The 284445-nt window shown below is 42.9% G+C and overlaps 4 protein-coding genes across 10 annotated transcripts; 1 reads left to right on the forward strand and 3 right to left on the reverse strand.

Moving 5' to 3' along the window:
- Nucleotides 1-10693: 10693 nt before the first annotated feature.
- Nucleotides 10694-11640, reverse strand: LOC139539265 (mesoderm posterior protein 2-like). The gene has a single exon (XM_071342125.1). The coding sequence runs from the start codon at nt 11591-11593 to the stop codon at nt 10835-10837; it is 759 nt and encodes a 252-aa protein (XP_071198226.1). The 5' UTR covers nt 11594-11640; the 3' UTR covers nt 10694-10834.
- Nucleotides 11641-18284: 6644 nt separating this feature from the next.
- LOC139539299 (mesoderm posterior protein 2-like) lies at nt 18285-25910 on the reverse strand. The gene is made up of 2 exons (XM_071342138.1): nt 25138-25910; nt 18285-18433 (listed from the first exon to the last, which is right to left on the reverse strand). Exons 1-2 carry the CDS (start codon nt 25880-25882, stop codon nt 18285-18287), a joined length of 894 nt encoding a protein of 297 aa, XP_071198239.1. The 5' UTR covers nt 25883-25910.
- A 5983-nt stretch (nt 25911-31893) lies between these two features.
- Nucleotides 31894-73922, reverse strand: LOC139539750 (synaptic vesicle glycoprotein 2B-like). 2 transcript variants are annotated; one of them, XM_071342991.1, is made up of 13 exons: nt 73799-73922; nt 51922-52670; nt 43329-43509; nt 42373-42524; nt 41706-41839; nt 41308-41397; nt 41075-41188; nt 40879-40967; nt 35969-36133; nt 35561-35694; nt 35037-35237; nt 34540-34699; nt 31894-34098 (listed from the first exon to the last, which is right to left on the reverse strand). In XM_071342991.1, exons 2-13 carry the CDS (start codon nt 52382-52384, stop codon nt 33915-33917), a joined length of 2067 nt encoding a protein of 688 aa, XP_071199092.1. In that variant the 5' UTR covers nt 52385-52670; nt 73799-73922; the 3' UTR covers nt 31894-33914. The 2 variants fall into 2 exon arrangements, with proteins under 2 accessions (XP_071199092.1, XP_071199091.1); XM_071342990.1 differs by lacking the exon at nt 73799-73922 and adding an exon at nt 68219-68392.
- Nucleotides 73923-87767: 13845 nt separating this feature from the next.
- LOC139539759 (A-kinase anchor protein 13-like) lies at nt 87768-237667 on the forward strand. Of its 6 annotated transcripts, none has more exons than XM_071343025.1 (38): nt 87768-88095; nt 133523-133566; nt 157495-157639; nt 160096-160419; nt 168981-169167; nt 172023-172218; nt 172621-174781; nt 176970-177049; nt 195295-195376; nt 201985-202100; nt 207735-208423; nt 209028-209084; nt 209529-209588; nt 210926-211085; nt 211310-211415; nt 214001-214028; nt 214163-214277; nt 217461-217617; nt 220726-220793; nt 220949-221012; nt 224316-224481; nt 224735-224847; nt 225114-225260; nt 227625-227878; nt 227990-228115; nt 228534-228651; nt 228775-229026; nt 229239-229315; nt 230079-230260; nt 230476-230558; nt 230669-230869; nt 231511-231675; nt 231766-231836; nt 232462-232506; nt 232760-232810; nt 232994-233458; nt 233792-234131; nt 234878-237667. In XM_071343025.1, exons 2-38 carry the CDS (start codon nt 133534-133536, stop codon nt 234934-234936), a joined length of 7743 nt encoding a protein of 2580 aa, XP_071199126.1. In that variant the 5' UTR covers nt 87768-88095; nt 133523-133533; the 3' UTR covers nt 234937-237667. The 6 variants fall into 6 exon arrangements, with proteins under 6 accessions (XP_071199126.1, XP_071199128.1, XP_071199129.1 ...); XM_071343027.1 differs by having other exon boundaries at nt 232763-232810; XM_071343028.1 differs by having other exon boundaries at nt 220949-221006.
- Nucleotides 237668-284445: the final 46778 nt, after the last annotated feature.

The following is a 284445-nucleotide window of genomic DNA, read 5'->3' on the forward strand; positions in this document are numbered from 1 at the left end:
ATAATAATTACTTGCAATAGTAAGTTGAGACCTCGACTGAGTTCCCCCAAAAATAATTTAATAACAAAAATATAATACAAATGGTTGGGGGCTCCCTAGCGGCCGGGGGCCCTAAGCGACTGCTTATGTCGCTAATGCTTGGGGCCGGCACTGCCTGTCAATTCATGTACATTCTTTGTAACTACTTTGGATATCAATGTTTGGATAACATTCCCAAGCCATTGCATGAATCAGGAGTTGATCACAACAATTTGAAGTAACCAGAGATAATGAGGGCTATTATGGAATATTATTAACAGAATACTGCACTTCGGTAAAGCCAACTAGTAGATAACAAAGGACACTGATTAAAATGTTTTTCACACTTTCAGAATAATGACATAGCTATATTTGAACTCATGGTCAAGATCATGAAACAGGTGTGATGAAGTTCTGTTATTAAGTTATATGTGCTGTTTTGCCTCTATAGGCCTTGGGTTTTCAGTGTTGAAATTGTGCAAAACAGAGATAGATCTTTACAGCTGTCTTTAGACTGTCTGGTACATGCTAGATCAATGTGATGATAAGACCACGTGAGGCTGTTGAATTATACAATCAGTATCACATTACTAGACACGAAAGTTGTTCCAGAAAGCCATAAAACCTTTAGTGCATCAAAGGTCATGATGTCACAATGATCTCTTGTTAAATGACAAACATCTACAATGATTATTTCCCTTATCCTAATTGTTTTCTTGTGATGTGCGTAAGCAAATGGACCATTTGTTGTAAACATTATGACAATTTAATTTCTAGAGTGTTTGTGTCAAGGGAAGGGTCAGATGCACCATCCTGAGCAGTATCTGCAGTGAAGTACATGAAGAATCCAGAAGTCCTGTGCAATATCAACATTGGTGACGTCAACGTCAAAGTGCCAAGCTTCTCCTTGTTGACACTTATGTTGATCTCATCTTATATTAACAATGATTTGAAATGCAATCGGTGGACAAAGCAGCCCGTGAAAGATGGAGACAGAAATGTTGTCAGTGGGAATGGAACACATTCTTGACATATTTGTCATGATTGATAAAATGTAATTTACACTGCAGCATTTATGTTGTTCAACATAAGTTTTAATACTCCCTGTCTGTAAGTGTACTGTAATTAACTGAAGCTTAGCTTTGCTCCTCGAGCAATTATTAGGTGTGCTTGCTGAAAGCCAACTGTCGAAATTGTTCATACTTACTATTATTCTCTTTCCGCTGCCACCTGTAGCGCCAAAACCGTAAAAGCTTTTGGCGCTACATTTTAAACCACCTTTAAAATGTTGATGTCTGGCTGACTTATAAATGCTGTAGCATCACTGCATCTTCCCAATGTATTCTGTACACAAATGTCTTAATTTGATCACTCTGTTTTCGCAGGAAATTTTCCTGTGCAGTTGAAATTTGATTTGAGTTATAATCCCCATAATTATTCACATTTCCTGTTGCTGCAGGGTTATCTTCCTGTTGTGAAAAAACTGTTCAAATTAAGATAGTACATCTGTACATCGTGTGTCACACCCTGGCTTTAGTTATCTTTGTTTTCATTATTATTTTAGTTAGGTCAGGGTGTGACATGGGGAATGTATGTGTTTTGGTTTGTCTAGGGGTTTGTACGTTTAATGGGTCAGTGTCTTGTCTAGGTGTTTGTATGTCTATGGCTGCCTAGATTGGTTCTCAATTAGAGGCAGCTGTGAATTATTGTCTCTGATTGAGAGCCATATTTAAGGCAGCCATAGGCAGTTGGGTTTTGTGGGTAATTGTCTATGTTGAACGTTTGTTGCTTGTCTATGCACTTACGTCGTTAGCGTCACGGTCGTTTGTTGTTTTGTTTTGTTTAGTTTGTATTCAGTGTTCGTTTCGTGTTTTTCCCTTCTCTAAATAAAAGAGAATGTATTTTGCACACGCTGCGCCTTGGTCCTCTCTCTCACCCATAGACGATCGTGACAGAATTACCCACCTGAATCGGACCAAGCAGCGTGTAAAGCAGCAATGGGAGCAGCACATAAAGGATTCATGGACATGGGAGGAGATATTGGATGGAAAGGGACCTTGGGCACAACCGGGAGAATATCGCCTCCCTCGTGAAGAGCTGGAGGCAGCTAAAGCCGAGAGGAGGCGATATGAGGAGGCAGCACGGAAGCAAGGCTGGAAGCCCGCGAGTACAACCCAAAAATGTCTTGGGGGGGGGCTAAAAGGGAGTGTGGCGAAGTCAGGTAGGAGACCTGCGCCTACTCCCTGTACTTACCGTGGAGAGCGAGAGTACGGGCAGACACCGTGTTACGCAGTAGAGCGCATGGTGTCTCCTGTACGTGTGCATAGCCCGGTGCGGTACATACCAACTCCTCGTATCGGCCGGGCTAGATTGAGTATTGAGCCAGGTGCCATGAAGCCAGCTCAACGCGTCTGGTCTCCAGTGCGTCTCCTCGGGCCGGCTTACATGGCATCAGCCTTACGCATGGTGTCCCCGGTTCGCCTACATAGCCCGGTGCGGGTTATTCCACCTCCCCGCACTGGTCGGGCGACGGGGAGCATACAACCAGGTAAGGTTGGGCAGGCTCAGTGCTCAAGGGAGCCAGCACGGTCCGGTATTTCCGGCGCCACCTCCCCGCCCCAACCCAGTACCACCAGTGCCTACACCATGCACCAGGCTTCCTGTGCGTCTCCAGAGCCCTGTTCCTCCTCCACGCACTAGCCCTATGGTGCGTGTCTCCAGCCCATTACCACCAGTGCCTACACCACGCACCACGCCTCCTGTGCGTCTCCAGAGTCCTGTGCGTCCTGTTGCTGCTCCCCGCACTAGCACTGAGATGCGTGTCCCCAGCGCGGTACCACCAGTGCCGGCACCACGCACTAGGCCTAATGTGCGTCTCCAGGGTCCAGTATGCCCTGTTCCTTCTCCCCGCACTAGCCCTGAGATGCGTGTCCCCAGCCCGGTACCACCAGTGCCGGCACCACGCACTAGGCCTAATGTGCGTCTCCAGGGTCCAGTATGCCCTGTTCCTTCTCCCCGCACTAGCCTGAAGGTGCGTGTCCTTTGCCCGGTACCTCCAGTTCCGGCACCACGCACCAGGCATACAGTGTGCCTCAGCCGGCCAGAGCTGCCCGTCTGCCAAGCACCGTCAGAGCTGCCCGTCTGCCAAGCACCGTCTGAGCTGCCCGTCTGCCAAGCACCGTCTGAGCTGCCCGTCTGCCAAGCACCGTCTGAGCTGCCCGTCTGCCAAGCACCGTCTGAGCTGCCCGTCTGCCAAGCACCGTCTGAGCTGCCCGTCTGCCAAGCACTGTCAGAGCTGCCCGTCTGTCCCGAGCCGTCAGAGCTGCCCGTCTGTCCCGAGTCGCTAGAGCCGTCCGCCAGACAGGATCAGCCAGAGCCATCAGCCAGAGCCGTCCGCCAGACAGGATCAGCCAGAGCCGTCCGCCAGACAGGATCAGCCAGAGCCGTCCGCCAGACAGGATCAGCCAGAGCCGTCCGCCAGACAGGATCAGCCAGAGCCGTCCGCCAGACAGGATCAGCCAGAGCCGTCCGCCAGACAGGATCAGCCAGAGCCGTCCGCCAGCCATGAGCAGCCAGAGCCGTCCGCCAGCCATGAGCAGCCAGAGCCGCCCGCCAGCCATGAGCAGCCAGAGTCGCCAGCCAGCCATGAGCAGCCAGAGTCGCCAGCCAGCCATGAGCAGCCAGAGCCGCCCGCCAGCCATGAGCAGCCAGAGTCGCCAGCCAGCCATGAGCAGCCAGAGTCGCCAGCCAGCCATGAGCAGCCAGAGTCGCCAGCCAGCCATGAGCAGCCAGAGTCGCCAGCCAGCCATGAGCAGCCAGAGTCGCCAGCCAGCCATGAGCAGCCAGAGTCGCCAGCCAGCCATGAGCAGCCAGAGTCGCCAGCCAGCCATGAGCAGCCAGAGTCGCCAGCCAGCCATGAGCAGCCAGAGTCGCCAGCCAGCCATGAGCAGCCAGAGTCGCCAGCCAGCCATGAGCAGCCAGAGTCGCCAGCCAGCCATGAGCAGCCAGAGTCGCCAGCCAGCCATGAGCAGCCAGAGTCGCCAGCCAGCCATGAGCAGCCAGAGTCGCCAGCCAGCCATGAGCAGCCAGAGTCGCCAGCCAGCCATGAGCCGCCAGAGTCGCCAGCCAGCCATGAGCCGCCAGAGTCGCCAGCCAGCCATGAGCCGCCAGAGTCGCCAGCCAGCCATGAGCCGCCAGAGTCGCCAGCCAGCCATGAGCCGCCAGAGTCGCCAGCCAGCCAGGAGCCGCCAGAGCCGCCAGCCAGGAGCCGCCAGAGCCGCCTTCCAGTCATGAGCTGCCCCTCTGTCCGGAGCTGCCCTTCAGTCATGAGCTGCCCCTCTGTCCGGAGCTGCCCTTCAGTCATGAGCTGCCCCTCTGTCCGGAGCTGCCCTTCAGTCCAGAGCTGCCCCTCTGTCCTGAGCTACCTCTCTGTCCTGAGCTACCTCTCTATCCTGAGCTACCTCTCTGTCCTGAGCTACCTCTCTGTCCTGAGCTGTCTCCTCAATGTAGTGGGGACCTTGGTGAGGATTCCTAGGCCAAGGTCGGGGGCGAGGGTTGCCACTCAAAGGACGCTAAGGAGGGGGACAAAGACAATGGTGGAGTGGTGACCTCGTCCTGCGCCGGAGCCGATGCCCACCCAGACCCTCCCCTTGAGTTTTAGGGGTACGTTCGGGGGTACTGTCACGTCCTGACCATAGTGCTTATGTGTTTTGCTTGTTTTAGTGTTGGTCAGGACGTGAGCTGGGTGGGCATTCTATGTTGTGTGTCTAGTTTGTCTGTTTCTGTGTTCAGCCTAATATGGTTCTCAATCAGAGGCAGCTGTCAATCGTTGTCCCTGATTGAGAAACATATATAGGTGGCTTGTTTTGTGTTGGGATTTTGTGGGTGGTTGTTTCCTGTATTTGTGTTTTCTATGCACCAGCTAGGACTGTATCGGTTTGCCACATTTTGTTATTTTGTTTTGTAGTGTTCACTGTTTATTCGTTTAATTAAACATGTTGAGCACTGGCTACGCTGCGTGTTGGTCTGATCCCTGTTACACCCCCTCTTCTAGTAAAGAGAGGGAAGGCTGCCGTTACAATCTTGGATTATCTGACTAAAGGCTGGTACAGTCAGTGGATGGCTGACCCTGACAACAACCTGTGAGTATATATTCATAATTTATTAATTTATAAACTTTAAGGAGTACCTGGTATACATAATTTAGCCTATACTATATCAGGATTTCTTTGCTCTTTTTTCAACAACAAAGAATTCTACCCTGTAATAACAACTTATAACATTTGATATCAGGATACATCCTAATTGGAGGATGACAGAGTACTGCAGTGACATGGCAGCAGGTGGGAATGCAGAGTGGTATTTCGGTTGGAACGTGTTCAAGAATTTATTACCACTAGTGAATCAAACAAACCGATGCCATCTCTGGCATGTACTAAGGACTATGAACTTCAAAATAGGTAGGTTACATCTGATTATTTTGTTAGGGTACTATTAGAAAGATCATGTTGAACTACTGTTTTGATTTTCCATTGTCTTCATATTGACAAATACAGTCTATCACAACAATCTGTCTATTTCTATCAATACTCTATGGACTCAATACAGGTACCTGGTATAGAGTTTAGATTATGACAAAATCCGCATGCAATGTCTGTCATCATTTACATCTCCAGTAATGTTGAAAGTCAATCATTGGCTTGGGACTTTGTGACACAGAGCGGGGAGTATATGTTCACACAGTAAATTGGACACCAAAAAGGGACTTATCAGTAAACCAAATATACAGTACGTACTTGGTTTGTGTGTATTGGCATAAGTAACGTGTAATTGCCCCACCTCTGGTTTACTGACCCCTGCCTGCTTTGACCTGTCTATTGCATGCCCCTGTTGGATTATTAAACGATTGTTAATTCGACGTTGTCTGCATCTGGGTCTTACCTTCATATCGGATATTTATGTTAAATCAGAGATGTTGGCTACTTCCTGGGGATCAAATTTAGTCAATATATCATACTTTTCTCTGTGGACCATATTGCACAATAATCTTATGACTATCTATTTTAATACTTTTTTTATTTAACCTTTATTTATGAGTATCTATGGCTTTGTATTATTTGAGAGTTTTCAAGAGATAATTTCTATTATATGCTATTTTGTTGAAAAACATTAAACTTGTCCATTAACCTGTCCATTTGTTGTTGGGGAGAGGAAGTGGATGGGACATGGACAGATGAAAAGTGTGACATTCCTCCACTGACTGTCTGGGAATCAGGATACACGAACAGCAGGGGACTAGCTGTCACCTTGACTCACCCACAGCACATGCAGGGAGATTAATAGAAGCTTAACCCCTGCCTAAACTGACCATAAACTACCCACCCACCCCCTCTCAGGTTCACCCTACAGGCAATTTATATAAGGGCTGTGCACAGATATATATACCTCATGACTCTGCCATCTTGATCTTGGACTCATGTAGATCAATCTTGTGAAATCTGGAAAAATGATGTTTCACATAGAGAAAAGCTGTTGATTTGAGTGAACTTGGTGCTCTCTGGACTGAATGAGTAACAGAGGAGGCCTCTTGCTGGGCTAATAGGTTTCATTTGTTTGCTAAGGCCAGGAAGAAAGGACGCTTTAGTGTCAATTAGCTCCATGTCCTGCCACTGAGTGTTAAATACCACCAAGATAATCCTCTGAAACCCTTACAAGCCCAATGATGGTTCAATTAACACTCCTATGTAATGATGATGGGATATGTGTTTGATCTTTCACGGAGTAGACAAAGTTACACTTCAGCTACACTACAGATGTCGCCATCAATGTGAAGCTCTACCTGCTACACAGAAACCAACCAAAATCACACAAAATGAATCCTTATTTCCATTCACAAGATAGAATAAATGCACGGGTCAGCCATCGAGAATTGAACCTCAGCGATTCTTGAGCTTGGACGCTGCCATCATAGCAGTTTTCATTGATTTCAAAGGAAGCATTCACTAAATGGCTGATGGCTGATTGCAATGCCGTACACCAGATGGCTGTAGTGTAGCAGGGGTGTTTTTAGGCTCGTTATTAGGCCTACCATGTTGTATGCAAGCACACTAAAACGTTTTGATGGGAGTGATAAAATAAGATATCAATTTGAACTTTTCTATATATTTAGATTACAGTTGTTGATGTCATGTGATACTCTCTGCAACTCCACGTGCCGATTAAACTCAAATCAACAATTTACGATGGAGTTGAGCGGCGACTAGTCTGGACGGACTGGAGCTCTGAAGTTTTTTTTTTTAAACTACTGATTTCAACACTACAAAAATTGCCCGCAATTACACACCACATTGTTCATTTTATGTGATGTCGGAGCTCCAGTCCGCCTACATTAGTTACCACTCAACTCCATCGTAAATTGTGGAGTTGAGTTTAGTAGGCTACACCTCCACTTGTATTTCTAGCGGCACATCCGCTTCCGACCTGTTCAGTCGAAACACACTACAGTATTATTATTTCAGCGACCTGCATACAGCAACCTGCTGTAATAATAATATGCTGATCTGCTCCAGTATACATTTTTGTAAATGTCTTTGTCAGTAGTTCACTGAAGTTTATCTGCATCATACTGGTTGTATTTTTATATTTTTGTGGACCCATAGGCTAGGCCTATGTTACTATATAAAATGTCTACTCACAGTCAGTAGGCCTGAGCGTAGTTGGTGGTCATCTCCTCTCTGTTTTGCAATGAAAATAATTTTATGCGGTCTAAATAATCCTATCTACTGACAAGTTTTGACGTTAGGTCACAAGTTTTGACGTTAGGTCACAAGTTTTGACGTTAGGTCACACGTTTTGACGTTAGGTCACACGTTTTGACGTTAGGCCTACTGCATGGCTACAGTAATAATTTGTCAAATCTGAAACAACTCTTGAGAATGTTTTAGTTTTTTGTGATTGGGCGTGCCCGAGGTGAACTGGGCACTAATCTGTTTGCCGGCGATGGAGGATATCAACACTGACAGCAGTCAATAACACCTGGAAATGGTAAAGACAGTTACAATAGAGCTCGCCAGTTTATAGTCCTTAAAAACGGAACTGCGTTACCTCTGGTTCGTTCAGCCATTCCTATGGGGAAAATGAATGGGGAAAGAATAGGGTTTGGGGATAAACTTAAAAAATAAGGCCTGAGGTTAACACAGGTTTTGGAGATCTTATATGTTTTGTTCTATGAGATAATATCAGTCAGTTAACATTACCTTTATGAATTATGAAGCCTTTATTTGCTTAGTTTTTTTTATTACATAAATTCTTCACAATTCACAAAAAGTAATGTTAACTGATGAATATTATCTCATAGAACAAAACGTATAAGATCTCCTAAGCCTGTCTTTACCCCAGACCTTATTTTTGGCGTTTATCCAAAAACCCTACAAAAACTCCATTAATTTTCCCATAGGCTTTGTTCAATGAACCATGGCGGAGTTCAGTGCCTATAAAAAGACACATTACAGAATGTCACCTTTTATTTGAGGGCATTTTCATATCTGTTTTAACGTTTAGAAATGTAAAGCACTTTATGTATCTAGTCCCCCACTTGAAGGTGTCATAAATATTTGGACAACTTCCCTTATAGTATATTACATTTAGTCAAAAGTTTAGTATTTGGTCCCGTGTTCCTAGCATGCATTTACAGTTTGTTTTGGTTGTATTTTGGGTTTTTCTTTTGCCCAGTATAAATGAATGGTAGATTGTCACTTTTATTGTACATGAAACACTTCTACATTAATCGGATAATCATGAATGAATTGTGAATAATGAAAAAAGTTAGAAAGTTAGAGGCATAAATGTCATACTCCACAAAAAATGCTACCTCCCCTGTTATTGGTAATGGTGAGAGGTTAGCGTGTTTTGGAGGCATGATCTTTGGGAATTTGTAACTTTCTCACTCATCATTATTTACAATTCATTCATGATTCTCAGTAATCATGGTAGCATCCACATTGATATAGAAGTGTTCAGAAAGATATTCTATTCTTATTTACAATAAAAGTGACTCCAAAACGACACATGATTTACCATTAATTTATTTTGTGCACTACATTATCCAAAAAGAGTTGCAGGCTTGATATAGTCATTGGGTGCTAAGTATATGGGACCAAATACTAAACCTTTCACTAAATGTTATACACTATAAGTTAATTTGTCCAAATACTTATGACACCTTAACATTTTGGAACTAGATACTGTACATATAGTACATTCATTTCTAATCTGTAAAACAGATATGTATGAAAGTACCCTCAAATATAATGTGACATTCTGTACTGTCGCCTCATATTTAACATTTGATCTCAAATACAAAATGCTGGAGTATAGAGCCAAATAAATACATAGGCAAGTGTATATTATCCTACTGTGTAATGTGTGTGCAATTCATGTAGGATTATGTGAGATTGGTGGCCTAATGTGTGACATAGTTACAACGTTGTCAAATGTTTATCCTCATCAGTTTCATAAAGATTCAGTAGTTTACAAGTGGTAAAAATTACGCTTTCTGGGTTATGAATATATCTTTAGCTAGTCTGGCTAACACCTAACTTTCTGGGTTATGAATATATCCTTAGCTAGTCTGGCTAACACCTAACTTTCTGGGTTATGAATATATCCTTAGCTAGTCTGGCTAACACCTAACTTTCTGGGTTATGAATATATCCTTAGCTAGTCTGGCTAACACCTAACTTTCTGGGTTATGAATATATCCTTAGCTAGTCTGGCTAACACCTAACTTTCTGGGTTATGAATATATCCTTAGCTAGTCTGGCTAACACCTAACTTTCTGGGTTATGAATATATCCTTAACTAGTCTGGCTAACACCTAACTTTCTGGGTTATGAATATATCTTTAGCTAGTCTGGCTAACACCTAACTTTCTGGGTTATGAATATATCCTTAGCTAGTCTGGCTAACACCTAACTTTCTGGGTTATGAATATATCCTTAGCTAGTCTGGCTAACACCTAACTTTCTGGGTTATGAATATATCCTTAGCTAGTCTGGCTAACACCTAACTTTCTGGGTTATGAATATATCTTTAGCTAGTCTGGCTAACACCTAACTTTCTGGGTTATGAATATATCCTTAGCTAGTCTGGCTAACACCTAACTTTCTGGGTTATGAATATATCCTTAACTAGTCTGGCTAACACCTAACTTTCTGGTATATGAATATATCCTTAGCTAGTCTGGCTAACACCTAACTTTCTGGGTTATGAATATATCCTTAACTAGTCTGGCTAACACCTAACTTTCTGGGTTATGAATATATCCTTAGCTAGTCTGGCTAACACCTAACTTGAAGTCCTCCTGTCACAGCTCTCCCTGCAATATGAGTCACGTGAGCCGCGTCAGCCAGGCTAATCCTTAGTTATGATGAATGTAAAACAGTCAGTTGTAGGCTACTAATCTCATTAAGGTAGCCTACTTTAAGTAATAGGCTACAAAATCAAAGGATATATTTCACAAATTGCCAAAAACATGATAGGTAATTGATTAATTAAATAAATAAAATACACAAAGCAATATTACTCTCAACATTAGTTTTATTAAAACCTAATCCAAGACATAAATACAATTTAGGAAAAATATAATCTGATAAATAGCTACATACAAATCATCTCTCTTCGAAACAATCAGAATTGTGTCACAGCTTAGATATTTAGGGGATCTTTTGTCCAATGTCTCTGATTTGATCTTCTTCTGGTGCATTCACCCAACAACCGCTTAAATCAGCATTGGAAATAGGCAAAATAAACTAGCTTGTCACTGGAAAACTTGGTTGTGATATATGGACATGTCCTGATAGGAGACATCTGGCATTAGGTAGTCTGTTTCCATGTGTGGCTCTGTGTTGTTGGTATATGATGTAGCCAGTGGCAGACAGTATTGATTATTGCTCTGGATGTTGCCCTGCAGTATCTCTTGACACCCCTGTCCAGACATGGAGCTGCCCTGGGGGCATTGTGGCATATCTTGTGAGTACTGGCATGGTGTGAAATACATTTTTCTTTTCAGACATGGGGTATCCTCGCTGAGTCCCAGCTGGGCAGACAGGTGGGAGATGTAGCTGATGGTGATGCGCAGCGTCTCGATCTTGGTCAGAGTCTGTTCAGGAGGAGCCACAGAGGGGGGCAGGTAGGTCCTGAGGTGGTGGAGGGCTTTGGTCAGGTCTCTCATCCTCAGCTTCTCCCTCTCGCTGGCGCTCTCCCGCTTCTTCCCAGGGAACTTTGACCTAGACCGTCTCTTCTCCTGAGCTGGGAGTTCTTCTTTCCACTGTCTTTTGGCAGCTTGGCTGATGCAGCTTAAAGGGTTCGCAGCCTCCTTCTCCTGAACAACTCCCCACTGGAAACAAGGGGGAGAGAAGCAGCAGGAGTCAATGGAGGAGGCAGGCGATAGGCTACTACAGGCACTGTAGTAACCAGGGTCTAAGGTGGGACAACCAGGCTCTAGCAAGGCAACACCGTCCAGCAGATGATCTCCAGCCTGAAGAAGCAAGAGTTTGGAGAATGCAGCCGTGTCCATGACTGCAGTGTTTCTGAGCAGCAGGGATCTTCAGTTCAGTCAGTCCTTGAAGAAGTTGTGAGGAGTACTGGGGCACCTCAGAGCTGCTCCCCAATTTATCCTGCAGACAGAGGTGTGATGTGTCACCTTCAATGGTCCCTTCAGGATGCCTGGACTACAAAGTGCCCGAGGAGAGATCACACTAGAGGCAGGGGGTCCCTGGGAAACACATCTTCCTAGAGCCAGGTGTGAGGTAGCCGGCAGATTAGAATTAAGTCTGCATCAAGTTAAATAATTCATAGTGGGAGCGATTGTTGTATTGAACAATTCACTAAGTTTGGCAGTAATGGATAGGATTGTATTGATTAATTTTGAATATGGGTAATATTTTGCAAATAACATTTTCATATTTGTTTTTTGGAATGCAGATTATGCAAATAATTATAAACACCCAAAGTCTATCCAATTCTACTTCTACAAAACTGGAATAGTTTAGCAGAATCTCATCATTCTCCATGACCAATACTCCTAGGGCTCTCAACAGCCCTCAGTAGTAAAAGAAGTGTGCCAGCTGTAATGTGTGAAGAGGTCACACCTCGCCTCTGTTTAGACAAGCTCCTACACTGCCTTGAGAAATAGAGGTAGAGCTGTTTTGTCTATAATTTACTATTAATATTGAGAGAAAAAAATCTCCCTTCATGCATACTAGGCCTACATTTAATGTCATATCACAAATGATGGTGAGACGTTGTTATTCTGACAAGATCAAGGCGATGACCGTCTATGCGAGTGAATTAGTCACCGGATGCAAAAAGAGGCCCAATTGTCTGGGATATATCAATGTGATATCACACGTGGATGAAAACTACTCTGTAGTAATTGTTTTGTATACAATAATAATTGTAATAATAACTAATAATAACTTTAGATTTGGAAAGAGTAATTGTATTATAAACCATCTCTAACACCTTTTTCATATTAATAAACCCTGTGAACAGAAATAACGTTGTGTTTTTGTGGTTTTAGCTGTTCTTCTGGCCCTGAGGTGTTATGTGACACCTCAACCTTTCTCAGCCCTGGCCATGTGGATTACAGTGGTTGTGGAACTGGTCATAAGAGAATGTTCCCACAGAAGAGAGTGTCACATTTAACCCCTTTCCTCATAGGTGTAGAGCTGTGATGATGAGACTCAGAACATGGCCAGAACACACACACACACTTTTAAAAAGTGTCTCACAGCAACACAACCAATGGTTCTAATTCATTTCTACAGTGACTAAAAATACACTGAGTATATCAAACATTAGGAACACCTTCCTCATATTGAGTTGCACCAAGTAGCGGTGTGTGTGGGGATCTGACTTCCGGCGCCGAAAAAGAGATGGCCGCCTCGCTTCGCGTTCCTTGGAAAATATGCAGTATTTTGTTTTTTTATGTGTTATTTCTTACATCGGTACCCCAGGTAATCTTAGGTTTCATTACATACAGTCGGGAGGAACTACTGAATATACGATTAACGTCAACTCATCATCGTTCCTACCAGGAATATGACTTTCCCGAAACGGATCCAGTGTTTTGCCTTCCACCCAATACAATGGATCTGATCCCAGCCGGCGACCCTGTGCGACGCCGTAAAAGGGGCAAACGAGGCGGTCTCGTGGTCAGGCTTCGGAGACGGGCACATCGCGCTCCACTCCCTAGCATACTACTCGCCAATGTCCAGTCTCTTGACAATAAGGTTGATGAAATCCGAGCACGGGTAGCATTCCAGAGAGACATCAGGGATTGCAACGTGCTCTGCTTCACGGAAACATGGCTAACTCAAGAGACGCTAACGGAGTCGGTGCAGCCAGCTGGTTTCTTCATGCATCGCGCCGACAGAAACAAACATCTTTCTGGTAAGAAGAGGGGCGGGGGGGTATGCCTTATGATTAACGAGACGTGGTGTGATCATCATAACAACACACAGGAACTCAAGTCATTCTGTTCACCTGATCTAGAACTCCTCACAATCAAATGTCGACCGCATTATCTACCAAGGGAATTCTCTTCAATCATAATCACAGCCGTATATATTCCCCCCCAAGCAGACACATCGATGGCCCTGAACGAACTTTATCTGACTCTTTGTAAACTGGAAACCACACACCCTGAGGCTGCATTCATCGTAGCTGGGGATTTTAACAAGGCTAATCTAAAAACAAAACTCCCTAAATTCTATCAGCATATCGATTGTGCTACCAGGGCTGGAAAAACCCTAGATCATTGTTATACTAATTTCCGCGACGCATATAAGGCCCTCCCCCGCCCCCCTTTCGGAAAAGCTGACCACGACTCCATTTTGTTGATTCCAGCCTACAAACAGAAACTAAAACAACAAGCTCCCGCGCTCAGGTCTGTTCAACGCTGGTCCGACCAATCTGAATCCACGCTTCAAGACTGCTTCGATCACGCGGATTGGAATATGTTCCGCATTGCGTCCAACAACAATATTGACGAATATGCTGATTCGGTGAGCGAGTTCATTAGGAAGTGCATTGACGATGTCGTACCCACAGCAACGATTAAAACATTCCCAAACCAGAAACCGTGGATTGACGGCAGCATTCGCGTGAAACTGAAAGCGCGAACCACTGCTTTTAACCAGGGCAAGGTGACCGGAAGCATGACCGAATACAAACAGTGTAGCTATTCTCTCCGCAAGGCAATCAAACAGGCTAAGTCCCAGTACAGAGACAAAATCGAGTCGCAATTCAACAGCTCAGACACAAGAGGTATGTGGCAGGGTCTACAGTCAATCACGGATTACAAAAAGAAAACCAGCCCCGTCGCGGACCAGGATGTCTTGCTCCCAGACAGGCTAAACAACTTTTTTGCCCGCTTTGAGGACAATACAGTGCCACTGACACGGCCCCCTACCAAAACCTGCGGGCTCTCCTTCACTGCAGCCGAGGTGAGTAGAACATTTAAACGTGTTAACCCTCGCAAGGCTGCAGGCCCAGACGGCATTCCCAGCCGCGTCCTCAGAGCATGCGCAGACCAGCTGGCTGGTGTGTTTACGGACATATTCAATCAATCCTTATCCCAGTCTGCTGTTCCCACATGCTTCAAGAGGGCCACCATTGTTCCTGTTCCCAAGAAAGCTAAGGTAACTGAGCTAAACGACTACCGCCCCGTAGCACTCACTTCCGTCATCATGAAGTGCTTTGAGAGACTAGTCAAGGACCATATCACCTCCACCCTACCGGACACCCTAGACCCACTCCAATTTGCTTACCGACCCAATAGGTCCACAGACGACGCAATCGCAACCACACTGCACACTGCCCTAACCCATCTGGACAAGAGGAATACCCATGTGAGAATGCTGTTCATCGATTACAGCTCAGCATTTAACACCATAGTACCCTCCAAACTCGTCATCAAGCTCGAGACCCTGGGTCTCGACCCCGCCCTGTGCAACTGGGTCCTGGACTTCCTGACGGGCCGCCCCCAGGTGGTGAGGGTAGGTAACAACATCTCCACCCCGCTGATCCTCAACACTGGGGCCCCACAAGGGTGCGTTCTGAGCCCTCTCCTGTACTCCCTGTTCACCCATGACTGCGTGGCCATGCACGCCTCCAACTCAATCATCAAGTTTGCGGATGACACTACAGTGGTAGGCTTGATTACCAACAACGACGAGACGGCCTACAGGGAGGAGGTGAGGGCCCTCGGAGTGTGGTGTCAGGAAAATAACCTCACACTCAACGTCAACAAAACAAAGGAGATGATTGTGGACTTCAGGAAACAGCAGAGGGAGCACCCCCCTATCCACATTGACGGGTCAGTAGTGGAGAAGGTGGAAAGTTTTAAGTTCCTCGGTGTACACATCACGGACAAACTGAATTGGTCCACCCACACAGACAGCGTTGTGAAGAAGGCGCAGCAGCGCCTCTTCAACCTCAGGAGGCTGAAGAAATTCGGCTTGTCACCAAAAGCACTCACAAACTTCTACAGATGCACAATCGAGAGCATCCTGTCGGGCTGTATCACCGCCTGGTACGGCAACTGCTCCGCCCACAACCGTAAGGCTCTCCAGAGGGTAGTGAGGTCTGCAGAACGCATCACCGGGGGCAAACTACCTGCCCTCCAGGACACCTACACCACCCGATGTCACAGGAAGGCCATAAAGATCATCAAGGACAACAACCACCCAAGCCACTGCCTGTTCACCCCGCTATCATCCAGAAGGCGAGGTCAGTACAGGTGCATCAAAGCAGGGACCGAGAGACTGAAAAACAGCTTCTATCTCAAGGCCATCAGACTGTTAAACAGCCACCACTAACATTTAGCGGCCGCTGCCAACATACTGACTCAACTCCAGCCACTTTAAAAATGGGAATTAATGGAAATTATGTAAAAATGTACCACTAGCCACTTTAAACAATGCCACTTAATATAATGTTACATACCCTACATTACCCATCTCATATGTATATACTGTACTCTATATCATCTACTGCATCTTGCCATCTTTATGTAATACATGTACCACTAGCCACTTTAAACTATGCCACTTTATGTTTACATACCCTACAGTACTCATCTCATATGTATATACCGTACTCTATACCATCTACTGCATCTTGCCATGCCGTTCTGTACCACCACTCATTCATATATCTTTATGTACATATTCTTTATCCCTTTACACTTGTGTGTGTGTATAAGGTAGTAGTTGTGGAATTGTTAGGTTAGATTACTTGTTGGTTATTACTGCATTGTCGGAACTAGAAGCACAAGCATTTCGCTACACTCGCATTAACATCTGCTAACCATGTGTATGTGACTAATAAAATTTGATTTGATTTGATTTGATTTGAAATCACTGGGGAAAGCAAGAAAGGAAAAAAAATGTGCGTTGTTTGCTGTATAACCTGTTACTTCATACTGTATGCCTTGCCACTGTGATATATAGGGCTAAGGCCAAGACAATAACAAGACACAGTGGCAGAATAAACTCATTCATATGTTTGTTTCATCACAAAACCGTAGAGCAACATCTGTCCGGTGAAGTCCACAAATCCTATTGCATGTGTCAAACAGTTACATGACCTACAGCATGGTCAAGAAAGTTAATGTTTCCAACATTTTCGGACGACTAAACAACTACTGATTTAGAGTTACTGCAAGTCGCGAAGAAAACAGGTGCTGCATCCACTATTCCATCACTGTTTCAACTTCAACATTTCAACATGATCTAATCACCAATGCTTTGTCTAATACAGTGACAACTAAAAGATACCAAAAACGATTTAGTCCAATCAGTAAGCTAAATATGATGTGTCTGTCCATGGTACTGATTTCTCTCTGTGTGTGCGTGCATGGAAATAGAAAAAGCATGTTGACCCACACTACTTGTAGAGAAATGAGTAGTGTGAGTCTTTCATGTTGCTAAACGGTCTATGACTCTGTAATACAGTTAGCGACGATTGTAGCATGTAAATCTTGGTGGGGCAAAAGAAAAGATGTGGGATGCATGTCAGCAAAGGCCCAACACAACACTAAACAATACATTAATTGCACTATAACAGTGACAAACGGTGCCCACAAACGGCCTACATAAAGCTGTCCCAACAGCAGTCCCAATATCTTACCACTGCTACACCTGGCTATCAGCGGAGCCTTGTCTGGCAGTGAAACAGTTAATTTAGCCTAATTTACTGCCTTTTTAAAAAACATAGCTGATATGGCTGACTTTTTTAAACAAATGTGGTTTCTAATGCCAATTGAGATAGTGTCACGCCCTGACCTTAGTTATCTATGTTTTCTTTATTATTTTGGTTAGGTCAGGGTGTGACTAGGGTGGGTATGCTAGTTTTGTCTTGTCTAGGGTTTTTGTATATCTAGGGGTTTTGTAGGTCTAGGTATATATATGTCTATGGTGGCCTGATATGGTTCCCAATCAGAGGCAGCTGTTTATCGTTGTCTCTGATTGGGAACCATATTTAGGTAGCCATTTTCCCTTGGGTATTTGTGGGTTCTTGTCTATGTGTAGTTGCCTGTTCAGCACTCATTTGTATAGCTTCATGGTTCGTTTTGTTCAGTGTTCATTCTTAGAATAAAGAAGAATGTACGCATACCACGCTGCGCCTTGGTCTCCTCCTTTTGACGGCCGTGACAGAAGAACCCACCATAAAAGGACCAAGCACCGTGTTAAGGAGGAATGGACCTGGGAGGAGATTTTGGACGCAGGCTGGGGAGTATCGCCTTCCGAGGGAGGAAATAGAGGCAGCTAAAGCGGAACGGCGATATTACGAGGAGAAATACCAACGAGGTAGGCCACAGAAACCCCAAGAAGTTTTTTTGGGGGGGCACATAGAGCCAGTCAGGGAGTCGGATGAGGAGTTCGACGCACGATTCTGGAGAGAGGTGCTAGCATGGAGAGCGCTGCAGAGCGGGCATACTGGGGAGTGTGTGACTCGTCAGACACCGTGTTACGCAGTGATGTGCACGGTGTCTCCAGTTTGCATTCATAGCCCGGTGCGCTCTATTCCAGCTCTTCGCACTTGCCGGGTTCAAGTGAGCATTCAGCCAGGACGCATTGTGCCAGCTATACACTCAAGATCTCCAGTGTGCCTCCACAGTCCAGTACGTCCTGTGCCTCCTCTCCGCACTCGCCCTGAGGTGCGTGTCCTCAGCCCGGTACCACCAGTTCCGGCACCACGCATCAGGCCTCCAGTGCGCTTCCACGGTCCAGTATGGCCTGTGCCTCTTCCCCGCACTCGCCCTGAGGGGTCTCCAGCGAGGGTCTCCGATCCGGGGCCTCCGGCGATGATCCGCAGTCCAGAGCCTCCGGCGATGATTCACTGTCCGGATCTACAAAGGCAGAGGGTTCAGTGTAAAGAGGGGGGGGGGGGGGGGGGTCCAGAACCAGAGCCGCCACCGAGGGTAGATGCCCACCCGGACCCTCCCCTATAAGTTCAGGTTTGCGGTCGGGAGATGCGCCAGGACCATTCACAGCTGAGCTCACTCAGTTCAGGTCAACGCTGATTGGCTCTTATTATTATATTATTTTTATCAAGGGAGGCCAAAGGCTCTCTGGTTTCCCTTGCATTCAGTGCTACAGGCGACAACAATGTCATACTCTTTTTGACCAGACAGCATCAGATAGATGCTTTCTCTGGTGATACATTCAACCTGTTGCGAATTGAAGGACATTAAACACAGAGATACGAAAGACACACTATTCTGTGGAAGCCTGGCTTCCCTTGGTATCCATGAATACATGCCACTGGTTGCACCGCCCCACCCCCCAACTTTTGCCCTCAAAACAGTCTGAATTCATCAGGGCATGGCGTTCCACAGGGATGCTGGCCCATGTTGACTCCAATGCTTCCCAAGTTGTGTCAAATTGAATTGATGCCCTTTAGGTGGTCGACCATACTTGACACGCACAGAAAACTGTTGAGTATGGAAAAACCCAGCAGTGTTGCAGTTCTTGACACAAATCGGTGCTCCTGGCACCTACTACCATACCCCGTTCAAAGGCATTTAAATCTTTTGTCTTGCCCATTCACCCTCTGAATGGCACACATACACATTCCATGTCTCAATTGCCTCAAGGCTTAAAAATTCTTCTTTATCCTGTCTCCTCCCCTTCATCTACATTGATTGAAGTGCATTTAACAGGTGAGATCAATAAGGGATCATAGCTTTCACCTGGATTCACCTGGTCAGTCTATGTCACGGAAAGAGCAGGTGTTCTTAATGTAGAGTCACATTTGTTGAAAGTAAGGAGTAGGGGTAGAATTAATTAGTTGAGCGTCTACTAACTGATTTTTCTGGTTTTCTTAAAGAGACGTGGTGTGTGAGGAGACATCGCTGTGGCATGGACAGAACTGACATATGCAGGGATGGACAGGTCAGAAGGTAACATGTCCATGTCTTCTCCTAAACTCAGTCTAACCTCTGAATCTGACCCCTCTGAATGTATTCAAAAATTATTCTTATCTGTGTTTAGCTACTGGGTAGTTTATTGATGTTAATGAACACAAAATATGAGCCGTAATCCTTTGCCATGACTTTGTATCATGTAGTATTTTGTTGGTTACTATTTCTAACTGTGTCATAACTCTTGCTTTGTATATTCTACTTTTCTCAACTCTAAAGGAGATTTGTAACATATGTGATTAATGTCCCTTAAACCAAAATTAAGGATAAGGAAAATATTGCAGTCTTTAGGATCAAAGGTTGATTAGCAAATTAATATGAACTACTTTCATTCCCAGCCTGCATGCTGGATTGTTTATTTACAACGTAAGTCTAAATCTTTGCTTTTGCCTGTGTGTATTGGTGTATTGAGCTTGCCATTAACACATCAAATGCCCTTGGTAAGCTGATGAAACAGGCGCTTATTTTTAATTCCCCAGATATCCAACACCTCACCTCCCCAGTGACACGCATATCCTAACTCATCCTCTCTCACATTAGGGGATAGTTAAGGTTGGTTAAAACCAGGGATCATACCTTCTCTCCAGACTGAGAGGTGCCAACACAGAGGATTAGAAATCTCTCTGGGGCTTGATACACAGTTGATACACAGTTGATACATAGTTGATACATAGTAGATACATAGCTGATAGATAGTTGATAGATAGTTGATACATAGTTGAAACATAGCTTTAAATGTTTTATTTAACCTTCATTTAACTAGGCAAGTCAGTTAAGAACAAATTCTTATTCATAGCTGATACATAGTTGATACATAGGCTGATAGATAGTTGATACATAGTTGATAGATAGTTGATACATAGCTGATAGATAGTTGATACATAGCTGATAGATAGTTGATACATAGCTGATAGATAGTTGATACATAGCTGATAGATAGTTGATACATAGCTGATAGATAGTTGATACATAGGCTGATAGATAGTTGATACATAGTTGATAGATAGTTGATTCATAGCTGATAGATAGTTGATACATAGCTGATATACAGTTGATACATAGTTGATACATAGGCTGATAGATAGTTGATACATAGTTGATAGATAGTTGATACATAACTGATAGATAGTTGATACATAGCTGATATACAGTTGATACACAGTTGATACACAGTTGATACATAGCTGATAGATAGTTGATACATAACTGATAGATAGTTGATACATATCTGATAGATAGTTGATAGATAGTTGATACATAGTTGATAGATAGTTGATACATAACTGATAGATAGTTGATACATATCTGATAGATAGTTGATAGATAGTTGATACATAGTTGATAGATAGTTGATAGATAGTTGATACATAGTTGATAGATAGTTGATAGATAGTTGATAGATAGTTGATACATAGCTGATAGATAGTTGATAGATAGTTGATAGATAGTTGATACATAGTTGATAGATAGTTGATACATAGCTGATAGATAGTTGATAGATAGTTGATACATAGTTGATAGATAGTTGATAGATAGTTGATACATAGTTGATACATAGGCTGATAGATAGTTGATACATAGTTGATAGATAGTTGATACATAGCTGATAGATAGTTGATACATAGCTGATATACAGTTGATACACAGTTGATACACAGTTGATACATAGCTGATAGATAGTTGATACATAACTGATAGATAGTTGATACATATCTGATAGATAGTTGATAGATATTTGATACATATCTGATAGATAGTTGATACATAACTGATAGATAGTTGATACATATCTGATAGATAGTTGATAGATAGTTGATACATAGTTGATAGATAGTTGATAGATAGTTGATACATAGTTGATAGATAGTTGATAGATAGTTGATAGATAGTTGATACATAGCTGATAGATAGTTGATAGATAGTTGATAGATAGTTGATACATAGTTGATAGATAGTTGATACATAGCTGATAGATAGTTGATAGATAGTTGATACATAGTTGATAGATAGTTGATAGATAGTTGATAGATAGTTGATACATAGTTGATAGATAGTTGATACATAGCTGATAGATAGTTGATAGATAGTTGATACATAGTTGATAGATAGTTGATACATAGCTGATAGATAGTTGATACATAGCTGATAGATAGTTGATAGATAGTTGATACATAGTTGATAGATAGTTGATACATAACTGATAGATAGTTGATACATAGCTGATAGATAGTTGATACATAGCTGATACATAGTTGATACATAACTGATAGATAGTTGATACATAGCTGATAGATAGTTGATACATAGCTGATAGATAGTTGATACATAGCTGATAGATAGTTGATACATAGGCTGATAGATAGTTGATACATAGGCTGATAGATAGTTGATTCATAGCTGATAGATAGTTGATTCATAGTTGATAGATAGTTGATACATAGCTGATAGATAGTTGATACATAGCTGATAGATAGTTGATACATAGGCTGATAGATAGTTGATACATAGGCTGATAGATAGTTGATTCATAGGCTGATAGATAGTTGATACATTGCTGATAGATAGTTGATACATAGGCTGATAGATAGTTGATACATAGGCTGATAGATAGTTGATACATAGTTGATAGATAGTTGATACATTGCTGATAGATAGTTGATACATAGGCTGATAGATAGTTGATTCATAGGCTGATAGATAGTTGATACATTGCTGATAGATAGTTGATACATAGGCTGATATATAGTTGATACATAGGCTGATAGATAGTTGATACATAGGCTGATAGATAGTTGATACATTGCTGATAGATAGTTGATACATAGGCTGATAGATAGTTGATACATAGGCTGATAGATAGTTGATACATAGTTGATAGATAGTTGATACATAGCTGATAGATAGTTGATACATAGCTGATAGATAGTTGATACATAGGCTGATAGATAGTTGATACATAGGCTGATAGATAGTTGATTCATAGCTGATACATAGTTGATACATAGCTGATAGATAGTTGATACATAGCTGATAGATAGTTGATACATAGGCTGATAGATAGTTGATACATAGTTGATAGATATTTGATACATAGCTGATAGATAGTTGATACATAGGCTGATAGATATTTGATACATAACTGATAGATAGTTGATTCATAGCTGATAGATAGTTGATACATAGCTGATAGATATTTGATACATATCTGATAGATAGTTGATACATAGCTGATAGATAGTTGATACATAGCTGATAGATAGTTGATACATAGCTGATAGATAGTTGATACATAGCTGATAGATAGTTGATACATAGCTGATAGATAGTTGATACATAGCTGATACATAGTTGATACATAGGCTGATAGATAGTTGATACATAGGCTGATAGATAGTTGATACATTGCTGATAGATAGTTGATACATAGGCTGATAGATAGTTGATACATAGCTGATAGATAGTTGATACATAGGCTGATAGATAGTTGATACATAGGCTGATAGATAGTTGATACATAGGCTGATAGATAGTTGATACATAGGCTGATAGATAGTTGATTCATAGCTGATAGATAGTTGATACATAGGCTGATAGATAGTTGATACATAGCTGATAGATAGTTGATACATAGGCTGATAGATAGTTGATTCATAGCTGATAGATAGTTGATTCATAGCTGATAGATAGTTGATACATAGCTGATAGATAGTTGATACATAGCTGATAGATAGATTATACATAGCTGATAGATAGTTGATACATAGGCTGCAGTGTGTGTGTTTAGTTTAGTTTATTAAGATCCTCATTTGCTACTAATCTTCCTGGGATCCACATAACAAATACAAATACATGATAAAGTACAGAACAGACAAGAACAACATCAGATATTACATTCAATTCAATATAAATGTGTGTGTGTGTGTGTGTGTCTTTGAGTCTCTGTTGTGTCTGTGTGTGGATCTGAAGTGCAGCTGTAACGGATGTGAAATGGCTAGCTAGTTAGCGGGTACGCGCTACTAGCATTTCAATCAGTTACGTCACTTGGTCTGAGACTTAAGTAGGGTTTCCCCTTGCTCTGCAAGGGCCGTGGCCTTTGTGGAGCGATGGGTAACGATGCTTCGTGGGCGACCGTTGTTGATGTGTGCAGAGGGTCCCTGGTTCGCGCCCGTGTTGGGGCGAGGGGACGGTCTAAAGTTATACTGTTACATTGATGCTGTTGACCCGGATCACTGGTTGCTGCGGAAAAGGAGGAGGTTGAAAGGGGGGTGAGTGTAATGGATGTGAAATGGCTAGCTAGTTAGCGGGTACGCGCTACTAGCATTTCAATCAGTTACGTCACTTGCTCTGAGACTTAAGTAGGGTTTCCCCTTGCTCTGCAAGGGCCGCGGCTTTTGTGGAGCGATGGGTAACGACGCTTCGTGGGTGTCAGTTGTTGATGTGTGCAGAGGGTCCCTGGTTCGCGCCCGTGTCGGGGCGAGGGGACGGTCTAAAGTTATACTGTTACACAGCCACTGCCAGGCTCTGCCACACTGTGGCATACTGATCACGATAGAGGTCATTAGAATGTTAATGTCAGAGAGGAGTGTGGAGTCTGGCATATAGCTTCTCTGTGAAAACGTAACTGTGCTCTAAAGTTAAGAAGATTTTGTGGTTATGTACAATAGACATGTTTGTGCTCTGGTTCATGCCCTGTGTTTCATAGTCATGCTAAGTTGTGTGTGAATCTTTTTCTATGTGTTTACTGATACGGCTGACTGTAGGCTTCCTGTATTTCATATAATACTCGTTTTAATATTGACCAACAGAGGGTTCTCTTTTATTGAATTGATCTTGCTGTGGAAATGTTGGCTGGCAGCCTGACTGTGTTTGCATTTATTCTTATAATGGACTTATAATACTGCCATGCTCAAGAATGACTGTGTTTCATAATCACAAAAAGCATATGGGCGGTGTGAACTGACTTACATGATAGACGTAAAATTGTCTAGACAGAATAGCACAGTATATATCATTAATATTTCAATACTGTTACTTAGTACTTTACTTGCAAACAATACTACGTTACTTTAAATACAGGTCAGGAACAACCAAAGACACAGTTAAGTAGTTAGTTAATATTTTATTATAAATATTAGAATACGTTTTGTATTTACAATGATCGTTGTATGAAATATAGAATTTGAAAGTAAAATAAATGAGTTATATTAACATATAATGACTCTGTAAATCGAAGTAAAAGTTAATTGACTGGACACTAGATTCTCTTGATGAGGACATCTGTTACATCCAGAAGTCTTGAGCAATGTTTTGATAATGGTCATCTTTGCTGTATACCTAAAGAAAAAAAATTGTAATTAGTTTACTGGTTCAAATAGGATGTCTAATTCCATTGAATATGGGACATCATCAAACTGGAACACTGCAGTGAATAATCACTGGTAGTACAGAGACAAAATCCAGTGTATCACTCACCATATAAATGGACAATTATTTAAACACCTAGTTGTAACTTACACGTATATTGAATCTGTGCTTTATTGAAATGTGTAGTGGATGGATAATCAGTGTACATACCGGACTTGACTGTGCAGTCTCTGCATACACCGGCGATTCCAACAGAGAATCCATACTTGAGTTGATAACGTCGTCATAAGCACACATCTCACTGCTGATTGGGTGTCTCTCCATCCCAGTCGTATTGTGTAGTGGGTACGTGGACGTGGACGTGGCTGTGTGGTGGAGGGTCTGGTGCTGCCCTGCTAGTCTCCCTATCTCTTCCTCCTCTCCCCAACAGTTCCCTGAGGAGGAGGGGTTGAACTGGCACACCTCTTGTTGAGGTGATATGTGGTGTCCTGATGCGTTGAGGTTCAGCTCCTTCCTCTGGCACAGAGCCTCCTCGCTGAGTCCCAGCTGGGCAGACAGGTGGGAGATGTAGCTGATGGTGAGGCGCAGCGTCTCGATCTTGGTCAGAGTCTGTTCAGGAGGAGCCACAGAGGGGGGCAGGTAGGTTCTGAGGTGGTGGAGGGCTTTGGTCAGGTCTCTCATCCTCAGCTTCTCTTTCTCGCTGGCACTCTGTCTCTGCTTGCTGGGGTTCTTGGAGCAGTTCTTTCTAATCCTCCCTCCAGAGAGTCTTCCTTCGTTGCTGGAGGACGGGGAAGCGGATGCCTTGGCTCCCCCAGAGTATGTTGACCTGTGAGGTCCTGTGGCGGTCCCCCGAGGTAGCCAGGAGAGGGAGAAGTCCATGCAGGAGGTCGGGGAGATGATACAGGTCTCTGGGGAAGAGAGGTTATAGATCTCAGAGTCTGAACTGGGATAACTCCAGTGGTACTGCACACCAACACCATAGTTGCTGAGTAGAGGAGCAGAGATATCCATGCTGTGTCCTGTATGTTGAGCAGTAGGACTGAACTGAAGAGCTTGGCCTGTGGGCTGGTCATTCGGAGAGCCTTGGTTTTATGCAGGAGTCTGAGGTGTGAAGTGACACCTCTACAGACCCTCTCAGACCATCATCATGGCCTCCCAGAGCTCCTGGACAGAGAGAGTCGCCACCAGCAGTCCTCTGCTGGGAAAAAATACAACTAATGCTGCTCAGAGAGTGACGTGTCACATTTGACCCCTCACCAAAACAATAAACAATTTCTCTCTTATAATGTTTTTACCATTGTGGCCTCCATAGTCATCTGTCTTTGTCCCTCATGAGTTACATCAGCTAATCAGCTAATGATTTGAATAACACCACTGTTAATATTCTTTCATTCAGACCGTAGTGGTTCAGAGGCTGAATATTCTGATTGACTGCTTTAATTTTTCTCAAACACATTTTATACCTCCAAACACATTTTGAAAATGATATCCATTTGTGTGCGTAAAGACAAATTATTAAAAAGACTACAATTAAATAAAATATTATTTAAAATTTGTATTAATTGTTTAATATAGGTACAGTGCCTTCAGAAAGTATCCACACCCCTTGACTTTTCCACATTTTTTAATTTAAAATGAATTACATATTTATTTATTTTGTCACTGGCCTACACCCAATACCGCATGATTAATTATGTTTTTTCGAAAACTTTTACTAATTAAGTACAAATTTAAAGCTGAAATGTCTTGAGTCAATAAGTATTCAACCCCTTTGTTTGGCAAGCCTAAATAAGTTCAAGAGTAAACATGTGCTTAACAACTCACATAATAACTTGCATGGACTCACTCTATGTGCAATAATAGTGATTAACATTATTTTGTAATGACTACTACTCTGTACCCCACACATACATTTACAGTATATGCAAGGTCCCTCAGTCGAGCAATGAATTTAAAACAGAGATTCAACTACAAAGACCAGGGAGGTTTTCCAATGCCTCAAAAAGGAGGGTAGCTATTGGTAGATGGGTAAAAAAAATAAACTGACATTAAATATCTCTTTGAGCATGGTGAAGTTATTAATTACACTTTAGATGGTGTATCAATACACCCAGTCACTACAAAGACACAGTAGTCCTTCCTAACTCAGTTGCCAGAGAGGAAGGAAACCGCTCAGGGATTTCACCATGAGGCCAATAGTGACTTTAAAACTGTTACAGAGTTTAATGGCTGTGATAGGACAACAACATTGTCGTTACACCACAACACTAACCTAATTGACAGAGTGAAAAGGAAGCCTGTACAGAATTTAAATATTCCAAAACATGCATCCTGTTTGCAACAAGGCACTAAAGTAATACTGCAGAAAATGTGGCAAAGCAATTCACTTTTTGTCCTGTATACAAAGTGTTATGTTTGGGCCAAATCCAATACAACACATTACTGAGTACCACTCTCCATATTTTCAATAATAGTGATGGCTGCATCATGTTATGGGAAGGCTTGTAATCATTAAGGACTGGGGAGTTTTTCAGGAAAAAAAAAATGGAATGGAGCTAAGCACAGGAAAAATCCTAGAGGAAAACCTTGGGACCACGCAGCCGTCATACTGCTCAGGAAGGAGACGTGTTCTGTCTCCTAGAGATGAATGTACTTTGGTGCGAAAAGTGCAAATAAATCCCAGAACAACAGCAAAGGACCTTGTGAAGCTGCTGGAGGAAACAGGTACAAAAGTATCTATATCCACAGTAAAACGAGTCCTATATCGACATAATCTGAAATGTCGCTCAGCAAGGAAGAAGCCAGTTTGCAACTGGACGGTTTGCAACTGGACATGGGGACAAAGATCGTACTTTTTGGAGAAATGTCCTCTGGTCTGATGAAACAAAAATAGAACTGTTTGGCCATAATGACCATCAGTATGTTTGGAGGGAAAAGGGGGGGCTTGCAACCCGAAGAACACCATCCCAAACGTGAAGCACGGGGGTGGCAGCATCATGTTGTGGGGGTTCTTTGCTGCAGGAGAGACTGGTGCACTTCACAAAATAGATGGCATCATGAGGTAGGAAAATGATGTGGATATATTGAAGCAACATCTCAAGACATCAGTCAGGAAGTTAAAGCTTGGTCGCAAATGGGCCTTCCAAATGGACAATGACCCCAAGCATACTTCCAAAGTTGTGACAAAATGGCTTAAGGACAACAAAGTCAAGGTATTGGAGTGGCCATCACAAAGCCCTGACCTCAGTCCTATAGAAAATTTGTGGGCAGAACTAAAAAAGCGTGTGTGAACAAGGAGACCTACAAACCTGACTCAGTTACACCAGCTCTGTCAGGTTAAGTTAAACATTTTAAAGGCAATGCTACCAAATACTAATTGAGTGTATGTAAACTTCTGACCCACTGGGAATGTGATGAAAGAAATAAAAGCTGAAATAAATCATTCCCTCTACAATTATTCTGACATGTCACATTCTTAAAATAAAGTGGTTATCCTAACTGACCTAAAACAGGGAATTTTTACTAGAATTAAATGTCAGGAATTGTGAAAAAGTGAGTTTAAATTTATGGTGTAATGTTAACTTCTGACTTCAACTGTATATATATATATATTAAAGGTTTGTAGAGCCTTTACCCACGAAATACTGTATATTGATGAATAAAAAAATACAGTGGTTTTATTAATCCTGAAAGTTGTCATATTCAAGTCCATGAAATATTGAAAGGTGGGAAAAAAGTGTACAATAGGGGTTAAACAATAATCCTATAACTCTACCCTAATTCTCAGTAATAATGGAACTGTATGACAACGATCCAGTCATCGTGAACTGTGCGCCAGGCTCCAGGTTTAACCTGCTACGTGTGGTCTGAGTTCCATAATGATTCAAATAGGCTACATGTCCCAAAGTATTGCTCAAAGTTGACTAATATGGTCCACTAATGCTAACGACCCTCGGTAACAATTTACAAGGACGTGACAGAGGAAAGTAACTTAAACGGAATGGAATAATGCAAAAATACATGAATGTGGCTATTACTCACGGTGGCTCCCGATAGTGGCTAATATTTAACATATTTAATGATACAAAAGATATTTAATGATATAAATTGTAAAATAAACTGGAGAAAAGCCCGGGCATATAATCAAAACGTTCTTAAGCGCATACATCAACTCGACAGGTTCAGTCTTACAGAAGCCTATAGCTTGGTCTCCAAATTTCATCCACACAAATTATGAGGGCACACAATTAGAAATCTAAATAACATAAGTATATTTATAGACTATTTCACTGTGGAAAAGAGACCGCAATACATGTCATGTTGATATGATTTTCAGTTCGCTTCCATATGGCTGGTTTCACATTCGTCTCCAGAGATCATAAGAAAAATGTGTATTGTGTGTATTTGTGTATTGTGTGTATAAAATTTGTATTTACAATCCCCTTCTACAAATGGATTAATCATTCTCTATAGATCTTATGAAGTTATAAATTACAGTTCCATTTACGGGCGCTTAATTCTGGTCATTATAGGGTTTGGTATGTAGATGGGTGAAAAAAATCTAAATTTAATCCATTTTGAATTCAAGCGGTATGAATCATTTCTGAAGGCACTACACATATCGCGTACAGCATGGCAGTTTAAGACCACAACATGAAGAGCCACCAGATCGTAGGGTGTACACTGGTGGTCAGTTTAGAGCAGGGGTAACTCTCTCACAGCCAAGGTGTCACTTGGCACCTGTAATGAGCTCAGCTAAAGACACAGCCACTGTTCTCTGGACTGTGTGAACCAGTAATGGGAAGTCACACCCCACGTGTAACTGGGACTAAAGAGATGATCAAACATAATTAAGGCCTTTCATAGTTTGCTGTGATTGAGAAACATGCTACAGTATGCTGACACTATGAGATAGTATAACGGACTTATTAAATAGTATGCAACAGTCGTTATATTTTATTAATGTTATATTTATTATGTGGATATTTTCACTTTGAAGGACCAGTCCTGAAACCCCTACTAACCCATATATATAAAAAATTACAATATGAGGAATTTCAAAATAGATTGTGATTTTATATGACCAGTTAAAGAACCAATGAGTTGCCCACCTCATGCACTGGGACTGGGGAGGTTTGTGGGGGTTTTCCTCACACAATCATGTTTATAATGAAGCCTGGTCGTGTTAACTCATACACAACCCATCTTGACCCTTGGTGAACATGTCAATATCACTCAATTCCCTCTCTTATATCAAGTAAATGTAAAGTTTCAGTGTGTGGATGGAATATCTAGATAAATAATGTCTAATGCACACTGTAAGCAACCATTTTCAGTTATATGTGACCATATATCTCAATATAACTAACTACAATTTATGATGCACTTTTGAGAGATGAGATACCAAAGACTTGAAAATGCTTGTCACATTTCAAGTATCACAGTTTTACACAATTGCTAAGTGCCCCAAGTAGTGGCTCTCTATAACAGTATGTCATTATTGTGTACATTGTATAATGAAAACCCTGTTTGGTGTCTATACCCAGCTGCCCTAGCCCTGTGTGACCCTAGACTAACACTGGTGGGGGCTAGAGGGGCCTTTGGGGGAGAGCATTGCCGTGGGAAGTAGGAGTGCATAGGGTGCTGCAGCGCACACTGAAAAATCGGAATAAAAATAATGGGCTGTCGTTTCTCTTTAATTATTTGAGCTGTTCTTGCCATAATATGGACTTGGTATTTTATCAAATAGGGCTATCTTCTGTATACCCCCCTACATACTCTACAACAAAGCTTTCTTAGTGTCCAACCAGTTTTCTCTACCCTTAGCCTTGTTATGAACACCTCCAAAACAAAGGTCATGTGGTTTGGTAAGAAAGCTAGAGCCCGAGCTAGCACCTGTCCTGTCCCCTCCCCATGCCCCCAAAACCTTCAGCCAGCTTGACATGGCCCGAGCCTTGCCAGGGGTGCACAATCAGCACTCACTACATCCAGAGTTGTCTAAAGCCGTGAGTCTAGTTCTCGCCATTAGAGCCCTGTTTGGGGTTTTAGAGAAGAGCAGTGATGAATGTTCTCTAGATTCATATTTGTAGCAGTTGACCTCTATTATGTCAGTCAATCAAATGTATTTTATGAAGCCGTTTCTACATCAGCAGTTGTCACAAAGTGCTATACAGATACCCAGCCTAAAACCCCAAAGAGCAAGCAATGCAAATATAGAAGCAAGTGGCTAGGAAAAACTCCCTAGAAAGGCAGGAACCTAGGAATAAACCTAGAGAGGAACCAAGATAGCACGTCCAGTTCAGCAGGTCAGAGTTCCATAGCCACAGGCAGAACAGCAGAATTGGATCACAAGATAAAAAATAAAAAATCTTAACCTTTATTTAACTAGGCAAGTCAGTTAAGAACAAATTCTTATTTACAATGACAGCCTAGGAACAGTGGGTAAACTGCCTTGTTCAGGGGAAGAACAACTGATTTTTACCTTGTCAGCTCGGGGATTCGATCCACCAACCTTTTGATTACTGGCTCTACCTGCCGCTATATATATGTCCTATATAATTGTTAACAATTCTTCATATAATATGCAAACAAAGAAATACGATTTATTCATTGTTAGCATTCTGTCCCAATCTACCTATAAATATTCACAGCTCCCATTTTTACTCTGCTTTTGGACCTGGTGTCCTGATGTTGTCCCTGGTGAAATAAGTTGTTTCACACCTCTGGTAGAGTAAACAGCACCACCCCTCCCCCCCTCTCCAATGCTCTGTTTTGAGAAGTACCCCCCCACTCAAAATAGGTGAAATGATGGGACCCCTGAATGGGTTCTATGCTGACTCAAAACATCTCAACCAAGCGTAAGAGAGCATGTTTCTAATTCAGAATGAACGACTGGTGTGCAGTTCCTCATGTTCCTATTTTACAACTTTCATATCACTGTAGAAACCTGAATCAACCAGGTCTGTCTACCACTCTGTGGCCTATTACAGACTTAATGCCAAGAAGAACAAACCAACCATCGCTCACAGTACACTGATAGATTTATTTGATTCGTTTCATCTTTTCACAGTCACAAAACCCCAAAACAAAAAATGTATGCAAAATATTTTTTTCCACGACAGACAATATTTTGAGATAAAAATATAAAAACAAAGAACAACGTATGGCTTTCTGTTTTACAAAGATGCAGACACAAACATGAATGCACCCAAGAAGTGTATTCATAAGCCAATCCCTTGATAACAGTGATGCTGCAGCTCAAAAAGATGCTTGAGAAAGAAACAAGGTTTTACTGAAAACACAACTTACGGCTCGACAGAATCCTTGCATTCAGTTAAGGCTGATTACTTCCCGAAGCTCAATTGATAACAGGTATTACACAATGTATTGGCAATAATTGTGTATACCTCCATATAATGGTACAGATGTTCTATAGACTAAAGGTAACCAAACCTACACTTTGAAAAAGGATAATTCAACATCACCTTTATTCTTGTTTTGTAGCTTTCTCTATTTTGAAATATGTTATTGTGTGAATATACTGTAGATACAATAAGGATAGTCAAATGCAAAATAGTGTTTCAACAGCAAAGCCTCAGTTTGTGTAACTGTTCGATTGTTAGTATGACAGAAATAATTGGCAAAAGTCTTGTTTTGTATTGGAAAGAAATGCAATTGTCTCCACAATACTTGACAAAAACAGCTAAGAAATGCTTAAACTAACTAAAGTGATTGTTAGTTCAAGCCGGTACAGGCTACAATCCAGTCAGTTATTTACAGTGACACAGACAGTAATCATCATTCAGACTACTTGCTTTTTGACCAACACATGAAAAAGACAGAAACATTACTAACATGCAACTCAGTCAACAGTTAGCAGTAACAGCACTGTGTGCTTCACTGAATCTCCCATCACCAATAAGAGCATTTCCTCCACATATTTTAAAACTTGTTTTTTTTTCATATTCCTATGTGGTACCACTTCAACAGAAAAACTAAAGATGTTGTTGCATAGACAACACAAATAAACCACAGCCCAAGTGAGAAACGGAGAACATTTACATCAAGCACACGAACACACTGTAGGACCAAACAGTTTGCTGAATGAAGTTGCAAGTTAGATTCAATTGGAAAATTGGAATGCAAAAATCTAAGAAGAAATAGATTTATTGTGGTTTGATTGCAGGTGCATATTCAGCAGGATTACATTTTCAGAGCATGTCAGAAAATAAGATTTGAATGGAACGGCCAAATAAGTTATCTCCTCAATTTGATGGAGAATACTGCAGTAAATTGCTGTTGTATGCTGTTCCCTAAGTGGCAACCTACTGAATGTACCTATTGTTGATGGACTATAACCTCAAACACTCAACTAAAGGTAATTATTCAAAAATACAGTATAGATGTGGTGAAGGATATTTGCTGTCCTCCCACTACATACTGTGGGTTGATTGAAACACAAGACGAGAATACATGGAGGGAATGCTACACTACAGTCAATATAGTTTATATTTTGGAGAAAAGTTAGAGTGTTTGAGTTGAGAACTATTCATTAAGGCAGGGCCAAGATTAAAACAACATAATTTTAGCAAAACAAAACAGTACCTGAATTCAAAATGGCACTGGAGAAAGATTCCCTTGACCAGAAATCTGTTTCTGGTTACCAGTCTCCATCAAGAGGTTTACATATTTTCCAATTCTTATCTTGTGTCTCAGGTCGACAATATCGTACATTAATGGGGCAAACTATGGTTTTTAGACCAATAGATAAGGAATTAGAGAAAAATTCCCATTTAGTCCCAATAATAATTTAGATTTTTGGAGTTGATTTTAAAGCATTTCACTCCAAACACATCATAACTAGTGAGACAGAACAGACAATGAAGAACACTGTTAGTTAGCATGTAGTTAAAGGATCTCTATGTTGGTGGAACAAACTCTTGTCAGCTCCAGGTGGTTACAACCAATCTTGCTTAATGCCTGTGTGTCTCAGAGGAACTCCGCCTGTAAAGGTGGCTCCTTGCTCCTGTGACCTTTGACCTCCTCACTGGAGGATCTTCTCCCGGGTCTCGGGCAGCTTGAGGGCCACCAGACCTCCACACACCAGAGCAGTGCAGGAGAGGAGGATGGGGACAACTTTGGTGACCCCCACAAAGGAGGCAAAGATGGAGGTGCCCAGGATGGCCGCCAGCTTACAAAGAGCATTCAACACCCCAAACGCTGTGGCTCTGTGGGAGGAGGTTAGGGACATAGGTTAAATACACCACAGGGGACACAGTGGTGCAGCTGTCTAAGGCACTGCATCTCAGTGCAAGAGGCGTCACTACAGTCCCTGGTTCGAATCCAGGCTGTATCACATCTGGCTGTGATCGGGAGTCCCATAGGGCGGCGCACAATTAGCGCGGTTTTTGGCCCGGGGTAGGATATCATTGTAAATAAGAATTTGTTCTTAACTGACTTGCCTAGTTAAATAAAGATTGAATTTAAATGATTACATTTTACATCCATTTTATTCAGTAACTGATGATAATGGGTTGACATACTTTCAACAGTATAAAGCAAATCATACAATATCATATCAACAATCTATTTCCAATAGGCACAATATAATAAATTAGATGGGCCTAGCTAATACATTCATGTCTGATTTCCAGATTGCTGTACTGTACCTTTTGGAGGCTGGATAAAGTTCCACTGTGATGACCTCAATGCCGTTCCACGCTGCCACGCTGACCCCACAGAACAGACACTGCCAGGCTATGATGGCCGCCTGACTGAAGCTCAGGAACAGGAACAAGGTGCAGCCAGCTGAGATCAGCATGGAGAGGCCTGCAAAGGGAGGAGCAGATTGGGCTCACAGTAGGAAGCAGTGAGCTCAGTGGCACTGGCACATCATGTGCAGAGGGAGATGGAGCCGTGATGTGTGCGGTAAGATTCAATCACACTTCGATGTTCCTTGATCATATTTCAAGGCTCACACCCATATAAAACTCAATGCTCATACTTTTCTCATCTGCCTATTGAAGAGCAGAATGTCAGAACAATAGCTGAGCTGCTGCTATACACTTCATCTACACTTGTCCTACCTGTCCATTGTAAGAACCAATACAGTTAAAATCATAGAAACCTATTACCATTGTACTTTGTCCAATACAGACCAACTCACCTATGATTTTAACCCTGCCTATCTTCTCCATGAACAGAGCTGATATGATGTTGCCGGGTAGAACAGCCAGGGACCCCAGGAAGCTGACCAGGTAGATGAGCACATCGTTCTCCTTGTCGATGTCCAGGTGACAACCCTTCTTATTATGGAGGAATGTGGTGTTCTCCAGCCTACAGTCTATGAACCTTTCCTCATACAGATCTGGAGGAAACGTGACAATGCCAACGATATAACATAAATAGTGTTCGTGGATAAACATTAATGGCTTTGCAATTCTCAGTCCACTGGTCAATATGTACTGTCTGTTTTCAGTGAAATATAGCAACGGTAATTGATGATTTTGAAATGCATTACATACTGCATTGTCATTATACTTCATTCATTCATATTGAGCAGGACTTGATTTTTGCAAAAGTTCAATCTCTGTTTAACCTTTTTTCATTTTGGAAAGTTTCCAAAGGGTTAAACTTGTTAACAATGTGATGCATTGGTTGGCCTACTGTAACACCTCCAGCGGCCCCCACCTGTGTTATAGAAGACAGTGGATCTGATGGTGCAGTTCTCAAACATTGTTTCAGTGGACTCGATGTCCTCAAAGTAACAATCTTCAAACAGTGAATCCTCAAACTTAACAGACTTCATCTGTATGTTGATAAACCTAAAGGGATGGAACACAAAAGCAAGATTCCTGACTTTTTGATGACTTGGCATATTACATGCTAGAATGACAGACAGCACTATCCTTCCTCAATATTGTCTGTATCATTTTGAAATAAATAATACGTGCCATACTTACATAGAATGATATGTTACATTGTGATATTATCAAGAGACATGACAATGATAAATTACTGTTGTAATACAGTATTACTAGGTGTTGCTGTGGTGTAGTACTTAGAAGGGCCAGAAGGTGGAGCATGGACATTACATACTTGTCATTGATGTATTCTCCCTCTCTGTGGATCTGATTCTCCAGGGAGAAGTTGAAGTGGAAGCGTTCTACTCTCTCTCTGTGGAACACCTTGACTTTGGACTCATACTCCTCTTGCTGCAGGTATTTGATCATGTCAGGGAACCACACACCCAGTCCATAGTAACTGAAATACGATGGTATCAGCGTTATTGGACCACAGTAGACAACATTAAAATACAGTATTTTGGCATCCCAAATGGCACCCTATTCCCTATATAGTGCACTGCTTTTGACCAGGGCCCATGGGAGGAATATGGTGCCATTTGGGACACAGCCTGTATCTACAGCTGCACACAGTGTACAATCTTTCCTGTTTAGCATCACATATATTGTACATATACAGTGCCTTTGGAAAGTATTCAGACCCCTTGAATATTTTCACGTTTTGTTACGTTACAGCCTTATTCAAAATGGACTAACAAAAAAATTACATTGTCAGCAATCTACACACAATACCCCATAATGACAAAGCGAAAACAGGTTTTAGAAATTAACAAATTTATTACAAATAAAAAGCAGAAATTCCTTATTACATAAGTATGCAAACTCTTTGCTCAGAGCAAAAAGGTCGAAGGAATTGTCCATAGAGCTCCGAAAGAGGATTGTATCAAGTCACAGATCTGGGGAAGGGTACCAAAAACATTTCAGCAGCATTGAAGGTCCCCAAGAACACAGTGGCCTCCATCATTCTTAAATGGAAGAAGTTTGGAACCCCCAAGACTCTTCCTAGAGCTGGCCGCCCGGCCAAACTGAGCAATCGGGGGAGAAGGACCTTGGTCAGGGAGGTAACCAATAACCCGATGGTCACTCTGACAGAGCTCTAGAGTTCCTCTGTGGAGATGGGAGAACCTTCCAGGAGGACAACCATCTCTGCAGCACTCCACCAATCAGGCCTTTATGATAGAGTGGCGAGATGGAAGCCACTCCTCAGTAAAAAGGCACATGACAGCCCGCTTGGAGTTTGCCAAAAGGCACCTAAAGACTCTCAGACCATGAGAAACAAGATTCTCTGGTCTGATGAAACCAAGATTGAACTCTTTGGTCTGAATGACAACCGTCACGTCTGGAGAAAACCTGGCACCATCCCTATGGTGAAGCATGGTGGTGGCAGCATCATGCTGTGGGGATGTTTTTCAACGGCAGGGACTGGGAGACTAGTCAGGATCGAGGCAAAGATGAACGGAGCAAAGGACAGCGAGATCCTTGATGAAAACCTGCTCAGGACCTCAGACTGGGGCGAAAGTTCACCTTCCAACAGGACAATGACCCTAAGCACACAGCCAAGACAACGTAGGAGTGGCTTCAGGACAAGTCTCTGAATGTCTTTGAGTGGCCCAGCCAGAGCCCGGACATGAACTCGATCGAACAGCTCTAGAGAGACCTGAAAATAGCTGTGCAGCAACGCTTCCCATCCAACCTGACAGAGCTTGAGAGGAACTGCAGAGAAGAATGGAAGACCCCAAATACAGGTGTGCCGGAGGGGATGGCTGCCGTTTTACAGGCTCCTAACCAACTGTGCTATTTTGTTTTGTTTTTTCACATTGTTTGTAACTCATTTCGTACATAATGTTGCTACTACCATCTCTTATGACTGAAAGAGCTTCTGGACATCAGAACAGCGATTACTCATCTGGAACTGGACAAAGATTTTTTCTTTAATGAGTGCAACGCAAAGGATATACTGCTCTGTCAAGACAAGGCCCAAATCCCAGTCATAGGTGTGAAGAAAGACAGAAAAAAGGGGGGAGGAGGACGGGGTGCCTTGTAAGAATTAGACGAGGAGTAGGTTAACCACCACTACCCTCTGTATTATTGGCCAACATGCAATCATTTAAAACAAACTGGACGATGTACGATTAAGACTATCCTACCAACGGGACATTAAAAACTGTAATATCTTGTGTTTCCCCGAGACATGGCTAAATGACGACACGGATAGTATAGAGCTGGCTGGCTTCTCCGTGCATCAGCAGGACAGAGCAGCTACATCTGGTAAGACGAGGGGCGTGTCTATTTGTCAATAACTGCTGGTGAGCGATGTCTAATATTAAAGTATCGAGGTATTGCTCGCCTGAGGTAGAATTCCACATGATAAGCTGTAGACCACACTATCTACCAAGAGAGTTGTCATCTATATTATTCATAGCCATCTATTTACCACCACAAACCGATGCTGGCACTAAGACCGCACTCAATGAGCTGTATAAGGACAAGACAATGCTCATCCAGAAGCGGCGCTCCTAGTGGCCGGGGACTTAATGCAGGCAAACTTAAATCCGTTTTTACCTTATTTCTACCAGCACGTCACATGTGCAACCAGAAGGGAAAAAAACTCTGGACCATCTTCACCCCACACACGGAGACGCATACAAACCTCTCCCTCGCCCTCCATTTGGCAAATCTGAAAATAATTATATCCTCCTGATTCCTGCTTACAAGCAAAAACTCAAACAAGAAGTACCAGTGACTCGCTCAATACGGAAGAGGTCAGATGATGCAGATGCTTCGCTACAGGACTGTTTTTCTAACAAAGACTGGAATATGTTCTGAGATTCATCCAATGGCATTGAGCAGTATATCACCTCGGTCACCGGCTTCATCAATAAGTGCATCGAGTGACCGTATGTAAATTTCTCAACCAGAAGCCATGGATTACAGGCAACATCCGCACCAAGCTAAAGGCTAGAGCTGCCGCTTTCAAGGAGCGGGACACTAATCTGGATGATTATAAGAAATCCCGCTATGCTGTCAGATGAATCATCAAATAGGCAAAGCATCAATACAGGACTAAGATTGATTCCTACTACACCGACTCTGACGCTCGTCGGATGTGGCAGGGCTTGAAAAATATTACGGACTACAAAGGGAAACCCAGCCACGAGCTGCCTAGTTACGCAAGCCTACCAGACGAGCTAAATGCCATTTATGCTCCCTTCGAGGCAAGCTACACTGAAGCATGCATGAGAGCACCAGCTGTTCTGGATAATTGTGTGATCACGCTCTCCGTAGCCGACGTGTGCAAGACCTTTAAACAGGTCAACATTCACAAAGCCGCAGGGCCAGATGGATTACCAGGATATGTACTCAAAGCATGCGCAGACCAACTGACAAGCGTCTTCACTGATATTTTCAAACTCTCGGTGACCGAGTCTGTAATACCTACATATTTCAAACAGACCACCATAGTCCCTGTGCCCAAGAAGTGAAGGTAACCTGCCTAAATGATTACACCCCGTAGCGCTCACGTCTTTAGCCATGAAGTGCTTTGAAAGGCTGGTCATGACTCACATCAACAGCCCCATGCCGGAAACCCTAGACCAACTCCAATTCGCATACCACATCAAAAGATCCACAGATGATGCAATCTCAATCGCACTACACACTGCACTTTCCCACCTGGACAAAAGTAATACCTATGCGAGAATGCTGTTCATTGACTACAGCTCAGCGTTCAAAGCATAGTGCCCACAAAGCTCTTCACTGAGCTAAGGACCCTGGGACTAAACACCTCCCTCTGCAACTGGATCCTGGACAACACATCTGCCACGCTGATCCTCAACACTGGGGCCCCTCAGGGGTGAGTGCTTAGTCCCGTCCTGTTCTCCCTGTTCAGCCAAGCATGACTCCAACACCATCCTTAGGTTTGCTGATGACACAACAGTGGTAGGTCTGACCACTGACAATGATGAGACAGACTATAGGGAGGAAGTCAGTTACCTGGCAGTGTGGTGCCAGGACAACAATCTCTCCCTCAATGTGAGCAAGACAAAGGAGCTGATTGTGGACTTTAGGAAAATGAGGGCCAAACAGGCCCCCATTAACATCGACGGTGCTGTAGTGGAGCAGGTCGAGAGTTTCAAGTTCCTGGGTGTCCACATCACCAACTAAAGATCATGGTCCAAAGACAACAAGACAGTTGTGAAGAGGGCACAACAACAACTTTTGCCCCTCAGGAGACTGAAAAGATTTGGCATGGGTCCCCAGATCCTCAAAAGGTTATACAGCTGCACCATCGAGAGCATCCTGACTGGTTCCATCACCGTCTGGTATGGAAACTGCTCGGCATCTGACCGTAAGGTGGTACAGAGGGTAGTGCGTACGGCTCACTAAATCACTGGGGCCAAGCTTCCTGACATCCAGGACCTATATACTAGGCGGTGTCAGTGGAAGGCCCCAAAAATTGTCAAAGACTCCAGTCACCTAAGTCATAGAGTGTTCTCTCTACTACCGCACGGCAATCGATGCCAAGTCTAGGACCAAAAGGCTCCTTAACAGCTTCTATCCCCAAGCCATAAGACGGCTGAAAAATTAATCAAATGGCCACCCGGACTATTTACATTGACAGCTGGTACTCGCTGTTTATTACCTATGCATAGTCACTTTACAAATTACCTCGACTAACCTGTACCCCCACACATTGATTTGGTACCGGTACCCCCTGTATATAGCCTCATTATTGTTATGTCATTTTCTTGTGTTACTTTTTGATTTGATTCAATATTTTTACTTTAGTTTATTTAGTAAATATTTTCTTATCTACATTTCTTGAACTGCATTGTTGGTTAAGGGCTTGTAAGTAAGTATTTCAAGGTAAGGTCTACACTTGTTGTATTTGGCACATGTGACAGACTCAATGCTGTAATCGCTGCCAAAGGTGCTTCAACAAATTACTGAGTAAACGGTCTGAATACTTACGTAAATGTGATATTTCAGTTTTTTCTTCTTAATGAATTAGCAACATTTGCAGAAAAACTGTTTAAGCTTAGTCATTATGGGTAATTGTGTGTAGATTGATGAGGAATAAAAACAATGTAATACATTTTTGAATAAGGCTATAATGTAACAAAATGTGGAAGGCACTGTATTTACCTGAAGGCCATGGTGAACCAGATGATGGCCATGAACAGTGTACTCAGTCTCAGCTCAGGTCCCAAGAGAGAAGCAACATTCTTCAGCACCTGCAATGAAAACACAGCATAGTGACACATCACATACTAATAGCCTGTTGGTGTTAATGTTGGTCTCATTAGTAATGTGTTTGATTTCAGAACATTTTTGGTCCTACCAGTTTGCACAGAGTGAGGGTCCGGATGGCCCAACGCTGTATAGCCGTCCCTGTGGCACTCTGGATCTCAATGAACTCATCTTCCTGGGTCTTAGGAGCCTTGATGTGTGTCACCTGAGAGGAATGAAATGATGTTCACTTTGTTTCATTATATTATGTGAAGCTGAAAATGCCAAAGCAGCCCTTCAAGCACATGTTATTTAGTAGTCATCTGTGATGATGTCTCTACACACCTGGAAGACCTTCTCAGGCTGGCCCTTTGCCCTCCAGTTGGTGTCATGGACATTCTTCAGGATCATCCAGGCCTCGTCATGTTTGGCATTCTGACAAAGACAGCCACATACTGTATTTCATGTCTGTGCGTTGTTCGTGTTTCGTATTATGTTGCGTTTATTTATTAAAAACACTCACTCCCTGAACTTGCTTCCTGACAGCGCACATCGTTACACTGTAAGTCAAAACCTCCCTATAGTCCACACATTTCAGTTGTGTGTGTTTTTAAACCAAATACATCTGCAAACTCGGTTTGGGGTTTTGTATGAAAATATTGTATGATCAACACAATATGTTAAAAGTCCTGAGTATTACGTTCCTGTACTGTTCATCTTAATCTTAAGGAAATAGATCTTACCTCCAGGAGGAACCTGGGGCTCTCAGGCATGAACATGAGCCCCACCAGGGAGGTGATGGCAGGCAGGGCACAGACCAGCACAAACACCCTCCAGCTGTGGAACTGGAACTCTGTCCCCATGCTGAAGCCCCAGCCTGGAACACAACACACAACCTCAGTCATTATCTCCGTCTAGAGCCCCAGCCTGGAACACAACACAATACAATACAGCCACCACACAATCATCATCCATTACCTGTGTCTAGACTCTAGAACCTGGAACACAAGCCAAATCACTCCCTGGGTCTATAGGTGTGTTTACAGACTAATATTAGGATTACAAATCTATCAGCCAGTTAATTAACCCAACACATATGCTTAGTCCAGTGGAGACTGCTGAGGTGAGGACGGCTCATAATAATGGCTAGAACGTAGCGACTGGAATGGCATACCATTCCACTTATTCCACTCCAGTCGTTACCACAAGCACGTTCTCCCCAATTAAGGTGTCGCCAACCTCCTGTGGCTTAGTCGTGTTACATTTCCATAACATCCAATGCAGGGACCGCTGTAGCTGAACTTGGGTGAACTTGCTTATGTCAGCAAGGAGGATGATATTAATCCCAGGTCATGGCTGCTATAGTAAGGGTTGTCTGTTGAGTGTTTAGTATGCAGTATTGTACTGTACCATAGTGAGGGATGATGCCCCAGGCTGTGAAGGAGGCATAGATGCCTCCCACCATCCAGAACATACACAGCCAGCTCAGGTGTTCCCCCCTCTTATCCATCTGAAGGAACTCTGAGAAGTAGGAGTAGACGATAGGGACAGAACCTCCAATACTGAAGGGAGATACAGAGGATTAGTATAGGAACTCACTGACAGATTTAGATTGTAGATTACACAAGATATTTGCTTTTTTATTTCACCATTATGAATCCAGGAAGTCCCTAGATGAATCATCTATTTTTCGAGGAAGAACAGACTTCTGTTCTTCCTGATTTCACAAGTATTATCCTGACATTATGTTGTTGTTTTTTTTAAAGAGTCCAACACTGATATTTTTCCAAACACAGATCACGGAGCAAGTTACTGGTCTGGTACTGATCTCCTAGCTTCATATAATCTTTGAATAGTATTTTTGTAATCAGGTAAGTTTCCGAAAGGTCAGTAGTTTAAGGTCAGTAGTTTGAGCTTCCACTAATATCCAACCATACATAGATACACAATAGTCTAATACACCATGCTCCTCCAGCTGAGGTCTTCTTTATACACAATGTTTTTGCATACGCTTTGACCTGATTCCGGAGTCAGTATGCAAAGCTTGCTTACATCCCTGTGGAACAACGCTATTCTGAGACAGCACAATGCTGCATTGTTGTAGGTGGAGGAGGAGAGTAGCTCTGAATGTGCTGAACATGGGAGGAAGTATAATCTAGCACAAGTCCTACAGTAACTACTGCCTCTTCCATGTAGCTTCTTCAGAGGCTGTGGTTTTGTAACTGTTACGTTGTTCAAAGTATATTTTATCAGGTAGAAAGGATCATGTTCACTTGTCCTATAGCATCCCAGTCACAACCCTAATTCCTTCAAGTAGAAACTCATCCCTTGTTTCCCCTCTCTCTATAGACGGGGGTCTTTCTTACCCGATGCCGGAGATGAGCCTAAAGAAGAGAAAGAAGCCATATCCCTGGGCGAAGGAGGAGAGGAAGGCGAAGACACAGTTGATGGTGAGTGCCCAGATCAGACACTTCCGGCGGCCCAGTTTGTCTGCCATGCCTCCCCAGATGAACGCCCCAACCATCATGCCCAGGAACACTGTCAAACCTGCAGGAGAGAGAGAAAGGCAAGACACAGGTAGTAGCCAGCACAGGTACAGTTCACTAGCAGACATGTATCTAGTGATTTGAACTCAGTGAATAAAGGGGAAGGTAGATTCCACTCAACACACTTGAGGTAACCATACATTCTGGTGATGCGGTGTGCTTTTATGGATCACAGAACTGTATTTTAGGGAAACACCTTTGATGACATCCAATATACAGAGTTGTGTTTGAATGCTCAACAACTACCACAGCCTCAGCAGCAATGCTGAAACTGGATATCTGGACATTGGTGCCACTTTTGATGTTGTCCACCAGGAGACAGGCTAGTACATCCCTCCTGACAGACAGGCAGTGGAGGGCAATGTCCTATGGGCAGTATTGAGAAATCTCTCGGTGTAATACAATATATTTTAACTGAAAATACCCAAAAAACGAATAAAAACATTTTTGGAATAGTTGTGCATTTGTAAATATATTTTTGTACTCTGCATTCTGACTCATTCTCAAGGTTAGGTCAGAGATGTAAAATTGCGTTTCTAAGGTAACGACAGACAAAATGTATTTTTGGTCAAATTGAATAGCCTTGAATGGTATTTTGTGAAGCCTTAACAGGTATCATATTTCTATGTCATACCACTTTTAGGGCTTTAACCTGTCTCAAAAGAAACAGAACATTATTTAATGTGTGCATTTGTCCATCTCTCAACGCTTGACTGGAACACCTATTTTTAGCATATAATGAATGCTGGCATCAAGTATGACTTTTTGTTTATGTACGCTAAACGCTGACATTTGATATAATCATGAAGGTGTATGTGTTTCTGCCTCAGAAAGTACAGTATTTTCTAACCTTTGGTAATAAAGCCTATTAATTTAAGCCCCAGATAAGTACAGTTGAAGTACAGTTGAAGTTGTAAGTTTACATACACCTTAGCCAAATACATTTAAACTCAGTTTTTCACAATCCCTGACATTTAATCCTAGTAAAAATTCCCTGTCTTGGGTCAGTTAGGATCACCACTTTATTTTAAGAATGTGAAATGTCAGAATAATAGTAGAGAGAATGATTTATTTCAGCTTTTATTTATTTCATCACATTCCCAGTGGAAGTTTACCTACACTCAATTAGTATTTGGTAGCATTGCCTTTAAATTGTTTAACTTGGGTCAAACGTTGTGGGTAGCCTTCCACAAGCTTCCCACAATAAGTCGGGTGAATTTTGGCCCATTCCTCCAGACAGAGCTGGTGTAACTGAGTCAGGATTGTAGGCCTCCTTGCTCGCACATGCTTTTTCAGTTCAGCCCACCAATTTTCTATGGGATTGACGTCAGGGCTTTGTGATGGCCACTCCAATACATTAACTTTGTCGTACTTAAGCCATTTTGCCACAACTTTGGAAGTATGCTTGGGGTCATTGTCCATTTGGAAGACCTATTTGCAACCAATATTTAACTTCCTGACTGATGTCTTGAGATGTTGCTTCAATATATCCACATAATTTTCCTGCCTCATGATGCCATCTATTTTGTGAAGGGCACCAGTCCCTCCTGCAGCAAAGCACCCCCACAACATGATGCTGCCATCCCGTGCTTCACGGTTGGGATGGTGTTCTTCGGATTGCAAGCCTCCCCCTTTTCCCTCCAAACATACCGATGGTCATTATGGCCAAACAGTTCCATTTTTGTTTCATCAGACCAGAGGACATTTCTCCAAAAAGTACAATCTTTGTCCCCATGTAGTTGCAAACCACAGTCTGGCTTTTTTATGGCGGTTTTGGAGCAGTGGAGCAGTCCTTGCTGAGCGGCTTTTCAGGTTATGTCGATATAGGACTCGTTTTACTGTGGATATAGATACTTTTGTACCTGTTTCCTCCAGCATCTTCACAAGGTCCTTTGATGTTGTTCTGGGATTGATTTGCACTTTTCACACCGAAGTAGGTTAATCTCTAGGAACATGTCTCCTTCCTGAGCGGTATGACGGCTGCATGGTCCCATGGTGTTTATACTTGCGTGCTATTGTTTGTACAGATGAACGTGGTACCTTCAGGTGTTTGGAAATTGCTCACAAAGATGAACCAAACTTGTGGAGGTCTACAATTTATTTTCTGAGGTCTTGGATGATTTCTTTTGATTTTCCCATGATGTCAAGCAAAGAGGCACTGAGTTTGAAGGTAGGCCTTGAAATACATCCACAGGTATACCTCAAATTGACTCAAATTATGTCAATTAGCCTATCAGAAGCCTCTAAAGCCATTACATAGTTTCTGGAATTTCCCAAGCTGTTTAAAAGGCACAGTGAACTTAGTGTATGTAAACTTCTGACCCACTGGAATTGTGATACAGTGAATTATAAGTGAAATAAGCTGTCTGTAAACAATTGTTGGAAAAATGACTTGTGTCATGCACAAAGTAGATGTCCTAACCGACTTGCCAAAACTAGAAACAAGAAATGTGTGGAGTGGTTGAAAACGAGTTCATGACTCCAACCTAAGTGTATGTAAACTTCCAACTGTAGATATAAGTCATGTGCCCATTTAAGTACTGTACATCAGCGGCCTGCTTGACTATTGCAGATGAGAGCACTTTTCTATGCACTTTATTTGTACATCTAAACCATTACTCAGCTTACCTGTAGCCTATCAACCCAACCCTATCACTGGGGAAGAATCTCCCAAAAAGAACACATTTTACCACCAGCAGCCTGTGCCAAGTGCCAGCGCCTAGCATGGTGGCATGATGTCACTGCAGATGGCAATGCCATGGGGGGTGTGGGTGATGACTGGTGTGAGAGCGAAGACTCGGGCCTGCTGTCAACGGATAAACATATGGAGATGAGGATCAATCCCCCAACCTCCTCTCCCTGTAGAACAGTGACATTGCTACCACTCTGCCTTCTGATTGGACAGTTTACATCCATTGAGTCAGAATGTATGCAGTGATCACAGTGAAAGTGTGAATTAGAGCCATCTCATATTTTAGTAGACCCATTGAGGCTGATTGATTATGGTTAGGAAGTCAAAATTTAAACCATTGAAGTAAACTGGAGCGTATACTGTACATTTGGACTGAAACATTGAGGGGCATTGGATAAACTGTAGATTAAATTACTGTAAAGAGCAACATTTAGGGCAAGATGAGATAGTGAATAACTAATAGGATACCTGACTGAATTTGTAATCATGCCACACTTAAACAGAAAAGCTGCTAACTTGTTCCTTTTAAATCTAGATGTTACACAAGATAATTATACCGAACAAAAATATAAACATAACATGCAACAATTTCAAAGATTTCACTGAGTTACAGTTCATATAAGGAAATCAGTCAATTGAAATAAATAAATTAGGCCCTATTCAATGGATTTCACATGACTGGGAATACAGATATGCATCTGTAAAAAGGTAGGGGCGTGGATCAGAAAACCAGTCAGTATCTGGTGTTGGCACCATTTGCCTCATACAGCGCGACTCATCTCTTTCGCATAGAGTTGATCAGGCTGTTGATTGTGGCCTATGGAATGTTGTCTCAATCCTCTTCAATGGCTGTGCGAAGTTGCTGGAACACGCTGTCGTACATGGTGAGTATGCAGGCCATGGAAGAACTAGGATATTTTCAGCTCCCAGGAATTGTGTACAGATCCTTGCGACATGGGATCGTGTATTATCATGCTGAAACATGAGGTGATGGCGGCGGATGAATGGCACGACAAAGGGCCTCAGGATCTCATCATCTGCATTCAAACTGCCATCGATAAAGTGCAATTGTGTTCATTGTCCGTAGCTTATGCCTGCCCATATCATAACCCCACCGCCACAATGGGGCACTCTATTCACAACGTTGACATCAGCAAACCGCTTACCCACACGACTCCATACACATGGTCTGCGGTTGTGAGGCCGGATGTGAGGCCCGCCCTCCTTTTGGCAAATCCGACCATGACTCCATCTTGTTGCTCCCCTCCTATAGGCAGAATCTAAAACAGGAAGCTCCCGTGCTTAGGTCTATCCAACGCTGGTCTGACCAATCAGATTCCACGCTCCAAGATTGCTTCAATCACGTGGACCGGGATATGTTCCGGGTAGCCTCAGACAATAACATTGATGTATACGCTGACTCGGTGAGTGAGTTTATAAGGAAGTGTATAGGAGATGTTGTACCCACTGTGACTATTAAAACCTTCCCTAACCAGAAACCATAGATTGATGGCAGCATTCGCACAAAACTGAAAGCACATACCACCGCATTTAATCATGGCAAGGCGACTGGAAACATGGCCGAATACAAACAGTGTAGTTATTCCCGCCGTAAATCAATCAAACAAGCAAAGCGTCAGTATAGAGACAAAGTGGAGTCGAAATTAAACGGTTCAAACACGAGACGTATGTGGCAGGTTCTACAGACAATCACGGATTACAAAAAGAAAACCAGCCCCGTCGCGGACATCGACGTCTTGCTTCCAGACCAAGTAAACAACTTCTTTACGTGCTTTGAGGACAATACAGTGCCACCGACGCAGCCCCCAACCAAAGACTGAGGGCTCTCCTTCTCCGTTGCCGATGTGAGTAAAACATTTAAATGTGTTAATCCTCGCAAGGCTGCCGGCCCAGACGGCATCCCTAGTCGTGTCCTCAGAGCATGCGCAGACCAGCTGGCTGGTGTGTTTACGGACACATTCAATCAATCCCTATCCCAGTCTGCCGTCCACACATGCTTTAAGATGGCCACCATTGTTCCTGTTCCCAAGAAAGCTAAGGTAACTGAGCTAAATGACTACCGCCCCGTAGCACTCACTTCTGTCACCATGAAGTTCTTTGAGAGACTAGTCAAGGATCATATCACCTCCACCCTACCTGTCACACTAGAACCACTCCAATTTGTTTACCGCCCGAACAGGTCCACAGACGATACACTCGCCATCACACTGCACACTGCCCTATCCCATCTGGACAAGAAGAATACCTATGTAAGACTGCTGTTTATTGACTACAGCTCAGCATTCAACACCATAGTACCCTCCAAACTCATCATCAAGCTTGAGACCCTGGGTCTCGACCCTGACCTGTGCAACTGGGTCCTGGACTTCCTGGCGGCCGCCCCACGGTTGGTGAAGGTACGAAACAACATCTCCACTCCGCTGATCCGCAACACTGGGGCCCCACAAGGGTGCGTTCTCAGCCCCCTCCTGTACTCCCTGTTCACCCACGACTGCGTGGCCATGCACGCCTCCGACTCAATCATCAAGTTTGCAGACGACACTACAGTGGTAGGCTTGATTACCAACAACAAGACAACCTACAGGGAGGAGGTGAGGGCCCTCGGAATGTGGTGTCAGGAAAATAACCTCTCACTCAATGTCAGCAAAACAAAAGAGATGATTTTGGACTGCAGGAAACAGGAATGGGAGCACCCCCCTATCCACATTGACGGGATAGCAGTGGATAGGTGGAACGTTTTAAGTTCATCGGTGTACATATCACCGACAAACTGAAATGGACAGTGTACGCAACAGCACCTCTTCAACCTCAGGAGGCTGAAAAAATGTGGCTTGTCACTGAAAACCCTCACTAAACTTTTACACGTGCACAATTGAGAGCATCCTGTTGAGCTGTATCACCGCCTGTGAGTCAGTCTGAGATCTGAGGGCTACAGAATATACAGTGCAGTGAATAAAAGTTGCTTGTGATTGTGATTGCCAGAGTGTAGTTAGCCAAAGGGAAGTGAAGCAGCAGGCGAACAGTATGTATCCTAGACACAAGGTCAGTAGAGTGGCTATTGATCTCCTCTCCTCAGCCACCTGCTGACTCAGTCCTACCAACCAGTACAGCCTGCTGGGCCGCTGAGGCTGGGAAGGCTGGGGAGAGGGAGAAAAAACTGCCCTCTCATCCCAGATACTTGTCTCCTTGGACAGCTTCCACCCACAGGTTTCAAAGGTTTCAAAGTGGTGTCTGACTCTGAATTTCAAATCCACCACTGCACTAGAACAACGTGTCCGACTCTTCAAAGAAGTCCTATTCTCAACCCCATTTTCTCAAGTCTAGTTTGATATATCTCTGTCAGTTCTTATAGATACAGTGAGGGAAAAAAGTATTTGATCCCCTGCTGATTTTGTACGTTTGCCCACTGACAAAGAAATGATCAGTCTATAATTTTAATGGTAGGTTTATTTGAACAGTGAGAGACAGAATATCAACAAAAAAATCCAGAAAAACGCATGTCAAAAATGTTATGAATTGATTTGCATTTTAATGAGGGAAATAAGTATTTGACCCCTCTGCAAAACATGATTTAGTACTTGGTGGCAAAACCCTTGTTGGCAATCACAGAGGTCAGACGTTTCTTGTAGTTGGCCACCAGGTTTGCACACATCTCAGGAGGGATTTTGTCCCACTCCTCTTTGCAGATCTTCTTCAAGTCATTAAGGTTTCGAGGCTGACGTTTGGCAACTCGAACCTTCAGCTCCCTCCACAGATTTTCTATGGGATTAAGGTCTGGAGACTGGCTAGGCCACTCCAGGACCTTAATGTACTTCTTCTTGAGCCACTCCTTTGTTGCCTTGGCCGTGTGTTTTGGGTCATTGTCATGCTGGAATACCCATCCACGACCCATTTTCAATACCCTGGCTGAGGGAAGGAGGTTTTCACCCAAGATTTGACGGTACATGGCCCCGTCCATCGTCCCTTTGATGCGGTGAAGTTGTCCTGTCCCTTTAGCAGAAAAACACCCCCAAAGCATAATGTTTCCACCTCCATGTTTGACGGTGGGGATGGTTTCTTGGTGTCATAGGCAGCATTCCTCCTCCTCCAAACACGGCAAGTTGGGTTGATGCCAAAGAACTCCATTTTGGTCTCATCTGACCACAACACGTTCACCCAGTTGTCCTCTGAATCATTCAGATGTTCATTGGCAAACTTCAGACGGGCATGTATATGTGCTTTCTTGAGCAGGGGGACCTTGCGGGCGCTGCAGGATTTCAGTCCTTCACGGCATAGTGTGTTACCAATTGTTTTCTTGATGACTATGGTCCCAGCTGCCTTGAGATCATTGACAAGATCCTCCTGTGTAGTTCTGGGCTGATTCCTCACCGTTCTCATGATCATTGCAACTCCACGAGGTGAGATCTTGCATGGAGCCTCAGGCTGAGGGAGATTGACAGTTCTTTTGTGTTTCTTCCATTTGCGAATAATCACAGAAACTGTTGTCACCTTCTCACCAAGCTGCTTGGCGATGGTCTTGTAGCCCATTCCAGCCTTGTGTAGGTCTACAATCTTGTCCCTGACATCCTTGGAGAGCTCTTTGGTCTTGGCCATGGTGGAGAGTTTGGAATCTGATTGATTGATTGCTTCTGTGGACAGGTATCTTTTATACAGGTAAGAAACTGAGAATAGGAGCACTCCCTTTAAGAGTGTGCTCCTAATCTCCGTTCGTTACCTGTATGAAAGACACCTGGGAGCCAGAAATCTTTTTGATTGAGAAGGGGTCAAATACTTATTTCCCTCATTAAAATGCAAATCAATTTATAACATTTTTGACATGCATTTTTCTGGATATTTTTGTTGTTATTCTGTCTCTCACTGTTCAAATAAACCTACCATTAAAATTATAGACTGATAATTTCTTTGTCAGTGGGCAAACGTACAAAATCAGCAGGGGATCAAATACTTTTTTCCCTCACTGTAGGTGAACTTTCATCTAGCCTTTGAGTAGAAAACTTTCAACATTTGGATGCCCCTTTTTGTGTTGCAATATTCTACGGCAGTCTCTGAGAGCAACTTTTGCATATAGCTAGCTGCTTTTGTTAGGGTGGAACGGAGAGAGAACCACATTTCCCTCAGACATGGGCCTACAAAATACTGCATAGTCTCAATCAGTTTGATTGGTGGCATGCCGCAGATCGCTCCGGTTGCCAAAACTCGTGTTATTTGCTGTGGAGAAACGGATAATCAATTTTCCCCCTGCTTCACTAAGCAGGAATATATTGAAGTAAAGTAGAGCATAAAAAGCATCCAGATTCATCTTGGAATCAACTGTGCCATTAGCTTATTTGAGAACTTTTCTAATTTACGGAGCACTTAAGTTCCTGCCGGCTAGTATTGAGTGCAAGGCTGCTATTGGCTGGAACCGTCCCCAATACAATCCACAACTTAGCTTTGATTTTACACAGTTTGCATTGATATCCACAGAATGTCTTGCAGGGACTGAATTGTGTCCTCTGATAAATTATTTCATTTGGTATCAGAACTTTAAGTAAGACTTTTTGAAGATATAACATTATTATTTTCCCATTACAATTCAGACTCTTAATTCAGCCTCGTATTCCTTTTTCCCAGAATGAATTGACCAATACATTATACAAGACAAGTGTTAATATGGGTTGTATGTCTTCCAACAAGTGTTGGCATTTAGCCATGACTCACCTAGCATGCCTTTCTCTCCATTGGATAAGCACATGTCCTTCTCCGCGCTGGGCAGCACGAACCCCACCACAAAGCACTCCACCCCATCAGCCATGAGGGCCAGGCCCAGCACTATAAACAGGGTCCACTGGAACCGTCCATGCCCACAGTCCTCCATGATGTCCTCATACTGCTCAGCCAACTCATCCAGCTCTGTGGCCCCTGCCTGAGCCTGCCTGGCCTTGGCCCTCGCTGCCCTCTGGGCCGCCTTCACCTCGTCAGGGTGGGGGATCCCCTGGTACTCTCCCTCGTACATCTGGTCCTCGTCATCATGGCCCTCCGTGGCATCGCTGGCTGCATCCTCCTCCTGAGGGTAGGACTCGCCCTGGTAACCGTAGCCCTCCTGGTCTCCTCCCTCTCCGTAGGTGCCATAGGTGTCACCTCCTCCTTGGTGGTACACATTGTTCTGGTAAGGGTCAGCCATGCTGTCGCTGAGATGTTACAGCCAAGTCAGCACTGTTGCAGTAAGATCCTTCAGGGGATTCTGACTAGATTGGCATAATTCTGGGCACCTTGGTCCGGTGTTCTGCTCCGTATGTGTTCTGGTATTCCAGGTGCTACGCTGTAGCTGTTTCTTGTTCCTGTTCTGCTAATCTGAGGAGGGTGTTGTTCAAGTAATCTTTTGAACAATACCTGGACTGGAACAATAATGATTGTTTTCGAATAACTACCTTTGACTGTTCAGTTCTTCACAAGGCCTCATGCTGAACCTGAAAGAGGAAGTTTATTCAGTTATGCCATCCATATTTCTCATGATTGATAACAAAATCAATACTCTGTTGATTTATTAAGAAAACATGGGAATGTTTCTTCATTTTGAATAGATTTGACTGGGAGCTGACACTAGAACTCAGACACACTGTATATTATTGGGATCTACTGCATATGGCCTATCTACTGTATCTATCTATTGGGTCTGTGCAACAGCCCTGATATCTGCATGCTCTTCTCTCTTAGAACAGAATAAATAAAACAGTTATCCTGCACTTTAGTTTTCAATCTAATTTGTTACCACACAAAAGGCTTATAATGAGACCATTTTTGCTGTTCTAATGCACTCAATACTGAAACAACTTAAGTGTTTCAAATGTAATGAATATGCCTCAGGGGGTTCATTTGTTCACTGGCATGATAAAATAATTCCTTAACATGATCAATTTCAATATGTTCCTTAGAGAATTCCTATTGCTACTTATACATGTATTTACTAACAATAAGCTACCTCAGGTCATAGACTAGATGTATAATGTAATAACCTCTCAGACCATTCAGCTAACACTAAAACACAACAATAATAAGGCACCACATACCTGCCTTATAATTGTAATGTAATATACAATTATATATATGTAATATATGTAATATAATTGTGTAATTATATATATCACTTTCACAATTTCTCTGTACAGTTTATAAATTAACTGGCTGGGTTGTGGGACAGTGGATGGGCATTGATAATTCTAATGGAACTGTTAACATGCATTACCTGGAGAATGCGAGGATTGTGGTGCTATTACTCTCTGCTATAAATCAATCAGCATCCAGGATCCAAACAACCCGTTTTATAATTGTAAATTATTCTAAAGTTTCATATGGTGCAGATTGGAATCTAGATTCTTGTTAAACCTCTGAACATTCATTCTGATATTGAGATCAGCGGAACCGTAACGAATCTCCCCCACTAATCCACCCCATAACAGGGCTCTTTTACATCTCTATAGCCAGAGAGCAGTGAGGGAGGGAAGACACACTGTCACAGTCACAAGCAGGCCTTTTCTACAGCCCTCTCACACACCAAAGAGCCTGGTAATGCAACAAATGAGATTTGTCTCGCCCTGGGCGACGCTGGCTGGCTGTCACTAGTCTCTACTGGCTCTCTGGATAGGATGCCTCCACTCCACCTTCCCCTTCCTCTCTATCACTTGTTCCCACCATGTCACTACACTGAGATGACACTATGGCTGCTGTCGAGGAAGTGTTGCCACATGGGCATCAGAGTCTAATCATTCATCTGGTAGGAATGAGGCAAATGTGACTCACTGAGAATTATCTCTACTTTTTGTATCTTTTAGAAGTTTTGTGAATCTACCCCACTAAATATTCTATATCAGCCAACCTTTGAGTATTTAATAGCCTATTTTTTAGTGGTAGTCAATGAGAATAGGATTAATTTGTTTCTCCATTTTAATCATGGTGTAATGAGGGACACTGGAAGGTACATGGGCATCTTCTTGGATTCATTAAATGGATAAGGAGACCCAGGAGGCCAAGCCAGGAACTGCGTGTGTGCGTTTGTGCGTGTGTGATGATGATTCCCTGGATCTACACTACATGACCAAATGTATGTGGACACCTGCTCGTCGAACATCTCATTCCAAAATCATGGGAATTAATATGGAGTTGGTCCCCCCTTTGCTGCTATAACAGCCTCCACTCTTCTGGGAAGGCTTTCCACTAGAACATTGCTGCGGGGACTTGCTTCCATTCAGCCACAAGAGCATTAGTCGGGCACTGATGTTGGGCGATTAGGCCTGGCTCGCAGTCGGCGTTCCAATTCATCCCAAATGTGTTTGATGGGGTTGAGGTAAGGGCTCTGTGCAGGCCAGTCAAGTTCTTCGACAACGAACTCGACAAACCATTTCTGAATGGACCTCGCTTTGTGCGTGGGGGCATTGTCATGCTGAAACAGGAAAGGGCCTTCCCCAAACTTTTGCCTCAAAGTTTGAAGCACAGAATCATCTAGAATGTCGTTGTAAGCTGTAGTGTTAATATTTCCATTCACTGGGACTAAGGGGACTAGCCCGAGCCATGAAAAACAGCCCCAGACCATTATTCCTCTCCACCAAACTTTACAGATGGCACTATGCATTGGGTCAGGTAGCGTTCTCCTGTCACCCACCAAACCCAGATTCGTCTGTCGGACTGCCAGATGGTGAAGCATGATTCGTCACTCCAGAGAATGCGTTTCAACTGAGTCCAATGACGCCGAGCTTTTCACCACTCCAACAGACGCTTCGCATTGTGCATTATGATCTTAGGCTTGTGTGTATCTGCTTGGCCGTGAAAACACATGTTATGAAGCTCCCGACGAACAGTTCTTGTCCTGATGTTGCTTCCAGAGGCAGTTTGGAACTCGGTAATGAGTGTTGCAACCGAGGACAGAGGATTTTTATGCGCTACAGCACTCGGCGGTCCCATTCTGTGAACTTGTGTGGCCTACCACTTCACGGCTGAGCCGTTTTTGCTCTTAGACGTTTCCACTTCACAATAACAGCTCTTCAGTAAGGTCATTCTACTGCCACGGATTGTCTATGGAGATTGCATAGCTGTGTGCTCGATTATATACACGTCAGCAACAGGTTTGGCTGAAATAGCCAAATCCACAAATTTTAAGGGGTCATACTTTTGTATATATAGTGCATGTCTTCCTCTCTGACATCTAATCAACACTTCCCATCCTCGTTCACACACACCCACCCAGCCTGCCTGCCTTCAGCCATACAGCAGCATTCTCTCACCTCTCCATGCAAGCACTCTAGTTCACACAGCACTCATGCACCAAGGCCCTTCTCTCTACAAAGAGGAAATGAATGGCAAATTGGATGAGAACAGGGAGCAAAGAGGAGCAAAGCAATACCTGTGACAGATTGGAGGGTTGTCTTGTATGATACAATCATACTGCATGAATAGAATAGGGGTTCAGGAAAAGAAGACTGCTCATGCCATGAGGTATAGTATCATTAGTAATGCATGGGACGAGAGCTCCCCAAGGCATTGTTCCCACTAGTTTGAAAAGGGTTGTCTGAGTAAAATCAATTTATAATACATTTTGCAGCAGCTGTTCCCCCTGCCTAATTCCATAGCTGTCGGAATGATATTGTTTGTCCATCTGTGTTTAGTTTAAATCTGGAATCCTTAGTTGCTACATACATTTTTGGACTCATAAATTAATTATATATACCCATTTATTCTTAGAGAATATAATTTATAAATGCCTCATGAGTTAGTTTAACTGTTGTACCCATCAGAACCCAAAATAAGATTGTTTTACTCCAAGGTTTGTAAACAATGTAAATGTAAACAAACACTGTATAGCCTCAGAACATAGTTAAAACTATAATTTTGATCTCATGGATGGTCAGTCCTTGCATCCAAACCTCTGTCTATGAATTAGAGAGAGGTTACATTTTGCCAGGCCCATCCCTCAGCTTTTTCCACATACTTTTGGTCATGTAGTGTATTTTGTTTAATATTGCAGTGGCAAGACCATGAAGAACATGGGATATGGGCCTTGAAGTTCTGCAGCATTGCTGGTTTTCCTCCTGCCCATCTAGGCTCTTAATAAAGGACTGTTCCAGACCCCAGGTGAGTGGGCTCTCTAACCAATCGATTATACTGTGGAGTACCAAACTGAATATCTATCAATTATCTGTGATGTAGAAAAGAAAACCAGCAGCAGCTTGAGACCTGGATTTGAATAACACTGATGTGGATATATATTTTCCTTCTACTATTTCTCTTCATAAAGTGTGAAAATGCATACTGAAAGCCTTGGCCCTGCCTCTATACTGCTGAACCTACTCTAGTGCCACTTCCTTGTTTGTTGACTAAGACAAGTGAAGGTCACGTTGCCCATATGGACTTGGCTCAGGGAGGGAATCACTTTCAGCATGGTTGCCAACTCTACCTGATACCCTGTATTCTGAGATCCCAGAGAGATGAGCGGTTCCTTTCTGAACAGGTGTTGGACAGAGAGAGGGAAAGAGATCAGTAGCTAACCCATGCTCTGTTCGACAAGTACTGGTAGCAGAGTACAATACAATGAGGTGTAAATGGTTGAAATCACTGTCGGATAAAGACTGCAGGACAGTACAGTAAAACATTTGATCAAACACAAATGTATGGCATGTGAGAACCGTGTAGAACAGGGTTACTTAACCCTAACCCTATGAGGTTCGGAGTCTGCTGTTCTACATGATTATTAATTGCACACACCTGCTGTCCCAGGTCTATATCAGTCCCTGAAAACATTTAATGGAACTGGCTTCGATGTCCAGGGTTGAGTTTGAGGTGTGTACGAGTCCAGCACTGTAGGTCAGCGTTTCCCAACTCCGGTCCTCCAGTATCCTCAACAGCAACAGCACACATTTCTGTTGTAGCCGCAGACAAAACACCTGATTCAACTCATTAAGGACTTGATGATTAGTTGACAAGTTGAATCAGGTGTGCTTGTCTGGGGCTACAACAAAAATGTGTGCTGTTGGGGGAAACACTGCTGTAGATAATGGCCCTTTCTTGTTTTGGTTTAAAATAATAGGTTTTAGTCTATTTCATTTATATTATGGAGGGAGCACCATGTAAAGACAGCTTAAATTTCAGGCTTGCAGGAATCTTACTACACAGCTACATTACGTTTGAATGAATTCTTCTCTGTTCTATTGTGATGACATGATGAACGGAAGGCACTCTAACACCAGGAGAGGGCACAGACCTCTGGAGGGAACCAGCAGGAGGGAATCAAAGATTTGAACAACTCATTGAATAAGCAATAGACTGTCAACAACAGTAGTGTCATAATGTGACACAGGAAGCTTGACACAGGAGGCTGTCTATGGGAATCGAATCATCCTTGAGCGAGGTAGAACACTTTGCAGGTAGCCTAGAGATGTGCTTTTCAAACAGCAATTCCTTCTCACCAATGTCTGAACAATATTTGACGTTATGTGGGAAGCAGCAACATTAGAAATATCAACAAAATGCAGAATAGTAGGTGATTATCAAAGCACAGAGTGGCATATTATACTGTGTTACTTGCGCCAGTCCAATATAATATGTGCTTTCAACTGCCCAGGAATTGACCCCTGAATGGAGATTGCTTTGAGGCATATAGACACTATAACAAAATCTTCTACGCTATTATAGAGCTGAGGTTACTAGAGTGTGTCTCAGAACATTTGCGTTTATAGTTCACTAAATATTTCAGTTTTATATGATAGTTTGCAGTTTTTCCTGCCAAATCACCAGCAGGTATCAGGATAGGTAGGCTTTATCCACAGTGTGAAGTGACAGCTTAACATTCTGTTGTTCTTGCCGACTGAAATTAATCCTACTCAACCTGTCTTCTTTCGTTGTCATGGAGTGGATGATTTAGAATCTATAGCCTTTTGAATGTGTTGGTAGGGAAATCATATTTTGTGGTGCGATCAAGTGCTCTTTCATAGTGTTACTCAGACCGTGCAATAAATTGCAAATAAAGGTTATGTGATAATCAGCTGAGCCCATCCAGTGCTGTGGTATTTAGTTTAAAGGATATATATCAAACTGATCTCTCTACCATTTGCTTTGAAAACATCTAAAGCACATTATTTTGAGTGGAGCATGACATGAGAAACAACAGTTCCTTTACACAGACACCATTTCATGCACACTAAGCCTCCTTCCAGAAATTGAGTGAAAAGGCCATTCTGTGGTGAAGGATATCATGGTGGATGTCTGAAGTGAGTTTGGTAAATGAAGGGCCATTACTTGATGATGATTACTGTGTATTGTGGTATTGGCTGTCTGTTTCTGCTTCAGTAATGACAACCATTCAGAAAAGGTGCTTGTGTATTTTATAGACAATGGAAAGGGCAATAAGGAGCTCCCTTAAATCATATTGGAATATCCAGCTACATGTATATTTTTGTTGATGCTCATCTATATGAATTCAAATTTTCCAGAGGCAGAATGCCAGAGTGAATATGAGGTTTATGTATTGATATTGTTTCTTCTGACTAATTTAAGAGATTGAGGCAGACACTCCCTAGGCTACACACAGACTGCTCATACACTGCATGTACAAAACATTTGGAACACTTTCAATGACAGACTGACCAGGTGAACGCTATGATCCTTATTGATGTCACTTGTTAAGCCTTGAGACAATTGAGACATGGATTGTGCATGTGTGCCATTCAGAGGGTGAATGGGCAAGACAAAATGTTTCAGTGGTTGTAGGTGTCAGGCGTACCGGTTTGAGTGTGTCAAGAACTGCAACGCTGTTGGGTTTTTCACACTCAACAGTTTCTGTGTGTATCAAAAATGGTCCACTACCCAAAGGACATCCAGCCAACTTGATACAACTGGGGGAAGCATTGGAGTCAACATGGGCCAGCATCCCTGTGGAATACTTTCGACACCTTGTAGAGTCCATGCCGTAACGAATTGAGGCTGTTCTGAGGGCAAAAGGAGGTGCAACTCAATATTAGGAAGGTGTTCCTAATGTTTTGTACACTCATTGTATATTTTTTTCCTCTTCAGAAAAAAATGTAATATTTAACACATAAACATTGGATGAATCTGACACAAACAGATCAAGTAAACTCCAGTATTTCTACACCAGACAGTGGTGTGTAGGTAGTTTACTAGAACCGACCTGGAGCTGATTACCACTACAGTACAGTGATGCTTTCCTTGCACCACCATTTTATTGTCTGTGAGCTGAGTGTGTGCCAGCCACCCTCCCAGTGTAGTCTCACCAGAGAGGACAGTCTCTGTTTCCTGACACTGAGCACCACCACGACTACACCAGGTAGAGACATCCTGAGCGAGACATTCTGGCACAGGATAGGCACGAGTCACAACTTCCACTCCAGATGCCAGAGAATTATACCATTATAAACTGGGTGGTTCAAGCCCTGAATGCTGATTGGCTGACAGCCGTGCTACTCCGTGTTGCGTCGTGCATAAGAACAGCCCTTAGCCGTGGTATATTGACCATATACCACACCCTTATTGCATAAATAGACTGAGGCAAGAGCTACATTTTGTTTGGGGTCTATAACATTACAACACTATAATGCTATAATAGCTGACTCACCAGGTTATGCCCTGCCCACTGGGCACAGACATCAATTCAACGTCTATTCCACGTTGATTCAATGTAATTTCCCTGAAATGACGTGGAAACAATGTTGATTCAACCAGGGTGTGTCCAGTGGGTGAGCAGTGATTCTGTTATGCTGGTGTCTTCATAATAAACAATTTATTCTGCCCTCTCATTTAAATCACGTTATGAGATGATGTGATGATTTCAGCCTGCATCATATACATTTGCATCCGTGAGTTTTGACCTTTCTTTCCGTGTCTAAGGGGAGGACTACTCCAAACATATAACAAATGTATTTCAATCAAAAGTATTTATAAAGCCCTTTTTACATCAGCAGTTGTCACAAAGTGCTTATACAGAAACAGAGCCTAAAACCCCAGAGAGCAAGCAATGCAGATGTAGAAGCATGGTGGCTAGGAAAAACTCCCTATCAAGGCTACGGACGGTCACTCCCTTGGTACCTGCTGCCTACATAGGCTACATCTGAGGGAAACTGCAGGTGGTTTGCAGGCATGAATCTATGTCAACCTGGAACATACAAATGGTCTATGTTTCCATGGTCAGGATTCTACTGGTTTCCCCTGACTTTATGTAAGGAGCAGCATATCTCTCAAGTGTCTGAGTAGGAATGTGATCTAGGATCAGCTTTTCCTTTTAGATGACACCATGAATAAGATTACATGGACAGGGGTGACCTGATCCTCGATCAGCGCCTTGTGCCTTATTGTATATTTTATGTTCGTGGTGTTGTTCTTTAAGGGAAAGTTCACCCAAATTACAAAATGACACATTGGTCTCCTTACCCTGTAAGCTGTCTATGTACAGGGTATTACAGCAATCCATGCTTTGGTTTAGTTTCCCTGGCAGTGGCTGGCACTGTTTCCAAATGCTAACGTTTTAGCATTTGTGGCACAAATCCCATTCAAATCATGGGACCGATATTAGCATTTTTTGCGCATAATGTTCAAATCATCTATAAGTGTGATGATGAGGAGGTTTTTTCTTGGGCAGTAGTACATCATTACTGCCTCAGGGATCAAAGGACCAGAAACTGGCATAATGCAGATAATCAAGTAGAAAGGCACATGAGAACCAGTGTGGAGCTACAGCCACAGCACAGCAGAGAGCACATGGGTGCTGCATCAGGTCTGCACACATGATTGTGGCAACCTTAATAATACAGTAGCAACCTTCTCTAACAACCTCTGTGTCTGCCCCCTGACTAATCAGGCCACATCAATGTTTGAGGAAAAGGTTAGTCAGCCAACATGAACCATGGGAAGCCAAATGTCATACATGACATATTGATGACATCTGAACAGGTATAGATATAATTCTCAGTTTGTATGTGTAACAACTTTCACTAATTGGCAGGCACGCAACGCATACCCAAAATCTCCATATTTAACAAAGTAAGAAGTCTTTAGAGGGTGTGTGTCATGGTGATTATTGGCATGGCTGGATGGAATATACATGTTGACCAATGAGACTGGTGGTTGGCTGGAACTAACACAGTGCACAATCTGTAATCCCCCGCATTGAGATTAAACCTCAGCCAGCCCACTTATTCTCAGTGACTGGACTGACCCCCCCCCGATCTGTGTCCATCTCTTTCTCTCTCTAACCCACCCTTACGCTAATGCAGAGAGAGAGAGAGAAAGAGAGAGAAAGAGTGTGTGAAAGGGACAGAGAGAAATCAGCCATTGAGATCGACTGCCCCGCAATTTAATCTTGCTGAAGACTGCAGAAATGTAATTGTGTCCAGCGCTGCTCCGAAAGCTTTAGATTATTGTTCCAGCAGCAGAAAAACAGGGACAAACATAAAAGATGCAGCACTCCATGCTTCGATGTCAACACTGAACTGATAAAGTCAGGAGTGAAGGATGGCAGGAGAAGACCCGGCTTTTATTGCTGCGTATGAAAAGGAAATGAATGTCTGGCTGAATGAAAAAACCCTCCCTCCCTCCCTTTCATTGGTGTCTTTCTACACACGAGTAGGCTGGTTTTATTAGAGCACGTTGACATCTCTATTCCTTGACTGGATCTAATCTGGACATTAGTTGTTGTAGCCTTGGAAACGTGAAATCTTACCCTGAGAAGTGGCATAGGAGGCCATTCATAACTCATCTCAAACCAGGTTGTCAATTTTCACCAGTTTTCATTGTCCCGCTCTGAAAACAAACAAAATAAACTCTGTCTTATGTGAACATCCTCGCTCTCTCTCTCTCTCTCTAGTCAGAGGACAACACTTCTCCCATGATCCAGAGTGTTTCAGGTTACTGCCCTGCCTTGCCCATCCTGCCGTGGTTCTCTCTCTGCTGACGCCATGCCCAGCTGGGAGTTTCATAACACAAGCTTGTGCCTTTCAGTTGGGTAGGTACTCTATCCAGAACCATATAAATCTATCTATGGCGTCTGTGACTCCGTCTACCTGGCTTTGACTCCACCTGTCTTTGACTCCATCTATGCCTTTCTCTATCATGTATCAATGTATATCTCCAAGGCCATTAGAAGAATATAGAGGACACTATAGGACTATGAGGTTTGTTTGGTTGGAAAAATACAGTACTTTATAGAATGCTTCGGAAATTGATTTAAAACATCTTGCGAAACTGTTACTAGGCAGGTTTCCATTGACCCAGGTTTATTCGACAAACGCAATGTCGCAAAAAATATATTATATTATATATTATTATATTAACGCGCAATTTGCCTAAATGGGTAATGGAAACCCTTCAACCACAATATTTTCATTCGACACTAGGTTTTTGAGATATATAGTTTTTAGGTGTGACATCCTTACGTCAAGCTGTTTTCAAAGTTCAATGGAAACGCACCCTAGCAGGTAATTGTCGCATCTATTTTCTATGCAAACTTTCTAAATGTTGACAGAAAAATCACTGGACAAGTTAATGGAAACATAGCTAATGATGCTGCCTTGTTCTTTTGCATACGTGTTCATTTAAAATAGTTTTCTTCACATCAGTGTTTGTAACTGGCCTCCCAAGTGACGCAGCGGTCTAAGGCACTGCATCGCAGTACTAGAGGCATCACTACAGATCTGGGTTCGAGCCTGGGCAGTGTCGTAGCCGGCTGCAACCGGGAGTCCCATGAGGCGGTGCAAAATTGGCCCAGCGTCGTCCGGGTTAGGGGAGGGTTTGTCTGGCTGGGATGTCCTTGTCCCATCTCGCTCTAGCAATGCCATGTGGCGGCCGGGCACATGCATGCTGACTTATGTCGCCAGCTGTACGGTGTTTCCTCCGAAGCTGGCTTTTGGGTTAAGCGAGCAGTGTGTCAAGAAGCAGTGCGGCTTGGCGGGGTTGTCTTACGGAGGATGCATGGCTTTCAACCGTCGCCTCTCCTGAGTCCGTACGGGAGTTGCAGTGATGGGACAAGACTGTAACTACCATCTGGATATCACGAAAAAGGGTTAAAAGAAAAAAAAAGATAAAAAAATGTGCTGTCCTGTCATCCCATCTCATCCCCTCTTCCCACTAATTGATGTGATGATTCCGTTGCTTATATTTGTATATCTCCATTAGAGCTACATATGTCTGTATTTCTATCTTAATTAGTGCTAAATCAAAAGAGGTTTGTTTTAAGCATCTGGTGTATCAGATTCAGATCTGATGCTTGAGTGAATCTTGTTATAAAGGGAAGAATACTGCACCTAGTGTTCGGTGTTGTTACGTCATTAAAGTTTGCTGGAGCTTTTTGCGCATAAAGGCAATGACTCATAGTTTGGTCCAAAACAGAACTGAAGCCAAAACCTAGTCATTTAACATCTGCTCAAGAAACCAAGCAAGACATTGTAGTCTCAGCAAATTAAAATGCTCACACGTAGGCTAATTTCATGGTTCTGCTCTGGCAGTATTATTTGTTTATCTTCACCACTATCACTACCTCTCCATTGCGATGTATTTCATCAACATCTCACATACAAATAAGATAGATATGTTCTGATACATCCCAATTTTGGGTGTATGGTAAATATCAGAGATATAAACCAAGCCATCCCTAGGTGGGGTAATAAAATATATGTTATAAGGCCTGTTGTGCCAGTCAGGGGCCAGGCTGAGGGGTGGCAGTGTGCTGGTCTCATGCTGTCATCTACCCCGCAAATAAAGAGGGAGAAATAAAATTGAGAGGTCCATTAAACGGAGAGGGGGAGGCCGACATCTATTACTCGGCCCTCCAGTGTGTACCGCTATGCTTCAAGGCACATAGAGCAGAGCACACATTAGTTCCAATAATTTGTTATTGATTCACTTTCTGACCCTCAGTTCTTTAAGAACACTACCAATGGACAGAGAGATTCCAGATTGCTATGGGGCCCGTTCTACAGATAAAATAGAATTTACTGGTTCCTTCTTATAGCCTCTTGTTAATTGAACCCACTGTTCATTTCCGGCCAGTCTCATCGGTGTCATTCAACAAGTGTCCAAATGACATTGCTGTGTGACCAATGATTCAGCACAGGAGATTGGATATATTGTTAGGAGTAAACCATTGGTCATCAATGATCGTCATGCCCAGGTAGCAATTGAAGATTGCTAATGACATAGTACCGCCGATGGTACTTCCTTTGCTGGCAGTGTGTCATCATGAGGTAGCCATACCATCTATTGTAGCTTTACTGATCACCAAAGACAGAGCTGAGATAATAACCTCGGACTAGAACTCATCATGTTGTTATTGACGAGCTCCCAATGACTGTCACTGTGTTTTCTCACTACAGTGGCTGTGGGGAGAGACTAATCACTGTGTGCACCAACAGGGTCCAATGTTCAGGCAGACAGAGGACATGTCTCCTATGACCAATAACCCTGGGCAGCTATCACTCACTTCAAAAGGAATGGTCACAATGACAAAGTCAGGGAATCAGTTGGGAAGCCCTAAGCTGCTTGACATGTGTTAAATGAAATATGATGGCATGGGTCTGAACAGCCTTTGTGACCTGAGGGGAGAGCAAAGGGTCCACTGGAAGAGGTTCAGTGATGATAGCCAAGCCGTGGGTTTAAGATGAAGTGGAGGATCTTCTGTGTCGTTAGGAGAAGTGCCTCTATGCTGTTGTAACTCATGGTTAAATATTAAAGAACCCACTGGCGTCTGACTGCACATTCTATTTACTGCCTCCTACAACCGTCCATCCTAGAGCCAGAGAGAGACGCTTTCTCTGAGATGGGTCTCAGGAAGGACATTGCTATGCTATTTTCATTACTGGTATTGTTCTGGAAGACCATTTTGTTGTAATTATGTAATGTCCAGGGACGTACTGTAGCGGTAAAATTCAACATTATGAATGGCGTCAGCAGATAAAATAAAAGAACAATGCTTCAAAACACACCTTAAGGTGTTCAAAGAGGCCACGGAGAGAAGGAGGGTCATGAAAAGGAAGAGAGAACAAGGGAAAGAGAGAGAATGGGGGAGAGAAAGAGAGAGAACGGGGGAGAGAAAGAGAGAGATGCTTTAAAGTGCAGCATATTAAAGATTCATATTCAGGGACAGTCTGTACCACAGTATTTTCAGCCCCCAAAGCCCTCAGCTGTACAGCTAAATAGCATCAATAGACTCTTAAGCAATTAGCATCAGAAGGAATACTTTCAACCATTTTTGAAGAGTTTTGATGATTCACTGGATATAGCTTCTAATGTATAGTATCATGAATGTAACATTACTGAAGTTGTCCTTTTTATTTAAAATTCATATTTTCTTGCCACAAATGCAATCGTCTGCGTAGATTGCAGGCAATGATTTTGTATGTGTACAAGCATTAGCATATTCTATGGCTTTTTCTCGTTTGGGCAAAAGTCCGTCCTCCTTCCTCTCTCCTCTGTGACCCAGAAACCGATAAGTGGCCGAGTGGTCGAGGAGTGCCAATTCGTTAGCAGGCAAACGGAAGACGGTCCTCCCCTCTATAGCCTCCCTTTGGCGAAGAAGCACAAGTGTACCTTACCGCGGAAAAGTTTTGATATCTGCCAAACATCCTTTGAATCAGCTGTTGTATTGTCGCAGGAGAAAAGCATGCAGACATTTAAAAACGATCTGGTACTAATCATTTTTAATTATTACATCATTTTAATCATTTACTTATTTAGTTTTTATCACTTTACAAGTTTTTTGAAATCCACTCTTGTAAACATAATTTGCCTGATGACAAGCGAGTGGAAAAGGAGCTTATTTCAAATAAGAGCATTTTCATCTCCATTCACATTCCTCACCACCTCTCCTCGATTACCTTTGACCTTTTTTAAAAGGAGGCTAGAGAGGTTGGAGGAGTGAGGATGCAGGAGTGAGGATGCAGGAGTTGAGCAAATCTAATTGAGAAAAGGCCGGTCAGTCAATTTCCTCACTCGATAGTGGAGGGCACACTATGAAAACAATCCACTGGTCCTGGCTCTCAACTCACAGTAAATTGAACTAACCACATAATGTCCCTGGTACATACAAAGAGCATTGAGTAAGTATTTGGCATTTGATTAATGTATTTGTTTTATAACAATCAGCATTTCTCCAAATAGATTGACCATCAAATTCAAACAGATTAAATTACCTTTAAATATTTTGAATGAATCTATTTAGTTATATTTGTTTTGGGGTTTTACTTTATGCATGAAGTATTGCTACCTGGTTTTAACATAGTCCTGGTGTTTTCTCTTTTTAGAATCTACATATTGTCCCTGTATAGATCATCAGACGTACAGGATTGAAAACAACATTCTCTCGACCGTTCAACAGGGACAAACTGTCAGATTGTCAAGATGAAAGTAAACCTTCGATTGTGTTATTTTCCCTTGGACATCTAAGTTAGCTACAGAACCTGTTGCAGCAAAGCATTGATGTTTCGTCCCGTAGCTTAATATCGAGTCTCCCCTCAACCTGTCTTTTTTGATTAAACACACATTTTACCGGCAACACTTTATTGGTACACACCATATCAGCCCTATCTCAAAGCACACCAGCCATCTCAGAGATCTTATCGCCTAATCCTGTCAACTTATAAATGTTGGATATTTTGCTCTGGAGCATTTGATTTAGCTCTTACACACATACGATCTTCTTCCTGATTGTGGTCAAGATGAATGTGGAATACAGATAAAACGTAACTGAAATACCCAGGGACCTCTCTGGGCTCACTGGCCTCCTTCCTCTGTGTTCTGGTATGGAGGGTGCTTATGGGAGTCCCATTCCACCCTCCCATCTGTCCACACTTTGCATGTGACAGCAGGATAAGAGAGAGTGTAAGTGGGCTTTTTCTGGCTGTTGTCTTCTTAGGAGGAGGATAACGTGCTAACAGGCCAGCTCTGGTTATGTGATCTAAAGACAGTAATGCACCGCCGTGCTTTGCTTCTGCCTTGCATAGGCAAGATTATTATTGATAAATAATGCATATGTTCCTTTCCACTGCAGGAAGCAACCTGTCCCCTCACACACACTCCCTCAGTAAAGCCCAGCTAAGTAGAGCAATATAACCTACACTAATTTAGCTGCAGCATCACATCAATTCTGTGATCTATGTAGTATGCTGTTCCTGTCCATTAGTGTTCTGTATTTTGTCATATTCTATGTTTTGTGTGGACCCCAGGAAGAATAGCTGCTGCTTCTTCAACAGAGGATCCAAATAAAAATCGTATAGCACAGCAACAAACTCTTGGTACATTCTTTGATTTAAACAACATTCTCTCATCCGTAGCAACTTTTGCTGCACACTACAGTAAAAATGAATCGCACTGGAATCTGTGGCAATCGCTTTCATGAGTATCTTCGCAATATTACAGTATATTGGAAACAAACATAAAATGTCAAAATATGCATTTCACTGTTAGTCTACACCTGTTGTTTACGAAGCATGTGACAAATCAAATTTTATATGATTTAAAGTTTTTTTTTTGCATTTGTTTTCACATCCTTGCTATTCTTGTCATGATTTCTTACCCTAACAGTGGTTTTCCTGGTTAAATAAATGAATAATAATACAAAAAATGTAAGTATCAAATACATTTTCATTGGCAATGCTACATTAATGACATTTCAGGGAAAAGTGTATCTGAAATATATCTATTGATTGTGTAATATCACCCGTAATCTATCTTGCTGAAATGGAGTTTCTTCCTCAGTGTCCTCATTTATTTGAAGACAGTGTTTACTGCATTTGCTTATCTGTAAGGTTTTCCCAAAACTACCCTGGAATGATTTCTGTTTTAAGATATGAAAAAAGTGCTGAAAAGTGCAGGGCTTTTTGAGATCGCATCCTCAGCCTTTGCCTCCAGCCTTTTTTCTAGGATAAAAACACCAGCAAATATTCTATCAGAATCTAATCTAAAATCAAGAGAAAATAATGCATTTGAAATGAAAAAACAGCAACAAACAAACAAAAATGTGTCATCTTACCAGTGTTGGCATCAAAACAGTAATTCCTCCTTTAGATAAAGACCAAAACATCCCATAAAATAGGTTCAAATCCAGGACTGGGGCCTATGGTAGTAAAGTAACAGAGGATACCCTCCTTTAGCTTCAGTGTACAGCTCAGGAACAGATTAGGGTCCGTGCCTGCTATCCGCCCCACTCATCAAAGGAGGAGCTCCCTATCCCTGATCACGCCCACCCCATCACACTCACAATGGTAGAGTCCACCCAACCTCTCTGCAACAACAAGCTCACACCTCTTCCCCGGCAGGAAGGAGAGACACACTACTGAGCTGAATTGTGCGTGTGTGTGTGCGTGCGTGCGTGCGTGTGATGGAGGGAGAGTGAAAATGAGAGGAGAGCAGAGATGTGGAGGAGGGATTGAGGCTGGCAGATGGGTGGCTGGTGATACCTAGTCAGTTGCACAACTAACTGCATTCAACCAAAATGTGTCTTCCGCACTTAACGCAACCCTTCTGAAACAAAGAGGTGCGGGGGGCTGCCTTAATCAATGTCCATGGCATCGGCACCTGGGCAGCAGGTGTTGTTGGGGGGTTAACTGCCGTGTTAATTTTTCCACCAGATATACGAACCAGCGACCTTTCGTTTAGTAGCCCAATGCTCCTAACAGCTAGGTTTTCTGCTGCCTCTGTGACACGTGTTGGCTTAGGTTAAAGTGGAAATGGATGATCTTGCTGTACTCCTACAATAGACAGTGGGAGGAGAGGCAGCTCAGCTCAGAGCTGCTGTTTGTCTTGTGACACTTTCAGATGCGTTTTCAGGAGCAGGAGTTCAGCAGTGTCACACAGGACAGGTGAATTACTGCAGGCCATCTACAGTATGCTGCTCTGGCTCCTCTCTAAGATGGAGTGATGTTACACACAGGAGGATGCGGCTGGCAGCATACTGTCAAATACAACTGTAGGCTTCCACACTCAACTGAACCTTGAATGTTTTACAATAGTGCTTTAAAAAAAACATATTTTAGCGGTTTGTATGCTAAAGCGTGGCAGGTAATTGAAGCTACCCTGTCATATTTCTCGTTCATCTTAATTGATGAGAGTCCCTTGGGTAGAATTGTACAGTGATAAATAACCAGCTATTATAATGGAATAAAAGCTTGCTGTCAGGATTAGATTAAACAGCCACACTGGCCCACAGATTTCTGTCCAGAGCTGTTTACCTGATCCAGATCAGCAGGCCCTCTATTCTCACCTTTCTGTCTGCCTAACTGTGGATGAGTGTGTGTGTGTGTGTGTGTGTGTGGGGGGGGGGGGGGGGGGTAAAGCACCAAAGGCAGTCCATATGGAGCAGCACCCACTGTGCTCATTAAAAGGCTTGGCACAGGGGGACCCTGGTCCTTGACTTTCACAGACAGATGATGTGGCTGCTGTTTACTCTGCCAGAAGACCTATGCTGTACTGAATAAAGGTAGTTGTCTTCTAAGATTCAGAAAGTTGTCTTGACTTAATATGGTGAGTCCATAAGATGGTCATTCAGGATGTCAAGTTATCTGACAAATTCCAACTACATAATGTACATAACGTTCAATAAAAATAGTTTGACTGGAAATGGCATCTGTGAGATGAAATAGCCAGTCTGTCTAGAACACAGTTAATTTCTCCTATTACCAGTGACATTCAACTGAACATTTGAATGAATTACATTCTCTGTCTCTGATGAGCCATGAAAAGCACAGAACGAGAATAAAATGTTGGTACTTCCTATCCTCAGACTATCCTCAGATTGGTCATCAATAATTCAAATATCAGCATTCGCATCCATCTCTTGTATATTAACTGTCTACGATGATGTATGTACTGTACATGCTTCTCAAATGGTGTAGTGGGACTTCCGCTATCGTCCTAAAATGGAGTTCTGCCCTAACTGCACAGCTGTGATGTGGGTGATTCCCCCTAAGCCCCTCCCTGTAGCCAGGCAGCCAGGCATACAGGCAGGCAGGAGGGCCCACCCCTGGAGAGGGCCAGTTGGTTTGTCCTGCTGCTGCCTACTAGGACATCATTATGGAGAGTAGATGGCCAACACAGCATAGGGGGAAAGATCCCTAATCCCCATGCCATATAATTCTGATCGAAAGAGGATTAATTCCAACAGATAGTCAGTCAGGCGGAAGAACCATCCACTAAATATATTTAATAGACTGTCTTCATTATTGACAATTACTTTACTACAGTATAGTACATTTATAAAAAAAAATATTTAACCTTTATCCATTCACAAACCTCATTCTTACCGGTCTGACGTAAAATAACTATATGCCATCCGGTCCAATTTACCCTCCACCCTGAGAGCAAACCAACACGTCCAGTTGTTGTAGTCGTCAACACAGGATCGATAAGTGTTGATTCCAACCGACCCCGTGTATCTGTTTGCTTTTCAGGCAGGATGCTCTCTGAGGTAGATATAGGGATTATGCTGGGTACACACTAGGGGTATAAATCAGCGTTTTATTATTCTCAGTGGTTTGAATGAGTTGAGTTCAATTCATAATTCCTGGCTGGTTTATATTTCTCCAGTGGTCATCCATCATCCTTTGTATGCATAACCACTTTGATTATATCAGTGCGGCTGCATTTCATTAAACCTCATAGGGATCACTATGCCCGCCGCCTCAAGATATTCTGCCATAGAATTCGTTTATATGCAGATGACAAAATGCTACATTGCTTGAGATGGTATCAGTGACTGGTTAACTGGTAGGAGAGAGAGGGAGAGAGGGAGAAAAAATATATCAGCCTGTAGGGGGAGGGTCCTGGAGGAATGGGGCGGGTGTTTAAACCCACACCAGCATCATCAAATCCCTCTGAACAGATTGGTGCAGCAGGGCTTCAACATGAATCATTGAGCTGTCTCCCTCCATACTATGCTGCCTGCCACTCTGCAGGCCCTGACACAAATCATCATTACAATCCAGTGGGGCAGAGTCCCCCCTCCCTCTGGCTCTCCCTTTCCCTCACTCCATCTCTCCCTCCCTTTCTCTCTCATAAATCAGCGTGGACCCAGATGAGCATCTCTCTCTATTCTTCTGCGGAGCCTATCATCTCTCCTGGATCAACCGCCGTTAAAAAGGGATAATGTATGCTTTACTACCGTCAGCTGTACTACCACTTTACCTCCCTCCCAACAGATCATTATCTACAAACAGATGGCAGTGACCAGATAAGACAGGCCCATTTGGCATCAACCCCTCAAAACAGGGTAATTAACACCCAATGGGCATTTACCAGTAAATTACACAAGTTAATTTATAATTATTATCCAGAAATATACAATGACTCCCCCCCCCCGATCAGACCTGCTGTAGATATCCTAGATACACAATTACCTTACCTAACTTTGTATTTTTTTATTTCCCTGGTTTATAACCCCCTCTGGACGCCACATAAATAATGATCAGGCCTTGTAATGTCTGCCTCCCCTTGATCTAGCCCAGGGAAAAGAGGGTGATTCTTAAAAGACCTAAAAGGGAACAGAGAGCGCTACCTGCCTGACAACCATGCCCATGAGAGAGACCAGGTGCCGAGGTGTGGGGGCGGAGTGTCTATTCTCCTGCTCTTTACACAGCTGAAAGGCACTAGGGCAGGTGAATGAATGACGACACCCACTGCACTAGCGCTGCGCTGGCTACACAGTATGTTAGTAGGGACACCAAGGGCCACCTGTGGTAATTTTCTTCAATAACTATATTATGTAAGTAATGAATAAGTCATCTTTGATATAGTACAATGGCAGCTCTTTCTAATACTGTATTATGTCATGCGTGTCAAATACTACTAGTATCATATAAACGTGTACTGCTGGAACATGTTAGGATAAACAGGAAACGCTCCTATCCATACCATATCAAAACCACTTAAAATATATATTTTGAATGGTGCCCATATCACTATGATCTTGTTAAAGCATTACTCTGATATATATCTGGTGTATTCAAATATCCTGAGAGCATAACCCTTCATTACAAATGGGATGTAGGGACGTAACACCAGCTCCAGCAGCTCTTGACCTGTTGATTGGTAATCCCTATAATTATGTTATGGGGTGTGTGAGCTGAATGAAAACTATGATAATGATGGACTGCATATTTTTGAGCCGCGTTAGCTGCCCTGTAGGGTCAATGGCCTCTGTGTCCCCGTCTTAGCCCTCATACATAATTTCTATGATTAATTACCTGGTACTGAGGCTGCGTTTACACAGGCAGCCCAATTCCTATATTTTGCCCAATAATTGGCTAAATATCTGGGCCGGTTTCCCAAAAGCATCTTAAGGCTAAGTTCATCATTAGAACCTTTGTAGGTGCATCGTTAAATCTGTTTCCTAAAACCATTGTTACTAAAATTGCACTTGAACCCGCTAGTTATTTACCAACTGCCTCAGACCACTTGTAGAAAAGCTAAGTGGGTCGTTAGATGCTTTAATGCCCTTCCGCTTCACTTTATGCCCAGAAGGGTCGTGTTCCCCTGCTCACATATTACGTGTTTGTTTTTCATGAATCGTTTGGGATACGTGGATAACTCACCTCCCAATTAACTCCAGCAAAAGAAATGGCTTGAGAATCAATAGATTTTCTATTTGTATTAGTTTTGTACATCCAAGTGATACCCATCAATCCACAGCCTTTGTTAGGATAGTGGACTGTGGATGGAATAATGTGTTCTCATAGTTCCATCTGAAAAATGGATGTGCTTCATACATTTTCCTTTGAATAACTGGGACATTGCTGGATGCACTGAGGAAATGAAGGCTTGAATCAGAAACATCAGTACCTGTCTCAAGTCTATATCAGTTCTCTCAATACTCTTTATCCTTTCAGGCAGCCCATCTCATTATGTTTTGAGAAACATAAAGACATTCCACTCCTTTTTAATCTAACCATTTTCACAATCATGGGATGTTAATGTTACGAAGGGAATTCAAATAAACAATGTGATCAAGATTCATGAAATGCAGTGATACTGCAACCCCAACCCTACTGCATCAGAGCACAACCAACACCACAACTAAACCCAGAGTTCTTCAAGACTGAATGATACAAATCTGAATATTCACAAATATAATTCGAATACAAATAGAGAATATTAGCAAATCAAAGTTGCAATAAGCTACAGGTGAATCCCCACCTTGGGACTGTGCAAGTGAATCTCCTGACCAACTGCAACAGCGCTGTCTTTATGCAACATTATAAATTCTGCCTTACATAAAAAACCAACAATAAATTGAAATTGTATATGAAAACCTGTTCATGTATCAATTTATCGATTGATCTTTCTACGGAGTCAGAATTGTCATCAGTAGTGATAATAGAGTAATGAGTCAAGAGGGAATGCTTCAAAGACATGGGATTATGCTGCAGTATGTTTTCCATAAGTACACTGATATTCCCACAGCAGTTACGTAATGAGGAACCTCTGTAAAATCATCATGCAGAACTTACTGTACACCCAGTGAGTCCAACAAGTATTGATTTGCTTTTTAAAAAACCTTACAATAAGTTGAGTGCTGTTTATTTTTTGTAAAAGCAAGAGAATATGGAATTTTGTTTACCTTCATCCCTGAGATTGGAAGACCCCTGCACGGCATTCACTTTGTATTGGAGGGTCCTCCCGGTCCAGCAGAATGATGCAGAGAGAGCGAGAGAGGTGAAAGGGAGGGAGAAAGGAGTGTGGAGTATTAGAGCAGTGGAGTTTCTTGATGCAGTCTGGGCACTAGCTGAATGCTAATCAGATAGTGGAGGCCTTTCCCCATGAGTGGAGGAGAGCAGAGCAGACCCCCTCCATATATCTCCCTGTAACACCCACTCACAACCAGAATCCTGCCCAGTCAGCACTATCCACTGGCTGGATCAGACCATAGACCCACTGCCAGCCTGCATCTAACTCTTGACTGACTGCTCATACTGTAACAAGGGTTGTATGTACCCGTATGGCAGGTAGAGCCAGGTATCCTACAGGCAAAGTACACTCTCTATGGGAACAAACAGGATCAAACTAAGAACTGCAACCTTATATTTTCAACAAAAAAATGCATTTCTATTATATACTGTATTTGTTGTATCACCAACTCCAGAAGCCCAGGGTCTCTGACTGCATGCAGTTCACAGCTAAATAATGTATCAATATCAACGTGACATTACACACTGGCTGCTGCAGGGCCATGCTGGCGTCTGTCATACATTATTGCAGAGTACAGCTTGTAGCAGTCATCTTTCATATTGTCTGCAGCGTGGATGGGCATTCCACATCACATACCACCACCACCATGCTGAAGAATTTATACATCAAATCAAAATTGAATTTTATTGGTCACATACACATGTTTAGCAGATATTATTGCTGGTTTAACGAAATGATTGTACCAGAACCTGGTACAAGCATTTCTGGAGTTGTTTATGGCACACCCCTTATCTCTGAATGTGTAAGTTTGATTCCTGTTTTGTGTAATCAGAGATGGAGGTACTGACATAGGGGTAACTTAAACTGGTTTCCATTTTATTGCCATGTTATTATCCCTCTTTTCTGTAATGTAAGGTGTTATCGAAAAATTGCTGTTTTATAGTGTAGTCTTTGAGAGAAAGAATATGTTGTTTAAGAACATATTCACTCCATAACTTCAGGTGTAATAATGCTGCCTTCAACGCAAAAGATGAAATGTGTGCAGTCTTGTGTACTACAGTCTTGCAGCAACAGACTATATTAGATTCATTGTTCACGGGTAGATCACTTGAATACAAGCAATATAAAATGTCATGTGGCAAGCAACTAGATGTAAATTGGGGTTTTTAAACTGTCAACCATTGAAACCAAAGACTAAATGCAGGCCCGGAGCCAGGATAAGGTGACTAAGGGAGCAGTTGTAAATGTCAATGGGGGCACAATTTTTGGGGTTCTTGCATTGGAATTATATTGAATTCTGCTTATATCACACTATACCACAATAAACAAAGTTCAAATGCCGAGATTCCGAGACCATTGAGTGCTTTTGAAGTGACAGATTGCCACGAAATCTGTAGCCTTTCTCCGCTGCGCTGTATCAGCACAATGGACAGCGCCCTACACACTAAAGCAAGGCCATTTTGATAATGAATATAGGTTACAAGATAGACTGTTTGTAATAGGTGAATTACCCTATGTGAATGCAGCCATACACACCGCTGTCTTACCAAAATAATGCAATTTAAATGTTGAACGTAGTAGCCTAGTTATTCATGCATGCAAACACTGAATAGCAGTTTGGCTTAGAATACCGACAACTGCGAATGCAAACGAATGAATGCAAACAGAACAAAACAGAGCTACCAAGTAGGCATAGAAAACAAAATATCAGATCGATAAAGGCATGACACAATCTATATTTTACATTAATAGTAAACAAACACGGTAAACAAAAGGTGAATGGAGATCCAAATAAACAAAACATACCCTACAGCCTACTACAGTGAAATGCAGCCATCCACAGCTGTCCTGTCAAATACATAGACCTATAGGTCGATTCAAACATGGAAATCATGAGTTGTAATACAGCACGATACACTTCTGTGAATCAAATTCAGCCCACATAATCAATTAAGCAATTCCAGCTTACCATAAACACATTTCCAATTCGTACAGTACCATTCATAACCACGAAAACCAATAGGCTACCAAAAAAGTCTATTATGGTTATCTATTTCTATGGTGAAACATACCGATATGTAGCTATACGCAGGGGCGTCATTTGGGTTCTTGCATTGAAATTAGCTCATTTCCCCCCAACATCGGACCGGGCAACGAATTGAAAAGTTGACAGGTACGTTTTTTATTTATTTTATTTTACTGGACGACTAGCCAACTAGTCAACTATCTAGTAAACACTTCGCATACGAGGTTGGTGTCTCTTTTTTGAACAAATTAAACAGATATATCTTGTAATTGAACAAAATAGTAAGGTGGCCAATATGCCGATGATAAAGGATGTATTTATTTGCTAAAACACTTATCAAAAAGCTGATAGTAGTAGTATTTCCACTGAAATGTCAAACATGCTAATTGTAACCCATTAGCTAACTTTTTTACGACACCAATAATCACAAAACATTGATGGCTTGATCACAAGATAACATTATTGAAGGCAATATATTTTTTAAATGCTGTTGAATATGCTGATAATACGGATTGTTACGTTATATTGAATTCTGCTTACAGTTGAAGTCGGAAGTTTACATACACCTTAACCAAATACATTTGAACTCAGTTTCACAATTCCTGACATTTAATCCTAGTAAAAATTCCCTGTTTTAGGTCAGTTAGGATCACCACTTTATTGTAAGAATGTGAAATGTCAGAACAATAGTAGAGAATGATTTATTTCAGCTTTTCTTTCTTTCATCACATTCCCAATGGGTTAGAAGTTTACATACACTAAATTAGTATTTGTTAGCATTGCCTTTAAATTGTTTAACTTGGGTCAAACATTTCGGGTAGCCTTCCCACAAGCTTCACACAATAAGTTGGGTGAATTTTGGCTCATTCCTCTAGACAGAACTGGTGTAACTGAGTCTGGTTTGTAGGCCTCCTTGCCACAATTGCTCTATAGGATTGAAGTCAGGGCTTTGTGATGGCCACTCCAATACCTTGACTTTGTTGTCCTTAAGCCATTTTGCCACAACTTTGGAAGTATGCTTGGAGTCAATGTCCATTTGGAAGACCCATTACTGACCAAGCTTTAACTTCCTGACTGATATCTTGAGATGTTGCTTCAATATATCCACATAATTTTCCTACCTCATGATGCCATCTATTTTGTGAAGTGCACCAGTCCCTCCTGCAGCAAAGCACCCCCACAACATGATGCTGCCACCCCCGTGCTTCACGGTTGGGATGGTGTTCTTCGGCTTGCAAGCCTCCCCCATTTTCCTCCAAACATAACGATGGCCATTATGGCCAAACAGTTCTATTTTTGTTTCATCAGACCAGAGGACATTTCTCCAAAAAGTACGATCTTTGTCCCCATGTGCAGTTGCAAACCGTAGTCTGGCTTGGTATTGTGGTTTTGGAGCAGTGGCTTCTTCCTTGCTGAGCGGCCTTTCAGGTATGTTGATATAGGACTCGTTTTACTGTGGAAATAGATACTTTTGTACCTGTTTCCTCCAGCATCTTCACAAGTTATTTTGCTGTTGTTCTGGGATTGATTTGCACTTTTCGCACCAAGTACGTTCTTCTCTAGGAGTCAGAACGTGTCTCCTTCCTGAGCGGTATGACGGATGCGTGGTCCCATGGTGTTTATACTTGCGTACTATTGTTTGTACAGATGAATGTGGTACCTTCAGGCATTTGGAAATTGCTCCCAAGGATGAACCAGACTTATGGAGCTCTACAATTTTTTTTCTGAGGTCTTGGCTGTTTTCTTTTGATTTTCCCATGATGTCAAGCAAAGAGGCACTGAGTTTGAAGGTAGGCCTTGAAATACATCCACAGGTACACCTCCAATTGACTGAAATGATGTCAATTAGCCTATCAGAAGCTTCTAAAGCCATGACATCATTTTCTGGCATTTTCCAAGCTGTTTAAAGGCACAGTCAACTTAGTGTATGTAAACTTCTGACCCACTGGGATTGTGATACAGTGAATTATAAGTGAAATAATTTGTCTGTAAACAATTGTTGGAAAAATGACTTGTGTCATGCACAAAGTAGATGCCCTAACCGACCTGCCAAAACTATAGTTTGTTTAACAAGAAATTTGTGGAGTGGTTGAAAAACGAGTTTTAATGACTCCAATGTAAGTATATGTAAACTTCCGACTTCAACTGTATATCATGCTATACCAAAATAAACATAAAAGTTCAAATAGCTAGACCATTGAGTGCTTTTGACCAAGAAGGAACAGGTTGGCGCGACATCTCCGCTGCGCTCTACCAGCACCATGGACACACTAATGCAATGCCGTTGAAAACCAAGGCTGGCTAAGGAAGTCCTTTTGCCATTCCATACCCTAGGTTTTTGCTGAAAACACCAATATTTTGATTTAAAAAAGAACCAGCTAGATTGTTTCTTACCTTTTCAGAAGAGTTGCAGCCTCCTTGAAGCTCTGTGGAACTTCCTGAGTAATCGATCATTCCATTCTTCTCGTAAGATCCCCCTCAAATGCCAATTGTATTAGTTGAGCTTTCCTCAGGTGTAGCATATTCCTTCTGTGCTGACTGAACATGTTTGTCAAAGTGAAAAACAAGTTCTCGCATGTAGCTCTGGACGCACCAAAAGTCAATACATGTTTCAGTGCAGTAAGCACAGTCGGCATAGCGGAGAAAAGCCCAGAGAATAGTTGCAGGATATCAAGTGGGGTCCATTTGTCCTCATTGGAGCCAGAGCCGGCAATTTCAAACTCCAAAAACTAGTGGGCAACACTAAACTCAGCTTCCACCAAATTTGATTTGCGTAGATCCAGCAGTGGTTTAATGTTTTCACGTCTAGAAAGGTATGGCTCTCTCGGTCAAGGGCACGCAGGCCCTCCACCAGTTGGCTCTTATGTTAGCAGAATATTTCGGACTTCACCAATGACAGCATCCAACGGGCTGAAGAACAGTCTTTTACAGTCTCTTCTCCTCTGTCCTGGAGGCCTACGGTACTGTCCACCACGTATTACTGGTTATTTGTACTCAGCCTACATAAGGTAGTCGTTTGCTTGGAGCTGGTGGTGCATCAGTGCCTCTGGCACTCCACTGTGCCCAAATAACTTCAAACTCACTGTCACACCTCAGCTTCTCGCGCACTCCAAAGTACTGCGGACCACTTTGATTCAAAGTGTAAAAATCTGTATCGAAAAGACTGAGGATTCTGTGCACCATGGTGGCTGTAAACTTAAAGCCGGGGTCCATCACTGCCTTCAGCAGCCCTGTAGCTTTGAGTCTTACTTTGATGTCAGAGAGGAACTTTTAACAACCACTGACACAGTAGCCAGGTTTCCCCTTCTCCTTTCGCTTTGTTTGGATACTTTGGTGAAACCAATTTCTGATATCCATCGTGGCTGTTGCAGATTAGCTGGTTCGAGCTAGCTAAATATGCTAATAACACTAACGCTTTTTACAGCTAGCTAAGAAGCTAACTTAACTCTGAAATTATGGTGGGGCATGAGGCAATGTTGAGTGAAGCAGCTTCAATGGTAAATTTAACCCATAACCCTTATAAATCAAAATAAAATATTACAGGCGGAGGCACATCACCTTATTCACTTAGTCTACCACAGAAGAGAAGCGTGTTTTCACTATTTTTATGGAAACCCAAAGGATTCATACCTAATTGTCCCAGTGGCTTTCCATAGCCCCCCTACACACATGGCGCGCTCTGTCCATTGCTTACACTGTGCAGCGGAAATACAGATTTTGCTCCAACCTGTAACTCAATAATGTGTACCTTTTTGCTATTTTTATATAGGGACATAAAACTAAAACTGAGGGGGCACAAGTTTCAACTGAGGGGGCTAAGTCCCCTTTTCCCTCTCATGGAGCCGGGCCCAAGTAAATGTCTCCCATTGAAACAAACAAACATCCATTGTGTTTTAATTAAAATGACAACAGTGCCCTCTACTTGACAAATTATGTAATCATTTTTTACTGATAATGGTCCCACCGTCTGTATAAACAAACTTTATTTTATTCAATTTACATAAATGGCTTTTGCATTGTCCAAAACTGGACACATTTCATTGCTTAGAAATGTCTCATGAATTACCTTGAATGGAATACCACTTCCAGATCAAGCAAAGGCAAAATAATGCTTTGGGGTGGCAGGTAGCCTAGTGGTTAGAGCATTGGGCCAATGATTGAAAGGTTGCTAGATTGAATCCCTGAGCTGACAAGGTGAAAATATGTTGTTCTGCCCCTGAACAAGGCAGCTAACCCACTGGCTGTCATCATAAATAAGAATTTGTTCTTAACTGACTGGCCTAGTGAAATAAAATGCTGAATCTAAAGAATTACAGGGGGATGAATCTCATTATTGTTAAGCACATTAGAGCTCCTGCAGGATTAGAGAAACTAAATTTAGACTCTTTATTACCTCTGTCTGTCAGCCTCAGACATTACTGCCTATTGCTCTTGGCAGGAATCTCTGTAACATATCACTTGTGTTCCTTCCCTGCCTGTAGGTCTCCTGCCTGGTGGGTATTTAAATGTGATATGCAGTGGATCAAGATATTTTTCTTAATTATCAGGTGAAAAGATATTATTGCCTTTGTATAAGTACCATACTATATAACGGATGACTGAAAACTATAATGCAATTGTATGCACATATCAAGATGTCCTCTAACCCACAATCACTGATGCTGTAACACAGAATCTACTTTGTGCTTATTTGTGTCCTAATGGTCATTGGTTAGTGGTTCCTCGTGTCTTTTTCTCCATCCATTCATCCTCCCAGGCAGCCCACAGTAGCAGCGTCCCACAGCACCGCCGTTGAGAGTACCCCTACGCTCCTCCACCCTCAGAATCAGGCCTGATGCTGCCCTGGACAAATGCGTTTCAAATCAGCCCAACGTGATAGAAAACCTGAGCTGCATCTCCTCGCGCCCAGTGTACTATTTATCTAACCTTTGGGCTGCTTACTGAAGAACCAGGAGAGAGAGAAAAAGAGACAGCGACGCATTCTCAGCCTAAAAAAACATGACAGTTCTTCAAAGCCCACTAACACGTGGTAGTCATGGAACCAGTGTGTACTCCAGGGGCCCCGTTCTCGGAGGGGGCGAGGAAAGGAGGGCGGAGAAGCAGGAAAAGGGAGAGGGAGGACGGGAAAAGACAGGAATGAGAAAGGGTTGAATAAGAAAAGAGCAAGAGGCAGACTCACTTGATTGAAAAAATATACATTGCACCAGTTTGAAAGATTCACACTAACCTGAGTCTCTAGACTTTAATGAATGACCTTCAAACAGTTTGATATAACATCAGCACCTTTAAACAGTTTATAACCGCAGCACCTTTAAACAGTATGATATAACCGCAGCACCTTTAAACAGTATGATATAACATTAACACCTTCAAACAGTTTGATAAAACAGCAGGACCTTTAAACTGTATGATATAACAGCAGCACCTTTAAACTGTATGATATAACATTAACACCTTCAAACAGTATGATATAACATTAACACCTTCAAACAGTATGATATAACAGCAGCACCTTTAAACAGTTTATAACCGCAGCACCTTTAAACAGTATGATATAACCGCAGCACCTTTAAACAGTATGATATAACAGCAGCACCTTTAAACAGTATGATATAACAGCAGCACCTTTAAACTGTATGATATAACAGCAGCACCTTTAAACTGTATGATATAACAGCAGCACCTTTAAACAGTATGATATAACAGCAGCACCTTCAAACCGTTTCATATAACAGCAGCACCTTCAAACAGTATGATATAACAGCAGCACCTTTAAACAGTTTGATATAACAGCAGCACCTTTAAACTGTATGATATAACATTAACACCTTTAAACAGTTTGATATAACAGCAGCACCTTCAAACAGTATGATATAACAGCAGCACCTTTAAACTGTATGATATAACATTAACACCTTTAAACAGTTTGATATAACAGCAGCACCTTCAAACAGTATGATATAACATTAACACCTTCAAACAGTTTGATAAAAAAGCAGTACCTTTAAACTGTATGATATAACAGCAGCACCTTTTAACTGTATGATATAACAGCAGCACCTTCAAACAGTTTGATATAACAGCAGCACCTGTAAACTGTATGATAACAGCAGCACCTTCAAACAGTATGATATAACAGCAGCACCTTCAAACAGTATGATATAACATTAACACCTTCAAACAGTTTGATATAACAGCAGCACCTTTAAACTGTATGATATAACATTAACACCTTTAAACCGTTTGATATAACAGCAGCACCTTCAAACAGTTTGATATAACAGCAGCACGTTTAAACAGTTTGATATAACAGCAGAACCTTTAAACAGTTTGATATAACAGCAACACCTTTAAACAGTTTGATAAAACAGCAGCACCTTTAAACAGTTTGATATAACAGCAACACCTTTGAACTGTATGATATAACATTAACACCTTTAAACCGTTAGATATAACAGTAGTACCCAAGATAATGCCACAGTCTTCAGAAGACAGACCGGCTTTCAAGCGGACTCCCTCCCTGGATGAATAGAGAATGGCGAGCTATACTGTACACTGGTGTTAGTGTGGTGCACTTTATTTGAACCCAGAGGCCCCAAGTTTGATTAATCTAGCCCCACTCCGACTCTCACACTCTCTTCTTCATCCCTAGTATGCAAGGCCTGTGTTCAAAGTCCATTGCTCCCTATAACACCTAACACTGTCTCTACCATACTGATACCCCAAATACGAACAAGGAGCTGTACCCTACCCACACTGGGTGCCTCACTCACACATGCATGCACTGACTACACAGCACAGGCCCATACATGTTTCCATTTGTAATATTTATTATTGAGGATGCATGATCCACTTCCAGCCAGGTGGTCCTGGGTGGTGGTATAAACAGATCTTAGCTGAACTAAATTATTCTAACTCACAAAACCCATCTACTAATGGTTATAATGTGTTTATTATGGCTATGTCTTGTGGCACCCCGGCTGTGCTTGAAATGACTATACGGCCGGCTGGGGCCGAGGACAGTTCATGTGAACAGTTATCTCTCAGAGGTGACCAAATAGAGGGGGCCAGTGTTCCTGGAGAGCGGGCCTCAATCACCTGTTTTCTGACAGACTGCCACACTTCCTGAGAACATAAAACTGTGGCGTATTCTCAGCATGACCACACAGCACTCGCACTGTCTCTCCTCTCTCTCTGTGTGTGTGTGTGTGTGTGTGTGTGTGTGTGTGTGTGTGTGTGTGTGTGTGTGTGTGTGTGTGTGTGTGTGTGTGTGTGTGTGTGTGTGTGTGTGTGTGTGTGTGTGTGTGTGTGTGTGTGTGTGTGTACACGTACACAATGTTGTTTCAGCTTGGGAGCAGCTAACCCTCTGTTTACCCCCTCTCCCGTTCCAGGAATAAGGACCAAAGTGCTATTGGGCAGCTTGCACGTAAGCTGCTAATTAAAGGCCCCATTCTTGGACCTGCTACTAGATCTATTGTGCATTAAATAGAATTTATGACAAACAGTAAAACCATTAAAGTAGTAGATAATGGGTTTCTCACCTATGTTTTTTCTTTACCAATAACCACCCTTAATGACATTTTCTACAGTAGCTGAGGCAAAATAAACTACATTGACAGGTACAGTGCGATGGCATTACTTGCTATTGGTCATGCAGAGCAATGCATGATTGCCATGTCAATCACAGTGCAGTCTGAGCTTATGCATTTATAAGTTAGAGACATTAATAAACCATGTCCCTTCACATAGCCACTAGAAGTCCACCTTACTTACATGAAGTACATTCATTATTACCTAATAAATGTACTGTGTTTACCCTTCACACACAATACTCCATGGTTTCAAAGCATACAGTACAGTCTTATGCAATGATGTGAAAATGACAAGTTGTCAACTTTATATGCAGTTGTTTCATCGCCTATAATTGATGCATTTTAAAAACGTGAATTGCATAGAAAGAAACCCGAAACAATGCCAATGCCCACCCTATTTTATAACTCTGACGTCACCCCACTGAAGTTTACACTTAAAATGGTTAAGGTTAGGGTTAGGATGTAGGGTAGGGATGTCCCAAGGATCTCTGGTAGCACTAACCTATATTTTATAGGGATGACTGAGTGACAGCTCGTTGGACCGGTGAGAGAAGACAATGGAACATAGTTCCAACTAAACCTCTTCTCCCTAGAGATGGTATAGCCGCCCTCTGATGCATGCGTCTTGTGATTACCGTTCTCCTAGCAGCAGGATATATTATACTGTAATAGTTAGCAGGATTGCCGATACACATTTTTCAAAATAAAGTCCCCAGGGAAAGACATGCTAAACTTTGGGATTATCGATTTGTTTAGCCATCTTGTGCAGTACAACTGTTTATCACAGCATTGCAACCGCCTTTCAAGCAATAAATTGATAATTTTATGTATTTTATTGTTCATATTGTATAATTTAAACCAGCATTTCTTTTGAAAGTTTAAACTATATTTAAAGAAATACACTTGTAATAAGGTACAAATATATGTTTTTGGAATTACTCAATAGTCTGCAAAACTTAAATTGTTATACTCTGCTGGGCAATGGTTTTAATACAGAGTGCTGGTGACTCCTTACTCCATCCACTCCATTCACTGCAATGCAATGCATTGTATCTGGGATACTTATTGGGTTGTAGAGAATTTTTTTTACTACCTGTCTCATAGGTGGGAAATACTCAGTTGATTCTTCACTAACCAAATATGGTTCATTTTTGAGGGGGACTGTGTCGCATGGCCTGCTGCTGGCTTTTCGCTCCGCCCCCTCCATAGCCCACAATGCAATCTGCTGTAACAAACTGTACATTGGATACATATTGGCTTGTAGAGAAAAAACTTTTCTACCTGTCTCAGCTAATGTGGGGTTGAAAATACTCAGTAGGGTCTATACTAACCAAATATGGATCGTTTTGGAGGAGGACCATGCCAAACATATCCAGCTTTAAATAACCATGTCGTACAAATAACCTGGTACTATCCATGGTCCTGAAATCAATACACACTCAAGCCAAACCTTTTTTCCATCAAAACGAAAATCTAATTAATTTACATTTTACATTTACAAATTACATGTAATGACTATTACCAGGCATTTTCTGTAGATTTAAAAAAAAAAAAGTATTACGAAGTAATTTTCCCTCTGATAACTCATATAAAAATGCCATTGTGACAAAGCAAGACTGCTAATAAGACTGCTTTAGAGAATAAGTAAGTAAGAAGGGACATGTAAGACAAAGTCCAAGAGGCAAACCTTTTGGATTAATTGCGACCAAGCTGGGTTTAATGAAAGTGTTAGAAGGCTATGCATTATTGGGGTGATATAAACCTAAACAAATATTTTATTTGCCAGGCCAAGAGATTGACCTGATGCATTTTTGTCAAGGCTGGCCTTGGGCTGATTTAAATGTGTGAAGGTGCAGCCATTACTATCACCATTAAGTTAATCTAGGTCAGTAACAGGCATGCCAGTCCATCAGTGTTTACATTGTGTCTTTGAAGGAGTGGTCTTTGACTAATCAACTGCTAATAATCAATATTTGGCACCTCCATTAGGGCAAGGCAAGAATGCATGAAAGTTTAGGATGGAATGGAATTTTATTTCACACTGGGAGCAAACAGAGTAAGTAACAAAAAAAAAGTGTTAAGGGGTTTTGTATTTCCAACTGATATTCAACACAACAACAGTACATTAATGTGTTGTTTGAAATTGTCACGATCGTCGTCAGGGTGGAAATGACAGGACCAAGGTGCAGCGTGGTAAGCGTACATTTCTTTTAATGTATTAAATGTCGCCAACAAAACAAGAAATACCAAAAACTAACGTGAAGCTGACTAGGGCTATACAGGCCACTAACACAGACAACTACCCACCACTAAGGTGGAAAAAGGCTGCCTAAGTATGATTCCCAATCAGAGACAACGATAGACAGCTGTCCCTGATTGAGAACCATACCCGGCCAAAACATAGAAACAGAAAACATAGAAATAAAGAAACTAGAATGCCCACCCTAGTCACACCCTGGCCTAACCAAAATAGAGAATAAAAGCCTCTCTATGGCCAGGGCGTGACAGAAATGAATATAACACGCAGGACTAAATGCATATGTCTATAAAACAGTCCACCTCCAAAACTTAGTAGAGACCCGACTGAGTATTTTCCACCCCACTTTAGCTGAGACAGGTAGAAAAGGACAATATTCTCAGCATACTCGTGTCAACATTGTATTTTGCCATTGTTGGTCTTAATTCTATTTTTATTTTACATATTTGTATTTGTTTTCATAAATTACATTGCATTTTCTTGTTGGAACAATAAAAAGGGGCCATTGATTAAAATGCAATATACACTGAACAAAAATATAAACACAACATTCAACAATTTAAAAGATTTTACTAAGTTAGAGTTAATGTAAGGAAATCAGTATATTTATATAAACATATTAGGCCCTAATCTATGTATTTCACCTGACTGGTAATACAGATATGCAGCTGTTGGTCACAGATACCATTTTTTAAGGTAAGGGCGTGGATCAGAAAACCAGTCAGTATCTGGTGTGATCACCATTTGCCTGATGCAGCGCGACACATCTCCTTCGCATAGAGTTGATCAGGCTGTTGATTGTGGCCTGTGGAATGTTGTCCCTCTCCTTTTCAATAGCTGTGCGAAGTTGCTGGATATTGGCGGGAACTGGAACACGTTATCGTACACATCGATCCAGAGCATCCCAAACATGCTCAATGGGTGACATGTCTGGTGAGTATGCAGGCCATGGAAGAACTGGGACATCTTCAGTTTCCAGATCCTTGCAATATGGGGCCATGCATTATCATGCTGAAACATGAGGTGATAGTGGCGGATGAATGGCACAACAATGGGCCTCAGGATTTCGTCACAGTATCTCTGTACATTCAAATTGCCATTGATAAAATGCAATTGTGTTTGTTGTCCGTTGCTTATGCCTGCCCATACCATAACCCCACCGTCACCATAGGGCACTCTGTTCACAATGTTGATGTCAGCAAACCGCTCACCCACCATAAACGCTGTCTGTCATCCGCCCGGTATAGTTGAAACCGGGATTCATCCGTGAAGAGCACACTTGTCCAGCGTACCAGTAGCCATCGAAGGTATGCAGTTGCCCACTGAAGTCGATTACAACACCAAACTGCAGTCAGGTCAAGCACGCAGATTAACTTCTCTGATATGGTTTCTGACAGTTTGTGCAGAAATTCTTTGGTTGTGCAAACCCACAGTTTCATCAGCTGTCTGGGTGGCTCATCTCAGACCATCCAGCAGGTGAAGAAGCCGGGTGTAGAGGTCCTGGGCTGGGGTGGGGCCTGCGGTTGTGAGGCCGGTTGGACGTACTGCCAAATTCTCTAAAACGACATTGCTGATTGTAGAGAAAATAACATTTAATTGTAAGGCAACAACTCTGGTGGACATTCCAGCAGTCAGCATGCCATCTGAACGCTCTCTCAAAACATTAGGCATATGTGGCATTGTGTTGTGTAACAAAACAGTTTTACATTTTAGAGTGGCCTTTTCTTTTCCCCAGCACGAGCTGCACCTGTTTAATGTTCATGCTGTTAAATCAGCTTCTTGATATGCCACACCTGTCAAGTGGATGGATTATTTTGGCTAAGGAGAAATGCTCACTAATAGGGATGTAAACACATTTCTGAGAAATATGTTTTTTGTTTGTATGGAACATTTCTGGGAACTTTTATTTCAGCTCATGAACATGGGACCAACGTTTGTATTTTTGTTCAGTTTATTATGAATGCATTATCCACATTGCAGTGTTTTGAAATGCGGGCTTTTATTTTGAAGGTTTCAAAATTACCATATGATAGTCACGTCATTGTTTGTGATGCTGGCAGAATACTCGTCTTCTGGTGAACTGAGAATAGAGTTTTAAGCGTGATCAACAAGTGGGCGCTCTGGGAACTATCTAGTAGCCCTACTGCATTTAGAAGTAGCGGCCATTCATTATGCTGAGAAGAAGGGGGACTTTATATGAAAATTAGATGCCCAAGGGATCTGGACTTCTCTCTGCAGATCAATGAGTATACAAGGCACGAAAAGGTTGTCGTTTGTGTTCTGATAACTTGTGAATGGAGAGGGGAATGCTTCGGAAAGAGGAACGCACGCTTTAAACACCCGCTAAATTCGAGGTAAGATACATTTTAGGCTGTAGCACGAGTTGAGAAAAAGGACAGTAGTATTTGGGAAATGTGAATAAACTGTTATCTGGAAACTATTTTGAAACAATTATCTCGGTCTCTTTTGCACGAGATACAATTATTTTCCCCCCCATGTTAGAGGTGGCACATTGTAGCCGGTTAATTGCGTCTAGCCTCATGATTGCACCAATGTAAAAGTGTTAAGAACGTTGTCGTAGTGACCCTGAGGTGGCCTTGCTGCTTAGAATCCAAAAAATCTAAGCTATGTCCGTGGTAAATAATTGTTGCACACACCGGTACAGTTAGGCAACCCCGTCCCATGCACCCCTCCTAAATTCAGATCAGATATAAATGCTAAATGAGTGTCCACCAAAAAGACATGGGGGGTTGCACTCCACTATTGTGCCACTAAAACGGACACATTTATTACCAGACTGAATAGAATGACCTCCTAAAAGTTCTCCCCTTCAATATTAATACAATGCATAGTTTCCATGACGTAATTAGCCTACATGTAATTCTGATGTTATTTCATGTAGTTATTATAGAACTCGTGCAATACAAAATCAGGCCTGTTACCTTTTCACTATACAGGTGTCTCACCATTTAAGATTGTATTACTTTGTAAAAATTCAGATTACCAAAGTACAATAGCTATATGTTGTTAGGGGACTATTTCTTCTGTAAGGTCAGGGGCTCGGGAATGTGGTCTGAAACACACAGCCACATTGAATCAGATGTGATGTTAATGTAACATTTATTACTAGACTACAACATTAGTATTGTGATAAACATAATACATGTTTTTTTATTTTAAACAATCTATTTGTTTAGATAAGACATTTATACCCAATGTGCTAGAGTAGCAGTAGTCATTCACATACATACCCATGACACTGTTGTTGTCTCATCATACAACATCTAAATGATTGTGAGACAGACTTCGGTGTGACTTCTCCAAGAGAGCTTGTGATTGCCAAGGCCTGGGAGCTAGCCTGCAGTACGTGTTACATGTTATTGTTTTGGATGTTTCATTGCTTTTAACTCCTGTCTGATTACATTCTGTAGCGTTGAGTTTGTTGTTAAGAATTGGAGTAGTGGAATTCCCAACATATGTTGGGTCTCTGTTTCCCACTGCACTAGCATGCATTACAGATCACACACACACACACACACACACACACACACACACACACACACACACACACACACACACACACACACACACACACACACATAGTTGGACTCGCAGTCTGTCTGGCATACATGCATGTTTCATGTTCCCCCTCATAGCTCTGTATGTGGCTCATCTGCACTTGGTTCTTGTCCAAGGGCTAGGCCTTAATGTCTGTAAGAAATCAGGATTGCAGTACAAGTCATCACTTTTAGCCTAGATATAGTGCCTTCAGAAAGTATTCACAGCCTTGTGTTACAGCCTGAATTTAAAATGGATTATATTGTTGTGTCGCTGCCCTACACACAATACCCCATAATGTCAAATGTATTTATTATTTATTAAAAAGGAAAATCTGAGTCAATAAGTACAGTGCAGTTTAGAGGTTGACCGATTAATCGGCATGACCGATTTCAAGTTTTCATAACAATCGGTAATCTGCATTTTTGGATGACGATTATGGCCAATTACATTGCACTCCACAAGGAGACTGCGTGGCAGGCTGACCACCTGTTACACAAGTGCAGCAAGGAGCCAAGGTAAGGTGCTAGCTAGCATTAACTTATTTTGGCTCAAATCCCGTTAACGGGATCGATTTGACTACAGCCAGTGAAAGTGCAGGGTGCCAAATTCAAACAACAGATATCTCATAATTAAAATTCCTCGAACATACAAGTATTATACACCATTTTAAAGATAAACTTCTTGTTAATCCAACCACACTGTCCGATTTCAAAAAGGCTTTACGGCGAAAGCATACCTTGTGATTATGTTAGGTCAGCGCCTAGTCACAAAAACAGCCATTTTCCAGCCAAAGAGAGGAGTCACAAAAAGAGAAAATTAATCACTAACCTTTGATGATCTTCATCAGATGGCACTCATAGGACTTCTTGTTACACAATACATGTATGTTTTGTTCGATAAAGTTCATATTTATATCCAAAAATCTCAGTTTACATTGGCGCGTTATGTTCAGTAATGTTTTGCCTCCAAAACATCCGGTGATTTTGCAGAGAGCCACATCAATTTACAGGAATACTCATCATAAACGTTGATAAAAGATACAAGTGTTATACATAGAATTAAAGATAGAATTAAAGATATATATGCAACCGCTGTGTCAGATTTCAAAAAAGCTTTATGGCAAAAGCACACCATGCGATAATCTGAGTACAGCGCCCAGCCACCTGCCATGTTGTGGAGTCAACAAAAATCAGAAATAGCATTATAAATATTCACTTACCTTTGATGAACTTCATCGGAATGCACTCCCAGGAATTCCAGTTCCACAATAAATGTTCGTTTTGTTCGATAAAGTCCATCATTTATGTCCAAATACCTCCTTTTTGTTTGCGCGTTTAGTCCAGTAATCCAAATGCACAAGGCGCAGGCACTAGGTCCAGATGAAAAGTCAAAAAAGTTCTATTACAGTTCGTAGAAACATGTCAAGCGATGTATATAATCAATCTTTAGGATGTTTTTATCGTAAATCTTCAATAATGTTTCAACCGGACAACTCCTTTGTCTTTAGAAATGAAAAGGAACAGAGCTCGTGCGCGTGACTAAACTAATGGCTTTCTGCCAGACCACTGGTTCAAACAGCTCTTATTCGCTCCCCCTTCATAGTAGAAGCCTGAAACAACGTTCTAAAGACTGTTGACATCTAGTGGAAGCCTTAGGAAGTGCAATCGGACCAACATTTACACTGTATATTGGATAGGCAATCACTTGAAAAACTTCAAACCTCAGATTTCCCACTTCCTGGTTGGATTTTTTCTTAGGTTTTTTCCTGCCATATGAGCTCTGTTATACTCATAGACATCATTCAAACAGTGTTTTTTATCCAAATCTACTAATTATATGCATATTCTAGCTTTTGGGCCTGAGTAGCAGGCAGTTTACTCTGGGCACCTTATTCATCCAAGCTACTCAATACTGCCCCCTAGTCCCAAAGAAGTTAAACTTGTCTTATAAAAAACAGCGGTGCCTGTTAATTTATCATCGAATCAAAGCCTACTTCGCCAAACGGGTGATTATTTAACAAGCGCATTCGCGAAAAAAGCACTGTCGTTGCACCAATGTACCTAACCATAAACATCAATGCCTTTCTTAAAATCAATACACAAGTATATATTTTTAAACCTGCATATTTAGTTAAAATAAATTAATGTTAGCAGGCTATATTAACTAGGGAAATTGTGTCACTTCTCTTGCATTTTGTGCAAGCAGAGGCAGGGTATATGCAGCAGTTTGGGCTGCCTGGCTCGTTGCGAACTGTCTGAAGACCATTTCTTCCTAACAAAGACCGTAATTAATTTGCCAGATTTTTACATAATTATGACATAACATTGAAGGTTGTGCAATGTAACAGCAATATTTAGACTTATGGATGCCACCCATTCGATAAAATATAGAAAGGTTCCGTATTTCACAGAAAAAATAAACGTTTTGTTTTCGAAATTATAGTTTCCGTATTTGACCATATTAATGACCTAAGGCTCGTATTTCCGTGTGTTTATTATATTATAATTAAGTCTATGATTTGATATTTGATAGAGCAGTCTGACAGAACTTTCCTGCGTTTGCCAGCAGCTCTTCTCAATGCTTGAAGCACAGCGCTGTTTATGACTCCAAGTCTATCAACTCCCGAGATTAGGCTGGCAATACTATAGTGCCTATAAGAACATCCAATAGTCAAATGTATATGAAATACAAATGGTATAGAGAGAAATAGCCCTATAATTCCTATAATAACTACAACCTAAAACTTCTTAACTGGGAATATTGAAGACTCATGTTAAAAGGAACCACTAGCTTTCATATGCAACTTAAACGTTAGCTTTTTTACATGGCACATATTGCACTTTTACTTTCTTCACCAACACTGTGTTTTTGCATTATTTAAACCAAATTGAACATGTTTCATTATTTATTTGAGACTAAATGTATTTTTCTTTATGTATTATATTAACTTAAAATAAAAGTGTTCATTCAATATTGTTGTAATTGTCATTATTACAAATATATATACACTGCTCCAAAAAATAAAGGGAACACTTAAACAACACAATGTAACTCCAAGTCAATCACACTTCTGTGAAATCAAACTGTCCACTTAGGAAGCAACACTGATTGACAATAAATTTCACATGCTGTTGTGCAAATGGAATAGACAACAGGTGGAAATTATAGGCAATTAGCAAGACACCCCCAATAAAGGAGTGGTTCTGCAGGTGGTGACCACAGACCACTTCTCAGTTCCTATGCTTCCTGGCTGATGTTTTGGTCACTTTTGAATGCTGGCGGTGCTTTCACTCTTGTGGTAGCATGAGACGGAGTCTACAACCCACACAAGTGGCTCAGGTAGTGCAGCTCATCCAGGATGGCACATCAATGCGAGCTGTGGCAAGAAGGTTTTCTGTGTCTGTCAGCGTAGTGTCCAGAGCATGGAGGCGCTACCAGGAGACAGGCCAGTACATCAGGAGACGTGGAGGAGGCCGTAGGAGGGCAACAACCCAGCAGCAGGACCGCTACCTCCGCCTTTGTGCAAGGAGCAGGAGGAGCACTGCCAGAGCCCTGCAAAATGACCTCCAGCAGGCCACAAATGTGCATGTGTCTGCTCAAACGGTCAGAAACAGACTCCATGAGGGTGGTATGAGGGCCCGACGTCCACAGGTGGGGGTTGTGCTCACAGCCCAACACTGTGCAGGACGTTTGGCATTTGCCAGAGAACACCAAGACTGGCAAATTCGCCACTGGCGCCCTGTGCTCTTCACAGATGAAAGCAGGTTCACACTGAGCACATGTGACAGACGTGACAGAGTCTGGAGATGCCGTGGAGAACGTTCTGCTGCCTGCAACATCCTCCAGCATGACCGGTTTGGCGGTGGGTCAGTCATGGTGTGGGGTGGCATTTCTTTGGGGGGCCGCACAGCCCTCCATGGGCTCGCCAGAGGTATCCTGACTGCCATTAGGTACCGAGATGAGATCCTCAGACCCCTTGTGACACCATATGCTGGTGCGGTTGGCCCTGGGTTCCTCCTAATGCAAGACAATGCTAGACCTCATGTGGCTGGAGTGTGTCAGCAGTTCCTGCAAGAGGAAGGCATTGCTATGGACTGGCCCGCCCGTTCCTGAGACCTGAATCCAATTGAGCACATCTGGGACATCATGTCTCGCTCCATCCACCAACGCCACGTTGCACCACAGACTGTCCAGGAGTTGGCGGATGCTTTAGTCCAGGTCTGGGAGGAGATCCCTCAGGAGACCATCCGCCACCTCATCAGGAGCATGCCCAGGCGTTGTAGGGAGGTCATACAGGCACGTGGAGGCCACACACACACTACTGAGCCTCATTTTGACTTGTTTTAAGGACATTACATCAAAGTTGGATCAGCCTGTAGTGTGGTTTTCCACTTTAATTTTGAGTGTGACTCCAAATACAGACCTCCATGGGTTGATAAATTTGATTTCCATTGATAATTTTTGTGTGATTTTGTTGTCAGCACATTCAACTATGTAAAGAAAAAAGTATTTAATAAGAATATTTCATTCATTCAGATCTAGGATGTGTTATTTTAGTGTTCTATTTATTTTTTTGAGCAGTGTATAAAAATCGTCCGATTAATCGGTATCAACTTTTTTTTGTCCTCCAGTAATCAGTATCGGCATCGGCGTTGAAAAATCATAATCGGTCGAACTCTAGTGCAATTGGTAAAGAATTCGGACCTCTTCCCTTTTTCCACTTTTTGCTACATTGCAGCCTTATTCTAAAATGGATTAAAGAAAAAAAATCCCCATCAATCTACACACAATACCCCATAATGACGAAGCGAAAACAGGTTTTTAGAAATGTTTGCAAATGTATTAAAAATAAAAAACAGATGCCTTATTTACATATGTAATCAGACCCTTTTGTTATATGACTCGAAATTGAGCTCAGGTGCATCCTGTTTCCATTGATCATCCTTGAGATATTTCTACAACTTGGAGTCCACCTGTGGTAAATTCAATTGATTGGACATAATTTGGAAAGGCACATACTGTACCTGCCTATATAAGGTCCCACAGATGACAGTGCGTGTCAGAGCTAAAACCAAGCCATGAGTTTGAAGGAAATGTCCGTGGAGCTCAGAGACAGGTTTGTGGCGAAGTAGGCTGTGATTAGATGATAAATTAACAGGCACCGTATTGATTATATGCAACGCAGGACAAGCTAGTTAAACTAGTAATGTCATCAACCATGTGTAGTTAACTAGTGATTATTTTAAGATTGATTGTTTTTTATAAGATAAGTTTAATGCTAGCTAGCAATTTACCTTGGCTCCTTGCTGCACTCGCGTAACAAGTGGTCAGCCTGCCACACAGTCTCCTCGTGGATTGCAATGTAATTGGTGTCCAAAATGGTGATTACCGATTGTTATGAAAACTTGAAATTGGCCCTAATTACTCGGTCATGCCGTGTAAATATAAAAAAGCGCAGACTGAATATGCTTGTCATCGGCAAGGACTAGGGAGTAAAAATAATAATATATATATATAAAAATAAGCAGAACATAACTATGTTGTCACATCCTGACCATAGAGAGCCTTTATTTTCTATGGTGGAGTAGGTTAGGGCGTGACTGGGTGGTTAGTCTAGTTTATATTCTCTATGTGGGGTTCTAGGTTGTGTTTTTCTATGTTGGTTTTGGTATGATTCCCAATTAGAGACAGCTGGCTATCGTTGTCTCTAATTGGGGATCATACTTAAGTAGCATTTTTTCCACCTGTGGGTTATGGGATATTGTTTGTTTTGAGTTAGTGTGTTAGTCACAGTTCGTTGTTTGTTAGTTTGTTGTTTATTGTTTTGTCTTTGCTAAAGTTTCACTTCGTTATTAAATTATGTGGAACCCAACATACGCTGCGCCTTGGTCCGTTAATTCTACAAACGACCGTGACATATGCACAGACAAAATCCTAGAGGAATACCTGGTTCAGTTTGCTTTCCAACAGACACTGGGAGAAAAATTCACCTCTCAGCAGGACAATAACCTAAAACACAAGGCAAAATATACACTGGAGTTGCATACCAAGATGACATTGAAGGTTCCTGAGTGGCCTAGTTACTGTTTTGACTTAAATCGTTTTGAAAATCTATGGCAAGACTTGAAAATGGTTGTCAAGCAATGATCAACAACCAACTTGATAGACCTCGAATAATTAAAAAAATATATATATATGTGAAAATATTGTCCAATCCACATGTGCAAAGCTCTTAGAGACTTACCCAGAAAGACTCACAGCTGAAATCACTGCCAAAGATGATTCGAACTTGTATTGACTCAAGGGTGTGAATGCTTATGTAAATTTGATTTCTGTATTTAAGTTTCAATAAATTTGCAAACATTTCCAGAAGTTTTTTGTGTATAGTCAATTTAACACAACAAAATGTGGAATAATTCAAGGGGTATGAATACTTTATGAAGGCACTGTATTTGAATCTGTCTGATATCTTTTGGCATGGGGCAGTTAGTCACATTGGTTCATAAAGACTGCTATAGCACTTTGATGATATAGGCCTAAAACCATTAGAAACATTGTATTCTGAAGATTGACGCATTGTATTCTTGAATATGACGTTTAAAACAGCCACTCTTGTGGGAAAAAATTGCTCTGGGAATAGAACTGTAAAACAGGAGAAAGTGGTTTCTAACATTCCATACAGTGGAATTCTCTGTCTAATGAAACACAAGAGGGTCCGTCTGCCACTCACTGCCTGGGTTTCAGTTTCAGCTCCTTATAAGAGTAGTTCCTCACAGACTACAGGGCCTGCTAATGAATGACCTGAAAGTGCTTTCACATTTTCCTGGGGTTAAACATTGGGGTATATGAAATTATCCTGTCTGAGTTTCACTTTGAGCAATGTGTCTGTTTCTCGCCTATTTCATTACTCGCTGATTGAAATATGACCTTTTTTATTTTTCAAGTGTGACTTTAAGGATGGAGGTGTTAAAGGGAATGGCATACTGGCATCTTGTCAGCAACATTCTCCACAGTAGAACAGTAGATATGCTGCCAAGCCAACATCTCTGGCTGGTTGGGATCCTCAGGCTGGCTAGAAGACATAGACAGGAAGGTTAGACCTCCAACTTAAATTCATAGGAGGTCTTTGTATGTAGTGGATGATTGAAGAATGCATTCACTGCCTGAGTTTCCTCCCTTTTCAATGTGGTATGACAACATTAAAAACCCTCTATTAACAAAGCGTGCACCCCCACACATGCCCTTGTGTCTAAACACCCATTACACCAGCTGGATATCCTGGTAGAGAGGGGGGACGAGTGACACGGGGGAAGACCACACCACACCTCTGAATCACCAACACCTCTCTGGATTGTTAGAGTTTTATTTCAGTTTTTCAATCTACGGTGGGTATCATACAGTGCCTTCAGAATGTATTCACACCCCTTGACTTTTTAAAAATGTGTTACAGCCTGAATTTACACACAATACCCCATAATGTCAAAGTGGAATTATGTTTTTAATTTTTTTTAATTAATTAAAAAGGAAAAGCTGAAATGTCTTGAGTCAATAAGTATTTAACCCCTTTGTTATGGCAAGCCTAAATCATTTCAGGAGTAAACATTTGCATAATACATTGCATGGACTCACAATGTGTGCAATGGTAGTGTTTAACATGATTTTTGAATAACTACCTTATCTTTGTACCCCATACATACAATTATCTGTAATGTTCCTCAGTCAAGCAGTGAATTTCAAACACAGATTCAACCACAAAGACCAGGGAAGTTTTCCAGTGGTAGATGGGGTAAAAAAAAAGACGTTTAATATCCCTTTCAGTGCATTCAGTGTTGGTGCATTTGGGGTGTGGAATGGAATTAATTGTATTTTTGATTTTTCTTCTTGGGGGGGACTGTGGGAGGGGTCTCGAATGGTTGAGGGACAGCTATTGTGGAACTGTGGGGGTGGGGGGGGGGGGGATCTTGGAGGGTTTGGGTTCACAATGTGCCCTTGTGCAGGGCATTGACCCTGGATGCTTCTGTGTGTCACTCTGAATGGGAGTCTGTTGGATAACTGGTATGGTGTAGTTATTGAGCGGCTTCACTGCAAGTATGTTGTATTTTTCGGATATTCAATAAAAAAAATATATAAATAAATATCCCTTTCAGCATGGTGAAGTTATTAATTACACTTTGGATGGTGTACACCCAGTCACTACATAGATACAGGCGTCCTTCCTAACTCAGTTGCAATAGAGCAGTGGTCACCAACATTTTCTGAGTAAAGATCACTTTTGCAGTCAAAAAACAAGCTGACATCTACTGCTCAGATTTTTTAAAAACATGACTTAAATGTAACACTAACCTAATAAAAACAATTCTGTAGGAATGAGGTTTGTGCAGTAGGTAGGCCTAATACATTATCACAGCATATTGGCTATATGCCTGGCCTGCTAATATTGTTCTTCTCAGACCATATTACCTTTCAAAGCTCAAGCTTTGCTAACTAAATAGATCAGTTCAGGACCTGAAACTAACTTTTTGGTCCACCAGCCAAATCTACCAGCCACTCATAATGTTTTACCAGACAATTTGTTGTTGCCATTATTACACTAAAACAAAAAACGGATGAGCATGCTTTGTAATGTTTCTAAAACAATAAAGGTGTTACTTGTAAGAAGTGATGTGGTATATTGCTACATTTTATTTCATTTTTTGTGACCCGAGTCTTTTAATCAAAATATCACAGATGAGACAGCGTGTCACTACTTCACAGGATAGGCATTTGAACATAATCTTAATTCTTTTTCAAAATTGTTTTTTGGGCAGAAATGCCTTCCAGAACATGTGAACTTTCATGTGCCTTAAAAACAAACGTGTATGCCATCTGTAAATAAGAATAAAATTGTAAAAATTACGAGCCTAGTTGGTTTAGCCATGGAAAAAGCCAGGAACCTTCCCGCTGACCGTGATTGGCTAACATAATGGATGGGCTAGACATGCCGTGAGATGAGTTCGGATTGGTCTCCCATGTAGCATGCTTCTGTCTATAACATGATCTGGTCAGTATGCGTAGGTAATCCTTTCTAACACAGCTTTTTTGAAAGATATCACGTAGTAGAACTGCAAAAGTGTGGCTCTCCACTTTCTGGGAGACCGAGTTTTGAAATCAGTGGAATGCCTGTTGGAATTAGAGTATGATAGTTAAGGAGATGGAGAAATTCTGGCGTTTGATTGCAAATATGCTGAGGGAGTCGAAGAGAACACACAGAAGGATTTTGTATAAACACTCGTCTCCGGATTACATCTTCAAACTAAGGGCAACCATGGCATCCGTGAGAGAGTGAGAAGCGTCCATCCATGTAAGATAGTCTAGCTAGCTACATTTTCAGATATTAAACGTTTCAAATTTTTTCTAAGTTATTTCCATTTCGAGTTGAAGTGTACTGTTAGCAAATCTAGCTTATGTTAGCTGGCTGGCTCACTAGCTAACGTTACGTGTATGATCTGTGTAGTAATATTATTCGTATCTCAGAACCAATTGCATTGCTAGCTTAGCCAAATGTTAGCTAGCTAACATTGAACCTGGTTGGTTGGGTACCTGCAGATTAATGTAGGGTAGTAACGTTATGAGTTGGGATTATGGTTCATTGTTTAGCTAGCTAGCTACATGTCTAACAAAAGACTCCACTATGCAAGTAACTATTTCACCAAACTTTCTGTATCCTCTGCATGTGACCATGGGCCAACCAAACAGTGTCCGAGTTCTACATTATCTTGGTAGAATGCCCTACTTTTATTTGTCACACTCACACTCACAACCTTAAGCTTTTTTCTGTAATTGGCTCGCCATTAACTTGTAAATAAGGATCTTGTTGTGAGTTTATTTTCCTGTAATAGTGAAGACAAATAAGCTAAAGTGAAGACGTTGTCAGTGATAGGATATGGTCATTATTTGAAATGGCTAGCCAGCTAACTTTACATTAGCTAGCTAGCTAACAAGCTAGAAACAAACCAAAACATTGTTTATAAAGTTGTTTTTAGTTGCCTGGTTTGCTAGATTGACATATACTAAATCCATTTTTAAATGGGTGGGTTTATTGGTGTTAAAATACACTAGTTATGCTATTTTGGACAACCAGGCTGCTGATGTCATGCAGCTTGAGTTTTTTTCATAACGACAGCGACTAGTTTGATGTCGGACGACAATAGAATGTTAATGATGTCATTGCGACAACTGATGATAGACGTAGAATTAACCAGCCTTTAGTCTTGAAACCTTTGGTTGTTTAGTACATGGCCTCATAGGTGAATCCTAAAAGAGATGGATGGGGCTAAGGCTTAAGAGGGTGTGAACGATGATGAATGGGTGTAGACAAAGAAGCGTTCTCCAGTAGGTGTACCAAAACATTCAAGGGCCATTTTCTCAAAAGTGAGGTTACAAGTTCATCAACTTTCAATGCAGAATTACTTTCCCATTGTTCCTAAACTGTAGTGTATAATATACTCTCTACTTTTATCCAATGTAAAAAACACAATTTAACATACAACATACAGTGGAAGTCGGAAGTTTACATACACCTTAGCCAAATACATTTAAACTCAGTTTTTCACAATTCCTGACATTTAATCCAAGTAAAAATTCCCTGTCTTAGGTCAGTTAGGATCACCACTTTATTTTAAGAATTTGAAATGTCAGAATAATAGTAGAGAATTATTTATTTCAGCTTTTATTTCTTTCATCACATTCCAAGTGGGTCAGAAGTTTACATACACTAAATTAGTATTTGGTAGCATTGCCTTTACATTGTTTAACTTGGGTCAAACGTTTCGGGTAGCCTTCCACAAGCCTCCCACAATAAGTTGGGTGAATTTTGGCCCATTCCTCCAGACAGAGCTGGTGTAACTGAGTCAGGTTTGTAGGCCTCCTTGCTCACACACGCTTTTTCAGTTCTACCCACACATTTTCTATAGGATTGAGGTAAGGGCTTTGTGATGACCACTCCAATACCTTGACTTTGTTGTCCTTAAGCCATTTTGCCACAACGTTGGAAGTATGCTTGGGGTCATTGTCGATTTGGAAGACCCATTTGCGACCAAGTTTTAACTTCCTGACTGTTGTCTTGAGATGTTGCTTCAATATATCCACATAATTTTCCTACCTCATGATGCCATCTATTTTGTGAAGTGCACCAGTCCCTCCTGCAGCAAAGCAGTCCCACATCATGATGCTGCCACCCCCAGTGCTTCACGATTGGGATGGTGTTCTTCGGCTTGCAAGCCTCCCCCATTTTCCTCCAAACATAACGATGGTCATTATGGCCAAACAGTTCTATTTTTGTTTTATCAGGCCAGAGAACATTTCTCCAAACTACGATCTTTGTCCCCATGTGCAGTTGCACACCATAGTCTGTTTTTTTATGGCGGTTTTGGAGCATTGGCTTCTTCCTTGCTGAGTGGCCTTTCAGATTGTCGATATAGGACTCGTTTTACTGTGGATATAGATAATTTTGTACCTGTTTCCTCCAGCATCTTCACAAGGTCCTTTCCTGTTGTTCTGGGATTGATTTGCGCTTTTCGCACCAAAGTACATTCATCTCTAGGAGACAATGTGTCTCCTTCCTGAGCGGTATGACGGCTACGTGGTCCCATAGTGTTTATACTTGCGTACTATTGTTTGTACAAATGCATGTGGTACCTTCAGGCATTTGGAAATTGCTCCCAAGGATGAACCAGACTTGTGGAAGTCTCCCCCCAAAAATTCTGAGGTCTTGGCTAATTTCTTTTGATTTTCCCATGATGTCAAGCAAAGAGGCACTGAGTTTGAAGGTAGGCCTTGAAATACATCCACAGGTACACTCCAATTGACTCAAATTATGTCAATTAGCCTATCAGAAGCTTCTAAAGCCATGACATCATTTTCTGGAATTTTCCAAGTTGTTTAAAGGCACAGTCAACTTAGTGTATGTAAACCTCTGACCCACTGGAATTGTGATACAGTGAATTATTGTAACGGTTCTCGTCCTCTTCGTCTGAGGAGTAGCAAGGATCGGACCAATACGCAGCGTGGTAAGCGTCCATTTTAATTTATTAAAACTGAACACTGAAAAATACAAAATAACAAAGTGAAATTACCAATTTCTAAGTCGCTCTGGATAAGAGCGTCTGCTAAATGACTTAAATGTAAATGTAATGAATAATACCGAAACCCGAAACAGTCCTGACATGTGAAATAAACACTACAACAGGAAACAATCACCCACAACACACAATGAAAAACAGGCTACCTAAATATGGCTCCCAATCAGAGACAACAACTGACACCTGCCTCTGATTGAGAACCATACTAGGCCCAACACATAGAAATCTAACAACATAACAAAACATAGAAAAACAACATAGAATGCCCACCCCAACTCACGCCCTGACCAAACTAAAATAAAGACATAACAAAAGTAACTAAGGTCAGAACGTGACAATTATAAGTGAAATAATATGTCTGTAAACAATTGTTGGAAAAATTACTTTATGCACAAAGTAGATGTCCTAACCGACTTGCCAAAACTATAGTTTGTTAACCAGACATTTATAGAGTGGTTGAATGAGTTTTAATGACTCCAACCTAAGTGTATGTAAACAGGTCGGTCACACATGTTCAGCTGCCCCTTTTAGGGCAGAAGGTTACTGTGGCAACAAGGGCACCCGAGCAGCTGGAGTCCTCCATTGCAGTGTGCCTGCCTGTGAGAGATGAGAATCTGACTAGTAGCCAATGTCTTCGATGAAGCATACACTCAAAGATCAAAAAACAACCTAGCTTGTTAACAAACAATGTAAATAGCCAAGAAAAACAAGGACAAAGGCTCACTTTAGTAGACTTTTGAATAAATTAGACCAACTTTTATGTCTGTGAGCAGCACTTCTAAAAATGTATATTCACTTTAATCACAGTGAGCACAGCTCCCCAGCCAGGCAGTGTTGACGCGCGTCCTGTGAGGTGCGATATATAGGAATCGCTGTGAGGTGCGATATATAGGAATCGTAGGTCTTTGTGTGATAAGCTACTAGCTATGAAACAAAAATACAGAAACAGTAGAAAAAAGCTACTGCAGAATTTATTTAGCTATAAATGTGCTCATACTTGACTTCTATCTCTTTTTATTCGCAAAAAAAATACGAGTGAAATGCTTGCACTATGGAACCCTGACCACCCGCCAACGTGTCTGGTGAAATAGGCATTTTACCCGCAAATTCCTAAATCTACCCGCATTGGGGGGTGTGGCAGGTGTTAAGTTTTGGCCCTGGATCAGTTGGTGTAGCACTTGCAAGGCACAGCTGAGTATAACTTGAAATAATTTGCAAATAATTATCTTTTTTATTTTACTGGACTGATGTTACCTGCATCTGATGGTCATGGTGCTTTCAAGACAAGTGGGAACTAGAAAGAAAAAAAACTAGTGATGGTCAGGTCGGAAAGTCGGGGCTCTAGAAAGATGCCAGAGTTTCCGACTTGGAATTCCGAGTTGGATGACCATTAAGAACGATTTTTCAGTTGGATCTCGTTTTTTTCCAAGTCCCATTTGTCTTGAACACACTGAAGTCGGAGATGTCAGAGTTCCCAATTGTTTTGAATATGGCATTAGACTTAGTGCAGGGAGGGAGAGAGCAGCAGAGGGTCAGATTCTTGCAATCCCTGCTCTCCCTCCTTTCCTCTGGTGAGACTGACCAGAGAGAGGGGACCCCGTCTTCCATCTGATGGAATAACTTGAGTCGCACCCCATCCGCATCTGCCTAAATCACAAATTAATGTTGTTCCTATGACCAGAGAAAGTGAAATACTCCTTAATATTAATATAGACACCACAAGCTGCTAATAATAATAAAAATGCAGGGCTATCGATACACTTGGCTACTCATTCACTGCAGCGTGAGTGGGAGTAGGGAGAAGGCGTTGAATGTTTTATAATAGCGTTGAATAAAAACAGTGACAGTGCTGAATAATACAATAAAACAGCAGCTCTTTGCTGTATTCTTTGACAGTCTCTCTTTGGTCATGATTTAAACAGTTATGAAATCTCACATAGGCTAGTAATCAAACATGTAGGCATAGTGATTTGAGCTATTCGATTGCCCAGCACAGTAGAAACACTCTATTTAGCCACAGATCTTTCGGTCCGCGGGTAGGCTGAATTTGTCTTTTCAGTCAAATGAAATGGTTCAAAATGGGAACACTTTGCCTACCCGGTGCGCAGGGATTCTGAATCAAGTGCACTTACTGCCAACAACGCAACACAAATAATAATAAAAAGGAATGCAAGCATTTATCATTGGCTTTTCTACAGAAATATTTGGTCATCGTCTTGGAAGGCCTTGAAGATCGACCAGTTGGTGATCGACCGGTTGGTGAGCACTGCCGTAGAGAAAGGATTTCACCATGAGGCTGACCAATGGTGACTTTAAAACAGTTACAGAGTATAATGGCTGTAATAGGAGAAAACTGAGGATGGGTTAACAACATTGTAGTTACTCCACAATAATAACCTAATTGACAGAGGGAAAAGAAGCAGTGGTGATCCATCATTCAGGGCAGAGCATTTTATTTTGGCATTAATACGTGTCACATATCAGTTTGCAAACAATGTAAAAAAAACTATGACATTGAGTTAATAAAGCCTCATACAAACATGGTCTCTGTTTTGCAAACATGGTCTCTTTTCAATCCTTGTCATATGAAGAGAAATTATGAAGAGAAATTATATATAAAACGTATCAGTGCTCATCGGCCATTGGACATAAACATTACACAACAAGTTGGAAACTGCAAATTCAACAATGAGTGGTTTGGAAGGAATTAGCGGCTAACTGCAAGCATTGCAAAGCAATCACTAGCCTGCTATTCAGTGGAGTGGGTGTGTGGTCCAAGTCTGGGTTTAAGGGTCTCTTTTCCAAGCTTAAAAGGATAAACATTCAACACCATGGGCCGTAAAAGGTTGAATACATGGGCCATGCTGTCAATCCAGCATGACTGCTGCCGCGTTCAAAACAACTGGAAGCTCGGAACTGGGAAATCTCAGACTTCATTGAGTTTAAGACAACTGGGAACTCTGGGGAAAAAAATTGCTCACACTGGGAAAATACATTTTGAACCGTCATCCAACTCGGAACTCCAAGTCGGGAACTCAGGCCTATTTCTAGAGTTCAGACTCTTTCTAAAGCTCCGACCTGAAGACCACTGACGTCATGATTGAACTTAGTTTTTTTCCCAGAGTTCCCAGTTGTCTTGAAAGGACCATAAATCCAGAGAATACCAGACTTTGACAAAGTTTGATGACAAAATTTGCCCATGATGGACCGCCACGCCACCTTCCTGTTTAAGTGAGCACAGCACAACGAGTCCAAAATGATTTAATATGCCAGGGAGATATGTATACCGTAGCTAAGAAAGTAATACTAAATGTATGTTGTAGTGATGCACCGATATGACATTTTTGGGCGATACCAATATCCGATATTTTCTCTGACAAAAACAACGATACCGATAACCAATATGTAACATTTTTGTGTCCTTTTAAGCATTCTAGTACAGTTAAATAGTTAACACACACATGGACACAGTGGTCTAAGACACCGCATCTTAGTGCAAGTCACTACAGTCCCTGGTTCGAATCCAGGCTATATCACATCCAGCCATGATTGTGAGTCCAATAGGGCGGCGCACAATTGGCCCAGCGTCGTCCGGGTTTGGCCGGGGTAGGCCGTCATTGTAAATAATAATTTGTTCTTAACTGACTTGCCGAGTTAAATAAAGGTTACACACACACACACACACACACACACACACACACACACACACACACACACACACACACACACACACACCACACCACACCACACCACACCACACCACACTGACCAAAAAGTTATTTTGTTGGCATTTACGTATGTCCCCATTTACCAGTAAAACATAATCAAAACCTATTTCTTTCACTTACTTGTTCATTTGTTCAGTCGTTTCATTCTGAAACAGGATTTCTAAGGAAATTCCGTTTTGAGTCTTTGCTTGTCAAAAAAGATACACGTCAAATAACACTATTTGACGTGTCAAATAAGCTTGTTGACCAATCAGGACCTGAATATGACTGCATGTCACAAAACGACAATCTGTTTCAATAGCTATAGTTAGCTAGCTAACTATATAGCTAGGTGTCATCATCTAAAATAACCCTAATTTATAAGACAGTTCTTATTTGATTGTACACATCTATGTGAAGCTAGCCACAATAGTGGACTGTGCAGTTAGCCTTCAAAATAAAAGTGTCATTGACAGTGATGCAAATTAATACAAATAGTAGAATTGTGCCATAATTGAATAGATCTTGCTAAACGAGGTTGGAATGTTGTTATTTAAAATCAACAAAGGACAATAATTTGTTAATTTGACATTTGTTGGAATCACACTGGATGTATTATACTTTAGAATTGCATTGGGGCCATACTTATTTCACTGTACAGCCATTGTGGATCAATGACATGGGGTATCAGTCAACTCAGTGACACCCAGAGAACATTAGCATCATAGCTCTTATTGCGGGACTCTGAAACAACTATGAATTGAGCCACATTTATTGTCAACCTATGTGTATTGAACACTATTCCCGAGGAAAAACAATACTGCGTGGATGTTTTGGAGTCTGATAACTCTGAGGAGGACGTTGGGAAAACATCTCTTGGGTATTGAGTAGACTGATACCCTATTTCATTGATCCTCGATCCTTAGGTAAAGCTGTACAGTCAGTATGAATGTCAATACACACAATAGGCTGACTGGGGAGGTGATTTCACACAGTCACTGTCCCGCGGTAAGAGCTACAACGCTAATGTTTGTGTAAACGCTTTACAGTTGTGTTCTGTGGGTGTCACTGAGTAGACTGATACCCCATATCATTGCTTCACATTCCAACCTTGTTAAACATGATCTAGTTTAAATATGGCATGATTCTATCAATTGTAAATGTCTCCATCACGTTCAAAGAGGTACTTTTATTTTGAAGGCAAACCGCAAATTCCACTATTGTGCCTAATCATTATTGTTGCTAGCTTCACAACACATATCGCGGTCCGGTCGAGCATCACTAGCCAGATGAAGCTAGCTGACTGCCTATGACGTTAGCTTTGGGCAACAGGGTTAAGTAGCTGGCTAGCTGATTATTTTCATGAACTGAAGTTCAATTTCAATAGGAGAACAACAAGTGACTACCTAGCTAATACTTACTCACAAGCAGTCCTAAATCATTGCTAAGAATAATGAAAATGACTGCAGTTTCTACTGGTCATTGTTTTCAGGCTGGTTGTATTAGTGCTAGCTGGGTACCAAGCTAAAGCTAGCTACCCCAAAAGTTGTGGTCGAACAAATAATGCTTTATTACCAACGCAGTATTGTAAACATATCGTTCGTGGCTGGTGTTTGCTTGTTTGCAGACTTTTTTGTACGGCTTTGGCTGATAGTAGTGGTGGTGATTGGCTTGCACATGCTAATTCAGAACACACAACATTCTATAATAGAACTGTGTTATTTGACGTCTCAAATTAAAACCTTATTTAACTCGTCTAATAGGGTAATTTTACCCGTCAAATAGTGTTATTTGACGTGTATCTTTTTTGATACGCAAAGACCCAAACGGCATTCCATAGTATGTCGTGAAGCTAATAGCAGTGACGCTATTACTGTGTAACTCCGGTAGGGCAACATCTGAAAAATAGCGCACTTGACTTGGTAGTGTGTACTGGTGCTCGACCAGTCGGTGAAAGCCAACATCACCCACGACAGAGAACGGTTAATTGTCAAGGGCAATGAATTCCATTATCTTGGCGTTAATGGATTTCGCCTTTGAGTTGTTTTGCTGAAAATGTCTAACTCTTTCAAATGACTGCTCTACTTGTTGACTGCTCGATTCACACAGCAGACATTGTGGGCTAGGTTTGGAATGCTGTGTTGCATGTGTAGCGCAATATTTTCCTTGGAGTCATTATTTCATGTACCTACGTTATATAGGTATACACATCTGTTTTGACATCGGTTTTGCACATCAGCGTTAAACTAGATATCGTGCCGATACCAATGTTGGCATTTTTAGCTAATGTTGTCCAATTCCGATATGTTCACATATAAAGACATAACAAAAGGAACTAAGGTCAGAACGTGACAGTTATAGCAATGATGAGTTCTCTATCTCTATAACAACAGGCACAACTCCGATATAAAGTTGTTTTTTTCAAAGTTGCCGGAATGCCACGTGCGTCCACTTATATCAGCGCATTCGTAACAACCTAACCATTATGGAACTTCTATTCAATCAAATATGCATCACGTGGCAAATTAGCAATTACATTTTTAGTTGACCAAATTCAACAATCTCATTGACCTTCATAAAACAAATACTCAATTCGTGGGCCTATTTTTGTGGCCAGATTTTTGATGGAGTTAACCTCATGTAACAAATGGGGTGGTACGTGCAGCACAATGCACTCAACACTAAATCACAGAGTTTCTAAACCCAGAGGCGCAACATCGTTATATTGAAGGAGTGCCTTTGATTTGACTGCCTGCACAAGGGCAGTTCAGCGCGAGACGACCGTTACCCTCGAAGACGTGTTTCTGCGCATTAGCTTAGCTAGCCAATGTCGCCATGACATTGCCTACAAGCGTGATCTGGGATTTATATTGGAAAAGCAGTTTCTAACTATCTTCATACTCTACTGTGTTTGACCAAATGCTTTACCAAGCTAGCTATCTAGTAAGATGATGAAGAAATCATTTAATTCACTCTCCACTATCCCATATCGCTGGTTTTCTTGCCAGCTAATGTTAGCCAAATGGTTAACATCACCATTTAGCAAAATATAGCTAGCTAGCTACTCCACCGACTCTCGACAGCTAACATGCAGCTGCTACGTTCAATAATAGTGCTGAGTAATTAGTGCTTTTTGAAGTCAGTTCGGTTTCGGTTCGGTTATCAAAAAATAATCACAGTTTTTGATTTCGGTTTTGATCATTTTTTAAATATAAAAAAAACACATGAAATGTACTATGCATTATCACATCAAAACAAATCAAATTGTATTTGTCACATGCTTCGAATACAACATGTGTAGACCTTACAGTGAAATGCTTACTTACAAGCCCTTAACCAACAATGCTTTAAGAAGAAAAACATGTTAAGTAAAAAATAGATAAGTAAAAGAAAATAGAAAATAAAAGTAACAAATAATTAAACAGCAGCAGTAAAATAATAGCAATAGCGAGGCTATAAACAGGGGGTACCAGTACAGAGTCATTGTGCGGGGGCACCGGTAATTGAGGTAATATGTACATGTAGGTAGAGTTAAAGTGACCATGCATAGATAATAAACAGAGAGTAGCAGCAGCGTAAAAGAGCGGTCTGGATAGCCCTTTGATATTATGTGGGTTGAATGCTGTAATAATACAGAATAAAACAATTAATCAAAGTCCCATGATGGTAGTGACTGCTCACCACTGCTTATCACTTATTAACCATCATTTATTCACATTACTTTACTTTAATCAAATATTTCAGTTGTTGTGTGTATTACATTTGTGCTATTTGATCACTTTATTTCATTCCAAGTCATCATCTCATCTCTAAAGAGCTGCTGCCTATGCTATCTGACAAAATCACAATTTTAGTGATTAGCTTGCATATTTTTATGAATACCAACTGAATTCCAACTATAAATCACTTAGATCATGTATTTTCCTCGCGAAGCAACTGCTCTCTAGCCCTCTCAATCGCGTGTTCTTCCGTCTTCTCTCCCTCTTCGTGTCTGCCCCACACAGACGGACAAGTAGGTCCGCAGTGGATTATGGTCATTGTAGTTAATTACCACATTTTCGGCACTAAACTTTGTAGAATATTGGCCTGTTGGAGACTACAGCTCCCTACATTGCACAGTTCAGGCTTGATTTGACTTATCTCTAGATAAACTGTGCATTGAGCTCACAGAAAAAAACAGAACAAAATGGAATTAAATAATTGACTTCGGACTTTGTAACACAATAAAATGTAAAGAAATCCAAGGGGGTGAATACGTTTTATTTTTTATAATATATTTTTTTTAAATAAAAATAATTCACACCAGATACACATACGAACATCAACTTACAGACGCACACAAACAACAATCTCATCTGCCCAGATCCACATGATCACATCCCCATCCCTAGTGCCTGCATTATTGATGGCCACATGGCCTTAAATTGTACCAATTAGTTTTTCTCGGTCGCCCATGCTATTTCAATAATAAATAATTAGAGTTTTATATTGTGTTAATGATGGCAGATTGATTGATTTCCAAGTTTTTAGTATACGTTTTTTCTAAGTATACGTTTTTTTCTAAGATGAGTCTTTCTTGTCTTGAAATATGCAGACAGACGGATTAAAAGTAATACTTCTGACAGGCAACTTTCTAGCTCCACCCATAACTTTTGTACTTTATAGCATTCCCAGAAAGCATGGATTATTAAGTCATTATTAGTTTACACTTAAGACATGACTTTGTTGTTGTGCTGTAGAATTTGTGAATTTTGTCTCTTGTATAATAAATTATATACATTAGATAATACTGGATTAAGCATACACTTTAATTAACTGTAATTTCGTTAGTTATGCTGCAAAATTCCCTCCATCTTGTGCCGACGTCAGTTCTTTTTAAGTCTTGGTTCAAATAGTTAAAACAGTTTTCAAGGAGGTGAATACTTATGATACCCACTGTATATAAACTTTCTTTGGCTACTGTAGCTGTTGGGCTGTTTCACAGATGGACTGGGTGAATTATTGGGGTGCTATTATTTCAGACTGTGGGAAATAATGTATGGAAGCAGAGCTCAGTGTTCTATACTGTCTTCCCTGTCATGTGATTTTGTTTTCTCTTCACTCCCCGTATATGTCTGTGGTTATTCTGTTCACTCCCCGTATATGTCTGTGGTTATTCTGTTCACTCCCCGTATATGTCTGTGGTTATTCTGTTCACTCCCCGTATATGTCTGTGGTTATTCTGCAATGGTACGCATGGTCACATGCGTACGCTTTTCCGGTTTTAAGCTGCTCTCCGACTTGAGAAGTGGTTTTCCAGTGCCCAACTGTCTCGGTCTGATACGAAGCATGCTTGACTTACTGCTAACTCCCCCTAATGAAAGATTGCACACGGAACTCTGGTTGTGTCCTCAATTGCAGCGCACATTAAGAGCCCATTTATACTTGATCCGAAAATGTGGTCGGAAGTGCTGTATGGATGGTGTGACGCAATTGCGGAGCCTCTGGAGGCACGCAGAGGCCAAATTGAGCTCCGTACCACATCGCCGTGCGCCTCTCAAATTATCTAACAATGCAGAGGCCTCCGTATAGATCAGCATTGACATGATTGGTTGATGGTAGGTGACGGTGGGAGGTCCTGTATAAACTCAAACTCACTTCCTTGACAACTTCCTTTACAAGTATGAATGCCCTGACTTCTCAGAGGCCATATCACCGTAAATGCTGCATGGCCAATGCAGACGTCGGATTGATCATGCAGCACCTTTTACTCCAACAAAGGATGGGACAATAGAATGACAGTACTTAGAGTAGATAGAGGCTGTGTTAGAATATGTTGAAAACTTGATCCCACTACCAAGCAAAACCTCTATTCATAGCACTGATTCAAAAGTATGGAATTAGCTAACCAAGTTAGGCTTTCTTTTTGTTGAGTCATACTGTCACACTTGTGCCATGTGTTGTAGTGAACGACATTGATTGCAAACAGATAGGCCTGGGAGTTCTATCTCTGCCATTTTACTTCATCAAATTAAACTTGGTTCTTCCTTGATCTGCCCGATGACTACAGAAGGTTTTATTTTGTTAAATTTCATCATAATAAACATGAATAACTCACTCCAGATCCTCTGTACCAATCTTTCATTTTTAGCATTCCTACTACAGGGGAGTTTACAGAAGGGCCATCAACTGTTCAGAAGGGAGCATGTGTTAAACAAGCCAAGTCAAATCTGCACTAGAGAGTGCAACCAACAGCACATGTCCCAGACACTCCAGTGCTGTTGACACACACCTGCCTGTGGCCTGGCTGCCTTTCCCCCTCTCAACTGTGACATCACAGCTTTTATCTTCCCTCACCACCATCTCCATATTTAGCCCTTCTGTAATCAGTGTAGTGGGCCTCAGCCTGGCCAAGCACACACACAGGATCCTCTGGAGTCACTGCATGTTCCGAACACTGTCTTGCTTTCTATTTTTTTGTTGATGTAAAGTCTGCATTCGATATGTATTGAGCTTCCATGTAAATGGAAGGAAAATAAGTTATGAAAATCACTTACTCAGACCTTAAAAGGCTGGCCTTTCCTAGTTACAACAAGTGCCTTCAGTTAAGCACTCTGCCAGTGGCAAGAGTTTTAAAGTGCTGGGATACTTTCAGATCTGAATGTTGCCGTGAACTTTGGTGACCTTTAGTTACCTCTGAGATGAATGATTCTTCAGCTTCCTTTTCAACTTGTCCTCCTTTGTATCAGTTGAGCCCACATCTGCACTTTTAATGATGATGTGCCTGCGTCTGGACAGCTTCCTGTGAGCAGAGCAGCAGTGTACTAGCTGGACCTATCCACATCCACTACACTGCTGTAGCTTTCATGACCATCTGCTCAGCCTCGGTCTGCCTTGCCTTTTGTCATGCTCTGTGGTGGTGGTAGATCTCTGTCGCTAATATGCTACTACTGTAATCATAGCAGTCATTGGTCAGAGTCTTGTTGAAAAATTATTTTAGCTATTTGCAGTATTCCATTTGTAGCCAGTGTGCAGTGAATGGTAAACATTGCCATTTGTGCTGTGTTATCAGTAACAACGTTTGTTTCTACTTTTCTGAAAGGTTAGGTCAGTGAGACACCAGTTTTTTGTTTTCTTTTTCATTTGTTATTTTATGAATTCACTACACCCACTTTGTTACTTAATCCACAGCAACATCATTTCATATTTTTTCAACCCTTAGAACAGATGCCGTATTTAGCATTTGGGTGTGAGCATGGGCTTGGTTAGAGCGTTTAAATGTCTCCTCTTAGGAAGTGTGTTGATAATGACTTTTAATGAGCACTATTTCATGGTCCACTTCATATCAGAAGTTTGGAGTGTTTAGTCATGTCCTTCTGGGAAGTCAAATCATTCATCAAAATGACCTTTGTACATCTTGTGAACAACAGTGAAGTTATCTACTGATGTGGACTGCGCGCTGATGTGTAGCCTTTGTTAACTAGTATTGAATATCCAGTGTGTAAACATAGTGGCACAGGATTGTACAATAGGCCTTTTCAGGGCCTGATAGGGTGTTTAGATAAGACGAACCAGCAGCAGGTGATTTAAAAACATCCTCTCCTCCTACACCTCTATAAAGACGTTAGACTGCACTCTGTCTACCTCAGCCTACTGGTATCAAATTTATCAAATGTATTTATAAAGCCCTTACATCAGCTACAGAAACCCAGCCTAAAACCCCAAACAGCAGCAATGCAGGTGTAGAAGCACGGTGGCTAGGAAAAACGCCCTAGAAAGGCCAGAACCTAGGAGGAAACCTAGAGAGGAACCAGGCTATGAGGGGTGGCCAGTCTTCTTCTGGCTGTGCCGGGTGGAGATTATAACAGAACATGGACAAGATGTTCAAATGTTCATAGATGACCAGCAGGGTCAAATAATAATAATCACAGTGGTTGTCGAGGGTGCAACAGGTCAGCACCTCAGGAGTAAATGTCAGTTGGCTTTTCATAGCCGATCATTCAGAGTATCTCTACTGCTCCTGCTGTCTCTAGAGAGTTGAAAACAGCAGGTCTGGGACAGGTAGCACGTCCGGTGAACAGGACAGGGTTCCATAGTCGCAGGCAGAACAGTTGAAACTGGAGCAGCAGCATGGCCAGGTGGACTGGGGACACCAAGGAGTCATCAGGCCAGGTAGTCCTGAGGCTTGGTTCTAGGGCTCAGGTCCTCAGAGAGAGAAATAAAGAAAGAGAGAGAGAATTAGAGAGAGCATACTTAAATTCACACAGGACACTGGATAAGACAGGATAAATACTCCAGATATAACAGACTGACCCTAGCCCCCCGACACATAAACTACTGCAGCATAAATACTGGAGGCTGAGACAGGAGGGGTCGGGACACAATGTGGCCCCATCCGACAATACCCCCGGACAGGGTCAAACAGGCATGATATAACCCAACCCACTTTGCCAATGCACAGCCCCCACACCACGAGGAATATCTTCAAACACTAACTTACCATCCTGAGACAAGGCCGAGTATAGCCCACAAAGATCTCCGCCACGGCACAACCCAAGGGGAGCACCAACCCGGGCAGGAATATCACATCAGTGACTCAACCCACTCAAGTGATGCACCCCTCCTAGGGACGGCATGGAAGAGCACCAGTAAGCCAGTGACTCAGCCCCCGTAATAGGGTTCGAGGCAGAGAATCCCAGTGGAGAGAGGGGAACCGGCCAGGCAGAGACAGCAAGGGCGGTTCGCTGCCCCAGTGCCTTTCCGTTCACCTTCACACTCCTGGGCCAGACTACACTCAATCATAGGACCTACTGAAGAGATGAGTCTTCAATAAAGACTTAAAGGTTGAGACCGAGTCTGCGTCTCTCACATGGGTAGGCAGACCTTTCCATAAAAATTGAGCTCTATAGGAGAAAGCCCGGCCTCCAGCTGTTTGCTTAGAAATTCTAGGGACAGTAAGGAGGCTTGCGTCTTGTGACCGTAGCGTACATGTAGGTATGTACGGTAGGACCAAATCGGAAAGATAGGTAGGAGCAAGCCCATGTAATGCTTTGTAGGTTAGCAGTAAAACCTTGAAATCAGCCCTCGAATTAACAGGAAGCCAGTGTAGAGAGGCTAGCACTGGAGTAATATGATATTTTTTTCCCGTTCTAGTCAAGATTCTAGCAGCCGTGTTTAGCACTAACTGAAGTTTATTTAGTGCTTTATCCAGGTAGCCGGAAAGTAGAGCATTGCAGTAGTCCAACCTAGAAGTGACAAAAGCATGGATTAATTTTTCTGCATCATTTTTGTACAGAAAGTTAATGATTTTTGAAATGTTACGTAGATGGAAAAAAGCTGTCCTTGAAACAGTCTTGATATGTTTGTCAAAAGAGAGATCAGGGTCCAGAGTAACGCCAAGGTCCTTAACAGTTTTATTTGAGACAACTGTACAACCATCAAGATTAATTATCAGATTCAACAGAGTATCTCTTTGTTTCTTTGGACCTAGAACAAGCATCTCTGTTTTGTCTGAATTTAAAAGTAGAATATTTGCAGCCATCCACTTCCCAGGGCTTCACCATGTTTCATCGAAATGTACAGCTGTGTGTCATCCGCATAGCAGTGAAAGTTAACATTATGTTTCCGAATGACATCACCAAGAGGTAAAATATATAGTGAAAACCATAGTGGTCCTAAAACAGAACCTTGAGGAACACCAACATTTACAGTTGATTTGTCAGAGGACAAACCATCCACAGAGACAAACTGATATCTTTCCGAAAGATAAGATCTAAACCAAGCCAGAACTAGTCCGTGTAGACCAATTTGGGTTTCCAATCTCTCCAAAAGAATGTGGTGATCGATGGTATCAAAAGCAGCAATAAGGTCTAGGAACACGAGGACAGATGCAGAGCCACCTTCAGAAGTGCAGTCTCAGTGCTATGATAGGGTCTAAAACCAGACTGAAGCGCTTCATATACATTGTTAGTCTTCAGGAACGCAGTGAGTTGCTGCGCAACAGCTTTTTCTACATTTTTTGAGAGGTATGGGAGATTCGATATAGGCCGATATTTTTTTCTATTTTCTGGGTCAAGGTTTGGCTTTTTCAAGAGAGGCTTTATTGCTGCCACTTTTAGTGAGTTTGGTACACATCCGGTGGATAGAGAGCCGTTTATTATGTTCAACATAGGAGGACCAAGCACAGGAAGCAGCTCTTTCAGTAGTTTAGTTGAAATAGGGTCCAATATGCAGCTTGAAGGTTTAGAGGCCATGATTATTTTCATCAATGTGTCTAGAGATCTAGTACTAAAAAACTTGAGTGTCTCCCTTGATCCTAGGTCCTGGCAGAGTTGTGCAGACTCAGGACAACTGAGCTTTGGAGGAATACCCAGATTTAAAGAGGAGTCCGTAATTTGCTTTCTAATGATCATGATCTTTTCCTCAAAGAAGTTCATGAATTTATCACTGCTGAAGTGAAAGCCATCATTTCTTGGGCAATGCTGCTTTTTAGTTAGCTTTAAGACAGTATCAAACATACATTTGGGATTGTTCTTATTTTCCTCAATTAAGCTGGAAAAATAGGATGATCGAGCAACAGTGAGGGCTCTTCGGTACTGTCTTTCCAAGCTAGTCGGAAGACTTCCAGTTTGGTGTAGCGCCATTTCCGGTGTTATGGTTTCAGTCAGGAATAGAACAGACAGACAGACAGACATGGCTTGCTTTGGGCACAATGTTATTCCTGCCTTACACCTGTATCATTTACTATTTGGAGATCCATGTTTTGTTTTTACTTCAAATGGATGGCAGTCTGTGTAGAGGTGGATGAGAATTGGGGATTGTCAGCACAGCCTCCTGTCTGTCTGTCTGTCTGTCTGTCTGTCTGTCTGTCTGTCTGTCTGTCTGTCTGTCTGTCTGTCGCTCTTTGTCTGTCTGTCGCTCTCTGTCTGTCTGTCGCTCTTTGTCTGTCTGTCGCTCTCTGTCTGTCTGTCTGTCGCTCTCTGTCTGTCTGTCTGTCTGTCTGTCTGTCTGTCTGTCTGTCTGTCTGTCGCTCTCTGTCTGTCTGTCTGTCTCTGTCTGTCGCTCTCTGTCTGTCTGTCTGTCGCTCTCTGTCTGTCTGTCTGTCTGTCTGTCTGTCGCTCTCTGTCTGTCTGTCTGTCGCTCTCTGTCTGTCGCTCTCTGTCTGTCTGTCTGTCTGTCTGTCTGTCTGTCTGTCTGTCTGTCTGTCTGTCTGTCGCTCTCTGTCTGTCTGTCTGTCTGTAGCTCTCTGTCTCTCTGCCAGAGTGTCCAAGTGGCCAAGCTGCCTGGGAGGTAGTGTCATCAGACTGGGTTTTTAATTGGACTCTGATTTCTGCTTGTGATGGTGTGACTGTCATAGTTATGGTGAATAGAGGCAAGCAGATGCACCCTCTCTCCTGTTTGAGAGACTATTTAACTGATTTATGTGTTAGAAACAGTGACCGGACAGCTACTATTTAACAAGGTATTTTCTTTACCTGCAGTTCAAGGGCTGATCCTCATCTTACTTTATCTCCCACTGCTCCTCCTCTAACATCCCCAGAGCCTTGCTTTCTTCTGTGCGCCAGTGGTTCTTGCTGGCATGAAAACCTCTTAAAAGGCTCTTAGCGATCTCTTAATTTGGGCACCGCCATTTTCAGAGCAAGCGGTTATCAGGTTCCTTTTAGATGCTCCGTCTGTTCTGAGTGTTCTCCATCCTTGGTATGCATTCCACCAAAACCCTTCACTGGTTCAGAGCAGCCACTCAAATGCTAAACCTTTTTAAGAAGACCCATGTTTACTTCAAAGATGTCTCGTTACATTTATATATATATATATTTTTTGCACTCTGAATAATTGCTATACCAAACCTGATCTTTAGAGATGCTACATGTTCCATTTTGTCTCCTTGTTTCTCCTCTTCCCTCTGGAGGAGAGGTGGCTCATGGTGGTTTGTGGGAGGCCAGTTTCTCCTGCGGTGACCAATGGGGTGAGCATTAACCAGGCCTCTGGTTAAACTTTAACGCCATCAAACCCCCATCTTCCTGTCCTGCTGACCTGAACAGATTCTGTCCCACCCTCAGAACACACAGTCGCACACAGGCCATGACCACAAACGAAGGAGGCTTGTTTACAGCACCAGAGACAGATTTAGACACAGTGAGCATCAGGCTATTTCTGCTTGACTCTTTATTTCTGCTTGACTCCTAGCTGTTAAGTGTTCCACCAGGCTATTGGTCTGAAGACTGATTAGATACTATTGTATTACAAAACGCATTAACAGTGAGATCAATCATCAGTTGTTGGGTAATTTTTTAGGACATTGAATATATCTGAAACCAATCTTGGCCTTGCTACATGATGATCCTGTGCCAGCTGTAGCTGTTATATATTCCCATCTGATTTACCAGCACTACAGTTCCCTAACTCCCTTAATGGCTAGGGCTCCATTTAGAAATCCTGGGATTGACTTGCAGCAGGGATCTCCTAACTGAGCTGTTTTTGTTTGTCTGTCGGCATGGAGACCTTAACTGTGAGACAGCTGATTTGTTGAGCTCCAGGAGGTGAGACAGGCAGCTAAAATCACAAAGTGTGACTGAAGTGAAATGATTAAGCCAGATATGCAATCTAATCACTCCTTGTACGAACAAAATCTGGGCCAATGTTCCACCTTTGTGTGTGTGTGTGTGTGTTAGAAACATTACCTTGCCATTATCTCGGTCACAGTGGTGCCAATGGTATCATGTAAAGGCCAAGGTGACTTCTTACAGACCCCCCGTCCCCCCCCCCCGGTCTATGGTAAACAAGTGTAATAGATAAGAAAGGTGTTGAATGCATAAAGAATGATTTGCCAAAATTGGAATCGTGTCATGGTAGAGTAGATAAGCTGGAGCGCTTTGAAGGTCTCAACTTAAGCTGGTATTTCCCTCGTCTAGTGAATGCTTCCGGTGCTTAAAGACATGCTCCGTAGCATTGGAGGCTAGTACCACTTTTGGCTCTTGAGCACTACTTTTAGAACTACCGGCTAAAAAAATATACAAACCTACCGGAGAATCTCTTTAATTTAAACATTACCTAGCATAATGATTTGTTCCCACCACATGGCTTGGTCATAGTTAGAGAGATACCAGTTTTTGATTAACAATAATTAAGAATAATTCAGATAGCCCATAGCAAAGACTATGTACTCTGTTGTCCTGCATATGGCTATCAGCTACACAACCAGTTATGTAAGGCTGCAATCTGCAGGCGATGGTGCACATGACCCTTGACCTCTCAGAGGGCCTGACTGGTCCACAGTACAAAGGTTTTCTCATGTTCCACTAGGAAGTTCCTTAGAGAGTGACACATGCTACATCCTGTTAATGTCACAAGGGTGTGTGTGTGTGCGCGTCGACGGCATCAGCCCCCCATGCACTGTTATCCCTCTGAGTCGGCTCTGTAAATACACACACAGACTCGCAGCAACAACACCACCACCGAGAGGGACATTGACATCCAAACTATTTCTGCAGACCCTTGTGAATGAACATCAGCCCCTGTAGCTCAGATTGTTCATGCATTCCTCCACCATAAACGGTGGCATGCACATGTAACAGCATGAGAGTCTCCACCAGGGCTCCAGCCGTGCTCTTATACCATGATACCTCATAGCTGCCATGCTTTTCATATAATAACTCATGACGGTCATTGTGTTGAAAGACATGGGAGTCCTTATCATCCATTCATTGTTTTTTGTTTCTCTGTTGAGATGGATTGTGCAGATGAGAGGGTTAAAGCTAACCAAATGTAATGTAATGTAATACATGGGTTAGCGTTAGCCAGCTAATCCGTAATCACCTAATGCTATTTCAGGCTTCATGATGTGGATGTGGATGATGCTGTTGTCTCAGCATCATCCACATCCACACTAATATCCCTCCCTGGTAATTGTGTAGTTCAACAGGGAGTTGGCTTACCTAGGCTTGAGCTACAGTACATCAATGCTGTCTCTCTCTCTAGACTTACTGCTGGGGTACTCCCTTGCATTTGATTTGCACTATATTAGTTCTGCAGCAGAACTTTAATATTTTATGATTTTTTAAAGAGAAATAGACAGTTTAAGTGCAGTTAATGCCTCCCTAACAGAGACCAGAGGTAGAGCCTAACACTGAGGAGTCTGTGGTCTGATGTATTTACTCAGACTAAACAAACAGGTGTCTGGCCTTAGTTGCTGAACTCCTCAGAGTTCTCCACTCATTCTGGGATTGACCATAGTTGTGTGTTTTTGTTTAGTGGGACACTCTACTTCTAGGTCTTTAACCTGAGAGACTCTGCAGCCTGCTCTAACTATCTGTGTTGCTGGTCTGTGTTTCACCAGATTAATAAATCAAGTTAAACTCACTGACCTTGTTCTTGTTGCGGAACAATGTCTCTTTCTACCACACTGAGGTATGTGCCACAATTCCTCTGTTTACTGATTACCCATCCTGGCCACCACCACCACTGAGGCTGGGGTTGCAGAGCAAATCATCTCCACACACACTCCTCTCATCCACATAGACTGAGACAACAACCCAAGGATGTACACAAACAGAGTAAATATGTTAGTTGTGTCGTGGTTTGTCAGTCTACACGCTCCATTACTGAGTAAAGCCATTATCAGTATTACAATACCGGTAAGCACTTTCTCGCCTTTTACTCAAATGTTTTCGAGTGCAGAATGAGTGGCTGGTCCTTTTTCTGCTGATGCAAATTTTTGGCATGAAAATGCAAAACCAAAAATACAATAAAAAAATAAAAAAATATGAATTTCACCTTTATTTAACCAGGTAGGCCAGTTGAAAACAAGTTCTCATTTACAACTCCGACCTGGCCAAGATAAAGCAAAGCAGTGCGACAAAAACAACAACACAGAGTTACACATGGGATAAACAAACGTACAGTCAATAACACAATAGAAAAATCTGTATACAGTGTTTGCAAATGAAGTAAGGAGGTAAGGCAATAAATAGGCCAATAGTGGCGAAGTAATTTCAATTTAGCAATTAACACTGGAGTGATAGATGTGCAGATGAGGATGTGCAAGTAGAAATACTGGTGTGCAAAAGAGCAGAAAAACAAAACAAATATGGGATGAGGTAGGTAGGTGGTTGGATGGGCTATTTACAGATGGGCTGTGTACAGCTGCAGCGATCAGTAAGCTGCTCTGACAGCTGACGCTTAAAGTTAGTGAGGGAGATATAATTCTCCAACTTCAGTGATTTTTGCAATTCGTTCCAGTCATTGCCAGCAGAGAACTGGAAGGAAAGGCGGCCAAAGTAAGTGTTTGCTTTGGGGATGACCAGTGAAATATACCTGCTGGAGCACGTGCTACGGGTAGGTGTTGCTATGGTGACCAGTGAGCTGAGATAAGGCAGAGCTTTACCTAGCAAAGACTTATAGATGACCTGGAGCCAGTGGGTTTGGCGATGAATATGTAGCGAGGACCAGCCAACGAGAGCATACAGGTCACAGTGGTGGGTAGTATATAGGGCTTTGGTGACAAAACGGATGGCACTGTGATAGACTGCATCCAATTTATTGAGTAGGGTTTTGGAGGCTATTTTGTAAATGACATCGCCGAAGTCAAGGATCGGTAGGATAGTCAGTTTTACGAGGGTATGTTTGGCAGCATGAGTGAAGGATGCTTTGTTGCGAAATAGGAAGCCGATTCTACATTTAATTTTGGATTGGAGATGCTTAATATGAGTCTGGAAGGAGAGTTTACAGTCTAGCCAGACACTTAGGTATTTATTGTTGTCCACATATTCTAAGTCAGAATCGTCCAGAGTAGTGATGCTGGTCGGGCAGGTGGATGCGGGCATCGATCGGTTGAAGAGCGTGCATTTCGTTTTATTAGCATTTTAAGAGCAGTTCGAGGCCACGGAAGGAGTGTTGTATGGCATTGAAGCTCGTCTGGAGGTTTGTTAACACAGTGTACAAAGAAGGGCCAGATCTATACAGAATGGTGTCGTCTGCGTAGAGGTGGATCAGAGAATCACTCGCAGCAAGAGCGACATCATTGATGTATACAGAGAAAAGAGTCGGCCCAAGAATTGAAACCTGTGGCACCCCCATAGATACTGCCAGAATTCCGGACAACAGGCCCTCCGATTTGACACACTGAACTCTATCTGGGAAGTAGTTAGTGAACCAGGCGAGGCAGTCATTAGAGAAACCAAGGCTGTTGAGTCTGCCGATAAGAATACGGTGATTGACCTTGGCCAGGTCGATGAAGACGGCTGCACAGTACTGTCTTTTATCGATGGTGGTTATGATATTGTTTAGGACCTTGAGCGTGGCTGAGGTGCACCCGTGACCAGCTCGGTATCCGGATTGCATAGCGGAGAAAGTAAGTGTTATGTTAATAAAAACATTGCTTACATAACTTATAGCAGCAATTTAGCTTACGCTGGAACAGTATTAGCTTACGCTGGCTGAACTCGTTCTGTGGTCTATTGTGCAACAACTACAACTTCAGGGCAGTAGCAGCGAGCCAGGCCCTCTTCTCTCTCTCCCTTTGAAGATCAGATGTTATTATAGGTTAGTAACGGGTATTTCTCTGGATGTATAGAACAATCTCCAGGCAACGCTCTGTCATGCACCACAGGTACCCTGGCCTGTTGTTAAGGATTAATATCAGGGAACACGAACTTACTACGGAAGCCCTGCAGGTTCATCTACAACTAACACGAAACATATGTGTCCAAATCTTTTTCCAGGTAATGGAAATCATTTTGTGTTATTTGTTTGTGTCTTTGAAAGACATTGGTATGGTTTGTGTAACTTTAACAAAAATATGCTGCATAGCAGAGACAGAGTGTGAAATTCTGAAAGACAAGCTTGGCTAGCATCTTGGGCTGACCCCAATTTGTCGACTGGTCGATAGGCTGTTGGTCGACCAAGATTTTTTAAACAAACATATAACTAAAAATTATGGCACGCGCGAGACACATGTCTGATTCATGCCTGTCTAAGTGGACAAATCCATTAACATCACCAGTGGTACATTTACCATTAATTCCCATCATTTCTAATCTACAATGTTTGTTTTGGAATGGTGATTTCTGTTAATGCATTCAATATACAGTGCATTCGGAAAGTATTTAGACCCCTTGACTTTTTACACATTTTGTTTATGTTACAGCCTTATTCTAAAATAAATTAAATCTTTTTTTTGCCTCATTAATCTACACACAATACCCCATAATGACAAATCAAAACAGGTTTTTAGAAATTTTGGCAAATATATTAAAATAAAAAACGGAAATATCACAATACATAACTATTCAGGTAATTTACTCAGTACTTTGTTGAAGCACCTTTGGCAGCGATGACAGCCTTGTGTCTTCTTGGTTATGACGCTACAAGCTTGGCACACCTGTATTTGGGGAGTTTCTCCCATTCTTCTCTGCTGGTCCTCTCAAGCTCTGTCAGGTTGGATGGGGAGCGACACTGCACAGATATTTTCAGGTCTCTCCAGAAGTCTCTCCAGAGATGTTTGATCAGTTTCAAGTCTTGCCACTCAAGGACATTCAGAGACTTGTCCAGAAGCCACTCCTGCCTTGTCTTTTTTACACCTACCTATATAGACATACATACTTTTTAAAAAGAATATACCTTTATTATTATTCCCCGCAAACCCTACCACCGATCCCCCAATTGGAGTAAACTAATAAACACATTTCACAGATCCCGTATGCCCTACATTGTTTATCTTGTTATTAGTCCCACCCTTCAGTTCCACTCAACCCTTCCCATCTATCCTCCAACATCATCCATTTTGGATTTTTATTTGCCATATATTTTTCAACTGTGCTGTGATGCTTCACAAAAGATTTGAACCTTCCTATTCTCATAGCTTCTACAGATTGTAAATTAAAAATAAACATTTTTGCTAAAATAATTATTATATTATTGATTGATTGACTATGGCTTTTCAAATCCCCCAGTATTGCTATCTGTAGCGTTAGTTCTAGGCAAATGTTGCAATTCTTAAGCCATTCCTGGACCTGTGACCAAAAACGAGCTACATATGGACAATACCAAAATAAATGATCTAATGACTCTGCCTCCTCACAGCAGAATCTGCAGAGCTGGGAAGATTGTATCCCCCATATATATAACATTCTATTAGTTGCAAGAATTTTTTACAGTAATTTAAATTGAAAAATTCGAAGTTTTGAATCCGGTGTTGTTTTGTGTATCAATTCATAAACATGTGCCATGGAATGGATACATCAAATCTCTTCCCAACTATTTTGCAATTTATATGGCACAGCTGTCAGTTTTTTGGTCCTTAAATGAAATTGGTATATGTTTTTATTTATCACACTTTCCTTTAACCATTTATGTTCTTTAATATAGGGCCGACATACAAGTTCCTTACTTTTTTCCCCTTCTACTTGCCTCTTCCATTTTTGTGGTAATGCTGCAATTAATTGGTTGTAATTTTGGGTAGAGCAGACATTTCCATATGTCTGTGTTAGCTGCATGTGTGACATAACTCCACCAGTCCTATTTATGATATCATTCACAAAAATTATACCTTTTAAAAAAAAATCTTCGATAAATACAGTTTTTTTGATCAATTACTATATTTGAATTTAACCACAATATTTGTTGTACTATTTGTTCCGTCCTTTCAGGTGGATTAAACTGAAATTGCAACCAACTTTCTAAGGCTTGTTTAAAAAATAAGGATATTTTGGAGATTATTTCCTTTTCAAACAACCGAAAGTGAGCAGGTGTAATCTGAATAAAGGGAAAAAGGCCCTTCTTGAACATAGGATGAGACATTAGTACCAATTTACTAGAGAACCAGTTTGGATTTAAGTATAACTTTTGTATGACTGATGCCTTTAGTGAGAGGTCTAATGCTTTAATATTTAATAATTTCTGCCCCCTGAATTCATATTCATTATATAAATAGGCCCTTTTAATTTTATCTGGCTTGCCGTTCCAAATAAAATGGAATATTTTTTGTTCATATAATTTAAAAAGCAGGTCACTAGGTGTAGGCAAAACCATAAGCAAATAGGTAAACTGTGATATGACTAAAGAGTTAATCACGGTGATTTTTCCACAAATAGACAGGTATTTTCCTTTCCATGGTAGCAAGATCTTATCTATTTTTGCTAACTTTCTATAAAAATTTATTGGAGTGAGATCATTTCTTTCTTTTGGGATTTGTATACCGAGTATGTCCACATCTCCGTCAGACCATTTAATTTGTAAACTACATGGCAATGTAAAATGTGTATTTTTTAGTGATCCAATACGTAATATGGTACATTTATCATAATTTGGTTTTAATCCAGAGAGGACTTGTCCCAAAGTGACTCCTGCCTTGTCTTGGCTGTGTGCTTAGGGTCAGTGTCCTGTTGGAAGGTGAACCTTCGCCCCCATCTTAGGTCCTGAGCACTCTGGAGCAGGTTTTCATCAAGGATATTTCTGTCCTTTGCTCCGTTCATCTTTCCCTCGAACCTGACTAGTCTCCCAGTCCCTGCCACTGAAAAACATCCCCTCAGCATGTTGCTGCCACCACCATGCTTCACCGTAGGGATGGTGCCAGGTTTCCTCCAGATGTGACAGTTGGCATTCAGGCCAAAGAGTTCAATCTTGGTTTCATCAGACCAGAGAATGTTGTTTCTCATGGTCTGCTAGTCCTTTAGGTGCCTTTTGGCAAACTCCAAGCGTGCTGTTATGTGCCTTTTACTGAGTGGCTTCCGTCTGGCCACTCTACCGTAAAGGCCTGATTGGTGGAGTGCTGCAGAGATGGTTGTCCTTCAGGAACATTCTCCCATCTCCACAGAGGTACTCTAGAGCTCTGCCAGAGTGACTATCAGGTTCTTGTTCACCTCCCTGACCAAGGCCCTTCTCCCCCAATTGCTCATTTTGGCCGGGCGGACAGCTCTAGAAAGAGTCTTGGTGGTTCCAATCTTCTTCCATTTAAGAATGATGGAGGCCACTGTGTTCTTGGGGACCTTCAATGCTGTTTTTTGGTACCCTTCCCCAGATCTGTGCCTTGACACAATCCTGTCTTGGAGCTCTAGGGACAATTCCTTCGACCTCATGGCTTGGTTTTTGCTCTGACATGCACTTTCAAATGTGGGACCTTATATAGACATGTGTGGACCTTTCCAAATCATGCCCAATCAACTGAATTTACCACAGGTGGACTCCAGGTTGTAGAAACATCTCAAGGATGATCAATGGAAACAGGATGCACCTGAGCTCAATTTCGAGTCTTATAGCAAAGCGTCTGAATACTTCTGGAAATAAGGACTTTCTGTTTTTTATTGTAACATTTCTAAAAGTCGTTTACATTATGGGGTATTGTGTGTAGATTGATGAGCATAATTTTTTATTTATTCCATTTTAGAGTAAGGCTGTAACATAACAAAATATTGAAAAGTCAAGGGGTCTGAATACTTTCCGAATGCACTGTATTATTATTACAGTCTTACCGTTGTCAGTGTAGGAGTTGACACGTTGTTTGCAGAGGGCACTACCTTTATTTCATTCCATTTACTATTTGTCAATTTATTCATTGTCTTTTGTTTGGAGAGCTCCTGTCAATCTTGAGTAAGGGCATGCACCTGATTACGCATATTGAAGTAGGACTAATCTACCTGGCTTGCGAGCAAATGTAGGCCTAAAAGTGTGCCCAGTTGGGGATCTGATACTACTTCTGATTGTCTTAACTAACAATCACTGTGGAGATTCTCAAAGTATTTTTTTCTTTGAATCAAACAGCAAGTAAACAAAAAATGTCATGTTCTGATCTGGTGGAAACGTCATAAAATAGGCCTACCTGATTTACTTCTTATCCCTTGCGCAAAATAGCCTACAGCTGTGTCTGTCTGCCCGGAGCTCACTGGCTCAGGAAACTCTGAGGACCCAGAATATTCTATACAATGTTGCAAGTTTGCTAGCACTGCTTAGGTCTGGACCAAGTTAATACAAAAATTGATACAATTTTTCAAGTTCCTTGCAGACAGGCCATACGTAGCCAATGTGATTTATAGGATATTTTCATCAGGATATTTTCTACCTGCGGGCTGCAATTTGTTGGCTTATGTTGGCTATTTTACATATTGGCAATGGCAATAGAAGTTACTTGTAGATTGATATAATTTCATTTAGAATTTTGATTTAACCACATGACATTTGATTTTGAGATATGAAATTAAATGAAACTGTTCCACAAAAATGTGCATGTAAAAATCATAACTGGCACGCAGATCAGTAGAAATGTTAGGATAACTTGGCATTCCAAATGGAAAAGGTTGCAGACAGCTGGTGTAGCCTATTACCAGCAACTTCAGGAGCTTAACTGGGCAGCGGAAGGAAAAGGGTCAGGAACAGTTTTTTTTCTTCTTCTGGTTAGGCCGTATTGATCTCTGGCTCCCTCTTTAGTAATTTGTGTCTTCATTTTTCATTGCAGTGCTTAAAGCATCAGACAAGCTCAGTAGCCTACATATAGTTGATTTTATTCAAACATAGGGTGTGTCTATATATGGAAAAATACAGGTTTGAAAATGTCTACCAATCGATTGGTCGAAACAGACAACTCTCGGTCGACCAAGATTTTTTTTTGTCTGTGACAGCCCTACTAGCATCTCTCCTTACAGCTTTTTTGACAGTCAGTTGATGTCCAGATGCTTTACAGGTCAGAGTTCAAGCTCTGTCTGTGTGAGTCAGTATGTATAGGGCTGTGTGTGTCCATCCGATGAACGGAGCAAAGGACAGAGATATCCTTGATGAAAACCTGCTCTTTCTGTATGCAAGACTGGACTGTGAGGACTTAGGGCATCAGGATGAGATCAACGTGTATAATTAGAGATAGCTGATTATCCCTCTATCTTGTCTGTGTATCTGACTCCAACAGTAGCACCATTTATGGAGGAAAGAACTAGAAACTGTCCCAGGAACAGTGAGCATGACCTGCCCCATGATGGATGCCCCCTCACTCCTCCAGACTTATTCATGATGCTGGGAGGAGCTGACTCTGAGCTACTTGTTGTCCATACCCCCTATTTGGATCCCCACTTCCTGTCCTGTCCTCTCCCCCTCTGGAATGGTGGGCTTTTTATTGGGTTTATGGGGTTTTGGAGCAGACCAAATGTACGGGTCGAGTTTCAGCGGTGCCAGAGAGAGCTAGCCAAGGCACACAAACAACAGTTCCCCCTCTCTACTTTTTTGTGAATGCCTTTAGACATGGATATGGTTGGGAAACCGCAGCCTTGCTGATTCTGCAGTTTGCCGCTACAGTCGCTCTCCTGGCCCATCCTATAGGGTTTTTCTACTTCAGGGAGCCAGTTTTGTCTCTTTGCGGTTTCTTTTCCTTCGTCATTCTTAATCTCCCGTCTGTAGCCATGTTCAGCAGCTCACCGTACAGCACTCTGTCAGGCCTTTCTTCCTCCTTCTGACAAACTGTCCCTGCCTGGTCCTGGCTACTGGCAGAGATTGAGATGTTCCTTGCTGGTGGTGATCACTTCACTGCTCAGTATATGGACAAGCTGATGATGTGTTTGGAATGAGTTCCATGTTAAATCAGCACCTGTTTAGTGAGTGAGGCCAACAGCAGCAGGCTGTCTGGTCCCTGTCTGACGCTTGTGGCTGGGGGTCAGCATGTGGCTGGGTCTAAGGCCCTATTCCCACTATGAGAGAGGAAGTCGGAGGAGTGGAGTGGCAAAAGAGATTTCTACTTTTCAATTCACATTAAATCCTTACCTTTCATTGTGGCTGGCAATGTGACATTCTTGGTCCGGAGCTCATTTTGACCGTAAATATCCCAGTAGCCACTAGCCAGTAAGCACAAACTATTTAACAATCCGAGCAACTTTTCTTCTATAACATGTTGCAATATTGAATAATGCAACCAAACCATATTACACTCTTGAATAATGCAACAATTCACAAGCATGTGCAGACAATTAAAGTGTTTATTTTCTCATCCCTACACTTAAATTAGCTGACAATAGGCTATACAGCGCACTCCTGCTGGCTAGCTAGCTAACTAACAGCATGCTTCATGATCAAGTAATTTTAGCATATCAATAATGAACATTTACCTCTCCCATACCAATATTAAAGTACAGTAGCGTTATCATACAGTGTAATTCATATAATAATATAGGCTACACAGCTAGGTAACATTAGCTAGCTAAACAAAATCATTTTTGGGGACTGGGGATGAGGCTGGAGCTGAGGCTGGGGCTTTTACTCACTTTGAGGGTTCATGGGGGTTAAGCTGGGACTGGAACAGGGGCTTTGATGAGGGAAGGGTTAGAATGGGGCTGGTGCTCGAGCTGCAGCAGTGGCTTATAGTGGGGGTTGGGCAGGCAGGGCTATGGTCTGTGCAGTTGTGCTGGTGGTTTTAAAGGGAATTATAACTGGGAGTTTGACATCACAATGAAGGATTTGAGAGACAATCTATGTGAGTGACCGGCACCTACAGGACTGCAATTCAGTTTAAAGTCATATATATTCTTCCAAAAACAAATCAGTTTTTCATTTTGTCAGTGGGCATGGGTACAGTGTGTGACTTGAGACTCAATAATCAGATTGCCTCTTTAAACTCCCCCCTGCAGAACGTGACTTGAGGCTGATTGCTAAACAATAGTGGGGGGTGGATTATCATCTGAAGTAGACAGAAGGTGGACAAGATAATAATGAGAAGGAAGGTTTTTCCATTTACTCAGCTCCCATTTGAATGGTTGCTTCACAGATAAAAAGGACGCCCTAATGGATTGACGAGAGAACATTCTCCTCAATGATACAATAAAGAGGCTAGTTCCGACTAGTTCAGTCAGTGTTGCTGTGGTCTGAGTAAGGCCTAGTGTGTGTGGTGCATAGATGTTTTCATGCCCGGGTAGAGCTGGTTAGAGCCCACACCCTGTTTCACATGGGTATCACACTCGGCAGCACACTGAGATTCCAAAGCATGGCAAGGGCACACGCACATAGTCTCAGACCTGCTCTGTTCTCTCAAAACATATACCTGAAGTGAGGTCTGTGTCACAGTCACTCTGTGTTGTGTAGAAGGCAGGCAGCCTCATGCGCGTTTGTTTGTGTGTGTGGTTTTATGTATTGATCAAATACGATATAACAACTGATGCAAGTTCAAAGTGTGTTCATAGTACATTATGAAGTAATGCTAAAGAGGAAATAAGTATTGCAGTTGGAAAACTAATGCTACTGTCTCTTTAAAAGTTACCATTGCTCAATGCAGTGCAACATTGTCTGTGTTGTATTTATTGGGCCATAACAGTTTCCCTGCCTGTCTGCCTGTGCATATCTATGGGTCTCTACTTGCCATGCAAAGTGATATGTTTGGGATGAATGGCAGGGCTTGTGCCAGCCAGGCCTGTTAGGCCTCTCTGTTCACTTTTCAATGGAGACACTTCCTGTTGCTGCTTTGAACAGAGCCTTGTCACACAGATCAGCTGACCCGGGATCAGAGTTTGCATTTAATTTGTTATGGACCGGCTCAATTCGGTCTTATGTAGCAAAATTTGAAATTGTGTTTTTTACATTGGATAAAAGCAGAGACTCAGAGCTAGAAAATGGTATATCATACACTACAGTTGAGGAAAAATAGGAAAGTATTTCTGCTTTGAAAGTTGATAAACTTGTAACCTCACTTTTGAGGAAATTGTCCTTGAATGTTTTGATACACCTACTGGAGAGCTCTTCTTTGTCTACACCCATTCAGATTCGTTCACACCCTCTTAAGCCTAAACCCCAAACCATCTCTTTAAGGATTCACATGAGGCCATGTACTAAACAACCAAAGATTTCAAGACTAAAGGCTGGTTTATACTACGGGTGTGTTCGTAAATTCAATCTGGAGTGCCAGAGTGTGCTCAGAGTTCGCTTTGGGCATTCATAATCTCAGAGCGTTGTCAGCTTGTCCGTTCGTAAATTCAGAGCACACACTGGACGCTCTGGCCAAGGAGTAGGGTTGATCCGAGCGCTCTGACCTAACAACAACCAAGCTAACTGGCTAATGTTGGCTAGCTTACTAGCTACTTCCTGACATAAATGAGGGAACAGCTCATTTTACTCTAGCTGGTTAGGCTGTTTTTATGTTATTCAGAGCGTTGATGACTGCAACTGTGCTGCTGGCAACAATTTAATTACGCTTTTTTGCCAACGTTTACTGACACCGGCCATATTCAACGGGTGTTGAGTATTCGTAAATTCGTCCGTTATTCTGCGCTCTGGCACACTCAGACGAGAGAGCTCTGAAATCGGAGCGAATTTACCAACTACGTCTATCGACAGTTGTCGCAGTGACATCATGAACGTTCTATTAAAATGGTTACTTGCATAGTGGAGTCTTCTGCTGAGACATGTAGCTAGCTAGCTAAACAATGAGCCATAATACCAACTCATAACATTACTACCCTGCATGAATCTTCTGGTAGCTAACCAACCAGGTTCAATGTTAGCTAGCTAGCTAACATTAGGCTATAACTAGCAATGCACATAGCTATGAGATATGAATAATATTACTACACAGATCATATACGTAACTTTAGCTAGCTAGCCAGCCAGCCATCCAGCTAATGTTAGCTAGCTAGCTAACAGTACGCTTTAACTTGAAATGAAAATGACTTTCTGACAAAATTAGAAACGTGTAATATCGGGAAATATAGTTAGCTAGATTCTTACCCGTATACATGTATGGACACTTCTCCCTCTGTCACGGATGCCATTGTTGCCTTAGTTTGAAGATGTAATTGGGAGACCGTGTTTTATACAACAGCCTTTTGTGTGTTCTCTTTTCGACTTCATCTGCATATTTGCAATCAAACGTCAGAATTTTCCCCATCTCCTGATTTCAAAACTCGGTCCTCCAGGAAGTAGAGAGCAACACTTTTTGCATTTCTGCTATGTGATATCTTTCAAAAAAGAGTTAGAAATTATTACCTACACATACTGACCAGCACATGTTATAGACAGACGCATGCTACATGGCAGACCAATCCGAACTCATCCTTCGGCATGTCCAACCTACTCATTATCTCAGCCAATCATGGCTAGCGGGAAGGTTCCTCGCCTTTTCTATGGCTAAACCAACTAGGCTCATACTTTTAACAATTGTATTCGTATTTACAGATGGCATACAAGTTTGTTATTAAGGCACATGAAAGTTCACGTTCCAGAAGGCATTTGGATTAAAAAAAGAGAAGTTTACGTTCAAATGGATATCCTGTGAAGTAGTGACGCACAACATACGCCTAGTTTCCTGAAACTAGTCACATTTACATGCAACTGGCTTAGATGATTTATGTTGATAATTTTGTGTAGAGATTTTATAATATACAATCATGGCCAAAAGTTTTGAGAATGACACAAATATTAATTTTCACGAAGTCTGCTGCCTCAGTTTGTATGATGGCAATTTGCATATACTCCAGAATGTTATGAAGAGTGATCAGATGAATTGCAATTAATTGCAAAGTCCCTCTTTGCCATGCAAATGAACTGAATCCCCAAAAAACATTTCCACTGCATTTCAGACTTGCCACAAAAGGACCAGCTGACATCATGTCAGTGATTCTCTCGTTAACACAGGTGTGAGTGTTGACGAGGACAAGGCTGGAGATCACTCTGTCATGCTGATTGAGTTTGAATAACAGACTGGAAGCTTCAAAAGGAGGGTGGTGTTTGGAATCATTGTTCTTCCTCTGTCAAACATGGTTACCTTCAAGGAAACATGTGCCGTCATCATTGCTTTGCACAAAAAGGGCTTCACAGGCAAGAATTGCACCTAAAGTAAGATTGCACCTAAATCAACCATTTATTGGATCATCAAGAACTTCAAGGAGAGCGGTTCAATTGTTGTGAAGAAGACTTCAGGGCGCCCAAGAAAGTCCAGCAAGCGCCAGGACCATCTCCTAAAGTTGATTCAGCTGCGGGATCGGGGCACCACCAGTACATAGCTTGCTCAGGAATGGCAGCATTCAGGTGTGAGTGCATCTGCACGCACAGAGAGTCGAAGACTTTTGGAGGATGGCCTGGTGTCAAGAAGGGCAGCAAAGAAGCCACTTCTCTCCAGGAAAAACATCAGGGACATACTGATATTCTGCAAAAGGTACAGGGATTGGACTGCTGAGGACTGGGGTCAGGTCATTTTCTCTGATGAATCCTCTTTCCGATTGTTTGGGGCATCCGGAAAAAAGCTTGTCCGGGGAAGACAAGGTGAGCGCCACCATCAGTCCTATGTCATGCCAACAATAAAGCATCCTGAGAACATTCATTTGTGGGGTTGCTTCTCAGTTAAGGGAGAGGGCTCACTCACATTTTTGCCTAAGAACACAGCCATGAATAAAGAATGGTACCAACACATCCTCAGAGAGCAACTTCTCCCAACCATCCAGGAACAGTTTGGTGAAGAGCAATGCCTTTTACAGCATGATGGAGCACCTTTCCATAAGGCAAAGTAATAACTAAGTGGCTCGGGGAACAAAACATCGATATTTTGGGTCCATGGCCAGGAAACTCCCCAGACCTTAATCCCATTGAGAACTTGTGGTCAATCCTCAAGAGGCGGGTGGACAAGCAAAAACCCACAAATTCTGACAAACTCCAAGCATTGATTATGCAAGAATGGGCTGCCATCAGTCAGGATGTGGCCCAGAAGTTAATTGACAGCATGCCAGGGCGGATTGCAGAGGTCTTGAAAAAGAAGGGTTAACACTGCAAATATTGACTCTTTGCATCAACTTCATATAATTGTCAATAAAAGCTTTTGACACGTATGAAATGCTTGTAATTATACTTCAGTATTCCATAGTAACATCTGACCAAAATATCTAAAGACACTGTTGCAGCAAACTTTGTGAACATTTATATTTGTGTCATTCTCAAAACCTTTGGCCACGACTGTACATATGTAAAGTGCTCAGCTGATCAGAATCAAGGTCCACCACATCTTCACAGACATTTTTTCAACCTGTAGTCCATGAAAATAGCATAGAAATGCTAAAATATTTAGACCTTAATCATTAACAACAAAAGCCCAAACCTCAGGAATGGTCTCTCTGTCTGCAGTGTTCTACACAGACAAAGAAAGCAGCTAGATTCCGTAGTTTAGGGAAAAGAGAAAAAGGAAGAACAGGGTAGCCATTATAGGCCCAGGCAGCTACATTTCTGTAATGTGCCCTTAATGATGGTTATTAGGCCTGATTTTGTCTGTTAAATGCCTCGTCTGAACCCAAGGCTAGTGCTGCCGCAGCCCCACCGCCTTCCATGGTCTGACTTAGGCTGTTGGCCTGTTGTGTGGAGCTGACACAGAGAAGTGGTAGTGTAAGACTATATAATTGCTGCTTACCTCATGCTGCCCTCTGCTTTGGGGTTTACTATATTTATTAACTCTGATGTTCTCCCTCTTCTCTCCACAGTGTCCAGTGTCATGAAACTAAATCCACAGCAAGCTCCGCTATATGTAAGTATGCCATTTTAATCCAAAATCGTATTTCTGTCTGTGGTGCATCTGGGAAATGGATTCAAACCATTAAAACCTATTATGGTTGTTGGAATACATGTTCTATAGATATTAAAGAGTTCTGTTTTGGTGACACGTAAATTAAATATTGACATTTTCATTAAAGGAACCTAAGAATTAAAGAGTGAAATGTATTCATAATATAGATGGTACATAGGATGTATGTGTAAATAACATTGGTTTGAGTTAGTGATAGAGTCTGTCTGTGCTATGTGACAGTCAGGGCCAGTGGGTCGGGTTATATGGCTGCCCTGGGTAATTGCATGTTGGTGTTTTGCTTGGGTTAGAGCATGTTTAATTACATTTACACAGTGCAAGTGGTGCCCAAGTTTCAGAAGGGTGGCTGGGCTCGAGACATAACACTGTTATTAGATTATGTGGGTTACTGTAACATACCTCTCGTTAAAGCTGGTTGTCCATGTTCAAATCAAATCAAAGTTTACTTGTCACGTGCGCTGAATACAACAAGTGTAGACCTTACGGTGAAATGCTTACTTACAGGCTCTAACCAATAGTGCAAAAAAGGTATTAGGTGAACAATAGTTAAGTAAAGAAATAAAAACAACAGTAAAAAGACAGTGAAAAATAACAGTAGCGAGGCTATATAGAGCCGTGGCCAAAGGTTTTGAGAATGACACAAATTTTAATTTTCATAAAGTCTGCTGCCTCAGTTTGTATGATGGCAATTTGCATATACTCCAGAATGTTATGAAGAGTGATCAGATGAATTGCAATTACCTGCAAATTCCCTCTTTGCCATGCAAATGAACTGAATCCCCCAAAAACATTTCCACTGCATTTCAGCCCTGCCACAAAATGACTAACTGACATCATGTCAGTGATTCTCTCGTTAACACAGGTGTGAGTGTTGACGAGGACAAGGCTGGAGATCACTCTGTCATGCTGATTGAGTTCGAATAACTGACTGGAAGCTTCAAAAGGAGGGTGGTGCTTGGAATCATTATTCTTCCTCTGTCAAACATGGTTACCTGCAAGGAAACACGTGCCGTCATCATTGCTTTGCACAAAAAGGGCTTCACAGGCAAGGATATCACTGCCAGTAAGATTGCACCTAAATCAACCATTTATCGGATCATCAAGAACTTCAAGGAGAGCGGTGCAGTTGTTGTGAAGAAGGCTTCAGGGCGCCCAAGAAAGTCCAGCAAGCGCCAGGACCATCTCCTAAAGTTGATTCAGCTGCGGGATCGGGGCACCACCAGTACAGAGCTTGCTCAGGAATGGCAGCGGGCAGGTGTGAGTGCATCTGCACGCACAGTGAGTCGAAGACTTTTGGAGGATGGCCTGGTGTCAAGAGGGCAGCAAAGAAGCCACTTCTCTCCAGGAAAAACATCAGGGACATACTGATATTCTGCAAATTGGACTGCTGAGGACTGGGGTAAAGTCATTTTCTCTGATGAATCCCCTTTCCGATTGTTTGGGGCATCCGGGAAAAAGCTTGTCCGGGGAAGACAAGGTGAGCGCTACCATCAGTTCTGTGTCATGCCAACAATAAAGCATGCTGAGACCATTCATGTGTGGGGTTGCTTCTCAGCCAAGGGAGTGGGCTCACTCACAATTTTGCTTAAGAACACAGCCATGAATAAAGAATGGTACCAACACATCCTCTGAGAGCAACTGCTCCCAACCATCCAGGAACAGTTTGGTGACAAACAATGCCTTTTCCAGCATGATGGAGCACCTTGCCATAAGGCAAAAGTGATAACTAAGTGGCTCGGGGAACAAAACATTGATATTTTGGGTCCATGGCCAGGAAACTCCCCAGACCTTAATCCCATTGAGAACTTGTGGTCAATCCTCAAGAGGCGGGTGGACAAACAAAAACCCACAAATTCTGACAAACTCCAAGCATTGATTATGCAAGAATGGGCTGCCATCAGTCAGGATGTGGCCCAGAAGTTAATTGACAGCATGCCAGGGTGGATTGCAGAGGTCTTGAAAAAGAAGGGTCAACACTGCAAATATAGACTCTTTGCATCAACTTCATGTAATTGTCAATAAAAGCCGTTGACACTTATGAAATGCTTGTAATTATACTTCAGTATTCCATAGTAACATCTGACAAAAATATTTAAAGACACTGAAGCAGCAAACTTTGTGGAAATTAATATTTGTGTCATTCTCAAAACTTTTGGCTACGACTGTACAGTAGCGAGGCTATAAAAGTAGCGAGGCTACCATTTTTATGTCTCTGCGTGCGGTTTGAAGGAAGTTGCTAAATATCGCTAGTGCAATTGCTAACCAGCGTTAGCACACAAAGTTTATGGGTATCTGCATGCGAACAGATAGCCATATCATTGTGCTACACTGGCTCGCAAAACTTCTTCCTTCATACTGGACACAGAGACATAAAAATGGTATCCACAAGTTCATCTGACTCCGGGGAAGTAGATAAAGAACCTCATTGCCAAAATCCCGAAGTATCCCTTCAAAATAAGGGCCTGGCTTCAAGTTGCCATTGGATCCCTAAGCAGAGCACTCAGCCTGGCCCATAGAGCGGAAGGAGGAAGAGAGGGGGAAGGAAGAGGTTGTTGCTGTGGGATGCGTGGCCCAGCGGTGTCTGATTTCAGTGAGCAGCCATATGAAGAAGGGGATCAGCTGGGCTCAGTACACACAGCTAGGCTTGGGCTCTCCTCTCCTCCTGGTATGAGCATGCTCAGTTCTCAAACAGGAAAACCAGGGCCTTCAGATATATAGTAGGAAATCCAGGGCCTTTAGACATATAGCAGGAGCCGGCGGAGGAAGCTGTGTCCAAGCAGCACTCTAGATGTGGTTTAGGATTATATATACAGTTGAAGTCGGAAGTTTACAAACACTTAGGTTGGATTAGGTTGGAGTCATTAAAACTCGTTTTTCAACCATTCCACAAATTTCTGGTTGACAAACTATAGTTTTGGTAAGTCGGTTAGGACATCTACTTTGTGCAGGACACAAGTAATTTTTCCAACAATTGCTAAAACATCACAATTCCAGTGGGTCATAAGTTTACATACACTAGGTTGACTGTGCCTTTAAACAGCTTGGAAAATTCCAGAAAATGATGTCATGGCTTTAGAAGCTTCTGATAGGCTAATTGACATAATTGGAGATGTACCTGTGGATGTATTTCAAGGCCTACCTTCAAACGCAGTGCGTCTTTGCTTGACATCATGGGAAAATCAGCCAAGACCTCAGAAAAAACGTTGTAGACCTCCAAGTCTGGTTCATCCTTGGGAGCAATTTCCAAACGCCTGAAGGTACCACGTTCATCCGTACAAACAATAGTACACAAGTATATACACCGTGGGACCACGCAGCCATCATACCGCTCAGGAAGGAGATGCGTTCTGTCTCCTAGAGATGAATGTAATTTGATGCGAAAAGTGCAAATCAATCCCAGAACAACAGCAAAGGAACTTGTGAAGATGCTGGAGGAAACAGGTACAAAGTATCTATATCCACAGTAAAACGAGTCCTATATCGACATAACCTGAAAGGCCGCTCATAAAGGAAGAAGCCACTGCTCCAAAACCGCCATAAAAAAGCCAGACTACGGTTTGCAACTGCACATGGGGACAAAGATCGTACTCTTTGGAGAAATGTCCTCTGGTCTGCTGAAACAAGAATAGAACTGTTTGGCCATAAGGACCATCGTTATGTTTGGAGGAAAAAGCGGGAAGCTTGCAAGCCGAAGAACACCATCACAACCGTGAAGCACAGGGGTGGCAGCATCATGTTGTGGGGGTGTTTTTCTGCAGGAGGGACTGGTGCACTTCACAAAATAGATGGCAACATGAGGATGGAAAATTATGTGGATATATTGAAGCAACATCTCAAGACATCAGTCAGGAAGTTAAAGCTTGGATCTTCCAAATGGACAATGACGTCAAGCATACTTCCAAAGTTGTGGCAAAATGGCGTAAGGACAACCAATTCAAGGTATTGGAGTGGCTATCACAAAGCCCTGACCTCAATCCCATAGAACATTTGTGGGTAGAACTGAAAAAGTGTGTGCGATCAAGGAGGCCTACAAACCTGACTATGTTACACCAGCTCTGTCAGGTTTGTAGGCCTCCTTGATTGCACACACTTTTTCACTTTTCCTTCCTGAGCGGTATGATGGCTGCGTGGTCCCACGGTGTATATACTTGTGTACTATTGTCTGTCACCCAACTTATTGTGCGAAGCTTGTGGTATAGTGAAGACATTAAAACTATGAAATAACACATATGGAATCATATAATAACCAAAAAAGTGTTAAACAAATCTAATTTAAAAAAATGTAGAAAAACCCTAGAATGAGTAAGTGTGTCCAAACTTTTGACTGGTACAGTACATACAAAATAAATATGGGGGATTGGAAATGATACAAACAATTACATTGATAGAAGCCATAATCTATTTGCAATATTAAATCTGATCTCCCCCCCCCCCCCCCCCAATGCCCTGGTGTATTGAGTTTGTTCTGATGGCAAAAAGGGGATGCAACTCAATATTTGGAAGGTGTTCCTAATGTTTTGTACATTCAGTGTATGTGTTGGTATCCTCATTAACAGAGAAGAAAGCAAACAGAACCTGATCATTCTGAGGATCCGATCCCAGCCTTGCTCTCCACCACAGATATTCTGCTTTCAGAAGCAAGATCAGCTATTACAGCTCTGATCTAATACATTCATACATACAGTCCTTATTTGGCCACAGATTTGTGGCCAGCTGGATTACCTAATTTTGCGACACAGCATTTACTTTCAAAACTCTACTTGGCTGATGTACTGACATCAGAGCCACTGACAAAGTAAATATTCAGAAACTAAAGCAGTGTTCTCCGGATGCATGCCACCTATCACTGTTTGTGCTTGTTGTGGTAAGGCTAAAGTACAGGATTCTGTCAGTGTGTTCAGTGTGCGGTGGCAGTGTGCGGTGGTTATAAAACATTCTCTAGGAGTACCTCTCCTACACACTGAGCCAGGCGTTGAACTAGACTAACAGCTGCAGAGCAATGTGACTGAGATGTGCTACAGTACTTGTGTATGTGGTCACTATTGGTTGCTTATTCCTGCCATGTGTCTGCTGTTTCTAGTCCATTACGTGACGTTTGTCAACTTTTTATTCTAAATATTGAACAGAGAAGTGAACTCAAGTAACAACTCTGTTCTATAAGGAACACATAAGTTAAGTGATGTGTGAAGAGTTGATACACTTTGAAACACATGACTGTTTTGCCTCTGGTGCCCCACCCATAGAGGAGGGAGGAAGTAACTAGGCTACATTTGGAGAAGTTCATTCCATTTCTCTGTTTCTCTCTTTCTTTCTTCATCTCTCCTTGGCTCCTCACCTTCGACAATGAGACTGTACGCTCAGAGTTAGCCCCCTGGTGTAGGGTGCTGGCTGTGGTGAGGTGTGAGTAGAAGGGTCAGGAATGTAACAGGGCCGGGGCAAACCTCACCATGCCAGCCACTCGTGACAGTACTCATTCACATATGCAGTGTGGCTGTGCTGTGGCTGGCACATGCTGGTGTACGCATAGGGACAGACATTTCAACTAGGGATCCTCATCCTGCACATAGCACAAGCACTCAAAAAAGCTAATTATTTTTCCAATATTGTGTGTTTGAACTTGTTTCTGACAGTAGAGGTTTAGGCTCTGTGTGATTTTAGGCCTACAGGGACCAACTCTGGTCATGGCCTTGGTGCTAAATGAGTCAGAGTAGTGGAGCAGTGTGGATAATTCAATCACATGTCCTGCACTATTGATTTGATGCAATTGTTGCAGCCAGGCTAAGAACAAATGTAGGAACAGAGTACAGAGTCTGTGTCCTGATTCCAGTTCTTGTATTATGCCTTGGAGAGTGTACTTTATGTCCTTGACGAGGGCCCTTGGAGTCATACAGCAGTCTCTGAATGAAGAGGAGGATACAGGACACACACGTTAAGGCACACACACACTCTGGGCCCGAAAGCCACCCTGTCTTTGGTGTGAGGAGTTTCAAAGTCAGTCTGTCATTAGCAGAGCATCAGTAGGGTGCAGGCAGCCAGGAAGGAGCTCCTCCTTGGACTGTCTCTCTCTGGGGTTATTTCCAGTGAGCATTTAGGCCTACTTCTGATGTAGATATTTGGAACAGCATCACAAACAACCCAAGAATGCCTAAGAGCATACAATAAGAAGGCAAGGCAACCCACTCAGGACCCAAGGGCAGAGAAGTGGAATAGTTGCAACCAGGGCAAGGTAATATAGTGAAATTGTTTGATTAATTAGAATGTATGTTTTTGCGGGATATTCCAAATGCCTATATCGCAAGAATCACGCTTTTGCTTTATAGATGTTTTTATGAGCATTTATGTCCTCTTGTTTTCATGTCGTCTTTTTGGTTTGGTCTCCTTCGCTCTTTCTGTGCTGTGCGCACCTGCACATTTACATCAGAGATCTGAATATAATGACGAGATGCTCATGTCTCCACCCTAACAATGGGAGTCGTTGTCTTAAAGGCGGGAAGGAAGGCGACAAGCTTAGGTCCAAAATATGCCCGTAGAAACGTATAGGTCTTATTTTGGAAAGATTTTGGCGAGAGTGAAACTTCTCGCTTCACCTTTTCTTCTCTGTTCACACACACACCAAGGCTCTCCCCCTGCTACTCACAAAGATGAGAGATCACTTCTTCTTCCCTAACAAGCGGTTTCAACTCGCTATTTGCATTTGAGGTTTGATCCAACAGAATCGGTCTAATGGATACTGAAACACATTGAGACATTATTTTACTGTAATAGAGAAGTTAAACCTTTATAACGATACCTTATTTATGTCTCAACTTCTCAAATTGCGTGCAAGGAAGACACTAAAATGAGAGTGTCAATGAACATTGATTCTGGAAAATGTATGCTCAGTTTGTTGCGCGCAGTACCATGTACCGCTAGCAGAATTTTAGCCAAATGCTGTTATACTAGCTGTCTAGTCTGTGTTTTATAAATGTGCAAATAGCATAAAACACAATTATATAAGGAATTGGCAACTCGTTCTCATTAGGAGAAGTAAGGTAGGACACTTGATTTCAACATCTGAACAAAGGGGACAGACTAGCGTGCTGTTCAAACAGTTGGAGACGGACAGAATGGTGTGTTCATAACAATTCAACTGTTCTGCCTTGAGATATTAAGATTAGCTGGCTACTCACTAGCATGTGGGCTTGTGCTTGAGAGATTGTGTTCATTTTCTATAATGCCTGCTACAAGAAGTTGGTCATTGTCAGTGAATGTGGATTATGCATGGTTCAGGTTAAATTTGTAACAAAAAGGGTATTTTCATAGACAGACTTGAAAGCCAGTTGTTTGAACTGCAGTGTATTTTACCTTTAATTGTACAACAAAGCTTATTTAGTGCATTAAGAAAGAATTCAGACCCCTTTCCTTTTCCACATTTTGTTATATTACAGCCTTGTTCTAAAATTGATTAAATAAAAATGTTACTCATCAATCAACACACAATACCCCATAATGACAAAGCGAAAACACGTTTTTTTTAGATAATTTTTTGCAAATGTATTAAAATAAGTATTCAGACCCTTTGCTATGAGACTCGAAATTGAGCTCAGGTGCATCCTGTTTCCATTGATCATCCTTGAGATGTTTCTACAACTTGATTGGAGTCCACCTGTGGTAAATTCAATTGATTGGACATGATTTGTAAAGGCGCACCTGTCTATATAAGGTCCCAACTTGAGAGTGCATGTCAGAGCAAAAACCAAGCCATGAGGTCGAAGGAATTGTCCGTAGAGCGCCGAGACAGGATTGTGTCAAGGCACAGATCTGGGGAAGGTTACCAAAAAATGTCTGCAGCATTGAAGATCCCCAAGAACACAGTGGCCATCATTCTTAAATGGAAGAAGTTTGGAACCACAAAGACTCTTTCTAGAGCTGGCCGCCCGGCCAAACTGAGCAATCGGGGGAGAAGGGCCTTGGTCAGGGAGGTGACCAAGAACCTGATGGTCCCTCTGACAGAGCTCTAGAGTTCTTCTGTGGAGATGGGAGAACCTTCCAGAAGGACAACCATCTCTGCAGCACTCCACCATCAGGCATTTATTGTAGAGTGGCCAGACAGAAGCCACTCCTCAGTAAAAGGCACATGACAGCACGCTTGGAGTTTGTCAAAAGGTACTTAAAGGACTCATACCATAAGAAACAACATTCTCTGGTCTGATAAAACCAAGATTGAACTCTTAGGCCTGGGTGCCAAGCGTCACATCTGGAGGAAACCTGGCGCCATCCCTACGGTGAAGCATGGTGGTGGCAGCATCATGCTGTGGGGATGTTTTTCAGCGGCAGGGACTGGGAGACTAATCAGGATTGAGAGAAAGATGAACGGAGAAAAGTACAGAGAGATCCTTGATGAAAACCTGCTCCAGAGCGCTCAGGACCTCAGACTGGGCGAAGGATCACCTTCCAACAGGACAACGACCCTAAACACACAACCAAAACGATGCAGGAGTGACTTCGGGACAAGTCAAGTCAGAACCGTCCAGAGTAGCCAGATGGAAAGCATGGCCAGCCGTAAATAAATGCAGGTGTGCCAAGCTTGTAGTGTCATACCCAAGAAGACTTGAGGATGTAATCGCTGCCCAAGGTGCTTAAACAAAGTACTGAGTAAAGGGTCTTAATGTAAATGTCATATTTCAGTTTTTTATTTTTAAGACATTTGTATACATGTCTAAAAAACGTTTTTTTGCTTTGTCATCATGGGGCATTGTGTGTAGATTGATGAGGGGGAAAAAACGATTTAATCCATTTCAGAATAAGGCTGTAACATAACAAAATGTGGAAAAAGTCAAGGGGTCTGAATTATTTTCGAATGCACTGTATTTAGTTTAGTTTATTAATTTGACCATTTAAAAAAAACAAGCACACATACAATTTAAAAGCCATACATACACATGAATAAAATCATCGAGGATAACACACAATAAAGTCTGGGACTTATTTCCATTGTGGTCCTCTTGACACAAGATGGCAAGACAAGATCGAACACAGTATGGCAGTGAAATAATAAACCATAAACATAGAAGAAGAACATCTTTCTCATCATTCCAGTTACATCAAACATATTTTTACTTTATTTTTTAAAGCTGTCCAGAGAGGACGTTGTTTTTATAGGCAGAGGCAACTCATTCCATTCTGAGGCTCCAGTATACAAGAAAGTACCTTTCCCAGCATTACTCCTGAACCTGTATAAGCACACATCAGCAACACCTGATCTGGTGCTGTGATTGTGTGCATCCCTAACACGAGGAAAGTAATCACTTAGATATCTGGGCGCAGGACCATAAATACTCCTGTAAACCAAACCTAGTCTAATCTGGGACACCCTAGCCTCAACAGGCAGCCAGTTTAGTTCCTGAAAGCAGCTCCTGCCTATGTGATTACGTGGACTCACCTTCAATACTACCCTGATCAGCTTATTCTGGGATATCTGGAGCTTCCCCTTCATAAGTTTAGATAAGCCCCCAAACCAGGAAGTACTCGTGAATCATACTCGTGAATCGTGAATCTCCCATCAATTTGAAAAAAATCGAGATGATTTTTAGGCCGTATCGCCTAAAACCTTAGGGCATTGAATTTCCAACGTCTGGTAGTCATGTAGTGCTACATACCCTACATGATTTGGAACAAAGAATCACATTTTAAATATATACAAAATATATTTCACAATCTTATACCCCTGCAGGGTTGTCTTTTGTCTCATTGTTTAGTTCTCTTTTTTCTCTTTGTTTCTTTCTGATTCAACACCTGTTGTCCATATTGGGCTTTCACAGTCTGAAAGTGGCCCAAGGCCCAGTTGCATGCTCATTCTCATGCTCTTGGACGGCAATGCATTATACTTATTCTGACTCTTTTGCAGTGATTCCTTTCTTTTTTCAGACTATTCTCTTTAGTGTTTTAAGCCTTTTGTCATTGCTGAGGAGCACTTCATGATTTTACTTTGTATTGGTTGGATTTGTTTTAGACTCTTGACCATTTGTACTTTTGATTGCTTGAGAGAAACGTTTGTCCTCCGATGCGCTCAGATTGCCTTCATATTGCAGATGACAGGCCTAAAACCTTTTGCAAACAAGTAATTCTGTCTGCTCAAAATATTAAATAGCTTTTTGTCACCGAATTTTGTCATTTGACCCAAGTCTCAAACCTGTCTAACTCCCTGGCAACATTTACATAAGTGGAAAAACTTTTAACAGTTTTAAATGAAAAATAATTGATTGTAGTCTGCTTTGTTCTTTCACATCATACACAACTATAATGTGCTCCAGAATTGACAAATGGAAGACCCTGTTCTCAGTGACTACAGTCTCCAGTAACCCAACCTGCCAGCCATCTCTCTGCTACCCTAAGGCCATATAGCCTAGCAGGGTAGTACACATCAACAGGTGGAGGAGGTGTCCTCCACATCAATGAGAGCTGAGTCTAAAGCTTACTACAAGCTCTATGCAGATGCAAGATTCTGAGTGTTTTTCGGCTCCTTGTAATATGCTCCGGCATTCAACATACTTTTTACTACCTGAAAATTGAGAAACTCCGTATAATTCCTTCCGCAGCCGTGGGGGTAATGTTGTCACTTGGTTCCTTGATCTAATCTATTGGCTATATAGGACATTCATCAAAGTAGCCTATTTTGCATTGATAACCAAATATAATCTCAGCGACTATTCAAATAGTTAACCAAACAACAAGAATCCAACCAAAGTTATTTTGTTTAGAAGTAATAACTTGTGGTTACAGGCTATTGGTAGATCCTGCTGTAGCCATCTAGCTAGCCATGTGCTTTTTTTTCTCTGGGACCAAAACATAATGATACTCTATTTTTAGCTGATATTGGAATGAATACACAAGCAGCATATCAAACTGGGATAATGTTTTAGGTTACACTCGCAGGTATAAGAATATTTCCCAGGTCATGTTTTTTTTATTATAAATTGGATTATTTCACATGGAGATGTGGGGATCTAAAAAGGCTGCCAGCTAGCTACTACTAGCAAGGGAAGGCGACTCTTCCTATTGCCCCCTTGTGTGTGGTAATGGGACCGGCGAGGATATCATGTTACCAAAAGGTGTCCGCTACAAAAGGTGTCCGCACGCATGTAGTTAAGTTTCACTATATTGGATCACTCCAATATATTGGTATCACTCCGCGGCGGAGGGATACATCCGAGGTGAGGATTTACAGGTTTACTCCCATGTACACCTGTGTCACAGCTGGGGCCCGCCCCCATATATAGACCCCGTGGCCGCGACACACGTTCTCTTTCATTTTCTCGGCGGACATCCGTATGGTTTGAGGTACAAACTTTCTGAAGTTTGCTTGGTAAGTCACTGGTAAGTGTAATATCTTGCGTGGAAGTATACTCACTGGCTGTTTGCAGCCTGGGGTTGCTGGCCCTTCCTCTTGAGTGCTCCCCTCACTGCACGCGGTTGATCTGTATCTTCCGCCTGTGGTTTGTTATACTTGTGTTTCATTAGCGTTACACTACGACTCCGTGTGCATCCGTTAATATGATGGCTCTTGCTGCCACAAACTGTAATTTACCATACACAACTTGCCGACTGGCTTGTTCTATTAGTGTGTTGTGAATTGCTTTAACATGCTGCTCTCTGCGCCTATGCTCTGCTAATTACGCCGCAGGTTTTTTTCTTGTTCTTTTCCCTGTAGAGTGTAAGAGAATCGTGGTGGGCTTCCCACTACGTTGAGACATTAACTTTGGAGTTCCTTAACAGAGTTACTCCATCATATGGTGCTGTTTTTACTGCTAGGATATTAAACCGTCTAGGTAATATTGCAGTTGGTAATAAAAAAATGAATAAATCAAATCCATTACCTGGTTGCTGTTTTTATGTCTGCCTGCTTTTCCAACACGGGTCTTCCCCATTTTTTGCAGAGGTACTGGGTAATTTATCCCTCACCGGTTCCTATTCCTCCAAGCGGGTCACGACATAAGGTCCCTCAGGGTGTCTGACCCCTGCTCCGTGGCCTTGTTGGCTTGACTGAGCTTATGGCTTCCCTTTGTAACAGGTGTGATGGTGGCATCCCTCCTGGGGATCCGCATACCTTGTGTATGCACTACCTGGGTTTGAGCCACACGGAGAGGGCGGAGGCTTTGTTTTGTGTGGTGATCTCAATGCCCGCGCCTGGCGCAATTGGAGGCCATGCACGAGTAGGTCGGCCAGGCTCAGGCTCAGGCTCGGGCTCGGGCTCAGGCTGGGGACAAGCTCCCTCCCTCAGGAGTGGTGCGCCAGCGAGCTGTTAGTCCCTCTACTGGGCCCAGTACCCCTCCCAGGAAACGTGGCCGGAGCAATCAAAGGCAGAGCCCATCTGCTGCCAGTACTGGACGGGGGCAGGAGTTGTACCGCTGAGACCACCTTGAACGGAGGGCGCATGTCCTGCATCAGGAGGTTGATAGCTTCAATGGTGACGACAGCTGTTCCCTGTTGGCCAGTGATAGGCTGTTCCTGTTGTCACTGTTCACCACCGTGAGTGGGGCTGACAGGCCATCAGAAGCCGGCAGAGGAGCTTACTCACTCGGGTAGCCACTGCACTGGACATCAAACTGGTGGACAGTGATGACTCTACATCTGTCCCCATCTCTGCTGAGTTCCGCGAGGCCTGGCAGGAGAGCTGGGCCTCTACCAGGGGTCGCTTCCAACTCACAGCAGAGACTGGACCATGGAGTTATGTTGCGGGTGCAGTTACTTGGCCTCCGGGAGTACCCGACCATGGACATCATGATAGCTGCCATGGTCCTCCCGGACCAGGAGATTATAGGGCGGAACCCGCGACTGAAGCCGGGACACCCCAGAGTCTTTGATGTGGACTTGAAAGCCACATATGGGTCCCTCTGCTCTCTTGGCCGCCTTACCAACGCGGCCATGCTGCTGCAGGCCTACCTGCAGACTCTGTTACCCCGGATGAAGGAGGGCACAGAGAAGCTCCTCCGGGAAGTGAAGGAGCTGTCTCGCCTGCTTTCCAGAGGGATGTGGCCCGTGCCAACGGACGATCCATAGCGCGCAGGTGGTTACCTCCCGGTGCCATCTCTGGCTGGCCCAATCCCGTCTGCCAGCTGCTCTCCAGAGCACATTTGCCACTCTTCCCATCACCCCAGGGCTGACGTTTGGCCCAGGGGTTGAAGATGTTCTGGAGCAGACCGATATGGTTCGTAGGGACTGGGAGACCCTGAGACAATTAATGCCGCCTCCTCAGGCCCCGGGTCCAAGGCAGATGGACCGTTGCCACCCACCTGCACCCAAACGATGGTGGGGTCCCTCTCATGCCCCATTCTGCCACATCGTGCTGCGGGACGACAGCGGCCGTGGAGCAACAGCCTAACCTGTCAACCGTCACCACCAAAGAGACATGCCTGGGGGACGCAGGCGCTCGGGCACCAGAGGAGAGGCAGGCCCTGGCAGGATCCCTGACACACCCTTCCCGCCCTCAGCCGCTTCTCCCGGTCTCAAAGGGCATAGTGGAAGGAGGGTGTGGAGTCCCCCTGGCTTTTGTCCATAATGCTCGAGGGGTACCGACTCCAATTCCGGTGCCGGCCCCCATCCTTCAGGGGCCTTCTTGTCACCACGGTGGCCGACCCCCCTGAAGAAGAACCCTGCGGTTGGAGATCTCCTCACTCCTGGACAAGGGTGCTGGTTTTCAGGTTGTGCCTGAGTCATGCGGGGTGCAGTATGTCCTCCAATACCTGCAGTCTCAGTTGGATGAGGGCTTGGCAGCCTCTACACTGAGAGAGTATTTGGCCGCTATATCTGCCTGCCATGTGGGGTGGATGGACAGGCCAGTGGGGCACCATCCCTTGGTCTCCAGGTTTATGAAGGGGGTTCATCGCCTGCATCCAGCTAGGACCCGCTCAATGGCGAGCTGGGATCTGGATGTGGTCTTGGCAGCTTTGGCCTCCCTGAAACACCTCTCTATGAAGGTGGCTTTCTTGGTAGCGATTTACTTCCATGAAGAGGGTGGGTGAGCTCCATGATCTTTCGGTAAGTTCTGAATGCTACCGCCCCAACCCGTCATTCCTCTCGAATGTTCTGTCAGACAGGCATGTGAACATCTCTTTTATCCTGTCTGCTTACGACCTCCCGGCAGTGAGGGGGAGTCTAGGCCTCCCTCCGGCATGCTGTACCCTGTGCAGGCACTGGCTGCCTATGTGGAGCGGACACGGTCAGTGAGAACAACAGACCAGCTCTTTGTCTGCTATGGTGAGAGAGTCCTGGGGGCTGGGTTATCAAAGCAGTGGCTCTCTCACTGGATTGTGGACACGATTACGACAGCATACCGCCTGGCTGGCAGGCCAGTGCTGGGATCTGTGGTGGCACATTCATCACGAGGTGTGGCTGCGTCCTGGGCTCTACTGAGAGGAGGGCCCCTCGCTGATATCTGTGCTGAGGCCAGCTGGTCTTCCTTTTGCACCGTTGCTTGGTACTATCAAGTAAATGTGGCATCTCCCTCTGCGATTGGTTCAGCGGTCCTGTGCGTTGCCTCCCCTTCCCGGGGACTGTGCAAGGAACCCGCTTCCACATTGACGGCCCTTGTGTCTCGGTCCCGCGCTGGGACTTCGCCGCTGGCTGGCCTGGCCCCTCTAGCACCGACTAAATCTGGTACGGGTATACCAATATATTGGAGTGATCAAATATAGTGAAACATAATGAAGGTTACGCATGTAACCACGGTTATGTGAGCTATATGGATCCTCTACGGTCCTCTACGGTGCTAGAGGTGCTACGGTGCTAGAGGCGCCTCAAAAATTATGTAGAGAACGTGTGTCGCGGCCATGGGTTCTATATATAGGGGAGGACCCCAGCGAGTAAATCTGTAAATCCTCACCTCGGATGTATCCCTCCGCCGCGGAGTGATACCAATATATTGGAGTGATCCATATAGCTCATATAACCGTGGTTACATACGTAACCTTCGATCAAGAGTGAAGCTTGTAGTAACAGCGCAACACAGCATAGTAGCAGGGAGGGAGCTGCTGACAGACACACAAGCTAACCTCCTCTTTTTTGTGTTGCCATGGGCCATTGTTGTAGAAAATGGCTGCTGCAGTCAGAGCAGAGAGATAACATTGCTCATCTGTCACTGTAAAACAAAGGCTTTTCTCACAGATTATTTGCTCAACCAGCCATTCCCTTACAAAAAAATAGAGCAGTTTTGAAACTGCAGTAAAAGTGCGGTAACTGCAGTCGATTGTGGTATTTTCAATGCAGTATTTGCAGCATACTGCAGTTATATACTGCACTCTAACTACAGTTATACTACAGTGTACAGCAGTTATACTTCACTCTGACTGCAATCTTTTTTCGTAAGGGTGCAGGCAGTGCTATATGTTAAAGATACATACTGTACAAAGGCTCTAGGCCAATTTGGTTCTGCACATTCAGGTGCATACAGGATGAGACATAATCCCTTGCAGGATTAGCCATAATCTCAGGTGCTCTATTCCCCAGCTGTATGTTACAGTTAGTACAGCAGTGCTAGCCTACAGTTGAAGTCGGAAGTTTACATTCACTTAGGTTGGAGTCATTTAAACTCGTTTTTCAACCACTCCACAAATTTCTTGATAACAAACTATAGTTTTGGCAAATCGGTTAGGACATCTACTTCGTGCATGACACAAGTAATTTTTCCAACAATTGTTTACAGACAGATTATTTCACTTCACTGTATCACAATTCCAGTGGGTCAGAAGTTTACATACACTACGTTGACTGTGCCTTTAAACAGCTTGGAAAATTCCAGAAAAGTATGTCATGGCTTTAGAAGCATCTGATAGGCCAATTGACATAATTGGAGGTGTACCTGTGGATGTATTTCAAGGCCTACCTTCAAACTCAGTGCCTCTTTGCTTGACATCAGGGGAAAATCAAAGAAAATCAGCCAAGACCTCAGATTTTTTTTTTTTAACTCCACAAGTCTGGTTCATCCTTGGGAGCAATTTCCAAACACCTGAAGGTACCACGTTCATCTGTACAAACAATAGTACGCAAGTATAAACACCGTGGGAGCACGCAGCCATCATACCGCTCAGGAAGGAGACGCGTTCTGTCTCCTAGAGATGAACATACTTTGGTGCGAAAAGTGCAAATCAATCCCAGAACAACAGCAAAGGACCTTGTGAAGATGCTGGAGGAAACAGGTACAAAGGTATCTATATCCACAGTAAAACGAGTTCTATATCGACATAACTTGAAAGGCCACTCATCAAGGAAGAAGCCACTGCTCCAAAACCGCCATAAAAAAAGCCAGACTACGGTTTGCAACTGCACATGGGGACAAAGATCGTACTTTTTGGAGAAATGTCCTCTGGTCTGATGAAACAAAAATAGAACTGTTTGGCCATAATGACCATCGTTATGTTTGGAGGAAAAAGGGGGAGGCTTGCAAGCCAAAAAACCCCATCCCAACCGTGAAGCACAGGGGTGTCAGCATCATGTTCGAGGGGTGCTTCACTGCAGGAGGAACTGATGCACTTCACAAAATAGATGGCATAATGAGGCAGGAAAATTATGTGGATATTATCCGAAATTATCCGACTTCAACTGTATATGGTGAGAGAGCCTTCAATACTGTATTCCCCCATATTGTGCCTCTTGTCCTCTAACCATCATCAGCCAGAGAGAAAAGTTTACTGGCATTCAGCACTGCAGGATGTCCAAAGTAAATAGACCTGTCCACATAGGCCCAATGCACGTCACTCCCTTATTGAACAACCACTATAGTGAGCTAGCTAGCCGCTACAAAGGCTACAATTGGTAGCTCTAAAACCATGAAAACATGTTTCACATTAGGCCTGTGTTTCCAGTGTTTGAAGAATACTGGCAGTGGACACGTTGCATGTGTCATCTTGTGTCTTTGCAGCACTGAACCACTTTTTGTATAGTCTTTGTATTTGGGAATTGTTTGTGCGTGTAATGAGTGAATATGCTATGCATTCTTTTTACCCATGAAATGTATGTTTCCCACATATTTGTTTTTTGCTTGTCTTCAGTGTTTCTTTCTTTATGAAGAGATCCTGTCACTGAAGGAGAGAGTTGTTTTATTTGGACTAGACAGTCAGTACCCCTGTGTCTGACTCTGAATGTCCCCCAGCCGTTATCTACTGCTGCATGTGATAAAGTGGCTATGATGTGGAGCTGTGAGGAAAACAACGGAGAGCAGGCAGACATCTCTATTAGTGCAGTGCTTTGGACAGGCCAACAGATAACCTATAAATAAGGGCAGTCCTGTCAGGAAACATAGCCATCCTCTAATCTTATCTCCTTCCTCTCAGGCTGAGGCTATTGCTATGCGTGGCTGGCTGTCACACTGGACCATGCCCTGGGTAACGTCATGTCATGAACCCGATATATAAATCTACCTGTTCTAACGGAACGACAGGTTGTCTTGCAATTTACACTGTGTCTCTAAATATAGCAGACCTGTCTGAAGAACTACACATAGCCGGGATTGAAAAGAAAAGGTAACTCCAGACATAGGGCCCTATCAATTTGAAGAGTTCTGTTGCCTACCTCATCCATTTTTTTTCTTTTTGCGAAAGGGAGTGGCTCCTAATCTGGGGCAAATTCTCGTGGTATCTTGTGGGAATTTGGATTTGAAATCAAACAATGACTGTGAGGAAGTGCAGATTGTCAGCTTCAATTTGAAGGTATTTTCATCCATATCGTGTGAACTGTTTCAGAAATTACAGCACAAATGTCATACCCCAAAATGCTAATGACCCCTGTTATTGTAATGGTGAGAGGTTAGCATGTCTTGGGGGTATGATATTTTTGCGTCTAACTTTCTCACTTATCATTATTCAAGATTCATTCAGGATTATCCGTAATCATGGTAGCTGCCACATTAATGTAGAAGTGATTAGAAACAGTATATTGTTATTTACAATAAAAGTGACTCCAAAATGACACTACATTATTTACCATGCATTTCTATTGGGCACAAATAAAATTCATAGAATAAAAAGGACATCTTCCTTGTAATTGTATCAACTCGCTACCCAAAGTTTTTACTTGCGACATATGCACTAAAGAGGAACAGTGAGTACATATTGAAGATGTGCCTGCTCATCCCCAGAATATTTTTTACTTATTTCAAAGGATAAAGTGAAGGACATGAACTGAGTTAAAAACACTATAACATATGGAAGAAAATTAAACGTGTTCTACAAGAACCAATATCACTCACTAAAAACACAACCTTATGGGGAACAATCCTTGGACGGCTTTTCAGAATTCACTGATAAATTGGTCCACATGGAAAACTAAAGGAATAGAAACCGGAAATACATTTATTTCCTTGACAGAATTAAAAAGTAATTTTGGACTGACCAATCTAGATAGTTTCAAATACATACAACTTAAAAGTAACATTTCACAATTTTTATTGGACATCTTTTGGATATCAGAGCAACCTGCAGGAATCTGAGTCAGAAAAGGATGTTCATATGATAGGAAAGATATACAAAGCCTTGCAGAGAGCATATCCAACTGACCATCTCTTAGAAGAAATTCTATTGGAACCAAGATTTAAAAAGGATTTAAAAAGGAACTGATATTGGCACAAGATGGAGGGAAAATTGGAGCATAACTAACAAAATTACAGTTAATGAAAGTTTACGCTTAATCTAGTATAAACTAATGTATATTTATTATACAAGAGACAAAATTCACAAATTCTACAGCACAGAGTCGTCTTTTTTTTTGCATTTACATATATATATATTTTTTTAACTAGGCAAGTCGGTTAAGAACAAATTCTTATTTACAATGACGCCCTAGGAAGAGTGGGTTAACTGTTCAGGGCAGAACGACAGATTTTTACCTTGTCAGCTCGGGGATTCGATCCACCAACCTTTCGGTTATTGGCACAACACTCTAACCACTAGGCTAACTGCCATACAATCTACCTGCAGTGAAGCTGCTCAACATTTACATTACATTCAGTCATCTAGCAGACTCTCCCATCCAGAACGACCCACAGGAGCAACCAGATCTCCCACCAAGTGAATCGGGGACATGAAACAGCGATCTCTCGGCCACCGGTCCAAGCTCCCAACCGCCAGGCCATGAACCATCCAAATTTCCCCACATTTCCCCTCGAGAGCTGCCCCTCAACCGTCAAAGACCCCCCCCCCAATATATATACAAATTCAAAAATATGATATTCGCAATGTCACTCACACACACTTGATTGAATGGGCTTGTCATTCACACAGTATTGACAAAAAAGTGCATTTGATCTAAATATGGGTATACGAGGACATTTAGTGGTCACCAGGTTTTTCGTCCTCGGTGAGACCTCTTTCTTATGCAAAAAAAAAACACAACTAGAGATTTCATGCATGCAATGCAATGAGATATTTTTGAAGCAGGTATTTACTTTGCAACATGTATTGTCATTGACTAGAACAAAGCTTGTAGCTTGTATGAGCTATGCATCTGTGTATCGGTGTTTTTGTACCCCTCTACTAGCTAGCTAGATGGGCCAGTCCAGTCGTAGAGAGGCAAATTGGTTTTACCACCTGGATATAGGGGTGGAAGACTAATCGAACCATCTTGTAGCTGGTTCCCTCCGACGTTTTCCCTAGGAGAGCTGGCGCTCGAAGTCTCGCAGATTGATCGCTATCTTAAGTGTAGTTCCAATTGACTAACATTGCCTCCACTGCCCTCAAATTAGCTTGAGGGAGTGAGTGAAGAACTTGATCTCTTGTGGGATTGATATGACCCACAATTCATTGCAAACTGTAGTCACGTGTCATAATCCGGTGGTCGCAAAGTGTCACATTTAATAATTCTCTAAACCAGCTTCATGAGATGGTCAGCTGGAATGCATTTCAATTAACAGGTGTGCCTTGTTAAAAGTTAATTTGTGGAATTTCTTTCCTTAATGCGTTTGAGCCAATCAGTTGTGTTGTGACAAGGGAGGGGTGGAATACAGAGGATAGCCCTATTAGGTAAAAGACCAAGTCCATATTATGGCAAGAACAGCTCAAATAAGCAAAGATAAATGACAGTCCATCATTACTTTAAGACATGAAGGTCAGTCAAACCTGAACATTTCAAGAACTTTAAACGTTTCTTCAAGTGCAGTTGCAAAAACCATCAAGCGCTATAATGAAACTGGCTCTCATGAGGACCGCCACAGGAACGGAAGACCCAGAGTTCTCTGCTGCAGAGGATAAGTTCAGCCAGTTACCAGCCTCAAATATTGCAGCCCAAATAAATGCTTCAGAGTTCAAGTAACAGACACATTTCAACATCAATTGTTCAGAGGAGACTACGTGAATCAGGCCTTCATGGTCAAATTGCTGCAAAGAAACCACTACGGACACCAATAAGAAGAAGAGACTTGCTTGGGCCAAGAAACGCGAGCAATGGACATTAGACTGGTAGAAATCTGTCCTTTGGTCTGATGAGTCCAAATTTGAGATTTTTGGTTCCAACCGCCTTGTGTTTGTGAGATGCAGAGTAGGTGAACAGATGATCTTCGCATGTTTGGTTCCCACCGTGAAGCATGGAGGAAGAGGTGTGATGGTGTGGGGTTGCTTTTCTGGTGACACTGTCTGTGATTTCTTTAGAATTCAAGGCACACTTAAGTAGCATGGCTACCACAGCATTCTGCAGCGATACGCCTTCCCATCTGGTTTGACCAAGAAGAAGAGTGATGCATCAGATGACCTGGCCTCCACAATCACCTGACCTCAACCCAATTGAGATGGTTTGGGATGAGTTGGACCACAGAGTGAAGGAATAGCAGCCAACAAGTGCTCAGCATATGTGGGAGCTCCTTCAAGACTGTTGGAAAAGCATTCCAAGGGAAGCTGGTTGAGAGAATGCCAAGTGGCTACTTTGAAGAATCTAAAATATATTTTGATTTGTTTTAAACTTTTGGATGAGTAGGTGTGTCCAAACTTTTGACTGGTACTGTATGACATTGATTTTATTGTTGTAAAATCGGCTCAGTCTCGTAGTGAGGAGCCTATAAAATGTAACTAGCTTCATAAACATATTTTGGGGAATTCTGAAATGTATTGGAATAAATGACCAAGCTATAAAACTAGCTAGCCAGCTATGAGTAACTGTACCTAGGTTAGCTTGCTAGGTACATTAATAGCTTTAGGTTGGTTGTTTTTAAACTGAATTTCAAGATTTCCACCAGAGACATTGCCTCTCCAATCATCACTCTCTCTCGCTTGAGCAAGGAACATTTAAGGCACATTTGGATGTGACGATATAAAATGTAATTCAAGGGCTGAGGGTTTAGGACCGAGGGCTGTCTACTTTGAATGTGGACTGCAGCCCTGGTCACAGATTAGGAGATACTCCCTTTGCAAAAAGAGTAGTGTGTAGTTCCATTAGTTAGATATACCACTACAGTGCCTTGCAAAAGTATTCATGCCCCTTGGATTTCTTCCCATTTTATTGTGTTACAAAGTGGGATTAAAATAGGTTTAATTGTAAAAAAAAAAAAAAATATATATATATATATATATATATATATAACAATATACTCTAATGTCAAAGTGGAAGAACAATTATATACACTACCGTTCAAAAGTTTGGGGTCACTTAGAAATGTCCTTGTTTTACATGAAAACATACATGAAATTAGTTGCAAAATGAATAGGAAATATAGTCAAGATGTTGACAAGGGTATAAATAATGATTTTTAATTGAAATAATAATTGTGTCCTTCAAACTTTGCTTTCGTCAAAGAATCCTCCATTTGCAGCAATTACAGCCTTGCAGACCTTTGGCATTCTAGTAGTCAATTTGTTGAGGTAATCTGAAGAGATTTCACCCCATGCTTCCTGAAGCACCTCCCACAAATTGGATTGGTTTGATGGGCACTTCTTACGTACCATACGGTCAAGCTGCTCCCACAACAGCTCAATAGGGTTGAAATCCGGTGACTGTGCTGGCCACTCCATTATAGACAGAATACCAGCTGACTGCTTCTTCCCTAAATAGTTATTGCGTAGTTTGGAGCTGTGCTTTGGGTCGTTGTCCTGTTGTAGGAGGAAATTGTCTCCAATGAAGCCCCGTCCACAGAGTATGGCATGGCGTTGCAAAATGGAGTGATAGCCTTCCTTCTTCAAGATCCCTTTTACCCTGTACAAATCTCCCACTTATTTGTGTGAAATGATAGTGGTTGACATGATTTTTGAATGACTAACCCTTCCTTTGTCCCCCATACGTACAACATCTGTAAAGTCCCTCAATTTCAATCACAGATTCAACTACAAATATCAGGGAACTTTTCAAAAGCCTCGTAAAGAAGGGCAGTGATTGGTAGATGGTTAACAATAACAAATCAGACATTGAATATTCCTTTAAGCATGGTCAAGGTAATAATTATGCTGTGGATTACAGTATGTATTAAACCACCCAGACACATCAAAAAGATAGTCGTCCTTCTGAACTGAGCTGCAGGAAAGGAATGAAACTGCTCCGGGATATTACCATAAGGCCATTAGTGATTTTAAAACAGTTACGTAGTTTCATGGCAGTGATGGGAGAAAACTGAGGATCTGGATCAACAACAATTGTAGACTTCACAATAACGACTTAAATGACAGTGAAATGAAGAATACAAAATATACAGAATACAAATATTCCAAAACATGCATCTTGTGTGCAACAAGGCACTAAAGTAATACTGCAAAAAACATGGAAAGGAATACACTTTTTGGCCTAAATGCAAAGCCTTATGTTTTGGGCAAATCCAATACATCACTGAGTAACTGCCTTCTTATTTTCAAGCAAGGTGGTGACTGCATCATGGTATGGTATGCTTGACATCGGTAAATATTGGGGATAATATTTTTAGGATTAAAGGGGGGGGGGGTGCAACTCAATATTAGAAAGATGTTCTTAATGTTTGGTATACTCGGTGTATACTGGAGTTGATGACCAAGAAGACAGTGCATGTTCCTGAGTGGCCAAGTTACAGTTTTGACTTAAATCAGCTTAAAAAAAATATGTCAAGACTTGAAAATTACTGTCTAGCTATGATCCCCTAAATCTTGACAGATCTTGAAGAATTATGAAAAGAATAATGGGCTAATATTGCACAATCCAGGTGTGTAAAGCTCTTAGTGACTTACCCAAGAAGACTCACAGCTGTAAACGCTGCCAGAGGTGTTTCTAACATGTATTGACTCAGGGAGCTGAATACTTATGTAACGCCTATATTTTAGTTATTGAATTGCTATCGATCTTTTAAAAATGTTTTAAAGTCTTTAACTTTCACATTAAATGGTATTTTATGTAGATTGTTGACAAAAAAATACAATTAAATCAATTTTATTCCCCCTTTGTAACACAATAAAATGTGAAGAGATCCAAGGAGTGTGAATACTTTTGCAAGGCAAAAGAGTAATTGACTACTGGAAACACTACCTAGATTTGAATTTAGTTCAACTACCACCAAGCTACTGCAAAATGTAATTCAATTACTAGTTGAACTATATGTAGTTCACTACTCCCCAACACTGGTACACACACATTCTCTTACGCAATACACTGTAATTACATAAGGCACGGTAATTATTGTTTTAGCAGGGTTTGTTTTTCTGTATACAGTAGAATGTTCCAACCTACATTACGGGTTGATAGTGCTATAACAAAACCCAGCCTCTTCCTACTATAATAGACAGGTGTTGATACCTACCCACCATGCTCTTAATGTTCTCTGTTTCTGTTTGGGTTTCTCCTCTGGTTTATTTGCCATGCTGTTGCAATCTCTGACAATGTAAGCTATTAGTTAAAACTATGTAAATCAAACTTTGTAGATCAAATGTATAATTGTATTTCTATTTGTCTGTCTTTTTCCAGGGTAAGTGTCTTCTGACGGTGCAGCTGGGTGATGGAGAGCGTTTGGAGGATGTAGAGTTCTACCTGCTGTTTGCTGGCACCACCCAGAGGCACCTGACCAGTACCTTGAGGATAAGCCATGTCACCCTACAGGCTGTGTGCCCAGGTAAATTCCACCATGCACCACACACACAACTGGTTGCTAGATCTGATGCTGGACAGTCGTACTGGTGGTGTGTGTGTGTGGCAGATCCGTTTGGATTATGAGTCTTTTATGATTACACACACACATGTTACACATGTTATGTTCTATCCTCGTGGGGACCTACAATTAATTTCCATTAAATTCTATTTTCCCTGACCCTAAACCACAGGAGGTTGGTGGCACCTTAATTGGGGAGGACAGGCACCTGGTAATGGCTAGAGTGGAATAGGTGGAAAGGTATCAACAACAAACACATGGTTACCATTTGCTCCTTTTTAGCCATTATTATGAGCCGACCTCACCTCAGCAGCCTCCGTTGCCCTAAACCTAACCCTAATTGTAACACTAAACCTAACCCTAATTGTAACACTAAACCTAACCCTAATTGTAACACTAAACCTAACCCTAATTGTAACACTAAACCTAACCCCTTGTCACGCTCGCTATCCTCAAACTCCCTGTCATAAATCTACCAAGACGCAGCGTGCATGTAGTTCCACATCCTTTTAATGGAAGTGAAACCGAAACAACCAAAAAACAAACAGGTAAACAGCAAAGACCGTGACGCAACCGAGGTGCACACAAACACACACGGAAAATAATTACCCACAAAACACAGGTGGGAAAAGTCTACCTAAGTATGGTTCTCAATCAGAGACAACGATAGACAGCTGCCTCTGATTGAGAACCACACCCGGCCAAACACATAGAAATAGAAAATCATAGAAGATAGACTGCCCACCCAAATCACACCCTGACCAAACCAAAATAGAGACATAAAACGCTCTCTACGGTCAGGGCGTGACACCCCTAAGCTTAAAATAGCCTTTGTCCTCATGAGGATGTGGGAAATGTCCCCAGATTATTTTCCTTGTTTTACTATACACACACATACACACATACAGCATATGTTTTACTATCCTTGTGGGGACCTAAAATTGATTTCCATTCAAAATCCTATTTTCCCTTATCCTAACCCTAATTCTAACCCTAAACTTAATTCCTTAGCCTATATTAGCCTTTGTCCCCACGAGGGATAATTGTCCTTGTTTTACTATCTTTGTGGGGACTTTGGAGGATTTCCGATGCCCACGAGGATAGTAATACACACACACCCCGCTCTTCATGGGCACAGAGAGACATTGTACATGGATTTCCAGCTAATGATTTGTGCTTCATGGTTCCACTGAAATGGGACGAGCCTCTTGGCAGCTACCACAGGAAAGGAGCATTTGTAAAGACTGCTTCTCTTCTAGATGTATGCCATCTTGCTTTTTTCACAGTCATGGAAATACATTGTTATAATGTGAGAACATTGCTCAATAATTATATCTATCTCAGTCTGGTTGTTGGCAATAAACCATGTTCTCATCAAATGGCTGTTTATGTCTAGGCAGCCTTACCAGAAGAAGACTTGGTGATAAAACTAAAATATATTTAGGTGTTTTTGTCTTTCACCCGGCTCCAGTTATCACCCTGAGCGGTATGCAGGGTCCATGTAAAAACATGGCTGAAGTGGCATATTGATGATGGTATGATGGCTGCCCCAGCTTTGATTTATCAGTGTTTGTGTTGTGTGTGTGTGTATGGACGTCAGCAGAGCTATGAATAGGAGTATTTGGGTCTCCTGTCCCATCACTCCTGTTTCATAATATGAGCTCTCCTTAACTAAGTTCTCACATGTCCTTTTTCTGTGGAGTCCATGCATTCTTAGAGGGAGGGACATGGTAAAGAACAGTTCAGTATATCACGTCACTAGGCCATGTTTTAAACACTTTTTGTTGTTGCTAATAGGTTTTGATGGTAATTTCCCCTATTTGTGACACCTATAATGAATAATCCTCTGATTGTGAGAATAGCATATTTACCTTTTGGTTCACAGGCCTCTTCAATGTTACATCTCTATCTGTGGTCTGTTTTAAAATGGTCGGTTTAATGGTCCACTGGGATGGAGGCTAGATTAACGTTTGTCTGCTTTGAAACCTGTTGACCCCATGCAGCCAAGTTATTTGGGCAAGCAACGTGGCAGTTACTCTGTCACTCCTACCCATATTAGCTGACGAGAGACTTAAATGCTAAAGGCTTCCTTTTCATTTCTCTGTGGTTTTTAAAACTATTCACTGACAAATAGTGTTTAATGTTTGGACTTTGTGCATCTTAGCAACCAGAGAAGCCACAGAACTCAAGCCAGCATTGCAGCAGGACAGTGGAGCTTGAACATGGTTTTCTCTGTTCTTTTCTCTGGAGTCTGAGCTGTAGGGATACTACACACTGTAAACTCACACTGTAAACTCACACTGTAAACTCACACTGTAAACTCACACTGTAAACTCACACTGTAAACTTACACTAAAGTCTTTTTGGCATGTCTGAAGCACGTGTGCAGGTTATATTAACCCTCCATCCTCCCTCCCCAGCCCATGACTGCTGTGAGTCGGTGCAAGTCACGCTGTGCTCTGCGCGGTCTGATGGCTCGGTGGACCCTGTGGCCGAGGAGCGCTTCCAGTTTGTCCAGGACCTGGCCTTCGACATGGCCCAGTTCCTGGTGAGCGCTGCAGGGCGGGCCGACGGTCTGGAGGGGGCGCTGCTGCTGGATGAGTGCCAGATCCCCCTGCAGGAGTGTGAGCGACTGGACGAGAGCCTCTCCCTGGCACTCAGACACCTGGCCCTGCCCCAGGGGTGGAGCGTCCTGGGCGCCAACGTAGGCACACCACCAGGTACCAACCTGGACAACAGCATTGGTGAGTAGGGATGCTTTGTGTGTCTCTGTGCGTCTACTTCTGTATGTTTCTCACAGTTTAGTGTTGCAGCACGGTCTGTCTGTACATTATCATGCCTTATACCCTCTTAATGTGCCTGTAGATTTCCTACGGTATGTGTTGCTGTGTTCTGTTCACACCTCAGTGAAGTAATCAAGTAGACTGAGGGAACATTTGTTGTTTCCTCCGAGAGATGATTTGGCCGGGGTCCCATTCCGCTGTGTGAGTAGTGGAGCGTGCCCACCAGGTGGTTCACTAATAATACTCCAGCTCCGCCTGGGCATTAATGTTCGCACCAGCCACCTACGGCTTTAGGAGAAAGATCCACTCCAGCTAACGGCCAATCAGAGGTCACTTTATTCATTTTGTGTTTTTTTGGATGGGCTCTGACATGTGTAACTACTTTCAGTCAAACTGCAGTGATTCTGTTAGTTGGCACACAGACGGTCCTGACAGAGGAGCGAGTCTGACTAGAGAGGTCTACCCTAGATAGGAGAGGAAGGGCTTTAGCTGAGAGAGCAGTGTCCCCTGGGATAGCACCAGTTCTCCACTCCTGATGTTCATGGCTCGGCTTTCCGACTGCATTTACACCCACTTCTGTTTTCTGCTCCTATTGGGTCATCATCATAAATCAGGAATGCAGATATGTCAGATATGCTAAAAACAAACATTCCCACCCAATTAAGAAGTAGGCAGTAACACACAGTGTTTATATGGCCTATTAACCAGAGCCTGGGACATATTTTGGAGCACAAAAGGGGAAATTTGGGATAAATGTCGGCTCTGGTCAGAGCTGACTGGTATTTGTTTCATTTGGAGCCAGTAAGCCTGTTCTTGTCAGTAGAGTGTTAGTGTACTATCACCTCTCTCTGCTCCTCTCTCCTCTCCTCTTTCTCTGCTCCTCTCTTCTCTCTCCTCTCTTCTCTCTCTGCTCCTCTCTCTCTGCTCCTCTCTCTTTGTTCCCTTCTCCTCTCTTCTCTCTCTGCTCCTCTCCTCTCTCCTCTCTCCTCTCTCTGCTCCTCTCTCCTCTCTTCTCTCCTCTCTTCTCTCTCTGCTCCTCTCTCCTCTGCTCCTCTCCCCTGTTCTCTCTCTGCTCCTCTCTCTGCTTCCCTCTTTCTCTGCTCCCCTCTCTCTTTTCTCTTCTCTCTCTGCTCTGCTCCTCTCTCCTCTGCTCCTCTCTCCTCTGCTCCTCTCCCCTCTTCTATCTCTGCTCCTCTCTTCTCTCTCTGCTCCTCTCTCTCTGCTTCCCTCTTTCTCTGCTCCCCTCTCTCTTTGCTCCTCTCTCCTCTCCTCTCTTTCTCCTCTCATCTCTCTCTGCTCCCCTCTCTCTCTGATCCTCTCTCCTCTCCTCCCCTCTCTCTCTGCTCCTCTCTCTCTGCACCAGTAATACGAGATTGTGGTAAAGGAGGAAAAACCTGGTATTTTAAGATGAAATAAGTGTGCACGAATAGTCATGAAAAAACTAGAGGCAGATGAGACAGACATGCAGCCCTTTCAGCCACTTGAATTTATGGCCCTATAGCAATATACTGTAATAGTATAGGACCCATAGGTCATCATGAAAACTATTGGCTCCTGCTGGGTAATTTGGAACACCAAACTGGAGAAGACAGATTGAACAAGACATTTGTGTTTTCTAACATTGTCAGTGCTTAGCAATTATAATCCATCATAAACATATCTATAGTTAAGAATGTCAACTCCAGGCTGATTTGATATTTACAGCAATACTACAGAAAGACATTTGAAGGACCTTTCAGTCCTTTGTGCTTCTCGTCCCCTTAGACTTTTGTTGACATAGGCACATATGAGCTGTGTCCCAATTGACGAGGATGCTGCCTCCCAATCCCAAGGTAGCTTAAAGTGCTGCCTTCTAAGGTGCCTTCATTCGGGTGTGACTACAGGGAGTACAGCTATGACTCAAAAGTGATAGCTGAAAAAAAGTGACTTTTGTAGCAGGTTAGGAGAGCATTGTTATCTAACTCTGAACCGTTTACTAATCTTAACCTAAATCCCCTAACCTGCCACTTTAATTATCATAACCTGCTGCGTAAATTCTCCTAACCTGCTATAAAAAAAGTCCTTCCGGTCGTAGTTGTACTCCCTCTAATCAGAACTCTTCATTCGGCTATTTTGAAGGTAGCATGCCATGTAACCTTTCCCGGGGAGGCTAACCCATAACACCTTGTTTTATTTTTAGCTGACATTAAGTTGAAGTAGCCTTCTAATCTAGTTAGATTGCATCATATCACCTTTCAATATTAGTTATCAACTAATATAACACCATGTTATCTTGAACATCCGTGTCATTTAATACTATGCACGGATCACAATGCAAGCCTACTCATTAGAAACACCAATACAAGCTCTAATGCATTATTAGCTTCACACTGAAACACCACTATTATGGTTATTCATCATTCCTAAACGGTGAAATAGCTTACTTAGACGCTAGTTTTTTTTGGAGATAGCTATCGTGCATGCAAGCTTACCTGTCATGTCCACAACGATGGAGCAGCACACCAAGCGATATGCGAGAGTAGGACCCTGTAACGTAGGATAATTATTCTGGTCGCTGTCAACTTCATTCATTAACAGGTACTGAGGAGATCGACTCTGTTACTTGTTTACTTGTTATTCATGTCAGATATTTCAATTTTGGGATAGTTGTTCACTGAATTGCTAGCTCACACTGCTACAGTGACTACAATGTAAACAAATGTCTCGCGCTCAGTGGAATGTGAATGCGTTATCACGTGATGCTGCCTTGGGCCTTGTCCCAAATGGCAGTTACCTACTGGAAAGTGCTATCTACTTAGATAGGTTCATTTGGAAGCAGGTACTTGGATTGGGACACAACCATGGTCTGAATTCCAAAGCACTAAAATCGGTATGCTGTGTATACATGTCTAGTCTACCGTCTTTGTATTTAGCTTTGACTGATGACAGATTGTAATACGAACAGAATGTGTTTAATCCTCTAATGTTAGTTCCAATTCCTGCATTCTGTCAGAGCTGTGCCACTGACTGCTGATGTGGTGAGCAGATGTTCTGTCTGGGTTGTAAACCAGTGCCTCTGTCAGGAATAGATAAGAGGAACACAAAAACTCACAGAGCTAGAAGACTGAGAGCCCCTCCTATCAGCCTCTCAAAGGACTGCTTTGTTTTGTCCACTCAGTGATAGATATATCCCTATTAAATGTATTGGGATCGGTTTATAGTATCAGAATGGCTTTGATCCTTTTTTCTCAGGGATTCAGCATGTACGAGCACAGGGATTTGGCAGGGACCTCTGCCTAGTAACAATGTACAGAACAAGCCAACAATGTATGGCGAGCTAGAAACACCTGTCAGATTGGCCGGTTTATATGCTTCAGGTGGTTCTGGGTCTGACGTGCACCCAGATGAAAGCATGCTGTCCTTTATTTGGTGGGACATGTGAGCCTGCTTATATCCCCTGTGCTTTGCATCTCCTCCGGTTCCACTGTTACCTGAGGTCTTCCCTGATAATATTTGATTCCAAAACGCTTTGATGTTTGAAAAAAGAAAAGGGGGAAAGATGAATGGTCCTTTAAGAATAGATGATGCTGCAGTCAGGTTAGGAACATTTCATTCCTCTCCCCAACCTGCCGGTAGAGTGGGCCAGATGTTTAATGCCTTCTCCAGCCCTGGCATTTCCTGAAGCTGGTCCCGGGCACCTTGGTGAGGCACAGTGAGCCTTGAAACTGGAGCTAGCAGCAGGCCGCCTGGCCCAGAGGCTCTCTCTGTTAGCTGGCTCTGCTGGCACCGCCTGGCCCAGAGGCTCTCTCTGTTAGCTGGCTCTGCTGGCACCGCCTGGCCCAGAGGCTCTCTCTGTTAGCTGTCTCTGCTGGCACTGCCCGGTCTAGAGGCTCTCTCTGTTAGCTGGCTCTGCTGGCACCGCCTGGCCCAGAGGCTCTCTCTGTTAGCTGGCTCTGCTGGCACTGCCCGGTCTAGAGGCTCTCTCTGTTAGCTGGCTCTGCTGGCACCGCCTGGCCCAGAGGCTCTCTCTGTTAGCTGGCTCTGCTGGCACCGCCTGGCCCAGAGGCTCTCTCTGTTAGCTGGCTCTGCTGGCACCGCCTGGCCCAGAGGCTCTCTCTGTTAGCTGGCTCTGCTGGCACCGCCCGGTCTAGAGGCTCTCTCTGTTAGCTGGCTCTGCTGGCGCCGCCCGGTCTAGAGGCTCTCTCTGTTAGCTGGCTCTGCTGGCACCGCCTGGCCCAGAGGCTCTCTCTGTTAGCTGGCTCTGCTGGCACCGCCTGGCCCAGAGGCTCTCTCTGTTAGCTGGCTCTGCTGGCACTGCCCGGTCTAGAGGCTCTCTCTGTTAGCTGGCTCTGCTGGCACTGCCCGGTCTAGAGGCTCTCTCTGTTAGCTGTCTCTGCTGGCACCGCCTGGCCCAGAGGCTCTCTCTGTTAGCTGGCTCTGCTGGCACCGCCCGGTCTAGAGGCTCTCTCTGTTAGCTGACTCTGCTGACACCGCCCGATCTAGAGGCTCTCTCTGTTAGCTGTCTCTGCTGGCACCGCCCGGTCTAGAGGCTCTCTCTGTTAGCTGTCTCTGGTGGCACCACCCGGCCTAGAGGCTCTCTCTGTTAGCTGGCTCTGCTGGCACCGCCCGGTCTAGAGGCTCTCTCTGTTAGCTGACTCTGGTTGCACCACCCGGCCTAGAGGCTGTCTTTGTTAGGTGGCTCTACTGGCACCTCCCGGCCCCAGCGCCCCGGCCACAGCCAAAAACTAGTACGAGTAAAATAAAGCAGAGGGGCATTAATATCATGAAAAACGCAGAAAAACTCCTAAAGGCATATTTCATCCCTTGTCACATTGGCTGCCAGCGCTCTAAATGCCAACAGAGGATCTGCTAGCATTCCAGCGCATCGCCCGGCGTCTATTAGACTGAGGGTGTGTGGGAGAAAAGTAGCCATGAGAATCCAGCACTGGTGGAAAATCTGATTTGTTAGTGTCTCTCCCTACTCCTGTAAGGCGTTTTTGGAGTGAGAGTTCTACCATAGAATGGGGCTGACAGAGAGGAAATGACGGCCCATGCTCATATTGTCTCTGTATTTCTATAAATCTGATACACTGAACTGAGTCTGTAGAGATCTGGAGCGGGGTTGATTTTATTTCCCCATCAATGAGTCTAGGCGTTCTCATCTGCCACTGTAGGCCATTGAGTTGATCATGTTTATTATGCATGCATTATGGTAAGTTGGGGTATTACAGATTTCCTAACATTTGTTTTGTTCTTTTTGTCCTGTGTGTCTGTCAATGTGACGAAATACAGTGCCTGTTTTTCTTGTTTTACTTCCCTTTTTCTCTGTCATCTTCTGACAGGAAAATGAGACCAAAACATAAAAACAACCTCTACTCTGCAGTGGTGATTACAATCTCTGCTTCAAGACTCCTGGGGCCTCATTTATCAATATTGTGTAGAAACTATTCTAAAATACTACTTACGAACAGAATTTAGAATGTTTGTACGCATAGAAAAAGTGTCAAACAATCCTACGAGCGTCATACGCACAGGAGATGATAACTGTTGATAAATACCAATTCTTCTCAGTGCTCATGCACAACCTTGGCTATTTGGTTCAAATCAAACTTTATTTGTCACATGCGCCGAATACAACAGGTGTAGACCTTACCGTGAAATGCTTACTTACAAGCCCTTAACCACCAGTGCAGTTCAATAAAGAGTTAAGAAAATATTTACCAAATAAACTAAAATATATATTTTTTTAACACAATAAAATAACAATAACGAGGCTATGTACAGGGGGTACCGGTACTGAGTCAGTGTGCGGAGGTACAGGTCAGTCGAGGTAATTTGTACATGTAGGTAGGGGTGAAGTGACTATGCATAGATAATAAACAGCGAGTAGCAGCAGTGTAAAAACAAATGGGGGGTATCAATGTAAATAGTCCGAGTGGCCATTTGATTAATTGTTAAGCAGTCTTATGGCTTGGGTGTAGAGATTTGACCCAGTGATGGGCCATATGCACTATCCTCTGTAGCGCCTTACGGTTAGATGCCGAGCAGTTGTCATACCAGGCGATGATGCAACCCGTCAGGATGCTCTCGATGGTGCAGCTGTAGAACTTCTTGAGCATCTGGGGACCCATGCCAAATCATTTAAGTCTCCTGAGGGGGAAAAGGTGTCGTCGTGCCCTCTTCACAACTGTCTTGGTGTGTTTGGACCATGATAGTTTGTTGGTGATGTCGACACCAAGGAACTTGAAACTCTCGACCCGCTCCACTACAGCCCCTTTAATGGGGGCCTGTTCGGCCCGCCTTTTCCTGTAGTCCATGATCAGCTCCTTTGTCTTGCTCACATTGAGGGAGAGGTTGTTGTCCTGGCACCACACTGCCAGGTCTCTGACCTACCACTGTTGTGTCGTCAGCAAACTTAATGATAGTTTTGGAGTCTTGTTTGGCCACGCAGTCGTGGGTGAACAGTGACTACCATCTATGGTAAAAATGATCCTTTAAAGCCAGTGGGGAATATACAACGCCGTACCATGAAATAGCCTACAACGGCTCAACCAAAAAAAGCTTAGAACAAAACACTGAGTACAACCAAAAGGTTTCATTTGGCTGCCTCAGTTATATTTTGATCATTAAAAATTCTAATGTAAGTATAAAGCGAGGACCAATTGGGCCATTTCAAGTTGCCTTAGCAATGGAAAATAGAGTTCAAATGAGTAGGCAACACTAACTAATAAGCCATCCATCCTCAACAGCTCCCTCCTGTAGGCCACCACATTGAGCAGTGTTTTTTGCACATCACATAACCTATCACCTGCACATTAGGGGTGGAAACCTTTTCTGTTCATGTATTTGAACTCATTTTGGGATAGTGCTATTATGGTGATGTGGGTGCTGTCTATTGCTCAGTTCATATTTGGGAACCCATTGATGGCAAACCTCTTGACTTCAACCTGTTGTGCGATGGTGTATGGAAATGTTATTTTACAGTTTGTTTTGCTGATGATTGCATCCAAAACATTGGCTCATAGAGGGATGTGAGATGCCGATCTGCAATCTCCCGCAGACACGTGTCCGTTGCCAAAAACGAGAGGGTAGATAGCACTTTGATGTGCATCGGAATGGAATGTTTGCCTTTCTAAAGTAGGTCTTACATCCTCACAAAGATCCTATGAGATTGGTTTTGGGAAACGATATCTGATGAACCAATCTGTACTTTTTGCAAAAAAGTCCCACCTGTCTCTAAAAATGCACTCTTTGCGAAATGCAGCGTGTGCCAAATCTTTCAACAAGATCAGCCATTTCTCACTTGGTTAGGGTTAGGGTCTCACTGTTTTATAGTATTTCAACAGTGGTTTCAATTTCACACGTGCCTCTAATTTAGCAAAATGACTGTACTTTATATTGATTATTATTGTAACAAATGCACTGATATGGTCAAATTATATATAGCCTGTCAAAATATGTTGCATGAATTCACAATGGAAATACAATTCAATCGGCCCACTATCATAATTAGGCCCACTATCATCATAATTAGGCAAACTATCATCATTATTAGGCTCACTATCATAATTTAAAAAGGTCAACATATATATTTTCTTCATTCTGTGTTGTGTGTACGCATGGTCACGTGTGTGTGTACGCATGGTCATGGTTGTGTGTAAATTCACACACACTCAACCAAATGTTTATACTGATAAATCTCACACTTTGGGTGTACATGATCCTACGCATGGATTACGTGCAGATTTGTGCCTAATATATGATTAATAAATGAGGCTCCTGTTGTTAGACCTGGTGTAGACTGTGTTAAATCCTCACCCCTGCTAGGACCTAATCCTTATCTCCTCAATACCAGGTTACGGTTCTAGTATGACTCCGTTTTGTGGCAGTCTCTTTCCCAGCCTCTGAATCCTCCCACTGTGTGTCCTCATACTGTTGGGATGGTAATGGAGATCGCCAGGCCCCATCGACAAGGCCAGATTATCTCCTACTACATCATTGTGATCGGTAGGGAGAAGGTCTCCATAAGACTTAATCACTTACTCACACTGAATTGGACTATAGCTGTGTGTTTTTTAGTTAGACACACAGTTAGTCAGGCCTTCCTGGTGACTCAGTGTGTATTGAAGCAGAGAATCAGCAGTCTGACCAGTAGGAGTGAGAGGGTAGGAGGGGGTGGGGTAATTGGACATATGACTCAGGAAGGGCAGTGTGTCACACAGGTTAGGGGGCGGGACTCTGACAGGGCTATCAGTTAAGGCTGATAGCAAAGGTGGGAGGGGTTAGGGAGTGTGGAGAGAGGGACAACCGTGTCCGCCTGCAAACGCACTGAGGGATTTACATATGAACATATTACTGCAAAACAGATTATTGGTCACACAGTAGTAGAGAAAACAGGTTGGATATTAAGCAGAAGCTGGAGTGTTGTTGGATGCTTACTGGCAGGACATCGTTGCATATGTGTCGTGTTCTAGTTAGAAGGCTGTAACTGTTGACCGTCTCTGAGCGCAGTGTAACTCTCCCTCCCTGTGTGTTCCGTTCAGCTGAGCCCGCTCCACACGAGACCCTCTTGCACTTTGCGGCTCGGCGCGGTCTGCGGAGGGTGGCCCTGTTCCTGCTCGAGCAGCCAGGAGGCAGAGAGGCTCTCAGACTGCCCAACAAGCAGGGCTCTACACCAGTCAGTGTGGCAGAGAAGAGGGGCCACGACCAGCTACAGCAGCTCTTCACTGAGTAAGTACTTAACTGGATCACATACTGTATACTACACACAGGATCTAAACATGAATAACCTTTTAATATCCTTTATTACACTAGTAGTAACCTTCAGATACATTATTATTATGTTTCTATGGGAGTAGGCTGGCTAGCCAATCGTTTCTACTAACCCTGGGACGGACTGTATGATGAAAATCAGAACTTGCTGAACTAACAGTGTCATCATAATATATTCTGCTGTTTTCAGAGTGTTATCTGTGAATGAAAGGCACAGCCCTCTCCACAGCATTTTTTGGCTCTCAACATCGTCACATCTTTACCTTGCACCTCTTCCTCTTTTTTGAACACATACTCTTGCACGCCTATATTCTTCAAGACATTAGCTAGCAAACTAGGATTTGGACTCCAAATCAACGAGAGGTCTTTATGTAACCATGGGAATGGGAGCAGCTCTATGGTTAGGAGGGGCTTGTTGTGGATGTTGAAATGTGTTTGGAGTGTTGGCGGTACACACAGATAAGTAGACAGACCAAGGACAAACTCCGGACTGCTGCTGTAAACAGCTGAAGTCAGCACAGAAATCACCACAGAATCCAACTTTATTTATATGCACTTTGTTAAAGTACATAAAATCAGACTAGTATGAGTCTTTTGTTGTGGGATAAAATCACAAAATGTACCTAGAATTAGGAGTGTGTACGTGCTAGGTGACAGCTCATAGACTGCACAGCGTTCTCGCCGGCTGTGATAGCTGTATGGGACTGTTTTCATGTGCTCTGTGACACATCCGAGCTGTACAAAAACACCAGGCACCACATGTACAAGTGGCGGGAAATAGATGTTCTAGGGTCCTTGTATACAAACTGTCAGAGCTTTATCAGATTTTATCTAGCAGGGGTAGTTCTGTCCTATTGGTAGACGATGAACACACCTCCACTGGCACCTCACCAAACCAGTTTGTTTACCTGTTCCATCAGTGTCCGTGACACGGTGGTGATCTGTTCTCCAGCTGAGCACATATGAGCAACCTCATTACAGAGATCACCTGAGATCATCAGCTTTCTCTATAACATGGAGATTGAGGTGTCACCCAGTCCTTGACAGAGATATGCTAACCTGTGCTGACCAGGAACAGTAAAGAGTTGGCCCAGGGACACTCTCAGGCCACATCAATGGTGTCTCTCGGTCTGTCTGCGTCACACAGGCTGTCCCCTGGGTCACCGGATCCTGGGTGTCTGTCGGCCGTGCCCTGGTTTGGTGGAGGCGGTGAAACCTTATAACCATAGGAAAGAAAAGGGCCTGGTGGGAGCTCCTCGGAGAGTTAGTGTGTGTGTGTTACAGAAGAGAACCAAGCTGTAGCTATTCTCCATACCAGACCAGCATTTTCTTCTTACCTACACTACCTGTCCTCCTTCACCTGGACACCATGCATATCTGTCTGATATTGTTAGGGGAGGCTGTTATGTTTTTGAAGTAGTCCTGAGTTAAGCTGGGAGTAGAGAGATTGAGTCACCTGGCTGCTGGTGTTAAATGCTCTGAGACAGGATTAGTTCAGGTCAGGGAGAAGCAGAGGGCCTGCTGTTATTTGGCACAAGAAAACAGTTAGGTGTCATGACTGAATCCCAACTCACTGGAGACAGCATACATGTGCTAATTCCACCTGCTGACTGTGGGAATAAGTTGGTTAAATTGTATACTAGTAATCTAGTAATAAAGTAGTAAAAGCTCTAACATGCATAGTGCAGTTCTATGTGTTGTTAAGATATCTCCCCTGGATGTGGAGAGAGTTGAGGCTGCCTCCTGGGTGCATTCAGGCCCCACAAAGTACCTCTGTTCTTCCCCCGCCCTGCGTCTTGCCTTTCAGTCCTCACTGAGTGATGTCAGGGGGTTGCCATGGACACCCATTCAGCCCTTTATTGCCCTGCATTGGCACTGAGCGCCATGAGGCAGGTGAGAACAGCCCCAGATCGCATCACTACTGCAGACCTGGCTTCAAATACTATTTGAAATCTTTTAGTGTTTGCTCTAACCTGCCTGGAGTACCATATGGCCGGGGTTTGCCGTTTTTGGGACTGTTCCATTGGTCCAATAAGCCAGGCAAGCTCAATCAAGCACAGATTAAGTATTTTAAATGATTTCAAATACTATTTGAACCTAGGTCTGCACTCCTGTCCCAGGGGCTTCATGGGGCTGGGGCTAGAGGGGGACTTACATACTCCCTAATTCCTTTTGTTTCTAAAGCCCTATTTCCATCAGATTGTTTTGTTGTGTCTCTCACCGGAGTGTACCAGCAGTGACATCATCACCCCTGAGTCAGTTGGGGTCAGTTACACTCATTGTAAGAGAGTAGAACATATGACTCTACCCAGGCAGAGACAGACCCAGAGCCAGCTCAACAGGACAATACACTGCTATAGACGTTTCGTCCCTGCCTGGGTTTACCCATTACAAGACACATTTAGTCTAGAACCATGAAGGAAACTTAATTTTAGCTCAGCCATGTTTGGTCTCTTTTCTTCATTTTTGTTACTCAGTAGAAGTGTTTTCACGTGAGGTAGATTAGAAAGGGAGAGGTAGTGTTTTCTTTTTCAATTCCACTGATACCGTAGAACAATGAATTAAATACCAGAAAGCTGACCGAGTAGAAGTAGCAATACAATGAAGCTGAACCAGTTTGGAGGTTGGCGGTCGATTGATGAAAGGTTTGTAAGTACACCATGTCTCCAGTGCCTTCCTACCCCCGGAATGAACCTGTCATTCACACTAGGTGATATATTATGGGCGTAGGTAGTGGTGCTGAATGCTGAATCAGTGCTATGTGATTTGGCTACCTCTGTTCTGACACGGTGTGCTCTGTTTGTTTTGGGCAGGGTTGAGACCTTGTCAGAGACCCGGATAAAGACGGAGGAGAGGCAGTGTTACCCAGGAGGCCGAGTGCTGCAGCACCACCCTAAACTGAACACATACACCCTGACGGTGGACACGTTGCTAGGGAAACCTCTGCCCAGCCTAAAGGAAGAGGTGGAGGAGCTACAGAAACTCATACAGCGCCACAGAGACAACAAGGTGAGATATATAACTCTGCTTTAAACTCTGTCTGCTTTTAAACCATGTCTGCTTTCATCTCTGTCTGCTTTTAACTCTCACATGTTGTTGCTTTAAATCATGACTTAATTGAGTTATTCCTTGCAGCTCCTAATGGAGCAAAGGGCTCATACAGTGTAGTATGTACTCTCAGATCCTACAACCAAATATTGTGTGCACTAGCTAGCTAATTAATATCTGCCAAAAGACAAAACATGGCCTATTGTGAGTTACCTGTATGCTATCCGTTTGTTTGCTCTGAACGTTTTTTGTACGTCTTATCTTTACAGGAAGTTAATATGTGTGTGTGTGTATAATAAACAGTGTGTGATTTTATTATTTGTGTCATTTGTTATTCACACTGTGTTTCTGTTTGTACTATAGGAAGATCATGTGCTCCAGCAGCAGTCCCCAGATGAGCTGAACACTACAGCAGGATCCAGTGGCATCAGCAACACATCAGCACACTCAGCCACAGAGTCCCAGCCCCCCCACAGCCATGCCCAGCAGCGGAGAGGGGGCGAGACTCCAGCTTTCAGCGCACCATCCTGTGGAGACCAGCAGGAGGAAGCTGATAGAGAGAGGACAGGCGTAATCACTGCCACGCAGGGCAGCAAGGCAGGGCGCTGTAAAAGGAACCAGGAAGAGAAAGAGAAGAGGAGAGCAGAGACTGAGACAGGCGATAAGGCTGTTGCTGCTCCGACAAAGGCTTCACGAGCCATGGGCCACACACAGTCTCAGGAACACACGGAACACACGGAAGCTAAGCATCAGCCCCTGAGGACTACAGGCAGCAGCAGTAGTGGCTGTGGGGACATAAGCGTTCAGAGGACTATGGAAAGGCAGGGCGAGCCTGAGAACATCCAGGAGATGGAATCTGGGGCTCCTGTGGAGAATGGACAGCACGATGGACATAGCGGTGAGGTTGAGGTGGAGTATGCTGAGGCCACTTCTGAATGTACTCTTCAGATTTTGACGGGAGCTGTGAGCCGCCATGAGGCACAAGCTGTAGAGGCACAGGACTCCGAACAAAGACAGGAAACCACTACAGCAGTGACAAGTTATTCTGTGGAACCCGAGTGGGCCGATAACAGCAACCAGACCCGGGTGTCTGAGAGGGGCGGTACAGACGAAAGAAAGACAGAGGCAGGAAACCCCAGCCAAGAGACCAACGGTAGCACTGAGACAACCAGCAGCAGAAGTGGAGAGACTGACACAAACAGCATGAAGAGCCCCATTATGGTGGAGGGAGAGATCAAGAGCAGCCATTCACACGGACCAGGTTACGTTACAGCAAAAGAACCCAGTGAGCAGCAGGTTCTGGATCAGCAAGTTGAGGATACAGTGGAGGTAGTGGCAACCCCACCACAGCCAAGGCAGGACCAGGACGGCACCCACAGCCAGGGCCACGAGACTGGGCAGGAATGTGAGGAACAGCCGTCCACTGACTTAGCCAGCAGAACAGCTGAGGACAGAGAGAGTGGAGAGACCATGGGGCGACAACACTATGATGTCATGGTCCACACATCCTCTTTTGAGGAGGGGGAACTCGTCCAGTCGGTCGGCTGCTCCACAGACAAACTGTCTAAGGAGGGGACAGTCACAGGACAGGAGGCCCCTGGGAAGAAGGTGTCTCTACAGTGGGCATCGTTAGAAGAGGCAGACTCTCTGGCGTGTAGAGAGGAAATAGCAGCCACAGCAGTAGCAGTGGTGGCCGTAGCAGTAGCAGCTGCTGTAGCAAGCCTAGAACAATGCAACTCCAACTCCATGCTGGAGGGAGGCCAGGTACAGGAAGCTGCCGCAGAGATCCAGAGTAAGCATCAGACCGGACCCAAAGACACTGCACGAAGGTCAGGGGTCACGGTGTCTGAGGCCACTGAGAACCTTAGCACCTCAGACAGGGGTCCGACTGTCTCAGCAAGTCCGTTAGAGGAGGATGTGATGGTCAAGAACCCCTCAAAGGGAGCGGATGAGCCTCATGTCAGACAGGGAGAGGAGAACAGTGATCTGTCCAATACCACACGTGGGAGTGAGAATGGAGTGGAGGCCAGACTACCAGGCCTGAGTCTGACACAGGAAGAAAGTGTAGAAGCCAGCAGACAGTGTGCAGACTCCCACTCGCACACGTTGTTACATGATGAAAGGGCTGTGGACAGACAGAGTGCTGAGGTCATATCCTCCTCCTCCTCTATCTCCCCAGAGAGATCCTCAGAGCTGACACATCAGGAGGCCATCCCAGAGAGCCCGACCCCACCAGCCCCACCTGAACATACACATACACCCAGTGACTCGACCCTGACCACCCTTACACACCCAGACAGTGGTACATCCCTGAATCCAGAGCTGACTTCCCCCTTGGAGCTAGACAATGGAACAGGCCTGGATGACGAGCAGTACAGCTCCTCTGTGGAAGTAGTCATTGGCATGTCCTTGGGCCTTCAGTCTTCAGATACACTGGAAAGCCTGGATGGAGTGTGTGTGAGAAAGCTGGATACTAAAGACGAGCATTCTGAAGCTTTAAGACAGCTTGACAAGCCAGTGAAAGGTAAGGCCACATAATAATACACATATAGCTAGTTTGTAGCTAGTTATGGCCCTTTTATATCATGATTTTGCAGTTTTTGTCTTTGTTTCGCTTGCATAGATATTCATTTATTGCTCAAAAAATGCTTTTAGTATACAGTTCAAATTTTTCAAAGAGGAAGATGACTATCGGCACTAGCTGAAATTCAAACAGATTTGGGACATGAGGCTAACCTGAAGCTCATATTTCATTTACATGCACCCTCTACTGCAGGGGTCTCCAACCTTTTCTAGCATCATTTTTTTAATAGCTTTCAAATAGGCACATTCTTCTCTTCTCCCCCTGATCCTTGGTGTAGAAGAGATGTGTTTTCTGTCAATATAACTGGTAAAATAATGGTTAATAAACAACTATAAGAGGCCCCATAAAACTATTTTGTATTTTCTGGAATTCAGTTTTTACTCAGTAGGCCTAACAGCAGAAACATTCCTAGACCGACACGTTCCTCTCTTGTTTAATGCACAATTTAAGGTGAATTACACAAAAAAATCACATTTGTTTAGTTATTTTCCAAGACCTCAAAATTGGTCTTCTGATGCATTGACATTGACTAAGGACATACATTTTCCTGGTTTTAGATTTTTTTACTCTCAATATTACACTTATTCATAGAGAAATAATGAAAATTTATGTTCTGAGTCAATGTCAAAGAAGACCAATTACTTGAAGGTTTTTGGGGAAAGTCTTTCTACCCTCAAGACGGTTATCATTAGCATCATTAACTGGCTACGTGCAGGGTGATAGACAAATGCGCACACCAAACAGACAGATGAGCAATATTGCTGGAAATGAATTGGCAGAATTGGCAGTGTTACGTTTGGCTTTTTAAGCCAAATAGTGGTAACCAGGAGTGGGATAATGTCAATGTGGCTTCGATTGGAAAGTAGCCGGGAGCTTTATGTTTTGGACAGTTTGCGATGGAACGCATGAAAAAAATGCAAGTACTTTCAGAATTGCTTGGCAAGCTATTCATAGTTCGTGTTCTTATCTTGTATTATTTCTTATTGTTGTTGCATTATGGAGAAGGAACCTGCAAGTAAGCATTTCATTGGACGATGTATACCATGCGTATCCCGTACATACGACTAATTAAAAACTTGAAACTTGAGGATGGCTGCGAGCTACTGTTAGCTGGTGATCTACCTGTTGGAGACCCCTGCTCTACTGTATACAGTATCTGAGCCTGGCCCAGCTGCTAAGTTCAGGCCCAGTGTGCATCCCTCAAATGCTGTTGAAGTGCACCGCCTGCTCTGAGGCATAGCACACTGTCGTGTGACTCTGAGCATGTGACCATTAGTTCAGCTATGTGTCAACTGCTGCTAAAGAGAGGCTGTCATTTGTCATGACATTCTGGCGATGTTGAACTACAGAATATTTACGTCAAACAAGTCCCCAAACAGAAACTAGAACAAAATGTAACTTAGCTAAGTCCATAATATTGTCAGCTTCAGTATGTGAATTAGAGAAGCTTGATTTTCAGGAGAAAAATAACATGAGACTCTGGCCTCTGGTCCCTTAGTCAGTCTGAAAAGGTCAAAGGCTCCAGATCAGTCATCTAGAGCGCTGTGTGAATGGAGCTGGCTGTCTATTTATGTATGTCAGTCTGTGTATCCAAGCAACAATACAATGATCTCACCAGACCTTACAGTAGGTTCTGAAAATAGAGGTAGCCTGAATGGTGGTCTTCCACTCGGAGCCCCGGGCCATATCTTGGCAGTCTGTAAGCACATGGCTACGCCCTGGCCCTTTCCCTTCTGATGGGAATATGAAGCAGAATAGATCCTCTACATCTACACTGATGTGGTATAAATAGCAGGGCAGTGTTGACTGATGCTCAGCAACATCATTGTTCCCTAATAGAAATGACTGTGTTTCCCCCCACCTACCTCCTCTCTTCCTGCATGACAGCTGTTTTGTTGTTGCTATCCAAATGGTTGTCAAGGCATAGACCATTTTATACATTAGATACTACTGGTATGATTCATTATTATGAGTTCATATTTTGAGTTCTAATGAAGTTTCATTTACCGAGAGGATTCTGTGTTAGTTTTTCCATAAGGTCATGGCTTGATATTCCTCTTCCTGTGTCATCATACGTATTCCTCTATTCCTTCCTGTGTCATATGTCTCTTACTGTATCTCTCCCCAGACAAAGAAATAGTCTGTCCATCCCAGGCAGAAGAGAAGGAGAAGAAGGAATCCCTCTCAGACACAGCAGACTCTACACTGGTATGTTCATGTGTTTATGAATTTACAGTCCTAGGTTGTTTAATAACTTGGAACATAAGTAAAAACGTACTGTGACTCCAGTTCCCACAAATCAGGGGGAAGTCACATGTAGTTTGATTAATGTAACATTTTTCATGACTGGGAGACTATTTGTTTCTGGGAAGCAGTCTCACCTGACCTCACTAAATAAACCCTTTTTCATGTTTGCCTTCACTTTTGGGGATGTCCGTACAAACATGACGCACTTTTCGGCCTGATAAGTTGAACTCTGTCTTCTAAAAGTCGGGTGGGAAGATATGGGAAGGCTGTGGCCATGCAGTTCACTGTGTGTGTGCACCCATGCCCTGGCCTGAGTGTGCCCTGCCCTGCCCTGTTTAACCAGGAGAAAAGAAAGATGACCTCACTGTATCTTCTCTCCCCTGAGAGGAGTGATATGAGGGGTGAGAAACAAGCCGTAGAGAGGGAGGCAGAAATAATATAGTCTGACAGCAGCAGCAGAAGTGTGAAGGAAGGGAGGGAGAGGAAGTGTCTTATTACCAGCATGATACATCCACACCAGCAGGGCCAGGGCACTGCCCTCCATCACAGCTCTAGCAACATATCTCTTCCTATGGGAAGCCATATTGTTTCATACCATTGGCATTATCGGTTTTTGACCACCTGGTTCTAAAAGGTCACCTTCTATTGTATAGTAGGTATTAGAAACTTGGTGGTTCGAGCCCTGAATGCTGATTGATTGACAGCCATGGTATATCAGACCATTTATTTTTACTGTTCTAATTTCGTTGGTAACCAGTTTATAATAGCAATAAGGCACCTCTGAGGTTGTGGTATATGGCCAATATACTGTACCACGGCTAAGGGGCAGTATCCAGGCACTCCGCGTTGCGTCGTGTTTAAGAACAGCCCTTAGCCGTGGTATATTGGCCGTATACCACAACCCCTCAGGCCTTACTGCTTAATGATGTTATTGTGAGGGACTGACCTTGCAGATGTAGGCAACCTTCCTTTGTGATTGTCTTGTGGTGTTTTGTGTCAGCATAGGCCACAGAGCCTATGTGACTGGGATGATCTCATACTGTATACTTCATTCATGTCATATGCTTCAGCCACAAACACATGGTGTGTGGCACCACTGTTGCAATCACACAAACAATCACACCACAATCTCACAGTGTGCTCGTCATCGACGTTGTTTAGCTTAAACTCTGTCTGCAACTATGATAATTGTCTTTCCTCATGAGGTATTTTAGTATTGTTCAGTTCTAATTTGTTCTGTATTTCTCTCCCCCCCACACTCTGTGAATGTGGCGGAGCTGTGCTGCTCTCATGCTAATCTGGGGAGGGACATGTAGACATATACAGTGCCTTCAGAAAGTAGTTATTTCACATTTTGTTGTGTTACAGCCTGAATTAAAAATGTATCACCGATCTACAGTACACACAATAGCCCATAAGGGCAAAGTGAAGACATGTTTAATTTTTGTTGTGCAAATGTATTGAAAATTAAATACAGAAATATACCTTTGGCAGTGATTACAGCTGTGAGTCTTTCTGGGTAAGTCTCTAAGTGCTTTCCACACCTGGATTGTGCAACATTTGCCCATTATTATTTTCAAAATTCTTCAAGCTCTGTCGATTTGGTTGTTGATCATTGGTAGACAACCATTTTCAAGTCTTGCTATAAATTTTCAAGCAGATTTACAGTACCAGTCAAACGTTTGGACACACCTACTCATTCAAGGGGTTTTCTTTATTTTTACTATTTCTACATTGTAGAATAATAATGAAGACATCGAAACGATGAAATAACACATATTGAATCATGTAGTAACCAAAAAAGTGTTAAACAAATCAAAATATATTTAGATTTTAGATTCTTCAAAGTAGCCACCCTTCGCCTTGATGACAGCTTTGCACACTCTTGGCATTCTCTCAACCAGTTTTGTATTGAGGAAAAAAGTAAATTGCTTTGCCACATTTTTTGCAGTGTTACTTTAGTGACTTGTTGCAAACAGGATGCATTTGGAATAGGTGTATTCTGTACAGGCTTCCTCCTTTTCACTCTATCAATTAGGTTGGTAATGTTAGCTTATAATGTTGTTGATCCATCCTCAGTTCTCCCCTATCACAGCCATAATACACTGTAACTGTTTTAAAACCCTCAAGTCAATTTCCGCTCCCCTGCAGGAATGTAATTAGCATATTATTATTTTTTTATCCCGAAAATTGTTCTTCTCAGACTATTATGACCCCTCTATTATGACCCCTCTATTATGACCCCTCTATTATGACCCCTCTATTATGACCCCTCTATTATGACCCCTCTATTATGACCCCTCTATTATGACCCCTCTATTATGACCCCAACATGTCAGTTGTTTTGCTATAGGATGCCTACAAGCCTCAAAGGACCTGTCTGAAAAAGCCCAGTACCAGTTTAAAAAACTAATGGAAGTATACACTGTGTACAAAACATTAAGAGCATCTTCCTAATATTGAGTTGCTCCCTCTCAGCCTTTTGCCCTCAGAACAGCCTTAATTCATCAGGGCATGGACACAAGGTGTCAAGTGTTCCACAGGGATGCTGGCCCACTAGACGGTTAAAGTCACAATTGGCATCATGGTGAAATCCACCGCATCCATCTCCGGCAACTGAGTTAGGAAGGATGCCTGTATCTTTGTAGTGACTGGGTGTATTAATACACTTTCCATGCTCAAAGGGATATTCAATGTCCATATTTTTTTAACCATCTACCAGTAGGTGCCCTCCTTTGCGAGGCATTGGAAACCCTAACTGGTCTTTGTGGTTGTATCTGTGTTTGAAATTCACTGCTCGACTTAGGGACCCTACAGAAAATTGTTTGTGTGGGGTACAGAGATGAGATAGTCATAAAAAATCTCCTGAACTTATTCAGCTTTTAATTTTTTATTAATTTGGAAACATTTCGAAAAACATAATTCCACTTTGACATTATGCGGTATTGTATGTAGGCCAGTGACAAGAAATATCAGGCTGTAACAGAACATCATTTGGAGAAGGTAAAGGGGTGTAAATACTTTCTGAAGGCACTGTAGACAGGGCCACTATCGCAGCTCTCTCTTGGCCAGACTCCCACCTCCCTACATTGTTAGCATTTGAGAGGAATTACACTAACTCTGGAGCACTCTCTCTTTTAAGAAACTCACACAATGTTGTGTGTAATTGCGGACTATTGTTTTAGTTGCTGAAATCAGTCGTTTTGGATAAAAATGTCATTTTATGTGACGTCGGCGCTCCAGTCTGCCAACACTAGTCGCCGCTCAACTCCATCGTAAATCATGACGTTGAGTTTAACAGGAACAGGAACCTTGACAATTTTTTTTCAATGGTAAATGGCCTGAGTAAACTATCTTATTTATTCACAATCTTTGGTTTCTGCCTCATTGATTATGACAACGTGTCAGAGAGACAGATTGGAGGAGATGCCTGGAATAATAACTTGATGCTTGTCACCAACAGAGAGATGTCTTACATCAACTGGAGCTGCATGTTGGTCGACAGACTGCACCAGAGATTTACATTTGTTTGAAAATGTTGATGACCAAAGTTTTCAACAATACATGATCATACAAAGGAGAATATAGAGCACTTACAGATTCACTATTGATGTTACATTGATGATATAAAGTAAGATGTTACGTTTGTTGAATGCTTTGTTTTGACATGCATCACAGATTTTAGTGTGAAGGAGTTAATGCGAGGTACAGTTGAGTAATCTTTGAAAAACAGAACTCTTGAGTACTGCTGGATTAAGAGTTGCAGAGAGCAGCCTGGAGAGAAGTCCTGAAAGACAGAGCAGATGGAGCTTCTGTTCCTGCCAGCCCTGGCTGTGTCCTCAGGCACCCCCTTGTGTTGTGTTCTAGTATAACTACCTCCAGATGTGTGCTTGGGCTGCTCTCCGCTGCAATTCATATGGTTTAACAAGAACAAGACAACACAGATTATTGAAAGTTGTTTTTATTCTTCTCCAGAAGCCTTGGTTCAGTAATATTTTAGAGGCATTCTTGTGAGCCTGCAGTTTAATCAGGAATTGTGATTAGGAAGGGTAATGATTTTTTGAGTTTTCACAGGTTACCAAAGCGAGCATGTTAAGGCTCTTATAAATCTGGCACTCGTCCTTACTGCAGTGAAATGGGCTGTCTGGGCACTGTACAACTTAGTAGGTCCTGAGGCTGCTCAGTGCTCCATTCATAACAGGAAGGAGGTTTTCCACCATATTGTTTGATTTTGGGGACGATTGGGTTGTGAGGAAGGGGTAGCTTGTGAAGTCTTCAGTGAGATTGATCAGTGGAGCTAGACAAACACTGAGCCTGTTCATAGCTCACTGAGTCTGACCATGGTGAGTCTGGCTGTCGTGAGTGTGTGTGAGAAGGGGAATATCAGTCGTTTCACTAAGTCTTTACACATGTCCCTCTTCTTCTCCCTCCCTCTGGTTTCTCTTCCTCTTCCGCCGTAGGTCCTCTGTAGTTGTACAGCAGGATACACGCTTAGAACAAAAGGTTCCAAAAGGGTTCTTTGGCTGTCCCCATAGGAGAACCCTTTTTGGTTCCAGGTAGAAGCCTTTAGGGTTCCAGGTTGAACCCTCTGTGGAAAGGGTTTTACATGGAACCCAAAAGGTTTCTACTTGGGTCCAAAAAGGGTTCTTCAAAGGGTTCTCTTATGGGGACAGCCGAATAACCCTTTTAGGTTGCTGCCATGCTATGTTGTTGTCTTAGGTCTCTCTTTATGTAGTGTTGTGGTGTCTCTCTTGTCATGACGTGTGTTTTGTCCTATATATTTTTTAAATGTATTATCCCAGCCCCCATACCCGAAGGAGGCCTTTTGTTAGGCCGTCATTGTAAATAAGAATTTGTTCTTAACTGACTTGCCTAGTTAAAAAAGAAATCCCAAGAGTGTATGAGGAAACATAACCGTGCAGTTAGTTTTTCTTTCTTTCTCTCTAACACCTACTGTAGGGAGGTCCTACCCCAGCGTAGGTCCTATAGGTTAGTCCTATAACAGCCTAGGTCTTTTTTGGTTATGGTCCTGAACTAGCCTAGGCCCTAAGCCCAGAGCTCCATAGGTGCCATGTATTTAGCAGAGACCCAGTCTCAGACCCTCTATCTTTGTATGCATCAGGGCTTTACAAAGGCCCCTTCACAGTGCTCCCCCTTCCCTCCCTCCCCCTCTACCACCTCTCTCAACCCACCCTGACACACTGCCTTTTATGATAATTGATCCTTCTCTCAGGGGACGAGCTGCACCCACATCACTATGCTAACTGAGCAGGCAGCATGGGAAATTATACGCTTATTGACGTTTTGTGAATTCTGCGTTCTTAAATGTTTTGAAAGGGCTGTTATTTACAGTAGGCGTGTGTTGAGAGTTTGTTGTGGTATGCAAACGACTGCCTTCAAATAGAAGGCCATCGTTTGTTAGCTCAGCACGAGAGGCTGGAGGAAATATGGGAGTGTTTACTGTTAGAACGGTCGGGTGGGGGCGGGGCACGCAGATCAGTCTCAATAGAAACAGGAAGCTTTGGCTATGAGGGTGATTTGTGTGTGCGTGTGTGTGCATTTGTATGTGTGTGCATTTGTGTGTGCATTTGCATGTGTGTGTGTGCCCTTGAGAGTGTTCTGTGCTGTTTTCTCATTTTCAGGCTATGCACTCTGTGTGCACAGTGTGTTTCTATCAGCTTGCATAGCTTTGTCCTGTCTTTGTCCTCGTGTGTGACTTCCTTTTCAGAATGGCTGCTAAGCCAGACTGCCAGTTGATAGAACTATCTTAGCAATTGTAATAATGATGTAACAATGTGAATTGGTTGGACATTTCTTGCAAGTTACGCAGTCGGAAGGAAAAAGGGAAGCTAAACCACATGTTTTCCCCCTTCTCCATAGTGATAGGTTTTAACCAATGAGAACGACCTGACTAGAAAAACCCCCTAAACAAGATGGGCACATCATGTATTTTGGTCTGTTCTTTTCTGTTCCTCTCCTAATGTTATGTGTAGTGTGCCCTGGGGAGTAGTAGGATTAGGGCCAAGTTGCTCTTGTTTCCAGGGGTTGTGTTGCGTTCTACTCAGCTGCCCAGACGTGTTAGTTAGAACTGAAGGAGCCCCAGCCGTCTCAAGTCTCTCTCTCTCTCGCTCTCTCTCTCGCTCTCTCTCTCGCTCTCTCTCTCTCTCTCTCTCTCTCTCTCTCTCTCTCTCTCTCTCTCTCTCTCTCTCTCGCTCTCTCGCTCTCTCGCTCTCGCTCTCTCGTCAAGTGGACAGTTTGTAATGGTTGCCATGTTTCCAGCTGTTTGTCCTTTCCATTGATCTGTCTGCAGATGTGGAGTTTTTTCCTGTTTTTTTCCCAGTCTTTCACACAGAGAGCAGTTCTGCATTCTCCTCTGCGTCTGTTCCCGGGGGTTGAGGTCATTTTACTCACATTGAGATATGAATTGTGAGCTTACTGATAAGCTTGGGATATTTACCATGCATTTGCTGTTTCTACTTAAATATATGTTTTTAATTAAAACAATTATTAACTGTAGTGTTATTTAATAGAAACCTATGGGAGAAGTAACAGTATTTGATTTTGATTCTTTGTGTAGTTGTTTGACATTTTACTGCATTGTTAGGAGCTAGTAACATAAGAATTTCACTGCACCCGCTATAACATTTTCTAAACTGTGTATGTGACTAATACACTTTTATTTGATAGTTTCCCTTAGGAAAAGACTTGTCTTTCTTCCTTACGGCCGAGGAATCCCAGTTTGTAGGAGAGCATCCCTCTCCTGGAGTCAGGATGACAGTATTCAGGGCAGGCCTCAGAGGCTTCTCTCATGGCTGGCTGCCTTAGACTGTTTCCAAAGACACATACTCTCTCCCTGTCGCTTAGCATCACAGCACAACACTGTTCAACTCGTCACTAAAGAGACACAGGAAGAGGAAATAGATGGAGATAGAAGGGAGGATAAGAGGACGGGAAATGAACCGAAAATGGAAATAGATGAATAGAGGAAAACAGCCAAAAAAGCAGTATCAGTAAAAGGGAGGAGAGGAAAAGAGGGAGAGGCTCGGTGAGTAACAGTGAGAGGAGGGAGGAGTGTGTGGGAGAGAGGGAGGGAGGGTCAGACCCAGGGGCTGGTTCTGTGAGCAGATGTGGGAAGAGTTGCTCATTTTCCCAAAACTTTACAAAGGACTCCACAAGCCTGGGCTTCATGTTGGAATCTAGCGCCTTTCTGTTAATAACCACTCCTTTTCACTGCCTGGAAAGATGTACGAGCGACACAAGCGGAGGTATAGTCTGCGTGGAAAGGGGGAGAGAACAGTGGATGTCGTTTTGATAAAGGTATGAATGGACAGAGAATCTTTTCAGTTGCCACATGAGAGAGAGCTCTACTATGGAAATATTTTGTAACTAGTTTTTATAAATGTGTGTTCAGTGTTTTAGCTTTTCTTCTCTGCTGTATCCGTGTGGTAACAAATTAAATTTCATATCTACGCCGCAAAAATGACTCACATTTCACGTCACAGAAACATTATTTAGTCTCTGAGTGTGTATTTGTCCGGTTGTGTCTAATTGTTAGCTGTTCCTCTGTGTGTGCTCAGGAGGTGTGGAGTGTGTGTGAGCCGTTGGTAGATGGGCACACTGACAGCCTCTAGGAGTGTGCTCTCAGGGTGGAGTTTGTTTTTGGATGGAGAGTGGAGGCCTGCAGGCCAGATCCCATTAATATCCATTCTCTTTCCCTCTTTCTTTCTTTCATTCTGTCTTTCTCTCTTTCTCTCTCATTCTCTCTGTTTTCTCTTCCTTTCTCTCCTCTCTCTCCTCTCCCGCTCTGTCTCTCTCTCCCTTTCTCTTTCTATCACTCTTTCTCCTTGTTTATTTTGGTTGACTCTTTGTCTGTGTGCAAAGTGTGAGTCACTGAATACAATGCTAGGATTCTGCATGTGATGCGTATTCGGTTGTCTGTGTGTGTCGGGATAGATTATGCCTCAAATATCTCATAGACTTGTCAGAACCTGTCCCCTTTTTCATTCTACAGATAAAACATTTTATTTAAAAAAGAATACAGCTTAGATCATGTTTTTCCATAGACGTTCACAGATACAACCTTATAAAACAGGCAAACCTGAATTTGTTTTCTGTAAAACACAATTATTGCTCAAGGGTTTGGCAACCTTTTCAGTGGAGGATGAAGGGTTTGAGTGATATTCATAGCATCTCTCACATCATTATCACTTCAAGCATGTCTCCCTACTGTAGCTGGGTGGCACTGGGAACAGTGGTGGAATGTGTCTTGTGGGCTTTGGGCTGGTGAATATACAGTATATGTAGTGGTAAGGAAGGGCACTTTATTTGTATCTGAGAGGCCAGCCCAAATCAGCAGAGCCTGTTCAAGCACTTGGACAGAGTAGAGTGGCCTGTGGATTAGGTGTGTGATAACGGGTCAGGCTGCATCTCTGTGGCCAGGCGTCAGACTCTATCTTTGGGCTTCAGACCTGGGACCTCTCCTCTCTGCTCGCCATCATCTTTGGATGTCACAGAACAGGCCAGACTAGCATTGGACAATGATGAGATTTGACACCTGGTAGGTCGCTCTGCTTGGATGTCGGCCCACCACCTCAAGCTCAACCTCGACAAGACGGAGTTGCTCTTCCTCCCGAGGAAGGCCTGCCCGCTTTAAGACCTCTCCATCACGGTTGTCAACTCCATGGTGTCCCCCTCCCAGAGTGCAAAAATCCTTGGCGTGACCATGGACAACACCCTGTCTTTCTCTGCAAACATCAAGGCAGTGCAGGTTCATGCTCTACAACATCTGTAGAGTACGACCTTTCCTCACACAGGAAGCGGTGCAGGTCCTAATCCAGGCACTTGTCCTCTCCAGTCTGGACTACTGCAACTCTCTGTTGGCTGGGCTTCCTTCTTGTGCCAAAAACCCCCTGCAACTTATCCAGAAAGCCACAGCCCGCCTGGTGTTCAACCTTCCCATGTTCTCCCATGTCACTCCTCCACTGGCTTCCAGTCGAAGTTCACATCCACTACAAGACCATGGTGCTTACCTACAGAACAGCAAGAGGAACTGCCCCTCCCTACCTTCAGGCTATGCTCAAATCATACACCCCAACCCGAGCACTCCGTTCTGCCACCTCTGCTCTTGGCTGTCCCACCCCAATGGGAGGACAGCTCCCGCTCAGCCCAGTCTTCTCTGTCCTGGCAATGGTGGAACCAGCTTCACCCTAATGTTAGGACAGCGGAGTCCCTGCCCATCTTCCAAAAACGTTTGAAACCCTACCTCTAAAAAGAGTATCTTAAATAAATCCCCAAATGTGTATTTTCTTACTAGCACTGACTTTGCTAATAACTATTTTATTGAGGGAAAATGTACTTACTACAACTGTGATATGTGGTTGTTTTACATAGCTATCCTAAGATGAATGCACTAATTATAAGTCGCTCTGGATAAGAGCGTCTGCTGTATCACGAAAATGTTAAATAACATTTTGGATTGCTTCTATACAGATGGGAAGAGAGGACCAAGTACACTGTTATTGTGTTACTTTTTCCTAATTTTGAATGACTACTTCATCTCTGTCCCCCACACATACAATTATCAGTCAAGCAGTGAATTTCAAACAGATTCAAACACAAAGACCAGGGAGGTTTTCCAACGCCACACAAAGAAGGGCACCTATTGGTAGATTGATAATTTTTTAAATTTAAAAGCAGACAATGAATATCCCTTTGAGCATGGTAAAGTTATTAATTACTCTTTGGATGGTGTATCAATACACCCAGTCACTACAAAGACACAAGCATTCTTCGTAACTTAGTTGCCAAAGAGGAAGGAAATCGCTCAGGGATTACACCATGAGGCCAATGGTGACTTTAAAGCAGTTACAGAGTTTAACGGCTGTGATAGGACAAAACTGAGGATGGATCAACAACATTTTAGTTATTTTTTGCCCACCTTTATTTAACCAGGTAGGCCAGTTGAGAACAAGTTCTCATTTACAACTGCAACCTGGCCAAGATAAAGCAAAGCAGTGCGACAAAAACAACACAGAGTTACACATGGGATAAACAAACGTACAGTCAATAACACAATAGAAAAATCTGTATACAGTGTGTGCAAATGAAGTAAGGAGGTAAGGCAATAAATAGGCCATAGTGGCGAAGTAATTACAATTTAGCAATTTACACTGGAGTGATATATGTGCAGATGAGGATGTGCAAGTAGAAATACTGGTGTGCAAAAGAGCAGAAAAACAAAACAAATATGGGATGAGGTAGGTAGTTGGTTGGATGGGCTATTTACAGATGGGCTGTGTACAGCTGCAGCGATCGGTAAGCTGCTCTGACAGCTGACGCTTAAAGTTAGTGAGGGAGATATAATTCTCCAGCTTTGGGCTTTGGTGATAAAACGGATGGCACTGTGATAGACTGCAACCAATTTGCTGAGTAGAGTGTTGGAGGCTATTTTGTAAATGACATTGCCAAAGTCAAGGATCGGTAGGATAGTCAGTTTTGCGAGGGTATGTTTGGCAGCAAGAGTGAAGGAGGCTTTGTTGCGAAATAGGAAGACGATCCTATATTTAATTTTGGATTGGAGATGCTTAATGTGAGTCTGGAAGGAGAGTTTACAGTCTAGCCAGACACCTAGGTATTTATAGTTGTCCACATATTCTAAGTCAGAACCGTCCAGAGTAGTGATGCTACGGGCGGGGAGGTGCGGGCAGCGATCGGTTGAAGAGCTTGCATTTCGTTTTACTAGCATTTAAGAGCAGTTAGAGACCACGGAAGGAGTGTTGTATGGTGTTGAAGCTTGTTTGGAGGTTTGTTAACACAGTGTCCAAAGAGGGGCCAGATGTATACAGAATGGTGTCATCTGCGTAGAGGTGGATCAGAGAATCACCCGCAGCAAGAGCGACATCATTGATATATACAGAGAAAAGAGTCGGCCCGAGAATTTACATCTGTGTCTAATACTTTCCGTAATGCTAACCATAATACTAACCGTAATACTAACCGTAATAACAGAGTGAGAAGAAAGAAGCCTGAACAGAATTCATATATTCCAAAACATGCATCCTGTTTGCAATAAGGCACTAAAGTAAAACTGCCAAACATGTGGCAAAGAAAGGTACTTTATATCCTGAATACAAAGCGTTTATTTGGGCGGAAATCCAACACAACACATCACTGAGTACCACTTCAAGCTAGGTGCTGGCTGCATCATGTTATGGGTATGCTTGTCATCGACAAGGACTAGGGAGTGTTTTTAGGATAAAAATCAACGAAATAGAGCTAAGCAGACAAAATCCTAGAGGAGCCCCTGTCTTAGTCTGTTTTCCAACAGACACTGGAAGACAAATTCACCTTTCAGCAGGAGAATAACCTAAACACATGGCCAAATATACACTGGAGTTGCTTACCAAGATGACATTGAATATTCCTCAGTGGCCTAGTTACAGTTTTGACTTTAAAATCTATGGCAAGACTTGAAAATGGCTATCTAGCAATGATCAACAACCAACTTGACAGAGCTTAAATCATTTTTTTAGATAATAATGTGCAGTTATTGTACAATCCAGGTGTGCAAAGCTGTTAGACTTTCCCAGAAAGACTCACAGATGTAATCGCTGCCAGAGGTGATTCTAACATTTATTGACTCGGGTGTGAATACTTATGTAAATTAGATATTTCTGTATTTAATTTTCAATCCATTTGTAAAAATATCTAAAACCATGTTTTCACTTAGTCATTATGGGGTATTGTGTGTACAGTAGATGGGTGAGGGGGAAAAACTATTTGTGAACTAGTCAAGGGATATAAATACTTTTTGAAGGCACTGTATATTAGAGACAAGATGGCCTCTATACCTTATTTATTGCATCTGTCTTACGACATCCCTCAAAAGTAGGGGTGACGGCGGTAGTGGTCAGATCAAATCTATTTTTCCTTAGCTTTGGTCCTCTGACTGACAAGCTGTCCTGTGAAGTCCTTTGGTGTGGTGTGGTCATGTGTGCCGTGAAGGGCGATGGCCAAGTGAACTCAGTGCCAGATAGACCAGGGTAAAACTCGTTGCTACTCGTTGCTAGTACCACTCCTGGGAGAAATGTTGTATGAAATTATCCCCCCCCCCCAGCTCTATTAACTATGCCTCAGCTTCAGAAGAATTCATCTCGGTAAAGCCTCCTTCAGTTTTAGTGCCCCCCCATTTTTGGAATAGTCTACAAAACTCATCTTGACTCTGGTGCCTCTAGGGCAGTTTAGGACTTTAATGTTGAATGAATTTAATGAGAATTGCAACTGTTTGGATTTAATGTAAACAATTGTATTTGTGGTGTTTGAAGCTGTAGTGTTGATTATGTAATTTTCAGTTTATTTTTATTGATCATTTTGAATTTGTTGTATTGTTGTCCTCAGGGCACCATTGTAATTGAGACCCTGGTCTCAATGGGTTCGCCTGAATAAATAAAAGTTAAATAAAAACTATTTACAAATCTATTCCAAGTGCATGTATTGATCGTATGTGCGTAAACTAAGCTTGGCAGTGTTGTTTTTATCTACACTGTAAGTACTGTAACAAAGCACTTCAAATGAGTTCTCTCCAAGGACATTCCTCTCCATTGCTGTGCCACTGTGTCACGCCAGCCATTGGCTGTCACTGTGGAAATGGCAAGTCTCTGTCTGCCATACACTATATTTGGTTTATTTTCCATCAGGGACACTTCTGAACATTGAGCCTCTTTCTCCACCCACCTTTATCAATTTTTAGCTGATCATCTACTTTTCTCAGACAGCACAGGAGACAGGCTTAAGGCCTGAAATACTGTGTAAATGCATGCTATTTTTGTATAGAATATAATAAAATAGAATAGAACAAAAATGAATTATTATTCATTGTTGGATAAGAATGGATATGTGTCTGTACCTGCATGCATTGTATACAGTAAGAACTGTGTCCTTGTCTCATGTTCTATATTGTATGTTGCATATGTGTGTCCGGTGTGTGTGTGTCTGCTGTGGGGCCTGGACCCTGGGCTTCTGGAGGATAAGAGTGTAGTGTTCTCCTCCGCCCAGCGCTGCAGGGCACACAGAGGCTGCTCAGTGATTGACTGGGCTGTAGGCAGGCCCATCAATTAGGCCTTGTGCATTGTCCACTAGCTACTTTGACTGTGCAGAGCCCCTGGTATAGAAGCCCCCTCCCCCCACATCCCTCTAGTGGGGCTAAGACAATTAACCACAAGCATGGGGAAATCCACGTTTTCACATTCCCACTACAGAGAAGAGCAATGTACACATAGACTTTGTTCTCTCTCCCACTCTCTTTCTCTCTCTCTCACTCTCACTCTCACTCTCACTCTCACTCCTACTCTCACTCTCACTCTCACTCTCACACACACATAACAAAAATGCATATAGACTTTATTGGGTTTCATGCTTTGAAATATAATTGACTTTTACCTGACTCAATCAGTTCTGTCATCAAGTAAGTTGTCATTAGTAATGAACGTCAGTGCACATGTTTGTGTTGCGAAAGAAAGCAGTGGAATGGCTTCATAACTTAATTGTTGGACCATAAATCATAGTGTGATGGATCCTGGATGTGTATCCTTTGTTCAGTGTTTCTTAATAGTTCCGTTTGTACTGTGTGTTTCAATCTCTGGCCCTTAAGAACTGTTTAGTCCAGACAGGTAACTGATTGACTGATGTATTTCCTCTTTAACAAAAATATCCTGGCCTTCTTGACTTTTCTCTCCTCAGTGGTGGAAACCCAATAGACAGTGAACTCTCCTCTGGAAGTCCAGATAGCTGATCATTTTTCTGCCCATTTTGAGAATGTACTGTATAGTAATACAGACCTGTGTTAGGTATTGCATATTTCTTGATTACTGTGGCTCTATGTATGTGGTTGAGTCAGAGTCGAGGTCTTCAGAAGGATATTTAGCCAAGATGTCACATACGATTTCGCTGACTGTAGATCAGGTTGTGTGTCCTACCAACCCAGACTGCTAGGCTCATTAACATCACAATTGATTACTACACAACATGGCATCAGAATGGAATCCAGCTATGTGTCCAGCAGTTTGTCAATGAACTGTGTCTGGTGTCAGAGTCCTGTGTTTGATGTGGACTGGGCACACAACCAGGGGCCCAGGAGGCTGTCACAAACTCAACTGGGTCTGGGTTGATGGGACCATAGTCATTGATTCAGTCAGGACCTTTAAATCTTAGAGTCAGGTTGGATAAAGGGTGGTGCATTGTGGGGCTGGTCTGTGATAGGATGGGGTTGCCTTATGTGATAAGATCCTGGTGAGGTCTCCATAGGGTCATCTACAGGTTATAAAGGGATAGAAAGGTCCTTATGTGTCCTCTGTTTTCGTGATAAACCACACTTATGTCCGAATGTGGGTCGTCTGGTGTGATACTGTCGAAGCATGTTGCGATGTGTCCGTGGGTTGTCTATGTGAGATAAACCTTGATGAGGTGCCAACGTGGGTTGTCTATAAGTGATAAAAGCATGTTGCGATGTGTCCGTGGGTTGTCTATGTGAGATAAACCTTGATGAGGTCCCAACGTGGGTTGTCTATAAGTGATAAAAGCATGTTGCGATGTGTCCGTGGGTTGTCTATGTGAGGTAAACCTTGATGAGGTCCCAACGTGGGTTGTCTATAAGTGATAAAAGCATGTTGCGATGTGTCCGTGGGTTGTCTATAAGTGATAAAAGCATGTTGCGATGTGTCCGTGGGTTGTCTATAAGTGATAAAAGCATGTTGCGATGTGTCCGTGGGTTGTCTATGTGAGGTAAACCTTGATGAGGTCCCAACGTGGGTTGTCTATAAGTGATAAAAGCATGTTGCGATGTGTCCGTGGGTTGTCTATGTGAGATAAACCTTGATGAGGTCCCAACGTGGGTTGTCTATAAGTGATAAAAGCATGTTGCGATGTGTCCGTGGGTTGTCTATGTGAGATAAACCTTGATGAGGTCCCAACGTGGGTTGTCTATAAGTGATAAAAGCATGTTGCGATGTGTCCGTGGGTTGTCTATGTGAGATAAACCTTGATGAGGTCCCAACGTGGGTTGTCTATAAGTGATAAAAGCATGTTGCAATGTGTCCGTGGGTTGTCTATGTGAGATAAACCTTGATGAGGTCCCAACGTGGGTTGTCTATAAGTGATAAAAGCATGTTGCGATGTGTCCATGGGTTGTCTATGTGAGATAAACCTTGATGAGGTCCCAACGTGGGTTGTCTATAAGTGATAAAAGCATGTTGCGATGTGTCCGTGGGTTGTCTATAAGTGATAAAAGCATGTTGCGGTGTGTCCGTGGGTTGTCTATAAGTGATAAAAGCATGTTGCGATGTGTCCGTGGGTTGTCTATGTGAGATAAACCTTGATGAGGTCCCAACGTGGGTTGTCTATAAGTGATAAAAGCATGTTGCGATGTGTCCGTGGGTTGTCTATGTGAGATAAACCTTGATGAGGTCCCAACGTGGGTTGTCTATAAGTGATAAAAGCATGTTGCGATGTGTCCGTGGGTTGTCTATAAGTGATAAAAGCATGTTGCGATGTGTCCGTGGGTTGTCTATAAGTGATAAAAGCATGGTGCGATGTGTCCGTGGGTTGTCTATGTGAGATAAACCTTGAGGTCCCAACGTGGGTTGTCTATAAGTGATAAAAGCATGTTGCGATGTGTCCGTGGGTTGTCTATGTGAGATAAACCTTGATGAGGTCCCAACGTGGGTTGTCTATAAGTGATAAAAGCATGTTGCGATGTGTCCGTGGGTTGTCTATGTGAGATAAACCTTGATGAGGTCCCAACGTGGGTTGTCTATAAGTGATAAAAGCATGTTGCGATGTGTCCGTGGGTTGTCTATGTGAGATAAACCTTGATGAGGTCCCAACGTGGGTTGTCTATAAGTGATAAAAGCATGTTGCGATGTGTCCGTGGGTTGTCTATAAGTGATAAAAGCATGTTGCGATGTGTCCGTGGGTTGTCTATGTGAGATAAACCTTGATGAGGTCCCAACGTGGGTTGTCTATAAGTGATAAAAGCATGTTGCGATGTGTCCGTGGGTTGTCTATGTGAGATAAACCTTGATGAGGTCCCAACGTGGGTTGTCTATAAGTGATAAAAGCATGTTGCGATGTGTCCGTGGGTTGTCTATGTGAGATAAACCTTGATGAGGTCCCAACGTGGGTTGTCTATAAGTGATAAAAGCATGTTGCGATGTGTCCGTGGGTTGTCTATGTGAGATAAACCTTGATGAGGTCCCAACGTGGGTTGTCTATAAGTGATAAAAGCATGTTGCGATGTGTCCGTGGGTTGTCTATGTGAGATAAACCTTGATGAGGTCCCAACGTGGGTTGTCTATAAGTGATAAAAGCATGTTGCGATGTGTCCGTGGGTTGTCTATGTGAGATAAACCTTGATGAGGTCCCAACGTGGGTTGTCTATAAGTGATAAAAGCATGTTGAGATGTGGTCATTGGTCATCTATCTTTCCGTGGGCGGTGTGGTGTGGTAAAGCCATTGTGTGGTCTGAGAGGATAGTATCTCCAGGTCACGTGTCCGTATTGTCCCCTTGGCCTGGGTCTGAGCAGCAGCAGCTGATAAGGGGAGGAACAATAAGGCCCTGTAATCAGCAGCTGCTCATGCGTGTTTGTGTGTGTGACTGGAGAATGTCCTGGATAAACACATATCAACATAAGCAGATACACACACACACACACACACACACACACACACACACACACACACACACACACACATGCAGTCACACTTGCATGCACAAGAGCATTCGCATAATATACTCATGTAAACACACACACACATGTTTGTTTTACTATCCTTGTGGGGACTAAACAATTGATTCCCATTCAAAATCCTATTTTCCCTAAAACCTTAACCTAACCCTAATTCTAACCCTAACCCTAAACCTAACCCTTAAGCCTAAAATAGCCTTTTTTCTTGTGGAGACCAGTGAAATGTCCTCAATTGTCCGAATTGTCCTTGTTTTACTATCCTTGTGAGGACTTATGGTACCCACAAAGATAGTAAAAGCAAAAGCACACAGCCACACACACACACGCAAGCATGCACACACACACACTTTTTACAAACACACGTACAGTACATGGGAGGATTGGCTCTGTAGTTGGCGAGCTGGAGTCACATGATGAGTGGTCTGCCTGTGGGTGTGATGTTTGGGGCTGATGATGTATGATGGGGTACTGAGGCTGAGCGGTGTGAATCTCCTCTCTGTCCTCTTCAACTCTCCATGGCCAAGTTCTCAATAAACCCCTCCCCGGAGAAGTGTAATTATTGTAGTCACTATATTGTAACTCTTGAAATTTTCAACTAATGTATTTGGGTTGTAATAAGGGCATCTGCTAGAAAAAGCAATAGCTTATCTCTATTCATTTTGTCATCACTCTCTGTATGAATCTGAGTGTTTGTGTTCTCCCTCTTCCATTCTGCTCGTACTGCCATCTGAACAGTGAACACTAATCATCATTATATTACTTGAACTCCTGCTAGACCCAGAGCCTCAGACTGCTAGCAGCTGTTAGCTGAATGTCAATCAGGCCTCATGTTTACATGTGGGCAGAATTCCTCTCTGACTCCCAGTCCAAATTCCCAGCAGCATGTGTGGTGAGCAGCAGTCTCAGCTTAGCTCAGCCCAGGCTGTTCCAGACAGAGAGCCTGCTGCCTGTATGCTGCCTTTATGCTGCCTGTATGCTGCCTTTAGCAGACCTGGGCCCATGGGATAGGCCAGATGTGGGCCTGGCAAGTCAGATCGCGGCACAGTCCCACTGTTTGTGGTCTTTTATTCACGTGATTAGATTCTCTCTACCTCCAGGAATGTATTTATTCTCCCTCCCCTATGCAAGGCTGGGTTCTGTGGTAGGGAAAATGGTTCTGTGGTAGGGAAAATGGGGTCTTCCAAAGTAGAGGCCATCAATGTTAATGTCCTGAGACTAACACTACTGTAAGTCTGTCTGACTGTTCATACAACACCAACCAGCCAAGACAATGTGGTTGAGAATACTAGGAATTCTTCTCAGATTCTTGGGGTTTATGAAAATAGAAACTTCGGAGAAACGGGCAGTTGGTGAATATCCAGTAGTGGTTTTGTCTCTCAAAAACTAAAAATGTTTACCCTCTACATTGCTGAAGACATCTGTTGTATAAGTTCAGTCTTGTTGATCCCAAATTTCTTCTGTTTACAGATCCACAAAGAGTCATTTTACCCTGTCCAGCCCTGCACAGATCCCACACTACAGGTGAAGACCACGATCCCAGAATGCACAGGTAAGAACGAGTCAAAATATGATGCTGTACTGTAGATGAGGCTAAGGGAACTTACATACAGATCTGTTAGTCAAAGGAAGTCTGTCTTCAAGGCAGCTTGTCAGGGGAATTTGTATTGACAATTTCCAGCCATGGCATTGCCAGTGTTGAGTTTTTTTTCTGTCAGGCAGTCACTAATCATTGAGGGTTATATAAGATAGAGAGGAGCATAAATTAAGATTAGGAGGGTTGTCAGAGTTCCAGAGGTCCTTGCTTGGATCATGGAAGAGCATTTGCCAGAATGTAATTTGATTTCTGGAGGATCTCAGTTGGAAAGGCGAGGTTGTAACTTGATTTCAGAGGATTAAGACATACTGTAGAGGAGAGAGCATCGCTTTGTAGGAGGAGAGAGAGAGGCTTAGGGCGTTTTCACACACAGTTCTGAGCTATAGTTCAAATCATTTTGATTATTTGTTACATTGTATTTTTTTCATTTGGTCCAGTTGTTTTCACATTGCCAATTATCAAACAAACTAAAATGCCTAAACAAAAATGCCTAAACGTTCAGGCAAGTAATTTACTAATTTTGTTGTAGCCTATGCTGCCCAATGAGGCCTATGCAATCGCAATGGCCATATCGCATTTTGCGCATTCCATATCTCAAAGCCATATCAAGTATCTCCGTTGTAAAATACTTTATATTGAGCGCAAAATTTAGAGTTGAGATATAAAAATGATACCTACAGAAAGCTGAGAACTATGATAGCTGTGGTTTCCCCACAATCTAAAATGTTATACAATAAGAACACTTTATTTGTTTTATCCTGGAACATAAATATTTTCCATGGAAAGGAGAGAGAGTGGATTGCACCACACAGCAGTGAAACAGGTACAGGGGCAGGCAGACACTTTCTTTAGGAATGATGAGGTTAATGTACTTGACTTTATGACCAAATCATGGTTTCAGCCTCCTAAAAAAATTAAACATTTTAAGTAAGATGACCATGTAGATAGAATGTGCAGCTCGCACCAATGCCACCAATTAAGAATTGAACTTGCACAGTCAATTCAAAGGGTCGAAAACGGCAACTAAATAGTCGCAGTCTGGAGCACTGAAATGGTAAGGTCATTGATGCAGATAAGATGGGTATGGAATGGCCCTGCTTTCTTTGAATCCTATCCCTACTGTACCATGTGTCCCTTCGGTATCACTGCACCCCTTTGGTTGGCAGGCCAGGCATGCAGCACACTGTGCAGCTCACGAACAAGGCTACCCTACCTTTACTACCTTTGATGTCTGAAGAAGAGAGTTTATGTAGCTCATTATTTCATAGGATTTAGACTACTGTTCACATCTGTGCAGAGATTAGTTGCCATTAAGTAAGATTTCGCCGACATAAACTCGGCAAAAAAAGAAACATCCCTTTTTCAGGACCCTGTCTTTCAAACATAATTCGTAAAAATCCAAATAACTTCACATCTTCTTTGTAAAAGGTTTGAACACTGGTTCCCATGCTTGTTCAATTAACCATAAACAATTAATGAACATGCACCTGTGGAACGGTCGTAATAACAATAACAGCTTACAGACGGTAGACAATTAAGGTCACAGTGACTCTGAAAAACCCCAAAAGAAAGATGCCCAGGCTCCCTGCTCATCTGCGTGAACTTGCCTTAGGCATGCTGCAAGGAGGCATGAGGACTGGACATGTGGCCAGGGCAATAAATTGCCATGTCCGTACTGTGAGACGTCTAAGACAGCGCTACAGGGAGGCAGGACGGACAGCTGATCGTCCTCGCAGTGGCAGACCACGTGTAACAACACCTGCACAGGATCGGTACATCCGAACATCACACCTGCGGGACAGGTACAGGATGGCAACAACAACTGCCTGAGTTACACCAGGAACGCACAATCCCTCCATCAGTGCTCAGACTGTCTGCAATAGGCTGAGAGAGGCTGGACTGAGGGCTTGTAGGCCTGTTGTAAGGCAGGTCCTCACCAGCACAACGTTGCCTATGGGCACAAACCCACCGTCGCTGGACCAGACAGGACTGGCAAAAAGTGCTCTTCACTGACGAGTCACGGTTTTGTCTCACCAGGGGTGATGGTCGGATTTGCGTTTATTGTCAAAGGAATGAGCGTTACACCGAGGCCTGTACTCTGGAGCGGGATCGATTTGGAGGTGGAGGGTCCGTCATTGTCTGGGGCGATGTGTCACAGCATCATCGGACTGAGCTTGTTGTCATTGCAGGCAATCTCAACGCTGTGCGTTACAGGGAAGACATCCTCCTCCCTCATGTGGTACCCTTCCTGCAGGCTCATCCTGACATGACCCTCCAGCATGACAGTGCCACCAGCCATACTGCTTGTTCTGTGCGTGATTTCCTGTAAGACAGGAATGTCAGTGTTCTGCCATGGCCAACGAAGAGCCTGGATCTCAATCCCATTGAGCACATCTGGGACCTGTTGGATCAGAGTGTGAGGGCTAGGGCCATTCCCCCAGAAATGTCCAGGAACTTACAGGTGCCTTGGTGGAAGAGTGGAAAATCTGGTGCAGTCCATGAGGAGGAGATGAACTGCAGTACTTAATGCAGCTGGTGGCCACACCAGAAACTGACTGTTACTTTTGATTTTGACCACCCCTTTGTTCAGTGGAACATTATTCAATTTCTGTTAGTCACATGTCTGTGGAACTTGTTCAGTTTCTGTCTCAGTTGTTGAATCTTATGTTCATACAAATATTTACACATGTTAAGTTTGCTGAAAATACACGCAGTTGACAGTGAGAGGACGTTTCTTTTTTTGCTGAGTTTATATGGCAGTTCTGTTTCTAGCTCCTAAGCAACTTTGCAGTATTTAGTTTTTTTTGTGTGTTATGTCTTACATTATTAGCCCAAAATGTTTTGTGTTATTACATACAGCCAGAAATAACTTTTGATATCAGAGCGGCAGTAACTCACCAGCATTACGACCAGGAATACGACTTTCCCGAATTGGATCCTTTGTTCGTATCCCCCAGGGCAATTGAACTTATTCCAGGGGCTGCCCCAAAATACAGCCGGTGGAGAAGAGATATTCGGAGTGGACTTCTAGTCCGACTCAGGAGGCGTGCACACCATCCACCGCTTCTGAGTATATTACTCGCTAATGTTCAGTCTCTGGATAATAAAGTAGATGAGCTCAGGGCGAGGATCTCCTTCCAGACAGACATCAGGGATTGTAACATACTCTGTTTCACGGAAACATGGCTCTCTCAGGATATACTGTCCCCGTCCATACAGCCATGTGGGTTCTCAGTACATCGCGCAGACAGGAATAAAAAACTCTCCGGGAAGCAGAAAGGCGGGGATGTATGTTTCAGCCACTCATGGTGTGATTGTGATAACATACAGAAACTCAAGTCCTTTTGTTCACCCGACCTAGAATACCTCAATCATATCCGACCATATTAATTCCCAAGATAAATATCTTCAGTTATAGAACTACACTGGACATTATGCAAACTGGAAACCACATTTATTGTAGCTGGGGATTTTAACAAAGCAAATTTGAGGAAAACGCTAGCGAAGTTCTACCAACACATTGACTGTAGTACTCGCGCTGGTAAAACATTGGACCACTGCTACTCAACTTTTCGAAATGCCTACAAGGCCCTCCCCCGCCCTCACTTTGGCAAATCAGATCACAACTCCATTTTGCTCCTCCCTGCGGACTAGGATATGTTCCGGGTAGCCGCTGAGAATAACATTGACGAATACACGGATACAGGGACTGAGTTCATCAGGAAGTGTGTAGGAGATGTTGTACCCACTGTGACTATTAAAACCTACCCAGACCAGAAACCGTGGATAGATGGCAGCATTCATGCAAAATTGAAAGCGCGAACCACCCCATTTAACCATGGCAAGGTGACAGGGAATATGGCCGTATACAAACAGTGTAGTTATTCCCTCCGTTTAGCAATCAAACAGGCAAAACGTCAGTACAGAGACAAAGTAGAGTCGCAATTGAACGGCTCAGACACGAGACGTATGTGGCAGGGTCTACAGACAATCACAGACTACAAAGGGAAACCAGTCACGTCGCGGACACCAACGTCTTGCTTCTGGACAAGCTAAACACCTTCTCCGCCCGCTTTGAGGATAACACAGTGCCACCGACGTGGCCCACTACCAAGGAATGTAGGCTCTCCTTCTCCGTGGCCGACGTGTGTAAGACATTTAAGCGTGTTAACCCTCGCAAGGCTGCCGGCCCAGATGGCATCCCTATCTGCGTACTCAGAGCATGCGCAGACTAGCTGGCTGGTGTGTTTACAGACATATTCAATCTTTCCCTTTCCCAGTCTGCTGTCCCCAATTGATTCAAGATATTCCTCTACCCAAGAAGGCAAGGTAACTGAACTAAATGACTATCGCCCCGTGGCACTCACTTCTGTCATCATGAAGTGCTTTGAGAGGTTAGTTAAGGATCATATCACCTCTACCTTACCTGACACCCTAAACCCACTTGAATTTGCTTTCCGCCCCAATAGATCCACAGACGATGCAATCGCCATTGCAATGCACACTGCCCTATCCCATCTAGACAAGAGGAATACCTATGTAAGAAAGCCGTTCATTGACTATAGCTCAGCATTCAACACCAAAGTACCCTCCAAGCTCATCATTAAGCTCGCGGCCCTGGGTTTGAACCCCACCCTGTGCAGCTGGGTCCTGGACTTCCTGACGGGCCACCCCCCAGGTGGTGAAGGTAGGAAACAACACCTCCACTTCACTGATCCTCAACACAGGGGCCCCACAAGGGTGTGTGCTCAGCCCCCTCCAAGACTCCCTGTTTACCCATGACTGCGTGGCCACGCATGCCTCCAATTCAATCATCAATCAATCATCACTTTTGTCAGACGACACAACAGTAGTAGGTCTGATTACCAACACTAACGAGACAGTCTACAGGAAGGAGGTGATGGCCCTGGGAGAGTGGTGCAAGGAAAATAACCTCTCACTCAATGTCAACAAAACAAAGGAGCTGTTCGTCGACTCCAGGAAACAGCAGAGGGAGCACGGCCCTATCCACATTGACGGTACCGCAGTGGAGAAGGTGGAAAGCTTCAAGTTCCTCAGCGTACACATCACTGACGATCTGAAATGGTCCACCCACACAGACAGTGTGGAGAAAAAGGCGCAATGGCGTATCCTCAACCTCAGGAGGCTGAAGAAATTTGTCTTGGCCCCTAAAGCCCTCAAATTTTTACAGATGCACAATTGAGAGCATCCTGTTGGGCTGTATCACCGCCTGGTACAGCAACTGCACAGCTTGCAACCGCAGGGCTCTCCAGAGGGTGGTGCGGTCTGCCCAACGCATCACCGGGGCCAAGCTACCTGCACTCCCGGACACCTACAGCACCCGATGTCACATGAAGGCCAAAAAGATCATCAAGGATATCAACCACCCGAGCCACGGCCTGTTCACCCCGCTATGATCCAGAAGACGAGGTCAGTACAGATGCATCAAAAGCTGGGACCGAGAGACTGAAAAACAGCTTCTATCTTAAGGCCATCAGACTGCTAAATAGCCATCACTAGCCGGCTTCCACCCGGTTACGCAACTCTGCACCTTAGAGGCTGCTGCCCTATATACATTGACTTGGAATCACTGGCCACTTTAATAATGGAACCCTTGTCACTTTGATAATGTTTACATACTGCTTTACTCGTCTCATATGTATGTACTGTATTCTATTTTACTGTGTTTTAGTCAATGCCACTCAATCTAATATTTATATATTTCTAAATCCCATTCTTTTACTTTTAGATTTGTATGTATTGTTGTGAATCGTTTTTAGATACTACTGCATTGTTAGATACTACTGTACTGTTGGAGCTAGGAATACAAACATTTCGGTACACCTGCTATAACATCTGCTACATATGTGTATGTGACCAATAACATTTGATTTGATCATAGCTTAAAAATATCTCCAAATCACTGCATCTCTGTATCTTGTGTTTCTGTTATGGTTTTCCCTTCACTTTAGGCTTTCACTTCCACTGTTCCACCGGTTGCTAGGCCAAACAATGACAAAACAACAACCCACTCATACACTATACTCATATAGAATAAAATCCTTTCTGACATCAACATCCTGCCCAAAACGATTGCAACTAGCGATGCAAGGATGTTTTGCAGCACATTTTTCTTCCTGATCATTTGACTGTGTTGTGATCAAAGTGGTGTATCTGGCCCAATTCTCTTAGAAATTGTGACCTTGATGATCAATCTTTCTGTTGTGTTTTGATATTGAAAAATCGGATTGTATTTTAAAGCCTGTTGACTTGGGACTCCCGATTGGAGCAGAGGTCTAAGGCACTGCATCTCAGGGCCAGAGGCGGCGCTATAGTACCTCGTTCGAATCCAGGCTGTATCACATCTGGCTGTGATTGGTAGTCCCATAGGGCAGCACACAATTGACTCTGCATTGGCTGGAGTAGGCTGTCATTGTAAATAAGAATGTGTTCTTAACTGACTTGCCTAGTTAAATACAGGTTAAATTTTAAAATTAAATATGTGCTGCCTTGCCATGGTAAATATCTGACTCTAATCTTAATACCAATTTTCTCTTTCCCAGAATTCCCAGTATCCCCATGCTCAGAGAGTGTTGGAGGCTCTGTGTCGACCACTGGTGCCCTGCGGGACTCAGTCAGTGATTTGGACAGTCTGGGAGAGAACAGTGTCTTCAGAAAGGTGAGATCAGCACACTGGAACGAGACATTCCCTTTATAGTCACAATGTGTCTTGAGTGGCTATGACATGATAGCATACAAGTATATTATAAGTCAGTTATCCTATAACACAAACAACATGGTCTATGACTTTATGTTGTATGTTTCTGGTGATATAGTTCCATATAATTCCCAGCCCCTCTATTCGTTAGTTTATGTTTTGGCCTCTGGCCCCCACCTTCAGTCCACAGCAGACTGGTCAGCTTGCCTGTTCCATGTGACATCAGCAGCCTCCCATGAGCACTCCTTCCTGGGCCAGCTAACTCATTATGACCTCATCCCCCTCGCACGCTCATTACCGCCCTTCCTCCCCTGCAATGCCCCCACTCTTTTTTTCAACGTTTACACACTGGAGGGTGGCTGCGGCATAATGGCACTCCAATGCAATGTCACACTACAGCCTTGGTCCTCATTTATTGTTTCTTGTGGATAAATACTGATTTTGGCATTTACTACTAAAGGCCATAAAACCATTGAAGAACATATTCATAAATGGCAAAAAGGACAGTCAAATTTTTTTTTTTTTTTGTGTCTGTCCTAAATCAGGAAATATATATAGTGCATTTGGAAAGTATTCAGACCCCTTGACTTTTTTCACATTTTGTTACGTTACAGCCATATTCTGAAATTGATTAAATATTTTTTTCCCTCATCAATCTACATACAATACCCTGTAATGACAATGCAGAAACAGTTTTTTGGCATTTTTTGCAAATGTATGAAATAAAATTAAACTGAAATGTAACATTTACATAAGTATTCAGGCCCTTTACTCAGTACTTTGTTGAAGCACCTTTGGCAGCTATTACAGCCTCGAGTCTTCTTGTTTATGACGCTACAAGCTTGGCACACATGTATTTGGGAGTTTCTCCCATTCTTCTCTGCAGATCCTCTCAAGCTCTATCAGGTTGAATGGGGAGCGTCTGTGCACATCTATTTTCAGGTCTATCCCGAGATGTTCGAACGGGTTCAAGTCTGGGCTCTGGCTGGGCCACTCAAGGACATTCAGAGACTTGTCCCAAAGTGACTCCTGCATTGTCTTGGCTGTGTCCTTAGGGTCGTTGTCCTGTTGGAAGGTGAACCTTCGCTCTAGTCCTGAGCGCTCTGGAGCAGGTTTTCATCAAGGATCTCTCTGTACTTTGCTCTGTTCATCTTTTCCTCGATCCTGACTAGTCTCCCAATCTCTGCCGACTGAAAAACATCCCCACAGCATAATGCTGCCACCACCATGCTTCACCGTAGGGATGGTGCCAGGTTTCCTCCAGACGTGACACTTGGCATTCAGGCCAAAGAGTTCAATCTTGGTTCATCAGACCAGAGAATTTTGTTTCTCATGGTCTGAGAGTCCTTTATATGCCTTTTGGGAAACTCCTAGCGGACTGTCATGTGCCTTTTTCTGAGGAGTGGCTTCCATCTGGTCACTCTACCATAAATGCCTGATTGGTGGAGTGCTGCAGAGATGGTTGTCTTTCTGGAAGGTTCTCCCATCTCCACAGAGGAACTCTGGAGCTCTGTCAGAATGACCATCGGGTTCTTGGTCACCTCCCTGACCAAGGCCCTTCTCCCCCGATTGCTCAGTTTGGCCGGGCGGCAAGCTCTAGGAAGAGGCCACTGTGTTCTTGGGGACCTTCAATGCTGCAGAAATGTTTTTGTACCCTTCCCCAGATCTGTGTCTCGACACAATCCTGTCTTGGAGCTCTACGGACAATGCCTTCGACCTCATGGCTTGGTTTTTGCTCTGACATGCACTGTCAACTGTGGGACCTTATATAGACGGATGTGTGCCTTTCCAAATCATGTCCAATCAATTGAATTTACCACAGGTGGACATGTCAAGGATGATCAATGGAAACAGGATGCACCTGAGCTCAATTTCGAGTCTCATAGCAAAGGGTCTGAATACTTATATAAATTAAGTATTTCTGTTTTAAAACTTTAATACATTTGCAAAAATTTCTATATATTTTTTTCCCTTTGTCATTATGGGGTATTGTGTGTAGATTAACGAAGAGAAAACATAATTTTATATATTTTAGAATAAGGCTGTATCGTAACAAAATGTGGAAAAGTCAAGGGGTCTGAATACTTTCCGAATGCGCTGTATATACAATTTACACATATTTAACCACTTTTTTTTCGGTAGTCACAAAACAATCTTCATGCTTCCATTTGTTTTTTAAAACCGGTACCGCTTACCTTCAGACGAGTTCTGTGACAGTTTTAGGGGTCGTAGAGCAAAACGGAGAGGTGTTCGTGAGAATCTCCCCTTTCCACAATCTCCCCTTTCCATTAGTTTGTGCCCCCCGCCCCACAAAAAAAGATATCTCTAGCTTAAACTGACAGATTTGTTTGTTATGTAATTTAGATTGACACACCAGTGCATCAACCAACTCTAGGGGGTTAAACACTATTATTGCACACAGAGTGAGTCCATGCAACTTATTATGTGACTTGTTAGGCAAAGTTTTACTCTTGAACTTATTTAGGCTTGCCATAACAAAGGGGTTGAATAGTTATTGACTCAAGACATTTTAATTTTTTATTAATTTGTAAACATTTCTAAAAACGTAATTCCACTTTAACATTCTGGGGTATTGTGTGTAGACCAGTGACACAAAATTTCAATTGAATCCATTTAAAATTCAGGCTGGTCAAGGGGTGTGAATACTTTCTGAAGGCACTGTATCTCCCCTCTAACTACTCCCAGACCTGTCTCTGCCTCTCCGCCTCTGGTGTTGAGGTCTGCCATTATGCAATAGATTTTGAAAGTTCGAGTGAACTCAGCACTTTGGACAGACACAGGCAGTCAGTGACCAAAAAAGGACCTGTTACAATTAGACTTTCACTACTCAAAGGTCCTTTAAAACAATCCTGTAAATCTATTTTTTAAAGCTACGTTTTTAGCTGTGTGTGTGTGTGTGTGTGTGTGTGTGTGTGTGTGTGTGTGTGTGTGTGTGTGTGTGTGTGTGTGTGTGTGTGTGTGTGTGTGTGTGTGTGTGTGTGTGTGTGTGTGTGTGTGTGTGTGTGTGTGTGTGTGTGTGTGTGTGTGTGTGTGTGACACTGCATGTGGGTCTTGTAGGCAAAATTAGTATAGTGGTTATTACATGTGTTTTCATGTTAGATTTTAGTGTTTTATTTGAAACTTATTTTAGTTTGTTAGTTTTTAGACTTGATTTACTAGTTTTTATTTAGTTTTAGTTTGATAACAACATTTCTATTTCGTTTTATTATTTAATTTCTGTTTTAGTGTTAGGGACAGAAAGTATCCTATGCGTGGGAGGCTAGGAGCCATTTATATGTTGTAGGCCTACAGTAGTTTTTGGGGGGGATGCCACTTCTTGCCGCTGAGGGGCAGTAATACATTAGGTGATGGGCCAAGACCATAGACTTGGATAGACATTACATCTCTGTATCTGTGTCATGATGGCATCTGGGAGCGTCTGGGCATCGCCATTGACACCGTCTTCATCTTGAAATAGTACATTTTCTTCTTCACAAGTAGAATTCATTGGCTGATCCCTCCTCCATACAACTCCACGGCCAGGACATAGGCTTGGTTTAAATTGGAAATCAATCCTAAAGTGACTTTAATTTAAAGGATAAGCACCTAGACTGGTACAATAAATATGGTGGAAGGAAACTCTCTTGTTTACACCAATCTAATGCTTTTTTAACTTTAGTAGTAGATGTAAGAAGAATCAAGTACCTTGACCTTTATCTGACAGAAAGAGAGGGTGAAAAACAACAAATGAAGTTATGGCACATTTGACATGTTATGTTTATGTAATATTAAATGTATGACTGACTAACCCCTTCAAATAGAGTTATTAAAAACAGTTGCAAAAACATAAGCAATAAAACACTTCTTCACAAATCTAGATAAATAAAGGTTAAATGTATATATATTTTGGGATTCAGCTTGGGATTCAGGGGCATAAACCAGATCCAGTGCCACAGGGCACAGCTTTGGATAAACAGCCATCCTTGCCTGCCTGAACTGGAGAGGTGACTCTGTAAACATGCCCCTTTACCTCTTCCAAGTATTTCTGCAACTCAACCGGGGCACTTAATGCCATGCTAGATTGACCCTCCGGCTGGACGGTGACCTCAAACACAATCTTCGATGCAAGGAAGCTATATTCCTGAAGCACTATGGTCGAGATGCTTGCTGGATTCATCGTTATGGCATCTTCCTGGGGTCCTGCTGCTCCATGGCTGTACTCTCTGATTTTCTGAAGTACAAAAGACTGCGTCCCTCATCAGTGGCTCCATCTCTGTTGAGCTAAGTGCCAGAGACACTTGGGTCCATGAGGCAAGCTAATGCAGGGGTTGGATCAAAGTTGGATGCCAGAGGATTCAGTATGCATGCAAAGAGCTCACGCAGTAACTTCAGGAGGACCTGTGGCAACTATTTTGCAACAGTAGTTGACTGCAAGTGTGCCTCAAGGCAAGTCACCACATCAATCAGTGAATGGCTGTCAGTTTGAAGTTGGGTGGGTTGGATTGCGAACGGCTCCATCAACTTCACAAGCTGTTCTAGATTGGCTCAGTTACTTCCTGTACTCGCCCTCAGATTTTTGACTGTTAGCTAGTGATAGATAAGGATAGTGATGCACAAGCTACGCCTATTTGAAACATCGGCATCTACTGGCAGCATTTACCGACAGATTCAGAACCTCAAAAACCCCATTACAAAAAAAGTTTGAAAACCGCTTTTAGATTTTTGTCCCGAGTGTAGAAGAAAGAAAAAAAACTTAATTTATGATGGTTTTTATTTTAGTTAGTTTTACGGTCAAAGAGAGTAGTTTCAGTATAGTTTTCTTTTTTCAAATGTTTTAATTTCGCTTTACTAAATAGTTTTTTCAGTTTTTGTTTTAGTCTCAGTTTTCATTTACTATAATAATCTTGCCTGTAGGTGTGTGTTTGTATAGACAGTGTTAGCTGGTTGAATGCTGCTCTGCTGCATGAGCTCAGGAAGGGTGACTCATTTGTTCTGGAAGCTGATATTCTATGGCCTGGTCCTCATAAAGGGGCCTGCATGATTATGCTCTGAGCCACAGTGGCCGTCCGTTAGCTCACCACCCGCTCGCACGCCCAGTGCTGGCACTACTGGACAATGTGAAAACTAATGATACAGTCCCAATGGAAATCATCTGCAGCCTGCCTGCCTGCCGGCCTCCCTAAAGGGTGTGTGTGTGTTTCTCTTGTTATGTAACCTTTTATAGGGCTGGAAAGAACTCTCTCTCCCAGCAGCATGTCTATCTCTCACTGCCTTGCCCTTTCCCCTCGCCACACTGAAGGCTGCAGTAAGCTCAGACTAAAGGCAGCTCAGACCGGTCATCAGGTCTAACCTCACTGGCATACAAGACAGGACATTAAGTCAAAACGGACTACTTTGACAATAGATAGAGATTTATTTAGCTTTCACACCTTTAGTATAATTGATATTTTTAGCTTTGTTTTTGGTGTAAAACGAAGTCCCCCTTACCCAAATGTGTTAGCTGAAATGTGCAATTCCAAATCCTTCCACAATGCCATTCAGTTGACTTTGACTGCAGCGGGTAACAGGGTCTTTCTGTATTCTCTCTGTCCAAAGGGAGAGGAGGCTGTGACTGGGCCAAGTGAAAGCAACAGTGGTGTGTCGGTGTCCTTCTCCTCCATAGACGACGTGGCCAGTGTGGGTCCCCTCAGCGCCTGCTCCCAGGGCAGTGTGGGTCCTCTCAGTGTCTCCTCCCAGGGCAGTGTGGGTCCTCTCAGTGTCTCCTCCCAGGGCAGTGTGGGTCCTCTCAGCGCCTGCTCCCAGGGCAGTGTGGGTCCTCTCAGCGCCTGCTCCCAGGGCAGTGTGGGTCCTCTCAGCGCCTGCTCCCAGGGCAGTGTGGGTCCCCTCAGCGCCTGCTCCCAGGGCAGTGTGGGTCCCCTCAGCGCCTGCTCCCAGGGCAGTGTGGGTCCCCTCAGCGCCTCCTCCCAGGGCAGTGTGGGTCCTCTCAGCGCCTGCTCCCAGGGCAGTGTGGGTCCTCTCAGCGCCTGCTCCCAGGGCAGTGTGGGTCCTCCTTGGGCAGGGGCGGGGGCAGGGGTGTTGAGCACTAGGGCCAGTTGGAGTGCCGGAGACGCCTGGCAGACGACAGGGAGGGGGGGAGAGGAGGACGAGAGGAAAGACAAGCTGACAGAGGTGCCTGTGTGCTCCGCTATCCTGCGCTCCTCTATCCGCTCACTCTCTCCATTCCGCCGGCACAGCTGGGGCCCGGGGAAGAATCCCGCAGGAGACACAGACATGAACCAACGCAGGTGAGTCCTTTAAACCCCACACACTGACCTCTAACTCAACACGCTCACTACCCTATAGTACATACCCAGGAAGGATAGCTATGGATGAATGGTGAAAAGTCATAATCTGTATGAAACATAAGCCTCCAACTCCTACAGTATCCTGACTTGTCCTCGGTATGATAATATCTATTGAGGAGTCACTTGAGACAGTAGTACCCTGGGAAGTGCAGTCTGCAGGGATGAGACTGACAGAGACTTGCTTTCCGAGGACTGGTCCTCATACGGCCTCAAGTTCAGACACTTTGTGTTTGTGTGTCAGTGGGCCACTGTTTGTGTGTGTGAGCGCATGTGTATGTAGATATTTGTCTCTGTGTGTATTTAATCCATGCTTGTCCCTCAGGGGGCCTTATACAGTACAGTTAGATACGCCTTGAGGCACCTCTGTGTCAGTGGACTTTGTGGGAAAGGCCTGGTCCAGGTCAAAGGTTAAACACTGTGATTTTTATTGGCACCATTTTCCTTCTTATTCATTATCACCCATGTGATCATGTACTGTACTGTCAGTGCTCTCATCTCTCTCTGTTCATCCCATCTTTTCTGTCCTCTGCTCATCTCTTCTCAGTTTATTGCAAGGTCAAGGGGAAGGGAAGCCTCGAAAGCCAACATTTCATAGGAGAAGGTACCACAGTTATTCCTCACTGATTCCATTCTGACTCTCCCTGGTGTGTCACTGCCAAGCTGTGTTTTAATTATGGGTAGAAAATGTAAAACACATTGCTACCTATATTGAGCAATCCCTAATCAAATCAAATTGTATTTTATGTGCCTTATGCTATAGAAAAATCATTTCTAAAACATGTAAAGAATGAAGACAGTGAAACTTTATTTCTCTCCAATATGATATGTATCAAGCCACCTCAATGGAAAAAAAACCTTCCCCATTAACCCACCACTTTTACCTTTGACCATCACATCTCACCCTGAAATAACGTCACCCTTTCCCTTCTGCTCCTATCTGTCTGTCTCTTCCTCTCCTCTCCTCTCCTCTCCTCTCCTCTCCTCTCCTCTCCTCTCCTCTCCTCTCCCTTTCCATCCCTCTCCCTCCATGGCTTCTCCCTGTCAGTATGAGCTGGTGTCCCTCCAACGTCCCCCCTCCCCACCCGGAACAGATTGATAGCAGAAGGTATGCCATCACCGTGTCAACTAATAGCTTTAGAGGACAAATACACAAACAATATGAAATAAATAAAAAGAGAGGAAGAGGCCTCTGCATGTTCTCTGCTCTGTGCATGTCTGTGTCTGGCTTGGTGTGTCTCTGGCTTGGTGTATGCTTTGTCACTGCTGCTGTTGCTCTCTCTTTGTCTTATTCACCTTGTTGGTCAGTTGTGGTCGACCTCAGCGATGCACAGTCACTTATCTTCTTCCACTCTCCCTCTGTCTCTCTCTCTCTCTCTCTGAGACAAGGAAGCTAGAATTTAGAGGGGAAGCATCTTTAGAACAATAGTATTATACTGCTACACTGCTGGTTAACTATTGCAAAGATTAGAATGACTAATATAGTCATCATCATCAGTGAGCCAGACAGGTGAGTTATGGTTTTAGTTCAGTTCATCTCGCTAAGCCAGACTTACAGCTTCAGTGAGAGGATCAATTGACACACAGCTAGACTGAGATAATAGGTCTGTTGTACTCTAATACTGAATGCTGATTTCTTATGCATTCATAAATTACATAAGTATGGTCTCAAAGGAGTTTATTTGTCGCCTATTATTTAACATGCTACACTTTTGAATCAAGTTAACTAGGTTGTTTAACTGATTTGAAGCTTGGGGAATTGTATTTTTATGTTTATTTTACTTCAGTTATTTTCCCCTTACATTTGTGTTTAGGTTTACATGTATGTGTTCCTTCCTGTTTGTGCTGGTGTTCATATGTATTTCCTTTGGCTATACATGCTTTTTCTCTTTTCTCTATCTCATCATCTCCTCACTGCTCTACTGCAGGGATCTAGTTAAAGGACAAATCCACCATTTTTTTATTAGTCCACTTTTAAAACAGTCCCAAATGTTTTGCATGTCGACAGTCAAGTTTTCAACATATTAGACTTTCAAGATGTGCAAAACGCATCATCATCATCATGATGTGGCAAGTGACACTTGCTTCTTGAAAATCAAATATCTTCCAAACGTAACTGCTGACATGCAAAACATTTTGGGACTGTATCAACAGTGGACTAATTAAAACAATTAAAAAATATTGTTTTGGATTGGATTTTTCCTTTAACTGTGAATATGTGTATGTACTTGTGCACTCCACTTGTGTGGTTTCAGTTTTGAAATAACTGATTGTGTCATCCTTTCTGGAGCATGAAGATCTGCTGGGTATGAGTTCACTTCCTGCCAAGGGTTTAAAGATCTCACAGGGTGTTTGTATCTACTGTCCCTAAACAAATGACCACATCTATCACCAGAAACACCAGTGGAGTGTTCTTTCACTAACATGGTATTGTTTTGTCTGCAGTTACAGTTTGGAGGGTCTGGCTGGAGAGGAGGATGCTGGGAAGATCTCCTCTGGTGTGGGAACTGTTGCACGTCTGGACAGTGAGGAGAGGGGCTCACTTCTGTCCCTAACAGAGGAGCAGGAGTCAGACCTGGGAGACTACAGCAGCCTCGACAGCCAGGTAACCCTCACATACTATACTGTCCAGACGTATCTTTACCATAGGTCCTGTGTTTTGCTTGCACAATGACTTGCACTTGCACTGAATCAATGAATCTTCGTACCATCCCATGTAGACTGGTTCTCTCTATGCACAGTAGTTCATGTTTTATTTTCACCCAGACAGCTCACTGATCTCTCTCTCTCTCTCTCTCTCTCTCTCTCTCTCTCTCTCCTTTATTTCAGAAATCAGGAAGAGTTCTGCCTGTGAGACACAGCTGTCCCTCCATTCCTCACCAAGCACTCACCAAGTCGGTGTCCATGCTGGCCATCAGTCACAGAGACCTGGATGGTGAGGGTCACTTTAACACTCTCTCTGGGTTACCCTCTACATCCTTCTCTCTTTCTTTCTCTCTCTTTCTTTCTCTCTCTCTGTGGTGACATGGTGGTACACAAGGCCAGGGCGTGTACCCACAAAGCGTCTCAGAGTAAGAGTGCCGATCTAGGATCAGTTTAGCCTTTTAGGTCATTATGAATAAGATTATATGGACGAATCCTAGATCAGCACTCCTACTCTGAAATGCTTTGTGGATTCAGGCCCATGCCTCTATCTATCCAACAATCAAGTCTCCTGTCACCTGCTGTTTCCAACCTCGTCCTACAGGTACATTTTCTCTCTGTCCCTCTGCTGTGTTTCCCAGACAGGAATCAGGTGGTTTGTTAACTCTCTCAATCCCAATCTCCTCTGGGGCTAACAGGGGCTACTGTTAGATCTTCTCCTCACTATCACTGGGGTTGTTATTTCTCCCTTCTCTGGTTTCCCTGTCCCTTTGTGTAGGGTTCACTCATTTGATCACTTGGAAGGGAATGAGGGACGGCCCAGGTTCTTGTGCTAATTTAACGTGTAATTTGATATTTTTTGTACCCTTCAACTGGATAGCCAGTGGACAGACTCGACCAAAGAGGCGCATCTCCTTCTCCTTCAGCATCTCTCCGACCTTCCCAAAATCTAGAACATTCTTTTCTATTGGCTCTTCCTCCAGTGATGAGGAGGAGGTAGTGAGTAAGTTCTACATTTCCCAGAATGCCCTGAGTGGCCCCTTAGCCCCTGGCTGCTTCCTGTGTAGTGTGCCTCTAGGTCAACCCGTGTCACTGAAGGACGTTACCTCTCTCTAAATCAACTCTTTTAAACCAATTTATCTCTGTTTGGTCCCCTAACCTTAACAAGGTTAACATTGTCAGGCAAATAATTTGGTTTGATAAAATATCAATCAGTAGAAGTCATTGTTTCAAATTTGTGTTTACTTACAGAGGCTTAAATTGCCTCTAGTTACTAATACAAATCTCAACAGGTGATAAAAAATGCACTGTTTGCTGTTCTCTTTATGTGACGTTTCAAGCAAATTCAACTATTTGATCAGTTTCGAAAACCTTGGCTGCCATGAAAATGACTGAAAAAAGTATGAAAGGATGTCAAACCTGCCAAGATGTTCACATATTTCATAAACGTTCATGAACAGTTAACTCTTTTGTCCTTTTAAGAGCCTTGTATTTCTGAACTATATCTACATTGCTGAAACCCATGCAAGAACAGCAGACTCATTGTCCACATTTTTTAAAAGAGTAGGGACGCTGTAGCAGAGTGAAAAGCGCTTTGCAGTCCAGTCAGCCATATGTTACATCTGCTGGAGACGCATATAAGCCCAGAATCTATTTCCCACTATTGGTATCTAACTGAGATCAAATAATCAACTTTCTGTTAGCATAGTAGCCCCTTTTCAAAGTAGCACTTTTTCTATTGTATTTGACATGGCTGACATTCCTATTATGTCTCTCCTGTGAGTTTTACACACATTTCTCCCCTCTCTTTCCTCCATCAGTTCTACTTATTCCCCCTAGCCTCCATTCTTTGGAATCTACATAAACACATTTCAAAGTGTTCCTGTTGGGCTTCACAGCTGCTAGAAAGGATAGGAACATTTCACTGCTGCTGTCACGCTCCTTTGAGCCTTGTATATTATTTTGGAGAGAACGATAGGAAGAAAATCCCTGTCCGGGCCGTTGCTGGAGGATGACGTTTCAAAGGGCTTTCGCTGCTCTAGCGTGTCATATCTACAGCTTAAGAGCTGTGAGAGATTTTGCCTGGCAATTTTTTGTTGTTGAAAATGTCTCTGTGTTTGTCGTGATATGTGTGTCTTATTGAGCTTTGTTGTAATTCTGAGGCTGAGTTTCAGTGCTGTGTCTGGTCCTCAGTAAATCTCTTTATTATTGGCCACCCTTGACTACTACTGTACATGTATGCTGCATAATCGTCACATTCCTTCTGTATGTATTTGTTGGTCTTGTTGTTAATTGGCCAAGTCTATAACCAAATGACCCAGTGTGCAATTCCACATTTAACCTGGTTCTGTTATGTGATATCACCTCTGCTTGGAAATCTATTGTAATGGTTATGTAATGTATGCTTGTACTGAACTAAAATACTGATAAAAGTACATATCCTGGGGGGGGGGGGATTCCACTCTGTAATCTCTGTTGTTTCAACATGCTTTCATTGCTCGTATTGTACATAAATGTACAAATGTACAACTATATTTTGATCATATTTATATTTCTCTAACTACATTTACAACTCCCTGTCCCATTTAAGGTGGCAGGTAGCCTACCACAGAGTGTGGGCCAGTAAACCGAAAGGTCGGTGGTTGAAATACCTGAGCCGACACGGTGAAAAATCTGTAGATGTGCCCTTGAGCAAGGCACTTAACCCTAATTTGTTCCAGGGGCACTGTACTACTATGGCTAACCCTGTAAAACACCACATTTCACTGCACCTATCTGGTGTACCAATAAAAATAATACAAATGTAAATAAATAAATGACACAATCTGCTGTTCCATTGATCCAGCTCATCACCTCCTCTCTCTGTTTCTGCTGTAGGAATGGGATCGGCATCACTAGAGCACAGGTAAGACAGAAACCTTGTCCTGTTTTATATGGGCCTGTTCTTAAAGGCTATTTCTCCAGCAGGGTAGTATCTGTCAGTCTGAATGACAGTATACTGAGTTTATATCTATGGTTCTCCTACTCTTTTTCATCCAGCATCTCTGAGGAGGACCCGGGGCCACTGCGGAGCGACTCTGAGGGGAGACAGGGGACCAAGGTCAGCCGCACCTTCAGTTACCTCAAGAGCAAGATGAGTACTAAGAAGAACAAGGTGAGTGTCCATTCAGCCTCTCTTCCTCCTCCTGCACTAGCGAAGCAAATCACATTTTATTGGTCACATGCTTTGTAAACAACAACAGGTGTAGACTAACAATGAAACAACCGGCGTAGGGCCTGGCTCAGAGTTGCCCCTCAGGGGAAAAATAAAGGTGCATTGAAGTTAATTGAATTTAAGAAGCTCCAGTAGTACACTACCTTTTCAGTCTGACCCAAGCGCCGTTGTCTGTATTGGTGTTGAATCCAATGGATTATTACGTGTCTAAAGGTTTCTCATTATAGTTCTTTGGATACAAGTTTTCAGGTTATAATTTATGTCCAGGCTAATAGCTGTGTGCAGGCTAATACACATATTGCAATCTCAAAACTGTCGTTTCCGGAATAAGATAATTTCCCCTGGCGCTTATCTGTGTTCTAGGTGTCATAATCAGATTGTAAATGACTGTGAGGGAGTATACAGTATATATCTGCTGGGTAAGTGTATCTGGCTGTGAGTCTGTGAGTTGTGAGAAGCAGAGCGAGGCGCCTGGTCTGCACGCAGTAGGGAAGCCAAACAGGAAACAGAGGCATGCTGTGGTTTGTCTCAAACAGACGTCTGTATGGCATCACTGCTGCTACGAAAACAAACCACAATTCTTTCAGACCTAATAACATTAGACTTCCTGATAACATTAAGGGAAATAACAGTAATGCCCAGACCATGCATCAACACAGTTCTCATGTGATTTGATTTCCCTGTGTTGTATCCAAAACAATATCTTTCTATGTATTTTTTAGCAGGCCTAGTTATTACATAGAAGAACATGTTTATCATCAAAAATGCTACTCAATCCATAACACATGCATACAGACTGAGAAAAATGCTATAGCTTCCAATATGGGTTTTGAAAGTATGTACCTTGTACAGTGCATTCGGAAAGTATTCAGACCCTTTTCCCACATTTTGTTAAAGCCTTATTCTTAAATGTATTAAATAGTTTTTTTCCCTAATCAATCTACACACAATACCCCATAATGACAAAGCAAAAACAGGTTTTAGCCATTTTTGCTCATTTATAAGAAATAAACTGAAATATCACATATACATAAGTATTCAGACCTTTTACTCAGTACTTTGTTGAACCACCTTTGGCAGTGATTACAGCCTCGAGTCTTCTTGGGTATGACGCTACAAGCTTGGCACACCTGTGTTTGGGGAGTTTCTCCCATTGTTCTCTACAGATCCTCTCAAGCTCTGTCAGGTCTCTCCAGAGATGTTTGATCAGGTTCAAGTCCGGGCTCTGGCTGGGCCACTCAAGGACATCCAGAGACTTGTCCCAAAGCCAATCCTGTGTTGTCTTGGCTGTGTGCTTAGGTCATTGTCCTGTTGGAAGGTGAACCTTGACCCCAGAATGAGGTCCTTAGAGCTCTGGGGCAGGTTTTCACTCTGTACTTTGCTCTGTTCATCTTTGCTCGATCCCGACTAATCTCCCAGTCCCTGCCGCTGAAAAACATCCCCACAGCATGATGCTGCCACCACCATGCTTCACTGTAGGGATGGTGCCAAGTTTCCTCTAAGCCAAAGAGTTCAATCTTGGCTTCATCAGACCAGAGAATATTGGTTGTCCTTCTGGAATGTTCTCCCATCTCCACAGATGTACTCTAAAGCTCTGTCAGAGGGACCATCAGGTTCTTGGTCAGGTCCTTCTCCCCCGATTGCTCAGTTTGGCCTGGCGGGAGCTCTATGAAGAGTCTTGATGGTTCCAAACTTCTTCCATTGAAGAATGATAGAGGCCACTATGTTCTTGAGGACCTTTAATGCTGCAGAAATGTTTTGGTACCCTTCCTCAGATATTGCCTCGAAACAATCCTGTCTCGGAGCTCTACGGACAATTCCTTCGACCTCATGGCTTGATTTTTGCTCTGACATGCACTGTCAACTGTGGGACATATATAGACAGGTGTGCCTTTTCAAATCATGTACAACCAATTGAATTTACCACAGGTGGACTCCAATCAAGTTGTAGAAACATCTCAAGGATGATCAATGGAAACAGGATGCACCTGAGCTCAATTTCGAGTCTAATAGCAAAGGGTGTGAATACTTATGTAAATAAGTATTTCTGTTTTTTTATTTTAAATAAATTATCAAACATTTCTCAACCTGTTTTCACTTTGTCATTATGGAGTATTGTGTGTAGATTGATGAGGAAAAACATACATTTATTCAATTTTAGAATAATGCTGTAATGTAACAAAAGGGAAGGGGTCTGAATAGTTTCTGAATGCCCTGTACATACTTTACAATAGTTTGCTGAGACTGTGAGCTAGATTATAGGCCGGAAGTTGCAGTGGGGCTGGTGTGTCACGGAGACGGCAAAACAGTCAGCACAGACACTCACGGTACATCCATGGTAGCTCACTTCCTTCTGTTGGGCTGAAGGCTGGCAACATGGGAACGCCAGAGTTCCATCTGTAGATTCTGTACTGCCTGTTGTTCCAGACCAGCGTACAGACCAGCGTTCAGACAGACTGTCACTGTAATAATGTATCAGACAGACAGACAGACTGCCACTGTGATGTTGTGTAGACATTTCCTGGCACACGGTCACTCCCTGAAGCTGAGGGCTGATACAATACAGGATGAGGTAGGGGATATTGGTTCTTTGTGTTGACTAATGCCTGTTGCCTGTCTCACGGCTCACTGCTCAGAAAGGAACAGGCTCTGATACTCTTCTCTAAATACACATTCTTCCCTTTTTCAGGAGGAATTGCTTCAGCAACACATTTAGGTTGAGTCGGAATCATAGGATATTGGTAGTTTCATTTCCTGTACTGATTATGAATGAGTGACTACCTGTACAGTCAACCTGAGAGTGTGTTATCGTCCAGTGTATTGTGTCTGTTGTTATATTGATATACTGTAACCTTTTGTCATAATTATGTTTCTTTTTGTAAATGAGACTTCTGGATAGAAAATATGGAAATATTGTGAAGGGGTTTTTGACAGCTGTCAAACTTTAGTACATCTTTGCGCAAATGACTCATATCTCTCGGCTTTGGCTAAGTACTATCGAAGTGTGAGATCTATTTGTGAGACCTTGATTGCTTACAGTATCTACGGAAAGCATACACAGTGCCATAGTGCTTTGACTTAGAGAATATATGGTATTTCCTTTGTGTCTCTAACTCTCTGCAGGAGAAAGAGAAGGCTCAGGGGAAGGATAAAGACTCCAAGGAGAAGGAGAAAAAAAACCTGAACGGCCATCTCTTCAGCTCTGTGAACCCAGCCCCATCCGCAACCTGCCACCAATGCAACAAACCCATTATCACTAAAGAAGCCTTCCTCTGCACCAGTAAGACAACAAATCTGTAATGATCTTATCAGAGTGTTTATGAGAAACCAGACTCCACAGAGTTAGTTTGTCACTCTGTTCCATGGTAAGGGACCACTGCTCTAGTTTTGGCGCCATTTACCACACCTCAATACCCCTTATTCCTTTACATGGTGATTACATAGGCCTACACTTGGTTCTGCTTTGGACCTGTTTTGTGTGTATTTCTACCTTTGAAACTATGCTGTTTTCGTAAGTCAGTAGATTCAGTACTTTACAGTATGTTTTCAGGGGCTCAAGCCGTGTTTTCCATCATTGTGTAATGTCTGGTGGTGGAACATCCTACGTTAGCTCCAAGTAATGTGACAAAATGGTGACTGGTTCTCCTCCTGTTTATTCATTCAGTCTAGTCACTTTACTGAAACTGCTCCATATTGAGCAGGACACGGGAAATTCTACATGTCCAGGGTCTATCTGCAGAGAGCTAAAGAGGATGTTGTTTATTTTGGGGCCATCAGAAGTGGACGTATATAGGAACTATGTCGCTGCAGTATATTCATTCCTTCCATCATCTCTGTATGGCCAGCAGCATGCATTAGAAGAGCAGAGTAGACCACTCCCAATACTTTTTCTCAGAGCTACTTTGTTTGTTGTCAGTCTGTCTGAAGCGTGGTGGACTGGTTGGGTCTGTCCCAGTGAATAGGAGTTGGGGGGTTAGAGGGAACCAGAGACAGGGGAGGGATGTGCCCCTCGGCCCAGTCAGTCCCCTCAACGTTTCAATGGGTTGCATCACCCTGACCCTGGCCCCTGACGCAGCTGGGAAGATGTCAGCTCTACTCTTACATCCCGGCTATCTCTCTCTCTTTTTTTATTTATTTCTTTCTTCCACTGGCAGAGGATGTGCTGTAAGCCCTATTTGGGCTTCCATTGCTAATTTCTCAAAAGTCAGTTTTTGTCACACAGATACACAGAATTGTGGCCCACATAGGGTTTGACGAGCAAAGACCTACATTTGAAACAAGCCCTTCATTTTGACAATTTACATAATTATTCAGAACATATTTTTTCTTGATCAGTATTTTGATCCTTATCTTATCTAATAGTAAAATAGGGCTTTGTGGAGAGTCAATGAGTTTTTTCTGAAATATTAACTAATAGAGTGTAGTGTCTAATGGAGAGCTGCCTCCTCTCCAGTGGTGGAAAAAGTACTCAGTTGTCATACTTGAGTAAAGTATACTTGAGTACCTTAATAGAAAATGACTCAAGTAAAAGTGAAAGTCACCAGGTAAAATACTACTTGAGTAAAAGTTGTAAAGTATTTGGTTTATATATACTTAAGTATCAAAAGTAAATGGATTTGCTAAAATGTACTTAAGTATCAAAAGTAAAAGTATAAACGATTTCAAATTCCTTATATTAAGCAAACCAGACGGCACAATTTTAAAAATGTATTTTTTGGCGGTTAGCCAGGTGCACACTCCAACACACAGACATCATTTACAAACGAAGTATTTTTGTTTAGTGAGTCCGCCAGATCAGAGGCAGTAGGGATGACCAGGGATGTTCTCTTGATAAGTGTGTGAATTAGACCATTTTCCTGTCAAAATGTAACAAGTACTTTTGGGTGTCAGAGAAAATATATGGGGTAAAAAGTACATTATTTTCTTTAGGAATGTAGTGAAGTAAATGTATAAATAGTTAAGTAAAGTACAGGTACCCCAAAGTATAACTTTAAAGTATTTTTACCTAAGTACTTTACACCACTGCTCCTCTCTCTGTTCTCTCAGACTCATTTTGAGAGATTCAGTCTGTCAGGATCTGTGTTTGACACACAATTAAAACAACTCCCACAAGCTGGCCACAAAAAAAATGGACACACACCCTGTTGCACAGCACAGTCCCCACACACTGTTTAAAACCTCCAGCAGGGAGAGAGCAATAGCACAGTCCCCGCTCACTGTTTAAAACCTCCAGCTGGGAGAGAGCAATAGCACAGTCCCCGCTCACTGTTTAAAACCTCCAGCAGGGAGAGAGCAATAGCACAGTCCCCGCTCACTGTTTAAAACCTCCAGCTGGGAGAGAGCAATAGCACAGTCCCCGCTCACTGTTTAAAACCTCCAGCTGGGAGAGAGCAATAGCACAGTCCACGCTCACTGTTTAAAACCTCCAGCTGGGAGAGAGCAATAGCACAGTCCCCGCTCACTGTTTAAACCTCCAGCTGGGGGAGAGCAATTGCACAGTCCCCGCTCACTGTTTAAAACCTCCAGCTGGGAGAGAGCAATAGCACAGTTTCTGCTCACTGTTTAAAACCTCCAGCAGGGAGAGAGCAATAGCACAGTCCCCGCTCACTGTTTAAAACCTCCAGCAGGGAGAGCCTGCTCATTGTTGTGTTTCTCCCCTCTTCCCATCTCTTTCCTCCCTGAAGTGTTGTTGTGTTGGTGTTGTTTGGATGGGCTTGACTGGAGGTGGAGTGGAACACTTTAAACTCTATGGTCTGTTCATACTCTACACTCAGCCTTGATTCCTCTGTTTTATGTTTTATGTTGTTAGGTCAACTGTTTATATGGCGCCTGCTCTGAGTTCCCCTCACCTTAACCTGGGTGTGTCTGCTAACTGTGTTCAGTAAACAAGACTTTGTAGTTGTTCAGAGGTCAGACATGGAGTGCTGGGAGACGTACTGTAAGACAATGTACCCTGTCTGAAAAGGGAAACTAGGCAGAAACATAGAAAATATGTTTTTCTTTACAGAACATCATACCATTTTGGGACTTTTTCTAATTATTTTATGCAGCCTAAAATCGGGTGTAATCTGGATGAAGACATTTTCTCAGTGTACAGATTAGAGTTTCCTCTTGCTGCCTGTTTGTGTCTATAGTTCAGGGTGGTTCAGGTGAGCATTGTTGATTTGGTATGAGTCACACCACCAAACTATCAGGTTTTTTACACTGTTGTGTGATCTTGTTGCATTGAAATTATATTATTTACACTAGTAGCAAGTAGCAACTTTGTCACCTGATGAAGGAGGAGAGTGGGATGGGTAGACCTGACTACTCTGCTTTTCCTGCAGTCTTTAACAGATGTTTCTACCAAATCTTTGTCCTAATGTTGTTTTTCTTCTGATGATTTCAGACTGCAATGCACAGGTCCATAAGGGCTGCAGAGAGCGTCTTCCTGTGTGTGTCCAGGTCAAAATGAAGGTAAGCTTGCCGTCAGCTGGCTACAAGGCTACTTCGTTCAAACACACAGGAACAGAATGCGTCTGTGCGGGATCAGTCTCTGTCTATTGTGAATGAATGGGTAACAGGCTTGTTAATGGCATTGATGTATTGTAATACCATACTGTATTTTTCAGCAGCAGAAGCAGCAAACGGTGCCAGATTCTGCGTCCATATCCGGAGTCATGTTGAGAAGTAAATGTAATATATTTATTTGTACAGTTCAGATGTACAGTTGAAGTTGGAAGTTTACATACACCTTAGCCAAGTACATTTAAACTCCATTTTTCACAATTCCTGACATTTAATCCTAGTAAGAATTTCCTGTCATAGATCAGTTAGGATCACCACTTTATTTTAAGAATGTGAAATGTCAGAATAATAGTAGAGAGAATGATTTATTTCAGATTTTATTTCTTTCATCACATTCCTAGTGGGTCAGAAGTTTACATACAGTGAGGGAAAAAAGTATTTGATCCCCTGCTGATTTTGTACGTTTGCCCACTGACAAAGAAATGATCAGTCTGTAATTGTAATGGTAGGTTTATTTGAACAGTGAGAGACAGAATATCAACAAAAATATCCAGAAAAACGCATGTCAAAAATGTTATAAATTGATTTGCATTTTAATGAGGGAAATAAGTATTTGACCCCTCTGCCAACAAGGGTTTTGCCACCAAGTACTAAGTCATGTTTTGCAATCACAGAGGTCAGATGTTTCTTGTAGTTGGCCACCAGGTTTGCACACATCTCAGGAGGGATTTTGTCCCACTCCTCTTTGCAGATCTTCTTCAAGTCATTAAGGTTTCGAGACTGACGTTTGGCAACTCGAACCTTCAGCTCCCTCCACAGATTTTCTATGGGATTAAGGTCTGGAGACTGGCTAGGCCACTCCAGGACCTTAATGTGCTTTTTCTTGAGCCACTCCTTTGTTGCCTTGGCCGTGTGTTTTGGGTCATTGTCATGCTGGAATACCCATCCACGACCCATTTTCAATACCCTGGCTGAGGGAAGGAGGTTTTCACCCAAGATTTGACGGTACATGGCCCCGTCCATCGTCCCTTTGATGCGGTGAAGTTGTCCTGTCCCCTTAGCAGAAAAACACCCCCAAAGCATAATGTTTCCACCTCCATGTTTGACGGTGGGGATGGTTTCTTGGGGTCATAGGCAGCATTCCTCCTCCTCCAAACACGGCAAGTTGAGTTGATGCCAAAGAGCTCCATTTTGGTCTCATCTGATTCAACACGTTCACCCAGTTGTCCTCTGAATCATTCAGATGTTCATTGGCAAACTTCAGACGGGCATGTATATGTGCTTTCTTGAGCAGGGGGACCTTGCGGGCGCTGCAGGATTTCAGTCCTTCACGGCGTAGTGTGTTACCAATTGTTTTCTTGGTGACTATGGTCCCAGCTGCCTTGAGATCATTGACAAGATCCTCCTGTGTAGTTCTGGGCTGATTCCTCACCATTCTCATGATCATTGCAACTCCACGAGGTGAGATCTTGCATGGAGCCCCAGGCCGAGGGAGATTGACAGTTCTTTTGTGTTTCTTCCATTTGCGAATAATCGCACCAACTGTTGTCACCTTCTCACCAAGCTGCTTGGCAATGGTCTTGTAGCCCATTCCAGCCTTGTGTAGATCTACAATCTTGTCCCTGACATCCTTGGAGAGCTCTTTGGTCTTGGCCATGGTGGAGAGTTTGGAATCTGATTGATTGATTGCTTCTGTGGACAGGTGTCTTTTATACAGGTAAGAAACTGAGATTAGGAGCACTCCCTTTAAGAGTGTGCTCCTAATCTCAGCTCGTTACCTGTATGAAAGACACCTGGGAGCCAGAAATCTTTCTGATTGAGAGGGGGTCAAATACTTATTTCCCTCATTAAAATGCAAATCAATTTATAACATTTTTGACATGCGTTTTTCTGGATATTTTTGTTGTTATTCTGTCTCTCACTGTTCAAATAAACCTACCATTAAAATTATAGACTGATAATTTCTTTGTCAGTGGGCAAACGTACAAAATCAGCAGGGGATCAAATACTTTTTTCCCTCACTATACCCTCAATTAGTATTTGTTAGCATTGCCTTTAAATTGTTTAACTTGGGTCAAGCGTTTCGGGTAGCCTTCCACAAGATTCCCACAATAAGTTGGGTGAATTTTGGCCCATTCCTCCTGACAGAGCTGGTGTAACTGAGTCAGGTTTGTAGGCCTCCTTGCTCGCACACACTTTTTCAGTTCTGCTTTTTCAGTTCTGCCCACAAATTTTCTATAGGATTGAGGTCAGGGCTTTGTGATGGCCACTCTAATACCTTGACTTTGTTTTCCTTAAGCCATTTTGCCACAACTTTGGAAGTTTGCTTGGGGTCATTGTCCATTTGGAAGACCCATTTGCGACCAAGCTTTAACTTCCTGACTGATGTCTTGAGATGTTGCTTCAATATATCCACATAATTTTCCATCCTCATGATGCCATCTATTTTGTGAAGTGCACCAGTCCCTCCTGCAGCAAAGCACCCCCACAACATGATGTTGCCACCCCCGTGCTTCACGGTTGGATGGTGTTCTTCGGCTTGCAAGCATCCCACTTTTTCCTCCAAACATAACGATGGTCATTATGGCCAAACAGTTCTATTTTTGTTTCATCAGACCAGAGGACATTTCTCCAAAAAGTACGATCTTTGTCCCCGTGTACAGTTGCAAACCGTAGTCTGGCTTTTTTTATGGCGGTTTTGGAGCAGTGACTTCTTCCTTGCAGAGCGGCCTTTCAGGTTATGTCGATATAGGACTCGTTTTACTGTGGATATAGATACTTTTGTAGACAGACCTTGTCTCCTTCCTGAGCGGTATGACGTCTGTGTGGTCCCATGGTGTTTATACTTGCGTACTATTGTTTGTTCAGATGAACGTGGTACCTTCAGACATTTGGAAATTGCTGTTTTCTTTTCTTTTCTCATGATGTCAAGCAAAGAGGCACTGAGTTTGAAGGTAGGCCTTGAAATACATCCACAGGTACACCTCCAATTGACTCAAATGATGTCAATTAGCCTATCAGAAGCTTCTAAATCCATGACATAATTTTCTGGAATTTTCTAAGCTGTTTAAAGGCACAGTCAACATAGTGTATGTAAACTTCTGACCCACTGGAATTGTGATTATAAGTGAAATAATCTGTCTGTAAACAATTGTTGGAAAAATGTTTTGTGTCATGCACAAAGTAGATGTCCTAACCGACTTGCCAAAACTATAGTTTGTTAACAAGAAATGTGTTGGGTGGTTGAAAAACGAGTTTTAATGACTCCAACCTAGTGTATGTAAACTTCCGACTTCAACCTTATGTCTGTCTCAATCTATGCAATGTTAATATTTCCCCCCAAAAAATCCCAAGTACTGTATTTGTTTTTATGTACAGTATATTTGTATTTATTTGACTTTGTGCATGTAGAATTCCTGATATCCTTATGAGTTCTACTACTCTACATGCTAACTGTATTTGTGTGATCAGCTACATCATCGACATCGTCTCGGGAGCGTCCGTGGTCTGCCATCTTGTCCCCTGATGACCAGGCCATGGTTACGGTGGCAGCGGTGGTGCCTCGCAGGAATCACAGCATCCTCCCCTTTAACAAAAGCAACTTGTCCAAGAGCATCTCCATCAGCAACATCGCAGGGTGAGACACAACGCCACTCAATCACCAACCAACTCACTATCGCCCCTTACATACTCGGGTTGTACAAATGATGTACATTTTCATGCTGACACACTCAACAACAATACTGTGTACTCACAAGTGTTGTGTCAAATGCATTGTGCATCAATTGTACAACCAGAGTGTATACACAACTTATGTTATCACTGTAACAGTCCCTCCTTCACTAACTCTGTTTCTCTCTTCCACCCTGTCTGTCTGTCTGTCCATGCAGGCCATTGATGGATGAGATGCCACTGAAGGGCCTGAAGTACCTGTCCCAGTCCACAGACTCACTGCACAAGACCTCCAAGGTCAATGAGTCCACTGAGTCTCTCACTGATGAAGGTAAGGTAGTGAGCTGGAGAGTTATCGCTGTGACAGAGCCTGTATTTGCTGTACTCTCTTTGTAGGGATCGGTTCAAAGGAGTGAGCAAATATGACATGTTCGGATTTCCTCTGTTTTCAGCTGTTGTTTTGCATGACTTTGTATTGGTTCCCTTTACAGCATATGTGAGTGTAGGAGAGCACGTGTATGCTTACAGTACATACAGTATAGCCACTCCTGCCGTCCATACTAACTGTTCCTGTGTGTGTTATGTGTGTTGTCCTAGGGACTGAGATGATGGACAGCCAGCTGATGGGAGAGTTTGAGGCAGAGTCTAAGGATCTTGAGGCAGACTCCTGGACCTTCACTGTGGACAAGAAGTATGTGAAGGGGCTCAAGAAGGAGGTGGTCAAGAGACAGGACGTCATCTATGGTAGGAGGGCAACTCTCCCAATCCCACTCATTCCTTCATATGTTCCCATCCTTTGTTTCAGTCAAACAATTTATTTGAGAAGTTACAACATACTTTTTACACTACATTACACTTCTACCCTACCCAGGCCCTATTGCTTCTGCTAAATTTAAGACCCGGCCCTGACCGAAGCCTGAAATCAAGCCTGCTTGGGCTGCTCTGCACATGGCGACTCTGTTTTTGAGTATCCATAGCAACGGCTCTGCTTGGGCTGCTCTGCTCAATGAAGAGACATGAGTAGCTGTTAGCTACTTTTTCGTCACTCAACTCTGACAAAACTCAAGGAACATTATTATTTTCTGTAAAATAATCTCTCTTGTCTTATATTTGACGAGGTTGAAGCACTTCCGACGCCATGTTATGATCTTAATCATATATGACTGTACTGCGCAGCACAGCACGCGTAAATGTTCAGCTTCTAATTGTTAGTGATCAATTTAGTCCTGATGTATAATGTCGGGGCGTTGGACTCGGGTCAGTTAGCAGAGCTCAACCCCCACCCCCATCAAAGTTGCCCATCCCTGAAATACATGGAGTACACAGTGCAATGAAGTGCTTACTTGCATGTTCACATATAAACTTGCATATAGAATCCCTATTAATTTAATAGGATATCTGTGGGACTAATAGTAAAGATTTGTCCTTTTTACTTTTAAAATGTATTACCTTTTAATGTGGCATAAACACAACCAGTCATCATGTTCTCATCTGATTGTCAAACAATCACTTCAATAAGTTCCTGTAAGCCTGTCTACTCTAAAATCATTCCTACATCCATACACTGCACTGTGCACCCGCCATTTGATGAGTGGAAAGAGACATCTGTTAAGGCGCCCGCATACTAGGTCCACTTTGCTCCTAGCAGAACTCAGCTAGGCGAAGCGAACGTCTGTGCCTCGCATACTCCCTTAAAAGACCTTTGCTTGAAAAATGAGAAAAAAGCGGCAACATTACTGTTTGTGCCTCTTGAGATGCCGTAGCAACAACAAATAAATACATATTTATTAATCAAGAAATCTGTAATAAATGTTGATGTTCTTGCCGAGGAGGTCTTAGTCGCTTACATCAAACTAAGATGTTCGGTGCATTATTTCTCGTGAAAAAATCTGCATGAAAACTAGTCGTCTCTTGTTGAATGACAACAAACACTTAATTGAAGAATCCCGTTCATAGTTCCCACTCCTAAGAAAAAAAATGATGTTCGAACAGCCGAAAAAACCCTGCTGAACACCAACACCAACAAAAACCCAGTGGTGGAAAAAGTACCCAATTTACATTATTGAATAAAAGTAATGATACCTTAAAAGAAAATTACTCAAGTAAAAGTGAAAGTCACCCAGTAAAATACTACTTGAGTAAAAGTATAAAAATATTTGGTTTTAAATGTACCTATGTATCAAAAGTAAAAGTATAAATCACAAAAAATTACTTATATTAAGCAAACCAGACGATACGATTTTCTTCTCTTTTTTTTAACGGATAGCCAGAGGCACAGTTCAACACTCAGACATAATTTACGAACAAGCATTTGTGTTTAGTGAGTCTGCCAGATCAGAGGCAGTAGGGATGACCAGGGATGTTCTCTTGATATGTGTGTGCATTAGATAATTTTCCTGTCCTGCTAAGCATTGAAAATGTAACAAGTACTTTTGGGTGTCAGGGAAAATGTAAGGAGTAAAAAGTACATTATTTTCTTTCGGAATGTAGTGGAGTAAAAGTAAAAGTAGTCAAAAATATTACTAGTAAAGTACAGATACCCCAAAAAACTACTTAAGTAGTACGTTGAAGTATTTTTACTTAGGTACTTTACACCACTGCAAAAATGACACAAAATGTTTTCATAATGTATGCGCTGTTTGGACTGGGAAGCATGCGACAGGCTTTACAAAACACCCCAACATGTAATGAATGACATTCAGTGATGGTCATTCATTAGACTTAACCTGAATGGATGGGTCCACTGCTGTCCGCGTGCATCTCCATCTTGGCCACTCACCTCTACCTTCGCAAAATGCCACCATTGTCGTCGAACCACACCGCATTTCGAACCACACGTTCTTTTCATGCGACTGACATGTGGTAATGATAAATAAAAGTGTAATAGCTGACAGTTTATTTGCATCTTTGTTTAATTATTGTGATAGGGTCATGTAACCGGTACGGCGTATCCCCACTAGTTATTTTGACGGTACTCTGTACCGGACCGTACCAGCTTACTTTCACCCTGGGGTTAAACACAATGTGAGGGTGTTGTTAATTGGGATTTTGCACTATAACCCACTCTCTACCTCTCCCTCCTACCCTTTCCTTCCTGTCTCTCTGCAGAACTGGTCCAGACAGAGATGCACCACGTACGGACGCTGAGGATCATGTCTGAGGTGTACAGTAAGGGCCTGCAGAAGGAGTTGCAGCTGGAGGCCCTGACGGTGGAGCGGGTGTTCCCCATGCTGGATGAACTCCTGGACCTACACACAGACTTCTTCACACACCTCCTGGAGCGCAAGAGGGAGTCTTCAATCGAAGGTCGGGATGACGGGAGCTTCCTCATCCACAAGATAGGAGACGTCCTTGTCTCACAGGTTAGCAGGGGGAGACTGTTTTTCGGCATGAGGGGTTTAGTGATCATTGTGCAAATGTTGACTAGTAGACTAACCTGTAAGTTAATCTTAGATGGGTTGTCTGGTCTTCAGTTCTCAGGGCACAATGCGGACCGCATGAAGAAAGTCTACGGGAAATTCTGCAGTCGCCACAACGAGGCAGTTAACTTTTATAAGGAGCTTCACACCAAAGACAAACGCTTCCAAGCCTTCATTAAGGTAACTAACTGCTCTTTGTTGTACATGGTTATACCCTCTACAACCACTGTGATTATTAGTATTTGACCCTGCTGGTCATCTATAAAAATGTGAACACCATGTTCTGTTATAATCTCCACCCGGCACAGCCAAAAGAGGACTGGCCACCCCTCATAGCCTGGTTCATCTCTAGGTTTCTTCTACTTGCTGTTTGCTTGCTTGCTGTTTGGGGTTTTAGGCTGGGTTTCTGTACAGCACTTTGTGACATCAGCTGATGTAAGAAGGGCTTTCTAAATACATTTGATTGATTATAAGCAGTATGAAAAACATAACTTTTTCCACCAGGTGGTGCCACTACACTGTTGTAATTTTATTGCATAAACCTGCAGTTGTTTGAAACAGAATATTGATATCTGAATTGGATCGGTCTGTTTTTCAGAAAAAGATGAGCAGCACAATCGTCCGAAGACTAGGCATTCCAGAGTGTATCTTATTAGTGACACAGCGAATAACCAAGTACCCCGTGCTACTACAGAGGATACTGCATCACACCAAAGGTGAGGCCTGGTGTTCTCTATTCCTTGAATGGCACTCGTACACTTACTTTGTGAGAAAGAGTTGTGATGTCTCTCCCTCTGTGTGTGCTGAAGTGACATGCAGGTCTTCTTTCCCTGATGCAGAGAATGAGGAAGACCATGACGATATAACCCAGGCTCTGAGGCTGGTGAAGGAGATTCTAAATGCAGTGGACAACAAGGTGAACGAACACGACAAGAAGAAACGGTTGAAAGAAGTGTACAGTCGTACGGACAGCAAGTCCATTCAGAGGATGAAGAGTGGCCAGATGTTTGCACGGGAAGACCTGGTGAGAGGCAGGAGGCTGCTGCATGATGGACCACTGCAGCTCAAGAACTCTGCAGGCAGACTAAAGGGTACGGGATCAGCCTTGTTTATCTCTGTCTCATTCGCCTTCTCTGTCTCTCGCTAGGTTTCTCTTTCTTTCTCATTCCCTCTCTCCCTCTCCTTCTATTTTTTTTTCACTCTCTCTGTCCTCAATTTCTCTCACTCTCTCCCATTCTCCCTCCCCCTCCCTCTCTTGCCCCTCCGTCCTCCACTGATCCTGAACCTTTGTTATTTTCCTCAGATGTCCAGGCCATGCTGCTGTCCGACGTGTTTGTGTTCCTCCAGGAGAAAGACCAGAAATATGTCTTTGCCTCACTGGTATGTTATTTTTGTTTTTCCCAGCTCAATGTTTCATATGTACCACACTTTGTAGAGAGCTGTGCCCACTTCATGTTAGTTTACACCAAGTTTAGCTTTCTGTGCTGTTATAACACCAGTCCTTCAAGGTTTATCTACACCTGCACCGTGCTTCTACACCTGCATTGCTTGCTGTTTGGGGTTTTAGGCTGGGTTTCTGTACAGCACTTCGAGATATTAGCTGATGTACGAAGGGCTATATAAAATAAACTTGATTTGATTTATCCAGCTCTATTAATATTGTGCCTCGCAAGGCCGTTGCATTCTAGATGTACATTTTAATGAAGCAGTATATTGGCTTGGTTACACTCTTTGTAGAATCTTATCTTGCAGTTTTTTACCATTCACTTACGTTTGGAGTTTTCATTCAGCTCCCCTTTCCTTGGGCTTCACATTGAATTTCCCTATAGTAGCTTCCATAGAAACCTCCCACTGGTCTATAAATCCTTCAATAAAAACCTGGTCTATACACCCTTCAATAGAAACCTGGTCTATGCACACTTCAATAGAAACCTGGTCTATACACACTTCAATAGAAACCTGGTCAATACATCCTTTCACCTCCATTCTCTCTCTCTCTCTCTCTCTCTCTCTCTCTCTCTCTCTCTCTCTCTCTCTCTCTCTCTCTCTCTCTCTCTCTCCTCTCTCCTCTCTCCTCTCACTCCATTCTTCCCTCTTTCTTCCCTCTTTCTTTCCCCTCCATCCACGCTCTCCCGTCCCTCAGGACCAGCGGTCCACGGTGATCTCCCTGCAGAAGCTGATTGTGCGTGAGGTGGCTAATGAGGAGAGGGGTCTGTTCCTGATCACAGCGGGGATAGAGAAGCCAGAGATGGTGGAGGTGCTGGCCAGCACCAAGGAGGAACGCAACACCTGGATGCAGCTCATACAGGACGCCATGCACTCCATGTGAGTCAGTTAGACAGGAACACACATAGAAATATAATGACTAGAATGGGGAAAACCAATCAGACCACAGCAATTTGATTATAACAAAAAATATCTGTAATTCTATACAAATTGTGTACCCACAGATACACAAATATATACGTAGAACATGTTTGTTTTATACTACACATGCAGTGTAAATGGTTTGATTGATGGAGGATTGTGTGTGTTAACAGAGAGAAGGATGATGATGAGGGAATCCCCAGTGAGACCGAGGAAGACAAGAGACTGCTAGAGACCAAAGCACGGGAGATTAGAGGTAAAACCTGTTCTGTTTTTTCATCAAATACTATATAACCTGATGGATATCCTCTGTCAGTGTTGTGTATGACAGGTATTAACCACAGTGTATGTCTCTGTTCCTCTCAGAGCTGCTGAGGAAGAAGGATGAGCAGATCATGAGTCTATTGGAGGAGAAGGTGAAGGTGTTCAGGGAAATGTGTGAGGGTGGCAGCAGACCAGCAGAGGAGACCAGACCAACCCAGTCTATCAGGACCAGAATGCTGTTTAGAGCCACCCCAGATGACATCACCAAGGGAGAGCCCATCATGAAGGATGCCCTGAGGGAAGGTGAGTCAGAGTGGACGGTCCTCGGGCAGAGACCACACACAACACAGATGACCCTTTATTCATTCAGTGCTCACCTATTGAATTACCTCGACACATGGCCAACCAGTGATTTGCCCCTAAAGACACACAGGACCAATCAGAAACAATCAGGAAATTACCCGAAAATACCCCTAATATAATATAATGCCGGTAGCAGCTGAAAGACCAAGGCAGAGAGATTACAGAATACTGCCGAAAACTCATTATTGGCTAAAGCCAGAGTGATATATGGTTACTTGTCATAGTTATTTATATCAGCGTTTTCTCTCTGTAGACAGTGATGGAATTAATGCATAAGCATACAAATGGACTGCTTTAACGCTGCAGGTTGAGTAATGAGCCAGATATTGATATTTTTTCTCCTGGTTCCCTTAGAAACCCAGTTTATGGAGGTCTGTCCGGGTTTCTTCAACTACCTAGAGTAGTGTGTGTAGTCGTTACTGAAATCATACAGTATGGTGTGTGTACATGTAGCCATAAAAGGGTCACAAGACCTGGCAAATAGTAATAAAAAACAACACACAACTGTGAATGATTTTATGTCACGTTATTTTATGTCACGTTACACGTCCTTATGTGTGTAATTTGTGTGTGTGTTTCAGTGGAGACTCTCCATGTGCTGGTGAATGGAAGTCTGGGCGGGGCCGTGGGGCAGCAGGTGTCCAGTACCCAGGATGCATCAGGGGGCAGTGTGGGGCCGGTGTGTCTGCCTCGCCGCGCTGAGACCTTCGGAGGCTTCGACAGCCACCAGATGAACATCTCCAAGAGTAAGGACACATCACCCACTCCTACTCCTCTCCCTATGTACCCTGACTGTCATACTGTAGCTGTGGGATAAAGGTCTCTTTTTATTCCAGACGGAGAGAAAGAAGAGGGGGATGACTCATTAGACCTTCGGAGGACTGAGTCAGACGGCGTGTTAAAGAAGGTAATTACAGTAACTGTACATCTCAGAGGTGTATGTGTGTGAGTCACAGCAAAGGAATGAAAGGAACAGAGAAATGCTTGTAGACCAGCTTAGACACACACACACACACACACACACACACACACACACACACACACACACACACACACACACACACACACACACACACACACACACACACACACACACACACACACACACACACACACACACACACCTTTGTTCATTAACTCCTGGCTATTCTTTATAACTATTATTTCCTAACCAATGCCATCAGGAAGGATTTAATCTTGCCTGTGACTCAGTAGGCCTGGTCCAGTCCCCCATCACCACCACTGACATTAACAGACAGACATTATCCCAGCCCGAGGCCCTGGGCTGGCTGAGCTGAGCTGGTCCATATTAATAAGGCTCCATTAGGCTAGGTGATGCCCCCGGGCTGGGCTGAAATGTGTGGGAGCAGTGCTGTGCTTTTAATGCCTACAATCTCCTCTGCTCAGGCCTCCCCGGCAGGCAGGTGGGCTCAATCTCTTCCTTTGAGGGGGTGATTAACATGACCCCTCGCTTCAGCAGCTCTGTTAATATCTCAGTAACTAACTGCAGCTGTACTTGTCTTCTTCCACAGGGGGGCAACAACAACCTACTGCTGCTGCTCAAGAGGAACAGTGAGGTAGGTCTGACTCCCACGCTATGTTACACTACCAGCATACTGTACATCCTTGGCTGACTGACTGGCTGGCTGACTGACTGGCTGACTGGCTGCGTGAGCGAGGCATCACTACCTGTTCCCACAGACAGGCCTCTAGTTGCTGCTGTACTGTATTATGTTATTTCATAGGAAGTATATTATTGTGTGTATGTTCCTACTGTGTAACCATACACAGGTACATGTTTATGATCTCTCTTCTTGTCTTATAATGTAGCAGGTCCTCCAGAGTGTCACACACCTCCATGACCTCCTCAGCACACTGCAGGTATATCCACTTCTCCTCTCTTTCATACAATGTTCTCCTCGCTTCTTCCCGTTTCCTCTCCTCTTATGTTAGATAAATCACGCAGAGCTGTTAAAAAGCACACTGACATACAAAAACTGTCCATTAGTATGGATGTCAATACAACTTAATGTGTTTATAACCGTTGTTACTGTCCTCCTGCAGGCAGTGGTGGTGCAGCAGGACACCTTCATCGAGGACCAGCGTCATGCTCTGGCTGAGCGGCCAGCCTCGCGCCACTCCTCCACCTCCTCCCTGTCCTCCTCCTCCTCACGGCCCAACTCCCTGATTGAGCAGGAGAAACAGCGCAGCCTGGAGAAGCAGAGGCAGGAGGTGGCCAACCTGCAGCGCCAGCAGGTGGCCCACGCTGATGAGAGGAGGAGGAGGGAGAGGGAGTGGGAGGTGAGGGAGTCGGGGCTGGGCGACAGGGAGGTGCAGGTGAAGGAGCAGGAGGAGGAGACAGTAAAGAGGCGTAGGCAGATGGAGGAGGAGAGGAAGGAGCTGCTAAGGAGGAAGGAGGAGTACCAGAGGGATCTGGAGAGGCTGAGGGACGCCCAGAGGAAGCTGGACAGAGACAAGGAGACGCTGCAGCGGGAGGCTGAGATGGTGGAGCAGATGAAGAAAGCCGAGGTGAGCTGGATCGGTCGACACGGTTCTCAAAGAGGGATACTGCTCACTGGTCTCTGTCTGTTACCTTACATTACAGAAATCAAATAACTATTATGTAACAAAATGTAACCACAATGGACTGACTACACATGTAGCTATGTAATGAAGGCCTTTAAATAACCCTTTACCTACCGCTTACCATAACCACCTGGGTTCAAGCCTGAGCTTCTAATCCTAAAACAGCTCAACCTTGACTCCTAGACATAATCTCTTCCTTCAAGTCAGATTCCATCATTAAGTTGCTGTGAGGCTTAACTGCCTACTTGTTATTGTATGGTTTGGTTTGATCTGTAGGTAGAGCAGGCACACAGGACCCAGCGGACGCCCTCCACCACCTCAGAGGAGTCCATGAAGTTTCAGAGCTCCACCTCTCTGGATAAAGAGCCTGGAGGAGGGGAGGCAGAGCTGTCCTCCTCCCCCGCTACCAAAGAACCCTTCCTCAGGATGGGCTCCAAGAGGAAAGGGAAGAACCTGAACCCCTTCTCCTCCTCGTCCTCTTCCTCCAACGCCAGCTCCAAGGCCCAGAGCAGCACAGAGGGCCAGAACCAAATCCCTAACCGCCTGATGCAGATGGCCAAGACCAAGGACAAGGAGAAGAAGAAGAAGAAAGGGAAGGGGCAGCAATCACAGCCAGGTACCATTAGCACCAGCCAGGTACCAGTAGCACCAGCCAGGTACCAGTAGCACCAGCCAGGTACCAGTAGCACCAGCCAGGTACCAGTAGCACCACATATCTTTGTAAGGAAAAGAGAGCCATGGGAAAAGTTGAGTTACCTGTGCTAGGCGCTATACACTGAGTGTACAAAACATTAAGAACACCTGCTCTTTTCATGATAGACTGACCAGGTGAATCCAGGTGAAAACGATGATCCTTTATTGATGTCACTTGTTAAATCCACTTCAATCAGTGTAGATGAAGGGGAGGAGACAGGTAAAAAATGTTTTTTAAGCCTTGAGACAATTAAGATATGGATTATGTATGTGACAGTGTGCCTTTCAGAGGGTGATTGGGCAAGACAAAATATTTAAGTGCTTTTGAACAGGGTATGGTAGTTGGTGCCAGGCGCTCTGATTTGTGTCAAAATGCAGTTCTTGACACGAAGGGTTTTTCACACTCAACAGTTTCCTGTGTGTATCAAGAATGGTCCACCACCCAAAGGACATCCAGCCAACTTGACACAGCTATAGAAAGCATTGGAGTCAACATGGGCCAGCATCCCTGTGGAACGCTTTCTACACCTTGTGGAATCTATGCCCCGACAAATTGAGGCTGTTCTGATGGCGAAAGGGGGGAGAGGTTCCTTATGTTTGGTATACCCGGTGTATAAGGGATGTTGTTACAGTCTAACTAAAGTATATGTCTGTCTTTCTTCTCCACAGATCCTGAAAACACTGGGGGCACAGAGCCTCAGGGCGACGGAAAGATCTTCTTCTGCTGATCCCTCTGTCATCCACTATCCCACAATGCCCCACACTCACTGCATCAACTGACTGCCAGACCATGTAGTAGTGTGGCCAGATAGACATGCACCCCATTGACATACTGTACCCTACCCACTGACCTGGACCTGGAGGGGTCGGCCATGGCCATGGACAGGATGTACAGCTTGAGCACTTCCTGTGAACTTATTACGGAACCATGCAGACACTTCCCGCTTAGTTGCCACTGAATTGTCAAGGTGTAACTTTTGGATGAAGATAATTCGGGTTTGATTCTGTGGTGAAGCTGCAAGTCTGCTGTGGCATGGATTGGATTGGTATGCATGGGTTGGTTACTTTGGTGTTTGATAGTGTTCAGAAATGATTTGGACAGTTTCAGGAATTTTACCATGGCTAGAAGAAGATTTAGCATTCATGAAGTATACAGTAGCTGACATTCGTTTTCTATGTGAAGGGAAGATTTAACAGAGCAGGTGTCGTAGGGGAGTGACTGTGGTAGAATGTTCTGCATTTCACAAATTCAAGTATACCCTAATAGCCAATATGACAAAAGAGAGCATACAGTACACCCTATTCAACAATTCCAGTTGAGTGAGTAAAGCTTATGTAATAGTGTTTATTGACATACTTCTAAAGGTATTGCTTAACACTGGGCCCCATAATGCTTCGTTCCCGCCTGTAAGGAACTACAGCCTCATTTCTCCCATCAGCACTACATCAGTTGTAAAGAAAGGCAACTCAAGGCTAGAGAAGACATGACTAACCACAGAGTCCGAGTTGTGAGAAGAGGATGAATGAGTCTGGGAGAAACGGAAAACAAGACAAGCCAAAGAAAGAGAAAGAATAGCTTGTAATGGAGGAGAGAAAAGAGAGAGAGAGAGATGAGTGACGAAGAGGAAGAGCTGAAGAGAGTGTGTAAGGAAGCGAAACTCAAAGACATAGTGGCTGACTTGCTTTTGTCGCTATTGTCCACTTTGCAATTGAATATAATGATGATAAACTGTTAGACGCTACGGTTCCAGCTGACTGAATGGGTAGAAGAAACATTTGCGGTACTTGTTTCTATTCCTCCACTGCACACTTGAGTTTGAATTTGTGAACCCTTTTATTTGTCAATCACTGCAATGCAATACTGGCACAGGGTTTGAAGTTGATGATAATATTCACTCTGTTACAAGTGGCAAGACTTCCTGCTTTACAATGAGTGACAATCATTCAATATACACAGACTAAATCGAAATCCAGACTGATTAAGGGATATCTATCTCACAAGAATGGATTTACAGAAACAAAAATTCTGATTACATTTTTGGGTAATATTTTAATGCTGATATTGGAATAGATTAATCTAGCCCTGACCAACCATTCCCATTGGAATTACACTGATACTGTATATCTGCCTGCAGGTCAGGCTGTTCGTCTATTAGTAAAACCAAACCAAACCTTTCCTCTGTACAAAACCCCATATTTCCCTATTTTCCCTGCAGTCTGCTCTAGTATTGGTAGCCTGTGGTACCATAAGCTCTCTTGTGCCTCTCAAATAGTCCAGAATAATTAATGTCCCTGTATTTTCTTCATTTATATTTTTCCGTCCATGCTCCAGTCTTGGGTTTTGATCCATATAACCAGGGGTGCATTATGCACGTTTCTCTTTACTGCTGATGAGCAGAATTTAAAATGAAAGCACAGCAAAGTCCTCTTCTGACTCTGTAAAACTGAAATATGGTGCTAATCATCAGTCACATAGGCTGTGTTTACACCCAATTCTGATCTTTTTATCACTAATTAGTCTTTTGACTAATCAGATCAGCTCCAAAAAATATATATGGTCTGATGGGTAAAAATACAAATTAGTGGAAAAAATATCAGAATTAGGTTGCCTGTGTAAATGCAGCCTAACTATTCTGCTTCTTCTTGTCTGTGTTGGTTTATCTTGTTTTGACCATCAGATGGCGCTGTGGCAATCTTCATAATTCACCACCACTATCTACTCTGTGGGATTTGTCATCTTGATATTTCACAACAATTCCCCCTGGTCATATATATGCAAAGTGAATCACCACGTTAACATGGTGTTTTATGGCCTTGTTTAGTGATTTTACAAAAGTGAAAGCATAGGGAGGGATCATTGGCATTTTGATTGATTGGTTCATTCACACTTACTGACTTGCCTTAATAGACATATTCCGCTTTTGACAGGTGTGAACGTTCTTAGACCCTACCCTTTATCACTTGATATTCTTCTGGGAATATCTGCTACTCATCCCTTCAACAACTGTCATGGCCGTCTACAGTATAGATGTTGAGCAGTGCTACAGTTGCTCTGAAATGTTGTACATGATGCATTGTGGCAAATGCAGAGATAGGGGAGACCATTATGATCAAATTGAAATGCACTAGAATATTAGCCAGCATCTGTGATGAGTTGGAGTGGGTTTTACAGTTATACTGTATATCTGTGCTTTTAAAGTAATTTGTTGTTTGTACTAAAAAGGTACAATTTGTATTTCTTGCGGAATTTCATGTAAAAAGAAAAAAAAGGGCAAAGCAACCATTATGTAAATATGTGTCATGTACAAATTTAACTTTTAAAGTATTGTTTGTGGATTTTTGGATCGATTTAAGCTTTTTATAATGAGGCTTTATTTATCAGTGTCCTCCCTGTTTTGGAGGTATAAAATGTAAATTCATTTTTCTCTTAATAAATAACTATTATTGTTTGTCAACTGAGATTTGTGTCTGTGTCTATTTTCTCCCTTTGTCTTTGTGTGTTAATTGTTTGTTCTATAATGGAATGTCTTTGGTGTGTCTCTTGGCCAGTCGAGCAGGACAACTCTGCACGGATCGTGTTTCACAGTTTTTGGGTGAATGTAGGCCTTAATTGACTGGCTGATGCCAGCTGCACAGAGGGTATGTTTGATTTGACCACCCGTTACTCTCTTTCTCTCTCTCTGTCTCTATGATCCTGTGCTGTCTAGTTTCACGAGGTACCTCGCAAAACTGCCATTCCTCTGCAGGGGACGTTGTCTTTCTTCACGCTTGTGTGTTCCACTCCATGGACAAGATGGAAATGTACTTGTCTTTTTCGCTCTAGCATGCTTTTTCATCCACCTCACTGACAGCTCTTTAGGCTGAGAGTGGCTTCAGGAGGAATTCTGTGGTAGAGGGTATGACGGAGTCCACTTCTGGATGTGACTAGCCCTGCCTTTGTCAGTGACAATAAGTGACCCTGCCCAGCTGGCCTACACCGTACTGCACTGCGCCGAGGAGAAACACAGGACTTCAAGGTACGAGGATGGGAAGATAAGAAACTGTTTTCTAATCAGATCCAGTCAATCTCATCCTGATTAAAGAATGTACACATTTTTTCTCTGGTTGATAATACACAAAACAGCTAAACTAAATAATGTTTTCCTTGGCTTATACCAGTGGTTTAACTAACACATTATGCTCTCTATTTCTGCTTTCTATTATTTTGTCCAAGATGATTATCCATATTTGACTTTGAAAGTTTTTTTGGATACGAACAGCTTTATTTTAAGCCGTGATGAGCATTCTCTAGCAGCTGCTGTGAAATGCCCCACTCTCAGGTCCAGATCTATATAATTCCCAAAGCTCCAGCCTACAAGATGTCTGCCATTATATCTTCACCTAAGCACATATTCATCTTTGCTAGTATGACCTTTTCAAAGTGCTTCCAAATCCCCCTGGCCCTCCCTCCCTCAACTGCAGTGAAAGAATGACTGGGCGACCTGTCACACCGTTAGAATGTGAGCAGAGCAGCAGAGATTTGGCTTGTAAAGGATGATATTATCATGCATTGCTCACTGTCAGTAGTGACCTTTATCTAGCTCCTGGTGCCAATTGGTGTGTAACGTGAAAGAGCCATTCTAGACTGCTCCATCTGAGGGAAGAAAAGAAAAAGGGACAAACAATAGAAACCTGACTCTTTATTGTGTTCCGTGTCGACGGGCATATAAATACTGTCCGTATGTTCGCTAGAATAATAGTGGCAGACTGGTGTTGTGCTCCGATATGGGCATGAGTCATTATTCTTCTTTTACATATTATAGTACAAACCTCAATGAGCTGCTCTCTGTGGTAGTCAACTTACAGTATGTTATGGCAACCTATCTGCCCCAGTTGAGTATGGAAACCTGTGTATATATAACATGGGAAACACCTTGATACCGGATGAAGAATATCCTCCTGATCTTAGAGAATGTAGAGGCATCAAAGAAACATAATACATATTAAGATGTATTAAAGAGGCCAGCCTGTATGGTATTGAGCTATTTCAATATGATAACAACTTTAATGAGACAGGCGGTCATCTCAGATGGATGGCTGACTGATGTCTTTGTTTTACAATGAAAGCTGTATAACTAGCCAGCCTGGGTTTATACAAGCCAGTACCTCGTAAATCTCACAGGTGTCACGTTCTTTTGTTCATTCCATATATATCACATTGGAAGCACGACAGTGCAGTGCCTCCCTGTCTCTCCCATTCCCCCACACACCACGCAGGCAACACCCTATGGGTTATTATTGAACTCAATCACTGTCTGATGGAAATGGGAGGCAGAGGGTCTGAAGCCATTTCCATCCATCTCTGGGCCTCCTCTCCCCGGGGGCAGCGATGATTAGGCTATGGTTCATAATTTACCCCTCAGCGGCTCCCATCATCGGCAATCATATTTCACCTAGACTCTTAAAGGTTCAGAACTAAATTGCTTCCGCTCTGCAGCTCTCTCTCTCCTTCTCTTCCTGTTTTTCTCCCTCCCTCTGTTCCTCTCTCCTCCTCCACCTTTTCAATCTCTATTTCTGCTAATTTGTTCTCTATACCTGATCTGCTGAATAGATTTTTTGTTGTTGTTGCCTTTTCCATTAATCATAAATGATGGCATTAGGGCTATATTGATCCCGGTGGAGTGGCAGACAGAGAAGGGATAATAATGCTCATCCAGAGAGTTTCTGCTTATTTTTCAGGCTGTTAAAAGAACATGTCTTTCTTCTGAACCAGACCTCATTTTTTGTAAGGTACATGCACTTCAAAAGCACTTTTCCTCCCTGCCCATTATTGGTTTTCTATGACCTCCCACTGTGCTGTAGCAGCCAGGCAGTAAGGCAGTCACACAGCTTGGCATGTGAGCACATCCTTGGTGTGATATGTGAGGGGTTTGGTCATCATCTTCTGTGCTCCAGCAGATGCTGCCCTTCTCTGCATGCTCTGTAATTTGGCTGTGTTTTCCCCAACGACCGTGTTCTACTCACCAGCCCACCACAACCAACCCCAATTCTCCTCCAACATCCTCTAGCTCTGTGGGGGGGACATGGGGGGGATGAAATTAAACGAGCATCTTCTTCGCCACCCCAAATTGGAGGGTGGAGGATTATGCAAGATGCACACACACAGGCCACAATAGAATCTATGGGTTGTAGCCGCAGCTGAAGGAATTAAATTGTTTTCGCTCCATTACGGCTGTCAACAAGGGTATTTTAATTTGCCGGTTCACTGGGAGCTTAGCGCTCGCTCTGCTGTTGGCGCTGGACTAGCAGGGGCTTTGGAAGCTTCTGGGATTGTGTGTGCATTCATTAGCACTAGGCTGACCAGGCACTGCAGCCAGCTACTGGTGAGCAAGCAGGAAATTTCAATCGCTGGGGCACAACAATAGATCAAAGGGCCTGCAAGGCCAGTTGAAAATGTGGGAGTCCATTGGGCTCCTGGTGAACATGCTCTTTGAGAGAGAGAGGATGAGTTCATCGGCATGCCGATCAGGGGTTCCAGGCTCCACCATGTTTCTGATGGAGCGTTGCTCTGCTCTGTCCTGGACAGACCAGACGGACTGCTCATTGATCTGACTGGGCCTTCTGGGGGAGCTGCACTCCACAGCCCACTGGGTGTCCTCTGACCAATTACCACGGCCCTCTGTGTCAGTATGTAAATACAGTATTTTGAGGAAGTGCAGCATGTTGTGTCGGTTGGCCTGTCTGTATGTTCTGTTGATGGGTGTTTAAAAAAAAAAAAAGATTAATGGCTGTGTTTTGTGCTGGCATTGGCTTGAGTAATGGGTTTCTGGTCAAATGCAGATGTATAGAAACCCCTGGAATGCTGCATCCAGAGTAGTGAATGCCACAGTCCATGGTCTGGGTACACAAACAACTGTAGTCAGCTTTTTCACCCCCAATCACAGGGCAAGCAGCTGCAGGGCCTTGTTTGTGATCTAATTACTACACTTATCCAGAGCGACTTACAGTAGTGCGTGCATACATTTTTATAACGGTTCCCTGTGGGAATCAAACCCACAACCCTGGTGTTGCAAGTGCCATGCTCTTCCAAATGAGCCACATGGGACAACAATTATGTTTTGGATTCTGTCTTCAAATATACTTATTCATGTCACCATTATAGAACATTGATTACTTTGCATATATAAGACATTTACAGTATATGTTAGGGGTAAATGAAGGGTGAATATAAACTTTGTGTAAGGAAAGTTACTGTGTGAGACAAGGGGAAGTACAGAAAGTTAATAGCTGTGCAAACATGTCAATGAAGAATATGAATATTTCTCAGGAAGGAGTCGAAGAGTAACAGTCTAGTCTCAGTTCCTGATAAGGCAGGCCAGATGCTGTAGAACTAGGATAAGGATGGGTGTGGAACAACTCAATAAGGTCAACATTTGAAGAGAGAAGAAACCTTTGGGAGGGGGGCCAGAGGACTTAGGCAGGGCCATGACAATACCAGTAAGAAGAGCAGACTGAGTTTCTGCCTAGCAACAGAGAAGGATTGTTTATCTTAGGTATAAGTATTTGCTTCTGTGACTTGTATGTTGTGCTTGCAGCTGAGGCACCCATTGGGTTGAAACTTGGTTTGAGCTTTCACTAGTTGTCTGTTTGAGTTTTTACTCTGTTTGTTCAGAACCTAATATTTATCTCCACCAGTTTGTAGATGTACCTCAGTGGTCACCAAACTTTTCTGAGTCAAAATCACTTTCTGAGTGAAAATCAGTCGATCTACCGCTCAGAATTTGTTTTTACATGACTTAAAAAACATATGTATATGCAATATTAACATTTCAGTAATTTAGCAGACACTCTTCTCCAGAGCGACTTACAGGAGAAAGTAGGGTTAAGTGCTTTGCTCAAGGGCACATAAAACAGATTTGTTTCACCAAGTCTGTTCAGGGATTCAAACCACCAACCACCTTTCGGTTGCTGGACCAACGCGCTTAACCGTGAGGCTACCTGCCACCCGGCTGACCTATTAAAAACAGCACTGTAGCAATGAGGTTTGTACAGTAGGCTATAAGCCCAATACATTCTCACTGCATATTGGCTTGTATTCAATTACAATGCCAACGCATTGTTGTTCGGGACATTTAAAAAAAATACAGTACCAGTCAAAAATTTGGACACAGCTACTCATTCAAGGGTTTTTCTGAATTTTTTACTATTTTCCACATTGTACAATAATAGTGAAGACATCAAAACTATGAAATAACACATCATGTAGCAACCAAAAGAGTGTTAAACAACTCAAAATATATTTTAGATTCTTCAAAGTAGCCACCCAACAAAAGAGAAAGACAAAGGAAAACATAAAACAACATTACAAAAAACAAAGTACAACATGAATCATAACATCAAGGCCAACTGAATATGTTTGAGTGTATGTATTGCACTATTTAACTCTGGGTCTTCCTTTCATGTGGCGGTCCTCATGAGAGACAGTTTCATCATAGCACTTAATGGTTTTTGCGACTGCACTTGAAGAAACTTTCAAAGTTCTTGAAATTTTCCGCGTTGACTGACCTTCATGTCTTAAAGTAACGATGGACTGTTGTTTCTCTTTGCTTATTTGAGCTGTTCTTGCCATAATATGGAATTGGTCTTTTGCCATATAGGGTTATCTTCTGTATACCACCCCTACCGTGTCACAACACAACTGATTGGCTCAAACACATTAAGATGGAAAGAAATTCCACAAATTAACTTTTAAGAAGGCACAGCTGTTAATTGAAATGCATTCCAGGTGACTACCTCAAGAAGCTGTTTGAGAGAATGGCAAGAGTGTGCAAAGCTGTCATCAATGCAAAGGGTGGCTATTTTGAATAATCTCAAATATAAAATGTATTTAGATTTAGATTTGTTTAACACTTTTTTGGTTACTACATGATTCCATATGTGTTATTTCACAGTTTTGATGTCTTCACTATTACTCTACAAAAAGGTGTGTCCAAACTTTTGACTGGTACTGTATATATTTGAAAAATGTCAGGTAGGCTATATGATCACACCTGTAATAGATAAGTTGTTATATTACTTGTGGGGAACAGCTGAGTGAGCATACAGTTAAATCATTTGTATTTTATTTGTATTTTACTGGGCTGATGGTGCCTGCAGCTGATGGTCAGTCTCATCCTCAGTCCGCCTCTCAACATCCCTCCGTTCTCCTTTTCCTCCACTGACACTGACCAAAAAGTTACACCGTTTTCCAGCTGATGGTGAAACTTGAGTCGCATCGCATTATTTCTGCCTCATGCACAAATTCATGTTGTTGTTACTCCTATGAGCAGAGAAAGTGAAATTCCTCGATATTAAAAAAGTCCCAAGCCGCTAATAACAATGCAACCAAGCCTATTGATACACTTTCCTACTTACTCATTACAGTAGAGCGAGTGGAAGAAGGAAGAACGCACATTTTATGGCTTATAAAAGTGTTGAATGAATTGTGTTGACAGTGCTGAGAAAGAACTTAAACATGAATTCACTCATAAAAACAGAAGCTCTTTGATGTATTCGTTGACATTCTCGCTCTAGTTTTTATTTTTTATTTATTTCAACCTTTATTTAACCAGGTAGGCCAGTTGAGAACAAGTTCTCATTTATAACTGCGACCTGGCCAAGATAAAGCAAAGCAGTGCGACAAAAACAACAACACAGAGTTACACATGAACAAACGTACAGTCAATAGCACAATTTATTTTTATTTTTTTGTGAAAAATCTATGTACAGTGTGTGCAAATGTAGAAGAGTAGGGAGGTAAGCAATAAATAGGCCCTAGAGGCGAAAATAACTACAATATGTCGGCAGCAAAGGGTCCAGGCCAATTGGCAAAAGCGGTATTGAAGCCCAAGAATTTTCTGATGGATTTCTTTGGCTAGCCGGGAGACGGGCCTAGCTCGAGGCTAGCTCCAGGATAACTGGTGTTTGCTTCGGGACAGAAACCCTATTGGACGGTTACGTTGGTAGACCAGTCGTGGTGGATCAGCGGGGCTCCGTTTCGGCAGCAAAAGGCCAATTGGCAAAAGAGGTAATTGAAGCCCAGGAATTGCTTGATGGATCTCTTCGGCTAGCCGGGAGATGGGCCTAGTTCGAGGCTAGCTCCAGGCTAACTGGTGCTTGATTCGGGACAGAGACATTAGCCAGGAGTAGCCACTCGGATCCACTGTTCCTAGGCTGTCATTGAAAATAAGAATTTGTTCTTAACTGACTTGCCTAGTTAAATAAAGGTAAAGAAAAATAAACTGTTAGTAAGATTGTCCATGATTGATTCTTTGAATGAATAGATGGAGATAAAACGGTCCAGTTTGTGTGTTTTTTGCAGCTCATTCCAGTACCTAGCTCAGCGAACTGAAAAGAGGAGTGACCCAGGGATGTGTATGCTTTCGGGACCTTTAACAGAACCTGACTGGCAGAACGGGTGTTGTACGTGGAGGATGAGGGCTGCAGTAGGTATCTCAGATAGGGGGGAGTGAGGCCAAAGAGGGTTTTATAAATAAGCATCAACCAGTTGGTCTTGCAACGGGTTTTCAGAGATGACCAGTTTACAGAGGAGTATAGAGTGCAGTGATGTGTCCTATAAGGAGCATTGGTGGCAAATCTGATGGATAAATGGTAAAGAACATCTTGCCGCTCGGGATCATCCTTACCTGCCGATCTATAAATTACGTCTCCGTATGGTTAGTAGGATGGTCATGTGAATCAGGGTTAGTTTAGCAGCTGGGGTGAAAGAGGATCGATTACGATTACTTGGAAACCAAGTCTAGATTTAACCTTAGCCTGCAGCTTTGATATGTGCTGAGAGAAGGACAGTGTACCGTCTAGCCATACTCCCAAGTACTTGTATGAGGTGACTACCTCAAGCTCTAAACCCTCAAAGGTAGTAATCATACAGGTGGGGAGAGGGGCATTATTTTAACCAAACCACATGATCTTTGTTTTGGAGGTGTTCAGAACAAGGTTCAGGGCAGAGAAAGATTGTTGGACACTGAAAAAGCTTTGTTGTTGAGCGTTTAACACAAAATCCGGGGAGGGGCCAGCTGAGTATAAGACTGTATTGTCTGCATATAAATGGATGAGAGAGCTTCCTACTGCCTGAGCTATGTTGTTGATGTAAATTGAGAAGATCATGGGGCCTAGGATCGAGCCTTGAGGTACTACCTTGGTGACATGCAGTGGCTGAGACAGCAGATGTTCTGACTTTATACACTGCATTCTTTGAGAGAGGTAGTTAGCAAACCAGGCCAAAGACCCCTCAGAGACAAAAAATAATCCTTAGCCGGCCCACAAGAATGGAATGGTCTACCGTATCAAAAGCTTTGGCCAAGTCAATAAAAATAGCAGCACAACATTGCATAGAATCAAAAGCAATGGTGACATCATTTAGGACCTTTAAGGTTGCAGTGACACATACATAACCTGAGCAGAAACCAGACTGCATACCAGAGAGAATACCAGAAAGAATACTATTGGCGATGATAGGGGCTGCAACCTTTTTGGGGTCAAATTTAACGAGCTCCTTTAGCACCTCAGACTCAGTGACCGCCTGTAGGGAGAGCCTTTGTAGTGGGGCAGGGGGAAAAGAGAGAGGAGCATCAGGGCTAGTCACATTAGAAGGGGTGGGAGTTGAGGAAATGTTGGATGGGCAATGAGGCATGGCTGAGTCAAATAGGAATCCTGATGTAATGAAGTGGTGATTAAAGAGCTCAGCTATGTGCTCCTTGTCAGCAACAACCGCATCATCAACATTAAGGTACATGCACAGCTGTGAAGGGGAGGGTTTATTCTCCAGGTCTTTAACCGTTTTCCAGAACTTCTTGGGGTTAGATCCACAGAGAGAGAACTGCTCCTTAAAGTTACTAACTTTGGCCTTCCGGATAACCTGAGTGTACTTATTTCTCATTTGCCTGAACAAGAGCCAGTCAGCCTGAGTATGCGTGTGCCGAGCCTTTCGCTAAATGGAATTCTTGAGGTGCAGTAACTCTGCATGGTCGAACCAGGGGCTGAACCTGTTTTTTTTCTAATTTTCTTTATGAGGTGTTTCTTAACAATACCACTGAAAATATAAAAAAATAAGGTCCAAGCGTCTTCGAAGCTGATTCTATACCAATTTACAGAGGCCAGGTCATGAAGGAAGGCTTTGCTCCTAAAAATGTTTTGCAAGTGTATGACAAATCAGGACAGGTCCTTTCACTGAGCAGCCATTACGAAAACAAGCTGTAAAAGAGTGATCACTAAGGTCATGGTTTTAAACGTTTAGAAATCTCACAGTAACAACTTTGCTGTTGCTTTTTTTTTACGTCTGCTACATTACTGCAGACATGGAAATCTGAGACATCCGATTGGCCAGCGATACGGGCCCACCGGGAAGGCTGATTTTGAACCTTCAGACACATAAAATGGGAACACTTCGTCTACCCGAATCGGGTGGACCTACTGCGAAAAGTGTAATACACATTTTAAAAAATAGGAACGCAAGGCTTTATCGTTGGGTTTTTTACAGAAATATTTAGCGATCGACTAGGAATGCCTTGGAGATTGACAAGTCGATTGCGATTGACCAGTTGATTACCACTGATGTAGTTCTCCTCTGTCTAGGAGTTTTTAGTTTCAAGGTTGTGACTGTTAAGTTTAAATGGGGCCTCTGTTTAAAACAAACATTTGTCGACCACAGCCAAGAGTGGTGAATGTAAATATTTTGTAGACTTTGATTTAGATGCTTCCTATTGGGCATACCTCCATGGTTACCAGGCTGTTGACACACAATGGCCGACATCTCCTCAGTGACAGCTGCTTGGCAAATACTACCCTGTAATGAAAAAGAGGAGGGAAAGAAGACAAACATGTTGCTTGAGAGAAACTTGGCTGGAGGTCAGAGCCATAGCCAGGGCAGGGCACCTTGACTAGTCTGAAGTATTGGAATTTCATGATCTGACAACTCAATACTTGTAGTCATTAGGCATTCAAATTGTTTAGCCTACTTTGAATGGGGTAGAGAAATTGTCTTCTGCACAGCAGGTTGACACAAAAAAAAACATATGGAACTGGTGGGATTGTTCATTATATTCATTCTAACAGTATGTACAGTATACAACATAGTATTCTCCCCTTTCACTTTCAAGAAATATATTTTGTCATCAATAATTAATAATTGCATTTTGAAGTAAGACAAACTATCTTGAAAACCTAAGTGAAACCTGTTGATTCATGTCTACAGTATGTAGTGACAGGTAGATGAAGTTGGGGAGATGAAGTGATGCACAGAGGGGCCTTGGTTCCTGCTCTGAATAATAGGAATGAATGACGTTAATGAGATTCAGACAAAAGGCTCTTTTCAGCCACAGGCTAATACAGGAGAATAGTTTGGCGTTACTCTGGACCCTGATCTCTCTTTTGACGAACATATCAAGACTGTTTTTTTCCATCTACGTAACATTGCAAAAATCAGAAACCTTCTGTCCAAAAATGATGCAGACAAATGAATCGATGCTTTTGTTACTTCTAGGTTGGACTACTGCAATGCTCTACTTTCCGGCTACCCGGATAAAGCACTAAATAAACTTCAGTTAGTGCTAAATACGGCTGCTAGAATCCTGACTAGAACCAAAAAATGTGATCATATTACTCCAGTGCTAGCCTTCCTACACTGGCTTCCTGTTAAGGCAAGGGCTGCTTTCAAGGTTTTACTGCTAACCTACAAAGCATTACATGGGCTTGCTCCTACCTATCTTTCCGATTTGGTCCTGCCATACATACCTACACGTACGCTACGGTCACAAGACGCAGGCCTCCTAATTGTCCCTAGAATTTCTAAGCAAACAGCTGGAGGCAGGGCTTTCTCCTATAGATCTCAATTTTTATGGAATGGTCTGCCTACCCATGTGAGAGACGCAGACTCGGTCTCAACTTTTAAGTCTTTACTGAAGACTCATCTCTTCAGGGGGTCATATGATTGAGTGTAGTCTGGCCCAGGAGTGTGAAGGTGAACGGAAAGGCTCTGGAGTAACGAACCGCCCTTGCTGTCTCTGCCTGGCCGGTTCCCCTCTCTCCACTGGGATTCTCTGCCTCAAACCCTATTACAGGGGTTGAGTCACTGGCTTACTGGTGCTCTTTCATGCCGTCCCTAGGAGGGGTGCGTCACTTGAGTGGGTTGAGTCACTGACGTGATCTTCTTGTCTGGGTTGGCGCCCCCCCTTGGGTTGTGCCGTGGCGGAGATCTTTGTGGGCTATACTCGGCCATGTAAGTTGGTGGTTGAAGATATCCCTCTAGTGGTGTGGGGGCTGGGCCCTGTCTGGGGGTATCATCGGATGGGGCCACAGTGTCTCCTGACCTCTCCTGTCTCAGCCTCCAGTATTTATGCTGCAGTAGTTTATGTGTCGGGGGGCTAGGGTCTTTCTCTCTTTCTCTCTCTCGGAGGACCTGAGCCCTAGGACCATGCCTCAGGACTACCTGGCCTGATGACTCTTTGCTGTCCCCAGTCCACTTGGCCGTGCTGCTGCTCCAGTTTCAACTGTTCTGCCTGCGGCTATGGAACTCTGACCTGTTCACCAGACATGCTACCTGTCCCAGACCTGCTGTTTTCAACCCTCTAGAGACAGCAGGAGCGGTAGAGATACTCTTCATGATCGGCTATGAAAAGCCAACTGACATTTACTCCTGAGGTGCTGACTTCTGCACCCTCGACAACTACTGTGATTATTATTATTATTTGACCATGCTGGTCATTTATGAACATTTGAACATCTTGGCCATGTTCTGTTATAATCTCCACCCGGCACAGCCAGAAGAGGACTGGCCACCCCTCATAGCCTGGTTCCTCTCTAGGTTTCTTCATAGGTTTTGGCCTTTCTAGGGAGTTTTTCCTAGCCACCGTGCTTCTACACCTGCATTGCTTGCTGTTTGGGGTTTTAGGCTGGGTTTCTGTACAGCACTTTGAGATATCAGCTGATGTAAGAAGGGCTATATAAATACATTTGATTTGATTTGATTTGGTTGTGAAGGAAACCTCTGCTTCTAACCACCGGGCAAAGTCCTCCTTGGGCTTTTTCAAACACTTGGCCCTACTTAGAAGGCATCAGTTCTAGTGTCCTCCCCGACTGGGGGGAAAAGATGCTATAGGTTTAAGCCAATCAGTGTCTGCTTTACTGAACATCACTGCTAACACTGCTGAACATCACACACCAGCCCATTTATTCCTTGAGGCCCCAATTATTAGCCAGATATTTATCATTTTGCACAAAAAAACTAGTTAGACAGGCCCACTAGGCAAAAAATGATCCAGCCTATCTGGCGTTTCGGTCTGCCCCTGCCAGACTGTAATATTTGCTATAAAGTGCACTATTTATCTATAAGCTATGGCTCACCAAAGGGGTGGAAGCCAAGTCAGTCCAGCTCCTGCAGCAGCTTAGAAACAAACATTGTTTTTGGAGAGAGTTTATTATTAGTAAGTTTCATATTCATAACTGTAGACATAGTAATGTAGCTGTAGACATAAAATGTAGGAATGCATCTGGTTGGTCAGTCTGATCACACAGCCAAGAAAGCCAGTCCTCTCCCGTCCCTGTCAGCCAGGTCCAGAGCATGATTGATTGATTACACTTGGAAGACCAGTGGCCAGGGAGATAGGAGTAATTAAGCCTGTTAATAGGGTGTGACTAATGAAGATGAGAGCTCATTCTAGAGAGCCTTTCACTACTTAACAATGGCATTCTCTGTCTGTTCCACATTTGTCTCTTCATTTTGGGTGCCTTTGTGATAACGGACGTGTTGCCACTCCATCAATTACTTCTTGGGCTGTAAATCCAGACAGAGAGCGTGTCTCAATACGAACAGAGAACAGAACGGCCATTGAGTATCAAAAACAGTATGTTCACCATTGCCAGCCTTTGATTTCCCCCGAACACCCTCAAGCGAGTTATATATATTTTTATGCTAGATGTTGATAAAGATTAAACATCTATTTCATATCGTGTCACAGTGGAGGGAGTCAATTTCTTAGATTGTGTTGTTCCTCTTCCAAATAGGCTTGTATAATGTCCATCCCCTCTCTCTCTCTCCCATCCTGCTCCCCCCACAGTCCAGCCACAGGAGGAATGTGACAGGTGAGTAAAAGAAAGCAGGGTGTTATTGTTATTGTGGAGAGGAACTTCAAAATCTCAGACAAGGGACTGACATTTGTTGTCAGGTCATGTGTGTATGTTCCCATCAATGTTTGAACAATGAATACTAATGGCACTATGCACTCAGATAGGCTGTTTGAGAGAGAGAGAGAGAGAGAGAGAGAGAGAGAGAGAGAGAGAGAGAGAGAGAGAGAGAGAGAGAGAGAGAGAGAGAGAGAGAGAGAGAGAGAGAGAGAGAGAGAGAGAGAGAGAGAGAGAGAGAGAGAGAGAGAGAGAGAGAGAGAGAGAGAGAGAGAGAGAGAGAGAGAGAGAGAGAGAGAGAGAGAGAGAGAGAGAGAGAGAGAGAGAGAGAGACTGAAAGAGAGAGCCAATGGTGTGCCACCCTCTCCTTCATTCTTTATCCATCCATCTCTCTGAGTCTGCCAATGGTCATTTATATCCTATTAGAGATCAATAGGGATCTCTGATAGGTTCAACGGTTGGGCTAAAGGATAACCCAGCGGCCATTCTCAGTCTGTTGCTGTTGCATACAGTGAGGGAAAAAAGTATTTGATCCCCTGCTGAAATTGTACGTTTGCCCACTGACAAAGAAATGATCAGTCTGTAATTTTAATGGTAGGTTTATTTGAACAGTGAGAGACAGAATATCAACAAAAATATCCAGAAAAACGCATGTCAAAAATGTTATAAATTGATTTGCATTTTAATGAGGGAAATAAGTATTTGACCCCCTCTGCAAAACATTAATTAGTACGTGGTGGCAAAACCCTTGTTGGCAATCACAGAGGTCAGATGTTTCTTGTAGTTGGCCACCAGGTTTGCACACATCTCAGGAGGGATTTTGTCCCACTTCTCTTTGCAGATCTTCTTCAAGTCATTAAGGTTTCGAGGCTGACATTTGGCAACTCGAACCTTCAGCTCCCTCCACAGATTTTCTATGGGATTAAGGTCTGGAGACTGGCTAGGCCACTCCAGGACCTTAATGTGCTTTTTCTTGAGCCACTCCTTTGTTGCCTTGGCCGTGTGTTTTGGGTCATTGTCGTGCTGGAATACCCATCCACGACACATTTTCAATACCCTGGCTGAGGGAAGGAGGTTTTCACCCAAGATTTGACGGTACATGGCCCTGTCCATCGTCCCTTTGATGCGGTGAAGTTGTCCTGTCCCCTTAGCAGAAAAACACCCCCAAAGCATAATGTTTCCACCTCCATGTTTGACGGTGAGGATGGTTTCTTGGGGTCATAGGCAGCATTCCTCCTCCTCCAAACACGGCAAGTTGAGTTGATGCCAAAGAACTCCATTTTGGTCTCATCTGACCACAACACGTTCACCCAGTTGTCCTCTGAATCATTCAGATGTTCATTGGCAAACTTCAGACGGGCATGTATATGTGCTTTCTTGAGCAGGGGGACCTTGCGGACGCTGCAGGATTTCAGTCCTTCACGGCGTAGTGTGTTACCAATTGTTTTCTTGGTGACTATGGTCCCAGCTGCCTTGAGATCATTGACAAGATCCTCCTGTGTAGTTCTGGGCTGATTCCTCACCGTTCTCATGATCATTGCAACTCCACGAGGTGAGATCTTGCATGGAGTCCCAGGCCGAGGGAGTTTGACAGTTATTTTGTGTTTCTTCCATTTGCGAATAATCGCACCAACTGTTGTCACCTTCTCACCAAGCTGCTTGGCAATGGTCTTGTAGCCCATTCCAGCCTTGTGTAGATCTACAATCTTGTCCCTGACATCCTTGGAGAGCTCTTTGGTCTTGGCCATGGTGGAGAGTTTGGAATCTGATTGATTGATTGCTTCTGTGGACAGGTGTCTTTTATACAGGTAACAAACTGAGATTAGGAGCACTCCCTTTAACAGAGTGCTCCTAATCTCAGCTCGTTACCTGTATGAAAGACACCTGGGAGCCAGAAATCTTTCTGATTGAGAGGGGGTCAAATACTTATTTCCCTCATTAAAATGCAAATCAATTTATAACATTTTTGACATGCGTTTTTCTGGATATTTTTGTGGTTATTCTGTCTCTCACTGTTCAAATAAACCTACCATTAAAAGTATAGACTGATCAATTCTTTGTCAGTGGGTAAACGTACAAAATCAGCAGGGGATCAAATACTTTTTTCCCTCACTGTATGACATTATTGATTTGATTTATAACAGTGATGAAACAGTCACCACATAGAAACATCCCAACCAAGCTACTGTACTAGTACTGTGCTGGTTCTGTATACAGTGCATTCAGAAAGTATTCAGACCCCTTGACTTTTTCCCACATTTTGTTAGTTTTTTCTCATCAATCTGTACACAATACCCCATAATGACAAAGCAAAAAAAATCCCTGAAATATCACTTTACATAAGTATTCAGACCCTTTACTCAGTACTTTGTTGAAGCATCTTTGGCAGCGACGACAGCCTTGAGTCTTCTTGGGTATGACGCTACAAGCTTGGCACACCTGTATTTGGGGAGTTTCTCCCATTCTTCTCTGCAGATCTTCTCAAGCTCTGTCAGGTTGCACGAGAAGCGTTGCTGCACAGCTATTTTCAGATCTCTCCTGAGATGTTCGATCAGGTTCACGTCCGGGCTCTGACTGGGCCACTCAAGGACATTCAGAGACTTGTCCCGAAGCCACTCCTGCGTCTTCGCTGTGTGCTTAGGGTCGTTGTCCTGTTGGAAGGTGAATTTTCGCCCCAGTCTAAGGTCCTGAGCGCTCTGGAGCAGGTTTACATCAAGGATCTCTCTGTATATTGCTCCGTTAATCTTTGCCTCGATCCTGACTAGTCTTCCAGTCCCTGCTGCTGAAAAACATCCCAACAGCATGATGCTGCCACCACCATGCTTCATCGAAGTGATGGTGGCAGGTTTCCTCCAGACGTGACGCTTGGAATTCAAGCCAAAGAGGCCACTGTGATCTTGGGGAGCTCAGAGACAATCCTGTCTCTGAGCTCTACGGACAATTCATTTGACCTCATGACTTTTGCTCTGACGTGCACTGTCGACTGTGGAACCTTATATAGTTATTTGTACTCTGATGGAATGACAGGAATCTTTCATATCCATCATATATCCTCTTCGGATCCCTGTGGATATGAGATGGTAAGTTTAGGGGGAGGACAGACATCAATGTTCATTATGATGAGATGCATGACCTTCGAGTGGTTCTAAAATCCATGCCAGACCAATAATACGGTGTCTTTGATGTGAATACAGTTTTATGGTCAATCCATCCCGTTTCCCGTTTCCCCTTCCCTCTGACAGTGCAGCATGTTCTCTCTCTATGATTTAATCTGGAAGGTGTGAAAGTGGATAGTACCCTATGCTGACGCATGGCAACACCTCGCTTGTGAAACTACCCAAAGTTCTTTTCTAGATAGTATCCTCTCAGAAATCTTATTTTGTCACTCAGTGTTTGTCTGTGTCTGTGCCTGTGCTATGTTCTCTCCTTTTCTTAGTAGAATTTCTCAACATTTTACCCAACATCTGACCAAATACCTTTCTTTGGCCTTCATGGAAACCTAATATCTTAGCTGTGATCACCGTCATTGTCATTCTCCAGCTTGTAGGGAAGTGGTTCCTGAACTTTTTCACTATTGTCACGTCTACATTGCCTTCAGAAAGTATTCATACACCTTACAGTGGGGAGAACAAGTATTTGATACACTGCCGATTTTGCAGGTTTTCCTACTTACAAAGCATGTAGAGGTCTGTAATTTTTATCATAGGTACACTTCAACTGTGAGAGACGGAATCTAAAACAAAAATCCAGAAAATCACATTGTATGATTTTTAAGTAATTAATTTGCATTTTATTGCATGACATAAGTATTTGATACATCAGAAAAGCAGAACTTAATATTTGGTACAGAAACCTTTTATTTGCAATTACAGAGATCATACGTTTCCTGTAGTTCTTGATCAGGTTTGCACACACTGCAGCAGGGATTTTGGCCCACTCCTCCATACAGACCTTCTCCAGATCCTTCTTGTTTCGGGGCTGTCGCTGGGCAATACGGACTTTCAGCTCCCTCCAAAGATTTTCTATTGGGTTCAGGTCTGGAGACTGGCTAGGCCACTCCAGGACCTTGAGATGCTTCTTACGGAGCCACTCCTTAGTTGCCCTGGCTGTGTGTTTCGGGTCGTTGTCATGCTGGAAGGCCCAGCCACGACCCATCTTCAATGCTCTTACTGAGGGAAGGAGGTTGTTGGCCAAGATCTCGCGATACATGGCCCCATCCATCCTCCCCTCAATACGGTGTAGTCGTCCTGTCCCCTTTGCAGAAAAGCATCCCCAAAGAATGATGTTTCCACCTCCATGCTTCACGGTTGGGATGGTGTTCTTGGGGTTGTACTCATCCTTCTTCTTCCTCCAAACACGGCGAGTGGAGTTTAGACCAAAAAGCTCTATTTTTGTCTCATCAGACCACATGACCTTCTCCCATTCCTCCTCTGGATCATCTAGATGGTCATTGGCAAACTTCAGACGGGCCTGGACATGCGCTGGCTTGAGCAGGGGGACCTTGCGTGCGCTGCAGGATTTTAAGCCATGACGGCGTAGTGTGTTACTAATGGTTTTCTTTGAGACTGTGGACCCAGCTCTCTTCAGGTCATTGACCAGGTCCTGCCGTGTAGTTCTGGGCTGATCCCTCACCTTCCTCATGATCATTGATGCCCCACGAGGTGAGATCTTGCATGGAGCCACAGACCGAGGGTGATTGACAGTTATCTTGAACTTCTTCCATTTTCTAATAATTGCGCCAACAGTTGTTGCCTTCTCACCAAGCTGCTTGCCTATTGTCCTGTAGCCCATCCCAGCCTTTTGCAGGTCTACAATTTTATCCCTGATGTCCTTACACAGCTCTCTGGTCTTGGCCATTGTGGAGAGGTTGGAGTCTGTTTGATTGAGTGTGTGGACAGGTGTCTTTTATACAGGTAACAAGTTCAAACAGGTGCAGTTACTACAGGTAATGAGTGGAGAACAGGAGGGCTTCTTAAAGAAAAACTAACAGGTCTGTGAGAGCTGGAATTCTTACTGGTTGGTAGGTGATCGAATACTTATGTCATGCGATAAAATGCTAATTAATTACTTAAAAATCATACAATGTGATTTTCTGGATTTTTGTTTTAGATTCCGTCTCTCACAGTTGAAGTGTACCTATGATAAAAATTACAGACCTCTACATGCTTTGTAAGTAGGAAAACCTGCAAAATCGGCAGTGTATCAAATACTTGTTCTCCCCACTGTATATTATTCCACATTTTGTTGTGTTACAGCCTGAATTCAAACTGTATTAAATGTATTTTTTTCTCACCCATCTACACACAATAGCCCATACTGGCAAAGTGAAAACATGTTTTTGGACATTTTTGCAAATTTATTGAAAACGAAATACAGATATATTGAATTTACATAAATTTTCACAACCCTGAATCAATACTTTGTAGAAGCACCTTTGACAGTGATTACAGCTATGAGTCTTTCTGGGTAAGTCTCGAAGAGCTTTCCACACCTGGATTGTGCAACATTTGCCCATTATTCTTTCCAAAATAATTCAAGCTCTGTCAAATTGGTTGTTAATTGTTAGACAACCTCATTCACTCTCTTCTTGGTAAGCAACTCCAGTGTAGATTTGGCCTTGTGTTTTAGGTTATTGTCATGCTGAAAGGTGAATTAATCTCCCAGTGTCTGGTGGAAAGCAGACTGAACCAGGTTTTCCTCTAGGACCTCTAGCGCCATTCCGTTTTTTCTTTATGCTGAAAGACTCCCCAGTCCCTAACGATTAAAAGCATACCCATAACATGATGGAGCCACCACTATGCTTGAAAATATGGAGAGTGGTAGTCTGTAATTGGATTTGCCCCAAACATAACTCTTTCTATTCAGGACAAAAAGTTCCTTTGCCTCATTTTTTGCAGTATTACTTTCGTACCTTGTTGCAAACAGGATGCATGTTTTGGAATATTTTAAATTCAGTACAGGCTTTCTCCTTTTCACTCTGTCAATTCAGTTAGTATTGTGGAGTAACTACAATGTTGTTGATCCATTATCAGTTTTTCCTATCATAGCTATTAAACTCTGTAACTGTTTTAAAGACACCATCGGCCTCATGGTGAAATCCCTGTGCAGTTTCCTTCTTCTCCGGCAACTGTGTTAGGAAGGACGCCTGTGTCTTTGTACTGACTGGGTGTATTGATTCACCATCCAAAGTGTAATTAGTACCTTCACCATGCTCAAAAGGATATTCAATGTCTGCTTTCTTTATTTTTACCCATCTTTTTTTTTTTTTTTTTTTTTTCACCTTTATTTAACCAGGTAGGCTAGTTGAGAACAAGTTCTCATTTGCAACTGCGACCTGGCCAAGAGAAAGCATAGCAATTCGACACATACAACAACACAGAGTTACACATGGAATAAACAAAACATACATTATTGACTATAATACAGTAGAAAAATAAGTCTATATACAATGTGAGCAAATGAGGTGAGATAAGGGAGGTAAAGGCAAAAAAATGCCATGGTGGCGAGGTAAATACAATATAGCAAGTAAAACACTGGAATGGTAGATTTGCAGTGGAAGAATGTGCAAAGTAGAAATAGAAAGAATGGGGTGCAAAGGAGCAAAATAAATAAATAAATACAGTAGGGGAAGAGGTAGTTGTTTGGGCTAAATGATAGATAGGCTATGTACAGGTGCAGTAATCTGTGAGCTGCTCTGACAGCTGGTGCTTAAAGCTAGTGAGGGAGATAAGTATTTTTGTGGGTTTGGTGACAAGTATGAAGCGAGGGCCAACCAACGAGAGCGTACAGGTCGCAATGGCGGGTAGTGTATGGGGCTTTGGTGACAAAACGGATGGCACTGTGATAGACTGCATCCAGTTTGTTGAGTAGAATGTTGGAGGCTATTATATCGATGACATCACCGAAGTCGAGGATCGGTAGGATGGTCAGTTTTACAAGGGTATGTTTGGCAGCATGAGTGAAGGATGCTTTGTTGCGATATAGGAAGTCGATCCTAGATTTAATTTGAGACTGGAAACTGGAAGGAGAGTTTACAGTCTAACCAGACACCTAGGTATTTGTAGTTGTCCACGTATTCTAAGTCAGAGCCGTCCAGAGTAGTGATGCTGGACGGGCGAGCAGGTGCTGGCAGTGATCGGTTGAATAGCATGCATTTAGTTTTACTTGCATTTAAGAGCAGTTGGAGGCCACGGAAGGAGAGTTGTATGGCATTGAAGCTCGTCTGGAGGTTAGTTAACACAGTGTCCAAAGAGGGGCCAGAAGTATACAGAATGGTGTCGTCTGCTGTTATGTCATTTTGTAATTAATGTTCATAAATTGCAATTATCATTTTAGGTCTGAAAGCCAGAGGTTGTAAAGTTCTGGTTTAAATGAAACAGACCGAATTCCCATCTCACAATTAGTCAGATTCCATTTTATTTGCGAGAGCTCTCCCGTGCATATACAAAAACGTTCCTTTTATACTATTCTCTTAACCTACACACATACATACACACTAATATTTGGATTTTCTCCTGAAGTCTCACCACAGTTTATTACCACTCAGCTGACAGTTCCAGTCCCCCCAGATACGGAAACCTGGAGGGGCTCTCCCTGTCTTATCTTATCTCCCCAGAGTTATAGCTGGGTCGGTTCAAACATAGGTTAAGGAGTCTCTTGTTTTCTTTCTGCACACACATACATTCCTTTCTTCCCCAATGGTTATCAGCTTGAATTACTCCTTGTCCATGCTACATAACCTCTAATCCTAATGGTTAAGTTTCCGGGTAGAATTATTTAATCATTTATCTTAAACCTTGATAAAATATTTTAACAGAATCACCAGCAGCAAGAGCAACATCATTGATGTATACAGAGAAGAGAGTCGGACCGAGGATTGAACCCTGTGGCACTCCCATAGAGTCTGCCAGAGGTCCGGACAACAGGCCCTCCGATTTGACACACTGAACTCTATCAGAGAAGTAGTTGATAAACCAGTCTGCCAATAAGAATGTGGTGATTGACAGAGTCGAAAGCCTTGGCCAGGTCGATGTATACGGCTGCGCAGTAATGTCTCTTATCGATGGCGGTTATGATGTCGTTTAGGACCTTGAGCGTGGCTGAGGTGCACCCATGACCAGCTCTGAAACCAGATTACATAGCGGGGAAGGTACGAAATTCGAAATGATTGGTAATCTGTTTGTTAACTTGGCTTTCGAAGACCTTAGAAAGACAGGGTAGGATAGATATAGGTCTGTAGCAGTTTGGGTCTAGAGTGTCACACCCTTTGAAGAGGGGGATGACCGCGGCAGCTTTCCAATCTTTGGGAATCTCAGACGATACGAAAGACAGGTTGAACAGGCTAGTAATAGGGGTTGCAACAATTTCGGCAGATAATTTTAGAAAGACAGGGTCCAGATTGTCTAGCCCGTCTGATTTGTAGGGGTCCAGATTTTGCAGCTATCAGAACATCAGCTATCTGGATTTGGGTGAAGGAGAAATGGTGGGGGCTTTGGCGGGTTGCTGTGGAGGGTGCCGGGCAGTTGACCGGGGTAGGGGTAGCCAGGTGGAAAGCATGGCCAGCCGTAGAGAAATGCTTATTGAAATTCTCAATTATAGTGGATTTATCGGTGGTGACAGTGTTTCCTAGCCTCAGAGCAGTGGGCAGCTGGGAGGAGGTGCTCTTATTCTCCATGGACTTTACAGTGTCCCAGAGATTTTTTGAGTTAGTACTACAGGATGCAAATTTCTGTTTGAAAAAGCTAGCCTTAGCTTTCCTAACTGCCTGTGTATATATGTTCCTAACTTCCCTGAAAAGTTGCATATCACGTGGGCTATTCGATGCTAATGCAGAACGCCACAGGATGTTTTTGTGCTGGTCAAGGGTAGACAGGTCTGGAGTGAACCAAGGACTTTATCTATTCCTAGTTCTACATTTTTTGAATGGGGCATGCTTATTTAAGATGGTGAGGAAGGCACTTTTAAAGAATAGCCAGGCATCATCTACTGACGGGATGAGGTCAATGTCATTCCAGGATACCCCGGCCAGGTCGATTAGAAAGGCCTGCTCGCAGAAGTGTTTTAGGGAGCGTTTGACAGTGATGAGGGGTGGTCGTTTGGTCACAGACCCATTACAGATGCAGGCAATGAGGCAGTGATCGCTGAGATCTTGATTGAAAACAGCAGAGGTGTATTTGGAGGGCGAGTTAGTTAGGATGACATCTATGAGGGTGCCCGTGTTTACGGATTTGGAGTGAGATTTGTGTGAGATTGAGGGCTTCAAGCTTAGATTGTGGTATTAAGCATGTCCCAGTTTAGATCACCTAGTAGCACGAGCTCAGAAGATAGATGGGGGGCAATCAATTCACATATGGTATCGAGGGCACAGCTGGGGGCAGAGGAAGGTCTATAGCAAGCGGCAACAGTGAGAGACTTGTTTCTGGAAAGGTGAATTTTTAGAAGTAGAAGCTCGAATTGTTTGGGTACAGACTTGGATAGTAATACAGAACTCTGCAGGCTATCTTTGCAGTAGATTGCAATACCGCCCCCTTTGGCAGATCTATCTTATCGGAAAATGTGATAGTTAGCGATGGAGATTTTAGGGTTTTTGGTGGTTTTCCTAAGCCAGCATTCAGACACGGCTAAGACATCCGGGTTGGCAGAGTGTGCTAAAGCAGTGAGTAAAACAAATTAGGGACTTGGCTTCTAATGTTACATGCATGAAACCAAGGCTTTTACGGTTACAGAAGTCAACAAATGAGAGCACCTGGTGAGTGGGAGTGGGGCTAGGCACTGCAGGACCTGGATTAACCTCTACATCACCAGAGGATAAGTAGGATACGGGTACGGCTAAATGCTATACGAACTGGCCGTCTAGCACGTTCGGAACAGAGAGTAAAAGGAGTAGGTTTCTGGGCTCGATAGCATAGATTCAAGGCATAGTGTAAAGACAAAGGTAAGGTAGGATGTGAGTACATTGGAGGTAAACCTAGGCATTGTGTAATGATGAGAGAGATATAGTCTCTAGAGACGTTTAAACCAGGTGATGTCATCGCATATGTAGGAGGTGGAACAACATCAAATCAAATAAAGTTTATTTTATATAGCCCTTCGTACATCAGCTAATATCTCGAAGTGCTGTACAGAAACCCAGCCTAAAACCCCAAACAGCAAGCAATGCAGGTGTAGAAGCACGGTTGGTTAAGGCATATTGAGCAGGGCTAGAGGCTCTACTGTGATGAAAGAAATAAAAGCTGAAATAAATCATTCTCTCTACTATTATTCAGAAATTTCACATTCTTAAAATAAATTGGTGACTCTAACTGAACTAAGAGAGGGAATTTTTACTAGGATTAAATGTCAGGAATTGTGAAAAACTGAGTTTAAATGTATTTGGCTAAGGTGTATGTAAACTTCCGACTTCGACTGTATAATTTAATATGGTCAATATAATTAATTAAACATACTGTTGACACGTAGGCTATGGTGTAATGGAATGTTTTGCCTTGTGTGGGAGGCTTTGTGGGTTTTGAGACTCTTATGTAGGTGTCATAACCGGCCTTAAAATAACGCAATATATGTCACAACAGGTCTAAATATGTGTCATGACAATGTTATGACCTTATTATAACAGTTTATGACAAGTTATGTCAGCGGTTATGACATATTATGATGTGTTATGACACTGGGTGTCAAGTAAAGTGTTATCATTCATTCTACTATTACAACTTTCAAGAGGGGGACCAAAAGCTTGGACAGCTTCAGGCGATTACTATCCCAGACATTCCGGTGGTTACCCCTCTAAACACTGGGTTTATACCCTGTCCCACCCCCTCCTCAGGACTGTTATAATACCTAGTCACAGTGTCATAAGACTGTTATACAAACACACAGCAACTAAGTGACTCCCAGGCAGCAGGAGCATGTGAGGAGCCCCCTGACTGACGCCCTGAGTCCATCCCCCCCTCGGCCCCAGCAGTTGGCTCGGTCTGGCCATATAACCTACTGCTGGATGGAGAGGGATGGAGAGGAGGAGGGAGGGAGGGAACAGCAGCTGTATTTACCCTGCACACCGCAGCAGACAATGTGACAGGGTGGTTACGTGAGCCATAGTAATGTGTTCCACTGAATTACAGTCAGGGGAAACCAGGGAGAGAGGAGAGGCCACTCAGAGATGAAGGAAGAAGGGGAGAGGAGACTAGAGAATAACAGCAGTATGGCTGCTCTGTTGCTGGGTTTTCAGGATACTGTTCTCCAGCTAATATGGCAAATAGATTACTTTGCACCAACAGTGACCTCTTGACGATTATTGTCACAACACCTGAACACCATACTTTATACATTACTTTATTAATGACCTTATAATTTGCTAGATCAAAGCTAGAAATGTAAGTGTCCTTTGCAGTGACATGCTATATATGACACAGTTGCCGTCAATAGCTTACATTATGTTATGATGTATTATGACAGCATTCCTACTGTATTCTTGAAAGGCACAGTGCCCTTTAATCATCTGTATAGCGTAGTGATTCAGCATATAGCAGGGTTGGGTTCTAAAGTGCAGAGTGATCTGATAAAGGACAGGAATGCCAGGTAAGGTCCATTAGGGTGGATGTGTTATGCTGCATATCCTGTCTTTGACAAACTGGCTCTGCTCTACTCTACTCTGGCCCCAAGGCTGGCTGCTGTTGATTTCCAGAGGTAGAACAACTCCTCTCAGAGAGTGAGAGAGAGCCAGCAGCTTCTCTCCTCTTCTCCTCTTTCCTCTCCTCTCCTCTCTTCACTGCTCCGTACCCCAGAGATCTCCCTCAATAGGCCGGGTATCCCACCTCTTCAAAGGCTGTTAATTGCACTGTTAAAAATGTGTGGGATGACTCATCTGTCCAGGGGACCACACCTCTCATGTCTCCTGTCATGTCCTGACCAGGCCTGTCCATCGGGCCCCTGGGAGCCGCGGTGCTCTGGCTGGTGCATGGCCCTGTTCACTGCAGATTGTACTGTACCTACCTTGACTAACAAGAGGCCTTGTCCTGTCACAAAACCTTTTGCAGGAAGGGGAGGGATGGGAGAGCTTTGAGATTCCATCCACATTAGAGTATACAGTATACAGAGTCCTGAAATGTGGAAGTGGAATCCCTGCATAGCACACAGAGCACTGTAAGTATGGTGACTTATTGACTTATTTACCATATTTGGGGAATCTATAGAGCAAGACTACAAAATGGAAAGGAAGAATACTGCCCAATGGGCACACCACGCAACTTAAACGTGGATAATTGGGTAATACATTATATATACAAAAGCATTTGAACACCCCTTCAAATAAGTGGATTCGGCTTATTTCAACCACACCCGTTGCTGACAGGTGTATAAAATCGAGCACACAGGCATGCAATCTCCAAAGACAAACATTGGCATTAGAATCGCCTTACTGAAGAGCTCAGTGACTTTCAACGTGGCACCGTCATAGGATGCCACCTTTCCAACAAGTCAGTTTGTCAAATTTCTGCCCTGCTAGAGCTACCCCGGTCAACTGTAAGTGCTGTTATTGTGAAGTGGAAACATCTAGGAGCAACAACAGCTCAGCCGCGAAGTGGTAAGCCACACAAGCTCACAGAACGGGACTGAGTGCTGAAGCGCATAGCACGTAAAAATTGTCTGTCCTCAGAAGCAACACTCACAATCAAGTCCAAACTGCCTTTGGAAGCAACGTCAGCACAAGAACTGTTCGTCGGGAGCATCATGAAATAGGTTTCCATGGCCGAGCAGCAATGCCAAGCGCAATGCCAAGCGTCGGCTGGAGTGGTGTAAAGCTCTGAAGCAGTGGAAATGCGTTCTCTGGAGTGATGAATCACACTTCACGATCTGGTAGAATCTGCCAGGAGAACGCTACCTGCCCCAATGAACGGAGCCAACTGTAAAGTTTGGTGGAGGAGGAATAATGGTCTGGGGCAATTTTTTATGGTTCGGGCTAAATCTTAACACTACAGCATACAATGACATTCTAGACTATTCTTTGTGGCAACAAAGTTTGGGGAAGGCCCTTTCCTATTTCAGTATGGCAATGCCCCTGTGCACAAAGCGAGGTCCATACAGAAATGGTTTGTCGAGATCGGTGTGGAAGAACTTGACTGGCCTGCACAGAGCCCTGACCTCAACCCCATCGAACACCTTTGGGATGAATTGGAACTCCGACTGCTTGCCAGATATAATCTCTCAACATCCGTGCCTGACCTCAATATAAACTATTGTGGCTTAATGGAAGCAAGTCCCCACAGCAATGTTCTAACATCTAGTGGAATGTCTTCCCAGAAGAGTGGAGGCTGTTATAGCAGCAAAGGGGGACCAACTCCATATTAATGCCCATGATTTTGAAATGAAATGTTCGACGAGCATACTTTTGGTCATGTAATGCATTTGGTTGAGACATTGATCAATAATACTACAACCTATATTCACCCACTCAAAAACACAGCCAAAAGTTAGTTGAATTTCCCATGTGGTATCACTATGCTTTCAACCATCTAAAAGTACAACCAAAATTCAATGGAAAAACAATGTTTTTGACAGATTTTTGGTTTAGTTTTCACGCAAATGTCTATCACTGCACTTTCAACCATTTAAAAGCACAGCAAAGTTCAAATGGGAATACAACATCAGATATGTTGTTTATTTATACAACAGTTATCACTGTGCTTAATCTAATAGAATAACAAAATGACCTGGATGGATTGCAGTTGAGATTACATTATAAGTGCAAGGTGCAGGTGATTAATGCTGTTCGAGATTCTGCACAGATTATTACAGCAATTGTGAAGATCTCCACAGACCTGTAACCACCTATGCATGCTCTCTTGAACACACTTTATATGATTTCATAAGACATTTATAGTTACAGTAACCTCGAAATGTGGCCATGGATGTGTTACTCATTTTAAAATAGAATGTTACATTAGTTTGTAAAATAGCCTTAACTTTAGGCTTTTTACTGTATTACAAAAGTAATATTGAATTGTGTTTGGTTGACAATGCAACCAAATATCAACAAGTAAAGGAGATGTAACTACTGCTTGGATAGTTCCATCTGAACCACTGTGTCACGAATGTCGTCAGGGTGGAAATGACCGGACCAAGGTGCAGCGTGGTGAGCGTACATTCCTTTTTATTTTGAATGTCGCCAACAAAAACAAGACACAACCAAAAACGAACGTGAAGCTGACGAGGGCTATACAGGCCACTAACACAGACAACTACCCACAACTAAGGTGGAAAAACAGGCTGCCTAAGTATGATTCCCAATCAGAGACAACGATAGACAGCTGTCCCTGATTGAGAACCACACCCGGCCAAAACATAGAAACAGAAAACATAGAAATAAAGAAACTAGAATGCCCACCCTCGTCACACCCTGGCCTAACCAAAATAGAGAATAAAAGCCTCTCTATGGCCAGGGTGTGACAGTACCCCCCCCAAAGGTGCGGACTCCGGCCGCAAAACATGACTCTATAGGGGAGGGTCCGGGTGGGCATCTACTTCGGTGGCGGCTCCGGTGCGGGACGCAGACCCCGCTCCACCTCTGGCTCCCCCCACTTTGGTGGCGCCTCTGGACTGGGGACCCTCGCTGGCGGCTCCGGACTGGGGACCCTCGCTGGCGGCTCCGGACTGGGGACCGTCGCTGGAGGCTCCGGACTGGGGACCGTCGCTGGAGGCTCCGGACTGGGGACCGTCGCTGGAGGCTCCGGACTGGAGGCCGTCGTTGGAGGCTCCGGACTGGAGGCCGTCGTTGGAGGCTCCGGACTGGAGACCGTCGTTGGAGGCTCTGGACTGAGACATACAGGAGGCCCGGTTCTGGGAGCAGGCACAGGACTCACCAGGCTGGGGAGACATACAGGAGGCCTGGTTCTGGGAGCAGGCGCAGGACTCACCAGGCTGGGGAGACATACTGGAGGCCTGGTTCTTGGAGCAGGCACCGGATACACTGGGCCGTGGAGGCGCACTGGAGGTCTCGAGCGTAGAGCCTGCACAACCCGTCCTGGCTGGATGGTTACCTTCGCCCGGCAAAGGCTGGGCGCTGGCACAGGACGCACTGGGCTGTGCAGACGCACCGGAGACACAGTGCGCAGAGCCGGCGCAGGATATCCTGGGCCGTAGAGACACACTGGCGGCCAGATGCGCTGAGCCGGGACCATCCTACCTGGCTGTATGCCCACTCTAGCCCGGCCGATACGGGGAGCTGGGATGTAGCGCACCGGGCCGTGGGCTCCACCGCATTACACAGTGCCTGTACCACGCTCCCTACGGTAAGCACGAAGAGTTGGCTCAGGTCTCCAACCTGACTCAGCCAATCTCCTCGTGTTCCCCCCCAAAAAATTGGGGGGGAGTGGCCTCCCGGTCTTTCGTGCCAGCCGTGACCCTGTGTAATCCTGAGCCCATTTACTCGCTGCCTCCGCCTTCCTCGCTGCTTCCACCTGCTCCCACGGCAAGCGATCCTTTCCCGCCAGGATCTCCTCCCACGTCCAGGATCCTTTCCCATTCAGGTTGTCCTCCCATGTCCAGTCCTCCTTACCACGCTGCTTGGTCCGTTTGTGGTGGGTAGTTCTGTCACGAACGTCGTCAGGGTGGAAATGACCGGACCACGCTGCACCTTGGTCCGGTCATTTCCACCCTGACGACGATCGTGACACACTGGCTTAATCCCATTCTTAAATTTGTATTTTAGGTTGAGTTGGAAACATGAATCCAACATATAAGTTGTTAACTTGTCGACAAGTTAATAAGCTATTGTATTTCAAAAGTGATATTGAATTATGTTTGTTGTCAATGCAACCAAATATCAACATTTGAAGGAGATTTATCTTCTGCTTGGAAACATCCATCCGTGTCTTAAATTCCAGTTTTTCTACAAACGAATAATTGATGTTGGATTCACGTCTCCATCTCAACCAAAAAAATATAATTGAATAAACAGGGCTAAATCAAATCAAAGTTTAAATGCACTTTAAATAAAGTTTGATTTCATTAAGTCCTATTCTTCAACTTTGATTTTTGGTTGAAATGACGATGTGAATCCAACACATCAATTATTAAGTTGAAATGTTGATATTTGGTTGCTTTGAAAACCAAACACAATTCAATATTACTAAATATCATTACATTGGAAATCAACCAGAGCTTGAAACCCTAGGCCTACACTAATAGAAAAAAAAAGTTGCTATCTAGTACCTAAAATGGTTCTTCGGCTGTCCCCATAGGAAAACCCTTTAATAAACCCTTTTTGGTTCCCACAAAGAAGCCTTTCCACAGAAGGTTCTACATTGAACAAAAAAGGGTTCTACCTGGAACCAAAAAGGGTTCTCCTATGGGGACAGCCAAAGAACCCTTTTGCTAAGAGTGTTTTGTATTTTCTATTGTTAGTTGAATTCTGAGTTAAATTGAAACTATAGCTGTTGATGACTTTGCAAATTATATATGAGTGATAAAGTATGGCCACATTTCATTCGCTCTGTTAAACCTACCCTTTAGAATGACTTCACTAGAAACAGGGAATCTATTTAGTTTTTAAGTGGAGATCTCTCAATAATCGTTCTCACTATAGCACATTGGTAATAGTCAGTGACAAATATCATATCTAAGCTGGGCTTGGTTAAATCCCTGGATGGAAGATCAAATGGATAGCTGTAGATAGATCAATTCTCCAGTAGGAGGTGCTGCCCGGTCTATCATTTTTGTCTGGTAATGGATATAACGTTGAATCAAATCAAATCAAATGTATTTATATAGCCCTTCGTACATCAGCTGATATCTCAGAGTGCTGTACAGAAACCCAGCCTAAAACCCCAAACAGCAAGCAATGCAGGTGTAGAAGCACGGTGGCTAGGAAAAACTCCCTAGAAAGGCCAAAACCTAGGAAGAAACCTAGAGAGGAACCAGGCTATGAGGGGTGGCCAGTCCTCTTCTGGCTGTGCCGGGTGGAGATTATAACAGAACATGGCCAAGATGTTAAAATGTTCATAAATGACCAGCATGGTCAAATAATAATAATAATCACAGTAGTTGTCGAGGGTGCAGCAAGTCAGCACCTCAGGAGTAAATGTCAGTTGGCTTTTCATAGCCGATCATTAAGAGTATCTCTACCGCTCCTGCTGTCTCTAGAGAGTTGAAAACAGCAGGTCTGGGACAGGTAGCACGTCCGGTGAACAGGTCAGGGTCAGGTCAGGTCAGCCGTAGGCAGAACAGTTGAAACTGGAGCAGCAGCACGGCCAGGTGGACTGGGGACAGCAAGGAGTCATCATGCCAGGTAGTCCTGAGGCATGGTCCTAGGGCTCAGGTCCTCTGAGAGAGAGAGAAAGAAAGAGAGAAAGGGAGAATTAGAGAGAGCATACTTAAATCCACACAGGACACCGGATAAGACAGGAGAAGTACTCCAGATATAACAAACTGACCCTAGCCCCCCGACACATAAACTACTGCAGCATAAATACTGTAGGCTGAGACAGGAGGGGTCAGGAGACACTGTGGCCCCATTCGATGATACCCCCGGACAGGGCCAAACAGGAAGGATATAACCCCACCCAAAGCACAGCCCCCACACCACTAGATGGATATCTTCAACCACCAACTTACCATCCTGAGACAAGGCCGAGTATAGCCCACAAAGATCTCCGCCACGGCACAACCCAAGGGGAGGGCGTCAACCCAGACAGGAAGATCACGTCAGTGACTCAACCCACTCAAGTGACGCACCCCTCCTAGGGACGGCATGAAAGAGCACCAGTAAGCCAGTGACTCAGCCCCTGTAATAGGGTTAGAGGTAGAGAATCCCAGTGGAGAGAGGGGAACCGGCCAGGCAGAGACAGCAAGGGCGGTTCGTTGCTCCAGAGCCTTTCCGTTCACCTTCACACTCCTGGGCCAGACTACACTCAATCATATGACCCACTGAAGAGATGAGTCTTCAGTAAAGACTTAAAAGTTGAGACCGAATCTGCATCTCTCACATAGGTAGGCAGACCATTCCATAAAAATGGAGATCTATAGGAGAAAGCCCTGCCTCCAGCTGTTTGCTTAGAAATTCTAGGGACAATTAGCAGGCCTGCGTCTTGTGACCGTAGCGTACGTGTAGGTATGTACGGCAGGACCAAATCGGAAAGATAGGTAGGAGCAAGCCCATGTAATGCTTTGTAGGTTAGCAGTAAAACCTTGAAATCATCCCTTGCCTTAACAGGAAGCCAGTGTAGGGAGGCTAGCACTGGAGTAATATGATCAAATTTTTTGGTTCTAGTCAGGATTCTAGCAGCCGTATTTAGCACTAACTGAAGTTTATTTAGTGCTTTATCCGGGTAGCCGGAAAGTAGAGCATTGCAGTAGTCTAACCTAGAAGTAACAAAAGGATTAATTTTTCTGCATCATTTTTGGACAGAAAGTTTCTGATTTTTGCAATGTTACGTAGATGGAAAAAAGCTGTCCTTGAAACAGTCTTGATATGTTCGTCAAAAGAGAGATCAGGGTCCAGAGTAACGCTGAGGTCCTTCACAGTTTTATTTGAGACGACTTTACAACCATCAAGATTAATTGTCAGATTCAACAGAAGATCTCTTTGTTTCTTGGGACCTAGAACAAGCATCTCTGTTTTGTCCGAGTTTAAAAGTAGAAAGTTTGCAGCCATCCACTTCCTTATGTCTGAAACACAGGCTTTTAGCGAGGGCAATTTTGGGGCTTCACCATGTTTCATTGAAATGTACAGCTGTGTGTCATCCGCATAGCAGTGAAAGTTAACATTATGTTTTCAAATTACATCCCCAAGAGGTAAAATATATAGTGAAAACAATAGTGGTCCTAAAACGGAACCTTGAGGAACACCGAAATGTACAGTTGATTTGTCAGCGGACAAACCATTCACAGAGACAAACTGATATCTGAAGATCTGACATTGTTTTAAAGGTATAAATTTGACATATTTTATACAAGATTTGTCTATGTTGAAATTTGGTTACCATGATGACATAATCCTGTGGTTGAAATTTCACTCTCAAGCAACTTTTTTCACATCCAATGTATTTTCCACGTAGATTTCATAATACATTTACAAATTACATGGGTGATAACTGATGACTGCCTTGCTCTTTGTACAGTATTCCTCTCAGGGTAGAACATCAGGCTGCACTTCTACAGGTTGTGCTTTCTATAAGGGGACGCATCAAACTCCCACTGGGCCCTGTTCACACGCTGAGTCTGTGCCTGACATGACTGCCTCCAAAATATCTTTCTTCCATGTGGTGTGAGGCTTGAAACAACTCCCCCATTCCCTCCCTCCCTCCTCCCTTCTGCCCACTTCACATCTCCCCCTCTCCCGCTTTTTCACCAGTGAACATGGTTTACATAACATGATTCTCACTCACGAGAAAATGGAAACAGCAACGCAAACAATGACAACAAACAAAGTGTCCTACTATGAAAAGCAGTGCAGCAAAGAGTGACTAAACCCTGTGCTCAGACTCATTCTTCTGTGTGCTGTAGACGTGTGAACACTGTTCTCCCCTGGCATGCTGTTCCTCTACTCAGATGCAGGAGATGTGAACTTGAAGATAATCTCTCAAGGATTAGCAAAGATGAAAGAGTTTTATATTGTACTTTGTTGAGTGTGAGTGTGAGTGTGCGTGCATGGGAGTGTGCGCATGCGAGTGTGTGCATGCATGTGTGTGAGCGAGAGCGTCTATATGCATGTGTGTGAGAGAGAGCGTGTGTAAGACAGAGTGTAAGCATGTGCGGCTGTGGCATCCAGCACAAGCTTTGTTGTTTCAGCACTGCTCTTGGAGGTCACCTCTGATTTTACAGCTGCATTTCTCGCATAGTTCCTTCCCACACTTGGCACGTTTATTGCCAGACAGACAGACAGACAGATGACATTACCCCAGAGTAATGCACAGACAGAGAACCTGGGCTGTCGAGCCCTGGGCTTACCTATACCCGGCAGCTTATGTAAATTTGACAATCTTAAGGAGCCAGGCTACCCATTGAACCTGGGTGGAGCGTGTCACAGCATGTTTCAGTGGAAATGCTATGTTCTCAAGCTGGCATTACACAGTAGGCTATACAGTAAGTAATGTTGAGAATTTTCTCAGCAGGTTGACATAAAATGATTCACTTAACCGTAACAAATTATGAAAGTTCCATTTCCCAGCACCATCTCCATTATACCTGCATTGAAATATATGTGTATTTTATTATTTGTTATTTAAATACTTATTTTCTGTATTTGAGTATATTCAAATAGTGTGGCCCGAAACAACTACTATTGAAAGTATTGGTAAGTATTTAAAAATAAATTCCTATAAATAGCCTACTCTTTGAAAGTATTTTCAAATACTTATTTCAAATACTATTTTCAAATACCTGGTTTACGTCAGTGTATTTGAGTATTTTCACATCTTTGAGAGCAAATGAAATATCCGAAATAGTATTTGAACCCAGGTCTGATCGCCATACACCAGAAGAGTGGCTTGCTTCTGAAGCTAAACAGGGTTGGTGGTACTCGTCACTGGATGCAGACCAAAGGCATCATTTGTAAAATGTTTGTATGCACAGATTTATTCATAAAATCACAGCAACAATGTGAACATTTGGTTGTTGAGACAATTGGAATGTTTGATGAACAGATGCTTTCCTACAACGAGTCATGACAAAGACGGAAAGAAATGTGAACCAGTAATCATTTCATAATTGATATGTCTGTTTTACTGTAGGTGAGTTGATTAGGGGCTCTATTAAATCTGTTACAGATTCCGCAATATAAATGTAAAGGTCATTTCCGATTGAGCTGACATAAGCAGTGTTTACAGTGAACACAGTCTCCACTAAAGCAAGAACATTGCCTTTTAATTTAAATCACTCTGTAAAGCTGATTTCCGCGATGAAGATTGAATAAAGCCTTATGACGATCATACTTCCTTGTATGACAATCACCTTCAGTTTGAAAAAAGAGAGGTGCCATAGCTAGGCAGTGGCAATTTTAGCATGTAAATATTGGTGGGGCAAAAAAAAAGAAAGTGGGATGCATGCCAGCAAAGCCACTACACAACACTAAACAATACATTAATTACACTGTAACGGTGACAAACGGTGCCCACAAAATGTTAGGGCCTACATAAAACTGCCCCAACATCTTACCACTACACCTGGCTATCAGCGGAGCCTTGTCTGGCAGCGAAACAGTTAATTCAGCCTCATTTACTGCCTTTAAAAAAAAACTGAGCTGATATGGCTGACTTGCTTAAGCAAATGTGGTTTCTAATGACAATTGAGATGTACAAACTATGGCATAAGGGGACGACAAGGGGATAAGAGGAAATCATAATTTTGATTAAGACATTAACGATCGAGCTAGGATGGACGTAGTCAATATAACTATTTGTTTAGCACTTTATAAATGTACAGTGACAGAATTCAAATCATGGGCCGTTCTTAGTGTTCTCCCTGTACGCCAAGTCAGAACTGTAGGATAAATAAAGGGGGCATACAAGAGGACAATGTATTCAATGATTACATTTCTCTAAAACAGGTTATAGGCTACATGTGCACCTCCAAGTCAGAACAGTAGGCAAAATTAAGAGGGGTAAATAGACCAAATTATTAGGGTGAGGCACATGGGCTACTAACATCTTACTACCCAACATACACATAGTATTACTTTCTTAGCTATAGTATACATATCTCCCTGGCATATTACATAATTTATGCAGCAGCATACAATACACTGTTGGACTCACCTTGTTTTGCTGTGCTCACTTGAACAGGAAAGTCTGGCATTCTCTGGATTTATGGTGCTTTCAAAACAACTGGGGAAAAAACAAGGTCTTATCATGATGACGTCACTGATCTGCCTTATGACGATCATACTTCCTTGTATGACAATCACCTTCAGTTTGAAAAAAGAGAGGTGCCATAGCTAGGCAGTGGCAATTTTAGCATGTAAATATTGGTGGGGCAAAAAAAAAGAAAGTGGGATGCATGCCAGCAAAGCCACTACACAACACTAAACAATACATTAATTACACTGTAACGGTGACAAACGGTGCCCACAAAATGTTAGGGCCTACATAAAACTGCCCCAACATCTTACCACTACACCTGGCTATCAGCGGAGCCTTGTCTGGCAGCGAAACAGTTAATTCAGCCTCATTTACTGCCTTTAAAAAAAAACTGAGCTGATATGGCTGACTTGCTTAAGCAAATGTGGTTTCTAATGACAATTGAGATGTACAAACTATGGCATAAGGGGACGACAAGGGGATAAGAGGAAATCATAATTTTGATTAAGACATTAACGATCGAGCTAGGATGGACGTAGTCAATATAACTATTTGTTTAGCACTTTATAAATGTACAGTGACAGAATTCAAATCATGGGCCGTTCTTAGTGTTCTCCCTGTACGCCAAGTCAGAACTGTAGGATAAATAAAGGGGGCATACAAGAGGACAATGTATTCAATGATTACATTTCTCTAAAACAGGTTATAGGCTACATGTGCACCTCCAAGTCAGAACAGTAGGCAAAATTAAGAGGGGTAAATAGACCAAATTATTAGGGTGAGGCACATGGGCTACTAACATCTTACTACCCAACATACACATAGTATTACTTTCTTAGCTATAGTATACATATCTCCCTGGCATATTACATAATTTATGCAGCAGCATACAATACACTGTTGGACTCACCTTGTTTTGCTGTGCTCACTTGAACAGGAAAGTCTGGCATTCTCTGGATTTATGGTGCTTTCAAAACAACTGGGGAAAAAACAAGGTCTTATCATGATGACGTCACTGATCTTCAGCTCGTAGCTCTAGAAAGAGGCCAGATTTACAATTCTGAGTTGGATGACTGTTTCAAAACATATTTTCCCAGTCGGAGCTCGTTTATTCCCGACTTCCCAGTTGTTGTGAACTCACTGAAGTCAAGTTTTCACAGTTCCGAGTTAACAGTTGTTTTGAGCACGGCACAAATCATGCTTCATTGACAGCATGGACAATGTTGAATGTTTCTAATTTAAAATTTGGAAAAGAGCCTCTTAATCCCAGGTGACGTTGTGTCCCCATGAGTGACAGAACACTGAGCCAATCATGGCGCAACGTTCCATATTTTCTGATGGCTTGCCCCACAACCACAGAAAGCAATGAGCTAGGCTGAAACACCTGCATTTTGGAGCTGCCTTATTCAATAAAACAAAAAAGAGACCATGTTTGTATGCGGCTTTATTAACTCAATTATATATATTTATTTATTACATTGTTTGCATACTGATATGTGACACGTATTAATGCCAAAATAACATGCAAAACAAGCAAGCCAAAAAAAACGTTTTTTTTGTTGCTAAAAATGTGGGTCTCGAAACAGGTGAGGCAAAAAAATGTAAATGTATTGCTCACATACACATGGTTAGCAGATATTATTGCGAGTGTACCGAAATGCTTGTGCTTCTAGTTCTGACAGTGCAGCAATATCTAACATGTAATCGAACATTTCCACAACAACTACCTAATACACACAAATCTAAGTAAAGGAATGGAATAAGAATATATACATATACATATATGGATGAGCAATGACAGAGAGGCATAGGCAAGATGCAATAGATGGTACAAAATACAGTATATACATGAGTAATGCAAGATATGTAAACATTATTAAAGTGGCATTATTAAAGTGACTAGTGATCCATTTATTAAAGTGGCCAATGATTTCAAGTCTGTATGTAGGCAGCAGTCTCTCTGTGTTAGTGATGGCTGTTTAACAGTCTGATGGCCTTGAGATAGAAGCTGTTTTTGGTTCCCAGCTTCGATGCACCTGTACTGACTTCACCTTCTGGATGGTAGCGGGGTGAACAGACAGTGGCTCGGTTGGTTGTTGTCCTTGATGATCTTTTTGGCCTTCCTGTGACATTGGGTGCTGTAGGTGTCCTGTAGTTTGGCCCCGGTGATGCATTGTGCAGACTGCACCACCCTCTGGAGAGACCTGCGGTTGTGGGCGCTGCAGTTGCCGTACCAGGCGGTGATACAGCCCGACAGGATGCTCTCAATTGTGCATCTGTAAAAGTTTGTCAGGGTTTTAGGTGACAAGACAAATTTCTTCAGCCTCCTGAGGTTGAAGAGGCGCTGTTGCGCCTTTTTCACCACACTGTGTGTGTGAGGTGAACCATTTCAGTTTGTCCGAGATGTGCCGAGGAACTTATAACTTTCCACCTTCTTCACTGCAGTCCCGTCAATGTGGATAGGGGAGTGCTCCCTCTGCTGTTTTCTGAAGTCCACGATCATCTCCTTTAATTTGTTGATGTTAAGTGAGAGGTTGTTTTCCTGACACCACATTCTGAGAACCCTCACCTCCTCCCTGTAGGCTGTCTCGTCGTTGTTGGTACTCACGTCAGCCACGGAGAAGGAGAGGGAGAGAACACAGTCCTTAGTAGCGGGCCGCGTTGGAGGCACTGTATTATCCTCAAACCGGGCAAAGAAGATGTTTCGTTTGTCTGGAAGCAAGACGTCAGTTTCCGTGACGTGGCTGGTTTTCTTTTTGTCGTCCGTGATTGCCTGTAGACCCTGCCACATACGTCTCGTGTCTGAGCCGTTGAATTGCGACTCCACTTTGTCCCTATACCAACATTTCTCCCTGTTTGATTGCCTTGTGGAGGGAATAACTACACTTTTTGTATTCAGACATATTCTCAGTCATCTTTCCATGGTTAAAAGCGATGGTTCGCGCTTTCAGTTTTGTGCGAATGCCGCCATCTATCACAGTTTCTGGTTAGGGTAGGTTTTAATAGTCACTTAGGGTAGGCACATTTTAGATTGGCCTTTTACTGTTCCCAGCACAAGGTGCATCTGTCTAATGATCATGCTGTTTAATCAGCTTCCTGATATGCCACACTTGTCAGGTGGATTAATTATCTTGGCAAAGGAGAAATGCTCACTAACATTTGAGAGAAATAAGCTTTTTGTGTGTTTGGAACATTTCTGGGATCTTTTATTTCAGCTCATGAAACATGGGACCAACACTTTACATTTGTTGTTCAGTATATATAGATTGTAAACATTAGTGGGGCATACTGGGCCGAGTATCAAACCTTGGGGAACCCCTTTATGTAACTAAAGGGACTCAGATTTTACCCCATCTACCTTGATGGCCTGAGTTCTGTCATTGAGATAATTATGAAACCATCGGCAAGCATCAGTGCCCAACCCTATTGTGGACAGCTTATTCAACAGAAAAACATAGACTACAGTATCAAAGGATTTTAACAAGCTAGAAAATTGGCAGCACAATTCTTTCTATCATCTAAGGCATTTGCAATATAATTTGCAACAACCATGGTTGCCGTAGTGGTGCTCAACTGGCTGGCCAAGACTGGTATGACTACCATTTCTTTCAAATACGAAACCAGGAATAGGAAATATGAAACCAAACAGGAAACCAGAGGTAAAATTCTGATTAAAAGCATCAGAGATCTTAACTTTTCAGTAATGATGACAGAGTCTAAAACTACTTGCTTAGACAGGGAAGTAGAGGAATTCCCAAGCGTCAGTGAATTAATGGTTTTCCAGAATTTAGAGGGATCACTAACAGAGTATTTTTTGGGGGGGGCCTGTGGTCCGTATTGACCAGCAGGGATGTTCCTGTCCCATCGCGCACTAGCGACTTCTATGGCAGGCCTGGAACAATGCACGCTGACATGGTCGCCAGGTGTACAGTGTTTCCTCCGACCCATTGGTGTGGCTGGCTTCCAAGTTAAGAGGGCGTTGTGTCAAGAATGCACAGCTCTCGACCTTCGCGTCTCCCGAGTCCGTACGGGAGTTGCAGTGATGGGAGAAGACTGTAACTACCAATTGGATAACACAAAATTGGGGAGAAAAAGGGATAACAGAAATAATAAAACCTCTCGAGCCAGCTAAGGCATCCCTGGTTTCTTCGGCAGTGGCACCCGGACCCGACATCACCAACCAAAACAAATAACACCAAAAAACTCCCTGATGCTTCTAATATTGGTGTCAGCATTTTGTGAGGACAGACTCTGGGAGACGGGAAGCAAGTACAGGGACTGAATATTTTATAAATAACAGACATGAAACAAAACATGGACAGCGTCTGGACAGGGGAAACATAACAACATTAATGCTGACACGGGGATCAAACTGAGGAATAGACAGATAATAAGGAGGCAATCAACAAAGTGATGGAGCCCAGGTGAGTCCAATGAAGTGCTGATGTGCGTAACGATGGTGACAGGTGTGCGTAATGATGGGCAGCCTGGCACCCTCGAGTGCCAGAGAGGGGGAGCGGGAACAGGCGTGACAGATACGGCATTTCTACCTATTTGCAGCTCAAATCAATAATAAAATGTATTTCCTCAAACGGTATTGATGTGGGATCTAAAAGTGTGATAGACAACAAACTGAGCGGTGTTGCTAATGGGAAAGAAACGTTTTCCGCCTTATACAAGCTGGTGGCATCTCCTCCTCAAACAACAACACAAACAACAACATCCCTGCTCAGTTGTGTTGGGAACAGGACTTGAGTGTATCTCTCACTGCAGTACAGTGGGATGCAACATGGAAAAACACAACATCGATATCGAACTGTGTAAGGTATAAAATTATTCAAAATGAAGGTCTTGCATCGGGCTTATATTACACCTCACAAGTTGAAAAAAAAGTATCAAAGCCTTTCAGATTTGTGTTGGCATGACTGCGGTGAGGTTGGTACACTAATGTATCTGTTATGGAAATGTCCAGCCGCCAAAAGATTTTGGACTGAGGTAGGTGATATGTTGAATTTTGAATGTACAGTATGTATCCCACTTTGTCCTGTAGTGTGCCTGTTAGGAGCTAGGGTGGACAATATCTAACCTAGAACCACGCAACATACAGTATCATTGCATTGGCCTTCCCATCAGTCAAACCAACAAATGGAAAAACCAAAGCCTGTAACAAATAGGAACACCCATTAGGTCATCCAGAAGCATCCTACTAATTCAATTTCCCAGGGAAGGGGGAGACCCTTTCGGGGAGGGATCCCTGCAGAACACCGGCCAGTCGGTTATGGGGAGACGACACGGTGGCAACACACCCATCAGGTCAGAGCGGCGTCCAGCTACTGGAGTAGAAGAGAAAGTAGGTGGATGTGGATGTTTTTTTAAATTATATTTAACCTTTATTTAACTAGGCAAGTGAGGTGGATGTTGATTCCCCAGTAGCTTGTGTAAGTTCACTACTTGTTTGCTAAGAGTAGCCACTTCACCTCTGTAGTCCTCTGTGAGCAAACAGTTGCTACATTGAAAGTCCCGGGGGGGGGGGGGGGGGTGGCACGTTGTCTGGGAATAAAACAAAATATCACAGCTCCTGCAGCATTGAAACTGTTTGTTAGCGACCTCCATTTGAAACTTTAGGCTAACTGGGCTTCTGTGTCTCTCTTCTTGACAGGAATTTACAAAAAAAAAAAAACATGCATGTCAATCTCTCATGGCTCAAAGTGGAGGCGAGATTGACTGCATCACTACTGGTCTTTGTCAGAGGTATTGATGTATTGAAAGTACCAAACTGTCTGTTTCAATCAGTTAAAACACAGCACAGACACCCATACATACCCCACTGAAACAAGACATGCTACCAGTGGTCTCTTCACAGTCCCCAAGTCCAGAACAGAGGCTAAGAAATGCACAGTACTATATATAGCAATGACTACATGGAACTCTCTTCCACCTCAGGTAACTCAAGCTAGCAATAAAATCTGATTTAAAAAAACAGATAAAACAACAACTCACAGCACAATGTGAAAGAGAGAGAGAGAGACACATACCATTATTCTTAGTCATGTAATAATGGAGCAATGTACATATGTATGATGCACAATGTTTTGTATGATGTAATGCTTTATTTCTGACCCCGGGAAGAGTAGCTGCTGCCTTGGCAACAGCTAATGGGGATCCTAATAAAATACAAAATGTTATTATATTTATAAAAGTTGTTACATTAATTAACCAGTGTTACTACATATACCATTATTACAGGGACTAATTAATACATGCAACTTAAATTGAATGAATTCAACTAGAGACCTGGCTCAGCTCATCTGTTGTTAATTCTCATGGCTGCTATACATGATTTATAATAGGGGAGGGCAACATGCAACAGTTGTGTCCTCATGGAATATTTTATTGTCTTTATGATGTTTGGTTCTGAATTCCAGCTCAAGCTTAAAGTCCATGGATTGTTGAAAGAGAGATTCAGTGTTGGGGAAGCTACTCTGAAAATATAGTTTTCCAAGATACCAATTACTTCACACTGGAAGAATTAACCTACACTAAAGCTACCCTTCATAAAAATATAGTTTATTAACTAAAGATACATTGAAAAAGTAGTTATCTGCATCCACACTACTTTGTGAAAAATGATCATATCTAAATCTAAAATGTCATAATATAAATAGCAAAAACAGATCACTCTCGAGTCCCTTGTTAACAGGATGTGTTATTGAGTCTATTAAACACAAACCTATGTTTCAAGTGAAAATGAGGCAGGTCTTATGCCAACAAATAAAGGAAATTCTTGCCTACAATTTTAGAAGAAAAAAAATACCTAAAAGGGTTCTTTGGCTGTCCCCATAGGAGAACCGTGAAGAATCCTTTCGGAACCCTTTTTTCTAAGAATGTACTTCACCCATCTTTTCTTTTTGCAAAAAAGTAATTTGTAATTCCAGTAGTTTGCTACACCGCTACATCGCAAAAAAGTAATTAACTACCGAAAACACTAACTATATTTGAATTTAGTTCAACTACCACCAAGCTACGGCAAAATGGAATATAGTTACTAGTGTAACTAAATGTACAGTAGCTCACTACTCCCCATCACTAGAAAGACTACACAATGGTATTTCCAAGTGGCTTTTCAACCTTACACAGCTTGCTTCTCTCTCTTTCCCCCCTTAATTTTACCTCTTATACTTTCCCCAGAATTTGTGAGCCATTGTGAATGCAGTAGCTAGCAAATTTACAACACAACACTAAAGATGTTGTAGCCTACTGTTCAGTGTAGGGTTTGTTGTAATTGTAGTTTTGTCCTCAACTGTTCCTGTTTGTTTGCTCTCAGTCCCAGTGGTGCAGTCAGGCCAGTCCTAGTCTCCTGCTCTCTGCTCCACAATGACAACAACACCAACCACCCCTTACACACAATTTTGCTGCAGCCAATCCTCAGCTTGACCTTTAACCTCTCAACTCCCAGGAGTCTGTGGATCCAAGGCACTCACTGAGAGAAGGTCAATAGACTTTCTGCAGAACATGTCTACATACTAAGCAGTAAGAGCAGCAGACCACTGTCAATCCCATCGCTGGGGAGTGAGATTAGCTGTTCATAGTGTTTACTTAGTTTTACAGAGACTTATAGGGCTAATGAATTTATTGATTTCACATGTCTCTCTTAATCAGTGGTAAATAAAAGACGAGATGGTGGAGTATCTGACAAGCCCTGATCTATGTTTGGCATTAGAGGGAGGAGTGAGTGTGTGAAAGGCTCTCTGTCTTCTTAATGTACACTGACCAACAAAGATTTTATTGAGTTACATTTCATGTAAGGAAATCAGTCAATTGAAATAAATAAATTGAGCCCTAATCTATAGATTTCACATGCCTGGGAATACAGATACGCATCTGTTGGTCACAGAGACCTTTAAAAAAAAGTTTGCATCATGCAGTGCATCTCTTTCACATAGGCTGTTGATTGTGGCCTGTGGAATGTTGTCCCACTCCTCTTCAATGGCTGTGCGAAGTTGCTGGATATTGGCGGGAACTGTGACATGCTGTCGTACACGTTGATCCAGAGCATCCCAAACATGCTCAATGGGTGACATGTCTGGTGAGTACGCAGACCATGAAGGAACTCTGACATTTTCCGCTTCCAGGAATTGTGTATATATTTTTATTCAGCTTAAATTATTATCTCACTGGCATGCATTGCTTCTCCACTCAATTGTGTATGTTCATGACATTTCTGGGAAGCTGCCAAACTAGGCTATTAGCCTGACTGTACGTACAGTATAGCCCACAGTATGGTGGTCATCAACAGTGCGGCTCACAGTATACGTCAGATCCTTGTACTTGTACATTTACAGTAGGGCAATTGAGAGATACTGCCTGAAAAATCGTGCAAATGTTCTTTACGAGCCATAATGTTGAACAAAATGTAAACTTTCTCTAACGGTTGCCTGTGCGGATTGTCTTTCAGTTGCTCAAAATTTTGGACAAAATATCCACAGGAAAGTATTGTTTAACCAACTTTTTAGGGAGCTGGTAGGAGATGGTTTGATTAGGCACCGAGGTAAAGATTGTTTATATTGGATATTCGGTTTTCTCTTATCTATAGCTATTGAACAAAGCATGCCATGAACAATGGGTCGGTAGGTAGCCTAGTGGTTAGAGTGTTGAACTTGTAACTGAAAGGTTGCAAGATCAAATCCCTGAGCTGGAAAAGTAAAAAATATGTTGTTCTGAAGAAGGCAGTTTACTCACTGTTCCTGTACATTGAAAAAACGAATTTGTTCTTAACTAACTTGCCCAGTTAAATTAAGGTAAAAAATCAGGAGAGGATGGAGAACAACACATTATTTTTTATGTGAATTGTAATTTTTTTGGTATATTTAAATTCTAATAAAACATTTAAATAAGGTGTTGCTAGTTCTCCATCCTCCTCTGATATACCTACCAGCTCTCTAAAAAGTCAGGTAAACAATACATACCTGTGGATATTTTGTAAAAAATATAGAGCAGCTGAAGGACAAACCACACAGACAACTGGTATGTGCGGTTTGTAATTTTATTCAACATTCTGGCTTGTAAGGAACATTTACATGATTTTGCAGGCGGTATATACAGTTGAAGTCAGAAGTTTACATACACCTTAGCCAAATACATTTAAACTCAGTTTTTCACAATTCCTGACAATTAATCCTAGTAGAATCCCTGTCTTAGGTCAGTTAGGATCACCACTTTATCTTTAGTGTGTGAAATGTCCGAATAATAGTAGAGAGAACTATTTATTTCAGCTTGTATTTCTTTCATCACATTCCCAGTGGGTCAGAAGATTACATACACTCAGTTAGTATTTAGTAGCATTGCCTTGAAATTGTTTAACTTGGGTCAAACACTTTGGGTAGCCTTCCACAAGCTGGGAGAATTTTGGCCCATTCCTCTTGACAGAGCTGGTGGAACTGAGTCAGGTTTGTAGGCCTCCTTGCTCGCACACGCTTTTTCAGTTCTGCCCACAAATGTTCTATAGGATTGAGGTCAGGGCTTTGTGATGGCCACTCCAATACCTTGACTTTGTTGTCCTTCAGCCATTTTGCCACAACTTTGGAAGTATCCTTGGGGTCATTGTCCATCTGGAAGACCCATTTGCGACCAAGCTTTAACTTCCTGACTGATGTCTTGAGATGTTGCTTCAATATATCCACATAAATTTCCATCCTCATGAAGCCATCTATTTTGTGAAGTGCACCAGCCCCTCCTGCAGCAAAGCACCCCCACAATATGATGCTGCCACCCCATTGCTGGATGGATGGTGTTCTTCGACTTGCAAGCCTTTCCCCCTTTCCTCCAAACATAACGATGGTCATTATGGCCAAACAGTTCTATTTTTGTTTAATCAGACCAGAGGACATTTCTCCAAAAAGTACGATATTTGTCCCCATGTGCAGTTGCAAACTGTAGTCTGGCTTTTTAATGGCGGTTTTGGAGCAGTGACTTCTTCCTTGCTGAGTGGCCTTTCAGGTTATGTCGATATATGACTCGTTTTACTGTGAATATAGATACTTTTATACCTGTTTCCTCCAGCATCTTCACAAGGTCCTTTGCTGTTGTTCTGGGATTTATTTGCACTTTTCGCACCAAAGTACGTTCATCTCTAGGAGACAGAACGCATCTACTTCCTGAGCGGTATGACGGCTGTGTGGTCCCATGGTGTTTAAACTTGCGTACTAATGTTTGTACAGATGGTCGTTGTACCTTCAGGCATTTGGAAATTGCTCCCAAGGATGAACCAGGCCTGTGGAGGTCTACAATTTCTTCTCTGAGGTCTTGGCTGATTTCTTTTGATTTTCCCATGATGTCAAGCAAAGAGGCACTGTGTTTGAAGGTAGGCCTTGAAATACATCCACAGGTACACTTCCAGATGACTCAAATTATGTCAATTAGCATATCAGAAGCTTCTAAAACAATGACATCATATTCTGGAATTTTCCAAGCTGTTTAAAGGCACAGTCTGACCCACTGGAATTGTGATACAGTGAATTATAAGTGAAATAATCTGTCTGTTAACAATTGTTGGAAAAATGTATTGTGTCATGCACAAAGTAGATGTCCTAACCGACTTGCCAAAACTATAGTTTGTTAACAAGAAATTTGTGGAGTGGTTGAAAAACGAGTTTTAATGACTCCAACCTAAGTGTATGTAAACTTCTGACTTCAACTGTACCAATGAATTGTGTATTACAGTCTGATCATTCAGACTAGTTGACACCCAGAGTTCTAAAGCTGGGATTGTTCATGTTCAAGCCTTATGAACATAATCATTTCAGAAGAGATTTACTAGCTGTCAAAGGAAGTTCTCCTATGCCAATTATCTAAAATGGATTCACATGGTAACACTAAAGGAAAGGATTGACATGAATGAATGTACCCAGATAATTGCACCGTGAATAATAATATATATTATTGCTAGCGGTAACTCAACTCAAATCAAATTGTATTGGTCAAATACACATGGTTAGCAGATGTTAATGTGAGTGTATCGAAATGTTTGTGCTTCTAGTTCCGACAGTGCAATAATATCTAACAAGTAATCTAACAATTCCCCAACAACTACCTAATACACACAAATCTAAAGAGGTGAATGAGAATATGTACATATAAATATATGGATGAGCGATGGCCGAGTGGCATAGGAAAGGTGCAATAGATGGTATAATGGTATACAGTATGTAGAGTAGATGGTATACATTATGTACATACACTGCTCAAAAAAATAAAGGGAACACTTAAACAACACAATGTAACTCCAAGTCAATCACACTTCTGTGAAATCAAACTGTCCACTTAGGAAGCAACACTGATTGATAATAAATTTCACATGCTGTTGTGCAAATGGAATAGACAAAAGGTGGAAATTATAGGCAATTAGCAAGACACCCCCAATAAAGGAGTGGTTCTGCAGGTGGTGACCACAGACCACTTCTCAGTTCCTATGCTTCCTGGCTGATGTTTTGGTCACTTTTGTATGCTGGCGGTGCTTTCACTCTAGTGGTAGCATGAGACGGAGTCTACAACCCACACAAGTGGCTCAGGTAGTGCAGCTCATCCAGGATGGCACATCAATGCGAGCTGTGGCAAGAAGGTTTGCTGTGTCTGTCAGCGTAGTGTCCAGAGCATGGAGGCGCTACCAGGAGACAGGCCAGTACATCAGGAGACGTGGAGGAGGCCGTAGGAGGACGGAGTCTACAACCCACACAAGTGGCTCAGGTAGTGCAGCTCATCCAGGATGGCACATCAATGCGAGCTGTGTCAAGAAGGTTTGCTGTGTCTGTCAGCGTAGTGTCCAGAGCATGGAGGCGCTACCAGGAGACAGGCCAGTACATCAGGAGACGTGGAGGAGGCCGTAGGAGGGCAACAACCCAGCAGCCGGACCGCTACCTCCGCCTTTGTGCAAGGAGGAGCACTGCCAGAGCCCTGCAAAATGACCTCCAGCAGGCCACAAATGTGCATGTGTCTGCTCAAACGGTCAGAAACAGACTCCATGAGGGTGGTATGAGGGCCCGACGTCCACAGGTGGGGGTTGTGCTTACAGCCCAACACCGTGCAGGACGTTTGGCATTTGCCAGAGAACACCAAGATTGGCAAATTCGCCACTGGCGCCCTGTGCTCTTCACAGATGAAAGCAGGTTCACACTGAGCACATGAGCACATGTGACAGAGTCTGGAGACGCCATGGAGAACGTTCTGCTGCCTGCAACATCCTCCAGCATGCCCGGTTTGGCGGTGGGTCAGTCATGGTGTGGGGTGGCATTTCTTTGTGGGGCC

The sequence above is a fragment of the Salvelinus alpinus genome, chromosome 15 (assembly GCF_045679555.1).
Source record: "Salvelinus alpinus chromosome 15, SLU_Salpinus.1, whole genome shotgun sequence".
Lineage (NCBI taxonomy): Eukaryota > Metazoa > Chordata > Actinopteri > Salmoniformes > Salmonidae > Salvelinus > Salvelinus alpinus.

What these genes read in the sequence shown, in the direction of transcription:
- LOC139539265 (XM_071342125.1), bottom strand. Translation starts at nt 11,593, where the DNA reads ATGGACACGGCTGCATTCTCCAAACTCTTGCTTCTTCAGGCTGGAGAT.
- LOC139539299 (XM_071342138.1), bottom strand. Translation starts at nt 25,882, where the DNA reads ATGGATATCTCTGCTCCTCTACTCAGCAACTATGGTGTTGGTGTGCAG. An exon ending in TGACGACGTTATCAACTCAA is followed by an intron (nt 18,434 to 25,137) that starts GTATGGATTCTC and finishes CTGCCTTTGTAG; the next exon opens with ATCCGGACAGTGAATCATCG.
- LOC139539750 (XM_071342991.1), bottom strand. Translation starts at nt 52,384, where the DNA reads ATGGCTGACCCTTACCAGAACAATGTGTACCACCAAGGAGGAGGTGAC. An exon ending in AGCCTGAGAAGGTCTTCCAG is followed by an intron (nt 41,189 to 41,307) that starts GTGTGTAGAGAC and finishes CATTCCTCTCAG; the next exon opens with GTGACACACATCAAGGCTCC. An exon ending in AGGCAGGGTTAAAATCATAG is followed by an intron (nt 34,700 to 35,036) that starts GTGAGTTGGTCT and finishes CTCCCTTTGCAG; the next exon opens with GCCTCTCCATGCTGATCTCA.
- LOC139539759 (XM_071343025.1), top strand. Translation starts at nt 133,534, where the DNA reads ATGAAACTAAATCCACAGCAAGCTCCGCTATAT. An exon ending in CCAACATTTCATAGGAGAAG is followed by an intron (nt 209,085 to 209,528) that starts GTACCACAGTTA and finishes TCTCCCTGTCAG; the next exon opens with TATGAGCTGGTGTCCCTCCA. An exon ending in GGGGCAGCAATCACAGCCAG is followed by an intron (nt 234,132 to 234,877) that starts GTACCATTAGCA and finishes TCTTCTCCACAG; the next exon opens with ATCCTGAAAACACTGGGGGC.